The 288,358-nt window shown below is 39.7% G+C and overlaps 5 protein-coding genes and 1 pseudogene across 14 annotated transcripts; 2 read left to right on the top strand and 4 right to left on the bottom strand.

Moving 5' to 3' along the window:
- The first annotated feature begins 93 nt into the window (after positions 1-93).
- On the top strand, positions 94-1,382 carry LOC308642622 (lipoyl amidotransferase LIPT1, mitochondrial-like; annotated as a pseudogene). The gene is made up of 2 exons: positions 94-364; positions 537-1,382. The product of its transcript is annotated as a lipoyl amidotransferase LIPT1, mitochondrial-like (transcript).
- Positions 1,383-12,302: 10,920 nt separating this feature from the next.
- Positions 12,303-18,195, bottom strand: AQP3 (aquaporin 3 (Gill blood group)). Of its 2 annotated transcripts, XM_081281287.1 has the most exons (6): positions 18,035-18,195; positions 14,924-15,050; positions 14,457-14,594; positions 13,980-14,098; positions 13,435-13,652; positions 12,303-13,348 (listed from the first exon to the last, which is right to left on the bottom strand). In XM_081281287.1, exons 1-6 carry the CDS (start codon positions 18,140-18,142, stop codon positions 13,180-13,182), a joined length of 879 nt encoding a protein of 292 aa, XP_081137413.1. In that variant the 5' UTR covers positions 18,143-18,195; the 3' UTR covers positions 12,303-13,179. The 2 variants fall into 2 exon arrangements, with proteins under 2 accessions (XP_081137413.1, XP_081137414.1); XM_081281288.1 differs by lacking the exon at positions 13,435-13,652.
- Positions 18,196-28,854: 10,659 nt separating this feature from the next.
- NOL6 (nucleolar protein 6) lies at positions 28,855-44,838 on the bottom strand. Its single transcript, XM_081275691.1, has 26 exons — positions 44,675-44,838; positions 43,899-44,105; positions 43,700-43,816; positions 38,883-39,062; positions 38,387-38,555; positions 37,878-38,012; positions 37,630-37,793; positions 37,423-37,543; positions 37,149-37,207; positions 36,963-37,064; positions 36,712-36,827; positions 36,377-36,554; positions 36,100-36,222; positions 35,238-35,386; positions 35,017-35,092; positions 34,679-34,819; positions 34,422-34,539; positions 34,182-34,336; positions 33,850-34,013; positions 33,157-33,309; positions 32,675-32,772; positions 31,838-31,962; positions 31,630-31,719; positions 31,092-31,286; positions 30,877-30,978; positions 28,855-30,654 (listed from the first exon to the last, which is right to left on the bottom strand). The coding sequence occupies exons 1-26, from the start codon at positions 44,726-44,728 to the stop codon at positions 30,505-30,507; spliced, it is 3,441 nt and encodes a 1,146-aa protein (XP_081131817.1). The 5' UTR covers positions 44,729-44,838; the 3' UTR covers positions 28,855-30,504.
- A 7,698-nt stretch (positions 44,839-52,536) lies between these two features.
- On the top strand, positions 52,537-161,382 carry UBE2R2 (ubiquitin conjugating enzyme E2 R2). Of its 2 annotated transcripts, XM_081272353.1 has the most exons (5): positions 52,537-53,472; positions 128,725-128,811; positions 140,373-140,470; positions 154,800-154,934; positions 157,948-161,382. In XM_081272353.1, exons 1-5 carry the CDS (start codon positions 52,552-52,554, stop codon positions 158,165-158,167), a joined length of 1,461 nt encoding a protein of 486 aa, XP_081128479.1. In that variant the 5' UTR covers positions 52,537-52,551; the 3' UTR covers positions 158,168-161,382. The 2 variants fall into 2 exon arrangements, with proteins under 2 accessions (XP_081128479.1, XP_081128480.1); XM_081272354.1 differs by lacking the exon at positions 128,725-128,811.
- On the bottom strand, positions 90,195-90,764 carry LOC308642377 (ADP-ribosylation factor-like protein 5A). Its single transcript, XM_081281252.1, has one exon. It carries the CDS (start codon positions 90,758-90,760, stop codon positions 90,221-90,223), a length of 540 nt encoding a protein of 179 aa, XP_081137378.1. The 5' UTR covers positions 90,761-90,764; the 3' UTR covers positions 90,195-90,220.
- Positions 161,383-161,993: 611 nt separating the features above from the next.
- UBAP2 (ubiquitin associated protein 2) lies at positions 161,994-269,229 on the bottom strand. 7 transcript variants are annotated; one of them, XM_081272160.1, is made up of 29 exons: positions 269,123-269,229; positions 248,605-248,744; positions 244,606-244,642; positions 228,909-228,986; positions 224,856-224,966; positions 217,097-217,253; positions 214,783-214,860; positions 212,888-212,942; positions 210,167-210,270; positions 205,433-205,485; positions 200,279-200,346; positions 196,933-197,122; positions 192,856-193,069; positions 189,731-190,005; positions 188,728-188,897; positions 187,239-187,452; positions 176,774-176,813; positions 174,317-174,500; positions 173,323-173,392; positions 168,142-168,337; positions 167,094-167,257; positions 166,803-166,850; positions 164,519-164,597; positions 164,124-164,329; positions 163,718-163,817; positions 163,525-163,632; positions 163,323-163,387; positions 163,046-163,237; positions 161,994-162,987 (listed from the first exon to the last, which is right to left on the bottom strand). In XM_081272160.1, the coding sequence occupies exons 2-29, from the start codon at positions 248,682-248,684 to the stop codon at positions 162,832-162,834; spliced, it is 3,492 nt and encodes a 1,163-aa protein (XP_081128286.1). In that variant the 5' UTR covers positions 248,685-248,744; positions 269,123-269,229; the 3' UTR covers positions 161,994-162,831. The 7 variants fall into 7 exon arrangements, with proteins under 7 accessions (XP_081128286.1, XP_081128288.1, XP_081128289.1 ...); XM_081272162.1 differs by having other exon boundaries at positions 161,994-162,958; XM_081272163.1 differs by having other exon boundaries at positions 167,166-167,257.
- Positions 269,230-288,358: the final 19,129 nt, after the last annotated feature.

Here is a 288,358-nt window from a genome sequence, read left to right as displayed (position 1 = left end):
AACTTAAAACATGGCAGATGCTAGCTGTGTGCACAACCACAGAGAGCCAAAAAGAGGAGTAAAATGTACACACCACCATAATGAGATTCTAGCATGTTGATCCCATTTTCAGTGAAGAATTGTTTCCAGTTACTTTGTAACCACAAGGTCCCAGGCAGCTGGCTTTAAAAACACAACAGAAAGTGGGCTCATTTTACAGTCAATTTCCAATTATGTATATCAAAATTTGGCTGTTGAAGATTGGATCCACGACCATGCAAATCTAGAAGACAAGCCAATTCTTTTCTTCTGGAAGAGTTTTCCCTCTGTTGTAATTGGTAAGCATCAGAATCCTTGGCAAGAATGTAACCTAGGGGCTGGGGATGTGGCTCAAGCGGTAGCGCGCTCGCGTGGAATGCTTGCGGCCCGGGTTCCATCCTCAGCACCGCATACAAACAAAGATGTTGTGTCCGCCGAAAACTAAAAAATAAATATTAAAAAATTCTCTCTCTCTGTCTCTTTAAAAAAAAAAAAGAATGTAACCTAAATCTGATGAGGAAGAAGGTATAAAACTGGCCTGGAAAGGAAATGGAAGAGGAATAGTTTACTACCATATGGGTAATATCAATTTGATTTTCTTTACAACCAAAAACAAGTATTATAGAATGGAAAATCTGAAATTAGTTGTGAGATCACTGAATGCTGTTTAAGTCCAGCTGGATGTGCAGGCTACCAAAAGATTTGTCCTTTTACTTGGTGGACAATTTAAAATTCCAGGATCAAAGTTCGATCAAACTATGGCTTTTCACCATTACACCTTATTATGTAGTACTGATGGAATCTCTTTGTCTTCTTTACTAAAGAGCCCTTACCAAGGGATCAAGAACAATGACACTACTAGCATATCTTCTGTATTGAAAAATCTTTTGGTAAAAGATCCTGTTCTACCTGCAAAGTACTGATTAAAGCTATTGCTGCAGAGCATGCTATTTATCATCAGATTGATAATCATATTGACCTAATGAGTCCAACAGATGAAACACTGTTTCCTGGAATGAATAGCAAAGCCAAAGATTGACAAACCTGGGAGTGGATATATGGCAAAACACCAAAGTTTAGTATAAACACTACCTTTAATGTGTTATATAAACAATCACACTTGGAGATTGAAGTATTCATAGAAAGGAAGAAAGGAAGACTTGAAATCTGCAATGTTGAAGCAGCTGATCATTGGTTACCACTGGAAATATGTGTCAAATTAAATTCAATTTTATTGGCAGCATGTTTTGCCCAACTGAAACTACCATGCTAACAAATATATTACTTAGAATATGTCCAGAAGGCCTGGAACTACATAATAAAGGGAATATTCTCCATGAAAAAAAATTAAAGGTGTAATGTGATTCCAAATAACTTTCTTTATACTGACAGTTTTAATGAGAAAAATAAAACTTTTTTTTTTTTTTTGTAATAGGATTGAACCCAGGAGCATTTAACCACTGAGTCACATCCCCAACCCTTTTTTATTTTTTATTTTGAGTCTCACTAAGTTGCTTAGGGCCTCTAACTTTCAATCCTCCTGCCTCAGCCTAGAAAATAAAACTTTTAAATGCATAAAAATGTTCTAAAATAATTTATGGTGGCAGTTGCACCATTTGATAAAGTTATTAAAATCACTGAGTTGGGCTGGGGTTGTGGCTCAGTGGTAGAGTCCTCACCTAGCTTGCATGAGGTGAGGCACTGGGTTCAATCCTCAGCACCACATAAAAATAAAAAAGAATAAAGATATTGTGTCCATCTAAAACTAAAAAATAAATATTAAAAAAGTATGTAGTTTCATTAAAAAAATTTTTTTTTTTAAATCACCGAGTTACCCAGGTGTGGCAGTGCAAGCCTTTAATACAATCTACTCTGGAGGCCCAGGCAGGAGGATTGAAAGTTCCTCGGGCAATTTAGCAAGAACCTACCACAAAATGTAAAAACAATTTTTTGTATAATGAATCAAAATGCATTCTGCTGTCATGTATCAATAATTACAATAATTTTTAAAAAGTTTTTTTTTTTTAATTTTAAAGGGCTGGGATTGTGCTTTATAGAAGAACATTTGCCTAACATCCACAGGGCCTTGGGTTCAATCCCAATACTGCTAATAATAATAATAATAATAATAATAATAATAATAATAATATATGGAGTTTCATATTTGAAAAAAAAAGTGTTCATGGCTTGGGAGGCTGAGGCAGGAAGATGGCAATTTCAAAGCCGGCAAAAGCAAGGTGCTAAGCAACTCAGTAAGACCCTGTCTCTACATAAGATACAAAATAGGGCTGGGGATGTGGCTCAGTGGTGGAGCACCCCTGAGTTAAGTTCTCAGTACCCCTCTCCCCAAAAAAAGTGTTCAATAGTATCTGCTGAACTAATACACAAAGAAACCCAAGGCCTTTGGCAGAAAGGCCAGGAGGCACTATTTTACACAGGAGACCTTCCAAGGAGCCCTTCTCCAGATTTTCTATAGGTCTCCTTGATCCTGTATACTTCAAAGGAACCTACATCTTCTTTCTTGGTGAGAGCCCAAATCCCTGGGACAGCCCAGAATAGTCACTTTCTGTTCATTCCCAGGGACCCAGGCTTGGACTGACAATTGCCTTACCCAGTAGCTTTATGCAAGTCACCTGTATTTGAGACTCAGTTTCCTATTCTGTAGAATGGCAGGAAGGATGTGGAGTGGTGACTTCAGAAAGTTAGATAAGCTGACTCTCTGGTTGTCTAGGAATCTAAACTTCTGTGTTTAGAAAGACAGACAAATCTATCAGTTGGATATTGGGAGATTTTCATTTACTTATTTTTAGTTGTAGGTGGGCACAATACCTTTACTTTTTATTTATTTATTTATTTATTTATTTATTTATTTATTTATTTATTTATTTATTGTGTGTGTGTGTGTGTGTGTGTGTTGTTTTACTGAGAATCTAACCCAGTGCCTCACATGTGCCAAGCAAGTGCACTACCACTGGGCTACAGCCCCAGCCCAGATATTGGAAGATTCTGTTCGCTTAACTAGCACCTATTTGCTGACAGTTACTATGTGCCCTGCTCAGGCACTGGGACTCAGTCAGTCTTCAAATCCACTTCCTGACCCCTTGCTCTAAAACTCCGTGTTGTGACCTCAAAAGATTTCCCAATCCCACATTTGACCTGCGACTTGTTTTTAGTACCACAATCTCTCCCCTTCCCCTTGCCTCTACACTTACCCCTAAAACACTCCAATCTGTCAAACTCAGTGCTGAGATGTATGACTTCTGGCCCCCTGCAAATAGAAATGTAGGTAAGTATATATTGAAGTGTGAGTGCACTTGAGTGTGTGCACATGTTCTAATGCATACCCAATTATAAGAGTATGTGTGATTATAAGAATATGGAGTGTAGATGTGTAGCCTGTGAATGTGGAGATTCATGAATGTGCATGATTGTATCTAAGTGGTTTGAGCATCTGAGCATATGAATAACAGTTAATATCAGGGTCTGAGTGTACACATATGAATATAGATGAGTTAAGTGTGGGGTGAGTATGTGTTGGTGTAAAGGTGTTTGTGTGAACATGTACATACCCCCAGTCCTTCATCAGTCACAGCAGCCACACCCTCCTATGAATGCAAGTATATACATACCTCCAAGGACCGAAGGTAGTTCAAGTTGTAAATACTTAATCCAATAAAGGGATGACTTTGTCCCTAGGTCAGGAGTCACTTTCTCCTCCATCCCCCATACATGAAGCTGGGGATCCTCCAGCTGAAGATTACCTCTAGCCGGAAAGTGCTTCCTCAGGCTGGGGCCTACAGCCTACCTCCCCTTCATGCCAGCCACTTCCTCCCTTCTTCAGCCAGTTTCCAGCCCAGCCTTGGCAGTGACCTGAGCCGAGAAGGAAGGATGAGGGTGGTAGCAGACATTCCAGGTGCCTCCTCAGCTATGGGGTGGGGGGTGTCTCCATGGAGATGAGCAATGGACTGTATCCAGATGATTATCAGGGCTCCCAGAGTTCTCTCTCCCCTCCCCCAGCTAGACCTCCTTGGATCTGAGCACCACAGGGAAGCCTAGTGAGAGTCCACTGCCTTTCACATGGGCTTTCAATAAAGGTGAAGTGGATATAATCCCAGTGACTCAGGTGGCTGAGGCAGAAAGATCCCAAGCTCAAGGCCAGCCTGGGCAACTTTGTGAGACCCTGTTTCAAAAAATAAAAAGAACTGGACATATAGCTTAATGGTAAAGCACCTCCTAAATTCAATCCTCAGTACCAAAAAAAAAAAAAAAAAAGAAAAGAAAAGGTGGAGTGCTGGCTGGTGGTGTAGCTCAGAGGTAGGATACTTGCCCAACACTGCTAAAAAAGAAAAACAAGATGGAGGCTAGAGAGCAGTGGAGGGTAATTGAAACAGGACAGGGAGGTCAAATTAGTCCATTTTCAACCCACTCACAACCTCACAACCCCACCCCACTGTCGCATAAGACTCCCACATGAGTGCTCCCTAGGTTCCCAGTGCTTTGGCTGGGTGGAGGGACAGGAGACAGCCTAGACATTTTTTCTGATCTCCAAACTGTGTGGATGAGCCAGGTGAGGCGGCACATGCCTATAATCCCAGTAGCTCCAACAAATTCAATGCCAGCCTTAGGGGGCTGGGGTTGGGGCTTAGTAGTAGAGCACTTGCCTAGCATGTGTGAGGCACTGGGTACAATTTTCAGCACCACGTGTAAATAAATAAATAAATAAATATCCATCAACAACTAATTAAAATATACATTTTTTTTAAAAAGCCAGCCTTAGCAACTTAGTGAGGCCCTAAGCAATTTAGTGAGACCCTGTCTCAAAATAATAAAATAGAAAGGGCTGAGGTCTGGCTCAGAGGTAAAGTGCCCCTGGGTTCAATTCCTAGGACCAAAAAAACAAAAGAAAACAAAACCTATGTGAATGAGAACTGGAAAAAGTCTCCAGAGTCACAGTAATTGTCCTGATTTCTGCCTTTTTGGTTTTTTTTTTTTTTTCCTCTTCTTGTCAGTACTGTGTATTCAACCACTGAACTACATCCTTAGCATTTTTTATTTTGAGATAGGGTCTCACTAAACTGCCAACGCCTGCCTTGAAGTTGCAATCCTCCTGCCTCTGCCTCCCAAGTCACTGGGACTATAGGTGCATCTTGCCACACCTGGCTTCTGCCTTTTTTTTTTTTTTCACTAGAGATTGAATCCAGGGGCACTTAATTACTGAGCCACTACTGAGCCACATCTCCAGTCATTTTATTTTTTACTTTTGAGACAAGATCTTGCTAAGTTACTTAGGGCCTTTCTTAGTTACCAAGGCTGGCCTTGAACTTTTTATCCACTGCTTCAGTTTACTGAGCCTCTGGGATTACAGATATGCAATAGCACAACTAGCCTCTCAACCTCATTCTTGAGGAGCAAGCAGTATGACAGAGAAACCTTAGGAAGAACTTCCTGAGAGGAGACTATGAAATAAGAGTTTAAAATACAGATTAAGCTGGATGCAGTATCGCATGCTTGTAATCATAAATTTGAGGCTAGTCTAGGCTATTTAGTGAGACCCAGTCTCTAAATAAATAAATAAAAGCACAGTTCTCCTGTCTGACTGAGGGATCATCTGGCTTTCATGGGGTGTGGCTCAAGTGCAAGGTCCTGGGTTCAATGCCCAGATTGGGATTTTTGCTTTTGCCCTCAAACTTCCTAGAACTGACTCCCTCTCTAACCCTATTCATACTACCTCCAAACCCATGATTTATCACTCCCTACCCTCAACCCCCATCAGCTCCCCTGAGCCCCACAAGATGATGGGATACTCAGCTGTTCCTTTCTCAGCATTCTGAGCTTTCTGAAGGAGGCTCAGGGTGAGAAAGGGCCTCCAGCTTCCAACTTTCCACACCCCGGTCTTCCCAAAGAAAGCTGACCTCACTTACTTGGAGGAATTTAGGCTAGACTCCCAGGTGCCTTATGCCCCATGGAAGTTCCAAGCTCCTGGAGTGGAAGGAGTCGGCTTGGGGGTGTCAGATGTCCCCACCTCCAAGGCTGGCTGCAAGCTCTCCCTTCTTCACAGTACACAGGGAGTTTACAAGAAGGCATTGCCATCTTTGTCATCTTCACCTCTTCTTCTCTAGTACCTCCTCCTCCACCTGGCACTGTGCTGATACATGCTAATTCATTTAATCCTCACTTTATGCAATCGAATCAGGTAGGTACTATTTTACAGATGAAGAAACCAAAGACTGAGAGGTGAAGCCAAGGGTCCAGCAGAAACAGACTGCACCCTCAGATTGCCTCGCTGAGCACTAAGAATGTTGCTGAAAGCTCCGTCCTTGTCCCTGATGCCAATCCAATATCGAGGACACAGTTGAGAAAAAGGAAAAAGAAGGTTTATTGCTTTGCTGGCAAAGGAGAAACACAGGGGACTCCTTTCCCGAAAGCTGCAATTCTGCCTATTAGCAGGAACAGGGGGCTTTTAAAGAGGTGAGTCAAAGGCTACATTCCACGTGTGTTCTCTCTTGGAGTTGTAACTCACTTGTTAATCTGGGAGATAGTGATTTCTGAGATCCTCTAATACCATCCCCAAAGTCTGGATTACTTCATTCCTATGATGGGTGTGTACTCGGGGACAGATAACTCTGCCTAGGATGGGGAAGAAAGGTAATCCTCTTTCCCCTGAGATTAGGGAGAGGGAGAGATTAGGAAGGAGCAGGGAGAAAGGAAGAGAAAAAAACAAGTCTATTTTAAAAATAAGTGGAAGAGCAGCAAGGGTTATATTCAAAGCATAAAGTGGATCACTGTTACAAGAACAGGCAGCCATTGCCTTCTGGGATGTAGTAGAAGCTGGAGCTCTGGAAAAGGCATGAATACCAGACCTTTCTTTCCCCACCCTCCTGGCTCTCTGATTTTCTAGCTACTCAACAAATCCAGGTGGAAACTAGAGGCAAAAAAAAGCCCAGGTGAGGTGACCCATGGAGATGTGCTGGACAGAGTAGGGAAGAGACTGAATCTTGGCGAATGGAGACTCTCACCTGCCCCAGGCCTCATGGTTTGGACACCGGCATTCTGGATTCAGAGCCCTGTTCCCTGAGATGTCACCAAGTGCTGTGGGGTGGCAGTGATGAGGGTGAAAAGACTGGACTCTAGTCTGGGCTCTTCTGCATTGCACTGTTCTGTGACCCTTAGTGAGACCCTAGGCTTCAGTTTCTTCTTTACACACACAAAAAAGGAGGTGGTCCTTCTTGGCACCTGCCATACCAAGGTGCCCAGGTCACATAGCCTCTTTGCTCTTGCTGCCACCCCCTCTCTTACCTCAAATAAACACGTCACCAAAAGCCAAAGCCCCAGGCATGGAGACCCTCTCTCAATTCCTAAGAAGGCCATTCCCAGCTATTGGGCAGATATACCCACTCCTTTCTGCCCCTTAGGACTCAGGTATTCTATTGGCAAGTCCTTTCAGTCTCCCTAAGAGCTCTCTGTCTCTAAGTCTCCTTCCTTCACACTACCAGCATTCCCCAGGCCCTCATCTCAGGGGCCCCACCCCAGGGAGCACTGGTTCCTACCTCCCCGTGAGGAAGTGCAGGCTCTATTTAGGACAGTACCTCCATAGACCCAACCTTGGGGAATCTGAGCTGTCTATGGCCTCTGGGGTCTCTGTCCCTTTTCTCCCCTTCCCACCCCACCCAACTCTACCCCACCCATGTTTCTACAAGCCTAGGGGTGCCCCACCCAGATTTTCAGAAAAACAAAATCAAGGAGAAAGAGTTAGCAAGGAGAGAGTTCATTAACAGGAATTAAAGAGGATGAATGCCCTGGGGTAAGACGAGTGAGCGGGACTGGGCTGGCAGGAAAGTCAAAGGCTGATTGTATATCCTCTTCTGAGAAGTGTCTGTTCAGGTCCTTGGCCCATTTGTTGATTGGGTTATTTGTTATCGTATTGTCTAATTTTTTGAGTTCTTTGTATACTCTGGATATTAGGGCTCTATCTGAAGTGTGAGGAGTAAAAATTTGTTCCCAGGATGTAGGCTCCCTATTTACCTCTCTTATTGTTTCTCTTGCTGAGAAAAAACTTTTTAGTTTAAGTAAGTCCCATTTGTTTATTCTTGTATATAACTCTTGTGCTATGGGTGTCCTATTAAGGAATTTGGAGCCCGACCCCACAATATGTAGATCGGAGCCAACTTTTTCTTCTATCAGACGCAGAGTCTCTGATTTGATATCAAGCTCCTTGATCCATTTTGAATTAACTTTTGTGCATGGCGAGAGAAAGGGATTCAGTTTCATTTTGTTGCATATGGATTTCCAGTTTTCCCAGCACCATTTGTTGAAGATGCTATCCTTCCTCCATTGCATGCTTTTAGCCCCTTTATCAAATATAAGATAGTTGTAACTTTGTGGATTAGTCTCTGTGTCCTCTATTCTATACCATTGGTCCACCCGCCTGTTTTGGTACCAGTACCATGCTGTTTTTGTCACTATTGCTCTCTAGCAGTCAGAGAAATGCAAATCAAAACCACCCTAAGATACCATCTCACTCCAGTAAGATTGGCAGCCACTATGAAGTCAAACAACAACAAGTGCTGGTGAGGATGTGGAGAAAAGGGTACACTTGTACATTGCTGGTGGGACTGCAAATTGGTGCGGCCAATTTGGAAAGCAGTTTGGAGATTCCTGGGAAAGCTGGGAATGGAACCACCATTTGACCCTGCTATTGCCCTTCTCGGACTATTCCCTGAAGACCTTAAAAGTGCATGCTACAGGAATACTGCCACATCGATGTTCATAGCAGCACAATTCACAATAGCTAGACTGTGGAACCAACCCAGATGCCCTTCAATAGATGAATGGATAAAAAAATGTGGCATCTATACACAATGGAGTACTATGCAGCAATAAAAAACGACAAAATCATAGAATTTGCAGGGAAATGGATGGCACTAGAGCATATTATGCTTAGTGAAGCTAGCCAATCCCTAAAAAACAAATACCAAATGTCTTCTTTGATATAATGAGAGCAACTATGAACAGAGCAGGGAGGAAGAGTAGGAAGAAAAGATTAACATTAAACAGAGACATGAGATGGGAGGGAAAGGGAGAGAAAAGGGAAATTGCATGGAAATGAAGGGAGACCCTCATTGCTATACAAAATTACATATAAGAGGTTGTGAGGGGAATGGGAAAATAAACAAGGAGAGAAATGAATTACAGTAGATGGGGTAGAGAGAGAAGATGGGAGGGGAGGGGAGGGGGGATAGTAGGGGATAGGAAAGGTAGCAGAATACAACAATTACTAATAGGGCATTATGTAAAATTGTGGATGTGTAACCGACGTGATTCTGCAATCTGCATTTGGGGTAAAATTGGGGGTTCATAACCCACTTCAATCTAATGTATGAAATATGATATGTCAAGAGCTTTGTAATGTTGTGAACAACCAATAAAAAAAAATTATGGTTAAAAAAAAAAAAAGAAATGTGCACTGAGTACGCAGAGAGACGTACTCCAAGGTGCACAGGGTATTCACTTAGAGGTACACAGAGAGTCAGGCAGTGGCAGACAGAGCCAGAGACACTCAGCCAGAAGCTCAGACACGTGAGAATGTAACTCAACATATTGAAAATCAGGCCCACTCAGGATCACTGAGAAATGGACATTGCATATGTGCACAGGGACAATCACAGAGGCAGATGTGCAAGGAAAGACCAATCAAGCTCAAGTTTCAGGGAGGCTGATTTCAACTGGAGCAAGTCAGAACTTTAAGAAAGCTCAGATGCTTCCCAAGTGGACTGTGGAGAGAGCTTGGTGCAGAAAGGACAGTGATGGAGACTTTGGTGAGCCATGGGATGTGGCAATGCTTCCAAGGGGTAATTCTCTATGACTACCATAGAAAACGGATTACATTGAATGGAACTGATACATTACCACATTCCTGTAGGAGGTGATGTTTTCTTTCAAGAACTAACAGCCAGAACTGTCAAAGGAAGGAATCACTTGGAGGCCAGGTAGAGAAGCAGGGAGCTTTTCTCCTGTCCCTGGAGAGGTTACATGATAGTTGCATGGCTCCAGTCCCCACTCATTGCTCTTGATCCTGGCCAGGCTTTGCCCTTTCTCATGAGATCTGACCCTCCATTCAACACACCCTCTTGCCCTGTACACCCATGTGTGGCACCTCTAACATCCCTCCTCTTCTTCCCAAGAGCCTTCTAGAATTAAAGCAAAGCAAGGTATCACTCCACTCTTCCTCCCTCCCCTCTCTCAGGAAATTCAGAACTGTGGAAGGAATTTGAGGTGGAACAGGATGTTGAATTCAACGATCTTTAAAAAAACAGCCTTTAGCATCCCTCCTCTACACATTCCCCCACTTCTGCTTCCCCACCCCATCTCTGCTTCTGCAGGAAAAAGCCTGAGGTGACATTTTTGTGTATTTACCATCCATTGGTCACTGTGTTAAGTCCTTTTCATGAATTTTTGTTCATTACTTCCTCCTTGTTAACCCCCAAGTCACAGATAAGGAAACTGAGTTCCAGGGAAAAAATATGAGCACTCCCAGGTCACACAGCTACAGAGAGGCCAAACTGGGTCTGGAATCCAGGTTCAACTTCCCATTATCATGGCACCAGAAGGCCTCCCGCCAGACCGGTCAGGGTCAACAGCAGAATTTGAAATAAAGGGATGACAGATGACATGGGACACACAGGGGAAGAAAGCAGGGTGGGGGCACCAAAGGTGGGACTGGTGTGGCTGGAATGAAACTGGGCAACCACATTCCACTCCTAAGCTTTACCCTTTCTCCCCTCAGGGCCTAGGAAAGGGACACTCCCTCTGGCTCTGGTCCCTCCAACATTCCAGACACGCCTCTTGGGAGCTGGGGACAAGGAACAGTTAGAGACCAGAGGTGGAATTGCCTCCTCCCACCCCTACCTCCCAGTCAGAGTCCCGGCTGTATGACCCTGCATTTGCCATCCACTCCTCTCTGGGCCATGGTCTCCTCATCTGTGAAGAGTCAAGAAGCTTTAGCTGGCATAGCCTCTATTAAGAGCACAGTTCTGCCTGACCCAGGGATCCTTTGGCTTTCATGGGGTTAACTTTGCTGTTGATTTGGGGAGGGAAGCCTTCCCTTGTATTCATGGTGAAACTTAAGTAGGGCCCAATAAGGAAGGCGGAAATGAGAAGAGATTCCTGGGCACAGGTGTGCAAAGCCCCTTATGTCCCTGGGCAGTCAAGGTGCTGGCAGGCCTCGGTGTAACCCCAGCCTGACTGATCATAGAGGGGCTTCAGACCCTTCAAAAATGAAGTTTGGAGAGAATGGAACAGACATAGTCATGGTTTCTGGGCTTAGGCAAGTTATTGTAGAATTTGGTGGAAGAATAAGAAAGAGCTGGGGCATCTTACTTCTTGGAGGATTTTAATTAAAATAAGTCAGGAAGATTTTTTTCTTTTTAATTTTACATTTTTAAAAGTTTTTATTTGTTCTAATTAGTTATACATGACTGTAGACTGCATTTTGACACATCATATATAAATGGAGTATAACTTCTCATTTTTCTGGTTGTTCATGATGTAATCAGGAATATTTTAACCAACAAAGACAGGAGCTGGAACTTCAGAGGGAAGGCCCAAAGTAGGAAAACACAGAGTTGGTAAAGCAGTCTGGGATAGGGTGGATGGTGATGGGATGAATAGGGCCAGTGGCTACGTTCTGAAAACCCTGAATAAAGGGCTTTAAACTACCTCCAGATAGACAAGGAGAACCATGAAAAGAGTCCAGTTTCAGCAAAGGTTTCCAAAAGATCTCTGAGGGCATAGGCCTAGAGGCAGAGAGCCTGCTTAAGGGGGTCATAGCTGAGGTCTGGGTAGAAGTGAAAGAGCTTAAACAGTTACAGGTAGCAGAGGACAATACATATTCCCAGTCTATTGGTCTCATCCAACAATGGGGAACTCACTCCCTCAGTTCTTCCTTCGGGCAGCTCTGCCTGGGAGATGGTTCTTCCCTCCATGGGGCTCAGCCTGCCTTCCTATGATGATGTGTGGGTGCAGGGACTGAGTAGATGTCATTCACTATGCTGAATGTGCCATGAAGGATGGAAGCTGGGAAACTTGGCAAAGAGTCAGTCTGACCTCTCTTTGTGACTGACCCCTCTCCCCTTAGGCAGGACTAGAATATAACCCCTAGGGTACCCAGACCAGATTAGATACCCAGCTAGGCCCACTGGGAATTTGGGACCAGACATACCACTGGAAACTTCTTAAGCAGCCTCAGAAAAAACAGCAGAACAAAGCTATTTCCACAATTGGCAGTTTTAGACATACATTTTATTGTTGTTGTTGATTTTTTTTTATAAAAAGCAAAGGAGTCAAGTGAAGGATTAAAGGAGTGAAGACCCTTAAGTGGAGTCTCCCAACCTCTAGCCCTAAGACAGTAACATCTACTATATATATATATATATATATATTTAAAAAATACAACAAAAATAAAACATAAGCAAACATGAAACTTGTGACCTGGACGTCCCCTGCCATGCCTATGTTATGACAGAAACATGTTACACAGTTCCTACTCAGGGATACCAGAGATCCAGACCTGAGCAGTGGTCTCCACCTCCAAATCCCACCTCCCCCAAACCTAGAGAAGCCTCACTAAGAAAAAAGGGCAGATACACACACATACTCAGAAAACACACATTATGTGGATCCTCCTTCATGTGGAGCCCATGAAACATGCACACCCTGGCGTTGTCCTCACAGGTAGACACATCGCCTTCATTGTCTTCTCCCTTCCTCTTGGCTCCCAGCACCACTAGGATCCTTTTGGGAAAGTTTAGACAAGCTTGGTCCCTTGCCCTGAATATCTGGGAAATTGTGTATGCGCACACGCGCGCACGCGCGCGCGCGCGCACACACACACACACACACACACACACTGCTGCCCATTCTCTCCCTTTGGGAGACAAAAGAATGTACTGGCCCTTCACCCTGTCTCACCACAGCTTGAGGGTGGTGACCTAAGGTCCTATTGGCAGGGTCCAGTGAAAATCCTGGAGGGGGCTGTCCAGCAGGGTAGGGTTATCAGAGGTTCTTAGCCTGGGAAGGGAATCATGAGGGGGCTTCTAGGGAGTAACCCCTGCACAGTCAGTGGATGCTCAAGGGAAATGGCAGTGAGGGATGGCTGCTGCCCATTCAGACTTGCTCCTTGTGCTTCACATGGGCCAGCTTCACATTCTCCTGCTCGGTGGAAGGTGGAGGCTGCTCCAGATGGCAGCCAATCATGAGCTGGTATACGAAGACTCCTGCAATGGAGCCCAGGAGTGGAGAGACGATGGGCACCCACCACCAGTGCCGGCCAGTCCTGGGAGACAGATATACATAGTTAGGGTAGGTGGGGCAGGGCAGAGGAGAGGCAGCCTGGGGTAAGATGGTTAGGACTGTACTCACGTGAAGACTTCGGAGCCCCAGCCAGCAATGGCAGTGAAAAGGCGGGGGCCAAAGTCCCGAGCAGGGTTGACCGCATAGCCAGAGTTGAAGCCCATAGAGGTGCCAATGACCAGGACCACAAGGCCCACGGTGAAGGCCTCCAGGCCTCGGGGGACAGGGTTGTTGTAGGGGTCAACAATGGCCAGCACACACACGATGAGGGAGGCTGTGCCTATGAACTGGAGTGGGGAGAACAGGGTGAGGGGAAGCCCACTCCCATCCTCTGGTCCCTCCCCTCTGTCCTCCATGTTGCCTGGAGCTAGAATCCTTTCCCATCCCCTGACCTATAAAGTAGTGGTGCTGGTATATTTGTGAAGCTAAGAACTCACTGGGGAAGTTGCAAGCTGTAAAAGAAACTGCCACCATGTTCTGATGCAGGGTTCCCCACATATTGAGAAGCCCTGCTGTTGTTAGGGAGTTCTGACCCATAGCCAGCCCCTAAGCAAGAAGAGCCACTTTTCCCTCCTCCTTGTGTTCCCCTCACATGTCCCAAAGCTCATACATACCTGGTCAAAGAAGCCATTGACCATGTCCAAGTGTCCAGAAGGGTAGGTGGCAAAGATGCCAGCTGTGCCATTGGGGCCCGAGACTATAAGCTCATTGTTGGCGAAGCTCCAGATTGCATCTGGTGACAGATTAGACCCAGAGTGGGAGAGGGCAGAGGCCTGAGCATAGCCCCCCTCTCAGGACCAGCCCTCCCCTCTCTTCCAGGGGTCTTGGTTAAGCAGAATCACAGCTGTATCATTCTGGAGGCACAAGGGGTAGGGTGGGGTGGGGTGAGGCAAAGGGCCTGACACTCTGTTGTTGCCCAACTCGTTTCTTTCCCCTCGTGCCCCCTACCTTGGGGCCTGTGCATGAATGAGTGAGTCATGAGCCTGAGGCCTGGGCAGGCCCCAGCTGTCTGTCATTAAAAGGCCTGGTGCCAACAGGTCCTAAGTTGAGGGAGGATGGCAGTGGAAAAAGGCAGGGTGTGGAAAGCTTACCATAGTACAGCCCGAACACTATCCCAGCACCCAAGAAGGCTCCCAGCGTCTGAGCCAGGGTGTAGATGGGCAGCTTGATCCAGGGCTCACGCGCGAGGAAGCACATGGCAAAGGTCACAGCAGGATTCAGGTGGGCCCCTGAGCAGAGAGGAGACAGACCCTATTATTTACAGCCTGCCACAGTGGGGAGAACAGCCCCCCCCACACCACCACATATTCTTCCTCTCCGGCCCCTAGGAAAAGAGGCATAGAGAAGGGTTTCTTTATAGAATGGCCGTTGGACTATGTAACAGACTGGCTAGGATAATCTTGGTGAAAGTCAAAGGTTCTAAGTGTCAGTTTCTTCACCCTCCTCTCCTAAGAGCCCAGACAAAGCTGAGGCCACTGCTCTGGCCTGTCCTTGGAAACCTCCTCCTCAATGGGACACCTGGTGGGAACATGGACTGAGGGTGAGGTCAAAGCCTTACCAGAGACTTGTCCAGCGACGAGGATGCCCAAGGTGACAGCAAAGCCAAAGGCCAAGTTGATGGTGAGGAAACCACCATGGGTGCCCCGGCTGAGCACGACCTGGGCCACTGACCCACAGCCAAACATCTGTGTCAGGAAACAGAACAAGGCAGAAAGGGTGAGGCCCCTCTAAGGCCTAATAACACTCACTCCAAAGGAAAGGAGTGGCGCTAGCAACCTCCCCCTGCCACCACCAAGAGTACTGGAAGTCCCTCCTGGAATCCAACTCAAATCCCTTCCACTCCCTGAGAAAAAGAGGACCTACTCTCTCACCCCTCATGTTTCAGTTCTAATCTAACAGGACCCTCGGAAAGACCTAAAAGTAGGTCTATGTCTGGGTGCCCAGAAGATGGTTGAATCATATTCTTTGATTTTTTCTTGAGTCCTAACAGATGGTGGGTATAGGAGAACAGCTTTCACTGTAGCACAGCTTCTGCCCTAGCACTTCTGGCCTGGCCCAAGAAGTGACCCCTAGTTGCTCAGATTAGGGGAAGAGCTCAGGTGGTGACAGGGGGTACAAAGTGTATAGGAGGGGGCCAAAAGTGAGGTGGAATTCACTCTTCCTCAATCTAGGATGTCAGAACCCCTGGCCCTTGCCATGTTCCCCTTTTAGCACCCTCGCCTCCTTGACATGTCCCTGTCCCAGTATCCCAGGCATCTTGTCCCAGTGTCTTCTCTCTCCAGCTGTCCTGACCTCTCTGCCCTCAGGGATTCAGGTTTACCACTTATTTGGAGGTACTAAATGCAGGGATCTCAGTGGCTCCTTTCACTGAGACCCAGGACAGAGAAAGTAAGGAGATTAGTTCTAAATTTCTTCCAAGGATGGGGGGATCAAAGGAGAGCAAGGCTCCCAATATTCTGCAAGCACAGAATGTGCTATGTTTATTCTTCTTGTATAAATGCAAAAATACTTCTGCTCCAGTTGTAATGAGCTGTTGCCCTGATCCCCCAAAGATCTTTCAGCCCATCTGGGTCTCCTCTCTGACTAAAGCTGCTATGCTGACACAGCAGGCAATTTCTGGAACTGTGCTGAGGACCCAGTTCCTTCTAATGGGTCAGTGCCTATACACTGTGCTGTTAAGCATTTTGATTATCATCCCTCAGAAAGACCAAGAGATAGTGGGAAGTCAGCAGTGGTAATGCAGGGCAAAGGTGTGCAGGCAGGTGAGAGCAAAGATCAGAGATTATGAATGTATTGGGCAGGGGGGGGGCAGGCACGTGAGGGTCTGGGGCACTGTGCCCAGCTAGGCTCTGGCCTCAGTTCTTTCCTGCCTGAGGCCCAGACCTGGCTCCATCCCAAGAGGTCTTGGAGGGAAGATCTTTCAGAGCCAGTTCCACCACCTTGGGACTAATCTTCCTCTTCCTTCCCCACCTCCCTGCCCCCAAGTTCTTGGTAAGCACTCCCCCACCCCCACTGTACTAGGACCCTCCAAAAAAAGGGGCTTCCCTCACTTCAAAGACAACCCCAATTCTGTTATCACTAGCTCTAGGTCCCCAACGTACAGAGGTATAGGAGGCTCTCATCCACCTGCTGGGGGGGGTCCCCCAGTTCCAGCCCCTACTGTTATGGGCAGCGCTTGAGGTTCTGCTTTTCACTGACACCTGATGCCTCACATCTACCTGAGCCTGAAAGCTTTCTGCACAAACCTAACACCCTCCTTTTGTGGTCTGGGATAAGCCAAATGATCCTGGGGCTCAGCATGGGGAATGACTGCTACCTTGCAGGGGGGAGGGTTTTAACTGAGACTTGGGAAAGGATAAGGAGTTCCCTCTGTGAAAATGGAAACACACTCCCTTGTCCTGGCTGCTCCAAAACAGGTGGCTGGACTCATGAATCAGAAAGGGAGTGGGGGTTCCAAGGCAAGAGGGTGATAAATGCCTCCCACTACTCCCTTTTTGGCACAGGGAGTGAGAGAGTGGGGAAAACTTATAGCACTACTAGTCTTATGAAGCCAGATATAAGTCTAAGCCCTCCACTCCCCATGGAGCCTGCTCCACCACCATCACCACCACCACCATTTGGAGTAGGCTTCCCAGAGTCCTACTTGCTCCCAGCTAAGCTTCCTAGTCCCCAGGGAGCAGGCTAGTCTGCATTACCTAGGAGTGGGGTTAACCCCAGTAACCCACCCACTGCAATAGAGCAACAGAGCTCAGAAGAAAACAGGTGTGACCATGTGAGTGATTGAAAATCAGAAAGAAACTGGGACAGGAAATGAAAACCATAACTGTTACATCTGCCAGACCCAAGAAGTGCACAGAGAACCACCCAGGAAAAACCTGAGCGAAGCTGGTGTAACCGAGGAGTAACTGGGATTGAGGAGAACCCCAGACGGGGGAAGTACCTCCCTCAGAGATCCCATGGCAGGCATAATTCACAGGGCCAGCAATCTTCTGTACAGAGACTGACAGCTTCTGCCTAGGTGACTGATAGGATCTGGGAGTCACTTGGCAGGAAGGGAGAAACTTTTAGTAATCCCATGTCTTTTGCATGAGGGCCCAGCTTCCTTCCATAGCCTCCAACCAACAGGACCTTTCTTCCTACTTTGCTGTCTGCAGCTTATGTGGCCTGCGCCCTCTGCCCCCACCCCTTTGTAAACTGTCCTCACTTCACTGCAACTTTTGGACTTTCTGAGGCTTAATTATTCATTAGGGGCCAGACACAGGACCCAAATAATCTAATAGGGGTCCATTTGCCTCTATCTTCACTGCCTCACAGGGCTTGGACTCTGGGAACCAACCCAAGGAGACAGGAGAAGGAGTGGGAGGTCCCACTCTGTAAGGGTGAGTTTCCCCCCCCCCCCGCCGCCCCCAAGCCTGTGCTGGGTCACCACTGGAAGGGTAAAGAAGCAGAACTGTCACTGGGGAGTAACAGCTGTCATTCTGGCAAGAGGCAGAACTGTCAGAGCTGGGGTTACAATTGTGGGGAAGAGGGCTTTCCCTCGGGGTGAATCCTGGGGGTCAGAGCTGGAGAATGGCTCAGGGCTATCTTGAAACACAGCCCCTCTGGTGAACAGGGGATTGGGACACGCCAGGGCTGGAAGGAAAAGAGCTGCCTGGCTCTCTCCACTCACCACCAGGATTAGGGTCCCCAGGCACTCCGCCAGCGCCTGGCGAAGCAGCCGGTAGCGGATGTGAAGCATCTCCCCGCAGCGGGACACCAGCTCCTTCTGTCGACCCATGGCTGGGCAGGCGGCGGCGCTATCCTGCGGGCGGGCGGGCGGCGGGCGGCAGGCGAGCCAAGCACTTGGCCTGGAGCCCCTGGTGGCGCCCTTTATAAGGCACGCCGAAGACACGGCCACGCCCTCCCGGACCCCGCCCGCTGAGCCCCGCGCAGGGCGGAGTAGGCAGCCACCACCCACGGCCTAGCCTGGGGGTGAAGGTGGTTGAGGGACTTAGGGTGTGAGGAGATTTGAGGATGGGTTAGCACCCACCCTTAGGAGAGGGAGTGTCATAGGGACTGAGAGAAGAAAGACAGGGCTTCTAAGAATTAGCAGGCGTGGTCTAAGTGTGTGTGGAGGCAGCTTGCAGGACCACTGGGGCAGGGACAGAGAAGCTGCCAAAGAGACCTCCTGAACCCATGGGGTCTCATGATTAGCTGTGTAGACAACCCACTACTTGGGGTGACAGGACACGTGTTAGAGAGGAAAGGAACCAGCCCCAGCCCTACCTATGACTGGACCCAGGAGGTCCTCAGGTCCAGAGGGCTAGAGGGAAGAAGCTGTGGACCCCAATGAGAAAAGACCTTCTCACAGTCCAGACCCAGGTGGGGACACAGAACATATGTGCGGAGTTCCAGTCAGAGGTCACAGGACTTGTTGCATGTGTTGACCATCTGTGTCCACACTTACTGTGGGTCCTGTGTGCCAAATCATACTTGCTGGGCATTCCTGGTGGCTTGGTTGAACATGGCCTTGTGAACTGAACTTGTCACATGTGTACATGGGTTCACTATTCACATGATTCCAGAGGCTGAGGGGCAGTTGTCTGGACATGCCACACATACATCTTGCCAGCCAGGTGAGTTCTATTGTTTGTTTTTTGGGGGGGTGGGGGGAGGGCAGGGTACTTCGGATTGAACCCAGCAGGGCTTAACCACTGAGCCACATCCTCATCCCTTTTTTATATTTTATTTAGAGACAGGGTCTTGCTGAGTTGCTCAGGGCCTTGCTAAATTGCAGAAGCTGGCTTTGAACTCATGATCCTCCTGCCTCAGCCTCCTAAGCAGCTGGGATTACAGATGTGTACCACCATGATCAGCTCAGAATTTTACTGTTTTTAACCCTCTCCTCTCCCATTCTGGAGATCTACAGATCTCCCAACCAAGTCTATCACTTTAAAGAGACTGAAGGGCTGGTGATATAGCTCAGTTGGTAGAGTACTTGCCTAGCATGTGGAAGGCACTGGGTTTGATCCTTAGTATCACATACAAAAATAAGCAAATAAAATAAAAGCATGCTGTCTATCTACAACTGTGAAAAAAAATTTAAAAGAGATTGAGCTGGCCAAACTACGTATCAGCTCTATCTGAGGGGAGATCATGGGGAAATATTTGTGCCATATATATATATATATATATATATATATGGGGGTAGGTACTGGGGATTTTAACCCATGAATGCTTTACCACTGAGACATATCCCCAGTCCTTTTTTATTTTTTTGAGAGAGGGTCTCACTAAGTTGCTGAGGCTGGCCTTGAATTTATGATTCTCTGCCTCAGCCTCCTGAGTCCCTGGGATTACAGGCATATACCACCGCAACTGCTTTTTTTCTCTCTCTGCTTGAGACTGAATCCAGGGGCTTATACATTGTAAGCATGTGCTACCACTGTGCTACATCCCCAGCCCCTATGCTGCATTTAATAATCAGGAAATTGGCCTGAAGTTGTAGCTCAGTGATAGAGTGCTAGCCTAGCATGTGCAAGACCCAGGGTTGGATCCACAGTGCTGTAACAAAAAGAAGAGGAAGAGGAAGAGGAGGAGGAGCAGCAGCAACTGAGTTCTGACAGCCTGGGCCCGAAGCAGGACTCAGAGCAAATAACCTGCTCTCATCCATGAATCTTTGGCAGCATTGCCAGGGGAGACCAAAGAAACCACATTTTCCAGAGGGATTTAGTCCATAAGGGCCCTGGGATTTGTCCCTTGAGGAATAGCTATCAGGAGGAATGGCTGTCAAAAGTGAGGACTCCCAGAACCAGAGGCAGTTCATATCCAAAGAAGTGATGTTTAGAAAAATATGCACAGGGTTGCTGGGTGTGATGGTTCATGCCAGCAACTCAGGAGGCTGAGGCAAAAGGATCACAAGTTCAAAACCAGCCTGAGAAACTTAGGGAGACTCTGTCTCAAATAAAAATAAAAATATTGGGGTATAGCTCAGTGATAGAGCACCCCTGGGTTCTATTTCCAGTAAACACCCCCCTCAAAAAAAGAGCTGGGCACAGTGTGGCATGCTTGTAATCCCAGTGAGGAGGCTGAAGCAGGAGGATGGCAAGTTCAAGTCCAGCTCAGCAATTTAGCAAGGCCCTAAGCAACTTAGTGAGACTTTGTCTCAAAATTTAAAAAATGAAAAGGGCCAGATGCGGTGCACATTCCTGTAATTCCAGTAACTCCGGAGGCTGAGGCAAGAGGACCTCAGCAATTTAGGAAGACCTAAGCAATTTAGTAAAACCCTGTCTCAAATATTATATAAAAAGTGTTGGGGATGTGCTTCAATGTTTAAGTGCCCCTGGTTTCAAATTGTGGTACCAAAAAAATTTTTTTTAATAAAAATAAATAAAAAGGGTTGTGAATGTGGCTCAGTAGCTAAGTACACTGGGTTCAATTCCCAGTACCAAGAGAGAGAGAGAGAGACAAAGAAATACACAAGACCCTGAGCTCAGCTCACATGCTCATAGGATCGCATTTCACATATGGGAAGCTGGCTCACACATATACGGAACCCATATATGAGGCTTCTTACAGCCCTTGGCCCAGAGAGATGCACCCTCTGAAGATACTCCTCCCTAAGCTAGGAGGCCCCATGGTGAATCAGGGAGCCATCACTGAGTGCCTGCCCACTGGCCCTATTGCCAGCCTGTGACTCAAGATGGAACCATAGACTCCTGGTGCCAGAGCTCCGACCACAGGCTATGGGAGTGGGGGAAAACCTCTTTCTAGGCTACCCTCTCTGTTCCTCTCAGCCCCTCACTGCCTCAAGTGGGGCGGCAAGGGCAACACAGGGCAGAAATTCCTCAACACGGAAAGAAAGAAATGGGGAACCCAGTCCATAGCACCACACCCTGTCGCATTCTGGGCCTGCTGATAGCTAAATGTGGCCTGGAAAGCAGAGCAGGGGAAAAAAACAGGGACAGCTCTGCCACCAGCAGGCACACTCAAGGTCCCTGCATACACATGTGTTTGTGCTCAGCTCACATGGGTGGCATGAGGAGGGGATAGGTCTCCACACACAACTATGAATTTGTATTGTCTTGTTCACATTAAGCAGCATTTATTTACTGCAGTTCTGGAAATTGAACCCAAGAATGCTCTACCACTAAGCTACATCCCCAAAACTTTTTGTTTTTTTATTTTGAGACAGAGTTTCACTAAGTTTCCAAAGTGACCTAGAACTTGCTATTCTTTTCCCTCAGCTTCTGGACTTGCTGGGATTATAGACATGAGCCACCATGCCTGGCTATATCAAGCAATATTTATTTAAGTGTGTAAAACTACAAATACTAATATTTGTGTGAATGATGTCTGTGGCTGTCTGTAACCCTGGAGCTACAGTTGACCATAGGAGCATCTTTGTGACCCACCTCCAGTTGATGCAGCCCCATATCAAGGCACCTGGTTTGGCAAGTAAAGCAAGGGTTGGATCTCAGTACCCTAGATCCCCTTATCCCCTCAATTAGGGCCCAACATGTAGGACCATGATCCCATATACTCTAACCAACTCATTCATATACATAACTATGGTGTACACACATGTTTACACATGTATGTATGCCTATTAGAATGGTTAGGGTTGGAACTGAGAAGGTATGAATGGGTAGGTCTTCATGCTTCTTAAGATATATGAAAGGACACACTTTTTTTTTCTTTATCTCATCACAACATCATACATGTATTCTGTATAATGATGAGGGTCTCCTTCCATCTTCCGTGCAACTTCCCTTCTCCCTCTTTTTCCCTCCCATCTCTCTTCACTATTTAGTGGTAGTCTTCTTCTAATGCTCTTCCTCCCTATCCCATTTTGAGTCACCCCCCTTATATCAGAGAAGACATTCGGCATTTGTTTTTTAGGGATTGGCTAACTTCACTTAGCATAATCTGCTCTAATGCCATCCATTTCCCTGAAAATGCCATGATCTTGTTATTTTTTAGTGTTGAGTAATATTCCATTGTGTATAAATGCCACATTTTTTAATCCATTCATCTATTTTTTTTAATTAGGATTATTTTTTTTAAATATTTATTTTTTAGTTTTTGGTGGACACAACATCTTTGTTTGTATGTGGTGCTGAGGATCAAACCCAGGCCGCACGCATGCCAGGCAAGCGCGCTATCACTTGAGCCACATCTCCAGCCCATCCATTCATCTATTTAAGAGCATCTAGGCTGGTTCCACATTCTAGCTATTGTGAATTGTGCTGCTATAAACATTGATGTGGCTGTGTCCCTATAGTATGCTCTTTTTAGGTCTTTTGGGTATAGTCTGAGAAGGGGAATAGCTGGGTCAAATGGTGGTTCCATTCCCAGCTTTCCAAGGAATCTCCATACTGCTTTCCAAAAAAAGTGTGTCACATTAGATTGGATAGAGAGAAATGATGGGAGGGGAGGAGTAGGGGAGATAGGAAGGGCAGCAGAATAGAATAGACATTATGATTGCTGTCTGTATATAGGTGACTCAATGTATGTGATTCTGCAATCTGTACAATCAGAAAAATGAGAAATTATACCCCAATGATTCAAATGTATGAATTGCCAAGATCATTGTAATGTCATGTGTAGCTAATAAAAAAAGAGAGAGAGAGAGAGAGATGAAAGGACCTTGCCTGGAGGAGAAGAAGGCTGCCATGTTTTCCAAGGGCCTCTTATTCCTGTCATCCCTTCTTGGGTCACCTGGCATGGAGACAGGTTAGGGGATGCCTGTACAAAAGTGCCAGGCTGGCCTGAGTATGGAGCAGAAGTGTAGCTGCCTCACTATGCAATTCTGGGGGCATCATTTTAATTGTAGTGGGTGTGTAATGCCTTCTCTGAAGCAGAAGGAAGAATCCATAATGGCTTCACAGAGAAGAGGCAGCTTGGTGAGGAGGCCTCAACCCTCTGAGTCACACAGGTTACCTGGAACCCTTTAGGCTCCCTCTTGTGCTTTGAAGGAAGGTCAGGGCTGAGTACAGGCTGGGCGCCAGCCCCTCTGGAAACTCTGGGGAGGATGCTGATGAGGAGGTCCCACCTCCTCCTAGGGCATCTTGAGCAAGGTCTGTGTCTCACCTGGGCTGGAGGCTGAGCCAAGGAAGGGGCCTGGGCAGCATATCCTCCCGTGGGAGGCCATGACTCCTTTAAGGTCAGAGCTGGGGGAGTGGGTTCCCAGGCAAGGGAAGGGCTAAAGATGCAAGTCTCAGCCTGCTGGACCAGAGCGGCTGGGGCCCTTTAAGGGGTGGGGGTGACACACCCTTCATTTCCTGCCCCCCAAATTCTTTCTGCCTGAATGAAAACAGCCTGAACCAGCAAAGAAGACAGGGGCCTTGCTATCAGTGAGTCAGAGGTGTGGTGGAAATGATAGAAAGCAACTCATTCTGGAGTCGTCCCCCCCCCCCATGTCTCCCCTAACCCCCTTACCTCTTCTAGAGCATTAGTGGATGGGAGAAGGACAAGCAAAACAGATATACATTTTCAAGTGTAGAAAGCACTTCCTCCAACTTTGCAAAACAACCTCCAGAAGTAGGTGTGTTTTCCCCATTTCTCAGATGTACCCAGCTGAGGTTTGGAGAGAAGCCACCTGTTAAAGAGTATTGAGCTGAGATTCAAACCCTTTGGGGATGGGGAGATGGTGAAGAAGGCAGAAGTTAGGGGCCACAGGGGGAACAGTGAGTCAGGACTCAGAAACCTACTGAGCTCTTCCATGCTCTGCCCTTTCCAGAATGTGTCCCCACTCTTAGGTCACTGTCAGACACTATTATTATTACTGGTTTCAAGGGTCAGGGGCTGGCTCTGAACTAGAATGGGGAGTGAACAGCAGAGATGAATCACCCCATTATGAGTATCCCCAGACTTGGGGGTGGGCAGGCAGCTTCTCCTCCTGCATCAACCTAGTTACCCTAGTCTCCAGACAGGGGAGGTAGCCCAGAGCCCATGAAGGAGTGCCTTGGGCACCTCTGGATGGATCTTCAGTTGGACCTTAAGAAAATCTCCCTCTGGGTTCACTCCCTGGTGTCCCTGAGCTGCCCTCAGCAGTCTTTGATGGGTTAGGATAGTGGAGGGTCATAATAAGGCAGCAGAAGGATGGGACTGAGGTCCAGACACCTTGAGGAAGGGCCTAGAATTATAGAGATAATGCTGATAGGGCAGAGGCCTCTGAGGCTTGGCTTGGCCACCAAGCAGTCAGGTGACCCAGACTGCTCTCTTCCTGCACCCTTCAGAATTTGTTTCTTCATCAGTCATATGGAGGTTTCAGTTATAGGCACTCCCAGAGCCTCTGTAAGAATGCAATAAGATTGAGGATATTTCAGGCTTTGAACACTGTACCACAGAGTCAACATGCAAGAAAGGTTCATGTGAAAGTTCACTCTAGGGGCTGGGGATGTGGCTCAAGTGGTAGCGCGCTCGCCTAGCATGCGTGAGGCACTGGGTTCGAGTCTCAGCACCACATACAAATAAAATATTGTGTCCACCTAAAACTAAAAAATAAATATTTAAAAAAAAAAAAAAAGAAAGAAAGTTCACTCTAACCAGAGCTGCATTTCCTCCTGTGCATGCTTAACTAGGTGTATGCATGTGTGTATCCATGGGGGTCCATGTATGCATCTGTGTGCCCTTAGGGGTCTGTGTGTATACCCATGTGTGCCCCTGTCTGGGACTGGCTGTGGGTTTGGGTTCGTGTTTGTAAAGGCCAGAGATGGGATATGGGGATGTGTTGAGAGGTCTGGAAACCAACTGCCAAATATTTGGGTCATCCCCATGCCAGCCTCAGGGGGAGGGAGTTAGTGACATGTAATTGACATAGACCAGGCCATCAGTGAAAACAGGCCTAGGGTGTCTGGAGAGCTCTGGTTCACACCTCAGGGACCAGATCCCCGGAGTTCCTGCTTTCTGGTTTCCCAGCTCCCTCCTCGTGGGCAGGAATAGGTTACTTCAAAAGATGAGAGGTCAGGACCTGAGATCAAGGAGGAAAGGAGAGCTCACAGGCTTCCTGGGAGGCCCAAACGTTAGCTGTCCCTTATAGACAGAAAGGGAGCATGGAGCATCCTTTGAGCCAGGGCAGTCAGAGGGCTTCCTAGACAACATTTGGCTGGGCATTTTGTGGAGGTGAAAGACTGCTGGACCAGGCTCTAGCAGGGTGACTATCTGGGCACGAAGAGGGCAATAATAGAGAGGATAGGGAAGCCCAGGGCTCTCAGGAAGTTCTCACAGGTACTGCTGCAGCTGGAAGTGGGGATAGGGAAGCCAAAGAGGCAGAGCCTAACTACCTATACTTCAACTGCAGCATTTTAACCATTTTACATCAGGGTTCTGAATAAGATTACAATTGGCAATCTTTCCCCCACTAAAAAAAAAAAAAAGTGGCTAAGGGCAGCTCTGAAGTTTTTAAGCAGGGGAGTGACTTAGTCTCTATTTGCCATATGAAAAGTCTGGCTGCTGAGTGGAGGATGGGTTGGAGTGGGAGAGACAGCGGCCAGGAGCCTGGGAGGAAAAGAGGCCAGATGCAGGGCAATATCTGTAGGGAGGGAGAGAGGTGTGAATTTGTGATTTTGAAAGCAGGCAAGGAGGGCACATTGGCGAGAAACTGAAGAAGTGTATGGTGAGCAGAATTGTGTAGATAGGAACTAAACCTGATGCGGGGCCAGAAATTAACTGGATAATTGCCTTCTGAAGAGTCTGTGGTCTAAGGGCAGGAGGTGTGCAGTGGGGGAGAGGATCTGAATTGGGCATGCCGGAAAGGTGATTAGTATGTGTGAGCACCAGTACACTCTCTTCTCACTCCAGCCCAGTCTGACAGTTAATTATAGGGCAGCCACTAGCCAACTGCCCAAGGGAGAGGAGTCACAGGGGAACGATCCAGGGGAGGGGACAGGGTGCAGCAGGAGTCTGCAGTCAGGAATAACTTTTTGATGGTCTCTAGTTCTGGGAGTCAGTGGGAACTGGGCTTCAGGGAAATCCTATAAGTGGAGACATGGTGGGGCTATGTTGTGGGAAAAAGTTAGGGAAAGGCCAGGACGCTATCTGAACTGTTGGTGGACAAGTGGAACAGGGGCTAGATCAGTCAAAGCCCCAATCTTGGCCTCTTAAGTCTTTGGGAGACCCAAACCCTGTCCTGCAGGTTTCTAGTCTAGCAGAATAGCGGGGAGCTTGGGTCCTGCTTTTGAGGGGCTTCTAGCCAGGGAGTAGATTTCTAGTCTTGACCTTAGGTAGACCAAAGCACTCATTCTCCCACTGTCTTTCCCTAATCCTGACCCTGCTCTGATAGGTCTTTTTTGATAACAGCTGCAACTCAGACCCAACTCTTCCTCACCTCATCCTTAGGCCCACAAAGGCCAGGCTTAACAGCAGCTGCTACAGCCAGAACCCTATGATTCTCCGCAGCTCCCCATGCGTATTCCCTGTGTGACCCTGAACAAGATCCTACACTTCTGTAAGCCTCATATAAACCAGAAAAAAAAAATATAATCCCCACTCACATCTGAGAAGCTGAAGTGCCAGAGAAGGAAGTCTCCTTCTGGAATTGGTACACCCCTCTTTTTGGTTCCCCTTAGTTCTACAGGACATTCTCCTTTCCCTCCTTACTGTGGAATTAAACCCTGAGATTCTTTACCGCTGAGCTATATCCCTAACTCTTTTTATTTTTTTGAGACAGGATCTTATTAAATTGCTTATGTTGGCCTCAAACTTGCCATTCTCCTGCCTCAGCCTCCTGATTATAGGTATGCACCACCATACCTGTCCCATAAGGCAATCTGAGATAGGTCTTTCTCCCTCTCTGCTGCAGGGGTATGGGCAGGTTAGTCTATCCTGTGGAGGTTAGGAGTGACTCACATGCCTCAGGCAAACTCTCCCTTATCACTCACAGGGATTAATCTGTGACTCACAAAGCAAGTACCGGATGTTGGGGGGTGGCATGTATATCAAGGGGTGGCAGGTTAGCCCAAATCTGACTTAACAGGTCAGGGACTGAGTATAGCCTGTTGCATTGAATATAGCCTGTTGCATGGACCCATAGACTTTAGGGTCTTGCTCTTTTTCTTTCAAAGTAAGAATTGGGCAGAAGAAGAGTCTTCACTTAAAAGGATTCTGGTTTAGAGGTTGTCAATACCACAGTCAGATAGAAGGACTCTTTGAGGGTTCGCTAAACTGAACTAGAGAAGATTAGAAGATCAGTCAGAACTGGGGGAACTGGAACCCCAAAATGGGAAGATTTATTTTTAGCTATAGAAAGGAGACCAGGATTCCTACCTCCCATTTGAGAGGTTTTTCTTCTAACCTGCTATCCAAACATGGAGATTTTCTTTTTTTCAGCAAACCAGAGCTGAAGGCAAGAACCTACACACACTACTGTATGTGTGGCCATCCAGCACACACACAAGACAAATCATGCCACGTCAGAGACTCCCACCCCATCCACATCTACCTACAGAGTTCAGTGCAGGAGCCAGCAGAAGCAGGCACACTATCCTGTGCACACCTACACATAAATTTTCCTGACAGGCTTCTCTCTTTCCCTTTTCCTGAAGCTCCAGCTTCTGACCACCATTCCCAACCCTCCTGCATCCAATCCTTCAGCCAAAGCCAGAATACCTTCCTACTCTAGAGCCTCAGTAGACTGGGATCTGAATGGTCAGACATCAGACAAATTCATGAGACAGAAGTAAGGAGCCCAGCCTCCTCACCTACTTCCCTGACAAAGTCTGAGGAAAACAGGTTGGAGCTGCCACGTGAGGGGCTTAATGCCAAGCAGGAGCAGAGTGCAGGAAGGGATGGTTTCTGAGATTTCAGCCCTCTTCCCTTGCCACATGGGGCACTTGACAAAACCATTACAAGCCCATTCTATAGGTGGAGAGGCAGCCCAGCAAGAGTGACTTACTCAGGACCATATTATGAGGTAGCAAAAAACCCACAGCTCAGGGCTAGGATTGTGGCTCAGAGGTAGAGTGCTTGCCTAGCATGCGTGAGGCACTGGGTTCAAGCCTCAGCACCACATAAAAATAAAATAAAGGAATTGTGTTCACCTACAACTAAAAAAATAAATGTTAAAAAAAGAAAAAAAAAGCCTGTAGCTCAGACCCCTGATTGGTACCGGTGTCTGCACCTCTTAGAGCCAACTGCTCTAACTCTGCCTGGGGTGCAAATCCCCACCAGGATAATCTTGAGTTGGGTTTGTGAAAGGGTCTGTAGCTGCTCCAGGAATGAAATAGGATGGTTTGAAACAGACTAGCAATCATTGGCCCTCCCCAGAGCCTTATGGAGAAACTGAAGAAAAAGTCCAAGGAATCCCCAAGGTTAACAGACACCAAAGAAGAGCCAAGAGCAATTGTGGACCCTGAGCTGCAGGGATCTGTAAGGGATGGGGTCATTTCTTTTGCTTAAAAAAAACAAAAAAACATATAGCACATAGACAGATATAGCCAACCAATTTATTCCGTACCCCAGTTTCAACCTTGGGCTGAACTGTGTCTCATGACAGTGACAGGTCTATAAAGTCTTAACAGAGTTCTCTTGTGTGGGCTGGGGACAGCTCACGTGGTAGAGTGCTTGACTCACATGCCCAAGGCCCTGGGTTCAATCCCCACGGCAAAAAAAAAAAAAAAAAAAAAAAAAAAAAAGTCCTCTTGTAGCTTCTCATCATTTTAAGAACAGAGATTACAGGCCAGGCATCAAAGTCCTCCCATGACTGGCTCCGCCTTGGAGCTTGTTCCCTCATCTACTCAGAAGGGAAGGTTAACTGGTATTCCCATACATAAAATACAGAAACAACACCTAATTGTGCCCAACACTTATTAGACACTCAATAAACATAAACTTTTTATTTTCTTTCAGGCTGTTTCACCATCACTATCCCACCTGCTCTGGGAGAGTTCACAAATGATTTCTATATCCTTGTGGCCTCCATCTGCTTGGCTGGGTGCCCCTTCTGCATATATCTGTTTCCTAATTGAGCAAAGCCCTGTACTAAGTGCCATGAAGAAAACCAAATCTGTGTTCAAACATGTTCCCTGCTCTTTCGGAGTTTAGACACAGGAGATCAGGTTAAAACCATGTGAAAACAGAGACAAGCCAGGAAAATGGACAGAATTAAGCAATTTAATTTTAAATCAGAGATCAAGACAATAGAAGGGTTCACATTGCTGTGCGTGCCTGCCAAGTGAACTCAACTGGGAGTAACTGCTCTCATAATTCAGAAGGAGCACCTCAGGCTGGGGGCAAGGGCAGGGCTTAGGAGGGGCATTATTTGAGCTGAGTCTGGAAAAACAGCCAGGATTAGGGGAGACAGGAGCAGGGAGTGGCTGCCAGAAAGGAGGTGTGGACCAAAGTCAAAGAGGGGGCATACCCCTCCTGAGGTCCCAGGAGCTCTAGAACAGAACGTTGGTCTTGTTCATGACTGCAACTCCATTGCAAGGGCAGCCTGTGAGATGAATGGGCAGCAGCACAGAGCTGGTAGGACTTAATACCCTGAGAGGCCGGAGATTAGTACCCAGTGCTTTCTGTATCTCTCCTGGACTGGGACCACCAGTCCCCCCACTCCTTTATCCACCCAAACCCCTCCTGTCCTTTTCCACTGTCTCTACCCTGAGAAACAGCAGCACCAACACTGGAAGGTATTGTGCCCCTTCAATGCAGTCTATTCATACACTCACAATCCCCTTTCCATTGCCAGTGCTCGGGCTGTGACCTTCAGGAAGAGCCACACCTTCTCTTGGTTCCATCCAGGCCTGACACTATAGTGAAGGGCACACTGAGATCTGGGCACAAGTCCTGCCAGTGGGAAGGGGACAAACCCCAGGCACATATCCAAGTGCTCCAAATGCAAAATAAAGAACAAAATAAAATGAAAAGGTACAGGCCCATGGCTTCCAGGCAGATGGATCTCGTGGGTTCAGTTCCCTCTGAGCTGGCTCCTACTTCTCTTCTGAGAGTTCAGGTGGTCAGCACCAGAGGACTCCACAGGACCCCGAGGAAGGGAGCATCAGACAAAAAATTGGACAGGACTTTCTTTGGGGATGGTTCAGTATGTTCAGGCCAACAGACCTTCCATGGAGGGTCCACATGCAATGAGGGTGGCCATCTCATTGACATCTTGCTCCAGAGGTGCTGAGTCTGGATGTCCATCTCAGCCTGTTCCAGGGCTGATCACACAGTCCACCTCTCACTTCGGGCTTCTACAGCCTGCACCAGGCCTTCTCCCATCACAGCAAAGTCCTCAAGGATTGCTTCTATGTTGGGCAGCAGCACTAACTCTCCACTCTGAGATACAACCATGTGTCCCTTTGTGCTAGAAGCCTGAGGGAAATCAGAGAAGACATGTGGGTTGAGGCATCATAAGGCACACCCTAAGACACCAGGTTGGGGACAGAACAGGGGTGGTGGAGAAAATTACACGTCCACACACTCTGCACCTAACCCAGATCATTCATGGTGCAGATTACCCACAGATAAGCATGCCCACAGGGAACCACATGTACACAATCAGAAAGACACACATTCTGTCATTGGCCAGCATACCTTGAAGGGCTGGGGCTGGAAGCTGGTGGGCTTCCAGAGGACACCAATCACCTCTCCACCATGCTGGTCATAGAAGAAAAGGGCCAGATCCCCAAATGCCTCCTAGGGAGGGTCAGAACACAAATAAGATTACACATGGACACCCTAGAGCCTCCTCCATGGCCCTAGCTCTATCTGAAGTCCCCTCCTCAGGCCAGCTCCCCTTTAGGTTTTACCCTGAGCTGTGCAAGGTAGAGTTGAGGAGGATCATAGCCCAACACAGGCATCAGGGACGAGGGCCCTGGCTTATTGAGCAAACCACGGCAGAAGGAGGCAGCTGGAGAGTCCACAGCCTGGCGGTGCCGGGGAATATGGCGGGCATACAGGTGGATCAGCACATCATACATGTCCAAGGGTGGCCGGAACACGGTCTAAGGAGAGAACAGGTAGGAGTCAAAATAACCCCTTGAGTCACCCTTCCACATACCCACCCTGCTCCCCTCCTTCACCTGTGAATAACCATCTATCATGGGCCTTCAAGCCTACATGAAGGCAAGAACAGTAAGAACTACAGAAGGAAGCAGTTGATGCCAATTTGAGGCCATCAGGGGAGTAAAAGGTTTTATTCATGGTGGCTTCAATCCCATCTCAGAATTCAGTCTCACTAGACAATGGGACTGAGTTTGCTGTGTGGGGCCCCTTGAACTCTAGATTTCTAGGATTCAAGGACAGATCCCCCAGAGCCCCTGGAGTCATTGTCAGTCAGAGGCTTACCCTGATGTCCCCAGGGCCCCAAGGATCCATGAGCTGCTTCTCTAGGACAGGTAGGGCCTTGGCTGCTAGGATCACAAGCTGCTGAAGGATCTGGTGGGTAGAGAAACATCAGGCTAGAATTGACCATGTGTCTCTTCTAGCTCATGATGGGCCTGTTTTTTTCTTGGGGCAGAAAAAATCAAATTTGGGGTCAGGCATGGGGTTGAACCTGGGCTGAGGGTCCATCTTGTGTCCACACAGAGCTTTTACGGTCCTGGGGAGTAATAATGACCATGACAGGGAGTCGAATCCGAGCTGCCAAGAAGCTACTACGAATCTCCACCTGTTCCTCCACTAGAAAGAAAAGAGGGAAGGTCCTAGATCAGCTTTCCCCTGCCCAAAAGTCATATTTTGCTGCTCCGGGCCCTCCTTCTGTTTACCCAGCAGCTATTCATCAGGGATTTTCCTGTAACCTCCCTCAAGGGGCAAAGGTGAAGAAAGGGACACCGCATTTGCCTTAATTGTGTGGATGTTAATCTCATAGCCTCAACCCAGAGTCAGAATTTTCCACTGCCTAGCACCCCATGTCTGGTTTCTGGGCCTGCACAAGCTGAGGCCTGCCCCTGGCCCCCTCCCACCTTGTGCTCCCACACACCTGCAGAATTAGGAACTTGACACTCTGCTCTCTGCTGAGACCCAGAGCTCCTCAGTTTACAACTGGAAATCAGCTAAGAGGTGTGTGCATATAGTTGACGCCTCATTGCTCCCCACAGGATTTCTTAACTGTGTTCAGGTTCCTCCTTCTACGCTCCTCTAACTTCCACATTCCCCCAGGGAGCCTGCTCACCATCCCAGTCCAATCTGTCTTTGACCACCAACAGGCAAACTACCCTACAGTCAGAATTATCCTCCTGATAATTCCCCACCCAAAGACAAGCAGTCTTAGATATCTGGGCTGGAGAAGGCACACAGAAAACATAACAGACAGGGAAAACCCTTCCTGTACTACTCTGAAATCCCTAAAGCGTAGTTTTTCTAGTGTTCTGATACCTGTCTTACCACTTACCAGTAAGCTCATTGTTGAGATTGACAATGAGGGGGTTGTTCTTCCAATCGAAAGTTGATACCAGGGAAAGGAATCGAAGGAAGCCAACCTGTGGGGAGCTGAGTGGAGGGAGTAAGAATCTTACAAGGATATTCCCACAAGGATATCCCCAAAATCTAGAAAGCCCAGATCCCTAAGTATGGGTTGTGGGAGTGGAGTGTGGGCTGTCTTAGAACTTCCCCCATAACTTTTTTTTGGTGGGAGGGTGAGGGGGTACTGGGGATTGAACCACATCTCCAGCCCTTTTAACATTTTATTTAGAGTCAGCGTCTCACTAAGTTGCTGAGGCTGGCTTTGAACTCAGAATCCTCCTGCCTCAGCCGCCCAAACTGTTGGGATTACAGGTGTGTGTCACTCCCTCCCATGTGGACAGTGGGTACAGTGCAAAGGATAAAAACCAGACCTAAGGGGAACTTCCTGGCTAGGGAAATAGAAGAAATTACCTAGGAGGGGTGAAGGGCTCAGGGTGCAGGAAAAGGGCAGCAGCCACCAGATCCAGGCTCTCATCAGAGAACCCCTCACCTAGAAGCTGGGCTCGCACCCATCGCTTGGCCAGTCGAGCCACACCAGAGAAAGCTGGATGCTGCTGTTGGAGTCTGAGGAGAGGAGGAAAGTGGCAGTGAGACTCAGAAACTCAGGAACAGTGGCTCAGTCCTACTGCTACTAATTATTCAACCCTGTTGGCCTCAGTGCTAGAGGTGTCATACTGCAGCCTAGAATGGGAACTGTCCCTCCCACTCCCTCCTAAGAGCCCTCTTACTGGACATGGGCTCCACATATGCTGGGCAGGGTTTATCCAGCCATGGCAACAGAGATGCCCGTTCCCGGAGTTGCTCATAGAAGGAGCAAGCTGGTTGGACTGGGGTTGGTAGGAATACCTGTGCTAATGCATTACATGCATTATCTTATGTCTTCCTAACAAATGCCCTAAGGGATTGATCCTAGTGTTGTTCCCATTCTACAGATGGGAAAACTAAAAAGTCCAAAGGGACATGTAAGTTGCAGGGCCAGAATTCCAGGACTTATATCCCTAACTATTATACCATCTGGCTTCCCAGAGAGACAGACATACAAAGGAGCAGAATAAAAGCAGAAGGCGGCCTACAGATAAAAACAGTCTGCGCAGGTAGCCTTACCCATGCAGAGCACTCGTGAGCAGGGGCAAGTGCCTTGTGTCTCTCTCAAGACGGAGAGAGTCAGGTGTGTCCCTCAGTGAGATCATCCCCTGAGGGCTCTGCACCTCCTTCAGGATCTGAGGCTCCCGCTGATAGGCCACACGAATGCGGAACACAAACCCATCCTATTGGAAGAGGGAATAAGACAGGAAGTGAATGTAAGTCTGGGTCCTGGAGGTACTAATACCTACACCCTTGCTCGCCAGCCTGATGCCCCCAGGGTATATCATCTTTACACCCTGACATCCCTGGAGGCCTTGTCTTGGGAATTTCCTGCCCCACACCAGTCTGACCTTGAGGACATCAGTATGTGTGGCAGTGGCACGGCACAGCAGTCCATGCTGCTGCCTCAGCAGCTCTGCCAGGCGTAGCTGGAAGGCAGCTCGGACTCGTCGTATGGCCTCAGCTTCCTGTGGCCACTGACCACTGCCTTCCAGGTGACAAACCACTGAGGAAGAAAAGGAGTGACAGGTCTCATACTGCAGCCTAGAATGGGAACTGTCCTTCCCACTCCCTCTTAAGAGCCCTCTTACTGGATATGGGCTCCACATATGCTGGGCAGGGTTTATCCAGCCGCGGCAACAGAGATGCCCGTTCCCGGAGTTGCTCATAGAAGGAGCAAGCTGGTTGGACTGGGGTTGGTGGGAATACCTGTGGGAGAAGGGGAACTGAGGAAGGTGCCTGGGGTTGAGAAGGAATGTCCAGACAGGAGAAGGGAGGGATACTGGTAAACTAGAGAACAGGCCAGGGGAGTCATGCAGAAAGGGTTCCTTCCCCACTTGCAACTCACCTCTGTGTAGCACAGCACTGGATGAGCTCCCTGAACAGCAGACACAGTCAGTGGGAGACCTTCCAATCCCCACAGCATGCGGCTGAGGTCGTCGTAGCAACATATGGCCACTGCCAGGGCCTCCTCACCTGTGCTAGAGGTCTGAGGGGGAGAGGACAAACAGGAGACTAAACTCTGAAAACCCCATAAAGGATTTTGCCATGGCTCAGGCTGAAGCAGAGCTAGCGCCCCCCCTGCTGGACAACTCAGGAAGTGCATTCTTGCTGGGTTGTAAAGGGCTTTCTCCCAGTCTTGCCACATAGATCTACAATCACTAGTTTTGACCTCAAGGTCCTTACCTCTTTCAGGCCTTGGATCAGTGCATCCAGAAAGCCCCCCACATAGTGGACACAGTTATCTGGGATGTCAGCATGGCTGAAGAACAGATACAGACATAGTAAAGGAGTGAAGAGCCATGCTACCAGTAGGAGCCTAGGCTTCCCCCAAGAGCCTAGGCAAGATTCTCTTAAAAGCCTCTCTGACCATGACTGCCTTCTGGCATGCAGATGCTAATACTCACAGTGCCAAGAGGTGGGTGACCACTTTGTGGGGGATAAGGCGCTTCTGGCACAGAGAGGCTGCCTCCCAGACCACAGCTTCCCGAATGGTTCCATCCTGGAAACGCCGAAGCTCTGAACGGGACCCCCAGAACTGGCGGAATTCAACAGCCTGAGGAGAAGCAAGGGTTAGTGGTATCTCAGAAACCTCCCTGAGAGGGGCTGGGGTTGTAGCTCAGCAGTAGAATACTCGCCTTACAAGTGTGCGGCCCTAGGTTCGATTCTTGGCACCATGTAAAAATAAATAAATAAAAAGAGGGTATTGTGTCCAACTACTACAAAAAAAAAAAAAAAAAAAAAAAACCTCCCTGAGAAGTTAGCTGTGGTAGTACATGCCAGTAATTCCAGCTAGTTGGAAGACAGAGGCACAAGTTCAAGGCCAGCCTGGACAACTTAAAAACAAGCCTAGAGCGGTGGCACACACCTATAATCCTAGGCTTGGGAGGCTGAGAAGGAGAATCATGAGTTCTCACAATGGTGAGTCTAGGTGCTAAGCAACTCAGTAAGACCCTGTCTCTAAATAAAACACAAAATAGGGATGGGGATATAGCTCAGTGGTCAAGTGTCCTGGAGTTTAATCCCCGGTACCTAAATAAATAAATAAATAAATAAATAAATAAAAACCCCAAAAGGGCTAGGGAATGGCTCAGTGGTCGAATGTCTACATGAAGCCTTGGGTTAAAAGGAAAGCAAAGGAAGGAAGGAGAATAAGGAGGGAAAGAAGGAAAAGGAAGGAAAAAGGAACCAACCTCTAACAGGCCTCAGCCCTGGTGGCATGAGAGCAATCCACTCACTTCTTCCCACATATATGATGGGATTCCTCACCTCAGGCTGGTCAGCCTCTGGACCCAGCTCAAGGACAGTGGTCAGTCCCTCAGGCTGGAGGAGCAATCCCAGGGTCAGGGTCCCAGAGTCTTTGTGCTTTGGTGGATCTTGACTGATGTCCCACTGTAGGGTATAAAGAGGCTGATCTCAACCCAAGAACCCCCAGCCTGGACTAGAAAGGTCATGATAGAGGAATACCATGTCCTTTGTGTCTTTTAGGACCCTGGCTCCAGCCCCACTTAAGGCTCGCAAACTCCCCAACCTTATACCATCTCACCTCTGGGACTGGGGGCCGAGAGTGGGCCAGAAGTTGCAGCCGGGACCCCAGACCCTTCTCCAGGAGGGTAGTTAGTGGGCCCAAAGAAGCAGAGATATAATCACCACCATTGTCCTGCAGCTCAGGCCAGAGCTTCAGCTGGTGACATGCAGCCTGTAGGCGACTCAGTGGACGGAGACTGGAGGGCACAGAAGGACAAAAAGGGGGAATCAGGATCTACTGGCCCCTCATACCACCTCTTCCCTGGAAGATGTGAGCCACCTGCCTCAGGATCTTTGTCCAATCACTTCAGGAAGACAAGACCCACCAACATATCCTGTCACCCCTAAACTCACTGCAGGACATGGTCAAAAGCCCGGATCATGGGTTTAGGAGTCATCAAGAGCAGCTGGAATCCATCATCAGTTTTGCTGTCCAGCAATGCCATAGATAGCCGTGCCTCATGCTGTACCTGGAGCCACAAGGTAAGGAGATGTGCTTCACCTTACCTCTTTGGAGAGGACTTTCTGGGGTCCTGGTACTAACAGATGGGACAGAGTCTGAGCTGGGACATCTGGGGAATATAGTAGTGGGGGCCCATTAGTACCTGGTGGTAAGTGGAGGCAGTGACATCAGCACAGAGGTTGAGACGGCCTGAGGGGTCCAAGAAGACAACAGGAAAGGCCTGGTGGAAATCAGCTAAAGCCGGCTTAGGGAATAGAGAGAAGCCAAGTCAAGGGTTGGGTCTTACCTTCAGGCCTCCTGGAATAGATCTGGCCCTTCCCCAACTCACCAAAGAGGGATCTGAGCTGAGACATAAACTGATCCCACTGACTGTCAGATCTGTGGTGGCTGGAGTGACACAGAAAAAATGGATACATCAAAAGGTTCCCACCCTGGGGTCCCAGCCCTAATGACCCTCCCTCAGCCTAGGTAGCTACAACTGCATGCCTCCAATATTCAGTTTGCTCATCTATCTGATGGCAAGGAACCAAATCCCTAATGGAATGATAGGATTCCTGGGATGAAAGAAAACCTTGGTCTTTTCCAGGTTTTAGTTGCCTCACCCAGAAACTGCAAGACACTTCTCAGGACCTGGTAGCCGCTCATGGTGGTGTGGATCTTGCGTGTAGACACGAGGAAGGCAACCAACATGGAGATTAGGAATCCACTAAACCCACCTAGGCCCTGAAAGAGAGATAAAGAGAAAGGCCTGAGCTCAGAGCCAGCTCATTACAGAGCAAGAAGAGGAGGGTGGGTCACCTCCAACTTACCTTGTCCAGCTCCCTCTGCCTCAGCCAGACCTTCAGAAGTGCCACACCATCCTTCAGTCCTGGGGCAGAGCCGAGCACATTTGATAGCAGCTGCACATGGGACCCTAGAGCTGTATCCTGCAGAACCCATGTGTTGTAGTGGGGGGTAGGGGGGTCTGGTTTACCTGTGAGAAGAAAAGGCCATGAGAAGAAAAGTCTCCAACAGATCCCTTTCTTCCTGCACCACCTCAACCCCAGTGCCTGCTCACCATCCTCTGGAGGACTCTGCCCTCGGTACCAGGCAGAACGCACATTGTTCTTCGTTGGCAACAAGCGGCATGGGCGGAAGAAATCAGATGGAGGGCATGGATGCAAACGTACAGTGACCAAGCGCTCATCTTTCCCTTGGTGGAGACAGGGACTGTTAAGACCCTCCAGCTCTGGAACCAGGAGTCCCAGTACCTACCCTCTCAGAGTTGAAAGTCGTATACCTTCCCATTTTTTTTTTCCAATGGATCTTTTATTTACTTATATGTGGTACTGAGGATCGAACCCAGGACCTCACACATGCTAGGCAAGCCCTCTGCCACTGAGCCACAACCCAAGCCCAGGCTTTCCCAATTTGAGGTCCCTAATTCCCCACTCAACCTTGAGGCCCATGCCTCTCACCCTGGCCTTAAGGCTCCTATTCCTATTCCCCTAGTCCTGAGTACCCTGTGTCTTTCTCTTTAGATTTATCACCCTGTACTGTGTCCTTAGCCCAAGGTGTGCTTCCCACCATGTGGCCGCAGCAGCAGTGAGGGTTTCATGTGACAGCCATTGGTGTAGGAGAAACGAACGCTGCCAAAGAGTGGATCTCGGGCCAAGTGGTGAGCCAAGTGGGCCAGGTAAAGAGCACGCTTGCGGAAATAGCGCTGGTTCAACAGGTCTTTGTCCTGTAGGATTTCCTAGAGGGGCCAGGGAAGGAAAAAGAGAGCCAGGCAAATAAGCGCTTGGAGGCTAAGAGGAAACAGGTGAGAGTCCTGGGGCTTCTCTGTTGACAGTGGAGAGCTTGAGCCAGACTTGTAACACTATACCAATTTTCAGACAATGAAGACAAAGTTCCAAAGGCACATGGCCCAAAAGCCCATCTAGGTACCCTCAGGATGACTGCAGTGGCTTGCTCCTGATTTAGAATTTGGATTTCTAACCCCTGGACAGATGGAAAGAGAGGGACTTGGATTTTTAAGTGGTCAAGTAGTGGGCTTCTTTATTTCCTAAGCCCTGGACCTTACCCTGGGCATGGTCAGTGCCATATCCACAGTGATGTCTGGCCGAATGCAGGTGCCCAGAAGATAGCTGCCCACAACAGTGACCTGGGCTGGAGGAAGGAAGTGGAAAGAGCCCTTCACAGTATAGGGCACTTGGTGGAAGGGAACTCGAATTCCAGCAGGGAGCCATGCCTGGTCAGTGAGCTGTGGGTGCAAGAACAGTGACACATGGATTCTACTGCCTTCCTCACATGGCCTCTTGATGTTCACTAGACAAAACATGCCTTCCTCATGAAGGTAACTAACAGTTACTCAAGCCAAAACTACCTTGACTCATCTCTGTTAAGAAACTATACTTGGGGGTTGAGGTTGTGGCTCAGAGGTAGAGCACTTGCCTAGCATGCGTGAGGCACTGGGTTCGATCCTCAGCACCATATAATAATGAAATAAAGATATTGTGTCCACCTATAACTAAAAAATTTAAAATTTTAAAAATTTATTTATTTTTTTAGTTGTAGTTGGACATAACACCTTTATTTCACTTGTGGTGCTAAGGATTGAACCCAGGGTCTCACACGTGCGAGGCGAGCGCTCTCCCGCTGAGCCACAACCCCAGCCCCTAAATTTTTTTTTTTTTTTTAAGAGAGAGAGAGAGAGAGAGAATTTTTTAATATTTATTTTTTAGTTCTCGACGGACACAACATCTTTGTTTGTATGTGGTGCTGAGGATCGAACCCAAGGCCGCACGCATACCAGGCGAGCGCGCTACCGCTTGAGCCACATCTCCAGCCCCCTAAAAAAATTAAAAAAAAAATAAAGTATACTCATTTTCTTAGCCAGGTGGAGCGGCACATGCCTGTAATCCCAGTGACCCAGAATACTGAGACAGAAGGATTACACATTTAAGGCCAGCTTCAGTAATTCAATAAGGCCCTCAACAACTTAACTTTGTCTCAAAATAAAAAATAAAAAGGGCTGGGCATTGGCTGGGGTTGTGGCTCAGTAGTAGAGCACTTGCCTCGCATGCATGGAGTACTGGGTTCGATCCTCAGCACCACATAAATGAATAAAATAAAGGTATTGTGTCCATCTGTAACTAAAACTTAAAAGGCAACGGGGCTAGGTATGTGGTTCAGCACCCCTGGGTTCAATTCCAAGTACCAAAAGTAAATAAATAAATAGGGTTGAGGATATAGCTCAGTGGTAAAATACCCCTGAGCTAAATCTCCAGTAACAACAACAACAACAACAAAATACCTCATTTTCTTTACCACAATGGACTTAACTGCCAGAACACAGGTATCATAAAAACCACTGCTAAATCAAAGCCAAAATGGGAAAGGAAGGATTCAGGTATAGAACACTTGCCTATCATGGGCAAGGTCCTGGGTTCAGTTTCCAGCACCATAAAAATAAAAACAGAATAACAAAAACAAACAACCCCCTCCCCGCAATAGAAGACTCATATCAGTGATATTACCAAACACACAGATTTAGGTAAATCCTCCACTAACTGGCCATCTGATCTACAAATGTGGGAGAATCAACAAAAGGACTATCAAAAAACTTGAGAAAAAGGTTATGGAGTTGGAGAAGCCTCCTTCCAATAAACCTCCTTTCAAGTACACAGAGTCCATATCAGAAACATTATTACAGGGGCTGGGGATGTGGCTCAAGCGGTAGCGCGCTCGCCTGGCATGCGTGCGGCCCGGGTTCGATCCTCAGCACCACATACCAACAAAGATGTTGTGTCCGCCGAGAACTAAAAAATAAATATTAAAAATTCATTCTCTCTCTCTCTCTCTCTCCCCCTCCTCACTCTCTCTAAAAAAAAAAAAATTAAAAAATAAATATTAAAAATTCTCTCTCTCTCTCCTCTCTTACTCTCTCTTAAAAAAAAAAAAAAAAGAAACGTTATTACATTTACATCTCAGGCTGACTGTATTGTCCTGACTGCTGACATTGGCAAATCTGAAGATGGTATCTTCAAGAATGGGCAGACCCAAGAGCAAACTTCTGTCTTAAATACTGGCTGTGAAACAACTAATTTTTGGTGTTATCAAAATGGATTCCACCTCTTGGGTCCCCTTCTTCCTCTGGGAGAAGTCTTTTCTGCTGTCCTTTAATAAACTTCTAATTTCTACTCTGAAAAAAAAAAAAAAAATGGATTCCACTGAGCCACCAGATGGATCTAGATTGCTCCTACCAATTCATTCAACTGGTAAAATTTGAAGGGTATGGTGAAACAGACATATAATCCCAGCAATGTGGAGGCTGAGACAGGAGGATCCCAAGTTGGAGGTCAGACTGAGCATATCAAAAAATAAAAAGGTTGGTATGTATCTCACTGGTAGAACACCCCTGGTTTCAAACCTCAGTAGTATAAAATAAAAACAGCGAACAAACAAAAATAAAGCAGTGTACTATAAAACCCTCAAGAGAAGCCAGGTGCAGTGGCACACGCCTATAATCCCAACAGCATGGGAGGCTGAGGCAGGAGGATCCCAAGTTCAAAGCCAGCCTTTGCAAAAGTGAGGTGTTAAGTAACTCAGTGAGACCCTATCTCTAAATAAAATACAAAATAGGGCTGGGGATGTGGCTCAGTGGTTGAGTGCTGAGTTAAATCCCCAGTATCAACAAACAAACAAACAAACAAACAAACTCTCAGTAGAAAAGACATGGGGTTTCACTGTCACCCAGGATGGCCTGAACTCCTGGGCTCAAGTAATCCTCCTGCCACACTTCCAAATTAGGTGGAACTAGAAGGCACACACCTCCAAGCCTAGCTTTAACATTTTAGTTTTATAAATCATTACTTTTTTTTTTTCCAGTGCTCAAGATCCAACCTGGAGCCTAGTGAATGTGGAGAGCTTTCAACTACTGAGCTATATCCCCAACCACTAAATCAAAATGTAAATATACTTGTTTACACTATATATGTAAATATATATACTTATACATATTTTATATATACATATTTTTAATTTTTTTTTATTTTCATGTGGTTCTGAGGATCAAACCTAGGGCCTCACACGTGCTAGTCAAATGCTCTACCATTGAGCTACAAACCCAACCCCTCTATATGTTTTTTAATAAATAAGGTTTTGTTACTGGGGATTGAATCCAGGAACTTTACCATTGAACTACATCCCTAGTACTTTTTATTTTGAGACAGGGTCTTACTAAGTTGCCCAGGATGATCTTGAACTTGAGATCTTCCTGCCTTAGCTCTCAAGTTACTGGGATTACAGGGATGTGCCACTACACCTGACTCCTAAATCAATGTTTTATTTATTTATTCACTCATTCATTTTTAAAGTTTTTGATACTGAAGATTGAATCCAGGGACACTTTTATCACTAAGCTACATCCCCAGTCCCCTTTTTTTAAATTAATTTTTTTATTTTCAGACATGGGGTTCTTGCTAAATTGCTGAGGGTCTCACTAAGATGCTTAGTGAAAGAACTTGACCAAAAATCTGTTATAGAATTCTGAAAACCATTAAAATAGCTGGGGCTGAGGGTATAGCTTAGTGGTGCTGGAGTGCCACCAAAAACAAAATAAAACAAGAATAAAAAAACAACAATGAAACAAAGTTTAATGAGGGGGGGGAATTTATTTTATGATAAAAATGTATTCATCTATCTACTGTAGTTTGAGGTACCACATTTTTTCAGTGATCAACAGGTAACTAAGTAGTCCCCCTGATTTTACCTTTGTTCCCCTCCATTATACTTTCATCATAAGCCTGAATGAAAAAAAATTTTTTTTTGGTACTGAGGATTGAACCCAGAGTCACTTTACCACTGAGCCACATCTCAGTGAGCCTTTCTGTTTTTTATTTTGAGACAGGGTCTTGCTAAATTGCTTAGGGCTTTGCTAAGTTTCTGAGGCTGGCCTGGAACTCACAATCCTCAGTCTACTGAGTTGCTGGGATTACAGGCATGTGCCACCGTATCTGGCCTGAATGAATTTTTTTTTTTTTTTTTTTGGTACTGGGGATTAAACTCAGGGGTATGTAACCATTTAGCCACATCCCCAAGCATCTATTCCCTCTGTTTTTGAAACAGGGTCTCACTAAGTTGCCAAGGCTGGCCTCGAACTTGAGATCCTCCTGCCTCAGCCTCCTGAATCACTGGGATTACAGATGTATGCCACATGGCTGACCTGAATAAACTTTTTAAAATCGGGGCAGGGGGACACAAAACACTAGCAGTAGTTTCTCATTTCACCTAGAGCAATAGCCAAAGTGCTTATTTTAGTGCACAAGGCACTACATGATATTCAACCTTCTCCTATAACCTGCCTGAATTCATCTCCTCTATCTTTTATTCCAAAGAGCATAACAGCACACTCCTGCCTTTGTGTCTTGGTATTGTTTCTCCCTCTTGGATGCTTACTTTGTTAGATATCTATATGGCTAACTGAACTTCTTCAAATCTTTACATGTAGTCACTTCAGTATTGTTTACTCTGGCTACACTACTTAAAATTGCAAACCACTCCCATTCCCAATACTCCTAATCCCTTTACCTTGTCCTGGTTTTTCCTTTTTCCATAGTATTGACCATCTTCTAACACTGCCATGCAGTTTATTATCTATTATCCATAATCCCAACATCATACCATAGGCTATTTTGTTTATTGACATATCTAAGAATATCCAATACCCAATTAGTACCACACACCTCAATGCTTATTAAGTGATAATACACGAGTGACAACAATCCCAGCTGAACTTCCTTGCAGTGAGAAAGAACTCCCTAGCACTCCAACCTCTCAAGAGACATAGCAAGGCCCCTGAAGGCCTTGCTTCCCAGTTCGCCAGGCCATCTGCCTTACTTCTGACTCAGGGGTTGAAGGCACCCTCTTGATTCGATGGTTGACCTCCAGTAGGAAGGCATCAATCCGATCCTTCTTCTTTTCTGATAGCCTCACTTCCTTTAGTAGCTCCTCTACCTGTAAGGAGGGTGAGGAAAAGTCCAATGACCTCAGAGTCCTAAAAGAGCTCCTCTACCACAAGTCCCAACCACCTGAGTACCTGTAAACGAAGCAAGCTGGAGTGGAACAGGATCTCGGTCTCCCGAAGGCGATTTAGCTCCTCATTGGTAGGCTCCTTGTATAATTCTGCCTTGCTGAGCTTCACTGGTTGCAGAAGGTTCTCTGCTTGGGACTCAGTCACTCCACGCTTTCTTGAGGATGGCTTCTTCCCCTTCTTACCTGTGCCTTCAAAGGATGGTTCTATCACCTGTGGCCAGAGGCAGAAACCAACATAAGGTCACAGGTATCGAGCATCTGCTGGCTAAAGTGCCATAATATGCTGTGGGTAAAGGATTCACCTGCTTCATCCTTTCTTTGGATGTCAGACTCTGTTAAACTCACGATAACCACTACTTGGAGTAACACTATGTTCCCTAGACTGAAAATACCTTGCGTGTTCCCAGTCTATCTGACAGCACAAAAATGGAATTCTGCTTGGAGTTGGTAGAGTCACAAGTCCACTGGGGAGTGCCCTAAGCAATGCCTAAGCCCCTTTTTGGATACCATGAATCCCTGTTTCCTCTTCTGCTGCTACAGGCTTGAAAAGTCTAAAATGCCTTCTCCACTCCTGCTTTATCCAAATCCCGGCTTCACCTTCCCTAACAAAATCTCAGACTATTTTCAGTGCCCTAGGCTGAAAAAAATCATGGGAACAGGACTCCTCCAAAATGAGCTGCCCTCGTGTCTCCCACCAGCTAGCTGTCAGGCCACACTATCTCTGCTTCTGCAGCGAAGTGGAACCACATAGAGCCTTTTCCTTCAATTGGCTCAACCCACCTCGGGGCCCCCAGTTGCTCCGCGCAGCTGCTGTCCTGTAGGGGCTGGCCCCATCACTCTAGTCAAAATCGCTCTCGCTCACTTCGTTTTCAAGCCGCCTCTACACAGAAGAGCTTCCCACGTGGGCTAAAGGCCTAATTCCAGGGCTCAACTCCGGGGCAGCACTGTACCATAGGACTCCACCCACTCCAGTGCCATTGGATATTGCTTACGTATCGTTCACCATTGGTCAGTTATTTTCCAGGACCGCCCATAGCGGGAGGAGCCAAACAAGTTTCTCGGACTTACGACTTCTTTGCGACGCTAGACCGGAAGGTGCGAGTAGTTCGGCCGTCGCTTCCTTTTCCTCACTTCCTCTGCTTTGGGAGGAGCCGGAAGGGCGGAGCTCCTGTAAGGACTTCTGGTGGGGATGTTTGTTTACACTAGTGATTCCGCCCGTTTTCCTCAGCCGTCACATCTTGTTTATTAACAAGTCTTGTGTTTATTAATAAATCTTGTGTTTTTTTCCTCTTTTTCTCGGTACTGGAGCCTCATATAGGCTATGCGAGAGCTCTACCCTTGAGCTTCATTCCCAGCCCAAGTCCTGTCATTTCTTCCTCCAAAATATATTTTGAATTTGTTAATTTTTGACATTTCCTTGACTTTATTGTCAGGTGTCCTCTAAGTAACATCACTTTGTGCCTAGATTACTGTAATAATTTTTCTCTATCTTTTATTAAAAATTTAAAGCAAATGCTTCAAGAGTAATAATTCAAAAATAATGTAATGAATGCCCATCTAGACTCACTTATTATTTATATTTTACAAAATTAGTTCTTTCTTTATGTATTTACGTATTATTTTACCAAAAAAATGAAAATTAATTGTACGCAGCCGAGTGTGGTGGCTTGGGAGGCTGGGGTAGAAGGATCCCAAATTTGAGGCCAGCTTGGATAATTTAGCAAGGCCCTATCTTTTTTTTTTTTTTTTTTTAAGAGAGAGTGAGAGAGGAGAGAGAGAGAGAGAGAGAGGATTTTTTAATATTTATTTTTTAGTTCTCGGCGGACACAACATCTTTGTTGGTATGTGGTACTGAGGATCCAACCCGGGCTGCACGCATGCCAGGCAAGCCGCTACCGCTTGAGCCACATCCCCAGCCCGTGAGGCCCTATCTTAAAACAAAAAAGAGGGGCTGGGATATATCTCAGTAAAGTGCTTGCCTCGCATGCATAAGGCCCTAGTTCGATCCCTGAAAAAGGAACTGGCAACTTAGCTCAGAGGTAGAGCACCCCTGGGTTCAATCCTTGTGCAAAAAAGAAAGGTTTCCTAGGCAAGATAAGGATTGTGCTAAATCTTTTTTTTTAAGCAGGGAAGTGTACTGGGGATTGAATCCAGGGCGCTTAACCACTAAGCTACATCCCAGCTCTTTTTATTTTTTATTTTGAGATAAGTTCTTGGCAAAATTGCTTAGGGCCTTGCTGAGGCTGACCTCAAATTTGGGAGCCTCCTGAAATCTTGGAATTACAGGCATGCACCAACACACCTGGCACTTGAACCATGATTTAGTTTGAATTGACAAAGAGGAGGCAACACCACTGAGAAAAAAAGACTTGAGAACAAAACAAAGAGCTGTGAAATTTGTTGTGCTTTCCTTCACACCTAAAAATGGTGAAGCCCTGTAGTCAAGAATGATCAAAGCAGGGTGATGCCTGTAACCCCAGCTACTTGGGAGGCTGTGACAGGAGAATCACAGGTTCAAGTACAGCCTGGGCAACATTGGGAGACTCAAGATCCAGTCTCAGAAAAAAAAAGTCAAGATTTGACACCTGGGCTAGGGCTCTAGCTCAGTGGCAGAGCATTTGCCTAGCAGGTATGAGGCACTAGGTTCCATACTTAGCACCAAATTTAAAAATAAATAAAATAAAGGCATGCTGTCCATCTCCAAATAAATAAATAAATAAACAAACAAACGAACTGACACCTGGTCTCTGTGGTAGAGCATGTGCTTTGTATATGAGAGGTCCTGGATTCAATTTCCCAGCACCACAAAAAAATAAGTAATCGATAAGAAATGTCAAAGCCCTGTGCCTAGTGTCCATTATAGAGAGTTAAATAAGCCTAATAGCAAACCAGAAACCTGGGAGGATGTTCTCACTCTCCCATTTCACAAGTCAGTTCCCTTCATTCATTTAAATGTAACTTCACAAGTTTCTCCTGTCCCTGTCCTGCCCTCCATATAGAACTACATCCTGCCCCAGCATTTTGTTTTAGGCACCCTTTTAATCAGTTTGATTGGTACTCCCAAAACCTGTAACAATGTTATTTATCTACTAACTACTTGTTTTTGTCTGTTTCTGTCTTAGACACTAGAATGTAAGCTTCATGATGGCAGGGACCAATTATTTGTTTCATTCATTATTGTATCCCTGGCATTTAGCACAGGGCCTATCATGTGGGAAGCACTCAAAACATATTTGTCCAATGAAAGAAAGAATGAATAAATGGCTCTTTCTCAAGAGCACACCAGAGGCTAGGAGGAAGAAAACAATTGCATTATAGTGTGTGGGTGCTGTGACATGCACAGATTGCTGTGGGAACATTAGGAACATTACAACATGGTAATTAAGGGCAATCACATTGGAGTAGGTTGGTTGAGGTTAACTTCAAGTTCTGCTATTTACTCTCTGAGTGATCTTGAGTAATTCTTTTAACATCTTTTAAAATGTTTTTTTCTTTATTTAGGGAGTGGGGGTGGGGAATTAAACCCAGGGCCTTGCATATGTTAGGCAAGTGTTCCATTGTTAAGCTATACCCCAGCCCATATTTTCACCTCTTTAAGCCTTGCTTTATTCAGTAACATAGATATTCTACAAATAACCAGGTAATGGATTCTGCATGTAAAAATCCTGTCACATGGTAATGCTTAGAAAATGTTAGCTATTATTATTTTATTTTTTTTAATTTCTTTTTTTTTAAAGAGAAAGATTGACATTTATTTTTTAGTTTTCAAGGGACACAACATCTTTGTTTGTATGTGGTGCTGAGGATCGAACCCGGGCCGCACGCATGCCAGGCAACCGCGCTACCGCTTGAGCCACATCCCCAGCCCCAGCTATTATTATTAGAGGAATATTGTGGCTCCTAAAAGCAGTGTCTAAATCTTACATATATGTTAATATGTTGAATTTGAAAAATGTTGGCCTCTTAAAAAGAGTCATTCTTAAAAGTCAGAATTATCCTTCCTAACCCAAATGTATCTTCCTCCACCTTAACTTACCAAGATTTCCTATCCTTTGTGTGTGTGTGTGGGGGGAGGTGAACCCAAGGTCACTTGACCACTTGGCCACATCCCCAGCCATATTTTGTATTTTATTTAGAGACAGGGTCTCACTGAGTTACTTAGTGCCTCTCTGTTGCTGAGGCTGTCTTTGAACTCGCGATCCTCCTGCCTCAGCCTCCCCCAACAGCTGGGATTACAGTTGTGAGCCACTGTGCCTGGGTAAGATTTCCATATTTTTTCTTAATTTTTTTAATATTTATTTTTTTAGTTTTTCGGTGGACACAACATCTTTGTTTGTATGTGGTGCTGAGGATTGAACCCAGGCCGCTTGAGCCACATCCCCAGCCCCATATTTTTTCTCTTTGGAAAAAAGATAATGGATTAATTGCAAGTTCCCAGGTTTGCAAGTACTAAGTGATGCCTTAGTGACTGAGGGGAAGGACAGGTGCAGTGGTACACACCTATAATCCCAGCTACTCAATTCTAGCTACTCTGGAGGCTGAGACAGGAGAAATGAAAGCTAAAGGCAAACCTGGACTACTTAGCAAAATTCAAAATAAAACAGAAATAGAAAAAGGGCTCAGTGATAGGCACCCCTGGGTTCCATTCCCAGCATGGTGAGGATGGAAGGGTGGAAGGTTGGTATTTTGTTTTCTTTACCACAAGAGGGCACTAATCAATCAAGTAAATGTCAACCTATCATTAGAAAACAAAGAAAGCTCTAGGAAGTTATTTCTACTATTTTCCATTAAAAAAAAATGCTGTCCTAGCAGAATAAAATAGACATTATTATTGCTGTATGTACATACGTGACTTTATGACCAATGTGATTCTGCAACCTGTATACTCAGAAAAATGAGAAATTATACCCCAATTCAAATGTATGTCAAGATCATTGTACTGTCATGTGTAACTAATTAAAACAAATAAAAAATTTTAAAAAGAAAAAAATGCTGTCTTCTATATATCTAGATATATACCTATCTAGTAGTTCTGGAGACTGAACCCAAGGCCTTGCACATAGTAGGTAAACTGCTGTTCCATTGAGCTACTTCCAGCCCTATTCTTTGTTTAGACTATAGTGGCTTAGTACTAAAGATTGAACCTAGTGCCTCCTGCATGATAGGTATGCTGTATCACTAAGCCACAGCCCCGCTGCCCCCCCCACCCCAGGCAGGGTCTAACTAAATTGCCAAGGCTGGCCTCAAACTTGTGAGGAATCTCCCTGCCTCAGCTTCCCAAGTAGCTGGAGTTATAGCCATGAACCACCATGCCTGGAAAAAAATGTTTTGAGCACTTAGTATGTGGCAAACATTGGGGTAGGTGGTAAATGGTTATGAAATTTATAGTCCCGAATACCTACTGTGTGTCTGAGAGTGCCTGAGATTCTAGACTTGCGAGTGGAGTCCAACTTTTGTGTGTGTGTGTGTGTGTGTGTGTGTGTGTGATGATACTGATTGTCTTCCTGACCTTGGCCATGAGTCTGAGAACAATTACTTAGTGTCTACTTTGTGTCACACTGTGTGCTGGTTTCATGAGATACAAGGATGAATAAGACACAGTTGTTGGGCTGGGGATGTGGCTCAAGTGGTAGCACGCTCGCCTGGCATGCGTGCGGCCCGGGTTCGATCCTCAGCACCACATACAAACAAAGATGTTGTGTCCGCCGAGAACTAAAAAATAATAAATATTAAAAAAAATTCTCTATCTCTCTCTCTCCCTCCCTCCCTCCCTCCCTCCTCTCTCACTCTCTCTTTAAAAAAAAAATTTTTTTTAAAAAAAGACACAGTTGTAGCCTACCAATAGGTAATGTTTTACTTAAGCTAGTTTTGTAGAATTGCAGTTCCTCTGACTTGAGAATTGGGAAAGATTTGAGTACAAAACTCATTACCACACTAAGCTGCCAGCCTTCCAGCTTAGGATCATGTCCATAGTGGATACTTAGTATGAGTTTGTGAGTTGAACTCAGGGGACAGCTTCTGGTCTGGGTGGCAGATATATATTCAAGTGGGTTAGGTGAGAGAGCTATCATTGTATAGATCAGGGTGAGGCTATGATTTCATATAGGTGAAATGCTTTGAAGATGAACTTTCTGCCTATGTGTCTACTCACAACCTTGCTATTAAAGGTGTCAACACCATCTCCCACGTTTCCAGGTCAGCAATCTTCATGTCCCTAAATTGGTGGAGGACTGGAAGGCTGAATAAGGCATACATCATTATTTTGGGAGGAGGGTTGCATTGAATAGGAGGACACTTCTCCCTACTAGCTTCCAACTTAGGGCCTGACAGTTCTCTACACTGAGCCACATCTCCAGCCCAACACTTCCCTTCCTCTGACAAGAGCTCTAATTCTAGTGGAGTTTGGTCTCAAGACCTAGATGGTAGGTAAGGCTGGGGGTTAGAGAATGTTTAAAGTATGGAGACCTCATTCATTGAAAACAAACAAACCCAAGAAAGAAAGAAAGAAAAAGAAATAAAAGAGAAAGGCCCTTTATGATTTGTGCACACTGATTTTCTTTCAAAGAGTACAGTATAGAATGATGAAGAAGGATGAAGCTATACTTTACAATGAAGAAACCTGATATACTTACTACCTCAGCCAGGTGATCAAGGTCAACATCAACAGTGCTAAGTCATGTTGCTTTATCATGTCCTCGATATGGTATGATGAATATGGCATTTTTATCTCTATGATTTTTTCTCTTAAAACACATAACCCCAGTCTTATCACAAATCCCAGGTGAAGGACCACCTACAAAACATTTGAGGCCAGAGGTGGTGGTGCATGCCTATAATCCCAGCAATTTGGGAGGCTAGGTAGGAGGAACAAAGTTCAAACCCAGCAGCTTAGTGAGGTCCTGTTTCAAAATGAAAACAAAAAGTTCTGGGAATATAGCTCAATGGTAAAGTTTCCCTGGGTTCAATCCCCAGTACACTCCCTACTATAAACAAAATTGTTTTGACCAATATTTTTCAAAAGCATCAAGGCATCAAACACAAGAAAAGTCTAAGAAACTGTCACAGTCAAGAGGGAGTCTAAGGAAACATGAAAACTATAGTCTGGTAGCTTGGATGGAATTCTGGGACAGAAAAGGGACATTAGGCAAAAACTAAGGCAATATGAATAAAGCATGAACATTAATGATAATGTATAATACATTAATAATAATGTATCAATATTGGTGATAAATATACTACACTAATATGTTATTAGGGGAAACTGGGTGCCAGGTACATGAGAACCCTACTGTCTTCTCACTTTTTCTGTAAATTTAAAACTGTTGTAAATATAAAGTGTATTAAAAAAATGAAGAGTGGTATCCACAAAATAACTATACTGTTCTTTAAAGCTCCTAGTTATGGATCACTTGCCAGTCACCATGCTAAATGCCATACATAGATGATCTCATTTAATCATTACAATTGCTTGTGTTAGGTATAATTAATATAAGTGGTGGAACCAGGGTTGAAACCAAGATCTCTGTGATCTCAAAATTGAATGGAACTCTCAGTATGCTGGCTTTTCTGGGAAAGGGTTTACACAGTTACAACACATGCTTTTCTAAGAGAAATAAGTATTCTTTTTTAAAAATATATTTTTAGTTGTAGATGGACATAATACCTTTATTATTTTTATGTGGTGCTGAGGATCAAACCCAATACCTCACACAAACACTCCACCACTGAGCCACAATCCCAGTCCAAGAGAAAGAAGTATTCTAAATAATGGGGACTGAAGACTGTCTCCACATTTTATTTCAGTTATGATTATCTCAGAAGTTGGAGGTTGAACAATCAAGCTGAAAGAACTATGGGGATGGGTGTCAAAAGTCCAATCTCAGTAATTTTACAAACCCGGATAAGCAGAGCAGTTGTCCATCCCATAGCACATTGAGAAGGGCCAGGAAACCAGGTTTAGTTTAATTCTCTTTCCTCATAACTTCCTCTTTGTAGTTATTAAGGGAAGCAGGAACTGGCCTTCCTGCCTTTTCTCTTTTGAAAACATGCCCTCTCTAAGATGGGTGATTTGCCCAGTGGCACACAGGCCAGGAGGTTGGATCTGCGGGAGATTAAGTTGGGAGAGAAGTTGGGAAATAGATGGACATAATACCTTTATTTTATTTATTTTTATGTGGTGCTGAGGCTCGAACCCAGTGCCTCACACTTGCCAGGCAAGCACTCTTCCACTGAACCACAACCCCAACCTCAAGCTGGGAAATCTTGTTCCCATCGCTATGACCCATATTATCAGTCCTTCTTATTCAAGCACCTACTAAGTTCAGGGACTGCAGACTGGGTGTTGCGGGGGTGGGATGGGGTTGGGGGTGGTCTGTAGAGGACTAGAGCTCGTACTAGGACTAGTCCTAGGACTGCTGTTTGGAGGCCGGTGAATACACGTTGGGGGAAGTCACTGAGAGCTCTTGGACCTGAAAGTCCCTTCCGGGATACGCCTCTGGAACCGCGGCGCCAAGCCACAAAACCGACCCTTTGGGGCCAAGGCGATTCTCGACCGCCCGCCCTCAGGCTCCTACAGCCATTAGCCCTTTAAGGGCGGGGGACACGCGCCGGCGTCACAAAGCGCCGCCACCGCCACCGCCACCGCGCGGGCGGGAGAGATGGAAGCCGGGAACCGAGGGGAGGAGGGGAGGAGGACGAGGCAGGCAGGCAGGCGGGCGGGCGGGGGAGGGAGGGGCGCGCGCACGCGCGTCGGGCCGCCAGCCGCCGAGAGCCGCCCCCCTCCTGGCGCGCGCCCCTCCTCCCTCTCTCCCTCCCTCCTTCTCGGCTCCGTCGCTCCCGCGGCGAGAGGCGCTCTCGTTCTCCTCCTCCGCCCCTCCCCCCGCGCAGCCGCCGCCGCCGCTGCCGCGAGACCCCCGCGCGCCACGCTCCCCCTCCCCCTCCGGCCCGGCGCGCCCTTCGGCCCCGGCGGCCCCCGAGGCGAACGAGAGGGCGAGCGAGCGCGGCGCTCCCGGGCCGGCCCGGCCCCCTCCGCTCACCATCGCCGGCCCTTCGCCGCCTTCCTCGGCTTCCACCTCCTCTCCCCCCCCCCAAGTAGAGGCCCCCTCCGGGGGGGGGAGGCCCCGGACCGGGAGCGGATTCCCCCAACTCCTTCAACCCCTCCCCCACCCGGCCGGAGTGTGAGGAGAAGGGCCCGGCCCGGCCCGGCCCGCGACGCGTGTGAGGACACCGGGCCGGCCCACGGGCCGTCTGGGGCCTGGTCCGGCCCGCCGGGTGTGTTAAGACCGGGGCCCCGTGCGGCCCGGCCCGAGGGCGAGCGGAGGGGAGGGGCCTGGTCCGGCCCGGCCGGTGCGCGAGGACTGGGGCCCCGGCCCGGCACCGCCGCCGCCGCCGCCGCCGCCGCGATGGCCCAGCAGCAGATGACCAGCTCGCAGAAGGCCCTGATGCTCGAGCTGAAATCCCTACAGGAGGAACCGGTGGAGGGCTTCCGGATCACCCTGGTGGATGAGTCCGACCTCTACAACTGGGAGGTGGCCATCTTCGGACCCCCCAACACCCTCTACGAAGGCGGCTACTTCAAGGTACCCTCACCCCCTCCTGGACCCGGCTTTCCCCGCCGAGGCCTCGGTTCCTCCCCGCGTTGGGCAGTTTTCGGGGCGGAGAGTGTGAGCGCGGGTGAGTGGAGGGGGCTTCTCGCCTCGTAGCCCCCTCCCCCATCCGTGGAGGCAGGAAGGCCTTGCTCACCAAGTGCCTTTTCTTTGTCATGGGGCGGGGGCGGGAGGCCAGACTGCACCGGGAAATAGGAAAGTCTCTCCGGCTGGGGTAGTGGCTACAGGGGAAGGAGGGCTGTCTTTGTTTCCCCAGCTGAGGGTGTGTGGAAAGAGGTGGTCTTTCTTTTCTTGATCTCCCATTAGAGCTCTCCCTGCGCAGGCTGGAACTGCCCCAGAGGGCAGGGTGACCTGCACTTATTGGATTGGACTTTTCTTTTTTTGGGGGTGGGGGGTGGGGGGAGGGGAATTAGCCTGTCATTCCAGAGGCTGCCAGTGCCCTGACATTTTTAGGTTTCATTGGGCTTCTTGGATAGTGGTAGTTCCAACTTTGCATTCCAGTGTGCTGTAATAAAGGACCCTAGGGGTGGTTTAAAAAAGAGGTGCTTGCGTTGTCTTGCCATTATCCACTTGAAGGAACTTTAGCCTTCTTTCTGTCCTCATTCTCCATTTACCTCAGTCAGTGCTTCTTTAAAAACGCCCTTTGTCCTCACCCCGCCATCAAGTTTACTAGCATTTTTTTTCTTCATGTAGAAACACCCACAAAGGGTGGAACGTGTCTTGAGGGGAGATTGATAGTTTCCCACTTTAGGGAAACAAAATGAAAAGATTTTGCTCAGGTAGAACTCCAGCGAGTGGAGTCATTTCACAGATGAAAAGTATGGCAGGTGAGATGGTTTTCTCTGGGTGGGATGGCTCCTTAGAGACCATAGACATTGTTTCTATTGTTTCCTGTGATTTTAGAACAGTGCTTCCAAAATTATTCTGGAATCCAAAGTATTTTTCTAAAAACTCCAAGGTAGATGACTTGGAGGTAGTTTTTCTTTTGTTTTGGGTTTAGCATTTTTGCAGGGAGGAATCCCAAATTGAGGATTTGAATTTTTAAATTTTGGTGGCAAGACAGAGGAAATGAGTACTTAGGAATCCATTTTATTTTATTTTTTTATTTCCAAAATTAAGTGAAATAGGCCAGTGAGTCAGTTTTAGTTTGTTTTGAAGGGAGGGGTTATCTTGGCACAGGTTTTAAATGAGTATCTTAGTCATGTAGTTGTGATGTGTATTTTTAGGACTTAACCAATTACTTAACTCTTGTTTTCTACCCTTCTCTAAAGGTAGAAGCTTTAGTTTCAGGCTTTAAATTGGGTCAACTTTGTAGAAGACAGTATTGATATGGAACTGTTTAATAGTGACACCATAATACTAGGAACACCTAGTAAAAAACACATTTTTAGAATATTATGTAACAGTGATATTCCTACCGTTTGCTTCATTTTTTGTGAATATAAATTACACTTTATGTATGTGTGTATATTTGTCAACACATGCTATATTTTTCAGATGCAGGAATTTAAAATTGCTAAGTAAAGGTGCAAGTTATTAGTGGCAAATGGAAAAGGTATTGCATTGTTCATGTTGAAGTACACTCTACTTTTTTAAAAATATTTTTTAGTTGTTGATGGACATTTATTTTATTTATAAAATAAATTGAATTTATTTATTTATAAAATAAATTGAGAATTGAACCCAGTGCCTCACGCATGCTAGGCAAGCGCACTACCACTGAGCCCCAGCCCCATACACTCGACTTTTAAATATAAATTTTTATTTATAGATATTGGAAATATTTTTGCACAAAACGGAATTTTTTTTTTATAAAAGCATTTTTAGCAAAATATTATTTAACTTCAATGGATAAAGTTTAACTTTTAAAAAGTCTTTGGAATAACTGATGGTTAAGGCAAATGGGTACTAGTTAGAATAATCTTACTCCAATGCAATTTTGTTAAAAAAAAAAACTGTGAAAGAAAATAATGGGTTGCAAATTGTAGTGCGGTTAAACAAACCTCACAATTTGGGGCTGGGTTATAGCTCAGTTGGTAGAGTGCTTGCATTGCATGCACAAGGCGGCAGGTTCAATCCCCAGCACCACACACACACACACACAAAAAAAAAAACCACAATTTGGAATTGGTAGTATGCAAGGGTTCCTTGTAGCATATACACTGATTTAAAACAAAGGCTTTTTAATTTCAGTCCTGTTAAAAAGAATGGCTTGAGGGGCTGGGGATGTGGCTCAAGCAGTAGCACGATCGCCTGGCATGCGGTCCTGGTTCGATCCTCACCACCACATACAAACAAAGATGTTGTGTCCACTGAAAACTAAAAAATAAATATTAAAAAAAAAAAAAAAGAATGGCTTGAACTGGGGTTGTGGCTCAGTGGTAGAGCACTAACACTGGGTTCGATTCTCAGCACCACATAAAAATAAAGGTATTGTGTTCATCTACACCAAAAAAAAAAAAAGTTAAAAAAATGAATAGCTTATCTCCTATTTTGTTGTATGTGTTAGATTTATTAGCCTTTGAGAGTGTTTACCTTAAATTTGATTTTTGTTTTTGTTTTTGTACTGTGGATCTAAGTGCCTTGCCATTCTACTACCTCCAGCCCCTTTACCTTTAATTCTGAAGTGTAAAAAATGTGTGGAAATTTTTTTTTTTTTGAACCCAGGGGTGCTTAAGCCACTGAGCCACATCCCCAAGCCTTTTTAATTTATTTTTTATTTTGAATCAAGGTCTCACAAACTTGCTTAGGGCCTTGCTAAGTTTTTGAGGCTAGCTTTGAACTTGTCCTGCCTCAGCCTCCTGAGCCATTTAGATTATAAGCTTGTGCCACCTTGCCCCACTGAAAATTCTTGTTATTTGTGGTGCTGGGCAATGAACCCAGGTCAGGGTTTTGTGCATACTAGGCAAGTGCTGTTCTACTGAGCTACATCCCCAATCCTTTTACCTTTATTTATTTATTGTTTTAAATTTATTTTTTAGGTATAGATGGACATAACCCAATGCCTTTATTTTTTTATGTGGTGTTTAGGATGGAACCCAGGGCCCTGCCCGTGCTAGGAGAGTGCTCTACCGCTGAGCCACAATCCCAGCCCACTCTTTTACCTTTAATTTTAACTTGTAAAAAACGTATGAATATTTGAATATTTTAGTCTTGGTTTTTTTTTTTACGTTTATGTGGGCTCATTTTTTTTTTTTTTTAAAGAGAGAGTGAGAGAGGGGAGAGGGGGGGGGAGAATTTTTAATATTTATTTTTTAGTTCTCGGCGGACACAACATCTTTGTTGGTATGTGGTGCTGAGGATCGAACCCGGGCCGCACGCATGCCAGTTGAGCGCGCTACCACTTGAGCCACATCCCCAGCCCAATTTTAGTCTTGTTTGAAAATTTATTCACTAATGTTTTCTTCTATTTTGTCCTTTATTGTATTGCCTTTTATCTCATTCGTCCTTTGTTGGAAAAAAGGCAAATTTAAATTTATGGTCATTGTTTTTTATTCCACTGCTTTTGTCTTAAAACAAGGCTTTTAGTGTGTTCCACTACAGCTGCAGTTAAAAGTTGGCACAGAGCTTTTTGTACAACTCTTCTCCCTTATCAAATGTTGTTAATTTTTGAACATTTGGTATAATTTATTTTCAAGTTGAATTCTTTTTTCTGTTGGACATAATTGTTTGAATAACTGCCAATCATTCTTTAAAATTCTCATAGTATAACTTCTTTAACTTTTAGGTGTTAATAGATTTCTAACATCTTTTCACCATGCAGTGGTTGGCACCACAGGAACTGTGGTGGAGACTGTGAGACTTATACTGTTTCTTAGTAATTTTTTTTTTTTTTTTATTCATCCTTTTTTCACTTTTTTAGTACCTCTAAACTGATTCTTAGCTTTGGAGGCAATGAATGTATGATGGGAAAAGGTAGTTTCTTCTGTTTTGCATATCATAAAATCCTGCCCTCACCTTTTCTTGATGTTATTGAGGGAACATCTGAATTTCTTTGCTTCTTGGAATTTTTCCTCTATTAGTTGATGGTTTAGGACATAGAGAACACCCCTGAGCTCATTTTGATACTATGGAGCAAGCTGGAATTTTTATTATTTTACTGTTGATCAAGGCAGTAGTTTCTCTCCTTTAAAAGGAACTATCTTTTCAGATACCTTCTGATGATGATTACAATGAAGTGTGAATGATTTGGTATAGAACCTCCTTGGAATTCCTGCATTATTTATCTAAAAGCATGATAGTGTGAGATTATAGTAAAAAATGAGAGTGCCTTTCATCATATTCATGACATAGAAGTTTAGATAATAAAGAAAAACTTAAAATATCATAGGTAACTTCTGTAGATTTTATTCAGTAATCTGAGATAATGAAATAATAGATGCATTCCATTTTTAGAAAACCCCAACTGACAAAAAGTATTTGTTAAATACTTAAAATTTTCCCTAATAGGAGCACTTCCTTATCAGAATAACAAACTCTTCAATTCTGTACATGTGCGTGCACACACTCTTTTTTAAAATAAAGGAATATGCATATTCTCTAGGCTCCATTTGTTCTAGGATAAAATAATCTGTTTTCTGCCTCTCCTTTATCACCGGCCCCGGGCTCTTGAGCTGCTAGGATTACAGGCATGTGCCACCTCGCCCAGCAATAATAATTCTTAATTCTTGTGGTTTTTTTGAGGGGGTGTAGGGGGAATCTTATGTGTATGTGGTCCTGGGGATCGAACCTAGGGAGCTCATTGTACCCCTGAGCTATATTCCCAGCCCTTTTAAAGAATTTTTTTATACTGAGACAGGGTCTTGTTAAGTTGCCCAGGCCGACCTTGAACTTTATTAGTATTGGGAAACCCAGGGGTGCTTTACCCTTGAGCTGCGTTCCCAACCCTTTTTAATTATTTTTTATTTTGAGATGAGTTCTCTCTAACTTGCTTAGGGCCTGGTTAAGTTGCTGAGGTAGGGCTCAAAGTTGTCATCCATCTCCTGAGTTGCTGGGATTACAGGAGTGCACTACTGCACCCAGGCTGGCCTTGAACTTTTGAAACTTCTGCCTCAGCCTCCCAAGTAGCTGAGACTACAGACACCACAAAGTTCAAGCCCCACTCTTTTTTTGGTTTGTTTTTGGTACTGATGACTGAACCCAGAACCCAGGGATGCTTTACCACTGAGCTATGTCCCCAGCCCTTACATTTATTTTGAGACAGGGTATCACTAAATTGCTGAGGCTGGTTTTCAATTTGTGATCCTCCTGTCTCAGCCTCCTGAGTTGCTGGAATTACAAGTGCATGCCACCACACCTGACCCAATACTTAATTACTGTGTAATTCTTAAAATGTAGTTGCAACAATTCTTAAACTCTTTGCCATATGAATCCTTTTGAGAAACTGATAGGTTTTTATCCTCAGGAAAAAAAATGTACATGTAAGCCAATTTGTATAGATTTTGAGGCCATTAACTCATGGGTTAAAAATCCCTGATTTAGCCAGGCACAGTAATCCCAGCGGTTTGGGATGCTGAGACAGGAGAATCACAAGTTCAAAGCCAGCCTCAGCAACTTCGAAGTGCTAAGCAACTCAGTGAGACACTGTCTCTAAATAAAATACAGTATAGGGCTGGGGATGTGGCTCAGTGGTTGAGTATCCCTGAGTTCAGTCTCCGGTACCAAACAGAAAAAAGAATCCCTGATTTACCCTGGTGTGGTGGCACATCCCTAAAATCTCAACCTCTCAGGAGGTGAGGCAAGGGGTTAAAAGTTGGAGCCCAGCCTGGGACACTTAATGAGACCCCTGTCTTAAAAATAAAAGGGAAGATACGCAGCCCAGTGGCAAAGCCCTGGCAGGGTTCAATAACCAGTACTCCCCCTGCCCCCTGCAAAAAAAAAAAAAAAAAAAAAAAAGCCTATTTTAAGGGATTTGAATAGGCAATTTGAAAAACAGAATTGAACTTTTTTTGCGGGGGAGGATACTAGGGATTGAACCCAGAGGCACTTAATTTTTTTTTTTTTAAAGTAGAAATGGTATAGAGAACTGTTTTTTTTTTTTTTTTTTTTGGTGAGAGAGAGAGAGAGAGAGAATTTTTTAATATTTATTTTTTAGTTCTCGGTGGACACAACATCTTTGGTATGTGGTGCCGAGGATCGAACCCGGGCCACACGTATGCCAGGCGAGCGCACTACCGCTTGAGCCACATCCCCAGCCCCCACTTAATTTTTTTATTTATTTTTATGTGGTGCTAAGGATTGAACCCAGGGCCTGGAATGTGCTAGGCAAGCACGCTACTACTGAGCCACAATCCCAGCCTTTTTTTTTTTTACATTTTATTTAGACAGAGGATCTTGCTAAGTTGCTTAGAACCTTGCTAAATTGCTAAGGCTAGCTTTGAACTTGTGATCCTTCTGTCCCAGCCTCCCAAGTCCTGGGATTATAGGTGTGTACCACTGTGCCTGGAGGAATTGAACAGTTTAAAAATTATAACCTCCCTTCCCCCACATGAAGATTTTGTCAGTTAACTTTGAGCTTTGAAAATTTACCTTGAGTTTTAGCAACATTATAAATGGAAATAGCTTAAGTCCAAGGGTTTGACACTAAATGGCATTTAGTTTAGTTTAGTTTTTTGTTTTTTAAAATTTCAAAGCAAACATGACAGATTTTTTTTTCCTTTTCTCTGTGTGTGTATCTGTGTGTCTGTCCCTATGTGCATGTTTTGCTGGGGTTGAACTCAGGACCCTGTTCATCAAGGCAAGTGTGCTGCCACTGAGCTACAGTGTGTCTTAGAATCCATGAAATCTTTTTTTGAAATCACAAGTTGCCATCAGCCAATGATAGATAGGATTTAATTTTAAGAGAATCTTTCATTGAAATCTTTTTTTTTTAATACTAGAATCATTGTCTTAGATTTGATAAAAGGAGGATTAATTCTTCTTGGAATGAAGGATTTGAGTCCTAATTTATATATATGTATAAATATATATAAATTATATATATATATATAAATATGTATATATATATATATATATATATATATATATATAAATAAGTATGTGTGTGTGTGTGTGTGTGTGTGTGTGTGGTGTCTGTTTTGTTTTTTTGGTAGTGCTAGGGATTTAATGTAGGGCCTCCTGTATGCTAAGCACCCCCGTTGTTAAGCTAAACCCTGTCATCCTAATTAAACTTTAAAAAAAAAATATTGTTGTCAATGGACCTTTATTTTATTTATTTGTATGCGGGTGCTGAGAATCGAACCCAGTGCCTCACATATGCTAGGCAAGTGCAAATGCTCTACCACTGAGCTACAACCCCAGGCTTGGCCCCCCCAACCCCCAAACTTTTTTCACCATGTTGATTCTCCTTTCTTCAGAGATTTGTTTAGTAAATGGTGTTTATTGTCTACTCATCAAAGGCCAAGTAATGTAGGAAAAGGCACTTCCTTATAGGTACTGAGGGAAAATAGTAGATAGAACATTGATAACTTTAGAAGAGAAAGTAGTAGGATGTTGATAACCTTAGAGCTTTTATGAATGATTCTCATAAAAAAGTTTAAAAATTTTTTATTCTTTTTTTTTATTGTTTGTAATTGGACACAATACCTTTATTTTATTTATATATGGTGCTGAGGATCGAACCCAGGGACTTGTACATGCTAGGCAGGCGCTCTATGCTGAGCCACAACCCCAGCCCCTTTATTCTTTTTAGTTATGTTACATGACAGCAGCATGTATTTTGACATTATACATACATGGAGTATAACTTCCCATTCTTGTGGTTATACATGATGTGGCGTTATACCAGTTGTATGTTTGTATATGAACATAGGAAAAGTAATGTCCGATTCATTCTACTTTTCTTGTCTTTTCTTTTCTTGTCTCATCCCCTTTTCCCTTCATTCCCCTTTGTCTAATCCAAAATACTTCTACCCCCCACTCCCCATTGTGTGTTAGCACTAAGGCTTATCAAAATTTTTGTGTGAATTTTACTTATTTGAGATATTGAAGATTGAACCTGGGTACTCTATTACTGAGGTACATCTCCAGCCCTTTGTTATTTTGAGTCAGGGTCTCATTAAGTTGCCGAGGCTGGCCTTGACTTTATGATCCTCCTGCCTTAGCCTTCCAAGTACAGTTGATCACAGGTATTTGTGGGGGTTGAACCCAGGGGTACTCTACCTACTGTTGACCCTAGCTTTACTCCTCTCCCCTCTCCCAACTCTTTCCTGTTTGTAGTACTGGGAATTGAATTTAGAGCTTCATGCATAGTAGGCTAGTGCTGTACCACTGAGCACATTACCAACCCTTGAATTTAAAAATATAGAAATGTGAGGTATAAGTGTTACTGATGTAATTATAAATGTTTATGAAAAGCAAAGTTTTTAAAGCTTCAAGGCCAATTAGAGAATGATAATTAGGTTGATAAGTATTATCCATCATGATAAAATGTTCTGTTCCCTCTTGCTAATTTAGTGTTAGTGATTCTAATCTAAAGTTCCATAAGAACTTGTCTATGGGGGAGACAAGTGGAGAATAAAGGAGGTTCACAACTCCATTCACCTCTGCTAATCTAATTATGGGAAAATAACAGGAAGAGTACAAAATTCAGAGTTTTAGGACTATAGATCTCCATCCTCTGGGAGATTACATTTAAATGTTTTAATTCTTTTGTGTTCCTGAACTGCTTTTGAATTGTTACACATACAGCTATAAATGTCTGAGTAAGCTTGGAAAGGTGGTACATGCCTATAATCTGAGAGACTCAGAAGGCTGAGGCAGGAGGATTCCAAATTCAAGGCCAGCCTTAGCAACTTAAGCCTGTCTCAAAAATGTAAGAAAAAAGGATTGGCTTTATAGCTCAGTGGTGGAGTACCTCTGGTTTTAATCCCCAATACAGGGCTTGGCGGCGATGAGATTAAGCCTCTGTGTTCTGTCAACATAGAATTAAATTTCATCTTTATTCAGGGAGATGAGAAATTGTTATTTAAAGTTCATGCTAATATGCTTCTGAAGAGTAATTTTAGTTTGGATTGCAAGCATTTGATATTACTTAATAATCTTTCTATATGAGAATCGGGAAATTCACGTTAATAATGTATTTAAAATGTAAAGTAAGTAGTCCACTTTATTCATTTTATTTATTTTTGTGATGCTGGGGGTTGAACCCATGGGCAGTCTACCTACTGTTGACATCCCTAATCCTTTCTTTTTATTTTTTTATTTTGAGAAAAATATTGCTAAGTAGTAGAGACTAACCTTGAGTTTGTGATCCTCTTGCTTAACCTCCCGAATAACTGATCACAGGCAGGTACCACTGTGTCCAGAAGTAGTCTACTTTTAGCACATTTACATGATTTTTTTTTTTTTTTTTTTTTGGTACTGGGTATTGAATCCCAGGGGCACTCAACCCCTGAGCCACATCCCCAGTCCTTTTTGTATTTTATTTAGAGACAGGGTCTTGCTAAGTTGCTGAGGCTGACTTTGAACTTGGAATCCTCTTGTCTCAGCTTCCAAAGCCTCTGGGGTTATAGGTATGTACTACTGCACCCAGCACATGATTTTTTTTTTTTAAATTTTTATTTATTTATTTTTTTTAAAGAGAGAGTGAGAGAGGGGAGAGAGAGAGAGAGAATTTTTAATATTTATTTTTTTAGTTCTCGACGGACACAACATCTTTGTTGGTATGTGGTGCTGAGGATCGAACCCAGGCCGCACGCATGCCAGGCGAGCGCGCTACCGCTTGAGCCACATCCCCAGCCGGATTTTTTTTTTTTAATTAAGAAATATAAAAATGTTTGGGGCTGGGGTTTAGCTCAGTAGGAGGATACTTACCTAGCATACAAGAGTCTGGAGTTCAGTCCCCAGTAGTGACAAAAACAAAAAAACAACAAAAAAAGTTATTTCTTAGTTCAGGCTATTAAAATAAATTACTGTAGACTATATGGCTTATAAACAACAGAAATTTTATTTCTCAGAGTTCTGGAGGGTATAAGTTAGAAATCAAAGTTTAAAAATAAATATTTTTAAAAAAAGTATCTCTCTCTCTCTTAAAAAATACAAAAAAAAAAAAAAAAAAAGAAAGAAAAAAGAAATCAAAGTTTCACCATGGTCAGGTCCTGTTGAAAACCCTCTTCTGGTGTGCTGATAACTTCTCCTTGGGTCATCCTCCATATGGCAAAACAGAAGAGAGAGATTAGCTCTTTTCCTCTTTTGTGGGGGTTGGAGGCAGAGATGGTGGTGCTGGTGCTGGGTGTACTCAGAATGGGCTCTACCATTGAGCTACACCTGAGTCTTGGTTTTCTCTTATAAAGAAATCCTATCTGGCGATTTTACCATGATGACCTAATTACAAAGGCCTCACTTTCTACTATCATATGGGGTTAGTGCTTCAATATATAAATTATTAGAATGAACACTTAAAACGGTAAAATGTGGAATGCCGTTATCTGTTGCATATATATGCTATTAGTACAGTAGTGTAGGTATTATTGAATGCTTACTATGTGTTGTATACTTTACATAGAATATCTCGCGTAATCCTCCCATGAGATTATTACTGTTAATTGCATTTAGCATATAGAGAAGCCATGTCACACAGAGCTCATTTATTTTTTCCAGGGGTCTTCAGATAGAAAGTTGAAATATAAAGCTGTACTACCAGACTACTTAACTCTAAAGCCTGTGCCTTTTAACTGAGATCTTAGACCAGTTTGGAAGATACTTGAAGCTATGAAAGTGGAGGTTTTTGTTTTTTAGTAAAGTAGCAGTTTATATTTGAACAGGAAGCCAACCTTCCCAAAGAGAGGTCTTAAGAGGGTTGCTTGAAAATAGGGTTTTAAGAAAAATCAAAATCAAATTTAAGAGGTGATTTTTTGTTTTTTTTGTTTGTTTTCAGTCCTGGGGATTGAACCCAGGGATATTTAACCAGTGAGCCACATCCCCAGCCCTTTTAATTTTTATTTTTGAGTTAGAGTCTCATTAAGTTTCTTACTAAATTGCTGAGGCTGGCCTGGGACTTGTGATCCTGCTGCCTTTGTCTCCCAAGTCACTGGGATTACAGGTGTGTGTTACCAAGCCTGGTAGAACTTGATTCTTTTTTTTTTTTTTTTTTTTTTTAAGAGAGAGAAAGAGAATTTTAATATTTATTTTTTAGTTTTTGGTGGGCACAACATCTTTGTTTGTATGTGGTGCTGAGGATCGAACCGGGGCGGCACGCATGCCAGGCGAGTGCGCTACCGCTTGAGCCACATCCCTCGCCCAGAACTTGATTCTTATACTAGAAGCTTTTGCCTTACTTTTAGTGGAAGGTGGGAATGGTGCTAGTATTGAGAGATATAATCCCAAGAAGTTAGTTTGGGATTAGAAATGATGATAAAACACTTCTAAAATGACTGTGAGAACTTCATAGATGCAGTTAATTTTCTCAGTTCAAACTAGGTGTGATGGTGTGGACCTGTAATCCTAGCTACTGAGAAGGATCACAAATTCAAGGCCAGACTGGGCAACTTAGCAAGATCCTGTAAAATAAAAATGGCTGAAGTTGCAGCTCAGCGGTACAGCACTTGCCTAGCCTGTGCAACGTCCTGGGTTCAATCCACAGCCCTGCCAAAAAACCAAAAAAGTCAACACAGTATTGTATTTATGAATTAAAAATAATGCCTTATACTTTTCCAAGTATATTTAAACAGCATGGGGAAACATCTTTTTTGATTATTTTTATGGTTGAACCCATTAAAGGATACTTTTTACCTCTATTACAGCTGTCTCCATTCCTTGTGCTAGAAATCAAATCAGGCCCTTGTCCATGCCAGGCAAGCATGATCACTTAGCTATCCTCTCAGCCCCTATTATAGCATCTTTTTATTTTTAAAAAAAATTGTTCTTTTTAGATATACGTGACAGTAGAGTGCATTTTGACATATTATACATACATCGAGTATAATTTATTCTAGGATTCCATTCTTGTGGTTATACATGATGTGGAGTTTCACTGGTGGTGTATTCATATATGAACATAGGAAAGTTATATCTGATTCATTCTACTCTTTCCTGTTCCCATCCCCCTTCCCTTCTCCTCATTCCCCTTTGTCAAATTCACCAAACTTCTCTCTTTCTCTCTCTCTCTCTCTCTCTCTCTCTCTCTCTCTCTCTCTCTGTACTAGGGATTGAACTGAGGGGCACTCAACCACTGAGCCATATCCCCAGCCCTATTTTGTATTTTATTTAGAGACAGGGTCTCACTGAGTTGCTTAGCGCCTCACTATTTCTGAAGCTGGCTTTGAACTCGCAATCCTCCTGTCTCAGCCTCTCAAACCACTGGGATTGCAGGCATGCGCCACTCTGTACCTGGCTTAATTCACCAAACTACTAGTCTTCCTTCCCTTCCTTATTGTGTGTTAGCACCTGCATATCAGAACATTCTGCCTTTGTTTTTTTGGGATTGGCTTATTTCACTTAGCATGATAGTCTCTAGATCCACCCTTTACCAGCAAAAGTCATAAAGTCATTTTCTTTTTTATTTTTAGTTGTATTTTTTGGGTTGCTGAGGATCAAACTCAGTGCCTTACATGTGCTAGACAAGTGCTCTACCACTGAGCTACAACCCAGCCTTAAAGTCATTCTTTTTTTTTTTAATGTGGTGCTGAGGATCGGACCTAGTGCTTCATCTGTGCTAGGCAAGTGCATTACCATTGAGCCACAATCCCAGCCCAATGTCATCCTTTTTTATGGTTGAGTAATATTTCATCATGTGTATACATTATTATTTTATTTATCCATTCATCGGTTGAAGAGAACTTAGGTTGGTTCCATAGCTTAGCTATTGTGAATTGAGCTGTTGATGTGGCTGCATCACTTTAGTATGCTGATTTTAATACCTTTGGGTATATACCAAGGAGTGAGGTAACTGGTTCCATACCAAGTTTTCTGAGGAATCTTCATACTTCTTTCCAGAGTGATTGTACCAATTTTAGTCCCACCAGCAATATATGAGTGTATCACTTTCCCTACATCCTTGCCAACATTTATTATTTATTACTTGTATTCTTGATAATTGCCATTCTGGCTGGAGTGAGATGGAATCTCAGTGTAGTTTTTTTGGGGGTGGGCGGTAACTGGGGATTGAACTCAGGGACACTCAACCACTGAGCCACATCCCCAGCCCTGTTTGTATTTTATTTAGAGACAGTGTCTCACTTAGACCTTTGCTTTTTGCTGTGGCTGTCTTTGAACTTGTGATTCTCCTGCTTCCGCCTTCCAAGCCACTGGGATCAGTATAGTTTTAATTTGAATATCTCTAATTGCTGGAGTTGTTGAACATTTTTACATATATTTGTTGACCATTTATATTTCTTGCTCTGAAGTACCTGATCAGTTCCTTGGCCCATTTATTGATTGGATTACTTTTGGTGTTCTTTTTGTTTTTTGTTTTTTTGAGTTCTTTATATATCTTGGAGATTAATGATCTCTCTGAGGTGTAGTGGCAGTGATTTTTCTCCCATTCTGTAGGCTTTCTCTTTAGGTTCTTGATTGTTTCCTTTGCTGTGAAGAAGCGTTCTAGTTTTTTATACCATCCCATTTATTGAATCTTGAGTTTGCTTCTTGTGCTTTAGGAGTCTTATTGAGAATCAAACTCAGTGCCTCACACATGCTGGGCAAGTGCTCTACCACTGAGCTACAGTCCCAGCCCTCAGATTATTCACTTTTTTCACTAGAGATGAATCTTTTTTTTTTTTTTTGTGGTTGTTATTTTTTATTTGTTCTTTTTAGTTATACATGACAGTAGAGCATATTTTGACTTTGTATACATACATGGATTATAACTTCCTATTCTTGTGGTTGTACATGATATGGAGTTACACTGGTCATGTATTCATACATGAACTTAGGAAAGTTATGCCCGATTCATTCTACTGTCTTTTAGAGATGAATCTTAATAACCCTCAGATGACAAAGTGAAACAAAATTGATTCCACACCAAAAATATGGAGCTTTGCCATAATGACAGTAAGAGAAACATGTTTAGAAGGCAGTTCTCAAAACATGAATCCTGAGAAAAAATCTTGAATTATCTGGGGCAGTGGTGGTATAATACTGTTTTAGTAGGTATATGGTATAGCCATCCCTTCAAGTTATTTGCCTTGAAGAGGTCGATTCTTGTGAGTCCTGGTAATTTGGTTTAGAAATAGAAGCTTTCAGTATCCTTGTTGGTTTTTTCACTCGTGCTATTTTCCCACATTGTCTAAATAGGGGGAAAAATGAAATATATTTAATCAGGTGCTATCTGCTGATGAGAAAATTCAGTGCTGACGTTGATTAAAGCAAGTATAATAATTCTGCTACTATGATGTAGATACGATTTGCCTCTTTCCCCAGCTAATGCAGGAGTTTAATCCCCATAGTCATATGTTAATCATATTAAAAGTTGGAAACATAATTTCTGATGTTTAGAGGGGAAGTCTGGAAAGTGACTAGATTAGGTCATAAGGGTGGAGTCTGCATGATTGAATCCTGATGGCTTTACTAAGAAAAGGGGGGAGACAACTGGGATACAGTGATGCATATGCATTCCTGCCATGATGTGATGCAGCCAAGGGGAGCCCCCATGAACTCATTTAGCTCACACTTTTTAATTTTCATTCTTTTAAAAGTAACTCTGGGGCTGGGGCTGGGGCTGGGGCTCAGCAGTAGAGTGCTCGCCTAGCACTGTGTGAGGCCCTGGGTTCGATCCTCAGCACAACATAAAAGTAAATAAATAAGATAAAGGTATTGTGTCCAACTACAACTAAAAAATAAACATTTTTTTAAAAAAAGTAACTCAGGGCTGGGGATGTGGCTCAAGCGGTAGCGGCGCTCGCCTGGCATGCGTGCGGCCCGGGTTGGATCCTCAGCACCACATACCAACAAAGATGTTGTGTCCGCCAAATACAAAAAAATAAATATTAAAAAAAAAATTCATTCTCTCTCTCTCTCTCTCTCTCTCTCCTCTCTCCTCTCTCACTCTCTCTTTAAAAAAAAAAAAAAAGAGGGCTGGGGATGTGGCTCAAGCAGTAGCGCGCTCGCCTCGCATGCGTGCGGCCCGGGTTAGATCCTCAGCACCACATACCAACAAAGATGTTGTGTCCGCCGAGAACTAAAAAATAAATATTAAAAAAATTCTCTCTCTCACTCTCTCTCCTCTCTCACTCTCTCTTAAAAAAAAAAATTTTTTTTTTAAAAGTAACTCAGATATTTCATTATAATCAAAATCTGACTCATACATGTGCTCAGGGTTCCTATGCTGAGTTCTTTGGAAGTTTGTTAGTTGTGTTTAAACATTTGCTCAAAATAATACCGACAGGAAATTTGCTAGGTAATAACAGTTTCACTGAAAATATGGAAATTCTATAGAATTTAGATTTACTTTAGTAATCATGTGTTAAAATGTTTGTGGGGGTGTTAATGTTTCCTGAGTTCTGAATGGGTAAATCCCACCTTTCAATATAAACATTTCTAAAGTTGCTTTTTATTGGTAAACAATGGAGCAAACCATTTATTTATTTATTTATTTATTTTTAGTACCAGGGCTTGAACCCAGAGCACTTAAACACTGAGCCACATCACTAATCCTTTTTATTTTTTATTTGAGATATGGGGTCTTGCTAAATTGCTTAGGTTCCTTGCTAAATTCCTGAACTTTTGATCTTCCTGCCTTAGCATTCCAAGTTGCTGGGATTACTGTTATGCACTGCAGAGCCCAAGTTTAATTGTGCTTTTTTTGGGGGTTGGGGGCCATTACCTGGGATTGAACTCAGGGACACTCAATCACTGAGCCACATCTCCAGCCCTATTTTGTATTTTGTTTAGAGAGAGGATCTCACTGAGTTGCTTAGCACCTTACTTTTGCTGAGGCTGACTTTGAACTCATGATTCTCCTGCATCAGCCTCCTGAGCCGCTGGGATTACAGGCGTGCACCACCACGCCCGGATAGTTGTGCTTTTTGATAAGAAATTGTATTTTACTTGGGGTTTTTCTACCAATAGTATTTATCTAGTTGCCAGGGTGACTTAGATCTAATTTTATTTTGTTTTTTGCCCTACTTGGAGCTTGAACCCAAGGACCTCACACATGTTGGCTCTACCATTGAACTATATCTATACCCAGCTACTGATCTACTGATCTTAATGACTGAGGGTTTAACTAAAAATTAATTATGGTTAAAATCTTGGTTATATAGTTAATATAACAAATTAGTATCTTTCTGCAAATCTCCTCTATAATTAAACTTATTTAGGGGTGAAGGTTAAGAATTCTGCAGCAGTGATAATGGGGGACATTAGCAGAACCTGCCAGCATGTAGTCCCATGAAGATAAAGATCACTTAACCACATTTGAACAATCTAATGAACAAAACAAACCCAGTTCCATTTTAGCCTTTATTTACTTTTTAAAATACTTTTATTTTACTTATCTATTTTTTTAACCTTTGTTTTATTTATTTATTTTTACATGGTGCTAAGGACTAATCCAGGGTCTCACAGGAGCTAGGCGAGCACTCTACTGCTGAGCCACAACCCCAGCCCTGCTTATCTATTTTTATGTGGTGCTGAGGATCAAACCCAGGGCCTCGTACATGCTAGGCAAATGCTTTATTGCTGAGCCACAATCCCAGCCCCTAGCCTTTATTTTTTAAGGTATTGGAAGAAGTTAATTTTTTTTTTTTAAAAAAAAAAGCCTAGAAGTACATTTTGGAAGTGAATTTCTTAAAAAGTGGAGATTTTTTTTTTCTTCTTTTGGTACTGAAGACTGAATTCAGGAATGCTCTGCCATTGAACTACAGCCAGCTTTTTTTTTTTTTTTTTTTTTTTTTGTACAAGGGATTTAATCCAGGGACACTTTACCATTGAGTCACATCTCCAGCCCTTTTTTATATTTTATTTAGAGGCATTGTCTTGCTAAATTGCTTAGGGCAGTTTAGCCTCGATAAGTTGCTGAGGCATATCCAGCTGGTTTTTAAATTTTGAGACAGGGTCTCCCTGAGGTGTCCAGGCTGACCTTGAACTTGCTATCCTCCTGCCTCAGCTCCCTGAGTAGCTGGGATTATAGTCACATAACCTGGTCCAGCCCCACAGTTTTGTGATTGATTGATTGATTGATTGATGCTGTGTGGATGGAGCCCAGGGCTGTGCACATTCTGTCACTGAGAGCTACATCCCCTGCCCTAAAGTTGATTAGAATTTTAAAATAGTGGCCTGTTATGAATATTCTGATGGGATTGGGAGTGTGGCTTAGTGGTAGAGCACTTATCTAGCCAAATGAGGTCCTTAATTCTTTCCCCAGCACTGGGGGAAAAAGAAAAAAATTTGATGGCTCTTTTTTGGGGGATGGAGGCGCGGTGGTGGTGGTGGTGTGTACCTGGGATTGAACCCAAGGGCATTTAACCATTGAGCCACATCCCCAGCCCTTTTCATTTTTTATTTCAAGACAGTCTTGCTAAGTTGCTTAGAGCCTTGCTTAGTTACTGAGGCTGATCTTGAACCTGTGATCCTCCTGTTTCAGCTTCCTGAGTTGTTGGGATCACAAGCATGCACCAGCATACCCACCTTTAATGACTCTTTTTTTTCCTTATAACTTTATTTATTTATTCATTCATTCATTTTTGTGGTGCTGAGGATACCAAACGCAGTGCCTCACATAGCCAGGCATGTGCTCTACCACCAGGCCACAACCCCAGTCCTTTAATGACTCTTACTGTATTAAATGAATTATTATTTTATTATTATTATTATTTATTACATAGTGCTTGGAATCAAATCAAGGGCCTTGCTTATGCTAGGCAAGAGCTCTGCCACTGAGCCTCACTCTTAAGTATAAAAATACATTTTTATAGTTGAATTTATGCTTTTTTTTTTTAAAAAAAGTGGTGCTTCATTTATTTAAAAAGCAGGTAATTAATGACAAGATATTTCCATTTCATGTATAACTTGTTCCTACCTGTTATTGAAATTAGTATAGTAAGTAAGGTTTCTACAGCCTAACTGGCAAGATTTATGGACATCTGCCAGACAGGTCAACATGGACACTTCCACTGGGTTATATTTACAAATGTGGTCAAATTCTTTTTTTTTTTTTTTTTTTTTTTTGAATATTTATTTTTTAGTTGTAGTTGGATACAATATTTTTATGTGGTGTTGAGGATCAAACCCAGGGCCTTGCACGTGGTAGTCAAGCGCTCTACCACAGAGCCACAACTGTAGCCCAAAAGCAGTCAAATTCTTGCTAACTCTGTTGCCCTAGTTCATGCTATAAAGTTTAGTGCATAGTTCCATGAAACAAAAGCACAAGTGCAGACACATAGAGAGAAGCCATATGATTAAATACGTGGTTTGAGTAAAACTTGAACTCTGTGAATTATATGCTTTGGAACATAAATAAGACAAAAAATAAAAAGCTAAATGACTATCCCCCCTATCCCCCATGAAAAACAGGCCTTTTGTTTTTGGTGGTATTGGGGACTGAACTTGCTAGGAAATCACTGTACCACTGAGCTATATCCTCAACCCTTTCTTTTTTTCTTTCTTTCTTTAATTTTGAGACAGGGTCTAAGTTTCCCAGACTGGCCTCAAACTTGTGATTCTTCTGCTTCGGCTTCCCAGGTAGCTGGGATTTTAGGTGTGCATCTGGCTATCTCTTCTCTTTGCCATGGTTGCTAGAATGCTCAGTGCTAAATTTGAATTTATGCTGTGATAATACTCTGTATGCATGCATTTTCTCAAAGAATCTTGATATTTAGCCAATTTTTTTCTATTCATAGTATATATTAAGTCTCTTAGTTATGGAGAATAACTGCATATAGCACATTTCTCTTTATGTGTATACCTTGAACAAATTGACATTTTTTTTTTCTTACTTTCCTTTTTCCCCCCTTCTTTTTTCTTGTTTTGGTACTGAGGTTGAACCCAGAGGCACTTTACCAGCCATATCCCCAGTACTTTTAATTTAATTTTTAAAAAATATATTTTTTGTTTACTTTTATGTAGTGCTAAGGTTAAAACCCAGTGCCTCACATGTGCGAGGCAATTGCTCTGCCAGAGCCACAACCCCAGCACCTCCAGTCCCTTTTAAATTCTTTATTTTGAGATAAGGTCTTGCTAAGTTACTAAGACTGGTTGCAATCTTGCCTTAGCCTCTCAGTTGCTAGGATTACAGGTGTGTGTTGAATTTTTTTTTTCCCTTTACTTACTGGTTACCACTGGAGATTTAACCCAGGGTGCTTTATCACTGAGTTAAATCCCCAGCCTTTTTAATTTTTTATTTTAAGTTGTTGAGGCCCTCACTAAATTGCTGAGGCTGGCCTTGAACTTGGAATCCTCCTATCTCAGGCTAGGATTACAGGTATGTGCCACCATGCCTGACCAAAAAAAAAAAAAAAAAAAATTATATGGTGCTGAGAGCCAGGTATGATGGCGCAGGCCTGTAATCTCATCTATTCAGGAAACTGAGGCAGCGGGACTTACAAGTTGAAGGCCAGTTCAACAGCTGTCTCAAAAACAAACAAAAAATAGCTTAGTGGTAGAGTACCCCTGGTACTCAAAAAAATAGAAAATGATGCTGAGGATGGAACCCAGAACATAAGAGCCTGCTGAGCAAACACCATTCCCATTCCCAAATTAATTAATTCTTCACAAGGAGGTACTCCTTGCTGGAGGGAACTTATGTTTTTCTTTTACTGGGTATTGAACCCAGGGGTGCTCTAACTGAGCTACACCCCCAGTTCTTTTTTATTTTTATTTTTAGACAAGGTCTTGCTAAGTTGCCAGGGTTGGCCTCAGAGCCTCCTGTTGCTTGGATTATAGGTAAGAACTGCCACACCCAACTTGGAGAAACTTTTTAGGTAGGGTGAAATTCCTGTGATGTACAAATGATTACAAACATGCTCTCTTGTGGTTAGGTCATTTATTACTGTTCTAGCTACCATATATGTCCTGAAAATGTTTGTTAAGTCTACGTCTCTAATTAGATCTCTCTTGAGTTTTTGCCTGCTTGTTAGATATTTCCAGTACTATGTTGTATTGACACTAAAGACTTAAAATACAGATGAGGGGGCTGGGGTTGTGGCTCAGAGATAGAGCGCTCACCTAATCTGCGTGAGGCACTGGATATATTCGATCCTCAGCACCACATAGATATAAAAAATATTGTGTCCACTTATAACTAAAAAAATAAATATTTGAAAAAAAATGCAGATGGGACTTTACCTTTTTCCATAAGCCTTCTATTCTCACTGTCCTGGATATTGGACACTACCAGGCCATGTAAGCATTAGAAATTGGGAATCATTTCCTCTTTTCACACATCCAGTTATTTTTTAATACATTGAGACCCTCTGGTATTTAGCCCCCTCCTGTCATTGCTACTGCACCATATAAGTCCACACTCAGTTGTCACTCACTTGAATTGTAACAGTGGCCCCATAACTTTATCTTACGCCCTTCTAGCTGTGATGCCACCAAAGTAACGTTTCTGAAACCCTAGTCTGACGTATAACCCTGACCACATACACAAATGAAAAAAACCTATCAACTCATCATTTTCCACAGCATTAAATAAATAGAAATTTCTTTGTGTGATATACAAAGCACCCATGATCGTTTGTTTTTTGTTGTTGTTTGTTTGTTTTGTTTTTTTGGTGCTGGGGATTGACTCAGGCACTTAACCACTGATCCACATCCCCACCTCTTTTTTGGATTTTATAGAGACAGGGTTTCACTGACTTGCTTAGGGTCTTGCTAAGCTGCTAAGGCTGGCTTTGAACTTGCAATCTACCTGCCTCAGCTTTCTGAGCTGTTGGGATTACAAGTGTGCACCACTTCACCCCCAGTAATTAGGTTCTTGATTATTTTCCAACTTTATTTCCTATTTTTGTTCCATAGGAGGTCTCTGAAGGTACCATTGCCTAAGCTGTCCTCTGGAATGTTTTTTTGTCATGGGACTTTGCCTTTGCTCCCATTAGTGCAGTGAACTCCAGATATTAAGATCCAGTGCACTGTGAATGACCTCTTTAAATGTACTGGATTTCTCTTTACCAACTCCTTTTCCCTCTTAGATTGTTGTAAAGCAAACCCCAAACATATCCACAGCCCTCATCTCTAAATATTTCACTTCCTAAAATATAGGGATGCTCTTTGTGGGGGGGGGGGTAACCAGGGATTGAACCCAAGTGCTCTTAACCACTGAGCTACATTAAAAAAAAAAAAAAATATATATATATATATATATAATATATATATGAGACAGGGTCTCACTGAGTTGCTTAGGGCCTTGCTCACTTGCTGAGCCACTGGGATTACAGGCATGGGCCACTGACCCTGGCTCGGGACACTTTTTTTTTTTTTTAATCATATTTTTTTCACTTAAAAATAATAGTAATCCCTTTATATCATCTAATATCTGTGTACTCAGTGTTCAGATTTCCCTGATTTTTCTTGTAGTTTAAAAAATATTTTTTGGGCTGGGGATGTGGCTCAAGCGGTAGCGCGCTCGTCTGGCATGCGTGCGGCCCGGGTTCGATCCTCAGCACCACATACAAACAAAGATGTTGTGTCCGCCAAATACAAAAAAATAAATATTAAAAAAAAAATTCTCTCTCTCCCTCTCTCTCACTGTCTTTCACTCTCTCTTTAAAAAAAATATTTTTAAGTATATATATATATATATATATATATATATATTTTTTTTTTACTTACAGGTGGACACAATATCTTTATTTTATTTTTATGTGGTGCTGAGGATTGAACCCAGTGCCTCATGCATGCAAGGCAAGCACTCTTCCTCTGAGCCACAATCCCAGCCCCTCACAGTTTAAAATTTTTTTAAAAATATTTATTATTTTTAGTTTTCAGCGGACACAACATCTTTGTTGGTATGTGGTGCTGAGGATCGAACCTGGGCCGCACGCATGCCAGGCGAGCACGCTACCGCTTGAGCCACATCCCCAGCCCCAAGTTTAAAATTTTAAGACAGTCTGCAATTAAATTTGGTTGAAATGACTCTTAAGATGTAATCTAAAAATTTCCATTTTTTTTAAAGAGAGTGAGAGAAAATTTATAATATTTATTTTTTAGTTTTTCAGCAGACACAACATCTTTGTTTTTGTATGTGGTGCTGAGGATCGAACCCGGGCCGCATGCATGCCAGGCAAGCGTGCTACCGCTTGAGCCGCGTCCCCAGCCCCAAAATTTCCATGTTTTCTTTTGCCTTTTTTATTATCAACTTTACTGGTTATGATTCACATACCATTCAACTCACCAATTTAAATGTACAAACCAACAGTTTTTAGTATAGTCAAAGTTATACAACCATTACTATAATTAATTTTAAAAGCATTTTCATCACTCAGAAAGGATCCAAATATCCATTGATGGTTACTCCTAGTGTTATTTCTATGACTGTGTATTTGCCCATTTTGAACACTTCATATTATAGGATTTTTAAAAAAATATTTACTTTTTAGTTGTAGTTGGACACAATATCTTTATTTTATTTATTTATTTTTCATGTGGTCCAGAGGATCGAACCCAGGACCTTGCAAGTGCTAGGCAAGTGCTCTACTGCTGAGCCACAACACCAGCTCCTGTTTTTGTTTTTTTAAAAAAAAATATAGTCTTGCTGTGTTGCCCAGGATACTCTCAAACACTTGGGCTCAGTTGATCTTTCCTCTCCAAAATAACTGGGACTATAGTCATGCGCTACAATGTCCTGTTTGGGCATTTCATATAAATGGAAATCATACATTTTAGTTTTAGGTTTTCATGACTGGCCTTTTTCACTTAGCATGTTTTGGGAGAGGTTCATTCATGTTGTGGCATTATCAATACTTACTTCATTTTTATTGTTAGTGTAAAATTAAATATTTTATTTATCCGTTAGAAACTTGAGTGGTTTTCACTCTTTGGTTTTTATGAGTAATGTTGTTACCAGCATTCATGTGATAGTGGGGACATAAGTTTTTATTTCTCTTGGGTATTTACCCAAGAATATAATTGCTGGGTCATTTGATAATCTTAGCTTAACCATTTGAGGGATTGCCAGACTGTTCCATGGTAGCCATACATGTTATATTCTCATCATCAGTGATAAGCAATTACTCAAATACATGTACAAATTCCCAAATACATGTACACTTTTTTTTTTTTTTTTTTGGGTGATCCTGGTTATTGAACGCCTGGGCCCAGTCGGTCTCACTGGAAAAGCACTCTACACTGAGCTACATTCCTAGCCTCCCCCTACTTTTTTTTCTTTCTTTTTATTTAAAAAAAATTTTTTTGTTGTCTGCCTATGTTGCCCAGGCAACTTGAGATCCTCCTTCTGCAGCCTTCTGAGTAGCTGGGATTATAGGTATATGCCACAATACTTGGCTCATTGTTTTTAAAATTAATTATTGGCAGTTGAAAGTACTTAACTGCTGAACTGCTGCCTTCAGATTTAAGGAATTTACTATAGGACTGGATATAATGACATTTTATTACAAATTAATTTATTCAGCACTAATATAATGGGAAGTTATTATGCTTCTAAAACTGGAGGTTAGGAGATTTGTGATTAAGTGATTATGGGAAATTCTAATTTCTTTCTTTTTTTTTTAAATTTTTTACACCTTTATTTTATTTATTTATTTTTATGTGGTGCTGAGGATTGAACCCAGGGCCTTGCACATGCTAGGCGAGCGCTCTACCACTGAGCCACAACACTTCTCCAGAAATTCTAATTTCAAACTTAGCTGCCTTCTTTGTTTTGGTACCAAGGATTGAACCCAGGGGTGCTTAACCACTGAGTCACATTCCCAGCCCTTTTAAATTAAAAAAAAAAATTTTGGGGGGGGGGACACCAGGGATTGAACTCAGGGCACTTGAGCCACATCTCCATACCTATTTTGTATTTTCTTTAGAGAGAGAGTCTCACTGAGTTGCTTAGCCCCTCAGGGTAGCTGAGGCTGGCTTTGAACTCTTTTGATTTTCTTGCTTCAGCCTCCCGAGCCGTTGGGATTATAGGTGTGCACCACTGTACCCGGCCCAGCCCATTTAATATTGAGGGCCTTGTTCATGCTAGGCAAGTATTCTACCACTGAGCTCTATCCCTAGCGCTAGAGACAATATTTTAAATATATTTTCTTTTGAAAATGTATCATCCTCGCTAATTTATTTTTTTAATAGTATGTTCTTTTTAATTTTTTAAAAAATATTTCTTATTTGCTGATAGACCTCTATTTACTTATTTATATGTGGTGCTGAGAATCGAACCCAGTGCCTCACACATGCTAGGCAAGCACTGTACCATTGAGATATGACCCCATCCCACGATCTATTTTTTTTTAATGTTTTTTTAGTTGTAGATGGACACAATACCTTCATTTTATTTTTATGTGGTGCTGAGGATCCAACTCAGTGCCTCACATGTGCTAGGTAGCATTCTACAATTGAGCTATTAATAACCTCAGGCCCCTAACAATCTTTTTTTTTTTTTTTTCCCTTTGGTACCTGGCATTGAACTCCGGGGTATTCAACCACTGAGCCACATTTCCACCCTATTTTGTATTTTCTTTAGAGACGGTCTCACTGAGTTGCTTAGTGCTTACCGTTACTGAGGCTGGCTTTGAACTCGAGATTCTCCTGTCTCAGCCTCCTGAGCCACTGGGATTATAGGTGTGTATCACTGTGCCCAGCCTAAGAATCTATTTTTAAATTTAGCATTTAGGCATTGCCTGATGGTGCACACCTGTAATCCCAATGGCTCGGGAGGCTGAGGCAGGGGGATCATGAGTTGGAGATTTAGTGAGGCCCTAAGCAACTTAGCTGTCTCAAAACATAAAAATATCTGGGGATGTGGGTTTAATCCTTGGTATTCCCCCCCCCAAAAAAAAATCTCCAAGTTTTCTTTATTTAATTGCTTTCTTTTTGTTGGAGCTGAAGATTATTTTACTTTCTAAACAGTATATTGTTAGGCATTTATTTTTTCTTTTTGGTGCTGGGGTTTCAACTCCAGGACCTTGTATATGCTAAGCAAGTACTGTACTGCTGAGCAATATCTCTAATACTTGGACACCTTTTTTTTCCTTTTTGGGATGTGAATATGCTTGCTCATGCTGACCTCAAATTCCTGGAGTCAACAATCCTGTGGTCTCACCCTCCCAAATAGCTGGGATTTCAGGCATGTGCCATTGTTGTGTTTTTAAAACGCCTTTCAGTCTAATATCTAAGAATCACAACTAGTTTTTATTTTTTTGTATAGAGCTTATAGCTGAAAGAAATCTTAATGATCATGTAATTATACAAATAAGGACGTTAAGGGCTATATGGAGGAAAATAACTAGCTCAGAGTTACATGGGGAATTTATTTTAAAGCTAACAATACAACTCTGGTCTCTTTGAGCTCTATTTATTGAATCAGTGATGGTAATCACTAATAAATTATTTTGTACCCCCTTGGATTTGTTATTTTTTATTTATTTATTTTTTTAAATTTAGTTGTCAATGGACTTTTTAGTTTATTTAGTTTTTATGTGGTGCTGAGAATAGAACCCAGGGCCTCATACATGCTAGGCAAGTGCTCTATCACTGAGCCACAACGCCAGCCCCCCCTTGGACTTTTTAATTGTATAATTCTTTAAAAGCCAGGTGTATGGAGATATGATTTATTAATCGTATGTGTGTGTGCGTGCGCGCGCGTGTGTGTGTATGTGTGTGGGGGGGTACTAGGGATTGAACCCATGGCCTTGTGCATGTGAGGCAAGTACTCTACCAACTTAGTTATATCCCCAGCCCAAATTAATCTTTTTTATAGGTATATTTTGTGAATTTTGATGAATACACAGTCACATCTACTTTTTTTGTTTTCTTGGGACAGAGAGTATTTCCCAAGCTGGCCTTAAACTTGGGGTTCTCCTGTTTCAGCTTCCTGAATAACTAGGAGTATAGACTCAGTGGTGTCTGCATCTTCACAGGAAAAAGTGACATGATGTGGGAGGGCAGTTTTCATATCATACTTGTGTATGTGAGAACAAAGTGAAATTAATTTTTTCTCTTCCAAAGTATAGTGCGGAAAATAGCTAAGAAGATTATTATTTAAAAGTTATTCTGTAGTATAGTGAATGCTTATTAATTTGGATTCTAATAATTTGAAATTTGTAAGTTTTAAGTAAGGAGGATTATGGGGAGAGAGGTATTTTAACGTAACTGAACACTTTTTAAGTGGACTTGGTGACAGTAGCTTTTAAAATTGATTTTGGTAAAATATATTACATTACCTTTGTAACCATTTTTAAGGGTACGATTCATTGACATTAAGTGCATTCACAAAATTGTGTAATCAGCATTATTATCTGTTTCCTGAACATTTTTATTATTCCAAATTAAAACTCTGAACTCCTTAAAACAGCAATTCCCCATTTTCCCTGGTAACCTGTTGTTCTCCTTTGTGTCTTTATGAATTTGCCTATTTCCTGGTTATATAAGTGGAATTATACAATATTTGTCCTTTCTCATCTAACTTATTTCATCTAGTATAATCATTTCACGATTTAGCTGTGTTGTAGAATGTATCAGAATTTTATTTATTTGTTTATTTTTTTAAAGATAGAATCAACCTTAAGAGTGGTGGTTTAGAAGGGTGGAGGGAGCCTAGCGTTGTAAAGGTAGCCAGAATTCACTTTATTTATTTATTTATTTTGAGAGAGAGAGAGAGAGAGAGAGAGAAATTCAATATTTATTTTTCAGTTTTCGGTGGTTACAACATCTTTGTTTGTATGTGGTGCTGAGGATTGAACCCGGGCCGCACGCATGTCAGGCAAGCGTGCTACTGCTTGAGCCACATCCCCAGCCCAATATCAGAATTTTATTATTATTATTTAGCAGTATTGGGGATTGAGCCCAGGAATGTTCTACCTCTGCTCAACATCCCCAGCCTTTCTTTCTTTGTTTTTGGCATTGCTGGAGATTTAACCCAGGGCCTCAGGCATACTAGGAAAGCACTGTACCACTGAGCAACACCCCAAGCCCTTTAATTTTATTTGGATAGGGGTTTTGCTAAATTGCCGAGGCTGGTCTTGGATTTGGGATCCTCTTGCCTCAGTCTTCTGAGTAGCTGGCATTATGGGCATGCACTATTATACCTGGCAGGATTTCAGTACTTTTTATCACTGTATAAGATTTAATTGTGTAATCTATCGATGGCTGGATTATTTTTACTTTTTGAGTATTATGAGAAATACTTTCTCTCCTCATGTTCAGTTAAGACTCAAAAGTTCCATAATATTTGTTTCCAACAGTTCCCTTTGACTCATTAGTTGTTTAGGTGAAGGATTAAATTCCTGGATTTTTTTCTACTCCACCATCTTCCTTCCTTCCATCCTTTTCTTCTTCCCTTTCCTCCTTCTTCCCTTTCTTCTTTCCTTCCCTTCTCCTCCCTCCTCCCCTTCCTCCCTTCCCTTTCCCTTTCCTTCCCACTTCACCCCTTTCTTTCGGTGGGTTCTAGGGATTGAACCTGGAGGTACTTAACCACCGACATCCTCAGCTGGTTTTATTTATTTATTTTATTATTTTTTTTTTTTAGAGAGAGAGAGAGAGAGAGAGAGAGAATTTTTAATATTTATTTTTTAGTTCTCGGCGGACACAACATCTTTGTTGGTATGTGGTGCTGAGGATCGAACCCAGGCCGCACGCATGCCAGGCGAGCGCGCTACCGCTTGAGCCACATCCCCAGCCCCTCAGCTGGTTTTATATTTTATTTCTGGTCTCTCGAAGTTGCTGAAGCTGACTTTGAACTTGCGATCTTCCTGCTTCAGCCTTCTGAGCTGCTAGGATTGTAGGCATGTGCCACTGTGCCCACCTTACTTCATCATTTTCTATGACATAGTCACTACTAATTTTTAAATACCTGCTATTTAACCTTTTTTTTTTTTTGGAGTCAGGGTCTCTTCTGAGCCTGGACTGGACTTGAAGTGGTGATTCTCCTCCCTCAGCCTCCTGAGCAGCTGGCATAACAATGTGCACTACCATATATGGCTAGTTAACATTTAATTACACTTACACTTTTGGTCATATTAAAGTGAAAAAATATAAATAAGTAAATTGAAAAAATTACCTGTGATTTTATTTTCTCGAGTAATATTTCCTTCTGTGTGTGTGTCTATGTGTTTGTTTATTTTTGGTACCAGAGATTGGACCCAGAGATGCTTTACCACTGAGCTACATCCTCAGTCTTTTTAAATTTTGAGACAGGGTCTTGCTAAGTTGCTGAGGGTGTCACTGAATTGTTTAGGTTTGCCTGTCCTCCTGCCTCAGCCTCTTGAATTGCTAGAATTACAGGCATGCACCAACACACCTGTCTCTTTTAATGTTTTTTAAACTTAATATGTTGTAACTGCCTTTTCATGACAAAACATGCCTGAATACTGAAGAATGTGTAAGTGAGAAAGAGAGAGAGAGAGAGAGAGAGAGAACACCTGGGAATGAACCATTAAGCCTGGTTTTTAATTGCTTTGTAGTGTATGTACTGATTTATATTTGGAGACAAGATCTTATTATATTGCCCATATTGGAGACAAGATCTTGTTATATTGCTCATACTGTACTTGACAACTCAAGATTTTCCTGCCTAGCTTCCTGAGTGGCTGGGATTATAGGCAAACACCAATGCACCTGGTTGCTACATTTTTGTCACCTATTGTTGGGCATTTGTTTCAGCTTTTACTGTAAATATAAAGAAATGTTGCCATAAGTTTTACAACATAGGTCCTTAGAAATTGTTTGCTACAAGATGAAATATTTTAGGTTTAGAAATATAGTTGGAGGGCTGGGGATGTATCTCAGTTGTAGAGTGCTTGTTTATCCTGCACAATGCCCTGAATTCAGAACTGGGGTGGATAATGGTGGCACACACCTGTAGTCCCAGCTAGTTGGGTGGCTAAGACAGAGGTATCACACATTTGAGGTCAGCCTGAGGAATTTTATAGCAAGACCGTATCTCAAAATACATTTTTTTTTTTAAAGACTGGAGATTTAGCTCAGTGGTAGAGCACTTGTCTAGTGTGTGCAAGCCCTGGGTTTAATCCAAAGCACTACTAAAAAGAGAAAATATAGCCAACAGTGAGTTTTGCCTATAGGCAATGCTACTTGGGAGGCTGAAGGGGTAGGATCACTTGATCATAGAGTTCAAGGCCAATGTGGGCAACAGGTTCAAACCCCATCCCCCAAATAAGAAAAAGGTGGCTTGCTATGGTGGCACACACTATTGTCCCAGGTAGGATCCCCTGAGCCCAGGAGTTTGAGGCCAGTCAAAGCAACATAGTGAGATTCTCAAAAACAAAATATGGCCAGGAAAAAAAAAAAAAGATTAGTGTAATGAATATTCATATAACCACTTTTCAGCACTTGTACAAAATATTATGAATATAATTTGATTTTAGTATAAATTCATTGAAATAGGTTTGAATTTTATGGGTCAAATATGTTCACATTTAGGGATTTTTGTAATAAATCTAGTAATTTATATATATATATGTGAAATCATGTATGTTCTTGAAGGACATTTAGATCCCCGCCTCCCCAGTGATAGCCAATACATTTAGATCCCCGCCCCCCCCCAATAAAATAGATATTGAATTGAAGGACATTTGGATCCTTTTTTTCCCTGAGTGATAGCCAATACATGAGTAGAATAGGTATCGAATGCCACTATCTTTCAGTTTATTCTTCATTTATATAGAAATTAGAGGTAGGAGAAAAAGTATATGTCATTTTAGAAAGTAATAAGCGCTTATGAGGGGAAAAATGTATCAAAAGTAGAGTCTGAAGTTAAGAGGATAATAAAACAAATTTTGGTGTAGAATATTCTAGATGTTTGAGTAAGATCCCAAAGGAAGGGATGGAGCCAACCATCAATTTTTTTGGGGAAACTATATTATATGCTGGATAGCAAAATTATTGTTATACCCCATAGAGTGTCCAGTATAAGGCAGTGAGTAAAGTTGAATTATATTTTCTCATTGTAAATGCTTTTCTTTAGATTTATTTTTAAATGCTATTTATTTTTAAATGCTTTCTTTGGATTTTATGGGTTATGATTTTAGAGTCTACAAGCAACTTTAAGAGAGGGCTTAGCCTTGAGGCTGCCACTTAAAACTATTGATACTTATTTTGCAGTGGAATTAATATAAAATTGTATATTTTAGTGAACCTTTGAATTTTATTGTGCTAAATCCTCATTCTTCTTTAATGTTAATTAACATGGTGATGGGGGTTAACGCAGTAGTAGCCTTCAGGAAGCCCCACACAGCTTATCTAATTACATCAGTCAACCAATAAGGAATCTCCACATTTAATGGCTCGCTGGCGCCACCTCACAAACCACTCCCTCTGGCATTTTGCCAGGTGCCATCCTGACTTGTTTACAGACTCTAACAAGTAGTGTCCATTGCTTCTAGTTCCATTTACTTGGGAAGGTTAAGATGGGAGGATTCCTTGAGCTCATGAGTTTGAGACCAGCTTGGGCAATATAGCCATACTCCTGTAAACAAACAAAAACCCCAAAAGTCTGTGAAGTATAATATAATGGTTAAAAATGTGAGCTCTAGAGTCAACTAGATTCTCCTCAGACTCTTAAGCTATGATCCCCAGCAAATAATTTAACCCTGGTATGCTTCAGTTTCTTCTTTAAAATGGTGGTTTTGGGATGACATCTGTCTTGTTAGGATGCTTTGAGAATTAAATGTGTTAGTACACATAGAAGTACTTAGAAGAGGGCCTGCTATATAAAAAGCACACTTACTGTTAGTTGCTATTAGAGAATATACCTTTTCATTTTAAGTAGTACATAAGTTAAAAATAATATAGAACATGGGCCTGGGGTTGTGGCTCAGTGGTACAGCGCTCGCCTAGCATGCATGAGGCACTGGGTTTGATCCTCAGCACCATATAAAAGTAAAATAAAGATATTGTGTCCATCTAAAAGGAAAATAAATATTTGAAAAAATAATAATAATATTTAAAACATTAAATATAAAGTTTTATGTAACACTACCCTACCACCTCTCCCCAGTATCCCAGCCTTCACTTCTTTTTTTTTTTTTAAATTGGGGATTGAACCTAGGGGTGCTTAATTACCGAACCACATTTCCAGCCCTTTTTATTTTGAGACAACATAAAATTTGCTGAGGCTGGCTTTGAATCCTCCTGCTTCAGCCTTCCAAGTAGATGGGATCACGGGTATGTGTCACCATACCCAGCTAATTTTTTAAAAATATTTTCAGTTGTGGATGGATACAAGAACTTGATTGATTGATTGTGTGTTGCTGAGGATCTAACCCAAGGCCTCACAAGTGGTCTACCACTGAGCCACAATCCTAGTACCCCAGCTGAGTTTTTTTTGGGGGGGAGGCGGGGGAGGTTCTGGGGGTTGAACCTAGGAGTACTTAACCACTAAGCCACATCCCCAGCCCTTTTATTTTTTGATAGTGTCTTGCCAAGTTGCTTAGGGCCTCATTGATTTGCTGAAGCTTGTTTTGAACTCATAATCCTTCTGCCTTAGTCTCCTTAGCTGCTGGGATTACAGGTATGGGTCACTGTGCCTGGCTTTTAAATTAAATTAATTTAAAAAATATTTATTAAAATTGTGATAAAATATACACAACAAAATTTAACATTTTAACCATGTCACAATTACCACTTAGTGTCATTAGTACATTCTATTATTGTGTAGTTCCAGAGAGTTTTTACCCATTCTTGTCTTTATTTTTTCTGGTGGTTGCCATTGTAATTCTTTTTTGTTGTTGTTGTTTGTGAGTAGTCAGCCAACCCAGAGCTATCATAATTCTAAACAATGTATTTATTCATTTTTTATTTTTGTACTTTTTTTGGGGGGGTACCTGGGATTGAACAATGGGTACTTGACCACTGAGCCATATCTCCAGCCCTATTTTTGTATTCTGTTTAGACAGGGTCTCACTGAGTTGCTTAGCACCTTGCTTTTGCTGAGGCCTGCTTTGAACTCATAACCTTCTGCCTCAGCCTCCTGAGCTGAGTGTGCGCCACCGCACCTGGCTCAAATTTCTTTCTTCTCTTCTATTCCCGCCCCTCACACACTGGATGTCTCCCGTATACATGCATGTACAGTCCTCTGGTCTGCCAGTAAAAATATGTCATAATTATAGATATTCATTGCTAATAATATTAAAATGTAATAAAACAATTTTATTTCCCACATATTTTGTATTCTCTGCACTGTTTGTATGTGTGTGTGTGCCACTTTGTATGGTCCTGGTGATTGACCCTGGGCCTTGTGCATCCTTGCCAAGAGCTCTACCAGTGAGCTATACATCTAGCCCTATTTTCATTTTCTTTTTCTACTCATCTGTTAATAGATGCTTGGATTCTTCTGCTTTTTGTCTTACTGTGAATCATGTGTCTGTGAACATTCATGTATACTTTTAAAAGAAATATTATTTTTTGGTTGTAGTTAGACACAATACTTTTGTTTTATTTATTTTTATGTGGTGCTGAGGATTGAACCCAGGGCCTTGAACGTGCTAGGCTAGCACTCTATGCACTGAGCCACAACCCCAGCCCCTCATGTAATCTTTTTTTTATGTAAAATATACTATCATTTCTCTTAGTTATATATCAAGGACTAGAATTGCCAGGTCATATGGTAAGTATGTTTAACCTTTTGGGGAACTGCCAGATACATTTTTTTCCTGTGACTACATCATTTTACCTTCCCACCAAACCAATAGAATTCTGGAGTGAGTCTATTGTTGTTTTACAGGTGCTTTACCACAGAGCCACATCCCCAGCCCTTTTTGTATTTTTATTTTTGAGACAGGATCTTACTAAATTGCTTAGGGCCTTTCTAAGTTTCTGAGGCTGATCTCAAACTTTGGATCCTCCTGCCTCAGCCTCCTGAGTTGCTGGGATTACAGGGCATATGCTACCACACCCAGCGCTGCATTCTGCATGGTCATTGTTGTTAGTCTTATAATACTCCCTTTACCATCATACTGGGTGGGGATTTCTTTCTACTTTTGTAGGAGTATCTGTTTTCTGAATCTTGTATCTGCTTTGGTTCATTCTCTTGTTTGAATATATCAGTCCCCCCCCTTTTTTCTTTTAAGTTGTTGATGGTACTTTATTTTATTTATTTGTGGTGTTGAGAATCGAACCCAGTGTCTCATGCATGCCAGGCAAGCGCGATACTACTGAGCCTCAACCCCAGCCCCTTGTTGTTGTTTTTGTAGAAATAGGGGAATGAACCCAGGACCTCACATGTTAGGGAAGCATTCTACCACTGAGCTAGCTACATCTTTCACCCCAATTTTATTGATTTTTAATTTGAAACTGAAGTTTGCCTAGGCAAAACTGAAATTGCCTAGGCAGCCTCCTAAGTAGCTAGGGCCACCAAACCTGTTAACTTCAGAATTTTAAGGTTATTACTGTTATTGACTTAGTTCCAAAGCTATTGTTCAAAATCCTTTCTGTTTTGGTGAACTGTGTGTGTGTGTGTGTGTGTGTGTGTGTGTGTGTGTGTGTTTCTCCCCTCCTCCCCTTCTTATTCTGGAAGTTTTTCACACTTCAAAATTTTCTGACATTATTTCAATTGTATTTTTTTTCTGAACAGTTTTGCTGTTTTGTTTAGGGAGCACCCATTTTCTGGGTATTGGACTGCCTGAATTAATCCTGTAATTTGAAAAATATTTTTTTGCTAATTTCAATTTGTGTTTTTGTTCTTTTAAATAATTACTTCATTTTTATCTTCCATTTCTTCTGTGGAGTTTATAATTTTGGTTGTCTTATAAACTTATTATGGTGTAATTTATATGTAGTACTGATTGTAGAAAAGTAGTACCCCCTTGTGGTACTGGGGTTGCGCCCCAGGGCATACTAAGCAAGTACTCTACTACACTCCCAACTCTTATTAGTTGTACCAAATGTGTGTACACACATACACACACACACACACACACACACACACACACACACACAGCTTCTACTACCAATTATGGGCCATTTCTATCATCCCTGAAAGTTCCTTCCTCTTCTCCACATACTACCTAGTATCAGGTATTTTGTTAAAGCCACAGAATGTGAATTAATGTAAATGTTCATGTGATTTTATACCTCTCTTTTTTCTATATCCAAAATTCTGGTTCTTTTTTTTTTAATATTTATTTTTTAGTTTTCAGCTGACACAACATCTTTGTTTGTATGTGGTGCTGAGGGTGGAACCCGGGCCGCACACATACCAGGCGAGCGCGCTACTGCTTGGGCCCAAGCCCCAAAAGTTCTGGTTCTTATAGAATATAATAAATTAGAATATTCTCATTGTTAATTACTCATTTATTTCTCAAATATTAGGTAGTATCTCAGCATATCAATTCTAATGTTAGCATTACCAATATAACATTACCAATATAATAACTAGGGATAGTTGTATATATTGATTTTATTGTTTTAATCTCTGTTTATCTATTTATAGTACCAGGGATTAAACCCAGAGGCACTTAACTACTGAGCCACATTTCCAGCCTCCCTCCCCTTTTTTTTTTGAGACAGGGTCTTGCTAAATTGTGTAGGATCACACTAAGTTGTTGAGGCCAGCTTTGAAGTTGAGATCTTCCTGCCTCCACCTCCCAAGCCACTGAGATTATAAGTGTGTGATACGGTATCCAGCAACCTCCCATTATTTTAATCCTACAAGTAATCATATAGTTCAGTGATTTACACACTTCTTTTAAAAGGGGTAGGTAGGCAGATATTTTAGGATTTGTGGGCCAAGAGACAAAATCAAAGGTTTTTTTTTTAGCTATTTATATCATAAGAAAAAACAAATTTTCAGAAATCATCTTTGACAAAATATTGAGCTTTTTTTTTTGTAGTTCAGGTCTTTTGATGAGGATGATGGAATTCTGAGAGGATGCATAATGTTTCACTTAATAAAGCTACTGTTCATTTTTATTAAAATGGATTGCTAATGTTAATCTTTGAGATTTCCTCTCTGGAAATGTCTTTTCACACAGATTGGTATTGCCTAACACAGATATCAGATTTTAATTGCTTATTTATTGCTTGCAAGGCAATAAGTATCCCAATTCTATTAGATATTTCTCTCATTCACTCTCTCCTTTGGTACTAGAGATGGAATCCAGGGCTGACATTTTCAGCTCTTTCTATGTTTTCATTTTATTTTATTTAGAGACGGGGTTTCACTAACTTGCTGAGGCTAACCTTGAACTTTCAGTCCTCATGCCTTAGCCTTCTGGTGCTACTACACCCTGGGCTAGTCACTTGTCTTGAAATTTGCTTTTTGGCATGTGGTCATAGTACACATTAACCATATCCAATTGAAATTCCTCAGTTGCACAGTTAACTGGGTTTAAACTTCAGTAAATTTCCTTTGTACTTCTAAAGTTCTGAAGAACAATGCTAAAACTGCAGTTTGAACTCAGACCATATATCTGTAGCAAAACTGTGTTAACTTTAAAAAAAATTATTTTTTAGTTGTAGTTGGACACAATATCTTTTTTTTTAAATTGTTTAATAATATTTATAGAGGGCTGGGGATGTGGCTCAAGCGGTAGCGCGCTCGCCTGGCATGCGTGTGGCCCGGGTTCGATCCTCAGCACCACATACCAACAAAGATGTTGTGTCCGCCGATAACTAAAAAATAAAATATTAAAATTCTCTCTCTCTCTCTCTCTCTCGCTCTCTCGCTCTCTCGCTCTCTCTTTATTTAAAAAAAATAATATTTATAGAATGTTACCTCTTTGGGTAGACATATTTCACAATAGATTTTTAATAAGAAGAAATCACTTGATAGTTTTAATCGCAATTTATGATTGATTTATAAGTGGATTAATAATCTGTTCAATAATTTAGACCAATACAAGGATTAATCTGATCAATGCTCCACTGTGCAATTCTGTCAACTGGGTAAGCCAAAAATTTGACAGATATTTCACTTAGTTGGATTACACATTTCTATGTGTGTTACTGATCAACAAAAATGGATATACAATGTCAAGTTTTTTCCTGTATCTTTTTTTTTCTTAAGAGCAGCTCAATGATTGGGGGAGACGGGACGTTTGATTAGTACAATACAGAAAACATACAGGAAAAGTATAAAATGGCACTTAATACCAATGCCAGTACTTATCTCATTAGGGCAATAACTAAGGATATTACTAATTTTTGCGTTATTTGCTTTACTTTAGAACACAAATCAAAGCTATTAACTTGAACTTGAGGTATAAACATAATACATACACAACCTTAAGTAAAATACTTTTTTTTTTCATAACTAACATGACATTTAAAATATTGGAAACAGTATATGTGATGATTTGTATTTTGTCTTAGTGGAACAAAAAGAGAACAACATTCAGTTGGGGAGGGGTATACTGATAATAAAGCTCTTAAAGTTCAAAACATCTTCCTCTCCCTTTGTACTTACCACAGGCTATACATTGTCCTGAGAGGATTCATTGAGAAAAATGTCAATCACAGCTTTAATAAAGTACTTTGGAAGGAACTAATGAGAAAGCAAATTGGAAGATGAGACTTCATCTTGTTTTCAAATAAGTGGTCTTAATTTTTCTTCTTATAGAAAAAAATTGAAATCATGATTATGATTATCTAAACCATTAATTTTTTGCAACTTTCAGATAAAGTCCAGCACTTTGTTTATACAAAGTCTATGAGAAGAGGTCAGTAGAGATCATCTAATCTTAAATCGTGACATCATCCATTCAAGTCCTTGGCATAATCCCGCGCCAGTAAGAGCACAGCATGCCTGGATATGCCACTGATGATCTTTAATAGAAGTTAGCTTCAAAAACTGGGAGATTTCTGCTACACGCATGCATTCTTTAACGTCTTGTTTATTAGCAAAAATCAGTAATCCAGCTTTTCTTAGGTCCTCATGTGCTAACATTTTGTAGAGTTCTTCTCTAGTTACAGAAATCCTCTCTCTGTCTGTACTGTCCACAACTACTATTACAAACTCCGTGTTAGTATAATAAGTATTCCAGGAAGAACGAACAGACTCTTGGCCACCAATATCCCACATTAGGAAACATGTATTATTAATCACTATCTCTTCTACATTACTTCCTATTGTAGGGGATGTATGTACAACTTCATTCATAGAAAATTGGTAAAGGATGGTAGTTTTTCCTGCATTATCCAATCCAACAATGATAACTTTGTGCTCCTGGTGATTGAACAGTCTCCATATCCTGGTGAAGAGAATTCCCATTCTCGGGCAGCTGACCCCCTCCAGCCACCCGGGCTGCCTGGCCTCCCTTGGCTCAGGATAAAGGGTAGAGAGACGCACTGAAGCCTCCGCCTCTGCTGCTGCTGCCATTCCCACACTGGCCACCGGCCCGCTTCCAGGGAAGGGGGGGGGGACGGGAGGGGGGGGGACGGGACGGGGGGACCAGGCTGCCCTGCCATGCGCTAGGCCCCGCCGCTGCCGCCGCGACACTCGCCTGGCTCGCTGACATCGCCGCCGCGTTTTCTGCTATAAGCCTCGCTGGCCACCGTCCTACCCCAGCTCCTGGACACAATATTTTATTTTTATGTGGTACTGAGGATTGAACCCAGGGCCTCACACGTGTTAGGTGAGCCCTTTACTGTTGAGCCACAATTCCAGCCCCCTGTGTTAACTTTTGACAGCACAGAAAGTGTACATAGCATTTGACGTTTGTTAAAATGACATTGTTTTTGAAATCTTTTAGGCTTTACCCCACAGTATGTTTTGCACATGAGTATTATTTTTCTTATAATTTTAGTTTAAATTCATTGAGAAACATCAAGTTTTCAGCAAGACCTAATTTCTAATTTCCAAAGCTATAGCAGTGTTCTATAGCAGTGGTTGAGAGTAGTTCTTCTCCTTTAGAAAAACTTGTCTTGGCTTTGAGCTCAAAAAATAAAACATCACTTCCAAGCTATCAAACTGCTCTGTATAAGGGCATAATCAGGATATTCAACTTCTTTGCATATTGCTGATGGTTTAATACATGAAAGTGAATTAATTTCATCTTTTGGCACTATGGTCAGTTATGTATGATAGATTCAAATATTTTCTGCAAAGCTGGGCATGGCAGTGCACACGTATAATCCTAGCTCCTAAAGAGGCAAGAGGATGGTAAATTGGAGGCCAGCCTCAGTAATTAGAAAGATACTGTCTCAAAATAAAAAAAATAGGGCTGGGAATGTAGCTCGATGTTAGAGTGCCCCTGGGTTCAATCCCCATTACAACAATAACAACAAAACAAACATATTTTCTGCAGAGTACCTAACAATGTAAACAGCTCTAAGCTTAAACAATTTTCATAAATTTCTTATTTGTTTAAGATGCTCTGTTCCACACATATTTTTTACCACTACCAATTGTAATGTTTCTTAGTACAATCCTCTTAAGGTTGTAACAAAGTATTGTTTTCTCAAGTTTGAAAATGTTCTTACCTATAGTTCCAAAGGGACATGCATAGAGGCTAATTCATTAGTCATTTCAAACTCTGAATCGACTGCTCAAATAAACAGCAACTGAGCAGTATCAGTAACATATGCTGACTCATCTAGAGCCAAGGAAAACCTCTTTGAAATCATTTGCCTTGTTTTTTAATTTACTATTGCTGTTGCTCCCAATATTCTCAAGTTGCTGAACAAATATTATCACCACAAAGCTAACAATCTTGAACACGTTCATCATCTTTGACTGCTATAATCAAACACTATCTAATTAACCCACCATTAGTAAATGGCTCTCCTTGGTAGGCTAACAAATAAGCCACTCACTATAAGTTGGTTTTTTTACAGTTTCATTTTTAATTTCATGAAGAAATTTTGTTGTAATGAAGTATTCCACTTAAAATTTTCTTTTTTCTTTCTTTTTTTTTTTTTTTTTTTTTGTGATGCTGGGGAACGAACCCAGAGCCTTGTGCATTGCAAGGCAAGCGCTGTACCAACTGAGCTATATCCCTAGACCTTCCACTTAGTTTTCTTTTTTTTTTTTTTTTTTTAAGAGAGAGTGAGAGAGGAGAGAGAATTTTTAATATTTATTTTTTAGTTCTCGGCGGACACAACATCTTTGTTGGTATGTGGTGCTGAGGATCGAACCGGGCCGCACGCATACTAGGCGAGCGCGCTACCGCTTGAGCCACATCCCCAGCCCCCCACTTAGTTTTCTAATAAATATTGTTTCATTAGAAACAATGAGTTGGAGACAGCTGTAATGAGGTGACTGCAGTCTGATAATGGCTATGCATTCTTTTAGCATAGTGTCATTGCATAATAAAGACAATGCTTTGCCATCTAGGTTTGTGTTTTTTTTTTTTTTTTTGGTACTGAGGATTGAATTCCAGGGGCAGTGGACCACTGAGCCACATGTCCAGCCCTGTTTTGTATTTTATCTGGAGACTGGGTCTCGCCTTGCTTTTTGCTAAGGCTTGCTCTGAACTTGTGATCTTCTTTCCTCAGCGTCCTGAGCAGCTCCACTGCACCTGGTTTACCATCTAATTTGATGACAAAATAAAGCATTCCATTGTGCCTAAAAGTGTGACATAGGAAGTCCACTTTTTTCTTCCTTTGACATGGTGGGTTATGCAGTGATAATAAAACAAAAATGTCTTAGTACAACTGAGTGCAGTGGCACATGCCTGTAATCCCAGCATTTGAGAGGCTGAGGCAGGAGGATCATGAGTTCAAAGCCAGCCTCGGATATTTAGCAAGGTGCTAAGCAACTCAGTGAGACCCTGTTAAATAAAATACAAAATGGGGCTGGGCAGTGTGGTTCAGTGGTCAACTGCCCCTGAGTTCAATCCCTGGTACCAGGAAAAAAATATTTTTTGTAACTGGAGTCTGCTGAAAACCTGTTAGTTTTTGTTTCCCAGAACATATTTTTATTTTCTATTAGTTTTTTATTTATTTTTTTGGTAGTTGCAGATGGACAGAATGCCTTTATTTTATTTGTTTATTTTTATGTGATGCTAAGGATCGAACCCAGTGTCTCACACATGCTCAGCAAAGTGTTCTGTCACTGAACTACAGCCCCAGTCCTTTGTATTAGTTTTTGATTTGTTTTTTCCCCAAACAAAATTGGGGATTGGACCCGGAGTCTTGCACATGCTAGGCAAGTGTTCCATCTCTGAAATGTACCCTTGGTCCCACAATTATTAGTTTTTGAAGGATTAAATATATATATATATATATATGTGTGTGTGTGTATATGTGTATATATATATATATATATATATATATATAAAATTCTAGGCTGGCATCTCCCTTCTCCACATTTTCAGTCCTTCAGAGTTGTCATTCATTGTTTTCTTTCATAATTTCTTTTAGCAATGCTGTTATTGCTACATATGATTTTCTTTTTTTTTTTTTTTTTTTTTGGTACTGGTGATTGAACTCAGTGGCACTTAACTACTAAGCTGCATTCCAAGCCCCCCACCCCCCCGCCCCCGCGTTTTTTTTTTTAAAGTTATTAGTGGATCTTTTATTTATATATGGTGCTGAGAATTGAACGATCTTTTTTAAAGCTGAATTATATTTCACTGTGCATCATATCACTTTTTCTTTGTCCATTCATCTGTTGATGGACATTTAAACTGATTTCATATTTTGGCTATTATGAATAAAATGAACCTCCCCGAAATTGTAGATTGAACCAGGGAATTCTCTTGAGCTATGTCCCCTTTTTATTTTTTCTTTTGAGATAGGGTCTTCCTAAGCTTCCAAGGCTGGACTGGAACTTTGAACTCTTTTGCTTGAGTCTTTTTTTTTTTTTTTAAAGAGAGAGGAAGAGAGAGAGAGAGAGAGAGAGAGAGAGAGAATATTTTAATATTTATTTTTTAGTTTTCGGCGGACACAACATCTTTGTATGTGGTGCTGAGAATCGAACTCAGGCCGCATGCATGCCAGGCGAGCGTGCTACCTCTTGAGCCACATCCCAGCCCTTGAGTCTTGAGCTTCTGGGATTACAGGCGTGAGCCACTATTCTTGGCTACATATGTTTTTATACATGTGAATACCAGTTGTTTCAGCACCATTTTTTTAAGACTTTTTTTTTCTCCCTTTTAAACAAATGGGCATTCTTAATTTGCAGTATCTTTCTTTTTTCACCTAATAAATATGAATAAACTATAAAATTACTAATAGAAAGCAAAAGGGAAGGTTTCAGAATTTTGGTCTTGTTGGGTGACTTTTAAAATAAGATCCTAAAATCACAGGTAACATACAAAACTAGACAAATGGAATTGTATAAAACTAAAGAACTTAACGGACGAAACAGTTGCATTAATGACGCTATCCATAGAATGGGAGAATATATTTGCAAACCGTACATCTGATATGGGTTAATATCCTAAATATTTAAGGAATTCAAACAACTCAACAGTATGAAAAATAACCACAGTTTTGGAAATGGGCCAATGACCTGTATATGTATTTCTCAAGACATATAATTGGCCAAGAAGCACATGGGAAGGTGCTCAGCATCATTAGTCATTAGGGAAATGCAAATTAAATCCACGATAAGATATTTCCTCATACCTGTTAAAATAGCTTTTATCAAAAAAAGTTGAAAGGTAACAAATTGTGGAGACAATGGAGAGAAAAGGACACTATTGTACATTGTTGGTGGAAATATAAGTTAATATGGAAAACTCAAAACTAAAAAATGAACTACCAGGAAAGTGGGTGTTATTGCTCAGTGTTATGCTTTTCTCATATATCCAAAGCCATGTGTTCAATCCCCAGCACCTTGAAAAAATAAAAATAGAGCTGTTGTATGACCAGCAACTGCATTTCTGGTACATATCCAAAAGAACTGAAGCCAGTCTTTTGAAGGGATATCTGCTTGTCCATGAACATTGCAGTGTTATTCATAATAGCCAAGATATAGAATCGGCCTAAATTGTCTGTCAGCAGGTGAATGGATAAAGAATGTTTTATGATATATGATGCACAGTGGAATACTGTTTAGCCTGAAGAAAAGAAAATCCTGTCATTTTTGACAAGGTGGATGAATCTTGTCAAGGAGGATATTATGCCAATTGAAATAAGCCAAGCACAGAAAGTTATGATCCATTTATATGTAGAATATGAAAAAAATTTGAACCCATAGAAATAAGAAAGCAGAATGATGGTTTCCAGAGACCAGGGAAAGGGAGGGAAGAAGGGAATTGGGACTTGTTGGTCAAAAGTTATAAATTTTAAGATGGAAGGAACAAGGTAATTTTTGTCATTTTTGTATTGGAGATTGCACCCAAGGAGGAATTAGTTTGAGATGATTTGCACAGCAAAATGGCTATAATTCATCATAATATGTATTTCAAAATAAGTAATAATAATTTTAAATGTCTTACCACAAAAATAAGTGAGGTAATGAATAAGTTAATGAGCTTGACTTAATCATTCTACATTGTATGCATATATTAAAACATTCCATTATAATTTATAAATGTGTACAATTACAATTTGTAAGTTAAAGCTATTTATAAAAATATATACACCTATGACCTTACCATATCATTAAAGTATCTTCCTCAGTTTTCTTCGGTTACATTTTAAAATTATTTTGCATATTTATGTTGATTGCTAATTTAACTTCATTGGTGCTATTTTTAAATAAAATATCTTCTGACATTTTTTCTGATAGATCATTGGTATATCAGCATACTATTCATTTTATTGTGGTAATGTGTGCCACCATTCTTACTGCATTATCTTACTAGGATTTTCAGTTGATTTCTTTAAAAAAAAATTTTTTTTTTTTTTAGTTACACATGGACACAATATCTTTGTGTATTTATTTTTATGTGGTGCTGAGGATCAAACCCAGTGGCCTCATACATGCCAGGCAAGCGCTATGCCACTGTGCCACACCTAGCCCTGATTCTTTTTAGGTTTCCAAGTAAAGCATATAATTGGAAAATCAGGATAGTTTTAGATTTTCCTAAATTTTACACTTTTCTTTCTGTTATCTGATTCCATTGGCTGTACATGAAGAATAATGTCAAATAACTTAAGGTGAAGGGTATCTTTTTATTGACTTTACCTGTGATAGTTAACATTATGTTGGGTTTTGGGTTAGACATGCTTTACAATGTTGACGAAGTATCTAACCTTTAATAAAAATCAAGAATAGATATTGAGTTCTTTTGAATGCCGTTTCTGCATCTGTGGAGATGATAATATGATTTTTTTAACCTCTGATTCTATTAATCGTTAAATCACTTGCTAAAGATTGTGACCTAATAGTGTATGGGTATTATTTAGAATCAGTTAAGTAAGGTGGAGGTCTGGGCCTGGCATCAGATTTGTCCTCATGGTTGAAATAAGACTGCTTGGACTGAGCCAGCCTCACATGTACAAAAACAGTCCAATTTAATTTACAGTCAAGCAATTTTTTTATTTTCAGTTCAGATACTTTTTATTTTTTGAGGAGTCTAATCTTTGTCTTTTAGTAGATGAGGTCTCACTGTATTGCCTAAGGCTGTCATTGAATTCCTGGGCTCAAGGGATCCTCCTGCCTCAGCTTCCTTGGTAGATGGGACTATAGGCACATGCTGCAGTGCCTCCCTGAGTCTAATGTTAGGATGAGAAAATTGTTTATAGCAACAGAGAACTACAAAATTAATCATCACTACTGTTATTGAGTTATTAACATGTACAATTCCCGTGCTAAGGGGACAGTGTCTACATCTGTTTGTGCACACATTTATATATTACAGCTAGAGAGAGAGAAATACCCACTTTACACAAATATCAAGATTCCATTATTAACTGTGTGACCTGCTGCAAGTTTCTAAAACTTTGAATTAATTTTCCTCATTTATAATATTGGTTTGATACTAAATTCCCTCATAGTGTTATTTTAGAAATTATTTACATTTAGAGGATTTAGAAGAGAGCATGGCACAAAATAATCACAATAAGTGTGAGTTGTTACTGCTGTCTTATATTTCTGACAGCATCCTGATGAGATCTCACCAACCTAGTCCTGTGGATGTGGGGAAGTTAAGGCACACAAGGAGTTTAAGAAACTTGTCCAAGGTTACACAGATTAGTTTGCATCATTGGTTCTGCATCTTATTGTTAAGTTTGTCTGCCTAAACTATATTTTGCTCTGCCTCCCAAAGCAGGTATTATTTGAATGTTCCCACAGGTAAAAACCAGACAGTTGTTTGGTAAAAGGATCCGTTAAGACTCTTATTAGGGTTTAGAGTTTGGGTGCTGGGGATGTGGCTCAAGCGGTAGCATGCTCGCCTGGCATGCTTGCGGCCCGGGTTTGATCCTCAGCACCACATACCAACAAAGATGTTGTGTCCGCCGAAAACTGAAAAATAAATATTAAAGAATTCTCATTCATTCTCTCTCTCTCTCTCTCTCCCTCCCTCCCTCCCTCTCTCTCCCTCCCTCCCTCTCCCTCCCTCCCTCTTAAAAAAAAAAAAAAAGAGTTGTGGATGTAGCTCACCAGTAAAGTACCCCAGTGGTAAAGTACCCCAGCGGGTTCAATACCCAATACCAAAAAAAAAAAAGGGGGGGGTTTAGAGTTTGGGAAAAAGTACAGCCTTCAGGAAGAGATACTGACCATGACAAACAGAAACTAAGTAGTCTCCTTTTTTATATGTATATAATTTAAAAAGTTATAAATGTATTTGGGGCTAGAGATTGAATCCAGAGCCTCCCCCATGCTAGGCAAGCCCTCTACCACTGAGTAGTACCACCAGCCTGATATACTTTTTTTTTTTTTTTTTTAAGAGAGAGCGATAGAGGGAGAGAGAGAGAGAGAGAGAGAATTTTTTAATATTTATTTTTTTTTTAGTTATCGGGGGACACAACATGGTTGTTTGTATGTGGTGCTGAGGATCGAACCCGGGCCGCACGCATGCCAGGCGAGCGCGCTACCGCTTGAGCCACATCCCCAGCCCCAGCCTGATATACTTTTAGAAGAAAATTAGAGTTGGGGCACACACAGGAATTCATGCTCCAAGAAAGAGGTTGGAGTCAGTAATTAGACCATTTAGAATTGGAATTAGGTTGAGGATCTAGGCTATAAAAATAAAGGTATAATTGCTCCTGGGAGTCAAGGGTGCAGTGATTCTGTGGGTATGTTTAAAAAGTGGCAATAGCTGAAAGAATTGCTACAAACACTGGGAACAATGCTGTCATTAGTTAGTTTATTTCTCAATCACCTGTAACCACTCTTCTTCCCATGATAACCAGCTCTGAGGTTAGAGTCAGCTGAATTGATGAGCTACCGAACTTACTGTTTAGATGTCCTTTACAATACCAAGTTTCATGTATGTCCTCATGCTAGTGACCTAATTGACCTGCCTGTTTGGATTTCTGACTTCTAGTTTCATCTTAACCTCTTATAATTTGCCTGCCCTTCCAGATGCTGCTAATTGAGGTTCTTTACTGCCTTCATATTACTGATTTAACATTTGCGTCTTTCCTTTAATTTTTATTTATGAAAGTATTTCATATGTATAGTTTTAAAAGTCATATTTACTGTGTGACTTAAAATAAGGAGGGACTGGGGTTGTGTGTGGCTCAGTGGTAGAGTGCTTGCCTTCCACATGTGACGCACTGGGTTCGATCCTCAGCACCACATGAAAAATAAATAAACCAAATAAAGGTATTTAAAAAAATAAATAAAATAAGGAACATTTGTCCCCTACCATTCCTCACTCCCAGTAGCAACCTTTTCCAGTTTTTTAAAGAAATGGATAGAATGTCTTTGGTTACCTCCAGCAAAATAACCACACCTGAAGTGAGTCCTACCCCTAGATCTAGTCACATGTGCTAACATTTACTTATAACATTTTATTATTGTTTCTAGGATTGAGTTAATAATCATATACTTTTCAGTTCATGATTCTTTTTTCTTTTTCCTCTCCCTCTTGGGCTGGATGTCAAACCAAGAGCCTTGAACATGTTTAGAAAGCCTCAAACACTGAGCCGTGCCACCTGCCCCAATTTATGATTCTTTTTTATTATTTTGGCCATGCTGTGCGATTTCTTGTGTGTGGTTGGTATGTATGTACGTATTGAATTCTTTCTCTTTACTCCTTTTTTTTAAATTTTTTAATATTTATTTTTCAGTTTTTCGGCAGACACAACATGGTTGTTTGTATGTGGTGCTGAGGATCGAACCCGGGCCGCACGCATGCCAGGCGAGCGCGCTACCGCTTGAGCCACATCCCCAGCCCCATACTCCTACTTTAAAAAAAAAAAACAAAACTTTTTTTGTAGTTGTAGATGGACAGCATGCCTTCATTTTTGTTTATTTTTTATGCGGTGCTAAGGATTGAACTCAGTGCCTCACACGTGCTAGGCAAGCCCTCTGCCACTGAGCAGTACCACCAGCCTGATATACTTTTAGAACAAAGTTAGAGTTGGGGCTAATGCCTCTCCCCCCACACACACACCTTCTTAGGTACCCATTTCTAATATGTTTATATCATTTTTTTTCTGAATCATTTGAGGGTAAATTGCCAACCTCTGATTTTCTCACTATTCCTCTGAATATTTTACAGTGTATATCCTACACCAAGAGTGTTCTGCACAATCATAGTTATTATCAGTAATCAGAAAATTAGTCTTAAGATTCTATTCAATTTTGCTAATTATCGTAATATTCAGAGTCAGCTATTGCTTTTAGTTTTCTTGTGTCTATAATTTAGCCTTACTGAATGCCCTTTGACTTAGGTTTCAAAAATTTCCTCATGTTCTTTATATTATATTCAGGTGGCACATAATTTTGACTTGTCTCATTATCAGTAATGTTCACTTTGGTCACTTTAGAAGATGTCTGACAGGTTTCTTCACTGTAAAGTTATTCATCCCCTATGCAATTAAAAGTCTTGTGGTGAATCTGGACCTGCTGGCATACCCCTATAATCCCAGCGATTTACGAGGCTGAGGCAGGAGGATCTCAGGTTCATGGCCAGCCTAGGCAACTTGGTGAAGCCCTAAGTAACTTGTTGATGACCTGATGACCTTTATAAAACATAAAATAAAGTAATTTTCTCCAAATAAAACATAAAAAGAGGCTGAGGATGTAGCTTCAGAGGCAAAGTGCCCCCAGGTTCAATCCCCAGTCTCCCTTCTCCCCCCACAATTTTTTTTTTGTGGGGGACAATACTTTGAGACTGTATAAAGATTCTATTTCTACTTATTTGTTTATTTATATCCTTATGGACTCACTTTTTGCTTTATTAAATGGGTTATTATTATGCATTTGGATAAAATACATTTTTAATGACATAAATGGCATTATTGACAAATGATATTTAATTTTAATATGTAACTGTAAAAATATTAAAATATGATCTAAATCCAGAAGATCATATTCTAGAATGTTTAGGATGATTATTTGGTGATAAGTAAACTTCACCATAATAGGATAAATGGGGTCAAAAAATTTCGCCGCCGGCACTGGGGTTGTGGCTCACTGGTAGAGTGCTTTCCTAGCATGTGTGAGGCACTGGGTTCTATTCTCAGCACCACACATAAATAAATAAAATAAAGGTTCTTCAATAACTTAAAAATATATATACATATGAAATTTAATCACACAAAAGATGAGGTAATGTTATTTCTCTCTGTCCTACAATTAGAGAACTCTAGCTTCTTGCTCCAACTCTGACCTGGTCCAGCCTACTGTTTGCTGCCACCTGGAGGTAGTTGTCCATATTACTACAAATATAAACGGGGACAAATTTGTCTTGCTAATATTTCCAGGGATTGGCAGTAGTTTCAGGAGAGGTTAGTTGATGCCTGGTTCTTTGGCACAATCTTGGGAGTTTGGGCCAGGAAAATACTGGGTACAAAAAAGGACTTTTCTACCTTCTTGCTTTCTAAGATATGGCGGCCTGCTTTTCACTTCCAGATCTTGCCTCTGTGAGAATAAGAGTGAAAGGTGGTGGATGTGTTAACTATTTTCTACTGATAATTATTATTTTCTCTCTTTAAAAACTTGTACTTTATATTTTTCTATAAATTAACATGTATGAATTAAGAATAAGATTAATTTTTAGCAAGGGGAAAATGAGTTAAGATGGAAGGACCAATTGTCTCAAATAAGGGAAATAATATTAAGTGGGTAGTTCATGTTGGAGACATTTTCTAGCACTTAATTTTTTTTTTTTTTTTAAGAATTAGGTAAAATGGGGCTGGGATTGTGGCTCAGCGTTAGAGTGCTTGCTTAGCATATGCGAGGCCCTGGGTTCGATCCTCAGCACCACATAAAAATAAATAAATTAAAATAAAGATAGGGCTGGGGATGTGGCTCAAGCGGTAACGCGCTCGCGTGCCATGCGTGCGGCCCGGGTTCGATCCTCAGCACCACATACCAATAAAGATGTTGTGTCTGCCGAAAACTAAAAAATATTAAAAAAAAATTAAAATAAAGATATTGTGTCCAAGTACAACTAAAAATATAAATAAATTAGAAAAAGAATTAGGTAAGGCCTACTATCAGTACTTGCTCTGAGGAAAAGAGCCTCTCTTCCAAAGTAAGATCTACTGGCTTTCCCTTTCCTTTTTAAATTCTGTGATGTATTCCATTATTTTCAAATTCCTGTTAATTCATTTACCCACCCACAAACATTTTAATTATTTCTGTATCTCGGGTATGGAGTTAAGGTAATCACAATCCTCTGTTTATGGCCCATGTTTTTACTGATCACGGTAAGCCCCCTCTCTTGGGCTACTTACTTCTTTTTGTCACCATAACCTATTTTTCATTTCTCTCCTGCCATAAGCAACCATTCTGATACGTAAGTTTTGACTGTTCCTTCTTCCTGTAAAGTACAATATGTTAGTATGTGTTTATGTAGTTTAGGTATTTTTTTTTAAATACTGTATTTTTTTTTTTTAGCCACTAAGCAGTATTATTTTAAAGATCCACTATATACTATTTTATCTAATCTGTCACTTATGACTAATTTCATAATACATGAAATTATAATTTCATTACAGTTTACCTATTTTGGGGGGATAACCACCAGGTTATCATTTTATAACAATCAGTGCCACAGTGAACTTCCATCTTGGCTCCTGTTATGTACTTTCATGAAAATTTCTTTATAAAATATAGATTCAGGAGAATTGTTGTATTGTACATGATGTATACTTAATGACTTAAACAGTAGGATTGCTTTTTAAAATAGATTTGTGAACCTTTACTCTCAAAAAGACATGCTATTTCCTTATCTCTTGCATTATTCCAACACCTGACAATATAGCTGTCTCATTTTTTCCAACTAAATAAACATAAACTATCTCATTTAAAAAAATGTTGTCTTTGTATAAAAATAACTGTTTTGAGCACATTTTCACATTGTTGTTATTGGGTTTCCTCTTCATTTAAGTTCCTATTTAAATTTTTTTGTACTTTATTTTCAAATGCACTTAGTATTTCCTTGTTAATTTATAGGATTTTTTGAGAGAGAGAGAATTTTTTTTTAATATTTATTTTTCAGTTATCGGCGGACACAACATCTTTGTTTGTATGTGGTGCTGAGGATCGAACCCGGGCCGCATGCATGCCAGCGCGCTACCGTTTGAGCCACATCCCCAGCCCCTTATAGGATTTTTTGTATATGAAATACAGCTATTTAAAAAGAATCTCAAAACTGAATTAATTTTTTGCATAAGTTTTTCTGCTCTTTTCATTGAAGTTGAGCTTTTAGCTTTTATTTATATATATATATACACACACACACACCTTTATTTTTTGTTATGTGGTGCTGAAGATTCAACCCAGTGCCTCACACATGCTAGGCAAGCACACTCTACCACTGAGTTAAAACCCCAGCCCAAGATTTTAACTTTATTGTTTTACTTTTCACAGAAGTCTTTCATCCTTCTTCCTCTTTTGTTATTGGTGATTTAACCCAGAAGTGCTTTTACCACTAAGCTACATTCCCAGCCCTTTTTGTTGTTTTGAGACAGAAGAGACTACAAAAACCATGGTGGGGGTCCTGTGTATGGCTACCACCACACCTAGCCCCAGCTTTTTTATTTTGAGACAGGGAGTTATTAATTGCCCAGACAAACTTACAGTCTTTCTGCCCCTTCCTCCTGAGTAGCTGGGATTATAGGTGTATGCCACCATACCAGGATTATTGCTTTAATTCCCAGCAACTTAGGAGGGTAGGACCACACAAGTTCAAGGTCAGTCTTAGCAACTTAGCTGAGGGTATAGCTTAGTGATAAAGCTCTTCTAGGTTCAATCTCCAGCACCAGTAAATAAATAAGTAAATAGATAAAATAACACAAAACATAACACAGCATGTGTTGGTGCATGTCTGAATCCAGGTTATTTGGGAGGCTGAAGCAGGAAGATCACAGCCTGAGCAACTTATTTGAGAACCTATCTCAAAATAATCAATAAAAAGGTCTGGGGGCTAATTTGCTATTAATTCTATATATAAATAGATTATCTCTCTCTAATCTATATCTGTATCTCTCTCTCTCTCTCTCTCTCTCTCTCTCTCTGTGTGTGTGTGTGTGTATAATTTTTTTTGATACTGGGGATTGAGCTCAGGGGCACTTAACCACTGAGCCACACACCCAGCCATTTTTATTTTTTGTCACAGGGTCTCGTTGCTAAGTTGCTGAGGCTGGCTTTGAACTTGTGCTCCTTCTGTCTTAGCCTTCTTGAGTTGCTGGGATTACAGGCATGTGCCACCATGGCTGGTTAGTTTCTATAATTATTTTTGCTGTTGATATCTAATTTCATTGCATTGTGATCTGATAGGAAGCAAGGATTATATCCCTTTTTTGGTTTATTTCTAAGACTCACATTGTGACCTAGTATATGGTCTGTTTTGGAAAACATTCCATGAGCTGCTGAGAAGAAAATGAATTCAGCTATTTTGGGGTGAAATATTCTGTAGATGTCTTTTAGGTCCATTTGTTTTATGTTGTTATTTAGGTCAGAAATATCTGTATATTGATTTTGCCTTGTCTGTTCAGTGGTAGGGGTGTATTGAGATTGTATTGAAATGAATTGTATTGGAGAGGATCTGGGATTTAACGTCGAACCTTTTTTTTTTTAATGTAATTAGGTACGATGACATTTAGGCATACATATTTACTATCATATCTTCGTGTTGGATTGTTCCATGTACCAGTATGTAGTGTCTTTTGTCTCTTTTGGTTAATTCTTGCTTGAAATCTGCCTTTTCAGATAGGATAATAGCTACTCCCCCTTGTTTTTAGATTCCATTTGCATGGAATATTCCCTCTCCCCCCCATTCTTTTATTTTCAACTTGTGTCTTTGCCTATGAGATGTATCTCTTGGAAATAACGTATAGTTGGATCAGGTTTAGTAATCCATTCTGCCAATCTGTCTTCTAACTAGGGGAGTTGAGGCCATTTCCATCCAGTGTTATTGAGGTTCTCTTTGTTATTTCTGCTATTTTGGTTTGTTTATTATATTTGACTTGGTCTTGTTTCAAATTAATTAGTTGTTTTTCCGGTGATCTTTGTATTTTTTAGGAGCTTGAATTTTGTTTTGAGTTCTTACATGTGCAGCATATCTATAAGTATTCATGATAGTGCTGACTTTAATGGTCATGAATTCATTTTAGTTTATACATACATCATTTTAATAATCTTTTTTTAATACTCTTTCTCTGAAGTTTTGTCCACTTTCATATTTGTGGGTTCTTTTGTTTGTGAGAGTCTGAATTTTTGGAGGAGATTTGTTTGCCTGTTACTTCATGTTTTCAGAGGTCTTGAACTTGTACTCAGTTGACATGGATTCCTCTTCCTCTTTTATACACGTGTTCTTTGGTGTGTAGTTGTAATTTTTGTTCTAGGGACATTCTGTTTCGGCTGTATGAGTAGATGTCCAGGAGTGGAACCTGAGGTTCCCCTCTTGTCCTGTTTCTGGGCTAGCTGTTGGCTTGGGGTTTTTGTCTCCCCTATTTATTTGTTGAAGTATTGTTGAGGTTCAAGTGGAGCTAGTTCATGTATTAAGTGAGGTTTGCTGTTACTTGGCTGAGTTGTGCATGTTATTCAGTAGAATGAACTCTATTCTGTGAACTTGAAGTGTCCCAATCACTTTCAAGCCCCACTTAGAGAAAGATGGAGCAAGGAATAACAATGATGTTCAAACCAATGAACAGCCTTAATATCAATGTGTCTAACATCTGTAACATTAATTACCACCTGTAGGGGAATGGTGTATTAGCATTTAACATCAGCACCAAAAATAAATAACCTCTATAAACCAGATCAGACATAAACAGCAAGTGTCTGTTATCTCATCCACTGTATTTATAATCACAACAACATGAATGGGATAAGAATTACATATATTGTGAAAGTCTGTCAGATAGTTGACTTACTCTTCTTTAAATGAAGAGAAAATAGGGTAGGAAGATAAGAGAAATATTTAAAAAGTGGACAGAGGAGAAGCAGGAGATAGCAGACGATGACTATAAATATGGAGGAGTAAAATGTAAGGGGTTATAAGAGAAACAAAGATTAAGACACAAACCAAGAAACAAATATAAGATCAAAACAAACCAAACTCAGGTAAAATTTACCCCACCAAAATCAAACCAAGGCTAAATAATAAATGGGTGAATAAGAGAGCAATTAAAATGAAAGAAAAATTATGTGAATATATGTATGTTTTCATGCCTATCTCCACAGTGAGAATGCACACCATCACACAGAATGGAAAAAAGTAAAATAACTAAATAAATGAATGAAAATAAATTAAAAGTAAATAAAATGTAAATTTAAAAGAGGAAAGGGTGGATAGAAAAAATAATCTTAATAAATAATAAAGAGCTTGTTTCCACTGAGGTGGTTAGAATTGCTTATGCTGTTGTGTCATTCATTGTATTCATTTGGGGAGCTTTCTAATCCTTGGATCAAGTGCTGGGGGTTAAGTTCTCCCATCTTTGTGTTTTTCACTGAGCTGCCAGCCATTATTGTAACGTGCCATAGGTGATTTTAGTAGCTCTCAGCTTCAAGTATAGAGTGGGATAATGGGGCATTCTGACAACTGCTGTACTCTCTTAGCAGGGCTGGTACAGAGTTCCAAATAGGAATATCTAGTAGTTGGGGTTTGGTCTTGGTTAACCTTTGGTACTTTGCTGGTGCTTATCAGAGATTTGACCCATATCTTCTGTTGCTGGGGAGATGTCAATCTCTGCTGCATGTCTGGGTTTCAGGGACCTCGTGAAAATTCCCCCTTTGGGGAAGCAGTTTAAACCTCAACATTCTTCACATATTTTACTTCCATGGATGTGAATTACCCAGGATCAGACCTGGAGTGCAGACACACTCATTTGACCAGTTACTGGTGTCTTCCCAGATTCTTGTATGGGGTACCAGGGCCAAAGGGGGTTCTTTCTCCTCTGTATCCCCAACCTGTATTGACCCAAGCACAGTACTTTCTGTGCCTGTTTTAATCATGAGTGTCCAGATGGACTCTGGATCCCAGACAGATTCTGGATTAGATTGGCATCTTCCTTTATGAATTCCCAGTGTCCAACCTTTGCTTGCTGTTAGTGGCCACTCAAAAACTGTTTCCACCACGGTGACACTGATTTTTGCGCAATTTTCTTTCCCCACTATTTCTCAGTCAGTTTAAATCAACTGCCCTTTCTATTTCACAAATTCCCCCAAGCCAATTTTATTTGCCACACTTTCCTCTCTCTCTGCCTATGCTCCCTCTTACCTCAGCAGTGGGCAGGCAGTGCTGCTGCTGCTGTTGCCACTGGCTGAGTTTCAAACACATTCCTTATATTATGTTAAAAGTTTCTGACTGTGTGTGTCTAATTATTTTGCTATCCAATGTTGAATTTCATTTAAGTTTCTTAGACATCAACCTTGCTGAGGAGCAGTCTTCCTGCTTTTTAAATCTTCATTTGAAGAACTGGTGGGGAGTGCACCCTATATCTAAGCTGCCATCTTCCAGTTCTTTTATTCTTATTTTTAAAACTTGCTTTGTTGGTGGGAGCAACCCCCCCCTTTCTTTCTTTGAGGTCTGCCTGTTTGGTTTATTTTCAAATGAGCCCCCCCTTTTTTCGGGGGTGGGGGTGGGGCAGGGATTGAACCCAGGGGGCACTCAACCACTGAGTCACATCCCTAGTTCTATTTTGCATTTTATTTAGAGACAGGGTCTCACTGAGTTGCTTAGTTCCTGGCTGTTGCTGAGGCTGGATTTGAATTCATGATCCTCCTCTTGTTTCAGTCTCCGGAGCTGCTAGAGACCTTTTGTTTTTGTTGCTGTTTTTTATATTTTTTTGGCCTGTGCTTGACTTCTCCCCTTTATTGTTTTCCTTTTGAGGGATGGAACTTAGGACCTGGTGCATGCTAGGGTTTTCTCTGCTACTGAGCTATACCTTAGTTCCCTATTTTCTTCTCTTTTGAATCTTTCAGTTTGGTATGTTCATTGTTAGGCCTCTTGAATTTAACACTGTTTTTCGATTTTGTGTGTGTGTGTGTGTGTGTGTGTGTGTGTGTTACTGGAGATCCAACCTAAAGCTTCATACATGCTAGGCAAACACTCTACCACTTAGTCATCACTTATTTTAATATCCTATTTTATTTTTATTTATTTATTTAGTATCAAGGATTGAACCCAGGGGAGCTTTATCACTGAGCCACATCCCCAGACCTTTTTTAATATTTTATTTAGAGGTAGGGTCTCTCTGAGTTGCTCAGGGCCTCACTAAATTGCTGAGGCTGGCTTAGAACTTGGGATCCTTCTGCCTCAGCCTCAGGGATATGCACCCAGCCCATTTTATTTTTTAGAGACAGATTCTCATTAAATTCCCCAGGCTGGACTTGTGATCTTCCTCCTTCAGCCTCCTGGGTAGCTTGGATTACACCATCATGCCTGGCTGTTGAGGCTTTTTTTATGGCTGCAAACATACATGCTTGAAAATATTTTTTTTTTCTATAGAGTTCTATAGGATATGCATTAGTTGTTTACACTTAATTTTATTGTTTAGATATTAATTATTTATACTATTTTTGTCTATGTGATCTATTAGTTTCTTAGAAGGGGAAGTTAAAATCTCCCAATGGAATTGTTAGTTTATATAGTTCTCTCTGTACCTTCTACATGTTTGTGACATAATATCCTTCTTTTAATTTTATCTTAATCCAGTTTTTTTGTGGCTCTGTCAAAATATTGGTGACTGGGTAATTTCTTAAGAACAGAGATTTATTCCTTATAATTTTGGATGCTGAGATGTCCAAGGTTGAGGACCTGCATCTAGTAAAGGCCTTGTTGCTGAGTTGTACTGGTGTGGAAGACAGAAAGACAAGCGAGCGTCTTTTGTGTGTGGGTGCAAGTAAGAGGGGCAGTGAATCATCTTTTTGTCTGGAATTTACTCCCATGGTAATGGCATTAATCTATGAGGACAGAGATCTCATGACCTAAGCACCTCACAAAGAATCCACTTCGTAGGAATGGGGGCATGTTCCTGTCATTCCAGCTATTCTGGAAGTTGAAGCAGGAGGATTGCAGGTTTGAGACCAGGATGGTCAATTTAGCTAGATTCTGCCTCAAAATTAAAAAAGTTGGGTAGGGAGGCTGGATATAGTGATAAAGAGCCTCTGGATTCAATCCCTAATACTGTAACCCCCCCATCCCCACCCCATAAAAGAATTGTTGCATTGGGGATTGAATTTCCAAAAATGAACTTTGGGGGACATACTCATATCTTATGGCATTTCTGGTCTTGAATTCCATTTATCCGGTTGCTTTTCCAGCATTCTTTTAGTTTATTTTTTTCCAATTATATTTTTCTGTCTTTTAATTTTTTTTGGTCTATTTTACATCTTGTAGATAACATCTAGTTGGATTTGGGAACAGATGGACCAGGAATTTAAAATAAGCATTATATATATTTAAGGACATAGAGGATTCGGAATGGTATATGTTGTCTGGCTTTTGATTGTCTCATTATTATTGTATGTATTCTTTAGATAATTATTTTGACACGAGTTTCTTTTTCTTGAGGTGTGTTTTTGTTTTTTGTTTGTTTGTTTGTAGTACTGGGGGTCAAACCCAAGGCCTTATGCATATTGGACACACACACTGTCACTATGCTACCCCCCAACCCTAGCCTTTTGCTGATTTTTTTAGCTACTGTCCTAGCCTTTTGCTGATTTTTTAGCTACTGTGGTTGTTAATGTGATTGGGAAAATAATTGAAAGCCAGGTTGAAGACTTTGTGTATTTCTTGGGAGGGATGGTTCCCAGATGCCACAGATGTGTGATCATTTTCTTTTTTTTTTTTTTTTTTAAAGAGAGAGTGAGAGAGAGGAGAGAGAGAGAGAGAGTTTTTAATATTTATTTTTTAGTTCTCGGCGGACACAACATCTTTGTTGGTATGTGGTGCTGAGGATCGAACCCGGGCCGCACGCATGCCAGGCGAGCGCGCTACCGCTTGAGCCACATCCCCAGCCCGTGTGATCATTTTCGTTTGCTGCTATTTCACCATGCAACAACACTAGATAAGGTGTTTTTTTTTTTTTTTTTTTGGTGGTGGTGGTGGTGGAATGGGGTGGGTAATGGGGATTGAATTTAGGGACACTCGACCACTGAGCCACATCACCAGCCCTATTTTGTATTTTATTTAGAGATAGGGTCTCACGGAGTTGCTTAGCGCCTCTCTGAGGCTGGCTTTGAACTCGGGATCCTCCTGCCTCAGCCTCCCAAGCCGATGGGATTACATGCATGTGCCACTGCTCCCAGCTAGACAAGGTGTTACTTTGAAACTTTCAGACAGTGATGGAAGAAGACTTTTTTTTTTTTTTTAAGGTTATATAGTCTACCAGCCTTTGAAAGGGGAAGAGCTTTAAGAATAAATGCTGAGGGTGGTTTATCAGCCTGTATCTGTTTTCATCTATGCCTTACAGTAGCAGAGCTGTTAACACTGTCCTGATTTTACCCTGTATACTGCTGCAAACTGATATGACTTCTGTTTGGGAATATCTTTGCCTATTCCTTTCTCCAAAGTTCCAGTTGGGAAGAAAGAACCAAGGACAGGATGCAGAAACTTTTATTCACTTGTTCATTTAACTCTCCCAGACAGCTTTCCTGTTCCTCAGGAAAGCATCATTTTCCAAAGGTTTTTGGGGTTTTTTTTTTTTGTTGTTTGTTTGTTTTAAGTTTTGTCAAAGTAATATATGTATATAGAAGTTTCTGTACTCCTACTGAGGGTTGAACCCAGGGCTACTTTGCCAATGAGCTGTATCCCCAACCCTTTTCAGTTTTTTTAAATTATGGAGACAAGGTCTTTCTAAGTTGTTGAGGCTAGCCTCAGACTTGGGATCCTCCTGCCTCATCCTCCTGACCACTGGGTTTATAGGCATTAGCCACTATGCTCAGATTTATGATTTAAAAATTTTTTAAAAATATACTTCTAGGCTTATAATTATACATAGTAGCTCCCTGCTTTACCTATTCCCTCCACATTTCCTCTTTCCGGTCTTGTTTGTAACAGTATTTGCTTTCAGATTTCTAAATAATATGCGTATACTGGTATTTAATGATTTTTTAATTTTTAACATTTTCTTTTGACTTACTACTATGGAACCTGAGTTTAACCCTCTTATATCACTATCCCTGACTATAGTCTCCCTTTTATTTTTTTCCAATATAGTTGTGATAGTAATATCTACTGTCTATTTTGAAGATATATATGTAAGTATTGTGTTGACTCTCTTCCTAGTTATTTTCTGTTTACATTTCTGTTCTTAGAAATCTTTTTCCTAGAGTTAATATTTGTCTTATTTTTCCATTTTAGCTGTTTTCCTTTGTTACTCTCATTCATGATTCTAAATTCTCTAACAAAACTGTAAGACATATTCACTACTGTTTTTCATATGGTCAAATAGATAAGGTATTCTCAGTTTCAAACTATTTCAGGTTTTTAATTACTTGGAGGCTTCTTTTAGCTTGAAAACTCCAGTCTTTCAATTCTGGAAAACTTTATTAAATTATTTCTTTAATTCTCTTTCTTCTGTTTTCTTTTTTCTCTTTTTATGGAACTCATTAGTAAAAAATGGTTATTGATTATTTAATTTTGACAAATCTGATTATTTAATTTTCTTTTTTTTTTTTTTAAAGAGAGAGTGAGAGGGAGAGAGGAGAGAGAGAGAATTTTAATATTTATTTTTCAGTTATGGGCGGACACAACATCTTTGTTGGTATGTGGTGCTGAGGATCGAACCCGGGCCGCACGCACGCCAGGCGAGCACGCTACCGCTTGAGCCACATCCCCAGCCCTGATTATTTAATTTTCATATTTGTTTTCTTATATTTTCTGTATCTTTGTCTTTTCCTTGTACTCACTAATTGTTTCAACTTTAATTTTCTCGATCTTTTAATTTATAGTTGTCCCTTGATATGGGGAGTGGTTGTTCCAGGACATTTGCTGTCCCCACCTAATACCAAGATCTGTAGATATTCAGGTCCTTTATATAAAATGGTATAGAATTTGCATATGTTCTACTGTAATCTCCATTTTATTTATTTACTTACTAGGGATTGAACCCAGAGATGCTTTGCTACTGAGCTATATATCCCCAGCTCTTTTTATTTTTATTTTGAGACAGGATCTCACTGAGTTGCTGAAGTTGATCTTGACCTTGTGATCCTCCTGAATCTCAGCCACTTCAGTCTCTAGAATTATAAATATGCACTACCATGCCCAGTTCCATTTACTTGAAATCATCTCTAGATTACTGGTAAAACCTAATACAATATAAATGTAAGGTAAATAGTGTTATACTCCTGGGAGTGGTGGCACATACCCTTGATCCCAGCTACTCTGAAAGCTAAGGAAGAGAATCCCAAATTCAAGGCCAGCCTAAGAAGTTTAGCAATACCTTGTCTCAAAAATGAAATTTAAGAATAGGTCTGGGGCTGGGCACAGCAGCACATGCCTGTAATCCCAGCTACTTGGAAGGCTGGGGCAGAAGGATTTAAAGTTCAAGGCCAACCTCAGCAATTCAGTGAGACCCTGTTTCAAAATAACACCATGACCCCTGCCACCCCCGAAAGGGGGGAAAGAAAAAAGGTCGGAGATGTAGACATGGTAGAGTGGTTTATTCTTCAGTAATGCCAAACAAGACAACAAAGCTGTCCCCCCCACAAAAAAAAAGGGGCAAAATCCTGGTTTACCTATTACCAAACTTACTGATACACATTGTTTTAAAAATATATATATATGTATTTTTAGTTGTAGATGGACACAATATCTTCATTTCTATTTGTTTTTATTTTTATGTGGTGCTGGGGATTGAACCCAAGGTCTCACGCATTCAAGGCAAGCGCTTTACCACTGAGCCACAAACCCAACCCCTGATACACATATTGTTTTTTTGTGTTTTCTTAGTTTCTTGAGGCAGATTTAGGCATTATGCCTCATGCCATTTACCCATAAGTAATCTAACATGCATCTCTACTGTGATTTTTAAAATTCTTTTCTAAGAAGGCAGTTTTTTTCTTTCATAATTTACTGTTCTGGTTTTATGAAGTAAAAACTGAAGGCTGGGGGTGGATCTCAATGGTAAAGCGCTTACCTATTATGTGCAATGCCCTGGATTAAATTCCTGGCACTGCAAAAACAAAACAACCCTCCTCCAGTGTATTAATTATAGTGTTTTCTAATATTTGTGTGTGTGTTGGTTTTCTTTAGGATGCTTTTTAAGTTTTTTTTTTTTTTCTTTTCTAACTTTGTCCTTTATTTTGGAGATTCTTCTCATTTTTGGTGGTGTTTCATATTGAAGTCTGTCACTAAGCCAGGCATGGTGGCACACTCCTATAATTCCCAGGATTCCATAGGCAGAGACAGTTCCAGGCTGTTTAGCCTCAGCAATTTAGCAAGGCCCTAAGCAACTCAGTGAGACACTGTCTCAAAATATATTAAAAAATAAAAGGTTTGGAGATGTAGCTTAGTGGTAAAGTGCCCTTGCATTCAGTCTTCATTATAAAAGAAAGGAAGTAAGGTAGGTAGGTCAATCTCTAAAAAGTAGCAAGTGGGACGCCGAATGCAGTTGGCTTATTAGTGGGCCTCAGCAAACTGAGGTTGGGTTTTTTTTTTTATCTGCATTTCTTTATTTTTTTGAGAGAGAGAGAGGAGAGAGAGAGAGAGAGAGAGAGAGAGAGAGAGAGAGAGAGAGAATTTTTTTTTAATATTTATTTTTTAGTTCTCGGTGGACACAACATCTTTGTTGGTATGTGGTGCTGAGGATCGAACCCGGGCTGCACGCATGCTAGGCGAGCGCGCTACCGCTTGAGCCACATCCCCAGCCCTTGAGGTTGGGTTTTTAATGGGATGCTCCTAAACAGCATTATCCAAAGATCCTTTCTCATGAAATAACAGTGTGTCTGGAAGAGAATTCTGTAAATTTTCACTTGGGGATAGAGGGGTGGCAGGTGAGTGAGACAAGCAAGTAGTTTTTTAAAAAAATATTTATTTATTTTTATTTATGTATCTTTAGTTTTAGGTGAACACATTAGTTTGTTTTTATGTAGTGCCGAGGATCGAACCCAGTGCCTCATGCATGCTAGGCGAGCACTCTACCATTGAGCCACCACCCCAGCCCCCAAGACAAGCATGTAGTTTTGTCATTCATTCCCTTTGCTTTCAGTAAACCTCATTTTTATACTTTGTTAGAGATTCTGTTTAACCTTTCCAGAATATAAATCTTTAGTCTTCTACAATGTGGGAGCAATCACCTGATTAAAGGACTGAAAGAAGAGATCTGGGTGTTTAAAGTTTTTAACTTTATTTATATATCCTTCCATCCTTTTATTTTCAGCCCCACCTCCCACCTTGACTTTCAGAAGTACTAACTGTTCTCTTCCTAAGCCTTTCCAGTTTTCTCTTACACATGAACTTGTTTCAACCCTTCTTCCGCCATCTCCCACACACTTAGATTTCAACCTTCTGAGGTCTGCTAAATTCCCTTAAAAAAAAAATATTGCACAATTCTTTTTATTTCATTTATTGTCGTCTCCCCTTCTCTTTCTTTCCTCTCCTTTTCTTTCTTTCTTTTCTTTTCTTTTTTGTACCAGGGATTGAATTCAGGGATGCTTAACACTAAACTACATCCTCAGCCATTTTTATTTATTTCGAGACAGGGTCTCAGTTGGCTTTGAACTTGGATCCTTCTCAGCCTCCTGAGTTGCTGGGATTACAGGCATGTACCATCAGACCAGGCCATTCTCTTTATCCTTAATGAGTTTATATGTTGTTGTTTTAAATACTCTCACTTTAATACTAAAAAGTTCTTTTGTCTGTATTTAAATTGAAGTTAGTGTTGACTTAATTTTATATTAGGAAGTGTTGCTTATTTCAATAAGCTATAAATAAAAGTCATATTTTGCCAAGGTAATAATATTTAGCTTTGTGTGCATATGTGTGAAACAACAAAGCTGATTACACTGGCAAAATTGTTACCCTTTTATGCTTTAACTGTATAAAAAATAACATTTTTGAATGGGACATGAACTTTTTTTTGCCTATATATAGGCTACAGAGAATTTGTTGAGAATTTGTTGTTTAGTTTTTCTTTAAGAATAGCTAAATCTGGGCTGTGGTTGTAGCTCAATTGGCACAGTATTTGCTTAGCATATGTAAGGCCCTGGCTTCAATCCTCAGTACCACATAAAAATAAATAGATAAAATAAAGTTATATTTTTTTTCTTTAATCTCTGGTTAGAACATGAAGGTAAAACATCTTCCAGGAGAGTAAAAAGCACTATCTTGTAATAATGGCAAGCCAACCTTTGAATATTACATATTAGACATATATGTACAGGGGTTTGGGGTGCGGGATGAGGAGGGAACTCAGTGGCACTAAATCACTGAGCCACATGACTGGCTCTTTTTAATTTTTTAAATTTTGAAATAGGGTCTCACTAAGATGCTGAAACTGCCTTTGAACATGAGATCCTCCTGCCTCAGTCTCCTAAGCCACTGGGATTTATAGGTGTGTGCCATGGCACCCAGCTCAGATAATTTACACTGGGAGAATTATTGTGTGGCTGGCAGGGAACTGTGGCTTGCTGCTATTATCCAACATCCTGAGAGAGTATGGTACCATATATTGCTGACTCAGAAAAGATCAAAATTTGAAATAAGGTTTCCACTGAATGGGTATTAATCGCCTCCCCTGACCTTTTCTTTCTTTCTTTCTTTCTTTTTTTTTTTTTTTTTATTTCCTACTGGAGATAGAATCCACAGGCACTTTGCCATTGGACATCCCAGCCTTTTTAATTTTTTGAGACAGGGTTTTGCTAAGTTGCCAAGACTGGCTTCAAAAGTGCAATCTTCCTCCCTCAATCTCCCAAATTACTGGGATTATAGGCCACCTATGCTCAGTAGTATTTGCTTTTATACCATTTGAAAGTAGAAAATTTTTAAGGTGTAGTAAGTTAGGAGACCATCTATATGTTGTGAGTTATGGTTCATAGTATAATGAAGATGTTTGAAAACTGTTAAACCTTTGTAAGTTTTTAGTTTCAAAATTATTTTCCAAATTTGTATTGTTACTGTAGTATCTTTTCATGTAATGTGTCTTCGGCAGATTAAGAATGCTCTGATTGCCCCAAACTGACATGCTTGCGTATTTATGAAAACTATGCCGAACTATGAAGGATGGTTTACATTTAAATTTGTTTAGGTTCATTGCTCCCAAATTTATTTTACAATCTCTGTCCTACCTCATAGTTTTAGACCCCTGAGAATATCCTAGTTTAACATTGTAGATCATATATTCAAAGTGAGCACAGGAATGATTTATGATTTTAATGGATTTATAAATTCCTGTGACTTCCTTGATATGATTTTTCTTCCTTCCATCATTATTTTAGAAACATTATTAGCACTAGAATTGTTTTTTCCCCTTGAATAGCTAAAGGTAAAAGTTACATATGTATTTGTGTGGTGTTAGGAGCCTTTAGACTGTGTCTTTGTCTTTGACTTTTTTTCCAGAATGCTTTTGGATTCAATAAACTATATTTTCGTTACTTAAATATATTTTTTATATATATAACTGCATTTTTAGGAAGACACATTTACCATCATTCTGTTAAAAGAAATTTTTGGCTTGAAAAGAAAAGTTTCGTGCTAACCCAAATATAATGAGCTTATTTTCCTTTTGACATCTTAGCCTTTGGTATAAGTCTGTATTGTATCATTCTGTCCTTTCCTCTAATTCCTAGTGGCTTTCCTCTCATATTTTCTATTGATGATTAGGCTACATATGGCAGATAGCTTTTTTGGGGGGAAGATACCAGGGATTGAACTCAAGGGCACTCGACCACTGAGCCACACCTCCAGCCCTATTTTGTATTTTATTTAGAGACAGTCTCACTGAGTTGCTTAGGGCCTCGCTTTTTGATGAGGCTGGCTTTGAACTCTTGATCCTCCTGTCTCAGCCTCCAAAACTACTGGGATTACAGGCGTATGCCACCACCCCTGGCAGCAGATAACTTTTTAGAAGAGTGATAATCCCATATCTTGAGAGAATAGCAAAGCATGTATTTCATACCACTGTACCTCTTTGGCTTGGTAAAAACATTACCGTCAATAACTTTTCATTTGTTCAAACCTTGAATTAGTGTGTATTTAAAATCAGAATTGAGATCTGTGGTTGTATAACATCAAATTTCTATTTTTTGCCTGTTTGGCACGTCTGACACATGTATTTCTTCTTTCCTCGGGGTGGTTTGGTAAAAAAGAACATGAGTTAGCTCAGTCTTAACAAGTTATTTTTCAGTAATTAGTAATGTGATACATCAAGATCTAACAGGCACTCTTCAATTTTGGGTACTGGGTGGGTACTGGGGATTGAACCCAGGGGCAGTTTACCTCTGGGCTGCATCCCCAGCCCTTTTATTTTTATTATTTTGAGACAGTTTCACTAAGTTGTTTAGAACTTCGTTACATTGCTGAGGCTGGCCTGGAATTTGCAGTTCTCTCAGCCTCAGCCTACAGGTTTAGAGGCCTGCACCACTCTGCTCGCAGCCCTCTGCAGTTTTGTTTTGTTTTGTTTTCCAGAGCTGAGAACCAAACTCAGGGCCTTGTGTGTGCTAGGCAAAAGCTCTGCCAATGAGTTAAATCCCTAACCCCTCTCAGCAGTTGTTTTTTTTTTTTTTTTTTTTTTTTGTGTGGGTGGTGTATAAAGATTGAACTCAGGGGAACTCAACCAGTGAGCCACACCCCCAGCCCTATTTTGTATTTTTTTTTAAGGATCTATTTTCTACACCTCAGAAATTGATTTAAAAAAAAAAGATATTTAAGTTACGCTTTGTTACTATTTGACAGTGAACTATGGACTAATGACCACATGTGGTAGCTACTCAGGAGGCTAATGAAGACTGCAGGTACATAACCAGCCTGGGCAAATTAGCAATAGCCTGTCTCAAAGTAAAATAAAATAAAAAGTTTGGGTATATAGCTCAATGGTAGAGTGCTTACCTAACACACACGTAGACCTGAGTTTAATCATCAGTGCCACAAAAAGCAAAAATGAAAAAAAAAATTGATTCATGAAGTAAGGGGTTTAAAATTTTTTCAGTTTATTGTTCTCTAAAGGACTGTCACCAGAGGTATCTGCTTTGGTAATAAAACTTTATTGCTTGTCATTTGGTATGATAAAGTCAAAGAGTTAGAGATTTCTTCCTTTTTTGTTATTACTATAATCTAGAGCTTCCTTTCCTCCCCCCTCCCTCCCTCCCTCCCTTCCTCCCTTCCTTCCTTTTTTTGGTGGGGGATGGTACCAGGGATTGAATTCAGGGGCACTTAACCACTGAGCCACATCCTAGCCCTGTATTTTATTTAGAGGCAGGGTCTCACTGAGTTGCTTAGCTGAAAAGGCTGGTAAGTACCATATTTTTCCTTTTTGGCTTGTTCATATCCTTTGCCTGCTTACTATATACATAGGTTAGTTTTTTTTTAATATGTATATATTTTGAGTTGTAGATGAACACAATACCTTTATTTTATTTATTTATTTTTATATGGTGCTGGGTATTGAACCTAGTGCCTCACACATGCTAGGCAAGCGTTGTACCACTGAGCCACAACCCAGCCCTGATGGGTAGGTTTTTATGCTTTGATTTAGTGTGCATCTTATGTAATTCTTTGTGAGGAGCTTTAAAAATTTACCCCAGTTTGGGTTTGCCTTTAGCCATATTTATGGTATTATTTTATTACACAGAATTGTTCAGTTTCAGTGTTATAAAATTAATTATTTCCTTTAGAGTTTTTAAGCTTTTTGTGTCATTCCTATCAAAAGTACCTAGTAGAAGTGAAGCGTGGTATTCCTGTAAACCCATCTACTCAGTAATTTCAGCTATTTGGGAAGCCAGGCAGGAGGATCACAAATTCAAGACTAACCTCAGCAATTTAGCAAGATCCTGTCTTGAAATAAAATAGAAAGGGCAGGGGATGTAGTTCAGTGGCAGAGCACCTCTTGGTTTTTTTGTTTGTTTGTTTTGTACCAGGAATTGAACCCAGAGGTACTTAACCACTGAGTCACATCCCCAGACTTTTTAAATATTTTATTTAGAAACAGTGTTACGCTGATTTCCTTAGGTCCTCACTAAATTGCTGGAACTGGCTTTGAACTAGTCTCCTGAGCTGCTGGGATTACAGGTGTACTGGGATTACAGGCTACCCTCTGGGTTTAATCTCCAGTACCACCCCTACAAAAAAAGTTCTTACATGAAAAATTTAGAAACAATATACTTATTTATTTTTCTTAATATATTACTTTTTAGACTTGATACATTATCATTTTAAATTTTAGAATTGACATTCTTCTAGCATAGGGACAAACTTGATTAGTAAATTACTATATGGTTTATAAGATTTCAAACGAAAATCAGTGGATCACTGTATTAACCCTTTCCTGCCCTTAACATCTCTCCCCAATTACTTTGAATCATTTCTGTCTTGTATTGTTCCCATATTTCCAAATATCTTTAGGACTGTTTCTCTTTTTTTGTTGTTGTTATTTTGCCTTTTTAGTTTGCTATTAACTATTCAATTTGTACTATGAAAGATGAGAATTTCCCTCATAACACCCCATCCTATAAATACATTAATTAACCCCATATACCATTTTACATTTTCATTTACATGTAGTATTTCATTTCTGCTAGAGTTGATTAACCTTTCCACCTCACATTATTTAGTTTTCTAATGTGCTTATCAGTAATTTATATCTGAATTGTCAGAAATATAAATCTCATCTCAAAATGTTGAAAAACACAAGGTTATTGTACTTTTTAAATTTTTTTGTGGTGCTGGGTATTGAACCCAGGCCCTTGTGCATGTGAGCCAAGCACTCTACCAACTGAGCTGTATCCCCAGCCCCAACACAAGGTTATTATTAATATATATTTTTGGGGGGGTGGAGGGAAAGGGGTTACCAGGGATTGAACTCAGGGGAGCATAACCACTGGGCTACATCCCCAGCCCCTTTTATTTTTTATTCGAGATAGGATCTCTCCAAGTTGCTTAGGGCCTCACTGATTGCTAAAGCTGGCCTCAAGCTTTTGATATTCCTGACTCAGCCTCCTGAGTCACTGGGATTACAGGTGTACACCAATATGCCCAGGAATTTTAAGTCTTTTATTACAATGATAAATTTTGATCTCATCAAAACATGAATACAGTAAGGCACATAAAAGTATATAGATGGGTGAATTTTCACAAATTTTTTGGGGCATGTATTTATGTAGTACCAAGATCATGAAAAAAAGAACATTACTAGCAATATAGAACACTTTCTTGTGCTTCTTTCCGTAACTGTTCTCCCATCCACTGAAATAATCACCATCCTGATTTCTAACAGCATAGATTAGTTTTGCCTTTTTTTGAATTTCATACTGGATTTGTACAATGTGAGTATTTTGTGTCTGGCTTATTTCTCTCAAAGTTGCAATGTGTTTTATTTGTAGTTGTGTAATTGAGGATCACTTATTCTCATTGCTGTTATAGTAATCTATTAAGTAACTAGTTTATTTTATCCATTCTTTTTCAGCTATCCATTTGGGTAGCTTCAAATTTGTCCTTTTGTAACCATAGTAACATAATATCAAGTTTCATCATCTTGTAGCATGTGTCAGAATTTCTGTTTTACAAAATAATATTCTATTCTATGTATACCACATTTTCTTTTTTGGGTTTTTTGTTTTTTTTGTTTTTTTTTTTTTAGAATTTTAATATTTACTTTTAGTTTTTCGGCAGACAAACATCTTTGTTTGTATGTGGTGCTGAGGATCGAACCCGGGCCGCATGCAAGCCAGGCGAGCACGCTACCGCTTGAGCCACATCCCCAGCCCTATACCACATTTTCTTTATGCACTTATCCGTCAATGGACATTCCAGTTGCTTTACCTTTTGGTTGTTGTAGATAAGCTGCCATCAACATGAATGGGAAAATCTCTCTTTGAGGCAAGTGCTCTACTACTGAGCTACACTTTGGCCCCATCATACTCTCTCTCTCTCTTTTTTTTTTTTTTTCATAAGCACATGCAACATATTACATTGCCACCAAGAGTGCACAAGGTTTCCAATTTCTCCATATCCTCTACAATGTTATTTTCTAGTTTTTGTTTTGTTTGTTTAGTGGTTCTGGGGATTGAGCACAGGGCCTTCTGCCTGGTAAATACATACTCTACCACTGAGCTACATCACAGTCCCTGTTTGTTATGAGTGATAGTAGCCATCATAATTGTGAAATATATCTCATTTCCCTAATGATTAGTGATGGTAAGAATCTTCATGTGGGGGCTGGGGATGTGGCTCAAGTGGTAGCGCGCTCGCCTGGCATGCGTGCGGCCCGGGTTCGATCCTCAGCACCACATACAAACAAAGATGTTGTGCCCGCCGAAAAATAAAAAATAAAGATTAAAAAAAATCCTCTCTCTCTCTCTCTCTCTCTCTCTCTCTCTCTGTGTCTCTCACTCTCTCTTTAAAAAAAAAAAAAAAAAAAAAAAAAAAAAAAAAGAATCTTCATGTGCTTATTGACCATTTGTGTATTTTCTTTAAACATCTACTTATGTCCTTTTTCCATTTTGATTTTTTTTAAATCATATTTGCTACTATTTTAATTTTTATGTGTTCTTGTTATTAACCTCTTATTGGGTAGATGACTCACAGGTTGCCTTTTCACTGTTTATAGTTCTTTGCGCCAAAGTTTTAAATTTTTATGAACTTCAGATTTTCTTTAATCAGTTTGGTTTTGGAATTTGTTTCCAAGAAGTCATTGCTGAACTCAGTGTCATGAAGCTCTTCCTTGTTTTTTTCTAAGAAGTTTATAATTTTAGACCTTATATGTAGGTCTTTGAAGTAATTTTTTTTTTGAGAGAGAGAGAGAGAGAATTTTAATATTTATTTTTTAGTTATCGGCGGACACAACATCTTTCTTTGTTTGTATGTGGTGCTGAGGATCGAACCCGGGCTGCACGCATGCCAGGCGAGCGTGCTACCACTTGAGCCACATCCCCAGCCCTGAAGTAATTTTTGTATATGGTCTAAGATAAGGGTCCATATTCAACCTTTTGCAGGTATCACTTATTGAAAATATCGGGTTTTTTCCCCCTATTAAATGGTCTTGGCATTCTTCTTGAAAAATCATTGGACCATATATATGAGGGTTTTTTCCTTGGAATTCTTTTCTATTTCTAAGATGATCCTTATGTCTGTCACTATGCTAGCTCACAGTGTTTTGATTATTGTCGCATTTCTTTTTCTTTTTCTTTTTCTTTTTTTTTTTTTTGAGAGAGAAAATTTTTTTTTTTTAAGAGAGAGTGATAGAGGGAGAGAGTAAGAGAGAATTTTTAATATTTATTTTTTAGTTATCGGCGGACACAACATCGTTTTTTGTATGTGGTGCTGAGGATCGAACCCGGGCCGCACGCATGCCAGAGGAGCGCGCTACCGCTTGAGCCACATCCCCAGCCCGAGAGAGAAAATTTTAATATTTATATTTTAGTTTTCGGCGGACACAACATTTTTGTTTGTATGTGGTGCTGAGGATCGAACCCAGGCCGCACGCATGCCAGGCAAGCGCGCTACTGCTTGAGCCACATCCCCAACCCCAAATTGTCGCATTTCTATAAGTTTTAAAATCAGTATGAGACCTTCAATTTTGTTCTTTTCAAGATTGTTTAGCTACTTAAGTTCCCTGAAGATTCCATTTTTAGGAATTTTAGGATGGATTTTTCTATTTCTGTACAGATCTTGGCATTTTGATAAAGATTGCATTGAATCTATAGATCACTTCAGATACTACTAACATTTAATAATAATGAATTCCAACCCATGAGCTTGAGGATGTCTTAATTTTTATTTCACTTCGGGTAGTTAGCAATAACGAATTTTAACATTAATGAATTCCATCTGGGGATGGTGGTGTTCACCTGTAATCCCAGTGGTTTGGGAGGCTGAAACAAGAGGATCACAAGTTCAAGGCCAGTCTCAGCAATTTAGTGTGGTCCTAAGCAACTTAGTGAGATCCTGTCTCAAAAAATAAAAAGGGCTGAAGGTGTCACTCAGTGGTAAAATGCCTCTGGGTTATATCACCACAAAACAAAACAAAACAAAACAAAACAAAAAAAACAACAGCCTATGAACTTGTCTTCATTTGTGTCTTTTCAAAAAATTTTCAGTATTTCATAGTTTTTAGTGTACAAATCTTTGGTTTCCTTGGTTAAGTTTATTTCTAAATACTTTATCCTTTCTGATGTTATAAATATAATTGTCATATATGTCCGGGCCCCGGCCCCTGCCAGTATTGGGGATTGAACCCAGGGCCTTAAGCATGCTAGGCAAGCACTTTATTTACCACTGAGCTACATCTCCAGCCCTGGGATTGTTTTCTTAAGTTTCTTTTCAGATTCTTGATTAGTGTATAGAAATACGGTCAATATTTATTCATTTATTTATTTTTATATGTATACATACAACATACATACTGGGGGTTGAACCCAGGGGCACTTTACTGCTGAGCTATATCCATATTCCCAGTTCTTTTTACTTTTTATTTTGCTACAGGATTTCACTAAATTGTAGGCTGGCCTTGAACTGGAATTGTTTTGGCTATTGTTTTCTGTGTATGTGTGTGATGTTCTTTACCAGGCTATACTGAGTAATAGAGAAAATAAATCCAAGGAGTCACACTACTGTTAACATGAGTAATTTAGACCCTGAGACACAGTTCAGATTCTTTTTCAAGTAACACCTTAAGTCTTTCACTAATCTGCAAACTTGAAAGTGCTAGTAACACCAAAATAATATCTGTACCATTACTACTATCTGTGTCCTCCCTACAATGTTCAGATCACTTCTAGAATGAGGTTAAAAAAAAAAAAAATCACCAAAGACTCCAGATACCTATTACAAATTTTAAGGCATTTAATTTGTATCTACTAGGTGCCAAGAGATCATTGTGAAAGAAATGCCTATTGCTGGCTGAGATGTTCAGGGAAGGTTTACAATGAAGGATGATGCTTTAGTTAAACTGAGAAGGTAGAAAGACACCATACAAAGGGAAAGGAATGTATAAATAAAAACACACACACATGTAAGCAAAGACAGGAAAAGTAGTAACAAACGCAAGATGTATTTTGAGGCATGTAGGAAGTATTATCAATGAGACTTAGGAAATATAATCAAGGACAAATTGGGATGTGCTGCAGTCTGGCTGGGCACAAATAACCGAGCTGCTTTGGTGATGCACACCTATAATTCCAGCTACTCTAGAGGCTGAGGCAGGAGGATAGCAATTTGAGGTTAGTCTTGGCAACCTAGTGCGAGAGCCTGTCTCAAAATAAAAAAGAAAGGGCCTGGGAACATAGCTCAGTGGTAGAGTATCCCTGGGTATATCCTCAGTATGGAGAGATTATGAGAAGCCAAGTCCACGTCACTTTTGGACAAAATCTTGATGACCTCTGATGTGCAATATTAAAGTAATTTTATCATCCCATTAACTATTCTGATATGAGGTTTGAACAGTAACAAAAATACCTGTATGAATAATGAAATTTATCCCAATTAAAACATACTTTAAATAGCCCTTTTATATACTTTTATTTGAACTTTATAGTCACTTTGCTGAGTTCCATCATATTTATTTACTTGGATAGTAGAGGTACTTAGTGCATAAATATGATTTTGGTAATGGAAAGCATCCTAATACATTTTTTTTTTTTTAAGTAATTGTGCAGGGGCTGGGGTTATGGCTCAGTGGTAGAACTCTAACCTTTCACATGCAAAGCCCTGGGTTCAGTCCTCAGCACCACATAAAAATAAATAAATAAAATAAAATTATAAAAAAAAATTGCAATTGTGTATCCGTCAACTTTTTTTTAATATTTATTTTTTAGTTTTCGGTGGACACAACATCTTTATTTTTATTTTTATGTGGTGCTGAGGATCGAACCCAGCGCCCTGCGCATGCCAGGCGAGCGTACTACCGCTTGAGCCACATCCTCAGCCTGAATTCAGCTTTTTCTCTTTCTTCTGTCCTTCCGTCCTCCCTCCCTCCCTCCCTCCCTCCCTTTTTTGCTCTTTCTACAACGTTTAAAAATTTCCATAACCAGGGGGATGGTGACACTCAGCCCTATTTTATATTTTATTTAAAGACAGGGTCTCACTGAGTTGCTTAGTGGTTTGCTTTTATTGAGGATGGCTTTGAACTCATGATCAGCCTACAGGGCCGCTGGGATTACAGGGGAGTGTCACCATCCCCCTGGTTATGGAAATTTTTAAACGTAGAAAGCAAACCACTAAACAACTCAGTGAGACCCCATCTTTAAATAAAATATAAAATAGGGCTGGGGATGTGGCTCAGTGGTTGAGTGTCCCTGAGTTCCAATCCCGGTACAAACACCCCCACCTCACCCTCCAAAAAATAATAATTCCAATATGAAAGTAGAGGGCTGGAGTTGTGCTTGGTGGCCTAGCATGTGTGAGACACTGGATTTGATTTTCAACACTGCAAATAAATAAATAAAATAAAGGTCTGTTGACAACTTTTAAAAAATAAAAAAAGAAAAAGTAGAAATTGGAGTATATTAAACTATTATGTACCTGTCACAGTTTCCATAACAAACTCCTTGCAAATCTTGTTTTTATCCATACCCTGTACACCCAAAGCCTCACATTATTTCAGATATCCTGTAATTTCATTTATGAATATTTTAGAATGCTTATTTATTTATTTATTTGTTTGTTTATTGCTGGGGATTGAACCCAGGGGCACTTAATCACTGAGGCACATCTCCAGCCCTTTTTGTATTTTATTTAGAGACAGAGCCTATCTAAGTTGCTTAGGGCCTTGCTAAATTGCCAAAGCTCTTCTCCAACTTGTGATCCCCCTGGCTAGTTTTTGAAAACTAACTGTAATACAATTAGCTAAAAAAAATTTAATTTTCCTTAGTCGCCAGTCAGTGCTTTAATTTCTTTTGCTCTCATTAAATTTGTAATCTATTCAAGTCATTTTGATTATTATTAGGATTGGGAATGAATGAGGACAAGTGTTCTGATTAAGCTTGAAGATTTTCTCCTTTTACTTTTGGAAAATATTTTAGTAAACTGTCTTTTAAAATTTGTATCCTTATGATAACGTTCCTTGTTTGTTGTTGTTTCTCTGGTATTGAGGATTGAACCCATGGGCACCTAAGGCACTTAACCATTGAGCCACATTCCTAGTCTTTTTACGTTTTATTGTGAGACAGGTCTTTTTAAGTTACTTAGGATCTCACTAAGTTGCTGAGGCTGACCTGGAACTTGCAATCCTCCTGCCTCAACCTCCCAAATAGTTGCGATTGTAGCTTGTGCCATCTTGCCCCTTATGATAACTTTCTAGTCATTGTTTTTTCACTATTTCATACAAAAAGGAAATTGAGGTCTAGAGATTTAAGTGATTTGCCAAAGGTAGAGGACTGGAAAAGAATACCAGGGCCAGAACTCAGGGGTACAGAATCCAGTGTCATCATTTTTCTTCTTGCTTCTCTTCCCCCTTCCTCCATTGAAATGTTATAAGACACTTAATGCTTTCCTTCAATACTTTGAAATGTTCAAAATAGTCTTTCAAAGTCTTTGTTAGTAAATTCAGCATTGGGACCTTTGCTTTATACTGATTGTTTTTTCTTGTTTATGAACTACGTTTTGTTTCTTTTTTTATGACTTGTAATACTTTAAAAAATGTTTTTTTCAGTTTTTGATAGACCTTTATTTTATTTACTTGTATGCGGTGCTGAGATTGAACCTAGTGCCTCAAACATGCCAGGCAAGTGCACTAGTGCTGAGCCCCAGCCTCAACCTGTAATACTCTTTTATTGGATATTTAAATAATATAATTTGACAGTTGTAGATATTAGAGTGTTCCCTTCCTCAAGTTTGTTTTTTGTTACTGTTGAAATTGCTTGTTTAGTGACTTTATTTTAGACTAATTTTATAATACCTCTATTTTTTCTTATAGCCAGTGAATTCTTTATTCTGTCAGCTAGTGATTATACAGATTTCCTTAATTTGCTGGAATCAGTGGATTACCTGGGCTTTGTGAAGAGGCTGTCTGTGTTGTGTGTTGGAGCATGCCTTTTAACATACAGCCAAACTATTGCAGACTCTACCTTAGCTTTCACTTCCTATTTGCGCATAAGTCATAGATGTGAGCTTGAGACCTTCCCAAGTTGTTCCTGAGCATATGTAGAGCCTTAAGAATGTACCTATAAACATTGGCATGGTCTTCTAGATCTGTAGAAACTTGTCAGAGCTTTACAAATGATATGTACTCCAATTTTTTTCTTTCTTTCTTTTTCTTTTAAGATACCTTTCTTTTTTTAATATTTATTTTTTAGTTGTAGTTGGGCACAATATCTTTATTTATTTTTATGTGGTACTGAGGATCGAACCCAGGACCTCACCTGTGCTAGGGGAGCACTCAGCCACAACCCCAGCCCCCAATTATTTCTTTTTCCTCAGTGTGTTTTATTGTCCTCCCACGCCCAACTCAGGTAGCTTTGAAGTTAAACAATCATGTGCCTCCAGGGAAAATGTTTTCTTATTGTTCAAGTTCCAATCTAGATTATCTAGTTCCATCTAGATTATCAGTAGCTGTGTCTAATAATAACAGTTCCCTGGGGATAGTAAAGTTTAAGGAACTTCCAGGTCATAGTGTTTTCTTCTATGCCTGTTAGGTTTGAATATGAGTTTTTTTTTTGGGGGGGGGGGCGGGGGGTACTCAGGGATTGAACTCAGGGGCACTTGACCACTGAGCCACAGTCCTAGTGCTATTTTGTAGTTTCTTTAGAGAAACTAAAGTTGCTTAGCACCTTGCCATTGCTGAGGCTGGCTTTGAACTCAAAATCCTCCTGTCTCAGCCTCTTGAGCCACTGGGAGGTATTTGGTTTAAGGCTACTGCAGAGCTATAGTATTGAACTAGGCAGAATTAAACTTAGAAAGCTTGTTGTTCTTATTGTGCCTTAGACATTTTCATTGAATATATACTCTCTGAATTGCTACAAGCTTTTGGTTGTCTTCTAGAATTCTGAAAACATTGATTCTTACAATTTTGGGCAATTTTCTCATTTCTTCTGTACAAGAGAGAATTTTCAAGGGTCATTTTTCAGAATTCCCTGCTATTTTAAATGAGAATCTTTCCACGGACATTTGCTCTGATAGTATTTATGATAGCCAAAGAGTAAGAAAACAGTCTAATGCCCCCAAATCAGAAAATATTTTTTAAAAATGATTCATCTAGATGAAATAATATGTTAATACTAACAACTTATGACATGAAAGGATACTTAGATATAGGTAATAAAAAGCAGAGTACAAAATAGGGTATGTTCAAATATTTAAAGATGAATTTTATAAGGAAAGGAACTACATCAAGATGTTCCATTTATTTTTATCACCCTATGAATTAAGAATTATAATAGCTGTAAATGGCTATGAACTTTGATTTAACATAGTCATTTATAAATATTTGAAGGCATGCTTTGAGAACATGCTCGTAACCCTATGGCACTGGGGGATAATATAGTATAAATGAGTTGTTTTATTCTTAGGTTTGTATTCTATAGAAAGAAGCTTTGATTCTGTGTGGTGTAATTGGGTAAATTATTAGGCAGATGAATAACTTGTCTCATTTATTAGCATTTATTTTTTTTTTCCTTTACAGGCACATATTAAATTTCCTATTGACTACCCATATTCACCACCTACCTTCAGATTCTTGACCAAAATGTGGCACCCCAACATTTATGAGGTAAGAGATGTTCATCATGTATTTCTCTGCATATTTATTTCCCATATTAATACTTTTAAAAATAGCCTGTTGGGCTGGGGTTGTAGCTTAGTGGTAGAGCATGTACTTAGCATGCTTGAGGCCCTTGGTTCAATCCTCAGCAACACATGCGCGCGCGCGCGCACACACACACACACACACACTGTATATCTCTGTATGTCGTGATGGTAGTGCTGTAGCTACAGAGAAGTGTTCATGATTTTTCACTTTTATTTAGGAGTCTCTGATTTAATTATTTTAAAATTGAGGGTAGTTTTATAATAGCCCGTGTATATTCAAGTTAAGATTGAGGCTTGAAATCTTCCCAGCTGGTTGCTAAAGATTATTATGCACATGTGTTAACATTTGCATTTTTTAAATTTAATAGATAAAGTAATACAAATTTATTTGTGTACTTATCCTCTAACTTTACAGCAAGGGTCACCTGTTGCTATGTCAGAGATTCAGCTTTTTGGGGGGATTTATCCTACTACATTTGGACTGGTCTCCTTTCAGGAGTTGCTGCTGAGCATTTGAGAGCCTCTTTTGGAATAAATCCAAGGTGAGGTTATTCTGTTGGACAAGTCAACATGCCTGAAGGAAGTATTTCTAGTTTTGTTGATTGAAACATACCTAGCTTTGGGCTAATTCATGAGGATGTTAGAATAATGCATTAGCACTTTTGAGCAGAATTATTATTTTCTACAGTCTGCTTTTTTGTAAGATATCTTCAGTTTTCTTTGCTTTTTCACACAGGACAAACTAGTGCTGAAAGGTAATGTAGTTTTCTTGCCAGAAATTAGCTCCCATAATATTGTTTCTTCTTTTTTAGTACTTAGCATAATCATAATTCAGTGATTCTACTGTCCTGTGTATCAAAGTTATTCTGTTGTAGGGAAGGGTCTGTAGAAATAACTCATTGTTTCATGAATTTAAATTGAATTCAATATTCACAGAAGTATTTTGGTATTTATCTTAGTCTATCTGGGCTGCTACAACAAAGTATCTTAGACTGAGGAATTTATAACCAACAGAAATTTATTGTTCACAGTGCTTGAAACCTAGGAAGTCCAAGATAAGCCATCAACAGATTTGGTGTCTTGTGAAGCTCTTGCAACTATAGTAACAATAACAAAAGCTACACAGTATAGATAGGCTTAAGGTAGCAAGGGAAAAGTGAGGACCAGCCTTTTGTCTTGCTATCAAGAACAAAACCTTAAAGTCATATACTAATTTATTCCTATCACAGTTATCTGAGACCTCTCTTAAAAAAGACATAAAACCAGAAAAAGGACTCAAAGCTCTAAAGAAGGTGTAGTTGTTAATTAAATTCCTTTTAGTCTTTCACAACTTAAGCTATTGACTTCTCTCAAGAGTTAGCATTAGATGGTGATATTTAAAAATACCTTTTGCCTGGCACAGTAGCGTATGCCTGTAATCTCAGTGACTCAGGAGCCTGAGGCAGGAAGATTGAAAGTTTGAAGCCAGCCTCAGCACCTTAGCCAAGACCCTATTTCAAAATAAAAAATAAAAAGCTAGGGATGTAACTCAGTGGTAAAGCAGCCATGAGTTCAATTCCCAGTACCAAATTTTAAAAATATGTATGTATAGAATATAATATTCATAATAATTTTTTTCTCCAATAAAGTACATGCATTTCCATACCTTTTTTTTTTTTTTTTTTTAAATAATGGGGATTTAATTCCTGGGCACCTTATCACTGAGCTGTATCCCAGCCCTTTTGATTTTTTTAAATTTGGAGACAGTCCTGCTAAATTGCCTAGAGCCTCACTAAATTGTTGAGGCTGGCCTTGAACTGCGATCCTCGATCCTCTATCTCAGCCTTCTGAGGGCTTGGGATTATAGGTATGCACCATCATGCTTGGCCATTTTTTTTTTTTTTAAGAGAATGAGAGAGAGAATTTTTTTAATATTTATTTTTTAATTTTCTGCGGACACAACATCTTTGTATGTGGTGCTGAGGATCGAACCTGGGCCGCATGCATGCCAGGCGTGCGCGCTACCACTTGAGCCACATCCCCAGCCCCTAATTTTTTGTTTTTAATGAAGCAATAGATCATAATTAGAAATAAAATTTGAAGCTGGATATAGTGGCACACGCCTATAATCCCAGCTATTTGGGAGGCTGAGGCAGAAGGATTCAAGGCCAGCCTCAGTAATTTAAGAGAGACTTTGTCTCTTAAATTTCAAAAGGGCTGGTGTAGGTACTAAGTGGTAGAGCCCCTTGGGTTCAATCCTTTACCAAAGAAAAATTTTATATATAGTCAAAAGCATCATAAGTGACTGTAATCACATGATTGGCTGTACTCTGGGAAATGATATTAGAATGATATTTTTTGAGCCAGTGTCAATATTCTACAAATCTGGGATTAATGGTTCTTGGCCAAAGGTATGCTCTTGAGTTGCTTTCTTCTTACCCATGATATAAACAATGGACCTTGATATCAAATTGCTAGTCACTAAATTACATACTGCAAGGATATTTGTATCTGAGGAGGGAGTGTGAAACAATTGTCAACAACAAAACAAATACAAAAGCACAATCCAATTTAAATTCTAAAATATATGAATTGATGAATTAGTTTTTGGCAAGTTAACAAACATTTAAAAATGAATATTATAAAGATTGTTATCAATAGAAAATAGATCAATTGTTACATTAAGTTTTTTGGGGGGTGTGGGTATGTGTGATGGTGGGGATTGAACTCACAGCTTTTGTGTATGTGAGGCAAGCACTCTGAGAACTGACCTATATCCCCAGCCCTACATCTAGTTTTAAAAATCAGGAACTTTGGTTATAATTTGTTAAACACTTCAGTTCAAAAAATTGTAAATACTACTCTTTGAATGAATTTAATTATTTAAAAATTTCCCGTATCATTACTGTGTCTTTGAAATTTATGATTAATCAAGGGAAAAAAAGAAAGGAAGGAATTTAATATGAATTTTCTATATGACTATATTGCACAATCCATTCTCTGCTTTGCAGTATATTAAGTGAGTTTTTAAAAGTAATAGTTTGCTGTTACATATTATTGTGAGTTCAAAAGTGGATGATCAGTGGGTCTCATTTGCTTCACAAACCGTATTAAAATCACATATTCACATACATTTCACTGAAAACCTCACAGATAAGGGAACTCAAAGTCTCACTGCTCATTGTATTAAAAAAAAAATTTTAATAGTGGACTTTATTTTTCAGAGCAGTTTTTGGTTCAGTGCAAAACAGTGAAAGTATACAAAAGTATTTAATATTTAATGATCCTTTTAGTACTAGGGTGTATAAAACAGTATAGAGCTTTCCTTCAAAAATATAAAGATCTACATATTTTTGAAGTACTGTACAAATCATTTCTCCTGTATAATGCTTATAAATAAATGTCACTTACATAGTCACAAAATAAAGCTTATAATGTAATAAGATATTGTACCTCAGACTACCTGGTAATCCATATGAAAATATTTTGCTATTTTACATTAGCCTTTAATTCTGGAGAATGACTCTTGATTCTTTACCCAGTTGACTCTATACTAATCTCTATAGCCCCCCACAGTGTAAGGGTATTCTAATTTGACTATTCCAGTAGCATCCAGCCAGTTTGTGTGTGTGCGTGTGTGTGTCTGTGTCTTTTAATGTATTTTATATTTATATACACACACATATATACTTTTTAGTTGTAAATGGACACAATACTTTTATTGTATTTATTTATTTGGTGCTAAGGATTGAACCAAATCAATCCTCACATGGGCTAGACAAGCACTCTACCACTGAGCTACAACCCTAGCCCAGGGCATTTTGTTCTTATTTATTTATGTATATATGTGCTAGAGTTTGAACTCAGAGCTTTGTGCATCTTAAGCAGCATCTGTTACTGAGCTATACCATACCCTGACTGTGGACATGGATTTTTAAGTATTAATTGATTTAATAATAGTTTAAAAATAGACCTTATTATTTTAATATGCTTTTTCTAAAGTGTTGTCCTTTTTTTTTTTTTTGGTACTGGGGATTGAAGTCACAGGCACTTGACCACTGAACCGTATCCCCAGCCCTATTTTGCATTTTATTTAGAGACAAGGTCTCACTGAGTTGCTTAGTGCCTCACTTTTGCTCAGGCTGGCTTTGAACTCACGATCCTCCTGGCTCAGCCTCTAGAGCCACTGAGATTATAGGCTTATGACACTGCACCTGGCCTAAAACATGTTCTTTTAGTCACTTGTGGCTAAAAATATAGATGGGTGGCCTAGATGCTACTAATTCATTTACTCAGTCTTTGTGCCCTCATTGTGATATGGAGAGTGAGAGCTAGTTCTCTATTGTCTCTTATTCTAAGGGCACTAATCTCATTAGACCAGGGCTTTACTTTTATGTTCTCATCTAACCCCAAATAAATTTTGAATTCAAAAATCACATAGGGGGCAAGAACCTAACATATGAATTTGTGGGGAGTATACAAATACTCATTTCATAACGTCAGATAAACTGTATGACACCTAAATTTCCTAAGAATTTGCAGTGTTAAAGATTTTTGCAAATTCTGTAGAACCATTGCTTTTGAAATAAAATTTAGGCCAAAAATATCTGTTTATTTATTTATTTATTGTGGTGCTGAGGATCAAACATGCTAGGCAAGCACTCTGCCACTGAGCCACAACCCCAGCCCCAGTATAGTTTTTTTGACAATATTAATTCTGCCTATCCAAGAACATGGGAGATCTTTACATCTTCTAAGGTCTTCTTTAATTTCTTTCTTTAGTGTTCTGTAATTTTCATTGTAGAGGTCTTTTCACCTCTTTCGTTGATTCCCAAGTATATTATTTTATTTTTTTGAGGCTGTTGTAAATGGGGTGGTTTTCCTAGTTTCTCTTTCAGGAGATTTGTCATTGATGTTCAGAAATGCCTTATTTTTTATGTGTGTTGATTTTATATCCTTCATGTTTTTATGTGTATATAAATAAATGAACTGGGACGGAAAGGAAGAAAGTATATAAGTATATGGGAGGGCTGGGTTCTCTGACATATGCCTCTAAGTCCCACTGATTGGGAGCCTGAGGTAGGAAAATCACTTGAACTCTGGGCTTCAAGGCCAGCCTGGACACCATTGGGAGCCCTACTTCATTCATAAATAAATATATATATAATACATAAATGGTATATGGAAAGATATATATAGGTTTTACATAAGGGACTTGAGCATCCTCAGATTTTATTATTCTTAGTGGGTCCTAGAAGAAGCAATCTAGGATAATGAGGACAACTAATTTTTACACACACACACACACACACATATATATTTTACACACACACACACACACACACACACACATTTTTACCAGGAACTGAATCCAGGGGCACTTAACCAATGAGCCATATCCCTAGTTCATGCATATTACTATTATCTATATATCTATCTATCTATCTTTGAGGCAGGGTCTTCTTAATTTACTTCAGGCCTCACTGAGTTGCTAAAGCTGGCTTTTTGGGATCCTCCTGCCTCAGCTTCCTGAACTCCTGATAAATTATATTATTAAACTATCCAGAAAAGGCCATTTTTTAACATCCATTTCTTTAAAAAACCAAACCAGATAAAAATAGTACCCACCCATGTTTTTCTGCCATTTCTTACTTGCACATTATGGTATTTCTACACCCTTTGTGAACATCATTATATTGTTAGGGTTTATAATTTGGTAGGAAGTTCTATTAGAATGTTTTTATAAATAAGAGCTTAGTGTATCTTGTGTGATAATAATAAAATTATGTGTATATAATAAATGGCAATATTTTTAGAATAAAACAAATGGAAGCACATTCTGCTCCATTTGATCATTTGCATGATTGAGTCTGTATGATTAAGTATTGAGTTATTCTTTTCCTGGTGGAATTAACTTGTAGAGGTCTTACGATGATTTCTCTGAGAGTTAACTTTAATGTTTATACCAAGTAGAAATTAATAACAAACCAAAGGAATCACATTAGGATCGATTACATAGAAAATTGTAATATTGCATTGCCTTATGATTTTTCAAACTAGGAAATAATTGCCTAAGTTCATTATATTAAATTTACTTCATGTAAGTTTAAAATAAATTTTTAAAATTCATTCTTTTGGGGCTGGAGATGTGGCTCAAGCTGTAGCACGCTCACCTGGCATGCGTGTGGCCCAGGTTCAATCCTCAGCACCACATACAAAAACAAAGATATTGTGTCCGCCTAAAACTAAAAAGTAAATTTCTCTCTCTCTCTCTCACAAAAAAAATAAATAAATAAAAAATTTTAAAAAATCATTCTTGTTTTTGTAGTACTGAGGGTGAAACCCAGAACCTCACATATATGTTGGGCAAGAGTTTGGTTACTGAGCTCCATTCTCAGCCCTTAACATAAACTTAAAAAATTTTCATTCAGTATGGTAATGATTAAAATGCTGCAGTATTTCAGTGTCTATGTATTTTTTACATCCATTTCTTTAAAAAAACATGTTTTAAAGGCTCTACTTGGTGGTAGCTCCCTTGCCTAGTATGTGTGAGGTCCCGAGTTCCATCTCCACTGCTGCAGCAACAACAAGAAAGTTTTGAGATCATTTTAAAGTTACAAAAATAGTACAGACAGTTCCCATGTATTCTTTATTCAGCCTTCTCAGTGATAAATCTTTATACAACCATTTTAAATTTATCAAAACTAATAAATTTCATTTAGTATTATCAACTAACCAACAACCTTTGGACTAAAGTACAGAATGGGAAACTTACAAACACATATTAATTGCCATATCTACTTTATTTCTCTGGGTATTCCAAACCATACTTTCATTTTGTATTATTATTAAATAGTCAGAAATGAGGTTGAACTGTGACTTTTTTTTAAACTCTGTGATTTACTCACATAAAAGTGCTAAGTGTTAAGATTTTGTTATGTTGGGCTGATGTTGTGGCTCAGTAGTAAAGCACTTGCTTAGCATGTGTGGGGCACTGCGTTTGATTCTCAGCACCACATTAAAAAAATAAATAAAGGTATTGTGTCCATCTACACCTTAAAAAAGGAAAAAAAACACAAACTTTTTTTTTTTAAACAAAGACAGTGTTTGGGGGGAAAAATAAGATTTTGTTACGTTGTCAGTAATAATGTCCAGAAGCAGTGGTATGCACCAGCAATTGGTAGACTGAAGTGGGAGAATCACATGCATCCAGGAGTTAAAGACAAGACCCTGTCTCCCACCCTCCCCCCCCCCCCAAGAAAAATAAAACAAAAATTAGTATTAATGATGTTCATTTTATGTATATTTGTGTTGTCAATTATAGATTTCAGTTTTACATGATTTTACTCAGTTGTTTTTAAGAAGGGACCCTAACACATGAACATGAATATTTTATTATTTAATCAGAAATGTGTAAGCCAAGTAGTATCTCATTTTGGTTTTGATTTGCATTTCTCCAATGACTAATGATGTTGAACATCCTTTCATTCTCGTATTGGCTAGTTGTGTATTTTCTTTGGAGAAATGTCTGTTGTTTGCTCCCTACTTCCCTTCCCCTCCCTCTTCCCCTTTTCTCCCCTTTGCCCCTCTCTGCTACTCTTCCCTTACTTTCCTTTCCTTTCTGACAGTCTAGATTTTGAAATCATATATATGATTTGCAGATGTTTTCTCCCATCCAATAGATTGCCTACTCACTTTATTGTTAAAAGTCCTTTTTTGTTGCTTATGATTTTTTTGTCATCTGAAAATCTACCAAGTCTGAGGTCATGAAAATTTATCCCTATGTTTTCTTTTAAGAATTTATGATTGTAGCATTTAGATCTTTGATCCATTGTTGATTTATTTTTGTATATGATTTCAGGTAACAGTTCAATTTTATTCTTTTGTTTAAGGAAATCCATTTATTATTTGTTGAGAGACCAGGGACCATTCTTGTCCCATTGAATAGTCTTGGTTTCTTCATCCAAGATCTGTTGACAAGCCACGAGTGGTAGAGCTCACCTGCAATCCTAGCAATTTGGGAAGCTGAGGCAGGAGGATCACAAGGTTGAGATCAGCCTCAGCCACTTGGCCAAATCTTGTCTCAAAATAAAAATCAAAAAGGGTTGGGTGACTGGTGTTTTGGCTCAGTGGTAGAGCACTAGCCTAGCATGTGTGAAATACTAGGTTCAATTCTCAGCACCACATATAAATAAAATAAAAATAAAGAGTCTGTTAACTTAACTAAAAAAAAAATTAAAAAGTGGGGGTTTGGGGATGTGGATCAGTGGTTAATCACTCTTGGCACCCCCCACCCCACCCAAATGTCTATTGACATAGACATGGGATTATTTCTGGACTCTTAAATTCTTTTTAGTTGATCTATATGTCTGTCATTATAGTAGTATTAAACTGTCTGGTGACTGTAAACTTTGTAGTACATTCTGAAACAAGGAAGTATGAGTCTTAAAATTTTGTTCTTTTTCAAAACTATTTTGACTTTGGTTCACTTAAATTTCTCTCTAAATTTTAGGATGAGCTTGTCAGTGTTTGCAAAAATGGAAGGTAGTATTTTGATAGGGTTTGTGTTGAATTTGTAGTTTAAATTGTGAAATATTACCATTTTAACAGTGAGTGTCTTTACATTTTTTTGGGTCTTTTCAAGTTTCTTTGAGCATTGTTTTATTTTTTTCAATGTACAGGTTTTTCATGACCTCAATTAGATTTATTCCTTTAAATGCCTATAATGAATGTATTTTAAAAAATTTTTTAGTTGTAGATGGACATAACTTTAATTATTTATTCATTTTTATGTGATGCTGAGGATCGAACCCATTGCCTTACATGTGCTAGGCAAGTGCTCTACCCCTGAGCCACAACCCTAGCCTTTATGAATGGATTTTTAAGAAACTGTTCTTTTTAAGGGTTATTTGCTGATATATGGTAATAACACTGATTTGAAGACTAGGCACATGGTATGCACCTATAATCGCATGTACTCATGAGGCTAAGGTAAGAGGGCTCAAACTTACGGAGACCCTGTCTCAAAAATGAAAGATTAAAAGGATTGTGGATGTAGCCTCGGGTTCAATCCCCAGTACTGTTAGAAAAGAGAAGAAAAGAAAAGAAAAAGCTGAGGATTTACTGTGTGTCTTAAAACTTCCTAAATTTCTTATCTCTAGTAGCTTTCTTATTGATTCTTTGGAATTTTCCATGTGTAGGATCATGTCATCTATGAATACAAATGATTTTAATTCTTCATTTCAATTCATATTTCTTTTATTATTTATTGTCTAATTGTACTGAGTAGAAACAATAGTAGGCTGGGCCTGGTGGCATGTACCTGTAATCCCAGTGACTTCAGAGGCTGAGGCAGGATCACAATTTGAAGTCACCCTTCGCAACTTAGTGAGATATTGTCATAAAATAAAAGAGGGCCTGGTGGTAGAATACCCTCTTGGTTAAATCCCCTGTACCATGAATGAATGAAAGAAAAAGTAAAAACTGTTAGATAGCAGTAGTTCAAGTGAGTGTCCTTTTCTTGTTCTGCTCTTAAGAAGAAAACTTTTATTGTTTACATTTAGATAGGAATGTAGCTCTGGGTTTTTTTTTTTTTTTTACTTTTTAATTTTTACAAATGCCCCTTTTCATGTTATGATAGTTTCTTTCTGTTCATCGTTGAAATTTGTCAAATGCATTGTTTGTATTAATTAAAACACTCCCCTGTTTTGGGAAAGGATATTGGAGAACAAACTCAGGGTGACTTTCTTGCATGCTAGGCAAGTGCTGTACTACTGAACTATATCCCTATCACTTTTTATTTTCTTTTGAGACAGGGTCTCTGTAAGTTGCCTTAAACTTTCTATGCCTCGTCCTCTCTGGCAGCTGGGATTACAGGCATGTGCCAACCCCTGGCTAAGATGCCCATTTTAAAATATGCAGATCTGTTTATGTTATTCCATTACCCAGAATTTTTAGTTACATACATTTAAAATTCCAAGCAGTATATTATTCTGACTTGATTTTTTTGTGCTGGTTTTACTGCTTTGTTCTGTTTTTGACTTCTGTACTCTTTTCTTCGACAAAACTAGAATGTTCACTGTTAAAGTAGGTAAAATAATGATTCTCCCCAAATGCTGACATCTGAATCCTTCGAATCTGTAAATATATTACATGTTAAGGGGTAATTAATATAGATAACCAGCTGACTTTAGGAAAATTATTTGGGATTATCTGGGATGTCTGATGTAATCAGAAGAGTCCTTAGTAGAAGGAAGAGACAGAAAATGAGTTAGAGGAAATGTGATTCTGGAAGAAAGGCCAAGAAAAATAAAACAATGCTTTGAAGATAAAGGATGCTAAGGCAAAAAGGTAGTTTCTCTCTTTTTTAAAAATGGTATTTTTTGCTTTATAAATTGGCCTGTCAATGTAAGAATATGAATTTGTTGTTGTCAATGTAAGATAATGAATTTATTGCAATAAAAAACAAATACAAGTACCAAAGCATTATTTTACCATTTATTGTGTTGGCTTATTTCTCCAAACTTATGTCTAAATTTCCCTTAAGTTGTTAAAGTTGTATTTGTTATTACAGACCCATCCCAAATCCCCACAACTACAAGTCCTTCTACTTTACCTTCCTTTTTTCATCTGCCCATATTTAGTTTTTCCTTTGGGATCTACATGTAATACAAAGTTTTAGAATATAGGTATTTTTTTTTTTAAAGAGAGAGTGATAGAGGGAGAGAGAGAGAGATAATTTTTTTAATATTTATTTTTTAGTTATCGGCAGACACAACATCTTTGTTTGTATGTGGTGCTGAGGATCGAACCCGGGCCGCACGCATGCCAGGCGAGCGCGCTACCTCTTGAGCCACATCCCCAGCCCAGAATATAGTTATTTAAATTTCATTTTATTAAAAATATTTCATCTTTTAAAAATGATACATTTATATAAATGTGTTTTGTATATCTGTCTTATCTATTGAATTAATATTCTGCATTGCCCTTTTTATGCCATCCTTATGTGTTTGAAATAATCTTAATGTAATTCTGGATTAGGTCTTTAAGTCCTATAATTTACATTTGTGACACTAAATAAAATAACCATAGTGGTGAGTTCTTGTAACTGTATATTTAGGAAGTATCATGTTTATCTTTTTTTTAATACTTTTTAAAAAATCTTTACTTTTTAGTTAGACACAATACCTTTATTTTATTTATTTATCTTTATGTGGTGCTGAGAATCAAACCCAGGGCCTCGTACATGATAGGCGAGTGCTCTACCACTGAGCCACAACTCTAGCCCCTCATATTTGTCTTTTTCTTTTTTTACTTAATAGTTTATTTTATGGCACTATAGGTGTTTCTTTTTTTAGCTAAGAAATATGTTTTAGAGATGGTTCAAATGAATCTTTATTATGCTAGAAAAAGAATTGTTTTCTCCCTTAATTAATAGCATGCACGTTTTTAGGAACAAAGGAAACTTAAATAGAACTGATATGTACCTTTTTGTATGGTATGGCACTGTGGGATATTTACTAAATATGATATTGTGTTTTGTAGAATGGAGATGTATGCATTTCGATACTTCATCCTCCTGTAGATGACCCACAGAGTGGAGAACTGCCCTCTGAAAGGTGGAATCCTACTCAGAATGTGAGGTAAGGTGTTAAATTAAGAAAAATTATTTTTTAGTTTTTGTTTTTGCTCAGGCTGACCTTGAACTGTACTTAAGCAATCTTACCTCAGCATCCCAAGAAGTTACTAGGATTACAGTTACATAGTTACACACTACCTTAATAATGGTCTTTTTTGTGTGTGAAATTCTCATTTTTCCTTTTTCTGCCTCTAGTCAAATAAGATTATGTACTGTTTTTTTAAGCTATGCAAAAAAAATCCTTCCTGTTTGGAGTTGTTTATCTTCATTTAGAACTTTATGTATGCTTCTTTCAAAATGTTTTTATTTACTGAGGAATAATGCATGTGATTTTTATTTCCCTGTGTTCACTGTGGAAGGAATTTTATAAACATGGATTCTTCCTCGTACATTGTCATAAGTTCTACCTTGCTTCTTTGGACCCCATGACTTTTGTTGTTTCTTTAATATTCTTATTACTTTTTGCAGACAGATCTTAAGACTTTACAGACTCAAAACTGAGTTTATTTATCTGATGCCTTTTATTTAGTTAGTTAGTTTTGTGTGTGTTTCTTTTGATGTTTGGAAGACATATTTCATGTGATTTCTCCTTTGACTACTCATCTCTTGATTATTTATCTAGATTGATATTTCATCATCTTTCGTTTTTATATATAGGGGATGGTCATACTGCTTAAGACATTTTAAAACCAGTTACACTGTTGATCCTATTAAATATATTTAAGAAATCACTTATACAATTAAAAACTAATTTTGTGCTGGTGTAGTATATATGAGGTCCTAGGTTCACACCCCAGCACACCCCCTAATTCTATATTGAGTTATTGCCATTATCATTAATGTACTGTTGATTAAAAACACTGTAATTTGATGATACTTTTTCTTTCTTTCTTTCTTTTGGGTAGGGTAGCAGGGATTGAACTCAGGGGCACTTGACCACTGAGCCACATTCCCACCCTTATTTTGTATTTTATTTAGAGACAGGGTCTCACTGAGTTACTTTGAGCCTCACTTTTGCTGAGGCCTGCTTTGAACTTGCATTCCTCCTGCCTCAGCCTCCTGAGCCACTGGGATTACAGGCGTGTGCCACTGCGCCCAGCTGATATTTTTATTTTTTAATAAATGTTGAAAATTCTTTTTCTCTCTCTCTTTTATTTCTTTATTTATTTGTTTATTTGTTTGTTTGTTTGTTTGTTTATTTATTTAGGTGTGCTAGAGACCAAACTCAAGGCCTTAGGCTTGCTAGGCAAGCACTCTATCAGTGATGTATACCTTTAGCCTCAGGAAATATATTAATCAGATAAACATTTGTTCTATATTAGTTCATAGATCCATGTATAATTTATATGGTTCTAGAATGTGGCAAAGAATGGCTTCAATTTTATTTACATATACATGCATACATATTCAAATGTAACAAAGACTAGTATTACTGTATATTAGAAGAGAAGGACTAAGAATTCACAGTGGAGTAATGTTTTAAAATAAAATTTTTAGGACATAAACTAAATATTTCTATTCTGAGTTTTTTGGCAAAAAAGAATTTATAGTGTTCTAGTCTTTTTTAATAAAAAAACTTTATTGAAGTATAATTCACATACCATACAAGTCACCCATTTAAAATCTGCAATTTAAAAGTTTTTTAGTATACTCACAAGTTTGTGCTGTTAATACGATCAACATTAGAATGTTTTCATTACCCTTAAAGGAAACCCATACACTAACAATTTCTGTTCATTACTCCCCAAATCTCCCAGCCCTAGGAAACCACCAGTTGACTTTCTGTGTCTGTGGATTTGCCTATTCTAGACCTTTCATAAGGATGCAAACATAATATGTATTATTTTGTGACTGACTTCTTTCATTTAGCATAAACTTTTCAAGATTCATTCATGCTGTGGTATGTATCAATACTTCAACTCCTTTTTTTTTATAATTTTTTTTTAGCTGTAGGTTGACACAATACCTGTATTTTATTTATTTATATGTGGTGCTGAGGATCGAACCCAGGGCCTCACACATGCCAGGCATGTGCATACCAATGCCCAGCACTGTATAAAAATAATTCTTTCTTTAGGGCAGAGGTGCAATTTAGTGAGATCCACAACAACTTAATTAAACCCTGTCTAAAAATAAAAAATAAAAAGGACTAGGGATGTATCTCCATGGTGAAGTGCCCTTAGGTTCAATCCCTAGCACAAAATAAACAAATAAACGAATAAAAATAAACAAGAACTTAATGAGAAAGCACAGTAAGAAACCATTTTGTACCCAGCTAGGACAGGTGAAATAGAAAACAAAGTGTTAAAGGAGATGGGAAAACTGAGCTACATGTCGAACCTGTTTTGCCATTATACTTTTTTTTTTTTTGGTACACACACCTACTCGAAGAATGTAAAACTACTGTAGTCACTTTGGAAAACAGTCCGGAAGTTCCTCAAAACTTTCAACAGAGGGCAGGGGATGTGGCTCAGCATGTGTACTGCCCTGGATTCAACCCCCAGCAGAACACACATTAAACAGTTACCAATTGACCCAGCAGTTCCACTCCTAGGTAAATATCCAAGGAAATGAAAATAGATAACCACTCAAAAATGTGTACATACTTTTCATAGTACATCATTCATAATAATCCAAAAGTGGAAACAACCCAAATGTCCCTCAACTGGAGGCATAAAATGTAGTATAACCATACCACATATATGAATACGTGTGATTTAATCATTACAGTGTGATTTAATCATACAAAGGGATAAATGCCATAAAAAGAAATGAAACAGGCTAAGGATGTAGTTCAATGGTTGAATACCTGTATGCAGGAGGTCCTGAGTTCAATCCTTAGTATAATTTAAAAGGGGGGGGGGAGCGCCACTGGGACTGTTTTGAGACAGGGTCTTGCTAAGTTGCTTAGGGCCTCGATGAGTTGCTGAGACTAGCTTTGGGTTTGTGATTCTCCTGCTTCACTTCCAGAGTTGCTGGGATTATAAGTGTATGCCATGGAGCCAGTGCCATTATTCTTTAAATGGCATTTGGTATAAGATTTCAGAATCAAAACGTCTTTCTTCAATAATATTATAGGCATTAATCTGTGTTGATTATTGATGTAAAAAAGCTTGGCTACCCTGTTTGCCCTCCTTTCTACCCCACATAGGTGACCCATATTTGTGGAATCAGTTTTTCTCTAGGTCTTTTCTGCCATCTGCCACTGTTACGGGCTGAATTGTTTTCCCCAAAAAAGATTCATTGAAGTCCTTAGCTCTTACAGCATGACCTTATTTAGAAATAAGTCAATTGCAGATGTAATTAAAGTTAATTAAAATGAGGCTGCGGTATAGAAAGGTGGGTCCTTTTTTGAGGAGGGGTTCACTGAGGATTGAAACCTTTACCAGTGAGCTGTGTTCTCAATAACCACCCTGACACACACACACACACACACACACACACCCTCCCTCCCTACCTACCTACCTTTTTTTCCTTATTTTGAGACGGGGTGTGGCTAAATTGCTTAGTGCCTTGCTAAATTGCTAAGGTTAGTCTTGAACTTGCCATCCCCCTGCCTCAGCCTTCTGAGTCTCTGGGTTTACAGGCACATACCAGCCTGCCTAGTAATGATGGGTCTTTAATACAGTATGATTTGTGTTCATTAAGAAGAGAACAAGGGGGCAGGGGTTGTGGTTCAGTGGTAGAGCAGTTTCCTAGCATGTGCAAGGCATTGGGTTTGATTCTCAGCACCACATATAAGTAAATGAATAAAATAAAAAAAGATCTATCAACATCTAAAACATACATTTAAAAAAAGAAGAGGACAAGGGCTGGATTATGAGTTCAAATCCAGCCTCAGTAAAAGTGAGGCGCTAAGAAACTCAGTGAGACCCTATCTCTAAATAAAATACAAAATAGGGCTGGGGATGTAACTCAGTGGTTGAGTGCCCCAGAGTTGGAGCATTAGTACCAAAAAAAAAAAAAAAAAAGAAGAGGAGGAGGAGGAAGAGGAAGAAGACAAGTAGGTACAAAAGGGGGAGGGAAAGGTTTTATGGTAGTAAAGGCTTAGAGGCAGAGCTTGGAGCGATGCATCTAGAAGCTAGGAAATGGTCCTCAGAGAGAGAAGGCAATGGTAGCCTTGGAGATAGGCCACTTCCTTATTGGTTTCAGAGAGCTGATAAACTACTCAAGTCCAAAAGGGTGGGGTTGTACTTAGAGCCCAGAGGACAGAGTGTGCAGTCCAGGGGATTTTCTCAGGCCTTGAAAGGTAATAGAATTTACCATGCTAGGTTTGGATTTGTTTGTGACCTACAATTCCTTTTTTCTGATTTTTCCCTTTTATAAGAGAAAAATCTGTCATATACCTGTTCTAATGTTGTATTTTTGAAGCAGATAATTTATTGTTTTATCTCACAGGGTTACTGATGGAGAGGAATTTTGCCTTAGGTTGAATCATACCCTAGTTCTTACCCATAAATTATTTCAGATGATAAAATTTGGGACATTGCATTTATGGTATTTAGATGGAAACTTGGGGTTTAAATTTAATGCCAAAAGTGTTAAGAATTTTGAGAGTGTTTGTACCAGGAAAAGTATTTTGCATGTAGAAAGGACGTGATTTTTGGACAGCCAGCAAGGTGGACTACTATGGGGTTGAATTGTGTCCCCAGAAAGATGATTATGTTGAAGTCCTAACTGCTAGTACCTCAGAATTTGATTTTATTTGGAAATAATCTAATTTTATATGTAATTCCTTGAAGTGCATACTAGAGTAGAATAGGTCCATAATCCAATACTATAGATGACCTTTTAAAGAAGAGAAGACAGAGCTTCAAAAGAAGAGCCCTAAAAAGAAAGAAGACACACACAAAGACAAACCTGACCATGTGACAATGGAGGCATCACAGTCATTTCTGCCCCCCCCCAATACTTTTGTTTTATTTATTTATTTTTTTTTAAATTTTTTCTTTATTGATTATTTAAAGCATTACATAGCTCATGATATATCATCTTTCATTTATTTGTTTTTAATGTGGTGCTGATGATTGAACCCAGTGCCTCACACATGCTAGGCAAGTGCTCTACCATTGAATTACAACTCCAACTCCTCTGTTTTGATTGTTGCCTTTGAAAGTTTGGTTACTGTTTGCCATCCTTTTCTACCCAGCATAGATGACTTGATTTTCTTTTTGTTTCATTTTGTGAGAGCTTTTCTGAACGGTATTTTTTAAAACATATTTATTTAGTTGTAGGTGAACACACAGTATTGTTATTTATTTTTATGTGGTGTTGAGGATCAAACCCAGTGCTTCACACATGTGAGGCAAGTGCTTTACTACTGGGCTACAGCCCCAGCCCTCTGAACTGTATTTGTGGATTCAGTTTTTCATTGGCTCCTTTCTGCTCTCTGCTACTGATGATGTATCCACACAAAAGATATGTTGGAGTACAGAGATTGGAGGGAATGGATTTATAAGCCGGGGAATGTTGATTATTGATTGCAAACACCAGAAGCTAGAAGGAAAAAAGAAACAGTTGTTCCCTACATATTTCATGGAGCACATGGCCTGGCCACACCAACACTTAGATTTTGAACCTATTCTTCAGAGTTGAGACAATAAGTCACTGTTGTTTTAAGCCACCCACTTTGTGGTCCTTTGTTATGGCAGCTTTAGGAAAGTAATATAGCTGTCCAAAGCAGGGGTTTACTTTTCAGCGTAACTCAAATTCATATTTTCTAACTCCTTGTGGACCTAACAATTAGGGCCTATCTCCAAAGCTTAATAAATCCTTGATGTGCCAGAGTATCAGTGGGAACATACTTTTCTGGTGTCGAGTCATCTCCCATTTTTTTTAAAATTTATTTTTCAGTTTTCGGTGGACACAACATCTTTATTTTTTTATTTTTATACGATGCTGAGGATTGAACCCAGGGCTCCGCGTATGCCAGGCGAGTGCGCTACTTCTTGAGCCACATCCCCAGCCCTCGAGTCATCTCTTAATTTCTGGCACCCTATCTTTCTAGTTTTGTTGTGTTAAATACATACAGTTAGCCCTCTATATCTGTGGATTCAAACAACTGTGGATCAGAAATATTTTGGGGAAAAAAAGAACTCATCTGTATTGAATAGACATGGACTTTTTTCTTTTTATTATTTCTAAACCATACAGTAAAGCTAACATTTACATTATATTAAGTATTATAAAAATCTAGAGATGGTTTAAAGTATATGAAAGAATGTACACAGGTTATATGTAAATACTATGCCATTTTATGTAAGGGATTTAAACATCCATAGATTTTGGTATCTTGGGTGCTATCCTGTGCTTTTAGTAATATTATTTCCCCAACTTTGGTTCATTTAACGTAATAGTACTTTGTTTTCTACAGTTTGGATTTAGGTATTTTTCAGTGTTTTGCTTATTTATGGACTGACTAATAAAATTGTAAACTTCATTTTCTTTACCATTCTCTGAATCTTGAATTGATCTCTTCAGATATCAGTAGTACCATGTGTGAAGCTAGAATAAACATAAGTGATTAAGCTTTTTTGCACTATTTTTCATTATTTATCTGATGACATGAAAGAAGTGTGAGGTATATACCTTTTTGAAATTGCTTCTCTAATATGAGCTGAATCTGTTTAAAATAATGTACATTTTAACCACATTATATTCATGCTAATGTTTGTTTGCTTGTTTTGAGACAGGGTCTTGTGTGATCCCTACACTGATCTGAAACTCTTGGGCTCCAATAGCCCTTCCAATCTTAGTCTCTGAAATGCCAGGAATAAGGATGTTCTCCACTGTACTGGGCACTTATATTAAGAGATTTTTTCATGAAACAGGAAAACTCTTTTTAAACTATAAATTAATGAAATGTCAGTTTTAGATGATTTTTTAGAGATTTCAGCTTCATATTTGTCTTATTATTTGTGTTCCAGTAAATAATAATTATGTGTCTCTTGTCTAAATATTGTCTTAACATTTCTTCTACATTTTATACTTTTTCTGACAGATTCTTTTCTGATTTTATCCTAAGTGAATAATTAGGAATAGTTTTTAATTGTAAGAGATGGACTTGTAAAACACTAGGTTTTATTAGTAATCTATTTCTAATGATTTAACATTTTTGATTCTGTTATCTGAAAGCCAAGAATAATATCTACCTCAGTTGACTGATGAAAAAATTAAATGAATAATCCATGTAAAGCCATTAGAATGGTGCCTATTATCTAGCTGAGTGGGGTCATTGCTATTTTTTTTTAATGTTGTAGATGAACACATAGTATCTTTATTTATTTTTATGTGGTGCAGAGGATCCAACCCAGTGCCTCACTTGCGAGGCAAGTGCTTGACCACTGAGCTACAGCCCCAGCCCCTCATTGGTATTTTTCTATGGAGTTTTTTGTTGTACAGATATGAAGTAATCATTTTCTATATGTTAGCAAAATTCATTTCTTAATTCCTCAAATAAATTTATTTTGGCTGTTGGGAGACAGTTGTTAGATGCCTATATCACAAACAGTTCACTTTATGTAGTACAGAATTTAACTAAGTTGCTAAATACATGAAAATAACTAAGGTAATTTTTTCAGAATTTTATTTTAGATATTTTGTAATATAAAATGTACTTTAAAAAGTACCATCTAGCAAATGATGCATATGTGAGCACATCTTAAGTCTTTAATCATTGGATTTAAGTAAATATTGAAAATTCTGAGCACTGTATGGTATGATCCCAGGTACTTGGGAGGATCACAAGTTAGAGGCTAGCCTGAGTAACTTAGTGAGACCCTGTCTCAAAATTTAAAAATAAAATAAAATGAAAAGGGGTGAAGCTCTAATGTAAAGTGTCCCTATGTTCAATCCTTAGTACTGTAAAAAAATTAAAGTTCTGAGTTTTATTTATTCCACTTTAAGTTCATTCAGGAACATGCTTATGAGAGAGCACTATGCCTTCAGAAGTAATTTTTTGCAGTACTGGTGATTGAACCCAGAGGCATTCTGCCAAGGACCTGCATCCCCAGCCCTTTTAATTTTTTTTATTTTGAGACAGAGTCTTGGTAAATTGCCAAGGCTGGCCTGAAACTTCAGATTTTTCTGCCTCAGCATCCCACATCACTGAAATTACATGTGCGCAACACCACATGTGACAGCCAATATATTTTGACAGTATAATTTAACAGGGAGGTAGTCCAGAGTAGTCTCCCACTATTTCCTCACGTCTCTGGTTATACTTTTTACAGTTTCAATCACTCATAGTCGACCACAGTCTGAAAATATATTAAATGGAAAATTCCAGAAATAAACAATTCCTAAGTTTTAAACTGTATCCCATTCTGAGTAATATCCTCCTCTTCTTGCCTGGGATGTGAATCAGCCTTTGTTAAGTATATCCAGGCTGTGTGTGCTACTTACCTGTTAGTCACTTAGTAATACTTGTAGTATTAGTTGTCATGTTGTGGATTTGCACTGCTTGTGTTCAAATTAACTTTTAGTTTACTTGAACCCAAAACACAAGAGCAGTGATTTGGGGAAGGGGGAGGTATGCCCAAGAGAAAAAACTATAAAGTGCTTCTTTAAAGGGAAAAGGTGAAAATATAGTGAGATGTTTTGAGACAGACCACATTATTATTGTATATGTTATAATTGTTCCATTTTATTATCAGCTATTGTTAATCTCTTACTCTACCTAATTTGTGAATTAAATTTTATCACAGATATATATATATATGAAAACTAGTATATATCTAGGGTTTGGTACTGTCTGCAGTTTCAAGATACACTGTAGTGGGTGGGGGGTGCTCTTGGAACATCACTCCTCTATTAGTCAGCTTTTTCATTGCTGTGACCAAAAGAACCAACCCAAACAATTTTAGAGGAGGAAAAGTTTATTTGGGTCTCATGATTTAAAAGGTCTCAGTCCATAGATCTGTGTCTAAGGTGTGGCAAAACATCATGGTAGGAAGAGTGTGGTGGAGTAAAGTAACTCAGGACATGACCACCAAGAAACACACAGAGAGACTTCTAATCATGAAATCCAAAATATATACATACCCAAAGGCTCACTCTGGGTGACATCTTCTTCCGGCCACACCCTACCTGCCCAATTGATCCCTGTAAGGGATCAAATGCTCTGATTAGGTTAAGACTCTCATAACTCAATCATTCCACTGTGAACTTTGTTTCATTGTACCACACATCAGCTTTTGGAGGGACACCTCATATATAAACCATAAACACCCCCAAGGATAAGGGGAGATTGTATGAAAGGTTTATAGAAAAATTTTGTTGAAAACAAGATTTGTTGAAAATTTGGACCAAAAATAAGGGCAGGTTTATCTAAGATACTAGTGATTCTAATTTTTGTTTTGTTTTGCAGTACTGGGGACTGAAGCTAATGATACTTCACAACTAAGCTACTTCCCAGCCCCTTGTATTTTTGAGTTTGAGATGAGGTTCAGTTGTCCAGTCTGGCCTCTAATTTGTGGTAATCCCTCTTCAGCAGTTGCTGGGATTACAGACATGCATCACCATGCCCAGCTTGAGTGTTTTTTGGAGGTTGAATGTTGAATGAAATACTTAAACATCTCCCCTAGAAAACAAACCTCTCCTTTTTTCACATACAAAGCCCTAAACAAGGATTTTCTCATTGCTTTCATCCCTAGAAAATGTATTGCTGCTGCCCACAGGAATTCTTTTTTTCTCCTTGATTAAAATATATAGACTCTTGTCATTTGCATTGTCTGATCTTAATATTTGTAAGCTAAGCCAAATTAACCTAGTTCTTTGACAGAGGATACTTTTCATAGTAATCTGCCCCTCTGAAATTGTCCTTTGCATTTTGGTACCAGCATAGTTTTTTCTCCCTGGGCCCACAGGCTCCTTGAGCCCGGATTTAGGGACATTCTTCCAAAACACCACAGGAACTACTTTCTCTGCCTTTATGTCTTTTTTGTTTAGAGGCTATCTTGGAATCACCCCTAAGGTCTTTTTCTTTTCTTTCTTTCCTTTATTGTGTGTGTGTGTGTGTGTGTGTGTGTGTGTTGGGGGGGGCGGGGGGGATACTGGTGCTTGGACCCATGGGAGCCAGTGAGCTACTTTGTCAGCAACTTTTTAAAATTTTGAGACACTTTCTCACTAAGTTGCTTAGGACCTGCTAAGTTGCTGAAGCTAGCCTTGAACTTGTGATACTTCTGCAGGGTGTCACTCATAGTAAGCAAGTGCTCTATCACGGGGCCACACCTCAGCCCCAAGGTGGTCTTAAGACAGTAAATTATCTTTTTTTTTTTTTTTTTTTTTTTGCAGGTCATTTATGGCACTGAAATGTTAAGAGGCAGGATTTACAATGTAGACAGGCAGCTTTTTCTTCTTTAGTTTGTATGAATAAAGGTTATAGACTCCATTATCCAATTTTTGGGTAGCTGTATAGCAAGATAGCAAAGGAGTTAGCATGGCATTCAGTTGGATCTCTCTTTATTTATTTATTTATTTTGAGAAAGAGAATTTTTTAATATTTATTTTTTAGTTTTCGGTGGACACAACATCTTTATTTTTATGTGGTGCTGAGGATCGAACCCAGCACCCCTTGCATGCCAAGCGAGCGGGCTACCGCTTAAGCCATATCCCCAGCCCTCAGTTGATCTCTTTGAAGTCTTGGCCTCAGCATGGCACTGGTATCTGAAAGTGGTTTCATATTCTCAAGTGTTTGTACTTCTCCCTGACCACTTTTACTCAAGTCTGTCATTCAGCACCTAAGTGGACATATTTGTAAAATAAAGGAACACTCTGAGGGCTTTTGTAGCCTAAAGAAATACAATCTGTATCAGAAGACCTTGTGAGTAATAACAGTTGTTGACCACAGAAAAAAAGATGTTAGAATAGTAAGGATTCAAAAATTCATCTAGCTACTCATTTGTTTGCTACCTTCCAGGTGAAGCCTGGATCCAGACATCTTGTGGGAAGGGAGGTGGTGCTGATCTGTCCTTATGGAATTGGAAAGTTTTAATAGTAGGCATTAGTCAGCGGAAGATTGGGGTTGTGGGCAATATGGGTCCCTGATGCTGACCCATGTCTGATTAGAAGTATACAGCACCACATACCTTTTGCCACTGAGCTACAGCCCGAGCTGTGGAAACAATACACACCTTAATCTGTGATCTGTCTATAAGTAAGTGGGAGAATTTGGGGGTAGGGGTGGACCTTGCCGTTAGAGTTCACAAATGCTTTGTCTGAGGTACCATCTCTGGAAGTATTTGTCTTAATGTTGGCTCTAGGATTGGAAAGTGGTCTTGGCAGGATTAGATTGATAAATCCAGTCCAGCAGCTACTGTTTCATACAGAAGGGTCTCTTTCAGGAGTAGGGTAGGAAATTTTCTTCTTGGGTCTTTTCTATAACTCATTGAAATGGCAGAGCACCAGGAATGCCCCAAGCATTGGGTGATAGAGTAGGTAAAGCCAGGAAACAGCTGTAGTAGCCCTCGGGCTCTTTTAAGCCTGGCTCTGGACCAGGGTTATTTTATTTGCTTACTTCCTTAATTTTTCCACATTATATGCCACTGACATCAACGTGCCAGTTTCTTTCTTTGCATACATATTTTGTGTATTTAAAATTTTTATTTTTTAAGCTAAAATACTCCATTTTAAAATTTTTATGCTTTTAAATTTGAGATTCTGATTCGTTCTTTGTATTCTCAGGAATACATCAATCAGCAGTAGTTACAACATTGCACAGCAGTTAAATTTCTTAGTTGCTTTAGAAGCATTAAGAAATGTTGTTTCTAGTAACTATACCAGTTAAACCTACTGTATTTTACGAGTAGCTGCCACATTTTCCTAGTTACAACTGGCTTCTTTGTCATCATGTCCTCTTTAAATCCCTCTTCCACGTAGAAATGTGAATGAGTTTTAACTGGGTCATCTTCTATTATTACTGGTCTTTCCTTTAAAAGAGCAGGAATGAGATATTAAAAGGACCCCGGATAAATTAGAAAGGTCAGAGTAGAATTCAAAGTCAGTATAAGTGGAAGCAACAGTATGTAGTGTTCCCTTTTGTTGCCAGAGAATTGGGCCTCACTTCTCTACAAGTCAACCAGAAATTATGGTAGGTCAATAAAAGTGAAAAGTGTGGGGCTGGGGCTGTAGCTCAGTGGCAAAGTGCTTGCCTAGCGTACATGAGGCACTGGGTTCAATCCTCAGCACCACATAAAACTAAAAAATAAAATAAAGGCATTCTGAGCATCCATAACTACAAAAAAATTTTTTTTTTTTAAAGAAACTAAGGGGGGGGGAGACGGACAGACAGAGACACACAGACACAGAAAATAATATAATCTTAGGTTTTTAAGAATGACTTTTGCAGGGTGCTGTGGCACATTCTGGTAATCTCAGCAGTTCTGGAGTTGACAGCCAGGAGAAAAACAAGTTCAAGACTAGCTTCAGCAATGTGTTGAGACAATGTCTAAAAACAAACTAAAAAGAGCCTGAGGGTGTAGTTTAGTGGTAAAATGCCCTTGAATTCAATTCCCAGTACCCCCACCCGCCAAAAAAAGTCCTCCTCTCCTCACATGCTGCCTTGGAAGGGTATATGTGTACACTGAGGAGAAACAGCAGTCTTCAATCCTGCAAAAAATTGAACTTTCCTGACTTAAGATGGTAAGACAAGTAAAATTTCTATCCCATCACAAACCCTTCCCAACCACTCACAGAATGGATCACATGCTCCTTTATATTGGGACCACCACTTAAACAACACTTAATAGTTCTCCTGCCTTGCCTCCTTTGAAGAAAGAAAATTGTTGTTTTCCCATTGATTTAGCTTTATGAGATTCATCTCATCACCATTCTATGGATTTAAAGCTGTTCTTGGTAAAAGTGCCATCTCATTTTTCTCTTTATTAGTCAGCGCTGGCGAAATTATGATTGGCTTATGTGTAAAGCTTTAAATACTGTTTTATTTTGAAACTTGTCTCCTTTGGTGTTAGGATGTCCTGGCCATCCCTTCTAGCTAAGATAGTTCTCAGCAGGAAATACACTGGCAGTGTGCTGATGTTGCAGTTTCTTTCTATATCCAGTCCCCTCTTTTTGGTGAGATTTCTGTGGGATCTATTTAGGTGTACATCCTGCAGTTTATTGGCTTAAAAATATACTCTTCTTTGATGTCATCTCTTTGAGACCAGTTGGAAAAATGAGAAATCGATAGTGCAACTCTTATGAATTGAATATTGACAGGTATCTTTGAAATAAAGAAACAATCTCTCAGCCAGGTGTATCCCTATAATCCCAGCTACTCAGGAGCCTGAGTCAGGAGGATCACAAGTTTAAGGCCATGCTTGACAACTTACACCCTGTCTTGAAATAAAAAAGAGGTGGGGATGTAGCTCAGTTTACCTAGCATGCGGGAGGCTCTGATTTCAATCCCTGGCTCCAACAAAGAAAAAAGGAAGGGAGGAAGGGGAAGGAAAGGAAGGGAAAGGAAGGGAAGGGAAAGGAAAGGAAAGGAAAGGAAGGGGAAGGGGAAGGGAAGGAAAGGAAAGGAAAGACCCCTACACTACTATTTTTTTTTAGATATTTTTTATTTGTAGTTGGACGCAGTACCTTTATTTATTTGTTTTTATGTAGGGGGGTGGGCTGGGTTGTGGCTCAGTGGTGAGCGCTCGCCTAGCATGTGCGAGGTGAGTGCTCTACCACTGAGCCACAACCCAGCCCACCCCCCTACACTACTATTTTTTTTTAGATATTTTTTATTTGTAGTTGGACGCAGTACCTTTATTTATTTGTTTTTATGTAGGGGGGTGGGCTGGGTTGTGGCTCAGTGGTGAGCGCTCGCCTAGCATGTGCGAGGTGAGCGCTCTACCACTGAGCCACAACCCAGCCCACCCCCCTACACTACTATTTTGAAATTTTAATTTCACAACATTGTCTCACTGAGTTGGCCAGGCTGACCTCAAACTTACAAGCCTCCTGCCTCAGCTTCCTGAGTAGTTGGTTTTACAGGTATGTGCTACCACACCTGGCTATGATTTTTTAAACACGATATTTGAAAGCTGTTTTTGCAAACTAGAACATGCAAATTGTGCATTCCACAAAGTTCCGTTTATACCTCACAGCATGGCTATTATGCTAGAAACATATTTCCTGTTCCTTTCCCTCCAGATAGTAGCCATACAGTTGAGTACTGGAAACAAAATTTTATGATCATCTCCTAAAGGCCTCAAATATTATAGTATCAAATAAATTGTGTCTGAAAAATTTTAAGGGAAGGAAAACTTAAGATCGGATTGTACTTTCCAAAAAAGCAGAATACGGAGTATGTATATTCATGGTTGACCCTTTTCCCTTGTTTTCAGGACTATTCTGTTAAGTGTAATCTCACTGCTTAATGAGCCCAACACCTTCTCCCCAGCCAATGTGGATGCTTCGGTTATGTTCAGGAAATGGAGAGACAGTAAAGGAAAAGACAAAGAATATGCTGAAATCATTAGGTAAGGTACATTGTTCTGCCTTCTGTTTGATTAGTTCAAGCCTTCATACAAACCAAAGTGTATGCTGGAACCAAGGATTAAATAAAATTTAAATATCCTGTCCTATTCCAGAATAATTTCTCACAATTAGATTTGTAGTGTGGGAAGGGACGATTACTTCCTGAACTTAATAGCTTGGCAATTGAGGGAGCATCCAATAAAAAAAAAATAGTGCAGCAGATTCAATTTTCTAGGAACTAGTGCTTCCAGGTTCTTGACTAATTGTTTGTAAACTCTCCTTCCTGGCCATTTTAGGTAATTACCCAAGGTATTCCAGACATTCCAGGCATATGAAAGATTTTCTTTTCAATTTTCTAATTAATGAAGTACTATAACTTATTGGTATTTTTGGCCCTAGTAGCAAGTACATATTCTGGATATCCGCTTTATTAGCAACACTAATGTATGGCATGACCAGGACCTAGATAAAAACCAGAAGACTTGGAATCTATTGTGGCTCTGCTACTTGTCCTGTGACCATTTATCAATTAACTTTTTGGTTTAGTTTTCTTCATCTATATAAAAAATAGAAGGTGTCAGCCTGAACCTTTTATTTCCTAATAACAACCCTAAGGGAGACATAAGATTTTCATAATAGGGATGGGGATATAGCTCAGTTGGTACAGTGATTGCCTCAGACACACAAGTCCCTGAGTTCAGTCAATAGCTAAATAAATATAATAATAGCACATAAGAATTGTGCAAAATACTCAACCCTCCCTTAATAATATTATATTTTTATACTTTCAAATAGGGTCCTTCTCTATAGGAGAATGTTAGGAATTTGGTTATTACTAGAATTTATACAAATGGAATCCCTCTCTATGAATCTATTTGGCATGATACCATGTAATAGACCCCCCCCCCAAAAAAAAAAAAACACCAAGAAATCATGTGTGAGTATAGATCTGTTTTCTGCTCTTTGGAATCACTTTTAGACCCTCCCTCAACCACAGCTGTGAGATTTCAAGGATAGAGTTTGGGTTTCCATAGTTCACCCAAGTGACTGTTGCATACCAAAAGTTTAAGATAATTGGTATAAATAACAAGGACCTATAGAAATTTAGAGGAGCAGGAATGAAGCCCATTGTTCCAGTAAGTGAACAAATGAATATTCCCAAGATGCTTCTGGTCTTTGTATAATGTTGATAAATGTTAATAAATGATATTTTTCCCCCAGCATTTATTATCTAACAGCTTAGAGTACTCTGCTAGATGGGTTATGACAGGCTTTTCTCCTGAGGGGGAACTCATACTTGGCATTTGCAAACAAATGAAGTAATAAGTGCAATTATAGAAGCCCAAACAAGATACACTGGAAGGAATATATAAGGCAATAGAGTTCCTAGGAACGATAATGCTTTATAACCAGAAATTTTTCATGCTTAAAAAAAGGGGGGGGTAAGGAAAAATCTTTTAAGAGATACAGAAACATGTTTAACTAAGACACAGGCGCATAACAGTATGGTATGTCAAGGACATTATAAGTAGTTTTACAATGCTTGAATGTAAATTTTGATTTGTAGTAGTAGGAAATTAAGCAGGATCGACACTACATTTTAAGGGACATTGAAGTCATGATAAGAAAAAATAGTTCTTAATTTCAGAAGAGATAGGGTGTCACTTCATGATTTTTAGGGAGGTAGGTAAGAGATGATTCTATTTGAGATTGACCAGAAAACCTTGGACTAAACTGCGAAAATTAGGCTTCAAAGCTTCAAAGGAGAAGGATTTATGATTTAGAAACCAATGCTTTTCATGAAAAATGGAAAAACAACTGGCTGTGCAAACAGAAAATGAAAAATGCACTCTTGCTGAGTGTGTATAGCACTGAAAAAAATGTAAGCTGGAACTATCAGTATAAAGGGGACCGTCGGTTAAAACCTTGGGAACTGGTAAGATGTCGTAGGGCTAAAGAGCGCAGAGATTGAAGCCTAGAAGCCTCAGGAATATCAGTATGTAAGGGATGACAACATAACTAAAATTCAAAGAGAAACTTAAAGAGGTCTTGATTGGGGATTACTCGAACCCCACCCCCACCCCTCCGTCTTGATGACTCAAGTTTTTATATTTGTTTGGTAGATAGAGACTATTCTTCATTCAATCAAAATATTTATTGCATACCTGTTGTATGCTAGCCTGTTGTTATAGGCACTGGGAAAGTAGAAGTAACTAAGAAAGGTATGACATCTGCTCTGATGAAGCTTATATTCTGATAGGGAGATACAGAAGAATGAACAAAAAAATCATGAAAAGAAAAAAATACTAAAATAGTGATCAGTAGACTATAACAAGAAGCTGTGAGAGAGTGATGCCTAATTTAAATGGTTGTCTCTGGGGTTGGGTTTGTAGCTCAGTGATAGAGCACTTGTGTAGGATGTGTGTGGCCCTGCATTCAATCCCCAGAATGTGGGGCTGGGAGTTAGCGGGTACTCTGAATGCAATTTAAGTCAAGATATGACAAAAAAGAAACACATAGACAGAAAGTCAACTAAATGTGTTCAAGGCACAAAAAATGGACCAGGGTCATCTGAATGTTAGAATTGGAGAAAGCAATGTGACCGTGAGAACCAAGACTGGGTCATAATAAGACTTTGGAATGTAAGCATAAGATTACATTTTTACTCTGAATATAGATTAGGATGATTATTGAGCTACATTAGGTCAGGTTGGTGATGATAAAAATATATTTATTTTAGTTGATATCTCATTAATACTTGAGAATGACTGTGTTTAAGCTTCCTTCTTGTCAATATTTATCCCCCCCCACACAAAAAAGGTCATTATTAAAAGTTTCCTTCAAAATGATAACGAGTGGGTTGAGACTGTTTAATATAGTGTAATACGTAATATCAGATGCTTTCAGGTAGGAACTTGAGTTTGAGAAGCAGTGTGATAAGGAATCTTGACTGGGGCCAATTATAAATCTATTTTCAAAACAGAGACAATAAACTACTTGTCATTCACTCTTCAGGAAACAGGTTTCAGCCACTAAAGCCGAAGCAGAAAAGGACGGAGTGAAGGTCCCCACAACCCTGGCGGAATACTGCATCAAAACTAAAGTGCCTTCCAATGACAACAGCTCAGATTTGCTTTATGACGACTTGTATGATGACGACATTGATGATGAAGATGAGGAGGAGGAAGATGCCGACTGTTATGATGATGATGATTCTGGGAACGAGGAGTCGTGACGTGCTCCTTTGATGCCCCTGTACTGCCCTGCCGTCTCAGGCCAAAGGGAGGGGAGCAAGTGGGGACCTAGCAGCAGCCCCTCAACAAAAACCTATTCACCGGGGGTGGGGAAAAAAAAACACAGCTCCTGCTGACTCCCCTTATGGATCTCAGTTTGCTCCTTTTTATGGACCTTTCATGGAGAGAAAGTAACCCTCCACAGAATGTCTGAATTCTTGCATTCTTTACCCTTCCATCACTGTATTGATTCTTTTTTTAAAAAAAAAACAAAAACAAAAAACAAACAAAAAACAAAAACCAACAACCCAAACTCCCGCCTCACTTCGTCTCTGCAGAATGTTCACAGCAAAACACGTTTGCTCTGTTTTTAGATTCCTGAAGAATTAGTCTTTTCAAGACATTAATGTGTTTAAAGCTGGAAACCGTTGGGAGTTCACAAGTGCTGCATATACTGGGTAGCAAAAGAAAATGGAAAAAAAAAAAAAAACCCACAAAACAAACTTTAAAAAAAAGCAAATTTGCCAAGGTTTAGCTGCTCATTTACATTAGTGTGTACGCATTCATTCAAGTCCCATGGTGGTGAATTTTCTTTTGTTTCCCTTCCTAACCAGGATACAGTGGGCATCAGGGACTTACTTCATGCTAAGCCTGATGAAATGTGCTCCTTAAGCCTTCATGAAATCATCCTAACACGGAGGCCTCAGCTATTCTTGAGGAGAGAAATCAGATTTTGTTTTTTGAAATCGATTGGGAATCTAAAGCCTGAAATAAATATTCATACTTTACATAGAACTAAGCACTTGGTTGCTATTTATTCTTTAAAGGCAGGGTTATTTTTCCCCTCCACTAGGGAATGGGGTGTGTGGGGAAAAAGTGGAAATTAGTGTGTGTGGATTCTTAGTGTTAAGAACAAAGTTAAAAATCACGCCAATTTTGGTTGATGCTGCTGAGGGAAACTCAAAACTACTGGTGGCCACTGGGAGAGGAGACACCTGTTTGTACTTAACATGGCCTTCCCCTCAAAGCTATTCTCTCACTGTGGGGTGGGGTTTTTTTTTTTTTTTTTTAAGTAGCCACTTTTAATTACTCAGTATTAATCCTAGATGCATGTGTTAAGATTTTGGTTTTCATTGAGCTGCTTATACTGATAGTGATAAATGTGGATGTGTATGAGACATGAGTGACCAGTTCTGACTTTTTTCTCCTTTCAATATACTTTTTGGCTTTGGAGTGCAGCAGAAATTGTGCATGGAGCTTCCCATGGGTTTTTGTCTCTTCTGGCAGGACCAAGGGAGTTGACTGCAGGCAGTTTCCAGCCACGCGAGGCTAGATCTTCTAGCCATGCAGTTGCTGCAGGTTTGATTCCCAGGTCTCTATCATGTATTGCTTCAATTAAGATTGAGATCCAGCAACCTTCATCATCCAAGTAGGTGATTTTTGTCATTGAGGTATGTGAGTTCATGGTGTTCTGAGTGGGGAAGCCGGCTATAAAGTCAGATTTCAGAAGGAAAGTAACCGCAAGGTGACAGAAGTCCTACTTAAGATCCCTGTGCACCAGTGTCATCTCCTTCTTTATATCACACTCAGAATGAACCAAAGGGCAGATTAGGGACAATGATAGGACAGATCCTAGGGTGGTCAGAGTAGGTGATTGATGCTTATTTCCATAGCTCCTCCTTCCTTTCTGATCTCAGGGTTTTCATTGCTCTTCAAACTTTCGCTCAAACATGCGCTATTTCTCAGCAGTCCTCTCTGGCCTCTAAAGTTTGGTCTGTTATTAAATGAGAATGTCTAACACATTGAGGTTGTTATGGGATATTGTTGAGTCTGATCCCAGAATCTTTGTGTAATCTCCACAGGGCCCGGGCTGCTAATTGCACCCTTAAATCTAGTGATTCCACAGATTCAGGGAACAGAGCAGCTCTATAGGACAGTGTTGTGATTTTGTCCAAGTAAAAACTCTAAAGGATGTTGGAACTAGCCTTTTTGGTCCCCACACTTCTTAAGTAATGCTTCCAGATACCCTGCAAACCTTCTGGAGCCAAAGCCTCTCAATATTCTCTTTGATTTACCGCCCTGCCCCCTGCTTTTATCCCCCTTCCATCCCCATACCTGTCCTATACTATACAAGTTTACAGCCAGTAGCTCGGTCTGACTCTCTTAGAGCCCTAAAATAAAGCCTTTCATTCCCCTTACTGCTAAAGCATCTCACTCCCAGGGTAGGCCAGGCATCTTGGCATTATGGGAGGTGCTGTGCTATTCAGCTTTGTCCCATTAGGCCCTGTTGGCCTCTTGCATGTTGACTCAGGGAGCCAGAGCGCCAAGTGGAGGTCATACCTCTCAGCCCTTCAGGGCAATATTATTGTAAGTTGGGTTTGCCTCTGATGAGAGTACAATCAGTTCCAGAAGCCAGGGGTATGTCGATTTATTGGCAGGTAGATATTCTGATAGTTTAGACTGACTTATAAAACCCAGATGCTGGTTCCAGACTTCTGTCCCTGAGAACATATCCTGTGGAAAAAAATACTTGAGTATCTAAGTGTTGTTTCTTTTTTCTTTTGGGAGTGGATGGAGGTCTCTGGCTTATGCCAAAACCTCATGAGTACAGTTGTGCTAATTATTTGGTGTGAAGTAAACTCAAAATCCTGCGTATTTAGATTTCTTTTGGTTCTAATTGAGGCCTCACTAGAATACTCTTTTGAGGCTGAGTGGAGATATAATATCATGATTCCATTGTTGGCTTCTCTCACAGTACCCCCCTTCCTTTCTTATCATTCCAGAGTTCTTTTCTACTAGCCGAACTTTTGTAGTTCCTTCTTTCCAAAACCTTCCTTGGCAATTATTTGCTTCTTTACCTTTGCTGGTTTCCTTGTTTGAGGCAATGGAGTAAGAGATTGGAAGGGAAAATGTATAGTGCTCTGCTGAAAATTAACTTTCCACCCCTCTCATCCTGATAAACAAGGTTTACATTTACAACTAAACAAATTCAGATGCAATTTTCAACTATTCTGAAACCAGCAGGACACACCTGACTTTAATAGTTTTCTTAGCTGAAATTGTAGATGTTTTTCTTCAGTTTAACTTATGAGAAAAGATTATCTTGATGCATTTTTGTGTTGACTTCCCCTTTAGTGGTTTATTTTGTCTTTTTCTGCCCATCTGTCTACTAATAAAATGTGAAATAAAATATACCTGTATTGCTACTTCCCCATGGGATGATCCTCTTTTTTTTTTCCTTGTGTTAAAACTAAATGGTGGTCTGAACATTTTCATTATTTCTTTGAAAATTATGCCCAGAACTCAGCTGAAAAAACAGGACCACCACCAAAACTGGCTGACCTGTCTGTCGTCATACATCCTGTCCAAATCCTTTCCTAGAGAATTATCCCAATCCACACAAGATTTCAAGGAAAGTTTGTAAGGGAATAGCCATTTGTTAAGTTTGACTCAATTTGATTCCAAAACAGAACAGAGTCTTTGGAAGGATTGGACAGATACCGGGCTGCCTTCCTTGGGTAAACATTTTATTTTCATTGTTATTTGTGATCCCAACTTCCTGCTGCTAATAAATAACAGGAAATCAAGTAAAAGATAACACGGTTTGATAGAAGTCCCCATTTAGTTTTAGTTGTGAATTCTAGCAGGACCCCTAGCTATAAAATAGCCATATGATTAGGTAAAACACTGCTCTCAACTACAGAGCCCCAACGAAGAAAAGGTAAAAACTCACCTTAGTCGGCTGGTTCTTCTGCCACACTAAGTGCACAGAAGTTTCTGCTTTATGAAGCCCAAGATGTTTCTCCCAGGGCCATCCCTCAGCCACACCACACAGAGACCGTGCATGCTCTCATAACTTTATTAGGTGGAGATTGGGCAAGAGAAAACCCCTGACACCGTTGCCCACCTGTTTTAGGACAACTGGAATGGAGGAGTCTTTGCTTGGAGACGGGCTTTCACTGAAGTGGAAGCAGATCTTTGATTTTTAAAGGGGAGCTGATGGGCTGAACATCTGAGACCAGATTTTTTTTTTTTTTAAGTGGTCAGCCAGAAGGCAGCAAGTTTCTAGGGACTGGACCAGACCAGAAGAAACCCCTGCTCTATGTGAAGACAGGGCCCAGGTTTACGTTGGGCAGTAGATGATGATCTCTGCTATTCTCAGATCAAGATACCCTGGAATGGGAGCATGACAAATGACAAAAGGACCAATCTCTCAAAAACAGGTATAAAGTAATTGGAAGCTGAAGAAAACTCAAATAATGGTTACAAGGGACTGAAGTAAGTCGTGATTCTTCGTTGGTATCTGACCATTGCACAATGCGCCTCGAACCAGCCCTTCCAGTGGCAGCCCTTAGCAGCCCATGGAGTAGGGCACCCGTGGAAGGCCTGAAGGCATCAGAGGTGCAGGGGCCTTACATGGCTATAGTGAAAAGGGGTCCGGATGGGGAGAGCAGAATTGGCTGCCATCTGCAGCTATACCCCCACTCCCCTGGGGCTTCTCATACATTTACAAATACATACATAAATACACTACATACAATATAGTGAGTCTGGGAGCTCCCCACTGAGAGGCTCGGCTAACAGTTACATGTCTCAGAAATTCTAGGGAAGGGTACCGGGCTCCCAGAAACGTGCTCCAAGTGTTCTCTCCTGTCCAGGGTAAGCCCTACCCCAAAGCCCACCCCTCTCTTAGAGGTCTAGTTTGTCCAGTATGGAGAGTTGCCATAGGTGGGTTTGGAGGCTTGAGACTTGGGCTGCAGGGAGCTGGGCTGGCTGCGTTGACCTGAACCACTCTGAGAAGAATGAGAAGGAAGAGAAAAGGCTGTTAGGGCTGGGGTAGAATCCCCTACCCAGGAAGCCACCTCCATTACTGCACTCACCTGAGTGTCCTGGGGAAGGTGAGGGTGCAGCAGCTGCGAGTGTGGCTGCTGGTGGGCTGGCAGGATGTGCAAGAATGGTGGCGGAGCATAGCCAGGGGCTGCTCCAGGGGCCAGGGGTCCAGTTGAACCCAAGGCCGAGGGCAGGCTGAAAGGTGGAGGGGTCCCTGCATGAAATCCCTGCTTGTCAAAAGTCTGCAAGGCAATGAAGACAATGCTGAGGGTGAGATTGGACTCTTAACTCTCACAAACCTACCTGGCCATCTTTGTCCTTCCTCACCTGTGTTTTGTAGACAGAACCAGTCATATCAGGCAGGCCAGTGGTACTTGAAGATACTGATACTCCTAGGAGGAAAATCAGGTAGTAGTTCCCATAGACATTTGATCCCAGCTAGGGATACTCTGAGGGAGCTCTGCCTGAGAGGACAGACAGAAGATAACTATTCCAAGCTTTAGCCCTAGAAAGGAGGGGCAAACATTACCTTTCCCAGGCCCAGAACCTGTAGACTTGTTTGGTGCCTGTGATGATCCACCATAGCCACCCTTGGTGTAGTCTCCTGCTGCTGTTCCCTGGGTCAGGTCATCATAACCTAACATGGCAGAGAACAAGAGGCATGTGTGAGCTAAGCAAGCCTGTGCTACACCCTGTGTCTCTGTGCTGGAAGCACCTCTCACCTGTGCTGTAGCTGTGCTGGCCATAACCACTGGCCTGTTGGAAAGGGGTGGTGGGGGTGCTGAGGTTCACACCATGTTGCTTGGCTGATGCTGGAGAGACCTGGTGGGCACAGGTGGGGCAACAGTGTAAGAACACAGGCAAGATGGAGCAGGTCATACATCCTCTGCATAAGGTAGCAGATTACATACCCACAACCAGAGGGGATTCCTTTTCATTAGTGCAGCACATGAGTAATATAACCTCACCTGAGGCTCAACAGTTACTGAGGGTCACATGAGACACTCTGAGTAGTATCATGATCTGCCCCCTCCCTGCTGCTCCAAGGAGCTGGATTACAGGTCCAAAGTTTCAACCTTCCAGGGGTATAAGGCCTAGGGAGAAATAACACCACCCACAAATACTCACGAACATGGTGGGCCCATATTGGAAGGCACTGGGCACGCCTGTGTAGTAGGGGAGGCCAGTGTAGCTGTAGCCAGGTGGAAGAGCGGGATTCAAAAAGGGCTGCTGGGCTGTGTGGTGGGTCTGGGATTGGCTCTGCTGTGGCTGAGCTAGCGTGGTGGGGGGTGCAGGGGATGCAGAGTCACCTCGGCCAAACTTTGTGACATCACCTAGGATAAGAGGAATACTGACATTTGTAAATGAGGGGAAAAGCCAGACTGGCTCCTGCAAACAGGAACAGGTCTGGCTACCAGTCAAGTACGGATAGTGAAAAGGCCTCTCACCTCTTCAACACCTGCCTTTCAATCTCCTACAGCCTTGTCCACACCCTCCCACTCTCAACCACTGAGCCAACTAACCTGAATATGGATTATTAGTTAGGCTCCCATCTCGGCTGGCAAGGGCTGTGGGTGCAGCAAAGGGAATTCCATAGTAATCCTAGGAAAGACCAGGGGGGCTTATTCAGGAAAAGGTCTCACCCCACTCCCAGGAGAGCACAGCCGGAAGGGAACAGGCAGATGGCACTCTGAGTGACTCCATACTCCTGAACACAGGCTGCATAACTTAAAGGTAGCACTCACAGACAGCTGCAGTTATAGGTTGCCCTTGTGTGTAAGCAGCTTGGTAGCCCTGTGTAACTGACTAGCATGCAGACAGACTGACCAACTGGGCAGCATTCACCAGGCAGAGATGTTGGAGATCCAGTCTCTCAGCCATACCACAAATGGGTACCTGACCAATGTCACAAGCTGAACTAACTTTAGAGACTCCAATATATGAAAAGCCAATAAAGACCAGTTAGGAAAATTGATGAAATGGAGGAAATTGGAAAAAGGAGTCAGTAGGAAAGGAAAAGCTTACAAAGTTTAAAGAGGGACAGAGTGCAGGTAGGCGCATAGCACTTCAGGTCTAGGACCCCAACTAGCCTCTCCCTACTCTGCCTTAGCAACACTGACACTGCAGAGGACCTAGGACTAAGAATAGTGGATATAATATTGTATGGAGACAAAGAGCAGTGGAACTGTGTGCAAAGGAGGCCTGTCTGGCATTTACTTGCCATCTAGGGCTTTGGCTATCCTGGACACACTGAGTAAAGGACCTTGGGCTGCCCTAGAGCTATGGTCACAGCCAAACAAAAGCCATCCTGGCTGGAAATGTCACTAATACCCTTCTTTGGACACATCTCCAGGTAACCTCAAGGAAACCCACAGTATCCTCAGCCTAGAACCCCAGGAGGCAGCAAGACTGGGTAAACTGCATGGACCTATAAGGAGCACAACTGGGAACAGGTATAAAAAGCCCAGAAGGGGGAGTTCATTCACAGACATGGAAATCTAAAGGCAGGCATTAGGCACAAAAGAAACAAAGGCAAAAACATAATTAAGGGAAAAGTAAATGAAAGGTACATGAAATTTGGGCTCAGAGGGGATTTCTTCTAAGGCACAGAGAAAGGAAAGGAATCATCTGAATAAGGGAGGAGAACCAAGGAGAGTCCCTGAGACAGAATGAATTTCTGCTGGCATTTCATGAAGGGAATACTGGGAGCAGAAACATCTCTTTTGCTCCAGGGACTCCCAGGAGACCTCTAGCAGAAGACCAAGCTGTCCTTCAGTCATTCTCTGCCTCTCTAAATAACTTCCACTGGTGGAAAAGTGCTTCCCTTCAGACACAGGAGTCTGGTGACTTGGCACAAGAAGTACGTATCCCACAGGTACATTAAAGAAGGAAAGGTAACACCTCATTGAGGATAAAGCCCCTTCCTCTGGGAACAGGAAAGACCACATCCAGTGGTCTGACAGTCTCTTCCAGGAAATGTCAGGCCAAAAAGAGTGGCTAAATAGGAGATTCTGTCGGCTGGCAGAGGAAGACGTGGGCCTTCTCCAACCACCTGCTTCTGTGTTATCCCAGAGATGGCCCAGTGCTTCATCCTTATTCAGAAGGAAGAGGCAACTGTGCTCTGAGAGCCAGGCGACAACCACTAGGGAAATCCCAGAGTGAGCATTATTGCACATAAAGATGCGAGACCAGATCCAGAAGACACCTTAAGGATGGTCAGTTCCAGCTATTCATTCATCAGAGGCAGAAGACTAACACTTCTATCCCAACGTACCCACCAGCCACCACGGTCCAGAGAACCAAATGGTGCTTCAAGCAAAAAAATATAAAACTCCAGGGCCTACCAAATAACCGGTATATCTTGGGTCACATGATTTTTTTTCCCTGCTTTTTTTCTTTTTGGTACTGAAGATTTACCCAGAGGTGCACTGAGCTACATCTCCAGCTCTTTAGCCTGTCTCAAAATAAAAAAGAACTGGGGATATAGATACTGGATTCAATCCCTAGTACCGCACACACATGCACATGCAAGGATACAGGGGAAGATAAAGACCCACATTTAGTAGGGAAGGCATGGTTTACTGGGGCTCTTGGTAACGAAGGCCCTTAAGTTTCCCAGGGATGATCATAGATCATTCATCTGCCAAAGCTATTACCACACCAGGCACAATCACCAAATGGAAACCAGCTTTCTCAGCAGTAATGTTGAGGCAATTCCATAAGCCAAGGATCCTAAGGGCCAAGCAGTATGGCAGTCACGGGAGGAATGAGAACTGCCATTGCCTTTGCCTCACTACTCCCACTTACCATAGGCAGCCGTGACTGAAGCATCTGGAGCTCATCATACCCGTAGATCTGCAGAAGAACCAGAAAGGAGCAGGCCCATTAGTGGCCTAAACAAGATTGGGAGAATAAGATACCCACAAATAGGACCTAGCTCAGTTGCTATGGAACAGATCCCTCCCAGATGGAATCTACTGCCCAGATGGAGTCTAGATTTGAAGGAACATCATGAATCGGAGAAGCAAAGACAGAGGGCTCAGGGAAGAAGAGCAGCCCAAGGTGGGCAGCTCTGACCTAACCCAAGGTTCCCCTCACCAGGTCCTGCCAGGTGCCAGCCCCTGAGGCCAGGGGAGCTGGGGCTGGCCAGGAGTTCCACCATGCGCTCACCGGGTAGGCAGGAAGCAGTCCTCCAGGGCCCATGAGGTACTGGTTGTGCAGCAATGGAGGCACCCCCTGAGGGAGGTTTGGGGGTGCTTTTCCTGCACAGAGAAAAATCAAATGGAATGGAAATCTACCATAGAGAAGTTCTTCAGCTGTTGGAGAAGAGATCCAGGTCTCATGAGCTCACTGTCGGTCGCAGTGCTAACCCTGATGGGTCCACGACAAAAGAACATGGCAATGGCTGTCAGATACAGAAGGTCATGCCAGAAAGGGGCTTGAGTGAAGACAGAAAGCAAACACCACCAGATTCAGGGTGTTTCAACATCAGAGGGTTGTTTCAGAGAGAAATACCTCTTAATTCCTCAGTCACAAAGGTCAAAATATCAAATGAACATAAAAAACAATCAGCCTCCTCAAAACAGAAGGAAGCTACACAGTGTCTTAAGAGGGCAGGCTGTGTTAAAAGTGGGTTTGGACCATTTCCACAGGCAGTCATATAACTTGGGCAAGAGATACCCATCTAAATTAGGCCTGACCCCTCTCCCTCAGTCATCTTTTGATCTCAGCTCTGGGTATGAATGAAGACAGAACAATTGGGGATCTAGAAACACAAAAGTTGTTGGGAATCCTGCCCCAGGGAAGGCTACCCAAAAACTCCAACTGCAAGCAATCCCCAGAGGCCAGAGTGAGCACATTATCTTCTTTTTTTTTTTTTTTTTAATTTTAATATTTATTTTTTTTTTAGTTATTGGTGGACACAACATCTTTGTTTGTATATGGTGCTGAGGATCGAACCCGGGCTTCACGCATGCCAGGCGAGCGCGCTACCGCTTGAGCCACATCCCCAGCCCCATCATTATCTTCTAATGTTTGTGGCCATCCGCTGAGCCCTGGCAGCCACCACTAGACACAGTTCCTGGGAAGCCAGCTGTGCACGCTGAAAGTGGCATGGGTGAGCAGGAAAGGTCCCTGGAACACATACCTGAGGTCACCAACGGTGCAGCCCTCGTATTGCTGCTGACTGTGTTCACAGTGGTCCCTCCCAGGCAGAGGCTGCTTGCTGTGCTTATGCTGCCAGGCAGGCTGACACCTGAGGGTGGGGTGCTTGAGGTGGAGGTCGCTGCTGTGGAGAAAGCAGCTGAGGACTGCAGGGATGGGGCACTCTCCATGCTGTTGTGCTGTCAAAACAAAAGTCCAGACACATGGATCTGGAGGCACAGAGGGAGAGGCTGGCCTGGACTTTGAGCCCACAATCTCATGGCTGAACAGGTAGACAGATGACAATACTAATATCCAGGAACTCTAAGGAAAAGGGCTCTGTGTTCAGTGATCACTGTTGTTTCTTAACACTACATGAAGATTCAGCCACCAGGACTCATAAACTGAATATCAATAACACTGAAATTGAGCTCTATGACAAAAACCCTCTTAAAACGCCTTCAAATTGATCAAGCTTTGTATTTGAAACAAGGTACAGAAGCAACAAACTGCTGATCACAAAAGCAGAGACTCAGAAGAACTAACCTCAGGGCCACAGGCAGCCCAGCCAAGTCAGAGTCTTTGAGGTATTTCTGTCTATTAAGCACTTTAACTATTCTGGTCCATGCCACAGGAGGCCACCAAAGTCCTTTAATCCAAAACCTCACAGTGTAACAATGCCTCATCAGGGACTACTCCATAAAGACCTGCTCTTATTCATATTCAACAAGGTCCACCCAGAAAGGAAGGGCAATAAACAACAGAAAATTCTGTGAGACCCTAAGTTCCAGAAATCCAGCCAAGCACCTTGAGTCTAATAACAAGGTATCACGAAAAATTTCAAGCACTAAGGAGGTAGAAGAAGAGATCTACTGAATTGGACAAAGCAAGCCCCAAATAGGTAAGAAAAAGTTCTCTAAGACTGACTTAAGGGGATTGAGGTGGTGGCTCAGTGGTAGAGTGCTTGCCTAGCATGTGTGAGGCACTGGGTTTGTTTCTCAGCACCATGTATAAATAAATTAATAAATAAAATAAAGGTCCATCAACAATTATAAAATATTAAAAAAAAAGACTGACCTAAGTCTTTTTTTTTTTAATATTTTATTTTTTAGTTATCGGCGGACACAACATCTTTGTTTGTATGTGGTGCTGATGATCGAACCCGGGCCGCACACATGCCAGGCGAGCGCGCTATCGCTGAGCCACATCTCCAGCCCCTGACCTAAGTCTTCAAATCAAAAGTTGTAAAGAATATAGTACAGAAACTCCTAGAGGAAAAGCAGAAGGTGGCATCAGGATCAAGGGGTCCAACATGCAAAGTTTCTGTGGACATCTCATCCCCAAAGCCTTCCATATCAATCTGAAGAACATACAGAAATGATTCACCAAGGGCCGGGACTGTAGCTCAGTGGTAAAGTGCTTACCTCGGGTGTGTGGGGCACTGGGTTCGATCCTCAGCACCACGTTAAAAATAAAGATACTGTGTGTTTATCTACAACTAAATATATATTTTTTTAAAAAAATGATTCACCAAGATTAGGACAGTTGAGGGGCTGGGATTGTGGCTCAGTGATAGAGCACTTGCCTAGCATGTGTGAGGCACTGGGTTTATTCTGAGCACTACATATAAATAAATAAAATAAAGGTCCATCAACAACTAATAAAAATATTAAGACAAAAAAAATTAAGACACTTGAAAACAGTTTCTCTGAGGCTACCAGGAACTGTTGCTTTTTGAGCATGGAACCAAGATAAAGGGTGTGCTGCCTGCCCAGAACAGACGGACTTCCACTTGAGACCACCCACCAATCCCTGCAACGGCTCTCACCAAGGCTCCAAGCGTTGTTGGCCATCTAGCCTTTCATAGGAGACAAAAATGAACCTTCCTCATCCACAAGTGTCCGCTAGAGAATAGTTCCTGATATATTGAAAGGAACTCAATTCCTCCAGAAAGCCTCTCCTCCCTTCTGCTGCCCCCCACTCTGTCCCTCACCTCCAAGTAATGAGAAAATGCCCAAGTGTGGACCTAACTGACCCACACACCATTTAAAGGGTCTCATTAGTCCATCCAACCAGTCTACAGTTAATCCAAAACCTGGTGCCATCTCACAGTCTACCAAGGGTGGGACCAGAGAAGCCAGGGAAGGAGAAAACAATGAGAGTCCTTCATTCTTTTATGAGGAAGAATTATGAAAGAGAAGAAATACATCTACTTTATTTCTTAAAAAGCCACACTATTTGTAAAATGAAAAATATAAGCCTGTAATTCCAGTGACTCAGGAAAATGGGGTAGGAGGATTGTAAGATCAAGGCCAGCCTCACCAACTTAGTGAGACCTTGTCTTAAAATAAAAAATAGAAAGGGCAGCTGGGGATACAAATTAGTGATGGAGGACTCTAGGGTTGAAAACAAAAAATCTGTACCTCCCATCACAAATGTCTATTGGTCTCCCTAATACACAGAATACTTAAAAAGATATGAAGGACTCAACACAAGGAACCAAGAATATAAACAGTTTACAGGAAGAAATTCAATGTCTTTCAAATATATAAAAAAGATATTCAACTCCAATTAAAAAATACACTGAGGCTAATTTTCCTAATACACTGCAAAGTACAAATATAAGACAATGCCATGCTGGGGAGGCCTGGAGAGATGAGGCGTGTCATTCACTGCCCACGGAGGGGAACAGGTTGACATCACAGTGCAGGGCAGTGTGTATGGAACGACAAATGCACCAGGCACGGTGAGACGTGCATGTAACCCTGTGATTCAGAAGATGGAAGCAGGAGGATTGCAAGATTGAAGCTAGCCTCAGCAACTTAGTGAGCAAAATAAAAAGTAAGAAGGGCTGGGAATGTAAGCTCAGTAGTTAAGAATTCCTGAGTTCAATACCCAGTATCAAAAAAAGTAAAATTTAAAGTGACAAATGCCTAATAGTTCCACAATTAAACCAGATGTAGAAGGTCATCCACTCAACACTAGTAGCAAGACTAAAACAGTCCTGAATGGAGGACACAGTCCCTACAGTATAACTGGGAAGAAAGAATAAACAGCCTGTCAACATAAAACTAGCAAAAAGGTATTCCATTAGGGGCAAGGACCACTATGTACACAATATTCTCATTTATGTCACAGGACAAAAGGGAGGATAATTGTTGCTTTTTCTGGGCCTGGGGCTGGGCTCAGCAATAGCACACTTGCCTGGCATATGTGAGGTACTGGGTTTGATTCTTAGCACTGCATATAAATAAATAAAATAAAGGTCTATCAACAACTTAAAAATTTTTTAAATGTTGCTTTTTCCTTTTATATGTTTTATTATTTTTGTAAAGCTAATAAGGATGGAGAAAATAGGCAATCCAGGGCTAGAACTAAGAAAGTTAGAGACCAGAAGGCCTTTATAGTACATAGCTTTTTATAACTATCAATAACAATTATTTTGAATGTTTAACAATGTGACCATTCTGACACACAGAGTGTGGAACTCCCTGCATGGGCAGTTCTGGCATCTAGATTACATGACTTGGGAGTTTTCAGCTGGGAACCAGAGCATGCAGCTCCCAATCTGGTTCTCAGCAAGAAAGCTATGGGCACAGAGGTGCTCCTCATCCTCATGGTGAGGTTAGCTCATTGTTTCCACAACAAGAAAGACAGAGACAGGTGGGCAGCTAAGAGCCTACAATACTCTACCTAGAAGATGGTGGACTCTGAGTTCTTTTGTTATCTTTCATTTTGCTGGGGAAGCGATACTAGGGTTTAAACCCACAGGGGCTTTACTACTGAGCTACATAACTAACCCTTTTTACTTTTTCAGATAAGGTCTCAGTAAGTTGCTGAGACTGGCATGAACTTGCCATACTCTTGCCTTAGCCTCCCAAGTCACAGTGATGATAGGTGTGTGCCACCATGCCCAAAGCTATGGGTTGCATAACAAAGGAGTTTATGTAAGATTTCACATGGAAAACTGTAGTTTGAAAGTCACAGTGTTTGATACCAATACAAGACAGGACTGCCACTTTCCAATCCTTCATTCATCAGGGCAAGCCCTGATTCCTTCCTCGGAGGAAACAAATTTCACCAATTTCCTGCCTCTCATTCATTTTCATCCAAAATCCTCCCTGCTTGTAGATCACCCCCTACTCCAACCTTCCCTGAAGCTCCCATCACCTAGAAGCATGGACATTCTGCTGTCTCGGCGTCTTTCAACTTACCCAACTCTCAGCTACTCAGCTTTTATTTAAACACCTCCAATAACATCCCCTCTCCTTTCCCTACTACTCATTTCTTAACCCACCACCATCTGGCCAGACCATTTCTATACCACTTGAAACTACACTCCCAACTTCACAACTGATCAAGTCAGAATTCAGAACCATAATCTAGTGTTATTCTTAGCATACAAAAACACTTCCTAGCCAGTACTTCCTTTTTCGATCTCTTCCGGCCTGGCTTCCTTGACAACATAATTCTGCTTCCATTTTTGCCCTTCCACCCTTCAGACTTCCTTCTTCAAAGTGTGCACCTCTGAAACAGGGAAGATTGCACAGGCACAAATCAATAGGACACCAATGGCTACCACTAGGAATGTCCATGACTACCAAAAGAATGGAACATAGTTACATTGACTGGGCCAATAGCTAGGAATGTCAGTCTCAGAGAAAAATGTGCAGGTGTTTGCAGCGCAGGATAGGAAATCCTTGCCTAAGCTAAGCACTCCCTTTTCCTTTTAAGTATTTGCTCTACACCAAGTAGTAGAGGGTTCAAGGAACATCGATCTTGATTAAAAATGGTTTTTAGAGGAGTACAAAGGTCAAGTTAACAATGAACCTATTTTTCTCAAAAAGCTACAAATGCCTCAACATAACAAGTGCCAGAAAACAAAACCTCCTCTGTTGGGTAGAAACATCTCATATATCGAATGGGAAACTCAGGAAGTTCTTGGGGAGCTCACCACCTGACATCCCTAGTGATATCATGTGTGGTCTGAGGCAATTCATGCAAAGAGCCACATATCAGAAAACATGTCCTCTTATCAAACCCAGAAAACCTATGGTTGAACCACGTAACTACTCAAGACACTTCATGCAAACAAATCCATATTATCTCAGATTTGAAAATTAATAAACTAAAGCTCCAGGTATGCTAAGGAGGGGTGTTGGGGAGGGAGCCTGTGGACACTTACTGTGTGTGGTGTGCTCGAGGACAGTGCTGCCTGCGCAGAGGAGAGGCTGCTCTGGTGACTGGAGAGTGAACTAGAAGACAAAACAGAGCACCCTGTGTCCATCCAAACAGGTACCCAAACAGGTTATTCCAAAAGAACGAAGCACACTGGGCTCCCAAGGTTATATTCCTGCTTGACCCTATCCCTGGGGAAGCCTCCACATCAGACCTCATGCCCTTGGAACCAAGTGACAGGATCCTGGTTGTGAGAAATGATCTAAAGTCTCACTCACAACAAGATCTGATATCTCCTGGCCTAGGAAATCTGTAGAGGAAAATTCAGTAAACTATAACTCTTTCCTCTTCAAGCAATAGAAAAAGTGAAAACAGGACTGCTCTATGAACACTGTCCTGCGCTGAGAGCTCATAAAATCTTTGAATGAGTGAAGAAAGGTCTGTGTTCAACCACATATGCCAGAGTCAGAGGCTGAATTTCAATCAGATCCAGAGTTCAAATAAAAAGCTTTTGCTCCCAAGGGAAAGGGTCAAGATGGAGCACTACACAAAAGATATAGGTAATAAACAACCCCATTTTCCTACACCTATTCAAATAACTTCCTCTCTGGAGTCATGACAAGTATTAAGTCAGACACCTGCTCAGAAATCCAACATCATTCACATTATATATCAGTGATATGGGTCCAGAGCTGGGGACAGGCTATACTCAAGGTGTCTGTCTGATGTCCAAGATGAGTCACAGGGAACCAAAGGCCCATTCGATTCCAGGAGAACCAGTGCTCTGTGCCAGCAGAAGCATTATAAGACAGCAAGATTTTTCTATCTGGTGGTATTTGACTTGATCTGGGCAAAACCTAAGCTGGAGTATTAATTCAAAAGCCCAAGATGTCATGTCAGAAGCAACAAGTGTGTTTTTTGTTCAGGGAAACAACCTTCTACAGCGGCTCTAGGACTTTGCCCAATGTACTTCTCACTCTGGGCCCACCTTTCCCCCATACCTGCTAAGCTGAGAGAGGGGGCTGCTGGACAGGTCACCAGGCTGGGACAAGGAGGGCAAAGTGGCAGTGTGCTGGGATGCGGAGGGCAGAAGCGCAGTGCAGGAGGTGGTGCTGGGCAGGGAGCTCACAGATGGGAGGGCAGAAGGAGGGTCTGTTGTCTTTGGAGCTGGAACGGATGAAGTAGCTGTAAGAAACAGATCTGTTTAGCTCCAGAACCAACCCTGAGTATCAGAAATCTGTGCAGTATCTTGTGACATGTCACACTCAGTGAAGTATATACGTTAACATTTCCTAGGACAATGCCCAAGCATGAGGCCAGATGGTTCCATCTCTGTATAATAAGACTACCAAAAGGACAGGTGATGGTCAGACATAGAAGATTGAAAGAGAAAGCAGTGACACTTTTATAATCGTAAACTGTCCTATAGAAACCTGACCCTTGGCAGCAAACAGGAAGGAAGAGATGTTGAGATTGGCAGATATATAGAGTGAAGCAAATTTTCCTCCAAAGGACAGTGAAGGAAATTAAAAAATTGACTGGCAAGACACCAAGAGTACATATCATATACCCATTCAGGCTGACATTATCAAAAGCTCAGAGCCAGTTCAGGGCAGAGGGAAAAAGGCCTGAGTGTAGACACTGTGAAGAGATCTATGTGCCTAAAATCGACAAGAAGAATACGTGCCTGCAGTCCAACACATACTTTTCAAATGCTTAGTGAGAATTTCCTTGGTACATGCATCAACAGATTAATCTCAGAGCACATAAGCAAGCTTATCAATTACTAGGCTTCAGAAAGCATGTGGATACAATCAACCCCACCAGTGGAAAAGACTCAGTTTTTGTGCTATCCACACATACAACTCAGATATGTGCTTGGAAATACATCACCGTCTTTTCCAGTTAGGAAGGAAAACACAGCTTTACCTTCCAGCATGACTCCTGTGAACCCACAGGGAATTCCGTACTCAATAGTCTAACTGGAAGGGGAAGTTCAAAACAAAACAAAGGCAGGTAGGCACACAGCCAGGTCAACTCTTTCCAGGATCTTCCCCACTGATAGTCTATTCCAAAGATGAAACCAGATGCAGATACCACTAATGTACCTCCCCGACAACTAAGACCCCAAAAGGTACTTCCCAGGGCAGTGGATGACATTGCTAACAGACTCACAGTGAGCCATTCTCTCAAAGAACAAGAAATAGGGCCACAAGAGGAAACAAAGAACAAATTATGTAAAATAAAGACAGCTGGGCCCAGTGATACATGCCTATAATCCCAGCAGCTCAGGAGGCTGAGGCAGGGGGATCACAAGTTCAAAGCCAGTCTCAGAAACTTACTGAAGCCCTGTCTCAAAATAAAGATAAAAAACGCTGAGGAGGTAGCTCAATGGCAAAGTACCCCTGAGGTTCAATCCCTAGCACCCTAAAAAGAAACACATACCTTAAATGCATACTATGTTTTGCAGATACTTCATATCTCATGATCTCATTTTAAAATATCTCCAAACCACTTAGAACCCCTATATGACTTCATGAACCTCCAACAGGACAAAAGAAATTTGCTACTTCTGCTGCTAGAATGAAGTCATCCAACAAGCTCAGAGCTGCCAACATTTCTCTGAATAGCCCTGGCAATCCAACTTTACCACTAATACTAAAAACAAACCCTGGTGCATCAATTCCATTATTTCAATTTCAACTGTGTCTGCTAGAGTTCCATATTAATGCTCCCCAAAATCCTAATTTAAAAAAGTCATTCTGGCTTCCAGACTCAAGAGTGGATAGCCATCGTCTCACTGAAAGATCAAACAGAAACAATATAAATAATCACAGATGAGTGAGCCAGGCACCAAGGAATGAAAAAAACATCAGGGATTCACCCACACCACCTCCAGTGATCATTGAGCTATTGTGAGGATAGGCTACCCCTCATCTTTCTCCAGAGCATCACCAGCGTACACTTTCGATCTCTTCCTAAGCAGCAGTCCTTCAGGTTCCAATAGCAACGAAACACAAATAGCAATTTTTTGCTTTAAAAGTCCATCACAATCCCCATTTACCAACCTGTCTCTAAGCAAAGCCCCTTTTAAATGAACATAATACACTGAACTTGGGAAGAGTCCAATCAGGACAGAATAATACCAGATTATCACCATCTTGCTGTAGCTACAAGATTTCTAATAATACCCTCAACCATCATCTTGGAAGTGGGAACTAGCTAACCTTTGTTAGCTCTGCCACAGAAATAAGACTAGATTTCACTTAACCAATGAATATGGCTTTACTCTGTTCCAGTGATGAATCAGAACAGCAGTTTCCAGAAAAAAATACAACTGGTCTGTTTTTAGAGAAGTACCCGTTGCCCAACTGTTATTTTCCCCATGACATCCACCATACTTTCCTCTAATTTTCACCAGCCATGGACAAGAGTAGATAGTTGGTTGATATACTTACTGTCTGCTGTCTGCTGATTTCGACCACCGCCATGCCCATTCTACAAGGAACAGAAGAGAAAGTAAGTCAACCCACACATCTACTCAAATGATTATCTATTTGACATTCTACTGAGACTCAGAGACAACCATATGAAGTATAGGTTAATGGAGGAGTAAACTGTCTATTTTATTCTGGTTTGTATGTTTGTTTGTTTTTAATAAAAGAAAAAATAATCCAACAAACAAATGAGTCCCAAGGAACCAATATTTTTGAAACTAGATTGAGTATTTGTGGAAGTAAAAAGGATAGAGGAAGCAATTAATCAGTCCTAAAACAATTATTAAAATATCCAACTGAGACAGGTGTGATAGCACACACTGGTAATAGTAGCAACTCAGGAAGCTCCAACAGGAGGATCACAAGTTCAAGGTCAGTCTCAGCAAATTAGCAAAGCCCCATCTCAAAACAAAAAATAAAAGGATTGGGGATGCAGCTCAGTGGTTAAGCACCCCTGGGTTCAACCTCCAGTACATTCCCCCATTCTCCCAACACACAAACTACACCATTTCAATATATACATTGAAATCTTCAGGCACTTTCCTATCTAGGGCAAGTTTTATCTCCTGGATGTCATGTGTGCAAAAAAGAAAACATGTGCAAAATAGAACAAAAGAAAACTTTATATCACTTTAAAAAAATGGGCCTCAGAGAAAAAGACATGAGACCTTAAAATAGATTTTCTGAAGGAGGAAGTACAAAGTGAGGATGATGTGAACCCTTAATCAAAATTCAAAACCTGAAAACAACTGGTATGAGGAAATTGCGAACATTTCAATGGAACTAAGGTGCAAATAAATGCATTTTTTAAAAATATTTTTAGTTGTAGATGAACAAAACCTTAATTATATTTATTTTTATGTGGTGCCAAGGATCGAACCCAGTGCTTCACATATGCTAGGAAAGGACTCTACCATTGAGCCTCAACTGAAGCCCTGAAAAAGGCATTCTTAGAAATGATGCCTGCCTCTACAGAGCAAGCCAGGGAACCATGGCATGGCACAATCAATAGCAGATACCACAAGGCTTAGCCATTGTCCCCAGATAAGGGGAGGAACTTGAAAAAAGCTACAAGGCACATTCCTTTTTGCAAATTTCAAAACTACTAAAGAAAAAGATTTTATGACTGTGGCCTATGTATTAACCCAAATCTAATACAAATCATGACTACTATACTTATTAACAATATTCTCTATTATCCAAATAACCTGTAATTATTAAAAGAAATGCAGACAGTAGGGGGAAAGAGGGGAGAGAAAGGTATATAGTAATAACAGAATGACTAGGGGGAAAAAGAAACCTCATAGTCAAATAAAAGTTTATAGTTAGGGAAAAGGTAACACAACATACCGCATCAAATATAGAAACTGTGTGGAGACTAATGAAAAGTCTAGTGTCCATCCTCGAAACTAGGGTTTACTCACCACTAAATATATTTGTATGATTTTCTAACAGGTGAATCCTAAACAGTACAAATCATAAGATTTAAAGAAGTCGTTCCAAGTCAGGTGGGATGGTGAACACCTATTGTCCCAGTGACTCAGGAGGCTGAGGCAGGAGGATGGAAACTTTGAGGAAAAGGCTGGGGTTGTAGCTCAGTTTGTAGAGCACTTGCCTTGCACATGTGAGGCACTGGGTTTGATCCTCCGCACCACATAAAAACAATATAAAGATATTGTGTCTATCCACCATAAAAAAATAATAAAAAGAAAAAAAGTTTGATGAGAGTCTCAGCAACTTAGTGAGGCCCTAAGTAATTTGGCAAGACTCTGTCTCAAAATAAAAAATAAAAAGGACTGGAAGTGAAGTTTAGTGGAAGAGCACTTGCCTTGAATTTGAGTGGCCCTGGATTTAATACCCAGTATTCAAACTAAATGAATGCAATAAAATGCAAACAATCGACAAATTGATAAAGGTGGATTTTATGCAGAAGAACGGCAGAAGCAAAAGCAAAGAAGTATCAAAGGGGAAAAAATCCATAGAAGAGGGCCGGGGTTGTGGCTCAGTAGTAGAGCATTTTTAGCACGCGTAAGGCACTGGATATATGTTCCCTGGCACCACATAAAAATGAAAACAAATAAAATAAACGTATTGTGTCCATCTACAACTAAAAAAAAATATATTTTTAAAAGTTTCTTAAAAGTCTGTAGAAGAGCTAAGCACTATGAAACAGGAACTCAGGAGGCTGAGGGAGGAGGATTGCAAATTGGATACCAGCCTCAGCTGGGACCCTCTCTACAAAATGAAAAATAAAAAGGGCTGGGAATATAGCTCAGTGGTAGAGTGCCCTGGTTTCAAGTTGAAGTCCTAGTACCACACATACACAAAAAAATCTACATGAGAGATCAGAAATCAAGTAGCTAACCTAGACACAGTGGCAAGTCTCTATAATTCCAGCAGCTCAGGAAGCTGAGACAGGAGGAATGCAAGTTGGTGAGGCATTAAGAAACTCAGTGAAACCCTGAAAATAGGGCTAGGAATGTGGCTTAGTGGTCAAGTGCCCCTGACTTCAATCCCCAGTACCCAAAAAAATAAACAACAACAAAAACCCTCACATTCAAACCTGACAGGCATAGAAGAAAACAGTATGGCCTGGAAGTTCCTTAACCTCTACTATGCCCAGGGAACTGTCATCATTAGACACAGCTACTGATAATCTAGATCTGACTTGAAACTTGGCCAATAAAGAAACATTTTCCCTGGAGGCACGTGATTGTTTAACTTTAAAGCTGCCTAACTTGGGAGTGGGGGGACAATAAAACACACTAAGCAAAAAGAAAAGGAAAAAGAAACAATTGGGGGCTGGGGTTGTAGCTCAGCAGTAGAATGCTCCCCTAGCACAGGCGAGGTCCTGGGTTCGATCCTCAGCACCACATAAAAATAAATAAAGACACTGTGTCCAATTACAACTAAAAAATAAATATTAAAAAAAAGGTATCTTAAAAGAAAAAAAGAAAGAAAAAATTGGAGCATATATCATTTGTAAAGCTCTGACAAGTTTCTACAGATCTAGAAGACCATGCCAATGTTTATAGGTACATTCCTAGGGCTCTATATATGCTCAGGAACAACTTGGGAAGGCCCCAAGCTCACATCTATGACTTATGCGCAAGTAGGAAGTGAAAGCTAAGGTAGAGTCTGCAATAGTTTGGCTGTATGTTAAAAGGCATGCTCCAACACACAGACAGCCTCTTCACAAAGCCCAGGTAATCCACTGATTCCAGCAAATTAAGGAAATCTCTGTATAATCACTAGCTGACAGAATAAAGAATTCACTGGCTATAAGAAAAAATAGAGGTATTATAAAATTAGTCTAAAATAAAGTCACTAAACAAGCAATTTCAACAGTAACAAAAACAAACCTGAGGAAGGGAACACTCTAATATCTACAACTGTCAAATTATATTATTTAAATATCCAATAAAAGAGTATTACAGGTTGAGGCTGGGGCTCAGCACTATTGCACTTGCCTGGCATGTTTGAGGCACTAGGTTCAATCTCAGCACCACATACAAGTAAATAAAATAAAGGTCTATCAACAACTGAAAAAAACCATGTTTTTTAAAGTATTACAAGTCATAAAAAAAGAAACAAAACGTAGTTCATAAACAAGAAAAAACAATCAGTATAAAGCAAAGGTCCCAATGCTGAATTTACTAACAAAGACTTTGAAAGACTATTTTGAACATTTCAAAGTATTGAAGGAAAGCATTAAGTGTCTATAACATTTCAATAGAGGGAGTGGGAAGAGAAGCAAGAAGAAGAAAAATGATGACACTGGATTCTGTAGCACTGATTTTCTTTTCTAGTCCTCTACCTTTGGCAAATCACTTAAATCTCTAGACTTCAATTTCCTTTTTGTATGAAATAGTGAAAAAACAATGACTAGAAAGTTATAAGGGGCAAGATGGCACATGCTACAATCGCAACTATTTGGGAGGTTAAGGCAGGAGGATTGCAAGTTCCAGGTCAGCCTCAGCAACTTAGTGAGATCCTAAGTAACTTAAAAAGACCTGTCTCACAATAAAACGTAAAAAGACTGGGAATGTGGCTCAATGGTTAAGTGCCAATGGGTTCAATCCCCAATACCAGAGAAACAACAACAAACAAGGAAAGTTATAAGAATAACAATTTTAAAAGACTGTTTAAAAAAAATTGATTAAAATTGTCAACTCAATGTTTAAATTATTTTCATTGTATTAAATTACTAAAATATTTTCCAAAGGTAAAAGGAGAAAATCTTCAAGCTTAATCAGAACACTTGTTCTCATTCATTCCCAATCCTAGTAATAATTAAAATATGACTTGAATAGATTACAAATTTAATGAGAGCAAAAGAAATTAAAGCACTGACTGGTGACTAAGGGATTAATTTTTTTAGCTAATTGTATTACAGTTACTTTTCAAGAACTTTATAGTTTAGAAATACATTCTAGCCAGGGGGATCACGAGTTGGAGAAGAGCTTTGGCAACTTAGCAAGGCCCTAAGCAACTTAGATGACCATGTCTGTAAATAAAATACAAAATATGGCTGGGGATATGCTTCAGTGGTCAAGTGCCCCTGAGTTCAATCCAAGGTACTCAAAAAACAAAAAGAAAAAAAACCAAATAGCTTAGCAAGGAACTCAGTGAGCAGTGACATGGACAATGAATAAGGTGTAAAGTTAGAGCTAGAACTGAAATGGTGTTCGAGATGACAGGATATTTGCACAGACAGCATATGGTCTGATTCTGATTTACGTGTCAGAAACAGAATACATGAGCAATGTGAAAGTGAACTTTCTGCAAAGTTGTAAATACTTTATATCTTGGTGGTCCCATGTTGAATTCCACTAACTATATCTGGCTAATAAGCATTTAAAATGTTGCTATTTTTAAGGTACTGATACTTTAATTGTTTAATTGTTACATAGCCACATTAGGCCAGTAGTTGTCATATTGGAAAAGTACAGGAATAAATTTTATGTTAAAGATGACAGATCAAGGGGCTGGGGTTGTGGCTCAGTGGTAGAGTGCTTGCCTAGCATGTGTGAGGTACTGGGTTCAATTCTCAGCACCACATATAAACAAATAAATGAATAAAGGTCCATCAATAATAAAAGTTTTAGAAATAAAGATGACAGATTAAAAAAATACATGACATTTTGAAAAAAAAAAAAAAGATAAACTCAAAAGTAAAAACCATTGGGAAGAAAATGATAGTAACATCGGAGTTGGGGATGTGGCTCAAGTGGTTTGCGTGCCCACCTAGCATGCGTGAAGCACTGGGTTATGTCCACCTAAAACTAAAAATTAAATATTAAAAAAGAAAGAAAGAAAATGATAGTAACGTCAGGCATGATGGTGCATGCCTATAATCCCAGCAGTTTAGGAGGCCGAGGCAGGAGCATAAGTGCAAAGCCAGCCTCAGCAATGTCGAGGTGCTAAGCACCTCAGGGAGACCCTGTCTCTAAATAAAATAGAGAATAGGGCTGGGGATGTGGCTCAGTGGTAGAGTGCCACTGAGTTCAATCCCTGTATCCTCCCTCCCCCCAGCCAAAAATGAAAGTAACAAAATACTGTATACCAGAAAGCATATTAAGGATGGTATCAGACTCAGCTAAACTGGAAAAGCCAAATCATAATGCCAGTAGTATGTAATCCAAAGGACAACACACCCCATATCAAAGAGCCACTCCAAGCACCTAATATTGGTTTGTATGAGTAGAAGAGGGAGCAGGAGTAAGGGGAAGGCAAATAGAGAACTTACTTAAAACCTGTAGAGTTAAACCCGCTCTTTCTCTGGCACCCTCACTCCCCACTGCTTTCACCAGGGGCTCTACACATCACAAGGATCAAGAAAATGGAGACAAAATCTTGAGACACCAAGTTAACCCAGCACTTCTCCATACTAATGGATGACATTATCTGATTTTTTTTTAATTTCAAGAAAAAGGAAAGCTAGAAGAAAGGTTTTGAAGTTTTTTATCACAAAGAAATGATGAATGTTTGCAGAGATACATGTGTTGATTAAAATATTATACAAATAAATATTTATACAATGTATACATGTATTGCAAAAAGGAATAAAAGAGGTAGGACAACATTGTTATAGTCCCTACAGATGTTAAAAGGACAGTAAGAAAAAACAAAGATTTTATAGCAGCAAATTAACAAATTAGAAAACACAAATGCCTTGACACAAATTTAAAAAAATAGAAAGCTTAATATCACTTTACCAATTAAAGAAACTGAAATTACAAGCTTTCGTACAAAGAAAACATTCTGGCCCTACGGTTTTACTTGTGAGTGATACCAAATATTTCAGGCAGGAAAACGGACAATATTCAACACACTTGTAGAAAATAAAGATATGAAGTGAGGTTAGTGGTAATAAAAGAGAGTTAAAATTATATTGTACAGTGTCAAGTCAACAATGACCTGCCAATCAGGTCAAAGAATCAAGGAATAAGAATGATATTAAGAGGGATGAGGCTGTGGCTCAGTGACAGAGCGCTTGCCTAGCATACGTGAGGCACTGGGTTCTATCCTTAGCACTGCATAAAAATAAAAACAAGATAAAGGAATTCTGTCCATCTATACATACAAAAAAAATTTTTTTAAAAGAATGATATGAAGAGGAGAAAAGCTAAAGGAAGTTTCAATTTAACTGGTCTAAGGTACATCTAACTAGAATCATCTAGTAAGTAGTTGAGAATATAAAGTAGAAAGCTCAAGATTAAAAAATAACTTTCATGGTTACAGGAAATTTTATCAGTTAGGGCTAAATAGCAAAGATAAAGAGTTATACCATAATAATTTGCAGAACAACCTCCATATCAGACAAGTAATTTGATAACAAACCTGCCAGCTGCTTCTTGTCAATGACATACTCCCCAAAACCAGGCTATCTGCTATGAGGAAAAAAAATGTTGTGGGAACCAGAATAAGGCCAAAGGCAAAGAAAGCAGTATATTTAAGGGGCCACAACTGCACTACAACAGCTACATGGAATCCAGAAGCTTAACTTATTTGAATCTAAGTATTACAAGGATGCAGCCTATATTATGATTGGAAACACTAACATGTCAATCAAATGGTTCCTGGGAAGACAATCTGTGGATATTCCAGATGTGTCTGAGTACGTGCACGTATGTGTGTGTGTGTGTGTGTGGATAGACACCTGTACATGCACACTCCAGAAACAAAAAGATGGTGAGACAGATTAATCTAAGGTGGCCAGAAGACACAGGTGTTTTTTCTGAATGTTCAAGTAAAGGGAATGGTGGAAAGGACAAAATGAGAAAAGCTCCATCTAACTCCACTAACATGTTGCAAGATTCTGTTCTAGCCTGTGATTTTGTTCATTTTGTTTTTTCCTTTGGATATTGGGGTTTGAACCCAGAAGTGCTTTACCACTGAACCCTTTATATTTATCCCAGGCCTTTTTAATTTTTATTTTAAAGTAGGAGCTTGCTAAATTGATCAGGCTGGCCTCAAACTTGTGATCTTCCTGCCTATCTCCTGAGTAGCTTGGATTATAATTATAGGCAGGCACTACTGCACTAGTGATTCTGTTCTAGCCTATGATTTTGTTATCACTAGAGAAATAATAACATAACCTCAGAAAAAATATCTTAACATTACCATTGGGTACTCTACATCTTATTAATGGTCTCAGCCATTTGAGTATTTTATTAAGACAAGATTTCTTAACTCAAACACAGTTAAGATTTCAACCGGACGCAGTGGTGCATTCCCCAGCAGCTCGGGAAGCTGAGGCCCTAAGCAACTCAGTGAGACCCTATCTCTAAATAAAATATAAAAAGGGCTAAGGATGTGGCTCAGTGCTTAAATGGCCCTACATTCAATTCCTAGTTACCCACCCCTCAAAAGAAGGAAAAAAAAAAAGATTTCAGATGCATGCCATCTGACATAATAAAGAACCACCAGGGATTGGGATGTGGCAGAGCGTCTGCCTACCACGTGTAAGGCACTAGGTTCTATCCTTAGCACCACATAACAAATAAAAGTATTCTGTCCATCTATAACTACCCAAAAAAAAAAAAAAAAAAAAAGAAGACCCACCATATTATGATTGTCTTCTTAGTGCTATGAAAGCTTTTTCCTAAACTGGACATTTATTTTTCAGGGCATAATCTACACAACGTAAAATGTGCAAGCATGTTGTATGAGTGTGCATGAAGATGGTAGGAGGGGCTCCTCTGAGACAAAGGTTTAGATTTTACTAACAAGATTAGTCACTACCAGCACTATTAATAAAAAATGTTAGCTTTTTTAATTCACTTAGCACCAGGTGAAATGGTGACATCTATAATCACAGCAACTCAGGAGGCTGAACAGGAGGATTCAAAGTTCAAAGACAATTTCAGCAACTTTGTGAGCTCTGTCTCAAAAAAATAAAAAGTGCTGGGGATATAGCTCAGTGATAGAAGACCTCTGGGTTCAAACCCAGTATCAAAGGGTGAAAAACAAAAATTTTTTTTTTCTCATTTAAACTTGGTGGTACACTCCTGTAATACTGACAACTTGAGAGGCTAAAGCAGGAAGATCCCAAGTCTGAGGCCAGTCTGAGCAACTTAGCAAGACCCCGTGTCAAAATAGAAAAATAAATTAGATGGACTGTGGATGTAGTTCAGTGGTAGAGCACCCCTGAGTTTAATCGCCATTACACCCAAATAAATGAATATAAAATAAATAAATACAGGCATAAATAAATTCATTTAGAAACCTTGGACATAGAGTTATAGATGTGAAATTCTAAGATGCTATGTCATATTTACAAAATGATGTCAAGTGATAAAAGGAAAACAGAATTGAGTGTGTAGTGATTTTTCTCCAAATATTTAACAAAAAAACTTCAAAAAGTAAAAAATTATAAATACCCATATCTTATAACTTCCATTGAATAATTAACATTTTGTTACATTTTCTTGCCACTATCTTATCTCCTCATTGTCTTTTTTAAATATATACATATATTCTTAGTTGTTGATGGATCTTTATTTTATTTATTTATATGATGCTGAGAATCAAACCCAACCCAGCCTCCTAATTGCTTTTGCTGCATTTCAAATTAAATTTGTATACACTAGTACTTTTCAGCATGCAAATCGCTAACTAGAGCTCCAATAAGTTTACCATATTTATTAAGAGGATCATTTGGTGAGTTTCAAGAAACACATACACAGATGAGCCAAATTCCTTATCAAGATATAGAATATTGCCGTCACATTGAAAAATTCATTTATGTACACAGTGATTTTAATCTCACAAGAAATGCAGACAGAAGAAATGAGATTATAGAATATATATTTAGATTATAGAATATATACATGAGATTATAGAATTACATTTATTTCCTGCAAGGCAGATGTTACAAGTATGAGCTACTTTAAATTGTTAATGGGATACATGAATAAAAACAGTTGAATTGGCCTAGTATGTTTCTGTTTCTTTTACTTTTTAAGTTTTCTTCTAAGATTCTCGGGACATATTTGTACAATTCAACTTAAAAGAAAACCTCTCTTGGGGCTGGGGATGTGGCTCAAGTGGTAGCGCGCTCGCCTGTCATGCGTGCCGCCCGGGTTTGATCCTCAGCACATACAAACAAAGATGTTGTGTCCACCGAGAACTAAAAAAAATAAATAAATATTAAAAATTCTCTCTCTCTCTTAAAAAAAAAAGAATGTGTATTAAAAAAAAAAAGAAAACCTCTCACTGGCAATAATAATCAGATATGCACAAAGCAATCCTCTGCAGAGGAAGACTTTGAAATATGATAGATATTTCACTTTTAAAAAAACATTTATTTCTTTAGTTTTAGGTGGACACAGTATCTTTATTTCACATTTAAGTGGTGCTGAGAATCGATCCCAGTGCATCACGCATGCTAGGTGAGCTTGCTACCACTTGAGCCACATCCCCAGCCCTAACTTTTTTGTTTTGTGGTGCTGAGGATTAAACCCAGTGCCTTGTGCATGTGAAACAAGCACTCTACCAACTGAGCTATATACCCAGCCCTTTCACTTCTTTATCTATATTCCAGTATCATTAACAAAAGCTGAGTAGATAATATATAATTACAAAATAATAAATATAGCTATGGTAATGTGGAATAATATCCAGTCAATGAAAAATTATCAATAACACAAAGATGAGTACAAGAATCATTTAGAATGCACACATATCAAACCATATAGGTGCATCCAGTACCAAAGCCAAAATGCTTGTACTACTTAATAGTCTTGGTTTTCTCCACTGTGTAGTTACATGCATGAGCTCTAGAGATGCCTGCTACAACCAAACTCAACTATAAAGATTCTCCTCAAAAGGTTGGTGGATTTCAAGACAAAATCTTATCCTCAAAGCATAATTTATCATACACTAGTACTGCCAAGGAGAAGAAACCAGAAGAACCACTTACTGTATCCGTTCCTGGTGCTGACTCTGATGGACTCACAGAGCTTTGATACACAATCCTATTGTGCACAGAACTCTGGTCATAGGAGGAAGATGTTGTTACTGGACTAGTGGAGCTGAGGGAAGAGCTGGTCAGACTGGAGGAGGTAATGACTGAAGTTGTGTACGTGGAGTTCTGTACAGCACTGGTCATAGGTAAAGAGGTATTCAAAGGATCACTAGAAAGAATAAAAATATCAGACATAGATTGATGTTGCTTGACATAGGTTTCATTAAACAGAACCATATTATCAATTTACTGTTATATTCTATATTTTATTTATTTTTATGTGGTGCTGAGGATGGAACCCAGGGCGTCGTACATGCTAGGCGAGTCTTCTACCGCTGAGCCACAACCCCAGCCACTTTTATATTCTAAATTAAACATGCAACTAAAAATTTACACTACTACCTTCTATTAAAGTTCAACAATTCCTCTCCCCACCCCCAAACAAGACTAACAGGTGAGGGGATATCTTTAGGAATCCTTAAGATATTTTAATGAATCAGTTATCTAGAACCATGTAACTCAAGGTAACTCAAAACAACCAATTTTGTGCCTTTGAACATGGAAAACTGACAAAATCTCAAATCTGGGATTTCCTTTTGTTTTTTAAAGTTATAGTCAGACACAATATCTTTATTTTATTTATTTACTTTTATGTAGTGCTGAGGATTTAACCCAGCACCTCGCACGTGCTAGGCGAGTGCTTACTGCTGAGCCACAACCCCAGCTCTCTAGGACTTTCTATTATAAAATATTCCACTGGAAGAAAATTAGTATTGTAAAGATGTAGAGGAATTGGATCCTTCCTAGATTACTGGAAGAAATGTTAAGGTGATGCAGTTAAGACATCCATCCCCCCCAAAAATATGCACTTACTTTGGAAGAAGTCTGAATATAGCAGTTAGCATATAACCCAAAAACCTCTACCCCTAGTTATATATCCAAAAAAAAAATGAAAGTACCCAAAACTTGTAATGAATTTCCAGAGCAACATGAGTCACTATTACCAAAAAGAAGAAAGAAACCAAATGTCCCCCAAATAATGAATTGATAAACAAAATATGGCATATATTTTGTTCCATGAAATGTTTGGCCAGAAAAAGCATACATACAACTTATGTTAAGTTAAAGAAGACAGACACAAAAGGTCACATCTTACATGACTTTAGATGTATAAAATGTCCCAAGTTAGGCAAATCCTGCACAGATTAATGGTTGTCAAGGGGTAGCAGAGAGAAGAGAATCTGGGAGTGGCTGCCACAGGTATGAAGTTTCTCTTGGGGGGTAAAGGAAGAAAAGCTCTGGAATTAAACATTATTGATGACTGTATAAACTTATTACCATGGATATATTATTACCTCTATGACAGGATTTCTTAGGCTCTTTTTTATTTTGCGCAGAAAAAAAATAAATTTGGTCAAATCCAGAGAAGTGGAAAGTTTTATACCTTAAAGACTTGGAATACAAGCTGATGGGAATCTGATTACTATTTTCACTGCTTGGAGCTGATCCAAATTCACAGAGAGAAGGTTCTGATCCAAATTCCAGGGCTCCGAACTGAACATTTAGTCCTGTAACATCTGCTGAACCAGGCATCTCCACTGCAGTAGCTGGATTCTGAAAAGGCAAAGCTAAGCTATCATGACAGGGACTCCAAGTCTGAAAGGCTTATAACACGGCCAAGCAAATAACAAGGTTCCCTGGCTATAAAGGCAGAAACAAGGAGTAAGAGACAGAAAAAAGGAAAAAGGATATGATCCTTTAAAAAGAGAGTGAAGGGCCAGGCATGGTAGCACACACCTGTAATCCCAGCAGCTCGGGAGGCCGAGGCAGGAGGATCACTAGTTCAAAGCCAGCCTCTTGGTGAGGCACTAAGCAACTCAGTGAGACCCTCTCTCTAAATAAAATATAAAAAGGGCTGGGGATGTGGCTGGGGATTTGGTTAAGTGCCCCTGAGTTCAAGCCCCAGTACCAGAGAGAGAGACAGCAACAGACACACACATACTCTGAAGGGAAAAGAGCAACAAAAAATTAAAGGTCATATGGGAATGGTCAGTATGAATGGCACCCATTGCTTTTTAAAGCAGTTGGAATAGAGTTGAGGCAGTGGCTGAGTGTACACTGAGCAACGTATTTTCAGGAACATACAAATTACAAAATTATTAACTGGTCATAGATCCACACAGCCTCCAACTATGGCACATAGCAGAATACATAAGAAAAAGAGTGCTTTTAGCCAATTCTCAAGTCTGTGTTTGAATTTTTGACTCTGGTTCTCAGTACAAAGCTATTCCCTCTAAATTAACCCAGTCACTCAGTAATGACCAAATCCTCAGCAAGCAGTGTTTGAAAACACTGCATTACAGTTTCTAAGCCTAGTACCCCACTATATGAGCTAGATTATCATCCACCAAATCCTTGGGACAAAGACTTCATGATGGAATACCCACCTTAGAAGCTGGAGGCATCCGTCGCTTAGGGAGTTTAATGTGTTTGGGCTGTGGTTGGTGGGCAGATACAGCAATATTTTCAACAGCCATGTTAGGGAGCTGCAAAAGTTTGTTCATAGCAGAGATACTGTCCCCAGGTGCTGATTCTCGCTGTTTTGACTGGGAAGAAAAGGACTCCAAACCAGGAGTAGAAATGCTAACTGCCTGGGTCTGGTGCTGCTGTCGCTGGTTCATCTGACTAAGAACTGGGGATGGCTCAGGCTGAGATTTGAAATCTATGAAATACGTAAAGGAGAAAAAAAAGAAGAAGAAGAAGCAACAATTATTTTGCAACAAGAATTTCAAAATCCCTCTTGTAACCTCAGTGATTATGAAGAGGTCAATCACCACCAGTTTCTATGGTCATCTTCTAGTTGAATCTCTTGAGACAGACAGACAGAAACACACACTGAAGGCATGGGGAGAAAGAGAAAATAATTAAAATGTATAATATGGTAACTAGAAAAGAATGCCAAAGTAGGTTTATACCTTATTTCTTATGCAGAGAGGACATATATTTTATGTTAGAGTACATGCACAGCAGGGATGTTTACAAACACTATTAAAGTGCTACATGTGTGTGTGCATTAGCTAACAGATAACTATGTTTTTATTGTTTATGGCTTTGTTGTTGTGTGTTTGGGGGCAGGAGGTTAGAGACAGTTTTTGCATGTTGCCCAGGTTGGCCTTGCACTCACAATCCTCCCATCTTAGCTATCTGAATATTCAGACCAATAGACACACGTCCCAGGCACCTGGTTGTGTTTTATGGGTTGCATACATAACTTCTGTGTGTGTTCCTTAGTATTGAACCCAGGTGATCTATCCCTTTTTATTTTTTGAGACAGGGTCTTGCAAAGTTGTCAAGGCTAAACTGAAACCATCCTCCTATCTTACCTTCCCAAGCAACTAGAATTACAGGCATGTACCACCCCAGCCACTTGTAAAAAAAAAAAATTTTTTTGGTAGATGAACACAATATGTTTATTTTATTTATTTATTTGAATCCAATGACTCATGTGATAGGCAAGCACTTTTACTTTGAAAAATAAATGTGATGTTACAAAATTTAAATAGGAATGAATATGATGAATACAAATCTTCCTTCCATTGCTGCTTTCATACTTAGTCTAGAGGCAAGCACTGTAACCATTTCATGGTATCTTCAGAGACAGTGCATCAAAATACACAGATATACTATACACCTTAATTTTTGTGTGTTCATGTGGATTTTTCTGAAATGCCACCTCTGTCATATGGGAGAGACATGGGGAATATTTTTTTTTTGTAAAGGAACAGATAATATAAATTTTAACTGTTGAAAGTTATCTGTCAGAAACTACTCAACGCTGAATTTGTGGGAAACAGCCAGACTTCAGCTACACTGGCCGAGTTCCAACAAAATATAATTTATAAAAACTAAACAGCAGATCCAGTTTAGGTGAATCCATTTCTGAACCTGGGATTAGAAGCATGTATGGAAAATACAAACTTCATAAAGAACATGGGAATAACATGCTTACACTCTAAATATTTCTATCACTTCTATTTTTTGGAGGGAGTGGGAGCTGGGTACCAAGGATTGAACTCAGGGGTACTTGACCACTAAGCCACATCCACAGCCCTATTTCATATTTTTATATAGAGACAGGGTCTCACTGAGTTGCTTAACGCCTCGCTTTTGCTGAGGCTGGCTTTGAACTCGCAATCCTCTTGCCTCCTGAGCTGCTGGAATTACAGGCCTGCACCACTACAGCTGGCTCTATCACTTCTTAAAAAGTATGCAGCAAAACCAGAACAGATGAGGCTACAACTGCTATAATAAATGTCTGCCTGAAGATGACCCTTGGCTGGCATCTGGAACCTGGAACGTTGGGGTGTGCTAAACAACAGGTACCAACACATCAACCAAAATGAGTGGCTCATTGTGCCTAAAATGTCTATATAAAGAACATAGTTTATGCCCAACACCTGTTTTCCTTTAGGGAATCCCTAATTTTCTTATGCATTAGACAGAAGGTAACTATGTATCCAGCCTCAATAGAACCTCCCAAGGAGATTCCTTAGATTTCCTAGAAGTCATCTCAAGTACTTAGACATAGTAAGCCATTTCATCTACCATAGAAATGGGCTTCCAGGTCTCTCATTAGTACTTAATAAAAAGAAGCCCACACGGGCTGGGAATGTGGCTCAAGCGGTAGCGCGCTCGCCTGGCATGCGTGCGGCCCGGGTTCGATTCTCAGCACCACATACAAACAAAGATGTTGTTCCCGCCGATAACTAAAAAATAAATATTAAAAAATTCTCTCTCCCTCTCCCTCCCTCCCTCCCTCCCTCCCTCTCTCTCTCTCTCTCTCACACTCTCTCTTTAAAAAAAAAAAAAAAAAAAGAAGCCCACACAACCAACTATTATCATTAAAATATCCCCCACTGTTCCTTAAAACACTGGCAGGCAAGTTTAAGTAGGGAATGGTAGTTTAATATCACAGTATCTGTGAGAGTTCTGTTTAGAAAACATTCAACTTACACATGCAATACACACACAAATGGGAGAGAGCAAAGTTTGACCAAATGAGGTGGACATGTGCAAAATGTCAGAATAAGAAAACATTTCAGAGGGTACAGATTCCCCCCACCCCACCCAGAGCTGGGGATTAAACTCAGGGCTTCACACACACTAGGCAAGTGCTTTGTATGTCCAAACCCATAAAAGGTGTGATTAAAAATGTTGTCCAAGTTCCATCTTCTGTCACCACCGTGTTTCTACTAAGCTCAGAAAATTCTAGATATGCATTTACTCAAAGTGTTGTACACTCATATTTTCATGATACCTTGCTCTTATACATCTCTTCCAAGTATGAATGACTATTACTACTACTACTACTACCAACAATAAATAAATGCAAGTATTTTATAATACAAAAAAAAAAAAAGACTTGATTTAATTAAAAAACCATAAGAATTCTTCTTAGAAGAAACACCTCTGGACAAGATCCACTTTACAGAGTTCACAAGTCAACACACTTTGCTAATGAGTTAGCATGTCTGCAGTAAAAGGCAAACCAGCACAGAAAATACATACTTACCAAAATGACTGAGAACAGAGGCCTGGGATGCCGAGGGCTTGAGGTCCCATGAAGTAGTAGTTTTGGGGGGACTCATATTATTCTGCTGTGAATTCAGAGTGGTGGCAAATTGTCCCAAACTTGGAGCTTTTAAATGGTCCAAAATCTGGGAATTTGTGATATTTGCCATTTTTGACGGAGCAAGCTCTCCAAATCCTGAGCCAAGGACAGATGACTTTAAAGGGAAAAAAACAAATTCTTAGCAATATAGAATTCCTACCCAAGGCTTTAAAAACACAACAAGAATTTTCAGAAGTATTTTAAAAACTTTAACCTAGAAAATTGGAACTGGTAAGCCTCACTTTAGAAAAATACTATATGAAAAAAAATGATGAAGATGTAGTAACTTACTAAGTAAATCCAACAAACATTCCTTCCTGATTCTGACATGAAGTTAAAAGGAACAGAACTATTTGCCATAGATTTGAAGAATACTCTCATCCCCCAGCACTGATGATTGAACCAGAGGTGCTCTACCACTAAGATATATCCCCAGGGCTGGGGATGTGGCTCAAGCAGTATCGCGCTCGCCTGGCATGCGTGCGGCCCGGGTTCGATCCTCAGCACCACATACAAACAAAGATGTTGTGTCCGGGAAAAAAAAAAAACTAAAATAAATAAATAAATATTAAATTCATTCTCTCTCTCTCTCTCTCTTAAAAAATAAAAAATAATAATTAAAAAAAAGATATATCCCCAACCCTTTTTTATTTTGAGATAGGATCTAAAACCTGGGATTACAGGTGTGTACCACCACAACCAAAACAATTTTTTTAAGTGATGCCTCAAATATACCATTAAACATCACTTCTTTAAACTGAAAAGAAAAAGTAAATGATACACATGCTTGACAAACAAAACACAATACTTTCTTAATCTATGAACTACTGAATTCCTTTTTTTTTTTTTTCCCTTGGTCCTGGGGATTGAACCTAGAGCTTTGTGCATGTAAGGCAAGCCCTCTACCAAGGAGCTATGCCCTCAGCCCTTGAATTCTTTTTTGATTAGAATAGGTTTAGTCACAAAAGACATAATCCCTGAGGTCACCCTTCAAGGTCAAATAAGGGTTTTAGAAGAGAACTTAAAATGTTAATATTCAAAGATTAGACAAGGAAAGACATGAGTATTTCAGTGTGAGCAAATACCTTGTTTCCTGGAGGTTCATTTCAAGATTGGTTGTGGTTTTTATACCAAGGATTAAACTCAGGGCCACTCAACCACTGAGCCACATCCCCAGCCCTAGTTTGTATTTCATTTAGACACAGCATCTCCCTGAGTTGCTTAGTGCCTCACTTTTGCTGAGGCTGGCTTTGAACTTTCAATCCTCCTACCTCAGCCTCCCGAGCAGCTGGGATTACAGGAATGTGCCACGGCACCCAACCATTTCAAATTTTTTTAGAAGACCAGAAACAACAAAGCTTCTTCATAAGTAAATTCACACACAAAAAAAAAATAATGTTTTTCCTTCTCCATCTGTCCTGTCAAGTCAGATGTCAAGATCCAAAAAGAACAAAAGCCAATGACTGAAAAATACAGGGGAAAAGCAATTGCCTTTTTCATTTTTAAGTCATCCTGATATGTTCTCTGACAAAATTACATGTCAAAACCATCCACGGTCAGTCAGGTTGGGGCTGTAGCTCAGTGGGAGAGCGCTTGCCTAGCATGCATGAGGCACTGGGTTCATCTTCAGCACCTCATAAAAATAAACAAATAAAATAAAGGCATTCTGTCCATTTACAACTACAAAAAAAAATTTTTTTAAATCCATGGTCAAAAATAAATACTTCATATTCCCACAAAGTTACTGCAAGAAAACTGATGTGATTATTTTTCATTAATATTCAATGGCAGGGAATATTCCAGTTATAAGGAAATCTAAAATTCTCAAATGTGAGCAAAATGCTACGTTGTGGGTTACTGTAACATATCAATCACAGAATCTGATTCCATGACTCATAATATAGAACAAAACACAGAACACAGAAGCAGTTGTATAAATATTACTGTCATTGGGTCAGATTTGCTGTCCATGTCACCACCAAACCCACAAAACCCAGTTCAAGCAAACCTGTTCAAGGAAGTCTACCTAAATGTTGTTCTCTTCTTCCTCATTTCTTATATAACCTCAATCATACATCAGCTAGCTTTACTGATGTACTTTCTGTGCACTTTACAACACAAAGAACTCAGTCAATCAACTGCTGCCTGCCCTAGGTAACACTTAGTACAGGACCTCCAATTGCCACCTAACCATTGAACCAATTTAAAAAGCTTTAAAAATATGTGTATTAATAATATGCACGTATTTATAATGCACATATAAACACATAGTACCCAAGTCCCAATCCCACAGATTGCAACTTATTTTGTCCTGTGTAATTTCCCCGATAATTATAAACTGTAATAGCTTTGAGAATCACTGCTCTAGTGTACTACTACTCAATTATTACTTCAGTCCTCAAGTTGTTGGTCATTACACAACCTACAGAATGGTTACTCTAAAAACTGAAGTTTTACTTATAAACTCATGACCACTTTGAGATCAGAAAATCACCAAGAACAGCATTATAACAGAGGCAAATAGCAAGAGACAGAAGAAAGGAGAGTTGTTGGTTCAATCAAAACTCAGGAAGTTTATTAGGCCTATCTCATAAAAGACAAAATACCATGTTCACTTCAAATCACTGACCCCACTCATATCAATGACACTACAAATTCAGGTACCCTGTCCAGAGTGAAGTGTGACTGCAAATAAGAGAGTGCAACGACATACCTGCATATTCAACTCTCAATTTTATCAGGGTACAGTGAACTACTTAATTCATGGAAGTGAAAATTCAGTTTCTTGACAATTGATCAAGTAAAACACGACACAGAAAGACCAAAATAATTACCAGTAATGAAAGTTGTAAGTCTATGTTCATATCTTTTCCACCTCCCATCTGGCAGCTCTGAACATTCTACAGTTGGACTTCATTTCACCTTACTGCAACTACATCCTTTCCCAAGCTATGCTGGATCTAAGTTAAGCTTTACTCCAATCAGCCTATCTTCATATTCGTCACTAACAGGTCCAGAGTTCTTTCTGATGGGAGCCTAGCTCTCATCAAAAGTCACACAGGGACTGGGGTTGCGGCTCAGTGGTAGATCACTTGCCTAGCTGTGTGAGGCACTTAATTAGATCCCTAGCACTACATAAAAATAAACAAATAAAGGCATTCAAAAAAAAAAAAAAAAAGCTATACAGAGAGCACTGGATGACATTGCTTCAATGAAAACACATCCAAATAAGAGCCTTAAACTCTGACATTTTTTAAAAAAGCAGCCTTATTTTATGAAAAAAAGAAAATTGTAAAAACTATGAGCACCCTGGCAGACGTTAAAAGAATTGTTTTTACAGGATTTTATAAGCAAGTTAATACTTACAAACTTTGCATTTTTTTTGCGGGGGAGGGGGGGTGTTATGGGACTTAACCCAAGGGGGCTTTACCACTAAACTATATCCCCAGCCCTTTTTATTTTGAGACAGGATCACACTAAACTTCTCAAGACCTCACTAAATTGCTGAGAATGGCTTCAAACCTGCAATCCTCCCACCTCAACCTCCCAAGTCACTGGGATTACAGGCAAGTGCCGCTATGCCCGGTAAAACTTTGATTTAAGTAAACTTAAAACCAAATTAAAATTTTAACACATTGAGTATAGGCAGACTATGAAACAATATCCAAAAAAAGAAACCAAAAAATCATTAATAAGAATGCTTGCAATCAAAGTGATTGTTAGTTGAAAACTTATCATTAAGGAAAAAAAAAATTTTATCTTTGTCCAGGAAACTCAGTAATTAAATTCCACATGGAAACATCAGATATGTGCTTGGAAATTATCACATCATTGTTTTCTGGACCAAGATCTAATGTAGAAATATTATATTTTATACTAATTATGAGAACATAATTATAAGGTATGTGTCATACTCTACAATACAGATGTTAATGGGTATATTCCTTAAAATCCCATACTGAAATAAAAGTAAATTACCAGACTCTGAGGAGAATAGGAATTGGCAGCAGTGGAGCTACCAGTTCCTGGTGCCATCTGATTGTTGTGTTGAGAATTTGTGAAGACAAGAGCTTGGCCAAAGCCCTGCTGTTGGGAGGTTTCAAAGGAGTTGACATCTGAGGCTTGACTGGGAGGGACAGGCTTCTGGAGCAAGGATACTAGATCAATGCTAAGCAGACAAAAAGCAAATCAGGAAACCAATCATAAGCAAATCTTACCAACTAATGAATCTGAGAAGTGAATCAATATAAAATTTAAGCTAGTAATTATCTAAGTGAACAGAATCTTTGTAAAATGAAATTGAAGACTGAAGATGGTGAAAAGGAAGACACCGGTGTAATCACTAAAAACAGATTACAATGCCAGAGAGACTAAGGCATGACTTTGAAGAAAACATTAATGAAAAACTACTTGTAAATATTCACAGAAATGACACATTGTTGAATGATATGAAAACCTGAAGCAATTATGAAAACTTTAATAATTTTCTAAGTTTGACTCATTTTGTTTAGAATATTTTATCTTACTTATTATTTGGAACCAGAGTTTTTAAATTTTTCATATAGCAGAGTTTATCAACATTTTTAGAGAATGAGAACTTAAACGTGGTGGAAGATCTTGAATTCTCATGTTTACAATTAAATATCTATAAGAGTTTTACATTCTATCCTATAACCATATGTAATTTTCTCTCTGATAAATTTTCAGGTATAAAGGCACAACAAATTAACAAATACTTGATCCACTAGAACTCCTACAATGCCCCCAGAATGACAGATATTCAAATTTGAGAAACATGGCCTAAAACCTGAAAGCATCAAGAAGTAAAATTCAGATCATATTATGCATGAATGAGTAATCTTCTATAATAGCTTCTCCAAACTTACCTACAAGGTAAGGTGAATCTTGTAGTACCTGTAAAAATGCACCAGATTACCTAAAATGGTGCTCTAATAATCCCTTCAAAGAACTGTTTCCATCAATATTCTAAACTGAAATTCTCAGCATGCCTGTTTTTGCTAGAGAACAAGTGTTTCCATTTTGGTGTCTATTTTTTTCCTCCTTTTAAGACTAATGTTTAATTAAAATAATTCAGTACTTAATACTCATACACAGCAAATTTCTCAGCCCGAATTTCCATTCCTTATACATTGTCATTCCCTTACCCATAGCCAAGTTGAATTTCTAGACAAATATATTGGACTCCAAAATAATGTTCTCATTTATGGTAACCTAATACCTGGGAAACAAACCAAGGATAGTTTAAGACCTATAACCCATCATAAATGTTGCTTGCATTACTATCAAAACCCAGAGAAAGTTGTATTCCAAAAAAGTTGTTAAGACATACATGTAGAAAAGAGCATATTATGCTTCTGAAAAATAAACAAACCACTAAAAAATTGTCAATTATTTTTTTTTTCCAAAAATGAAAATGGACAGGCATGGTGGTACACATTAATAATCCAAGCTACTCAAAAGGCTGAGGCAGAAGGATCACAAGTTCAAGGACAGTCTCAACAGCTTTGTGAGAACTGAAAAAATAAACAAAAGTTGGGTGGGAGTGCGGAGGATACTGTGGTTGCAGGTCAGTAGTGGAATACCCCTGAGTTCAATCCCTGGTACCATCGGAAAGGAAAGGAAAGGAAAGGAAAGGAAAGGAAAGGAAAGGAAAGGAAAGGAAAGGAAAGGAAAGGAAAGGGGAGGGGAGGGGAGGGGAGGGGAGGGTGAAAGGGGTGAAAGGGGTGAAAGGGGTGAAAGGGGTGAAAGGGGTGAAAGGGGTGAAAGGGGTGAAAGGGGTGAAAGGGGTGAAAGGGGTGAAAGGGGTGAAAGGGGGGAGAAGGGGGAGAAGGGGGAGAAGGGGGAGAAGGGGGAGAAGGGGGAGAAGGGGGAAAGAAAAGGAAAAGGAAAAGGAAAAGGAAAGGAAAGGAAAGGAAAAGGGAAAGGGAAAAGAAAAGAAAAAAAGAAAAGAGGGAAGGGAAGGGAGGGGAGGGGAGGGGAGGGGAGGGGGAACGAACATGACTCTAGTAAATTTATTGAGTCACAAATACACTGAAGTTAAGTGCGTTTAACAAGAAATTCTGAGCAATTCATACAATGGTGTATTATAAGATGTAACTTCCACTATTTTTATTTCCCTATAATAAGGTCTTACAGGGGCTAGGGATGTGGCTCAAGTGGTAGCGCGCTCGCCTGGCATGCGTGCGGCCCGAGTTCGATCCTCAGCACCACATACAAACAAAGATGTTGTGTCCGCTGAAAACTAAAAAATAAATATTAAAAAATTCTCTCTCTCTCTCTCTCTTTAAAAAAAAATAATAATAAGGTCTTACAAATTATCTCATTTAGCATGAGACTGGGCATGTTAGGTTCAAAATTGCCTTCTTTTCTAAGATGTCACATACACCCAGGTTTTCATCATTCCAGGTCATTGCATTTTAAACTATTCTCATAGGTCTTTTATCATGAAAATTATGAGGAAATAATAATTTCCATTATCATGAAAAAAAAATCAGAAATCTAGTTCAATACACATTCTAAGAATGTTGTTGTTGTCCCCAAAGTCCCTTCCTTTTCTCTGGTCTAGTAGATTAAATACTAGAACAACCCATATGAAATGAGAAGTTTGTATTAGGTTGGAAGAATATAAATAAATATGATTACATGAAGAGAAAAAGGAAGGCTGCGGTTGTGGCTCAGAGGTGGAGCACTCGCCTAGCATGCATGAGGCAGGGGGGTTGGATCCTCAGCACCACATGAAAATAAAATAAAGGTACTGTGTCCACCTACAACTAAAAATTAAATGTTTTTTAAAAAAAAAGAAATGAAAGGATGGAATGTATTTATTCTGTCAAAAAAAATTTTTTAAGTGAAACAGCCATTAAGTAGGTTTAACAATCTACCACAACTGCTACCAAATCACGAAAATTATCACTAATTTTTAATCCATCAGTGAATACAACCCATTAGGAAATAATCAAAGATGTTAGGACACCAGGTAGAGGTAATAAAAGTTTAGTCTTAGATGAAAAAAGAAAATCAAAAAGAGACCCCAGGGCTGGGGATGTGGCTCAAGCGGTAGCGCGCTCGCCTGGCATGCGTGCAGCCCGGGTTCGATCCTCAGCACCACATACCAACAAAGATGTTGTGTCCGCCGAGAACTAAAAAATAAATATTAAAAATTCTCTCTCTCTCTCTCACTCTCTCTCCTCTCTCACTCTCTCTTTAAAAAAAAAAAAAGAGACCCCAAAAAGAAAACTCTTGTCCTACAGCAAAATAAAATAAAAATTGCTTTTAATAATAAAACATGGGCAAAAGTGCTTACCTTTGTGTAGGTGTGACATGATTCTCTGCTGGAACAGATGAGGCAGTGAAAACCTTTGTTTCAGAAAGCTGTATGGAAAGTTTGAAAAAAAAATTTTTAATCTTATCCTATATAAAATATTTACAAAATCCCTAACAATTTTTAGTCATCAGTACTCTCGTATAGTTCAACTAAAGGATATTCTAAAAGGAATAAACTATAGGAGGGACCATGACAAGTAATTTTGTTCAGGTGATGGTACTCTTAGATCAGTCTACAAGAATAATTTCACATAAGGGAAAGGGAGAGAATAATGGAAAACAATACACTGAAAATCAACACATCTCACTACTCTATTTGTTATTATATAAAGTGGAAAGACCAAAAATTATCCCCAATGTTACTTAAAAAGATGGGAAAAAAGTAGAGAAGTAGGATATAACTCAGTGGTTGGTTAGCACGCATGCATGAGGACCTGGGTTTGATCCCCAGCACCACAAAGAAAAAAGGAGAAAAGGTGAAATAGCTGACATTTTCTTGCCCTAAGTAAAGATGTCTTTTATATTGCATTGATTAGTTATTTATATTTCCTTTTTAAAAATCACAGGTTTCTTATCTTGAAAAATAATTTTCTTGAATTACATAATACATACAAATAAACCACAAATATTCAAACTGAATAATTGAGTTTTGGCATATGTATACTCTCATGAAATCATCGCCAAAAATAAGACAATAAACACATATTTTTTTACTCCCCAAGTTTTCTCCTATCCCTGTATACCTCACTTCTACATATACTTGCATCCCCAGGAAAACAGTGTGATGTATTCTGGCACTATAGATTAGGATGCATTTTCTAGTAAATGGAAAAAAATTAAAATATGCATTCTTTTCCGTGGCTTCGTTCACTCATCATATTTTGAGATTTGTGCATATTGTTTTAATTCACTTTTGGGGCACTCAGGATACATTTTTCAATTGACATTAATGAAAGATATGTGTTCTTTTTAGAATGGGTTGAAAAATGTTCTAATGAGATAAATTGGAAAAAACTAATAAAAATGTGATTCTTTTTTCACAATACATATATATTTTTAGTTGTAGTTGGACACAATACCTTTATTTACTTATTTATTCATTTATTTACTTATTTGTTTGTTTATGTGGTGCTGAGGATCGAACCCAGCGCCTCAAACGTGCTAGGCAAGTACTCTAATGATGAGCAACAACCCCAGCCCGAGTTCCTATAATTCTTATCAGCCCTATAGGTCTCAGAATTCTGAAACACTATAAGATCAGATTTCCCAAGACAGTAATATGCAAAAGTAGAGCCAGAGCAGACACCAAAAGGTGCTCAACTGACACTGATTCAACAAGGAATTGTGCTGCACCCTATTTTGAAGTAGTATTTTAAGGCCCTCCTATGAATCTATTTTTGCCTTAAGGAAACTTACAAATTTAAGTTCCTAAGTTCAAGGACAGCATCAGCAAATTAGCAAGGCCTTAAGTGTCATATTGAGTCCCTGTCTCAAAATAAAAAATAAAAAGGGCTGGGATATGGCTCAGTAGTTAAATGCCCCAGGTTTAATTCCCAGTACAAAAAACAAAAACACCAAACACCTAAAAAAAAAAAATTAATAAATGGACAAATGCATTATACAGACATGTCTCAAAAGAAGAAATACAAATATCGCCAGGTGCCACGGAGCACACTTGTAAGCCCAGCAACTCAGGAGGCTGACGCAGGAAGATCAGAGAGTTTAAAGACAGACTCAACAACTTAACAAGGCTCTAAGCAACTCAGCGAGACCCTGTCTCTAATAAAATATAAAAGAAGGGCTAGGGATGTGGCTCAGTGGTTAAGTGCCCCTGGGTTCAATCCCTGGTACAAAAAAAAAAAGTCCATCAAAAATATAAAAAGATGTTCAACATTATTAACATATCAGGAAATGAAAATCAATACTATACTGAGATTTCATCTTCCCCCAGTCAGAATGGCCATCATTAGGAATACAACATTAACTGCTGGAGAGGATGTGGAGAAAAAGGACTAACTAAACTTTTTACATTGTTGGTGGGATTGTAAATTAGTACAACCACTATAGAAATCAGTGTGGAGGTTCCTCAGAAAATCAGGTATGGAACCACCACATGACTCAGATTCTACTTCTCGGTATTTATCCTAAAGAATGAAAGTCATACTAAACCAATACATGCATACCCATGTTTACAGCAGCACAATTCACAATAGTCAAACAATGGAACCAGCCTAGGTATCACCAACAGATGAATAGATAAAGAAACCATGGTGTTTATGCACAGTAGAGCTGTATTCAGACATAAAGAAAAATTAAATTAGGGCTGGGGATGTGGCTCAAGAGGTAGCGCGCTCGCCTGGCATGCGTGCGGCCCGGGTTCGATCCTTAGCACCACATAACAAAGATGTTGTGTCCGCCGAAAACTAAAAAATTAATATTAAAAAAAAAAATTCTCTCTCTCTCAAAAAATAAATAAATAAATAAATAAATAATGTCATTTGCAGGAAAATGGATGGAACTTGAGAGTATTATGTTAAACAAAAAAAGCCAAACTCAGAAGGTCAAGGGTCATATGTTCTCATATGTGGAAGTCAGAAAAAAGGAAAAGGAAAGGTGTGGGGGTGGAGAGCTCATGAAAATCAAAGGGAGATCAATAGTGGGGGTGGTGCAAGAGGAAGAAGGGAAAAAGTGTTGGGAAGTCATAATGGTCAAATTGTTTTGTTATAGTGTGTGAATATACAAATATACAACAACAAATCCCATCATTATGTACAACTATAATGCCCCAATAAAATAAAATAAAATAGGAAAAAAAAAAAAAAAGAATTCTATCTTAAGCCAGGTGTGGTGACACAAACCTGGAATCCCAACTACTTGGGAAGCTGAGCAGGATTCCTAGATCAATGTCAGCCTCACCAATTTAGCCAGACACTCAGCAACTTTGTCTCTGTCTCAAAAAAGAAAAACGACCAGGGACATAGCACAGTGGTAAAGTTACCTTGAGTTCAATCCCCATCCCAAAAAACAAACAAAACAAAACAAACAAAAAACACAGTAAAATAGATCTTTTTAAAATAAGGCAAGATACCATAGACTACTCACTTTAACATCCCTTTGCCACTAGTGCCCACTCCTCCACTAATTCAAATTATCATGTATCTAGTCTGGCCCCTCACTATTACAGATATTTTATATCTGTATGATCCAAAATCTAGGACAGCCAGGAGTAGATAACATCATACCACAAGGAAGTATGGTTCGTATATAGAAGAATAAACATATACCCTAAATTTCCTAAATTTCCAATCAAATGAGCATACCTACTCTCTCACTCTTACAGCACCTCCCCTATAAGCCAGATTTAGTAGTAATTTTAAAAACATAATAAGTGCTAAGTTTTGTAGAAACACCTGTAATTGAATTCACTAAAAGTAACATTTCTGGGCTGGAGGTATATAGCTCAGTAGTAGAGTGCTTACCTAGCATGCTCTAGGCCCTGGGTTTGATCACCAGTGCCATACGGGGAAGGGGAATGCTTTGTTATTATTTAACAGTGTGAAGTGGCATGCCCAATAGTCAGTCTCAACTACTTGGGAAGAAGAGGCAGAGGATCCTTTGAGCCTAGGCATTTACGGACAGCATAGGCAACATAGCCAGAATTCGTTTATTTAAAAAAAAAAAAAAAAAAGTCCTTTATGTTTTTATTTTTTAAGGTTTTTTTTTTTAGCTTTTATTTTATTTTTATGTGGTGCTGAGGATCAAACCCAGTGCTTCACACATGCCACTACTTGAGCCATATCCCCAGCCCCATATACTTTTATTTTTGATGATGCTGGTGATTGAACCCAGATCCTCACACAGGATACTCTACCACTGATCAATATGTCCATCCCCTCCAAAAGTCCTTAATTTTTGCAAGGTAAACATGAATCTATATTACAATGTTTCATCTATTTTTAAAGGCTTTTTTTTTTTTTTTTGGCAGTACTGGGGATGAAAGCCAGTACCTTGTGTGAACAAGGCAAACGTTCTACCACTGAGCCACATCTCAGCCCACTAGAGTGTTTATTTTGGTCTCCCCATTACCACCACCACTAGTACTAAACATTAAACTCAGGGACACTTTACTTCTATATTCCTAGACTTCTTTAGTTTGCATTTTGAGACTAGGGCTCACTAAGTTGCTAAAGCTGGCTTTGAACTTGTGATCTTCCTGCCTCAGTCTCCCAAATAGCTAGGGTGGGCACTATGGAGTTTCTAAAACAGTGCCTGGAAGCCAAATGATGCTGTATGTAAAGGAATGCTCATTCCTCTCTTCACAAATAAAAAAATTTAAAAAACCAAGAATCTGGAAAAATTGCCCTGCCTAATGTCATTAAACAACTCAGGTAAATCCAGACATGGTGGCACAAACCTATAATCCTAGTGACTGGTGAGGCTGAGGAGGATCAAAAATTTTCAAAGCCAGCCTCAACAACTTAGTGAGGCCCTAAGCAACTTGGCAAAACAATGTCTCAAAATAAAAAACAGAAATATAAAAAGGGCTGGGAATGTGCTCAGTGGTAAAGTGCCCTGGGCTCAAACCTTGGTACCAACAACAACAACAAAAAAAGTCAGGTAGAAATGATGCTGCTTCTTTCCCAAGTACTCCTAGCATGGATGAGGCCTTGAGTTCCATTTCCAGTTCTGGGGGTGGCGTGGGGGTTTATGTATCCAAAAAATGGGGGTTAAGCAGGGAATCAGAACAACTTACACAGGTTAGTTTAAACCATGAGCCAAAACATAAGACTCTCTCCTTTCATAAAAACACTTTAAAGAATAAGGATTACTCCACAAATTTAGGCTACAGTCAGTTGGCTATCAATATAAATAAAACAGAAAACACTTTAAAAATGATTTCATTTCTATTTAACATATGTCACTTTTTAGCAGACATATGATAAAACCACATGATCCTTGCAAACCTGATCCAACCAACTGCCTTCTAAGAATCATATGCTTAAAAAGACAGGTAGCTCTAAGAATACAGCTAGTAAAAGAAGCCGAGATGAAATAAAGGATCCAGTTTTCCCCCAAGCACAGGTGCCCACACCAAACACCAAAAGATGGGTCTGATCTGACACCAAACACTTACATCTTCATTCCAGTCCTCTGTTGGCCACTCCTCCACAGAATTCTTCCAGGCATCTGTTGGAAATGAAAACCAAAGAATACAGCTCAAAGTCAAATATCATCCTTAATCCTACTGATTCTTTTTCGTGTACCATGCAAGAAAAAAAAAATCATATACCCCTTTTAGCAATCAGTTTATAACTCAAGAAATATGACATTCTTAATCTATTCTCAATAAAATCAGGAATGTTTCCAAATGCAACTTAGCATTACATACATAAAATTAAATATATGTCTCAAATTGATTCCACATCAATTAAGTAATACCCAAGCAATCCTACCATGATTAAGGAAATACAAGCTGGAAACTATCAAAAAAATATATATATATATAAACACAGCATTTTAAAAAAATGCATTTAACATTTAACTAATTTCTTATAAAATGCCTTAAAGTAGAAACAATATTCGTTTTTAAGGCAGATTTGCCCAAGACCCTAATTCACATGAATTACAGAATTACCGAATCTAGAGATGCGACCCTTTAATAAAAAATAGTAGATCCAATGCATGGTTTCCTCACAGATCCCCCCCAAAATTAACAATTCTGCTGCTCTGATCAGGTATGCTACCATAATAAGTCCAGAGGAGCTGGAACAGGTAGAAAGTATGTGTTCAAACAGTTCTCACAGAATATTATACATACAACATTTATAAGTGCTTTGAAGAAAAATGTTGCTATACAAAAATGCTAACTTATGTATGTACAACATTTATTCCCCTACATTTTAAAGTATGCATGTAAACACATTAACTATAGAAATTACTTTTAAATAGTAAGGAATCAAAGCATTAACCATAACCACTTCTAGAAAAAGGGACTGTGGATGTTTTCAGTTCCTTCATGGGAAGAAAGGGATTAAGCATCTGACATGCAAAATCCCATTTTGCTTCTAGTTTGTGTGTAAAAAAAAAAAAAAAGGTAGGGAAACACTTCTGCTTAAAAAAAAAAAAAAAGGAACAGAGGTAACCAAATCTAACTCCCTTGACATCATGTTAATAATCTAACATCCAACTTCTTTGTGTTTCTGAGGAAGAATCCTTATTGATGGAACATTTTTAATAGAATATCCTAAACTTAGGATCAGTTATGGCAAACAGTCACAAAATACATGGATTCAAATAGCACAGGTTCCTCTAAATTGTCATAAATACTATGCTACTCTATGGATAAAAAAATGTAGATAATTCAAAATTGAAAATATTTCTGGTTGTGTAGAAACCTATATATGTTGCTTACAAACCTCAGCTATTACTCTGAACCACAGGGACATGTCTGCCCAGAATGAAAACCATGGATCCCAAATACCTCCTGCCTACTTCTTCAGTATCTCTTGACAGCTGTGTCTGTGAATTGTTAATAAAATTCAATTCAAGGGGCTGGGGTGGTGGCTCAGTAGAGTGCTCGCCTAGCATGCATGAGGCACTGGGTTCGATCCTCGGCACCACATAAAAACAAACTAATGTATCCACCTAAAACTAAAGATACATAAATAAATAAATATTTTTTAAAAATTCAATTCAATAATTGAATTAATTAATTAATTAATTAATCTGATCCTTTGTGTTGTCTCATCATGATTTCTCCAGAAGTGACATAAGTAAAATATGAATGTCTCTGAATAAAGGTATTTTCTTAAAGGTAGAAAGAAGATGGATATTAAATAAAAAACTATTAGCAACTGCTCCTAATAGGAATCAGTACAGCTGGCCAGCATTCTGTAGCACCTTGAATTCCAATCTATAAGTTTTTCAAAATCTTGTCAAATGGATATGAAAATATAAAAAAATAATAATTTTTTTAGCTATCATTTATAAAAACAGAAAATATTATAATCATTTTATAAATGACCTTGTATATACATACCAACCACTGAGCTACATCTCCCAGCCATATAACATATCTAACACTGTTTAAAATTTTTTTTTTTTTTTTTTTTTTTGTACTGGGGACTAAGACCAGAGGGCTTTACAACTGAGCTACATTCCAGTTCTATTTTTTATTTTAAGACAGGGACTTGCCAGGCACAGTGGTGCCTGCTTGTAATCCCAGGAACTCAGGAAGCTGAGGCAGGAGAATCACAAGTTCAAGATGCTAGCCTCATCAATTTAGTAAGGCCCTAAAGCAATTTAGCAACACCCTATGTTAAAATTTTAAAAAATAGATAAAAAGAGCTAGAAATGTGGGGCAGTGGTTAAGTGTCCTTGGGTTCTAACCCTACTACCGGGAAAAAAAAAAAAAAAAGAAAGAAAGGGTCTCACTAAATTGCTTAGGGTAAGGCTGACCTTCAATCTTCAATCTTCCTGTCTCAGCCTCTTGAACCTCTGGGAATAACATGTGCACTTCGGCATGTGGCCCTAACGGCAAACTTTTTAAATAAAACATTCATATATTTAAGTAAAAAAAACACTCCCCCCCCCAAAGGTATTTTTTATACTTTTTTTTTCAATTTTAAGTTGCTGATGGACTTTTGTTTTATTCATTTATTTATATGTGGTGCTGAGATTCAAATCCAGTGCCTCACACATGCAAGGCAAGTGCTCTACTACTAAGCCACAACCCCAACCCCCAAAGGTATTTTTATTATATCAGTGTAAACCCACATACACCTTCATACAATAATGTTTTTACAAGTTACAGTTTAGAAAGAAAAAAGAAGACAAAATGTTTTAGTTAGTTTTTGCATCACTGTTACCAAATCAAAATAACTTTTTTTGGTAAATCCTAAGCTGTGTTATGAGTGAGCATTTGAAGCCAGGTTGTTAGATGAATATAATATTAAAATTTTTAAATATCAAGACAATGTAAGTACCCTTGAAAGAAAATGGTCAGCGTTTGAAACACAGAGTCAAAGCTAAGTACAGGTAGTCCTGCTTCATCTGTGTTTTCTTTTTTTTTAAATATTTATTTTTTAATTATATGCGGCCACAATGTCTTTATTTTATATTTATGTGGTGCTGAGGATCGAACCCAGTGCCTCACGCATGCTAGGCGAGCACTCTACCTCTGAGCCACAATCCCACCCCTTCATCTGTGTTTTCAATTTCTATAGCCATACAAAGTCCACAAATATTAAATGGTAAGTTCCAGAAAGACCAACTATATTCTCATAACTTTTAAAAAAAAAATCCTGTAATTTTTTTAAGTTGTAGATGGACACAATATGCTTGTTTGTTTAATTATTTATTTATTTATTTGCTTTTATGTGGTGCTGAGGATTGAACTCAGTACCTCACACATGCAAGGCAGGCACCACTGAGTTACAGCCCCAGCCCCAGCCCCCAGTATAGTTTTAATTGTTCTACTATGAGGCTATTATTATAAACCTCTTAACAGTGGATCAGTATATGTGTATATGTGTATAGGAAAAAAATACATAGTATGTGTGCATATTCACACACAAAAGGATACTATCTGCAGTTTTAGGTACCTTGAAACATACCCACCCAATAAGGTGGGGGGCACCTATATGTAAACGTTGCATTAACTGTCCAAGGAGAAGTAAACTTACTACAATCCATACTGTGAAAAGATACTGTGACTCAAGCAATGAAGCTTAAGACTGATGACTCCTGAACATTCAATTTCATAACCTTTCATTGTTTTCATTCTCCATGTTAACCAAGCTCCCTTCCCACTTGAACTTTCCATTCTGTTTGGCAGATACTATTTTTTAAACCAAATTTATAAATTAGCATTCTGACCATACCCAGTCTTACTGGAGATTAAAGTCAGGGACACTTTAACATTGAGCTACATCCCCAGCCCTTTATTTTTAATTTTAAAATAGTGTCTCACTAAGCTTCCCAGGCTGACCAAAAATTTGCCTCAGCCTTCCAAGTTGAATGGAATTAAAGGTACGAGCCATTTTTTACACAGGGTTCATGTTATGGATGTTTTGTCTTTTGATAACTTCCTATGTTTGGGGTCATATTTCATTCAGTTAATATTTATTTATGTTTTTATTAATATAATCTCAGTTGTGTATATTATTACCAATAAATCTTCTGAAGAGCTCTATGTAAACATTTGCCCATAAATTTCAGAAATAATCTGCTAACAGCAAAGATATAGAAAAACCTTCAAAAAGAATATTGCCCTAAACCCATCTATGATCTATCTCTCTTTATCTGGCCAATTTAAAAAAAAAATTCTTTTTGTCTACAGTAATAGGGATCAAATGTAGTAGTGGTTTTACCACTAATCTACATCTCTAGCCTTTTTATTTTTATTTTCCATTTTCAGACAGAGTCTCACTACATTGCTTAGTTCTGGCCTCAAACTTGCGATCCTCCTACCTCAAACGCCAAATAGTTAGATGACAAGCATGTAGAAGTGTGCCCAACTATCTCACCAAATTTTACTATACACCATTAACAATGTTTAAATATTTCCATTCCAGTAAAAAGTCTTTGGCAATGAAACTGTATATGTATGCTACACATTCTGAAATTAAGTATGGCTTGATATTGATTTATACAGATTTCCTTATACGGCCTCTTTCTCAGAGTTCAGAAAGGGGGGGGGAAATCAAACTTATCAAGGAGATTTATAAGTGAGAGACTCTGGAGGTAAGAACCAACTAAGATCATTCTCAGTTTAGTCTCCATTAGCACACGTGGGCTTTACCTTTGTAGGACAATATAAAACTCCCAAACATTTAAAACCCATCTCTAACAAAAACAGAACACTTACCAGGTCCCTCTTCTGCACCATTCTGAGTAGCTTCCCAAACTACTAGTTTTGTCCCACACCCATCTGTAGATGTAGAATCTGAATAGTCTGCAGGATTAAATGTCCTGGAGTTTAAAATAAGAAAAAATAAAGGCAAATGAAGCAAGCACCAAAACCACAAAATTAACTGTACACAATCTTCTCATAAAATAAGCCCAGTTCCTCCTTGCAGCCATTGTAAAATCTTCTCCCTCCTTCCACTATTTAATTGCAGTGAATTCATCTAGCCTCCAGGATGCAGAGCTTCTAAAAAGGTAGAGATCTTCCATATACCCTTGCAACATGGCCCTATTTTTCTACAACATGGTCTCTGCATCTTAAAGTAGCCATAGAGACTGGAAACATGTCTACGGTCATACCACCCTGAACATGCCCAATCTCCTGTGATCTTGGAAGCCAAACAGAATCGGTTAATAGTCAAACAAGAGACCTAGGAATGTTTAAAGTCAAAATAAAGGAATTAATAGGAAGTCCCACAGAAAACTAATACATAACAAGTCTTTTCTTCTTTTTTTTTTTAATACTTCTATTTTATTCACATTTTTTTAATGTGGTTCTGTGGATAGAACCTATTGCCTACACATGCTAGGCAAATGCTCTGCCACTGAGCTACAGCCCCAGGCCCAGTTATGAATCTTTATTTTTTTGGAGGGGGGAGTAATTTTTTTTCTTTTTATGGTATATTTATTTTTTACTTTTTAGTGCACGACAGTTATACATGATAATGGGATTCCTTTAAACATATTCAGAAATGCATAAAAAAGATTTCTCCATTTCAATCCCCAGTACTATTCCCTTCCCTCCCTTCCTCCATTCCCCTCAATTATGAATCTTTTACAAAAAAATTATGTCCTCTTTTATAGCACCAATGCATATAGACAAGAAAAGGTTTTGTTCAACATCTCTGATACATTCATTAAAATTCTACTGAACAACCCCATAAGGTAAGCAAAGGTCAAAATAAAAACTAATTTAAAATTTTCACAAAACAAGTAAACAGAAAAATCCACAAAATAGTTTAAAGGTAATGGGATATACTTGGATATTTTAACATTCTTGCCAGTTTTTTTGTTTGTTTGTTTGTTTTTAATATTTTTTTTGTTTTCGGCGGACATAACATCTTTATTTGTATGTGGTGCTGAGGATCAAACCCGGGCTGCACGCATGCCAGGCGAGCGCGCTACCGCTTGAGCCACGTCCCCATCCCCTCTTGCCAGTTTTAAACATGTATTTTCATCCCTCCTCTTTTTCCTTAATTTGCTCAGGCAGAAAACAGGATGACAGGAGGTACCAACAACTTGAGAAGGAATCGACCAAGAGTACCACCTGAAAGCCATGGAGAGACACAGGGCTTTTCCTGGAACTACTCCCTTCCTTCCTTAGTTTCACCATAAGGCTACCCTAAAATTTTGTTTTGTTTTTGTTTTTTTCTTGCAGTACTGGAGATTGAAACCAGGGGTACTTTATCACTGAGCTACATTCCCAGTGCTCTTTATTTTTTTTTTATTTGGAGAGAGGGTCTTATTAATTTGCCCTGACTAATTTGCTATATCCTTGCCTGCTCAGCTTCCAAAATCACTGGGATTACAGTGTACCACAGTACCCGGCTTAACCTAAGTTTTTGTTTTATTTTATTTGGCAGTGCTGAGGATCAAACCCAGCACATGCTAGACAAGTGTTCGACCACTGAGCTGCACCATCAGCCCACCCTAAGATTTTTTAGTACAATTTTAAAAAAAATATCCAGCGGGGACTGAAGTTGTGACTCAGAGGTAGAATGCTTGTCTGCCATGTGTGAGGCACTGGGTTCAATCCTCAGCACCACGTAAAAATAAATAAAGGTCTGTGTCCATCTTCAATTTTTAAAAAATATTTTAAAAATCCAGTGTAAACTAAGGTTTTTAAGGCCAAATGATGAAAAAGAAAACCCAAACACTGTTGGACACAATGGCCCACACCTGTAATCCCAGTGACTCAGGAGGCTGAAACAGGAGTTCCAGGCCAGCCTCAACAACTTAGGGATGCCCTAAGCAGCTTAGTGAAACCCTTGCTCAAAAAAGGAAAATAAAAACGGCTGGAGATGTAACTTAGTGGTAAAAGTCACCCCCAGTACTAAAAAAAGAAAGAAAACCCAAACACAATGACACAATCATAAACTACTAATTATAGCACCTATTTAGTACATTTTTCTTTACTATCATAATTTAGGACAAAAATACCACTTGGTTATGAGTAATCATTACATGTACTTATCAATGAAGGAGAAGTGTTCGATTTACCAACTCCTATGCAGTGGTTCCAAACCAAGGCAGATTATGTACATGCACAGACGCACATGCCAGGAACATCTAGCAATGTGTACATTCTGAGTATCACACTTCAGAAGGCATGCTACTGACATCAAATAAGGAGAAGAAGAATGTGAGACATCCTGCAATTTTCAGAACACCCCACTACCTCAATAAATTATTTTTAAATTGAAAATGTCAATGGTGTCAAGGCTAGATACCCTGCTCTAATGCCCATTGAAACATTAATTTCCTTTTTGTTCCCTTGAAACATCAATTTCATTTGAACTATTTTACTTGTTATATAAAACTCTGGGGACAACAAACAGGAAGGGAAACTACTGTAACAGCAAAGGAAGAAAATAATTACAAAAATAGGTTGAAGGTGACTTACCCCATGCTTTGGGCTGAGAATCTTCCTATTCCTCTCCCTCTGCCACGTCCAAATCCTTTCAATCAAACAAAAATATGCTTTACTAATTATGTCTTCATCAACTTCATCCTATATTCACCACATACACAGTATCATTGTTGTTTCTACTAGCCCTAACATTCCCACCCATGACATTAATGTGCTGGTTCCTTGTTGAAACAATTACCCACCCAAGTTAGGAAGTTCAAAGGTAAGAGAAAATTTAGTTATGAATATGTAATATCTGTAAAACGTGACTGCTGAACATAGGTTATATTATAAAATGGTTTGCATTTTATTTATTTATTTATTTATTTATTTATTTTAGTTATCGGCAGACACAACATCTTTATTTGTATGTGGTGCTGAGGATCGAACCCGGGCCGCACGCATGCCAGGCGAGTGCACTACCGCTTGAGCCACATCCCCAGCCCTGGTTTGCATTTTTTTAAAGCTATGGAGTGAACCAGGCATGATGGCGCACACTTGTAATCCAAGTGACTCAGGAGGCTGAGGCAGGGTGGGGGATCATAAGCTTGAGGCCACCCTCAGCAATTTAGCTAGGCAAAACCCCTAGAAACACACAAACCCAAAAACTAGCACAATACAATATGACATCATGAACCACTACTAAATTTCACTAAAAAATGAAATGAAAACCAGAAAAAGGAACCTAAGTAATTTCACAGTGTTACTAAACATTGTTTCTAGTAATAGGACAATGATTAATGAGAACAATGGCAGCACACAAGACAGGAGGAAAGACCCATAATTAAAAGCTAAAACTACAAAACTCCTGTTGGAAAACAGATCAAACACACCATAATATTGAATTTAGCAATAATTTCTTGGATATGACACCAAACACATAGCCAACAATAACAACAAAAAACATCTGGGACTTTATGGATGTTATTTATACATATATGGACACCTAAAACTCAAAAACAAAAAAATTCAAAACCAATGACAGGTGCCAGGCAAGGTGGTGCCTATATTCCTAGCTATGAGGGAGGTTGAGGCAGGATGACTGCAAGTTCAAAGTCACTCTGGGAAACTTGGCAAAACCCTATCTCAAAATAAAAATTAGAAGGGCCTGGGAATGTGGCTGACTATTTAGCACTCCTGGGTTCAATCCCCATATCAAAAAATTAGAAGGCCTCAGGTGTACCTCAGTGGTAGAGTGCTTACATAGCATGCCTTAAGCCCTGGGTTCAATCCGCAAATCCAAAAATATAAATAAATAAATAGATAGATAATGTTGAATTAATAGAAATAGAGAGTAAAATGATGTTTACTGAAGGTTGGGGTAGAAGGAGTTCGTACTCAAAGTATCAGCTACACAGGAAGAATAAGTTTGAAGATGAACTGAACCAATAGTGTGGCTTTAATCAATAATAATGTATTATATATACCAAAATAATTAAGAGTATGTTTCAAATGCATCACAACAAAAAAAAAAATTATGTGCCATCATGAAATGTTAATTAGCTTGATTAAATCATCAAATAGTGAACAGACATCAAAAATTTTAAAAAAAATTTTACACAGTATCACCTAGGTAAGACACATGTATTAATATCTAACATGACTTTAAAAAAAAAAATAATAATCCAAATAATAATCCAAATGACTTGTCAGAATTTCTAGTTTTAAATTATTCATAAGTTTTTGAGTTCATTTGAAAGTAATCAATAAGTTTTCCCAAAACTACATAAGCCAAGCAATTCATTCACAGGCATCAGATAAATGCATCTTAATATTTTCGAAGACCAAACATTCTTTCAGAGTACACAGTCATCCCTACTCAGAGCCAAATGAAGATTACCTTCTTCCTCCCATCGCTAACCATTTCCTTAACACTCATTCAGACTTACCTTTATTATGGGCTCTTTTGCCACGGTCTGAAGGTTTGTCCCCTTGATTAGAATCAATCCCATTCTCTTCACCTCTAACTGAGAAAAAAAAAAAAAAAACAGAAAAATCTATGTTTTGTTTCAAACCTTTTGTATATAACCTTACTAAGACACCTATTAAAGCAAGGACTAAATGAAAAAAAGTCTAAATTAAGTTTGCTTCAATTAGCCACTTTCATTATACAACTATGTAATATAACAAAAAATTTGCTCATTAGTTAAGCTCAATGTCTGGAAAGGCACAAAACAACAAAATAGCAATACTAGAGAAACACTGTGTCCTTGGGAAACGTGAAATATCCAGATTGTGTCAACATATAGTCTCCCTTTTTCCTCATCTATATTGTCATTAAAAATTATGTATAGGGGCTGGGGATGTGGCTCAAGCGGTAGCGCGCTCGCCTGGCATGCATGCGGCCCGGGTTCGATCCTCAGCACCACATACCAACAAAGATGTTGTGTCCGCCAAAAACCAAAATAAATAAATAAATATTTAAAAAATAGATATTTAAAAAAAATGATGTATAATACAGAAATTTTGATAAGAGATACTAGCATCCCCTGTTCCCCTCACTTCTATTCAGGGCATAACTCACATAAGGTCTCAGTGAGGCCTTCCTTTCAATACATTTACATTTGCCATAAACTTCCCCATAATCTTCACCTCTCTTTCTGCCGTTGTTTTTTCCCACAGAATAGTTGCTACATAACACTACTAAAATACTGTATAAGACCTGGGGATGTACCTCAGTGGTAGACTGCAAGGTTGCATGCACAAGGCCCTAGATTCAATCTTAGTATCTGCCAAAATATTATATAAAATATTTTATTTATAATTGCTACATGTCACACTACTTTCATTAACATTTTTTTAAATATTGTTTAGTTATCAACGTTTATTTTATTTATTTATATGTGGTGCTAAGAATTGAATCCAGTGCCTCACACATGATAGGCAAGCACTCTGCAACTGAGTGATATCCCCAGCTCTATTAAAGTATAAATATTAGGGGACTGGGGATGTGGCTCAAGCGGTAGCGCGCTCGCCTGGCATGCGTGCGACCCGAGTTCGATCCTCAGCACCACATACAAACAAAGATGTTGTGTCCGCCGAAAACTAAAAAATAAATAATAAAAAAATAAATAAAAATAATTTTTAAAAAAGTATAAATATTAGGAATGCAAACTTTTTAAATGTTTTACGCATTGGTATATGGCTATAAGATTATCTATTACTGGGCTGGGGATGTGGCTCAAGCGGTAGCGCGCTTGCCTGGCATGCGTGCGGCCCGGGTTCGATCCTCAGCACGACATACCAACAAAGATGTTGTGTCCGCCGAGAACTAAAATAAATAAATAAATTCTCTCTCTCTCTCTCCCCCTTTCCTCTCTCTTTAAAAAAAAGAAAAAAAGGGGCTGGGGATGTGGCTCAAGCGGTAGCGCGCTAGCCTGGCATGCGTGCGGCCCGGGTTCGATCCTCAGCACCACGTACAAACAAAGATGTTGTGTCCGCCGAGAACTAAAAAATAAATATTAAAAAAAAAATTCTCTCTCTCTCTCTCTCCTCTCTCCTCTCTCACTCTCTCTTTAAAAAAAAAAAGAAAAAAAAAGATTATCTATTACTTAGTAATTATAAGTGGAATAAATGAGCAAGCAAAATCTCAAGGGCTGTTTAGGATAACTGATGCCAAAATCTGGGTCTAATGGAAAGTATTAAGAAAATCTTTAATTATATCATAGTAAGAATAATGTGTACCACTGAATACATAGTAAAGCCTCAAAAAAAAAAAAAAAAAAAAAAAAAAAAGAAAGAAAGAAAGAAAATTCTACCTATTCAACTTACCTCCTGATCTAACCCTTGCCTATCTGTAAATGGGAAGAAAAAACAGCTTCATATATCAGTGAATCAACACCTCCAACTTTTTTTTTTTTTTTTTGTAGTTGTAGATGGACAGCATGTCTTTATTTTATTTGCTTATTTTTTTGTATGTGGTCCTAAGGATTGAACCCAGAGCTTCATAAATACCAGGCAAATCCTCTGCCACTGAGCCACAACCCCAGTACAATTAACTACCTACAGCCCACATTAGTGCTGACAGGAAACTGCTTCACAGGTTCTAGAACTACTCTGATGCAGCTCATTACTAATATTAATTACTAGATGAAATTTTGCATTGAGAAAGTAGATTTATGAGCATTCTTTGGACTATTGTTTCAGCTTTTCAGAATATATGAAAATTCTGAAAAAGGAGGAGAGAAAAGATTCAGTACTTACAGTACTCTCTGCCACGACTGCCACCTCTTCCTTTTCGTATGTTGTTTACCCGTCCACGACTTGCATCTCTTTCAATTTTCTTCTCTCTGTTCTCTTTGTTTTCTGAAATTTCCTTACCAAAATTCTTTTTCTTACCCCCTACAGTCTCCCATGAAGTCTATCAAAAAGAAGAGTTCTTATTAAAAGTTGTCATTAAAAGTGTGAACAATTATGCAGGGTGTATGGATGAATCTTTTAAACCTAACTATCCACAACTTCCAGTCATCTGCATATCATTTCATTATTTTCCATATGGTTCTACTTTCCTAATAAGACAATAAACGTCTTGCTAAACTCTGTTGCTACACAGTGAACAAATATTTATAGGTATTTTTTTTTTTGAGAGAGAGAGAGAGAGAGAGAATTTTTTAATATTTATTTTTTAGTTTTCGGCGGACACAACATCTTTGTTTGTATGTGGTGCTGAGGATCGAACCCGGGCCGCACGCATGCCAGGCGAGTGCGCTACCGCTTGAGCCACATCCCCAGCCCCTATAGATATTAACTGATATGACAACATACTATGTTTTCCGACCTCAGAGTCCTTTCCTCAGCTAGCATAGAAATACAGTAAATGTTATTTCCCCAAGTTCTTACTTACCAGAGGAGTATGCCTTAGCCATACTAATACATAGATTAATTCAAAGACTAAAAAGTTACTTAGAAATTCCAAGAATAAATCATTGCAATTATCCAAAGAAATCATCTAAAAAATTAATACTACATTAAAATTTGGGTTGGTTTTGGTGTGGGTTTTTTTTTTTTTTTTACATAGCATCCAAAATTCAACCTCAAGGAATTGTTCTAATGAGGAATCAAACAACTTATATAACCACCTCTTTCAATACATTTACACTCCCCTAATGATAATACACACACACATACATAAAGAAATTGCTAAGAGGGGCTGGGGATGTGGCTCAAGCGGTAGCAAGCTCGCCTGGCATGCGTGCGGCCCGGGTTCAATCCTCAGCACCACATACAAACAAAGATGTTGTGTCCGCCGAGAACTAAAAAAAAATAAATATTAAAAATTCTCTCTCTCTCTCTCTCTAAAAAAAAAAAAAAGAAAGAAAGAAAGAAAGAAATCGCTAAGAATGAGATGACATTCATGAACAAAAGAGTATCAAGCAGTGTTGAAAGAAAAATCCCAAAGTTGGCCCGTTAGTTTCTACTTGCGTTTTCATAACCTTACTTTATTTCACAAAGAATTTGAAGTAATTCAAACCCCAAATAAGAGTAATAATTATTTCAATCTTTTAAAAATCTTAAGAGAGCTGGGGTTGTGGCTCATCGGTAGAGCCTCACCCAGCATGTGCAAGGTGCTGGGTTCATTCTTCAACACCACATAAAAATAAATAAATAAAATAAAGGTATTGTGTCCAACTACAGCTAAAAAAAATTTTTTTTAAATCTTAAGGGGGGAAACAACTTACTAATATTGTATTAGAACTAGAAAACAAAAAGTCATCTGATAGGCCGAGTTATTTCCAAAATACTAAAAGCCGACTTCAAAATACTTTTTTTTTAAATAAAAATTTGTCTTTTACATACTTCTACCTGTTTATATTTAATCACTGGTTTTAATATATCATTTAATATTATGAAATATAATAGGATGTAAAAATAAACAAACAATTTAAACAAGTAATTTTCTACCTCTAAGCTTTAATAAAGGTTAAAGGTACAGGCATTTAAGCTAGGCATAGTAGCACATGCCTGTAAAATACTAGGGGTTTGGGAGGTTGAGGCATGAGGATTCCAAGTTCAAAGCCAGCCTCAACAACTTAGCAAGGCCATAAGCAACTTAGTGGGACCATTTCTCACAATTAAAAATAAAAAGGGGCTGGGTGTGCAGCCAGTGATTAAGCATACCTGGTCCAATCCCCCATACAAAAAAAAAAAAAAAAAAAAAAAAAAGATGGTGGCACCTTAAAAGCAAAGGTGGAACAATCATATACTCTTTTTTCTTTTTTTGGTACTAGAGATTGAACTCAGGGGTACTTGACCACTGAGCCACATCCCCAGCCCTATTTTGTATTTTATTTAGAGACAGAATCTCACTGAATTGCTTAGTACCTTGCTTTTGCTGAGGTTGGCTTTGAAGTTGTGATTGTCCTGTCTCAGCCTCCTGAGCTGCTTGGATTATAGGTGTGTGCCACCATGCCCAGCAACAAGCATCTATTCTTGTACAGTTCTAGCAAGCATGCCACTATTTTAGCATTCCTAATGCTACCTGGCAATGATGTCCAAATTTTAACTTGTATAGTTTTTAAATCAGTAATTCTACTTCTAGGTCTTTATTCAAAAGAAAATAAACTGATAATTATACATATGTTCATCTATAGATGATGGTCAATAGAATGCGGGTAGAAGGGGGGATTGTTCCAGAACATCTAATTTAGGAGACTATCCAGTATATCCATATAGGGAACAGTATGTAGTTATACAGATACACACAGTTAAAGGTCCATGATGTAAGTAAAGCAAGCTATTGGGGCTGGGTTGTGGCTCAGTGGTAGAGTGCTCGCTTAGCAAGCGTGAGGCACTGGATTCAATCCTCAGCACCACATCAAATTGAAATAAAGATATGTGTGTGCACCTAAAACTAAAAAATAAATATTAAAAAAAAGCAAGCTATCAGCAAACAGCACATGAAACAGAATTACATTTTTAGTTCAAAAAGAATCCTGTGCATATTTGTGTATGTATATGTTTTATTTGACTTAATCTTTTCATCTTTCTACACTGCTTTTCCAACTAGTGGAAATAATAAAGCTATTTATTATAAGGAAAAAAATTCAATAGTATATAAATGTAAAATTTTTAAAAAGTATTTTTAGTTGTAGATGGACACAATATATTCTTTTAATTTATTTATTTAAATATGGTGCTGAGGATCAAACCCAGTGCCTCACAGGTGCTAGACAAGCACTCTACCACAACCCTAGCCCACAAAAGCAGTTTACTATTTTTACTATGTTTACAATGTTTGCTAATATAACTGAACTAAACAACTGTACAAGGAAAAAAGTCTGTTCTCATAGGTTAGCAAGACAAAAAGTAAACTTTCGAGATTCTGGAAAAAATATACACAGAGTTAGCATAATGTGTATGTGTGGTGCACGTTTTTACAAAGCCAGACCAAAGGGTAGTCCATCATTACAAAGGGTCCAGCTTTATAGCTTTCATTTGAGAAAGAGGAAAACATCTTACTCCATTTTATTTAGCAAAGGAGATACCTACCTCAAGTAAGTCTTGACTCATGAACTCTACACAAACAAAATCCCCTTTGGTGGGGGGAATTAGAGATAGAACCTTAAAGGAGGCATTTTGACTAATACCACTGTAAATGCTAAAGAAATTATCACATTTTCCACATCTGTCTTCCAAAGCATGCACACAGCTAAAAACATTGGCATATGCCTATAATCCAAAAGACTTGTGAGGGTGAAGCAGATTATAAATTCAAGGCGAGCCTCGGCAACTTAGGGAGACTCTCAGCAACTTAACATGACTGTGCCTCAATATAAAAATTAAAAAAAATAAGGGCTGGAGTCGTAGCTCAGTGGCATAGTGCTTGCCTAGCGTGTGTGAGGCACTGGGTTCAATCCTTAGCACCATTAAAAATAAAACAAATAAAATAAAGGCATTCTCTCTATCTACAACTACAAAAATGTTAAAATAAGAAGAAGAAGAAGAAGAAGAAGAAGAAGAAGAAGCAGCAGCAGCCGCCACCGCCACCGCCGCCACCGCCACCGCCGCCGCCTAGCATGGTGGTGGCACACCTGTAATCCCAGTAAATGAAGAGGCTGAGGCTGGAGAAGCACCAGTTCTAGGACAGCCTCAGTACCTTATCAAGTCTCTGAACAACTTATCAAGGAAAAAGAAAAACAGAAAAAAAAAAGTTTACAGGCTTTCACTATAAACCAGATTATTTTATAAAAGACTTCCACAAGAACTTCTGCCATCTGTATTTTTCTACTTACAGAATGTGTCTGAAGAACTAATAAGAGAATGAAATGTCCTCCTGGATACATTTTACTAATTACAAGATTTCAAGATCAGATTGTTCAAAATTATTTTCCAATCCCTTAAGCTTTGCCAACAGCTATCGGCACATCTTACTAGAAACAGTCAAGAACATTAATTCAGGGCTGGGGATGTGGCTCAAGCAGTAGCACGCTCGCCTGGTGTGCGTGCAGCCCGGGTTCGATCCTCAGCACCACATACCAACAAAGATGTTGTGTCCGCCGAGAACTAAAAAATAAATATTAAAAATTCTCTCTCTCTCTCTCCTCTCTCACTCTCTTTAAAAAAAAAAAAAACAAAGAACATTAATTCAAGGGACTGATAGTTTACTACTTGTGATCATATTTAATATTTGCCTTTGAGAAAAATTATCTTTCAAAATATCATGGTCATTTTACTTAACACATTTTCAAAGTAAAAATTTTGTTTTGGAAAAGGTTAACCAATAAAACAAGATTTGTTTGCTTTCATGGCTTATGAAACACTCTTAGTCCTAGCAACCCTACAGTGTTTACATCACTGTCCCCTCCAATTAGCTGCACCACACTCAAGGGAAAATAGTCATTACAGCTGGATAGCTGTGGCAGCTGCAGACAGCAACCAGGTGAGAAACAAGGCAAGGAGGAAGAATGAAAACATGCCGTACAGACTGTCCTAAGCAAATCAGGATTTTGAAAGGGCTTTCCTCACAGCCCAGTCAACTCCAAACAAGAATACTCTTTTCTGACTATGTCCAGGCCCTAATTTGCTATTTTCTGATCTTTAAAGAAAACATGTCTATGTTCAAGAGTGCTGAAGAAAGTTTTGTTTGGGGGAGAATCACATGTCAGTACTACTTTCTGATACACAGCCAAGAACTATCTCATACATAGCTGAGAACCACATCCTTTGGGTTCAATCCCAAATAAGAAGGGGAAGTTAAAACTCAATTCAACAGGGATGGGGACTTGGCTCAATGGCAAAGCATTTGCCTAGCACCAACAAGGCCCCGAATCTGATCTAGAACCATGCATGTGCACACATACTACACATAAAACCTTTGTACAAGACAGAACTAGACATTTAAAAATTTTAATGTCAGGCTAGGGATGTTAACTCTGTGGTAAATCACTTGCCTAGCAAGTGTGAGGCTTGTATTCAATCTTTAATATCAATATTGACAAAAAAATAAAAACTAAAAATTCACCTGACACAGAAATGGAATGAAATCTACAGGAGCTAATAAAGTAAAAGAAAGAAACAGTATCTGGGCATTACCTCTCTACTACAAAAGGAAAAAAACCCCTGCAGTTATTAATGATTTGGAAGTGTTTGTTTATTCGCAGTGTTTCCTTTTTTTTTTTTATTATTTTAATATAAGGAGAGTAGTGCTCTTCAGTGCATTTTGAAAATAACTAAGTCACTATGTAGCTTCCATTATCAATAAAGTAAACAATAGTCCCCATATTTCACAAAACCTAGAAAATACATTCTCCTACAGGTCAGTGAACAAAAACTATTCAAAATTTGAATTTATTATTTAAAACATGATGTTTTCCCAACAAATTCATGTATTTAGTGGTTATTATTTTTTTTTTAATATTTTTATTTTTAGTTCTCGGCGGACACAACATCTTTGTTGGTATGTGGTGCTGAGGATCAAACCCAGGCCGCACGCATGCGAGGCGAGCGCGCTACTGCTTGAGCCACATCCCCAGCCCTTTAGTGGTTATTATGTAAACAGTACTCTCCTGCCTGGAATTTTCTCCCCTGATGCTGCTACACTCAAATTGTGTATCCCAAATTAGCTAATTTTTATACTAAAAAAAATCCCATTCTGCTTGTTACACATCAACTAAAAACCATCATTTCTGTTTTCAGTTTCTCATAGTAGTTCATTTTTATGCAACCTCCCAATTAGGGCCTGTCCTAAAAAAAAGAACATGATTAAACCTGAACACTGACAAGAATGGTATTTTTTTCTGTGCTAGGGATCAAACTTAGGACATCACACATGCTCGACAAGCACTCTGCCATGGGGCAACATCCCCAGCCTCAAAAAAGGTACTTTTTTACACAATCATCTTTATATCCTCATTTAGGCTTTTAGGTAAAACATTATTTGTTTTAATCTGCTCTTAAACAGTTTGCTCAATTTAAAAATACAAATCAGATACTATGCAATTTACATGCAGAAATCAAGAGATCAGGGCTAACAACAGCTGGGTGTGGCTTAACTTGCATCCTTCCTAAAACCAAAGAGATGAGTACTATTATGTCTACACATTTGCCAAACTTTTAGTTTTTCTTTTGTTTTGTTTTTTATTTTACTGGGCACAATGGTGCATGCATATAATGCCAGCAACTCAGGAGGCTCAGGCAGGAAGCTGAGATAGAATCATAAGTCTGAGAAGATGGGAGGGGAGGGGAGGGGGGATAGTAGGGGATAGGAAAGGTAGCAGAATACAACAATTACTAATAGGGCATTATATAAAATTGCGGATGTGTAACCGACATGATTCTGCAATCTGCATTTGGGGTAAAATTGGGGGTTCATAACCCACTTCAATCTAATATATGAAATATGATATGTCAAGAGCTTTGTAATGTTGTGAACAACCAATAAAAAAAAAAAAAAAAAGAATCATAAGTCTGAGGCCAGGCTGGGCAACTTAGGTTGGAGGTATGGCTTAGTAATAGAGCACCCTTGGGTTCATCATCACAAAGGTTTTTTTTTTTTTGGGGGGGGGGGATTGAATTCAGGGACACTCAACCACTAACCCACATCCCCAGCCCTATTTTGTATTTTATTTAAAAATAGGGTACCACTAAGTTGCTTTGCACCTCGACATTGCCGAAGCTGACTTTGAACTCCTGATCCTCCTGTCTCAGCCTCCCAAAAGGTTGGGATTATAGGTGTGTACCACCATAACCGGCACACCACAAAGGTTTTTTGGTTTTTTTCCTTACTGTCCACCTGTGTGTGATAAAAACTATTGTCAGTATGTCCACCTAACACTCCCACATAAGCAAAGAGATATATGAACAAATTCTGATTTTCTGTGAAACTAGAGATACAAGTAATAGAGGTGAAATTGGAGATGAAATATGAACACTGGGGAATCAGGAGAAGTTTTTTTAGGTGGTGAAAACGTCCACAACCCAAACAATTTTGGAAGCTGTGTACAGCTGGAGTAGATCAATAATTTCTGTTTTACATCTTCGCATTCTAGAACTTCATTGAAGACACCACATATGGCTAGGACCAGCAAGCGCATCCCAGCAGCTCGGGAGGCTAAGGTAGGAGAATCTCAAGTTCAAAGCAGCCTCAGCAACTTAGCAAGGGCCTAAGCAACTTAGTAAGATCTTCTCTCAAAATAAAAAAATAATAATAATAAAGGCTAGGGTTATGGCTGAGTGGTACAGCAATTGCCTCGCACGCGTGAGACACCAAGTTTAATCCTCAGCACCACAGAAAAATAAATAAATAAAAATAAAGATATTGTGTCCATCTGCAGCTAAAATTTTTTTTTAATTTTAAAAATTAAAAAAAGTAAAAAAGGGTGAGATTTGACTCAGTGGTTGAGTACCCAAATACAGCATGGCATTCATAATCTCCCTCACCTCCTACCCCATCCAAGATGAGATGAAGATACAATACGAAACTAAATACAAATCTCGGCATTACAAATCAATCAATAATACTTACCGTATCTGAATTACCTTCCAGCAATATATTAATAGCCTTGTTCACGTCTCCATTACAATCATGTAGGGCCACTATGCATTCATCCGGATTTTTCCCAGTCACTTCCATAAGCTATTCAAAGTATCAGAAAATGGTTAGGGGAGCAAAAAAAAAGGGGGGGGGGCGGGGAGGCTTGATGTTTCTACTACAAATATAGAAATTATGCAATCCATTCATATAAGATGGACTCTTGCAGCCTATGAGTTTACAATCAGAAAACAGGTTTACTAGTTTTTTTGTGGCTATCCCATATCCTTTCACTAATACTAACAGAATCATAGTACAAATCAACCCTCCTACAAACTGATGAAGTAGGATTCTTAATTAGCCCCACAAAAATGTATATCATCTATCTACTCAAACTTAGTTTCAGAATAACTGGATTCCCCAAAATCTGAACTACTAAAACACTGAGAGAGGGACTGGGGATGTGGCTCAAGCGGTAGCGCGCTCGCCTGGCATGCATGCGGCCCAGGTTCGATCCTCAGCACCACATACCAACAAAGATGTTGTGTCCGCCGAGAACTAAAAAATAAATATTAAAAATTCTCTCTCTCTCTCTCTCTCTCTCTCTCTCTCTCTCTCTCTCTCTCTCTCTCCCCCCCCACTCTCTCACTCTCTCTTTAAAAAAAAAAAAAAAAAAAAAGAAACACTGAGAGAGTCAGGAGCAGTGGCTGTAACCCCAGTGGTTCAGGAGGCTGAGGAGAGAGGATCATGAGATCAAAGCCAATCTCAGCAAAAGCGATGCACTAAGCAATTTAGCGGGACCCTGTCTCTAAATAAAATACAAAATAGGGTTGGGAATATGGCTCAGTGGCTGAGTACCCCTGATTTCAATCCCCAGTACAAAATATAAAAAAAAATAAAAGGTTGTATGTAAGTACATAACCAACATTCATAGATAAGCCAGTCCAAACATTCTGCACAAGTACATTTCATACACTGGCTCTCAATGCTTGAATTAAAACACAATAAATATAAACTAAGTTTTAACAACCTGAAATCTTACAAGTAGAGTTCTATTACTATCACAAACTACACTCCTTAGCAAATTATTTCTCAAGTAATTTCAACAGTGTACTTATATCCTAAGAAATATCAACTAACGAATTAGCATTTTTTTTAACTGGAAAAAAAATCATAGACTAAGCACAAGTTTTTCAAGTTTCTGTAAACAAAGCTGAGATTTAATTATCTATTATGTTTTAATTACCTTTAATTATTTTAATATAGACTAGCTAAAGTTCATAAAGCTTGACCCTACCAATTCCAGAGATTTGTCTATGGTCATAAAGCTAATTAATAGCAAAGCTTCTATAGAACACACATCTCCTGATCTCAGAATCACAGCTCTTTGAAATATACCCCTGGGCCTATACCCCTGGGCCTACACATTTCTCTTATTTTACCTATTAGTCAAGTTCTACATGCTCTATAGCTTCTCCATGTTTGAATACTTACAACTAATTTCATGTTTATCAATCACAAATTGTCTATCACATGTTATTGTTTGTTACCACATATATTGTATTTATTCTTTTGAGATATACATGATAGTATATTTTGACATATTTGTACGTCTTATTCTAATTATAATCACAGTCCTGTGATTGTACATGATGTGGAGATTTATTATGGTGTATTCTTACATTTTTACAGGAAAATTGTGTCAGAGTCATTGCCATATGCAATTGTTAAAATGCAGAGTAAGCATTAAAATTTCTCCAATGATTAGATGAGCAATACATAGAACTGAAGCTAGAATTTCACTCTGTGAACTCATGGACCAATGTTCTGTTTTGTTTATCTGTTATACTATTCAGATAAAAGGCAATATAACATGTAGAAGTACATATCAAGTACTCCCATACTAGATCTCATTCCAGAGAATGAGTTCTATCATTGGCGGATGGAGGAGTTTGGAGACAGAGAGGATGGTTTGATGTTGCCCTAAGCTCAAGAGATTCTCCAGTCTCAGCATTTTGAGGTAGTGAGACTACAAAGGAATGTACCACAACAACCAATTGACTACCATGATTTTTAATAAGTTGTTTCTGTGGCCTTAAAAAAAAATATTACTAGCTTATTGTCAACAATTACAAGTAAAAACAAAGAATCCACATTGTAAAGTAGTACACTATGGGACAGGAGGTCCAAAGAACAATGATCAGAATACAACTACTAAGGACTGGAGAATACCTGACACTGAGATGGGAGGTACAGCTTGGTTTCAAGAATCTTGAAGGGTAAGAAAATAAACAAAAGAGGGCTTGAGATTAAGATTAATTTATTTTTATTTTTATTTATTTTTTTTAAAGAGAGGGGAGAGGGAGAGAGAGAGAGAGAGAGAGAGAGAGAGAGAGAGAGAGAGAGAGAGAGAGAGAGAGAATTTTTAATATTTATTTTTAGTTCTCGGCAGACACAACATCTTTATTGGTATGTGGTGCTGAGGATCGAACCCGGGCCGCACGCATGCCAGGCGAGCGCGCTACCGCTTGAGCCACATCCCCAGCCCCAAGATTAATTTATTTTTAAAAATCTCCCACAGTTGGGTGCAGTGGTGCACACCTGTAATCCAAGTAGCTAGGGAGGCTGAGGCAGGTGGATCAAGAGTTCAGCAAAAGCGAGGCACTTAGCAACTCAGTGAGACCCTGTCTCTAAATAAAATACAAAATAGGGCTAGGGATGTGGCTCAGTAGTCAAGTGTCCCTGAGTTTAATCCCCAGTACACCCCAACCGACCACCCCCCCCAAAAAAGACCTCCCACTGAAGTTCAAAATAAAGATATTGGGGCTGGGGATGTGGCTTAAGCAAGCGTGCGGCCCGGGTTCGATCCTCAGCACCACATACAAAGATGTTATGTCTACCGAAAACTGAAAAATAAATATTAAAAATTCTCTCTTTGAAAAAAAAAATTTAAAAAAAAAAAGAAATAAAGACATTGCCCTACACTTTTTTTTTTTTTTTTTTTTGCTACCAGGCATTGAACCCAGGAGTGCTTTAGCACTGAGTCACATCACATCCCAGGCCTTTTTTTTTTTTTAATAATTTTTTAGTTGTCAATAGACATTTATTTATTTATTTATTTATTTATTTATTTATTTATTTATTTATTTATTTATTTATGTGTGGTGCTAAGGATCGAACCCAGGGCCTTACACATGCCAGACAAGTGCTCTACCACTGAGCCACAATCCCAGCCCTTTTTATGTTTCTATTTTGAGACAGGTTCTCATTAAGTTGCTTAGAGCCTCACTAAGTTGCTGAGGCTGGCTTTGAACTTGTGATCCTCCTGCCTCAGAGTCCCAAATCTTTGGGATTACCAGTGTGCACCACTCACACCTGGCTAACTTATATTTTTCCAACTAAAGTTTGAAATCACATCCATATTTTAAAATGCAATTCAACTCTTCCATAGTATTAAACAAGATTTCCTGAGAACATACCAAATGTTAAATATACTTTCTCTACACAGTTATGTAAATGTCTAGCCCAAATGTTTACATGTAAACATACTTTATTAACTCAAAAAGATTCTATTGTTAAGAAAATTAATACATTCCTTTCCAAGGCTGCCAATAAAATTATTGAATCACAAGTGCAAAATCCAGTACACAGGGGCTGGGGTTGTGGGTCATTGGTAGAGCCCTAGGTTTGATCCTCAGCACCACATAAAAATAAATAAATAAAACAAAGATGTAAAAAGAAAAAAATCCAATTACACAGATATGGTCTACTTAAGCTAGACACAGTGGCACATGCCTATAATCGCAGCTACTTGGGAAGCTAAAGCAGAAGGATCATAAATTCCAGGTCAGCCTTGGCAACTTAGTGAGACCTTTATCTCAAAATGAAAAACAAAAACAGGTAGGAGATGTAGCTCAGTAGTGGTGAAGTACCCCTGGTTCCCCTGTGCCTAGGAAAAAAAAAACTAAAACCTCTAGTGAAATTATCTTTTTAAGTACAATTAAAAACAGATTACAAAAATCAGCATATCCTCTGCCGGAAACATACCTGTTTAACTTTAGCTTCAAAATCTGAATCATTCTTATCAAAGATCACTTGAGCGAGACGCATTTGTTCAGCTGTCGCCTGGAAAGCACATACAACTGGTAAAGATTTGAGCAACAAAAATGTAAGTTAAATGCTAAATTTGGGTCAAAAGATAAAGCTCTCAAGCACTAACCACTAGTAATAGAAATATAAACACAATAAAATTCTGAATTTTAGATCTCTCAACTATATACAACCCAATCCCATAAGATAAAAACCATCAAACTAAATAGTGAAAAGGACACATTCAGGGCTGGGGATGTGGCTCAAGCGGTAGCACGCTCGCCTGGCATGCGTGCTGCCCGGGTTCGATCCTCAGCACCACATACCAACAAAGATGTTGTGTCCGCCGAGTACTAAAAAATAAATATTAAAAATTCTCTCTCTCTCCCCTCTCTCTCACTCTCTCTTTAAAAAAAAAAAAAAAGAAAGAAAGAAAAGGACACATTCATCTGGAAAGGACTTAAAGCTCTTGTTCATCTTTATTGGTCATGCAACTTATTTGGGTTTTCTTTCACTTGAGGAGGTGGGGGAACCAAGAGAAAAGAAGAACAAAAAACAATGGAAACAAACTGCTAGACAGAGGCTTGGAACCATTCTGGGGTCAAAAAAGCAAAGAAATCTCTGCTGTCAACTCTAAAAAGATACCTTTATCAGTTCTGAAGACAAAAGGTTGTATTTTTTAGCTGAACAGAAAATATTTTTAAAGTTATCCCTTTTTTAAAATCATAATTTTAGAAGTTTTTAATTAAAAGCTAAAATATTAAAATTAGTTGCCTCTGCAGAAAATGTTCTTCCAGTTACTTTATTCATTCAAAATCTTTTTGTTTTCATAAACCAAATTACTAAATTTTAAGATTTCCCCTTGTGATCTTTCTGACAACAGAACACGGATGACTCAACAGTAATAATGTACCCATCTGGTATCTTAGTTTTGATAAAGGTATCATTATTATTACAAGAGCAAAATTATTAAGAGTATACAGAAATTCTTCATTCTATCTCAGTACAACTTTCTAGTAAATCTAAAATGCTTTCAAAGTTGTTTGCTTTTTAAATTACCTTTCTTTCTTTTCCCCAGTATGGGGGGGGGGGAGGAGATTAAACCCGGGGCTGCTCTACATCCCAAGCTCTTTTTTTATTTTTTACCCTGGAACAGGGTCTCACTAAGTTGCCGAGGCTGCCCTACAACTTGCAGTCCTCTTGCTCCAGCCTGAGTAGCTGGGATAACAAGAACCCATCACCAAGCCTGGCTCCTTAAGTAGTCCTTCCTAACTAAAGTTCGCATTAATTCCTAACACAATATTTTAAAAGCTAAACAGTTTAGTAAATGATTTTAGAGGGAAAAGACCACAAGGAACTAATGAACAGCTTTTCAAATTAGGTTTCAATATATACTGCATTAAAATCAAGTAATCTATACTAAAGTGAGGGAAGGTTGATGGCATTTTTTCGCCATAGAACACTTTTCTCTCTAGACCTGTTCAGTCTATGTGGGTGTATAATTATACAAACTCTAGGAGCTGTGGTCATCTCGGGTCAATGCAATGGTCAATTCTGTCATGCTAATCTATGCCTGCTATGACCTCAGTTTAATTGCTACAATGCTGCAACATTATACCCAGAAAGATATTCATACAGAAACTCAGTGTCACATTTACTAACAATTTTACCTCAATCCTTCCCAGTATATGTAAGGGCCTTAAATATACTCCCATTATACCTACTGCACATCAGATAAGAATTCCCCTGACCCATAACTGAGAAGTTTTAGCCCTACAGCCAAAAAACCAACCGCACGATAGATAAATGGATGAGGTAAGAGGAAAAACCAAAAGTGAAGATAAACTCTGGAAAGACAGCATGTTCACGTTATAATTTGAATTTGTGTAATGGCAAACTTCTTTGAATGAAAACAGATCATCAGTGACCCTGGTCTGGTGCTAAATGCATACTTGAAGAGGTTGCTCATAATGCCAGTACCAATCAATACTCTCCACTGTCTGACTCTTCAATCTAAAAAATATGTACGTTACTCTAACTTAAAAATGCTCTACACAAAGTACACAAAGATGTATAAACAACCAACAGTAAAAAAAAGTCTACTTTTTTAATACAGTTCCCAAAATTAGTTGAGTCAACTAAAAAAAAAAAAGTCACTTTAATTAACAAAAATGTTGTATAGGGGCTGGGGCGTAGCTCACTGATAAAGAGTATTGAATATATGCTGCATTTACAAGTTCAATACCCAGCACACACAGTTGAACCCCCCCAATTTGGCTTAAAATTTTTTTTGTTACTGTGTGTGCATTGAACCCATGGATACTTCGCCACTGAGCTACATTCCCAGTTCTTTTTATTTTTTATTTTAACAAGTTATCACTAAGTTGCTTACAGCCACACTAAGTTTCTGAGACCAGCCTTCAGCTTGAAATCCTCCTGCCTCAGCCTCGAAAGTCACTGGAGTTACAGATGTGCACTACTGTGCCTGGCTATTAAATTAAATTTCATTTTTTTCTTTTTATAGTACTCAGGATTGAACCCAAGGGAGCTTTACCACTGAAATACATTCCCAGTCCAGCCTCATATTTGCAATCCTCCTGCCTCAGCCTTCTGAGTCACTTGGATTACAGGCATGCACCACTGCATCCATTTAATTTTTATTTCTTATTTGACTAGCAAGGACAAAAATTCAAATATATATTGATTGCAGGCTGGAGGTGTAGCTAAATAGTATAACACCTACCCATTATTCAAGAGGATGTGAGTTTAATCCCCAACACTGCAAAACAATAAATAAAAAGAAAATTATATCCATTAATATGGAACATGATTTAAAAAGACAAATAAGCAGAAAGATAATAGAGTTTAAACATCACCAATACAGTATATATGCTGATTCAGATAAGAATTGTTAACAGACGTTAATTTTAAAAGGGAATGTTTGATAAAGAATAGAGTATTTGCACATGGTCTTCAGGTATCTCCCCAAATACTGGTATATTCTAGAAGAAACATAATAGAGACAGTGGACAAAACCCAGACTAAGTGATGAAAATCAACATCCTCAATGAGCAACACACAAACATCATGTGACTCTAGGTATGATATTCTAAAAGAAATACACTAAACATTGTGGCATGAGTATAATGGGGGGCTGGGGATGTGGCTCAAGAGGTAGAGCGCTCGCCTGGCATGCGTGCGGCCCGGGTTCGATCCTCAGCACCACATACAAACAAAGATGTTGTGTCTGCCAAAAACTAAAAAATATTTATTTTTTAAAAAAAATGATAGTGTAATGGTACACACCTTTAATCCCACATAACAGAAAGTTCAGGTAGGAGGATTATAACTTCAAAGTCAGTCTGGATAACTTAGCAAGACCCTATCTGTACAACATTTTTAAAAAGAATGTGAATGGGACTGAGGTTGTAGTTCAGTGATAAAGCACTTGTCTAACAGATGTGAGGCACCATGTTCGATTCTCAGCAGCACATATAAATAAATAAAATAAAGGTCCATGGACAACTAAATATATACATATTTTTTAAAAAGAATGGGAATGTAGCTCAATGGCAGACTGCTTGCCTACATGTGCAAAGTCCTGGGTTCAAACCCCAGTACTGCAAAATAGAAAAAAATACAAACAACAAAAAAAAAAATCAAAACTTCACATCAGTTACATATTATTCCCATCAGACACTTACAGCCTGAATCCAATTGTCAAGACTGAAGAATATTTTATACAATAACTGATCTACATTTATTTGAAATTGCCAATATTAAAGAAGACTAAGAAACTGTAGAATATTACAGGAATCTAAAGAAATGCCAACTAGCTGGATGCAATGGTGCACGCCTGTAATCCCAGTGACTCAGGAGGCTGAGGTAGGACCATCACAAGTTTGAGGCCAGCATCAGCAACTTAGCAAGACCCATAGCAACTTAGGAAAACCTTGTCTCAAAAACAAAGCGGGGGGGGGGGGGGGGGGGGCGGCTGGGATTGTGGCTCAGCAGAGTTCTCGCCTAGCGTGGGCAGGACCTGGGTTCGATCCTCAGCACCACATAAAAACAAAGGGCATTGTGTTGTGTCCATCCACACCTAAAAAAAATAAAAATTTAAAAATAAAAAAACAGGACTAAGGATATAGCTCCGTTGATAGAGTAAACACCTAGCACATGAGGCCCCAAATTAGATCACCAGAACCACAATTTAAATCAAGTCGTTTTTTTTTTTTAAGTTATAGATAGACACAATATCTTTATTTTACTTTATTTTTTATGTGGCGCTGAGGATCGAACCCAGGGCCTCGCACATGCTAGGCAAGCAATCTACCACTGAGCCACAACCCAGCCCCAGTACCACAATTTATAAAGAGAGGGAGAGAAAGAGAACAAGATTTAAGACATGTAAAGAAAATACAAGCCCAGAATTTAGAGCCAACAAAACTTACTTTATACTCAAATATAAAGGGCATAAGTTATACCCATGAGCCTTTCCTAACAGAATGACTTGACATAACTAAAATGACGAGACATTGATATTTAGTGCTAATGGTAAATACCAAATGAATACTTATTGTGAAACTAAAACTAGCTGACCATAATATAAATCCCTGGATTAGACAAAGGGAAACAAAGGGAAGGGAGGAGGAAGAGAAATAGAAAAGACAGTAGGATTAATCAAGCATAACTTTCCTAGTCTTATATTTGTATACATGACCAGGGTAACTCTACATCATGTACAACCACAAGAGCGGGAACCTAAATAGAATAAATTATACTCTATGTATAATCTGCCAAAATACATTCTACTGTTATGTAAAACTAAAAAGAATTAAAAATATTAAAATTACCAATAGCTTTGGAGGCTAAGACAGGAGGATCATGAGTTCAAAGCCAGCCTAAGCAACTTAGCGAGGCACTAAGCAACTCAGTGAGACTGTCTCTAAATAAAATACAAAATAGGGCTGGAGGTGTGGCTCAGTGGTCGAGTGCCCTTGAGTTCAATCCCTGGTATCTTCCCCCCAAAAAAGCTATCTGCCATATGTAGCCTAATCATCAATAGAAAATATGAGAGGAAAGCCACTAGGAATTAGAGGAAAGGACAGAATGATACAATACAGACTTATACCAAAGGCTAAGATGTCAAAAGGAAAATAAGCTCATTATATTTGGGTTAGCACGAAACTTTTCTTTTCAAAATATACATTAAATATATTAAATATAAATATAAATATAAATTTTAAAAAACTATGATAAAATTAAGACAGTATTATAATACACAATGGGTACAAAAACAATGTAGATATGATACAATTATTTTTTTTTTAAAGAGAGAATGAGAGAGAGAGATTTTTTAATATTTATTTTTTAGTTCTCGGCGGACACAACATCTTTGTTGGTATGTGGTGCTGAGGATCGAACCCGGGCCGCACGCATGCCAGGCGAGCGCGCTACCGCTTGAGCCACATCCCCAGCCCCGATACAATTATTTAAAAAGGAAAAAGGGAGAGAAACTGCGCAACTTCCAGATGCACGAGTCTCACAGGCTTTACCTGAAAGAGTAGATGTACCAGCCTGTCGTTCAGGCTGACTTGGACTTCCACATTATTACTTTTTAAATTGAAGGCCACCGTTTTCAAGCAAAATACACTTTTTAAGGTCACTAATAGAGGTGGTCTTGTAACAAGGCTATGAAAGGGAGAAGATCACGTAGTAACTGTCACATAGAAGAAAGCATATACAGACAGGGGCTGAGATGGATGTAGCTCAATGGTACAGAATGTACCTAGTGTTCCAATCCCAAGCACCAAAACAAGAAGCAGAAACCATACACAAATTGTTGAACCTTAGCAAAGTGACTAATTTATTCAAGAAAATAATTGGTTGTGTGATGCTGGTAATAATAGCTGCAAATGGTTCCAGATACTAAGAAACATCATGAGGCAGCAAACTACAAAAGTATGGCTATGAGTTCCTTATTATATAAAAGGATAGCAGACAATTCTCAGGTTCATATAGAGTGTGCCTCTTGACTATGGAATAATTTTTATTACTAATGAAAAAAAAAAAAGTGCCACCAGTTATGGGGGCATATGCCTGTAATCCAAGAGACTCAGGAGGTTGAGGCACAAGGATTGCAAATTTCAGGCCAGCCTCACAACTTATCAAGGCCCCTATTATCAAATTAAAAAATAAAAAGGGCTGGGGACGCGGCTCAGTGGCTAAGTTCCCCTGGGTTCAATTCTGGGTACAAAAAAAAAAAAAAAAAAAAAAAATCTCAAATCAAAGGAACCCAGCAATAACCAAAACAATAACCAAAGCAATTTCCTTGAAAATGTATATAGAAAATATTTGACTAGACATTTGTTCTATCAATTAACCCATCTAAAACAGGTGGAATAGGGCTGGGCTATAGCTCAATGGCAGAGCACTTGCCTAGCATGTGTGAGGCATGGGTTCAATCCCTAGCACCACATAAAAATAAACAAAATAAAGACATTCTGTCCATCTACAACTACCAAAAAAAATTATAAATAAATAAATAAAAATAGGTGGAATAAAGTTAAAATTTTTAAACTCAAAAAAAAATCTTAAAAGGAATAGATTGATGCACACCTTTTTACTCTGCAGAGTAAACATTTATATTTAGTGTGTTAAATACTGACACATTGACCATCATTTATAAAAACAAGCTAACATTGATATAGGATTCTGGGATGTAAAAGGAGCCAATTCCATTCCTGTGTAATTCAGATCAGTACTAGGTCAAAGAGAGATTGGAATAAGAGTAGAAAATACAGAGGTAGTATTAGCATTATTAGATGTTACATAAAGTGGGACAAAGCAAGTTAGTAATTTAGGGACATTCTAATTATACCACTCCTAGTTCTGAGGGAACCAGGATTATCAGTGTGGAAAATGATTAAGATGCAATACAAAAAAAATCAAAACCTATGAGCCCTGGGTTGGGGATGTGCCAATAGTGGTAGAGTGCTTGCCTAGCATGAGCAAGTCCTTTGGTTCCATCCCCACCACTGCCAAAACAAACAAAACTATCAAACAAAATCATCATTAACTCTTGAGGCATTTTACCTGAAAAATTTTTCATAGCCCTGTCCACTGAGAAGCCCTGAAAACAATAACCAAACCAGTAACAATAAACATCTTGAGCTGGGGTTATAGTTCAGCAGTAGAATATTTGCCTAGCATGTGTGAGGCACTGGGTTCAATACTCAGCACCACATATAAATAAATAAAAATAAAGGTCTAGGGGCTGGGGACATAGCTCAGTTGGTAGAGTGCTTGCCTCACATGCACAAGGCCCTGGGTTCAATTCCCAAAACCACCAAAAAAAATAAAATAAAATAAAGGTACATAACAACTAAAAAAAAATCTAAAAACAACAACAAACATCTTCTGTTACCAAATTAAAGCTGCCAAATACCATTTCCAACTAAATTAACCAGGGTCTTTACAGCAATGGATGATTCAAGTTACAAAGCAAAAAATACACAATATAAGTCTGGAATATTTTATCATAGCAGTTTATGAAGATACGATCAATGATTAGTATGACCACTTTCAAACTACTTGAAGAACCTTGCACCAACCAAAAATGGGTTAATCTGAACTTCAAAAGGCTAACTGACCCTAGGCATTGTGATGTATGCCTGTAATCCTAGTGGCTGAGGAGTCTGAGGTAGGAGGATCTCAGGTTTGAGGCCAACCTCAGCAACTTAGTTAGGCCCTAAGCAACTTAGTGAGACCCCATTTTAAAGAAAAAAAAGTAACTGAAGCCTACCAAATTTTAAATTTGTGTACCACCAGAGAATTGAAATATTGTGCTCTTTTTGTATACAAGGAATTGAAATGCATTCTGCTGTCATCTATAACTAAGTAGAATAAAAAATAAAAATATGAATTATTTTAGCTGAGGATATAGCTCAGTGTAGAGTACTTGCCTTCATAGCATGGAAGATGCCCTGGGTTTCATTGCCAACATCAACACACAAAAATAGTAATTATTCACCTTTGAAAGATTTATAAATGGGACTAGGGTTGCGGCTCAGTGGTACAGCGCCTACCTAGTGCATTTGAGGTGCTGGGTTCAACCCTCAGCACCACATATAAATAAATTAAAAATAAAGATATTGTGTCTACCAACAACTAAAAAAATATTTCTAAAAAGACTCTTAAATACTCTTTGAAAGTATAATTATCATGAAACTCCATGAAAAAACAGTCACAGACCAAAGAACCAAAAAAGAAATTACCACTATTTGGATTTGATTCTAGAACAGAAAAAAGGCACTGATGGAAAAACAACCAAATCCAATTAAAGTCTATTTGGATTTGTTTCTAAAACAGAAAAAAGGCACTGATGGAAAAACAACCAAATCCAATTAAAGTCTAAATTTAGTTGACGTTGTACCAATGTTATCATCTTAGACTCGACAAGTAACTGACACTAAATCTAATCAAACAAAAAGGATTTTTTGTTTGATTAGATTTATAGACATTAAATTTAAAACCCTATACTAACACTTCAAAACGGTGACACTGATATTTAAAACCAAAACTTGCAAAGTTAAGGAAGTAAAAGCATTGGGAATGGGAGGAATCAGCCAATATTTCAGACTTTGCCCTCTAAAGTCATCCAGAACTCAGAGAAAGATAGGACTCCTTTACAGGGTCCTGCAGCTCCACGAGTCACCTGACTTCCTAATTAGAAGGATTCTGAGAACCCTAGAGAACAGAAATAAAATCAGTGCATAATCTGCAAAGAGAAGGGTCATTGGAAAGGGAAGTGTCCCTGATGGGAAGCCACATATAGTCAGCAAGACATGGACCAATCCTGGCAGATATCACAACTGGTACAGGAAAGCTAAAAGAGCCCAGAGGCTTCTCCCAAGTTCCCAAGGGTCATCTCTGACAAATCTCAGCTGACTCATAATTGTAGATAAGAAAAAAGTCAATTTTGACCAACTTAGTCTTTTATTTTTTTGGTACCAGGGATTGAACTATTGAACTCAAGAGTGCTTAACCACTGAACCACATCTCCACCCTTTTTTTACGTTTTCAGATAAGAAACTTAGTAAGACCCTATCACAAAACATTAAAAAAAAAAAATTAGTGAAGACGGAACTTAGAGACCCTAGCTACTAAGTTGCTGAGGCTTTGAACTTAGGATCCTCCTGCCTCAGTCTCCCAAATTGCTGAGATTACAGGCATGCACTACCATGCCTGGCTTAATCAACTTAGTCTTAAACACCTGGCAGGAGAGTAACTAAAACAGAGTCACAGAGTTGTTGTTTTTCTTTTTTTCTACTGGGGATTGAACCCAGGGTACTTTATCACTGAGCTATACCCTTACACCCCCCCTTTTTTTTTTTTGTAGTCAGTATCTCGCTAAATTGCTGAGTCTGGTCTCAAACTTGTGATCCTCCTGCCTCAGCCTCCCTGGTCACTGGATTACAGGCAAGGACCATCATGCACAGCCATACATAGACATTTAAAAGAAAAAAAGACAATGGCTCTTTTTAAAATTTTTTTTCTTTTTAGTTGTAGTTGAACACAATACCTTTATTTTATTTATTTACTTTTATGTGGTGCTGAGGCTTGAACTCAATGCCTCGCATGTGCTTGGCGAGCGCTCTACCGCTGGGCCACAACCCCTGCCCAACAATGGCTCTTTTAATGTAACTTGAAATGTACACTTATATCAGTTCTCCCACAAGTAAGTCAAACTGGGAGGTTACAAAGAAAGTGTTACAAGACACTACCAGAGTCACAAATTTGTTCCAAATAAATTTGAGACCTACAAATTTTCCTAATCTCCTACATAAGTAAACCTAATTTCTTTTTCATTGGTATGATTATTCCTAATATTTATCCCTCAGTTGATCTAAAAGATATAACATGGTACCAAAAAATCCTTACTGACTTTACCAAGAGAGTCTTAAATAACACAACTAAAGGGATCCTTCTGCTAACACAAAAATAATGACAATAAAAAGGCATTTTATATAAATCTGATGACATTCCTACAGCTCAAGGGAAACCTGTGGCATTATAAAAACTAAGTGTCCTGTATGTTTTTAACAACTCTACTGAGGTTTCTAAAGCCTCAAATGGTCTCCACTCACAAATAAATGACATATGAGACCACACGTTAAAGGTCTAGTAAGTTACTACCTTTGTGGTCTTTAGAGACTGGCTCTTAACACTCATTATTTAAAAAATAATTATTTTAAAAAATTTAAATAATTTAAAACAATATTACTTTGCTGTATTGTTTGTTGTTGTCCTAGCATGATTCAAGCCCCATAAAATACCTTTTTCCAGTCATCTGTCAACCACTATCATATACCTCTGGACTGCTCTGATGGGCAACACATCCACAGAACCATTAAGCTCCAGATGGTCATGGAAATACCACCCTCCATGAAAGCTCTCCTAACTTCTATGAAAGCCCTTTAGATAGAGTACCTCCCTCAGAGGTCCTGGCTGGCGCAGCCAACCCCCTTATCATGAAGCAGCCTGAGTGGTCATCATCCATTTTCCCCTAATGGCAGTTAGAGGTACTTCATTCACGGGGGTAATATGAGACAGAAAGATAAACCACTCACAGGCAGCCAGGAAAAGGATCTTAGAAGAAAAGGAGGAAGAGAGAATTGGGAAATCAAAATGTCTGATCCCATCTATTCCTAACCACAAGCACAGTTCCTTAAAAACCCCTAGACAAGACAAACCCCAAGAGGTACTTCCCCTTGTGCCAACAAGGGGTTTCAAAATCACTTTTCTCTAGATTTTAAGTTGATTGGCCACTTTTCTAAATTCTATATCCCACCAATTATCTAGAGACAGATAAAGCCCTAAAACCCCGAGACAACAAAAACCATTGCATCCCTCTCTTGGGACCCCCTCCCTCTTCAGGAGCTCTGCTTTCTTTCTAGTACTCCAATAAATCCTATTATTTGCTTTCAAATAAATACATAAAAGAATTTTAGGGCTGGGGATGTGGCTCAAGCGGTAGCGCGCTTGCCTGGCATGTGTGCAGCCCGGGTTCGATCCTCAGCACCACATACCAACAAAAGATGTTGTGTCTGCCGAGAACTAAAAAAAATAAATATTAAAAATTCTTTCTCTCTCTCTCTCTCTCTCTCTCTCTCTCTCCTCTCTCTTAAAAAAAAAAAAAAAAAAGAATTTTAATAAGTGATTGTTAGACACAAGTTAGCAAACCATGGTCCTGGGTTGGTTTTTGGGGTTTTCTTTGTTTTGTTTCGTTTGCATTGCAGGTCAATTAGAAAAGGTTTTAATACTTTCAACTGGTTAATTAAGGGGAGGGGGAATATACAACACATACTGTATGAGGGCTGCAGAGCAAAAAAATACTATCTGATCCCTCAAAAAAGTTTTGCCATCTCTTCATGTAAAATGTTAAAAAAGTAGGTAGGTGACTATATCAAGATCTCTGTACTTTTCTTTGTAACTTTTTGGTCTACTCCTTTTTATGTTATTTCTGAGATAAATTAATAGAAACAGAAAAGATTTGTAGAAGCCTTGATTTACACCTGGTCAGTAAGAAGCACAGCTGCAACAATCAGGGGCTTGCAACTCATATCTAAATGTAGAGTAAGGAAAGTAGTCTTGGGGCCTCAGTCCTCACCTTATGGGATCTGACAATATGTCCCAAGAGACAGTGTTAGAACTGAATTGGGTTAGAGAAAACCCAGCTTGCTGACTGGTGGGGAGAAATCCCACACCTTTTTTTTTTAATTTTTTTTTTAACATTTATTTTCTAGTTTTCGGAGGACAACATTTTTGTTTGTATGTGGTGCTGAGGACCGAACCCGGGCCGCACGCGTGCCAAGCTAGCACGCTACCACTTGAGCCACATCCCCAGCCCCAAATCCCACACCTTTTGAGGTCACAGTAATCTTCAGTGTTGATTGTTATAGTGTAATAACAATGGGAAAATGGGAAGTTAATTTTTATGACAAACATTATGAATTTCTCCAAGAATACAAAATGAATAACAGCCAGATTATTGAACTCTAGCTTATATGTTCCAGGTTCTTTAACAGAAAAACTTTATAGAAAAGAAAGGATGAAACAGAAGGGAGGACCAACAGATTACAGCAATTGTGATTATTTTTATTTTCTTTTAATAAGCAAAGACTAAATAGCAGCATCTAGAGATACAATGAATGATAAAAATCTAAGAACTTGTAAAGTCAAAATGGGAGCTAAGGGTAGCTCAGTGATAGAGCTCTAGACTACTATGTGAAAGGCCTTGGGAACAACATATAACACTACAAAAAAAGAAAATTATAGTAGTTACTTTGGGGAGGAAAGAAGGGATTATAATTGAGAAAGAAAGCTAGGTGTGGTGGCATACACCTATAATCTGAGATACTCTCGAGGCTCAGACAGGAGGATTGCAAGTTCAAGGCCAGCCCCAGCAACACAGAAAGACTGTTGTCTCAAAATAAATTAAAAAAACAACAAAAAAAAAGTTTTTATAAAAGGCTGGAAATGTAGCTCAGTGGTAAAGTATCCCTTTACCAATGAATCAGGATCATTCACTCCCAACTGGTGCATTCTGTTAAAAATTTGTGAAGTAGATTCTTAAGTTGAATGGAAGTCACAGAAAAGGGGGGAAAGAAAATTTCTTTAAAATCCTAGAAGGAGTAAGTTGTGGGGGCACATATCTGTAATCCCAGTAACTGGCATGCCTGAGGCAGGAAGCACAAATCCATGGCCAGCCTCAGCAACTTAGTGAGACCCCTGTCTCAAATTTTTTTTTAGTTGTAGTTGGACACAATACCTTTATTTAATTTATTTATTTTTTATGTGGTGCTGAGGATTGAACCCAGGGTCCCTGTACATGATAGGAAAGCGCTCCACTGCTGAGCCACAACACCAGCCCCCTGTCTCAATTTTTTAAACTGGCAGGACGGGATTTATAGCTCAGAGGTAGAGCACTTGCCTAGCACTGGGCTCAATCTTCAGCAAATAAAAATAAATAAATAGATGTATTGTGTCCATCTCAACTTAAAAACTTAATGAAAAAAAGAACTGGGGGTTTCCCTCAGTGGCAAAACACCTCAGGGTTCAATTCCCAGGATCCCCCAAAAAAGTAGCTAGGCATCGTGGCACACTCCTATAATCCCAGCTACTTAAAAGGCTGGGGCAAGAGGATCACATATTGCAGGCCATCCCCTAACAATTTGGCAAGACCTCTTTCAAAATAAAAAATAATTTAAAGGGGTGGCAATGTGGCTCAGTGCTAGAGCACTCTGGGTTCAACTGCTAGTATTGCAAGAACTAAAAACGAAAAAGTATCGGAAGATCCTACTTGAAGATGTAAGCATTGGTAAACTCTGACAGCAATTTGTGGTAATTTTTATGTCTTTCTTTTCTTTCCAAGTTTCTAATTTAAACACATTTATTTTATTTTTTTATTTTTAATATTTATTTTTTAGTTTTTCGGTGGACACAACATCTTTGTTTGTATGTGGTGCTGAGGATCGAACCCGGGCCGCACGCATGCCAGGTGAGCGCGCTACTGCTTGAGCCACATCCTCAGCCCCACATTTATTTTATAATTAGGGGGAAAAGCTATTTTAAATAAGTAAACATCCTGGGCATATGGCATACACCTGTAATCCCTTCAACTCAGGAGAATCACAAGTTCAAAGCCAGCCTTAGCAACTTAGGGAGAGCCTGTCTCAAAACAAAACAGGCTCAAAATGAGGCTCAATGGTTAAGTGACACTGGGTTCAACTCCTGTTACAAAAAAAAAAAAAATCAAGAGTTAGGGCAAGAGATTGACAAGGTGAAAATGATCAGTAGTATACAAAGAAAATCAGCAGAATTCTACAGTTGCTCATGCAAAGAAAACAGAGACTTAGATGATTTATGGAATAGTACACTGCTTGCCTAGCACGGGCAAACGCCTGGTTTCAATCCCCACCACCAGAAATTCAAAATAAAATAAAATTGTAAACAAATATTACACTCTAGTCAATGATACACACGCTAAAATGTTTAGAAAAAAAATTACCTTGAAGTCTTACTTTGAAATGCATCAAAATCCAAGAAAAAAAATAATAAAGACAATGACAGCTAAGCAAAGCAAATATAGAAGAAAGGCAATTTGATGTATATGAATCCTTACAGCATAACTTAACTTTTCCTTAGGTTTAATCATTTACATAATAAAATGCTGAAGGTGGTGTCAACTTCCACAGATGGGAAAAGCAGCCCTAAAGGAACCCAAAAACAGGGGGAAAGGGGGTGGACAAGAGTTAAATAGGAGCTAAAATAAAGAGATAAAAGCAAAAAATCCTAGGGGCTGGGGTTGTGGCTCAGTGGCAGAGTGCTTGCCTCACACATGTGAGGCACTGGGTTCAATTATCAGCACCACATGAACAATAAATAAATAAATAAAGATATTGTGTCCATGTTTAACTAAAAAATTTTGAAAAAAATCCTAAGAAAATGAAATCATGTATCAGTTGTGGACAATCAGTCATTCACTGCATGGTGAGTTCATTACAAGAATGTGTCTGATTTGATCAAGATGTTTCAGACAGAAGATACCTCATATAAACATATCAGAGTATAATACCAAGCTCAGAAAACCTGGATGAAATCTTTCTGAAAACGGGTGTGAAAACAGGCAAGAACAGAAACAAATGATGGCTTTATAAATGATAATATATCATTTGTTTTGCAATGCTATGATAACCTGGGGACTTATACATGCCAGACAAGGACTCTATCATGAAATTATACCCCCAACCCAAGGCAGCAGTATTTAAACTTAATTGTCCATATTTTTGTAAATATACACAATTTATAAAAACAAATCTTCCCTGATTCTGTTAAGATATCTATAAAATATTAAGAAAAAAGAACATGAATTTATAGAACCTGGCACAGGTTTTAAGCAGAACAGTTACTAATGGCCTCATGCATGCTAAACATGAGCTCTACATCTGAGCTACACCCTAAACCACTACATGTTTTCATTTTGATACTGTATCACCCACAAATTGTTTTACAGGAGTAATACTGGGGATGGAACCCAGGTGTGCACAGCCACTAAGCTATATCCTCACCCCTTTTTATTTTTCCTTTTGAGACACAGTTTTGCTAATTTGCCAAGGCTGGCCTCAAACTTTTGATCTTCCTTCCTCAGACTCCCAAGTAGCTGGGATTATAAGCAAGTGCCATCATGCCCAGCTACCTAAACATGTCTAACTCTAAAGTCATTACTCATCGCCATATGTAAATACCAATCCAAGACTTAGCTTTTTCAGCTTAAGTAAATTATGATTCAGATATTTTTTGTATTTTTCTTCAGTGATATCATCTGTTTTATTCCTTACAGGGTACAGACTAGACAACTTCTGAAAGCACAGCTGATATACTTAACAGCTGTTAACAAGCACAGTACTGCAACATTAGCACTAACATATTAATAAAATATAAAATTTTAATCAGAATATTAAATTTGTCTTCCTTTATAAAATACTCTACAAGCCTTAGTCAAGAAGAAAATTACTTTATTCAATAAATACTTCAATAAATATTTGATAAATAAACCACCAAACATAAATTAAGAGTATAATAGGGAAGTTACCAGGCTGAGCTCTAGAAGTGTCAAGAGGTCTGTACAGCTTGGGGAAAAAAGAGGAAAAAGCAGGGTCAACTGGTAATTCTATTTTAAACAGAATAGTGCACCCTCCCCATTAGTGACATCCAACAAGACAATTTTCAAATTAAAAGAAAATATGGCTAAGAAAAGCATCATCACTGTCTTCCTCAGGATCTTTTACCCATGCATATGACCTATAAAGAGCTAAGCTGCTTTCACAGTAAAAAAAAATGTGCTGATAGCTTTTCTAATGAGCCAAGTGTTTTTCTTTTTTTTTTTTTTAAATATTTATTTTTTAGTTTTCTGCGGACACAACATCTTTGTTTGTATGTGGTGCTGAGGATCGAACCTGGGCCGCACGCATGCCAGGCGAGCGCGCTACCACTTGAGCCACATCCCCAGCCCGAGCCAAGTGTTTTTCATAGAATCTGTCACCCAGAAAATTTGGAAACATAATGAAGTAAGGTTATTTTTTAAATCATCCTTGTACCTACCAAAAATAAATGTTATTAACATAGTCTAATAGCCTTTTTTCATTAATACATTTTACATCTTTTCTCAGATAAACAGAAACTATTCATTTTCCATGACATTTTATAACATAATCTTTAAGTATTATTATAATTACTTCATAATTTATGTGGTATATACAATAAACACAGGTTATTAATTATCATCCACAACCTTCCACGACTTTCAATTCCTTTCAATCATCCTGAAAAGTAAATATCATATGCCATTTTATATTTTAAAAAACTAGTTTGCATCTCCAAGATAATAGAAAAACACCACTTTTAAACAAGCGATAAAAATAATCACTAGAATGAGACAAACATATTCTATTACATCATTATTAGATGAATTAAGATCCTATCACTTGGACTGGGGCTGTAGCTCAGTGGCAGAGGGCTTGCCTAGCATATCAAGAGGTCTGTGAGGCATTGGGTTCAATCCTTAGCACCACATAAAAATAAACAAATAAAATAAAGGCATTCTGACCATGTACAATTAGAAAAAATTTTTAAAAAAGAAAGGTCAGGTCACTTATACATTATTCATACCAAAAATGTATAACCCAATTCTAATCATGAGTAAATAATAGACAAATCCAAGCTGGAAAACACAGTATGAAGAAACTGGCTTATTTTCTTCAAACATGTCAATGTCACGAAACTAAGGAACAGTTCCACAGGAAGTGTCTGGTGATGTAACTCAGTGGCATATGCTTAGCATGCATGAGGTCCTGGGTTCAATTCCCAGGGCCAAGAGAAAGAGTGACAGAAACAGAGAGATTAAAGAGAACAGACACCTAAATACAATAAATGATCAAGGACTTAACTAAAAAACCTTACTGGGACAATTTAGGACAAATATAAATAAAATGGATGCCAAATTAATAATGACTTAATTTTCTTCTTTTTGGATAATTTTACTGTTTTATGCAAAAGAAGTCACTTTTTACAAAAACATATTAATGTATTTAGGAGTAAAGAAGTATCTTATCTCTACTCTCAAAAAGTTCAGCTGTACTAAGGGTATAGCTCAGTAGAAGAGAGCTTGCCTGGCACGCTCCAGCACCTGAGTTAAACTCCAGCACCACACACACACACACACAAAAAAAATAGGGCTGTAGAAATGATGAATAAAGGCACAAACTAAATGTGGTAGAATATAAAGGGCTGGGAATATAGTTCAGTTATAAAGCGGCCTTGGATTCAATACCCAGCAAAAAAAAAAAAAAAAAAAAAAAAAAAAGACTTAAGAAACTTATCTAATTAGTAACATAGGTAGACCAAGATCCAAACTCAGATTTATATGGAATCAAAAGAGCTCTTCTTTTAGCATGCAACTTGGATAGATCATCTCAGAACACCCCTACCTCTAGACATTTGGGAATATAAGGGCTGAGGATGTAACTCAGTAGTTGAGAGCTTGCCTAGCATGCACGAAGACCTGGGTTCAATCCTCAGGAACACACACACACAAAGTGGGTAACTAACTAACACCTGATAGAAAAAAGTCAGGAGGATCGAAGCCAGCCTCAGCAACTTAGCGAGGCCCTTATAAGTAATTTAAACAAAGCCTGTCTCAAAATAAAAAAAAAAGGGGGCTGGGGATGTAGTTCAGTGGTAAAGTGCCCCTAGTTTCAATCCCTGGTACCACAACAACAACTACAAAAGGCACTTTGTTTCCAATTTAAAGTTACTTCCTCCGGGCTGGGGATGTTGCTCAAGCGGTAGCGCGCTCACCTGTCATGCGTGCGGCCCGGGTTCGATCCTCAGTACCACATACAAACAAAGATGTTGTGTACGCCAAAAACTGAAAAATAAATATTGAAATTCTCTCTCCCTCTCTCTCTTAAAAAAAAAAAATTAAAAAAAAGGTTACTTCCTTAGAAAATATTTTCCACTGCATAAGAAAAGATGAACAATTTTTCATTCTTTCCTTTGTGTGTGTGTGTCTGTGTGTGTAAGAGAGACAGAAACTGTGTGTGTGTCTAAGAGAGAGAGAATGTGTGTGTGTGTGTGTGTGTGTGTGTGTGTGTGTTTGAGTGTGGTGCTAGGGACTGAACCCAGGGTTTCCTGCATTCCAGAACATATCAATCAATTAATGGCCAGGGATGGTGGAAAAATGCTTGCATAATTACCAACATGGGGGGGGGTGTCTGTGTGTGTAAATAAATAACAAATAGAAAATCCTTTGTGAGGAAAGGAATATTCCCCCCTCCTCCAATTTGGAGACTAATTCTTTGTAAATCAGCCCAAAGACTTTGCTTGGGAGGAAAGAAAGGGTATACAGTTTACAATCCCTACATTACACATACATTACAACGGGCTCTCCTTCAAAATCTTACTTTTCATTTTTAATGATTTGCTAAGTACAAATTTTTTTCAAAGGGCTGGGGATGTGGCTCAAGCGGTAGCGCGCTCGCCTCGCATGCGTGCGGCCCGGGTTCGATCCTCAGCACCCCATACCAACAAAGATGTTGTGTCCGCCGAGAACTAAAAAATAAATATTAAAAAAAAAATTCTCTCTCTCTCTCCTCTCTCACTCTCTCTTAAAAAAAATTTTTTTTCAAATAAAAACAATCATTTTATTTATTAGCAGAGTTACACCCATGATTACTATTAACTTCTATTTCTTCTTTGATAAGAGACCATTCATGAAACAAATTTTTCTTAAGAACTATAAAAAGAGGATCTAGCTCTCAAAGTTTTCCAACAATGGAGAGTCTTTCTTGATCAGTTTGTGAATAAACATCAGAGCTATGTGTGATGGTAAAAAGGCCTATAATCCCAGCAACTTGAGAGGCTAAAGCAGCAAATTTAAGGCTTGGAAATTCAGCGAGACCCTGTCTCAAAATAAAGAGCCAGGCAAGTAGCACAATGGTAGAACACCTCTGAGTTCCACCTGTAATACCACAAAAGAAAAACAAATACAAAAAAAAAAAAAAACTTATAAGTAACTATCAAGGTACAGTCAAATCATCAATCTGAAGTTATAATGGACTAGATTAGGTTTATTTACCCACTTACATAATGCCTCTGAAAAGAGGCTTGCCAATCTAGTCAATAAAGTATACAATGTTAACTGTACCAAGTACTATGCTTTCACTTTACTTGAATTATCTCACTTCATTTAAAATTAATGTAGTTCAGCGTGGGAGCACTTGCCTAGCATAGAAAAGACCTTGAGTTTCATCCCGAGCATCATCATCAAAAAAAAAAAAAAAAAAAAAAAAAGGAATGAAGAAAAAGAAAGCCAAGAAACTGACTCGTAACTGGTAGCTGGAATACAGGATTAATTAGTTCTAATGGAACAGTATCTAACTGTACATGAATCAACAATATTACTTTTTCCTATTATTTACTATCTGCTTTTTAAACACAAGGTTCAAAATGGTGAGATTTCCTACAAAGGAAAACATTAAATCATGTGTTTTCCCTTAATTCTAAAAGAAACAAAAGTTCCACAAACACTTACCTGTACCACTTGTTTCTGTGGTTGTGTCGCCTGTGTTGTTGAAATCTGTGTTTTTTCCCGAGCACCTCGGCAGCGGTCATTGCTCACTGAAGTCATCATGTACAGTATATACAAAATAGCGTATGTACAAAATAGAAAATCTGCAACAAAGTAGGAAATCATGCAAATCATGGTAAATGGCAAACATAAGTCAGAGGAAAAGAAGATACATAAAATAAAAGTTCTCTGGAATACAAATTTTCAAGAAACAGCACTTTTTAAAAATATTTACTTTTTAGTTGTAATTGGACACAATATCTTTATTTTATGTATTTATTTTTATGTGGTACTGAGGATGGAACCCAGGGCCTAACACATGCTAGGTGAGGGCTCTACCGCTGAGCCACAACCCCAGCCCCAAGAAACAGCACTTTGATATCAAAGATTTTGCTTGTAGCACTTTGGAGGACATTGTGACAAGAACTGTTCAAGAATCTTAGCAATGCTAAATAAAAATCTCAAGGACAACTAATTTTAACCAGCAACCATTTTACCAGTATATATAGCTACTACTACTTGTAGTAACTACTAGACTTTACTCAGCAAAAAACAAAATTCAAAACGTGATCTCAAGAAACAAGACAAGAGTAGGGATATCAGTGACAGTTGCTTGCCTAACATGGGTGAGATACAGGTTATGAACCATGACATTCCAATTGTTTGCTTATAGGTTCCAAACAATCGTGTTCATTGAAATGATTACTTTCCCCACTCACACTTTGTACTATTTATTCATCAGTGTTCCATTTATGAAAATAACCTAAGTACACTAAATATAACAAAATGTGAATTTCTCCTTACAGGAGTGCCATCTGCTGATAAAAATCTGCATGTACAAAAGAAATATACTTACACTAAAATGAATTTTGATTTACAAAAAATATTTCTATTACATTCAAACATAATATTGGTGCAATACACCTTTTTTTTTGGGGGGGGGGGTAACCAGGGGTTGAACTCAGGGGCACTCAGACACTGAGCCACATCCCCAGCTGTATTTTATATTTTATTTAGAGACAGGGTCTCACCGAGTTGTTTAGTGCCTCACTTTTGCTGAGTAAGACTGGCTTTGAACTCCTATTTTTTCTCCTTCAGTCTCGTGAGGAGCTGGGATAATAGGCATATACCACCAAGGCCGGCAAGGTAATTCACCTTAATATTCACTTGTCAGGAAGGAAAACCATAAACTTCAATACATTTTAAAATATTAAAACTTTACTAATTTACTGAGGACATTAAAACTATCTCTATTCCAAATATCAATTTAGTGTAAAATGTTTCATAATTAATATAATTAGGTTACGAATAACAACCAAATTCCATGTGAAATATAAGTACGTTGCCCATTTTATGTTTAAGTATTATTTAGAAACTACAGTTTTTCCTTTATTAATTACTAGTCTACATTACATATTCATAAATAATTTCAATGAAAAACCTTCAACTTAAAAAAGGCAGATACATCTCTTGGAAAACAATAGAATTAATGGCCTTAGACCTAGCTTTCAAGGATACTCAAATCAACAAATTCAGACTAACTTGTTTTCTGACAATCATGGATCTACATACTAAGGATGAAATGTCAGTCTTAGCCTGGCGTAGCAGCACACACCTGTAATTCCAGCAACCAGGAAGTCTGAGGCAGGAGGATCACAATTTTGAGGCTAAACTCAACAGTTTAGCAAGACCTTTAGTGAGACCCTATCTCAAAAACAAAACAAGAGCTGGGGATGTAGCTCAGTTATAAAGTACGCCTGGGTTCAATACCTAGTACCACAAGAAAGAAAGAAAAAAAAAAGTCTTAATGCAAAAAATATCCAACAAAACAATTTCCAGGGCTGGGGATACAACTCAATATCAGAGCACTTACTTAACATGCATGAAGGGGCTGAGAATATAGCTCAGTTGGTAGAGTGCTTTCTTTATATGCACAAGGCCCTGGGTTCGATCCCCAGCACTTAAAAAAAAAAAAAAAAATGAAGCCCTTGGTTCTAATCCAGTACCCACCCCCCCAAAAAAAAAAAAAATTTTTTTTTTTAAATAATCTTTCAGACACAAGAAGTTTTGTCCCACTTACTTAAGAGGCTAGGACAGGAGGATCACTTCAGGACAGGAGTCCCTGAACAGCCTGGGCAACAGTGATATAGTGACACCCCATCTCAAAAAAAAAAAAAAAAAAAAAATACTTCCTGATATAGAATTGAGATTTTGCAGAACATGGAGGTGGGTGGGGGTGGAATATGACTAAAATCCTCTGGAAAAACAGACTTCAAAAGATACATAAAGTTGGCCAGGGGCCAGAGTTATAGCTCAGTTGTAGAGTGCTTGCCTAGCACATGTGAGGAACTGGGTTCAATCCTCAGGACCACATTGAAAATAAAGAAAGAAAGGTATTGTGTCCATCTACAACTAAAAATATATTAAAAAATAATAATAAAGATGGCCAGGCATGGGGTGGCCAGGTTCAAGGCCAGCCTCAGCAACTTCAGTGAGACTGTGACTCAAAATAAAAAAAAGAGCTGGAAAGCTGAGCATGGTGGCACATGCCTTTAATCCCAATAACTTGAAAGACTGTGACAAAATTGGGAAGACTGTCCCAAAATTTTAAAATGGGTGGTGGTATGGCTGGGATGTAGCTCAGGGTTAAATTGTCCCTAGGTTCAATACCTGCTTCCAAAAACAAACAAAAATAAATAAATAAAAATAAAGCACCTTCAACTAATATACTATACTGTCTATGGGAAAAACATGTTATATCTACTGGAAACTGAATTATGTATAGTAAACATAATTGCTTCTTGGACTGGGGATATAGTTTAGTGATAGAATGCTTACCTATTATGAGTGAGGCATATCCAACTTCAGAATCACCAAAAAAGAAAAACAATTGTTTCTGCGCAGGACCCAGTTGCCAGAACTTACTAATTCAGTTTACACTTGTGTTCCATCCCTTGTATCATTTCCCACCCTGAAGAGCTCTACTACTCTGGAACAGGTTCCAAGAGAATTCTTAGAATAGAAACAGACAAGAGCAAGAGATTCTAAAAATAATCCAGCAAAAATTCAAACAAGCATATCTCAGGTTCTTGCACTGCAGGAAGCACCAGTTTACTCAAATATATTCAGTCAAATTTTAAAACTGGTATTGACCTCCCGTCATCCAAATTAAAGATGTGATACATTTTAACACAGATAAGAACTACTGGGGGGCTGGGGATGTGGCTCAAGCGGCAGCGCGCTCGCCTGGCATGCGTGCGGCCCGGGTCCGATCCTCAGCACCACATACCAACAAAGATGTTGTGTCCGCCGAGAACTAGAAAATAAATATTAAAAAAAAAAAACTCTCTCTCTCTCTCTCTCTCTCTCTCTCTCTCTCTCTCTCTCTCTCTCTCTCTCTCTCTCTCCCTCTCACTCTCTTTAAAAAAAAATGAAGTAAAGATATTGTGTTCACCTACAACTAAAAAAATAAAATAAATATTAAAAAAAAAAAAAAACTACTGGGCTGGGTGTGAGGCCCTGGGTTCCATCCTCAGCACTTTAAAACAAGTAAATAAAATAACGGCATTGTGTCCAACTACACCTAAATATTAAAAAAAAAGAACTGCTGATACATTTTTAGCTTCTTCAGGTGTTTGTGTATTCTTTGCCAATGTTGGAGACTGTATATATATCCAGGAGTGATCTACCACTGAGTTACTTAAACTCTTTCTTTTTTATTTTTTCCCTTCTTTCTTTTTTGTACCAGGGATTGAACCCAGGTCCCTTAAACATTGAGTCACACCCCCAGTCCTTATTTTTTTTTTTTAATGCTTTATTTTGAAACAAGGTCTCCTTAATTGAGACCTCATTAAATTGCTGAAGTTGGTCTTGAACTTGCAATCCTCATGCCTCAGCCTCAGGAGCAACTGAAATCATAGGTGTGCACTGCATTTAACTTTCAAGGATTCTTTTGAAGATTCAATAACACTGTGTTTTCCAAAGGTTTCAGTGTAGAATGAACACTGGTTAACTGCCACCTGACTTTCTATAAAAGCTTATATAAACAAATAATGAGGACACTTTAAGGCATGCAAAAAACACAATTGGGAGCCAGGTGTGATGGCTCATGCCTGTAATCCTAGCTACTCAGGAGACTGAGGAGGATTGCAACTTCAAGTTCAGCCTGGGCAACTTAGTGAGACCCTGTTTCAAAATAAAATTTACAAGACTGGAGGTGTAACTCAATGGTAGAGCACTTTCCTAGCATGCATAAGGCTCTAGGTTCAATCCCTAGTACAGAAGACACTGGTGTCCATGTGGTGTGGACCAAGCATATAAACCCAGCAAGTCAGAGGGCTGAGGCAGGATTCCAAGTTCAAGGCCAATCTAAGCAACTACTTAGTAAGACCCTGTCTCAAAATTAAAAACAACAATACCAAAAAAGAGCCAGTATTCTACAGTGGTAGAATACATGCATCAGAACCTAGGTTCAATCCCTAGTGCCACAAAAAAAGAAAGAAGAAAAAAGGGATCAGGATATAGCAGCTCAGTAGCAGAGCACTTGCATAGCATGAGGGAGGACCTGGGCTCAATTTAACCCCTGGTTCCACAAAAAACAGAAGGCCCACAAAGCCAGGCACAGTGGCACACACCTATAGTCCCAGCTACTCAGGAAATTGACCTGCGAAGATTGTTTAAGCCCAGGAGTTCAAAGTTACCCAGGGCAACATAATAAGACACCATACCAAAAGAACAAAACAAAAAAGGAAAGCCAGGCCAGGTGTGGTGGCACATGCATGTAATTCCTGGTATTCAAGGAAGATGAGGATCACAAGTTCAAGGCTAACTCTGGGGATTTAACAATATCTTCTCTCAAAATAAAATAAAAAGGTCTGGGATGTAGCAGAGTACTTGTCTACCATGTGGGAGTCTCTGCACTGAACCCCAGTACCATTTAAAATTAAAAAAAAAAAAAAAAAAAAAAACTGGGGCTAGGGTTGTAGCTCAGTGGTAGAGCACTTGCCTAGCATGTTTGAGGCATTGTGTCCACCCACAAATAAAAAAAATATATAAAAAAAAATAACGTCAGAGATGCTATTTACTCAATCACAAAGCCAATATTACAGGGACTACCACTTAGACTGACAAGGATAAACACAGGTCCTCTGTATATAAACTCATTTCAAAATGTCTAAAACCAATAAGCAATGGTAAATTAATAGCAGCAAAGAAATGGTGTTTACTATGTACCAGATACTATTTTAAGGGCTTTATAAGCACAGTATTAAGTCATTAACCTTTCCAACAACACTCTGAGGAACATTAACATTACTATTTCCATTTTACCAAAAAAAAAAAAAAAAAAAAAAACTAAGACATAAAGAGTCACAGATAGTGAAGTGATAAAAACTAAAAATTCAAACCCCAGTCATCTGGCTCCATGGTCTTTTAACGATTATGCAATATTGTAGTCCCCAACTTGGTTTCCTCTTCTTCAAGGCAGCAGAACCGCATAAGATGCATAGCTCTCATCCGATGAGAAAAATCTGTTATGCATCATAATCTAAGTTCCCCAGCCTCCCAGATACCACAGGTACTCTATACTATTATGCTTTGACTAGTTCTGCTTTATTATGTTTAATTTCCAACCTCTGTCCTTGCTTTTTCTATTTTTTTTTAATTTCTGTATTTCTTTTATTAATATTTATTTTTTAGTTTTAGGTGGACTCAATATCTTTATTTTTATGTGGTGCTGAAGATCGAACCCAGTGCCTCACAGGTACTAGGGTTCTAGTACTAGGCAAGCACTCTACCACTTGAGCCACAGCCCCATCCCTGCTTTTCTATATAGAAAGAACCATTACTCTCAACCATTTTCTGCATCATTAAGTGAATTTTAATAGATTAAGAATCTTTCTGGGGGCTGGAGCTGTAGATTAGTGGTAGAGCTCTTGCCTAGCATGAGAACTAGGTTTGATCCTCAGCACAACATAAAAATAAATAAGTAAGTAAATAAGGTATTGTGTCCATCTACAACTAAAAAAAGAAAAGCAATGATACAATTAAAAAAAAAAAAAATCTTGCTGGGTACAGTGGTGCACACCTATAGTCCCAACAACTTGGAAGGCTGAGGTAGAAGGATCATAAATTCATGACCAGCCTCAGCCACTTAGTGTGAGACCATATTTCAAAATAAAAAAATAAAGTGCCTCTGGGCTCAATCCCCAAAACCACAAAAATCAATTCAGGAGGTCTAGAAAAGCCAGCAAGAGAAAGTCAATAAGACAACTAGGTTTCCAAAGTACTCAACTAGGAGACCTAATTCCATGGAGCTCAACTGCTACTGCCCTGCATGCCAGAAGCTGACCAAGCTGATACTTTTATTCTTCACAGCTGCAGAGGGCAGGGTCAGACCTCTAGCAGCTGGTGGACAAGGCTGAACTCCCCTACACCCACACTTGGCAGACAGAAACCACAGTGTTATCAGCTGTCCCATGCACTAACCTGCCCACAGAAAAAATGAGTGCTGAACTCGGACATTACAGAACACCACATTTTATTTTGTACAGTCACACTTCAGGTTACCTAAGGTTAGGGATGGAAAAGTATTTGATTGCCTATGGCTGCTTCAATACACGTATCCCATTTCAATTCTCTTTTCACAAGGTTTTATTTTTGTTATTGTTTTTTCCAGTACTGTGTTTGAACTCAGGTGTTCACACATGGGTAAAGTAGGCACTCTACCACTGAGCTATATCCTCAGCCCTTAAGCCCTGTCTTTAACCCAGTAGCTACCTAGTATTATCTCCAATTCCTTGAAAAGTCCATAATTATCATAATCAGTCATCATCCCTACTTCTAAAAGACCTCTCAAAAAAAAAAAAAAACAACCTATACTATGTATCTTTGCACAAACCCTATCAAATTATAAACAGACTACTTCAGATTATATTCAACAATGCCTCTCAAATACCAATCGGATATCTTCATTAAAGAATTACTACTCAGGGGCTGAGGCTGTGGCTCAGTGGCAGAGCGCTTGCCTAGCATGTGTGAGGCCCCGGGTTCAATCCCAGCACCACAAAAAACAAACAAAAAAAAAGAATTATTACAACAGAGAAGGACTAGTAAACAGTCTACTTAAAAAAAAAAAAAGGACTATAATCAGATCAAAAGATTTTCTACAGATTATCCACTTACATGAGTATATTTAGAAACATCCTTATGAATTTAGTATTTATGATTTTTGTTAAACATAAACTCTGTTGTTTTTCTTTATTCCCTGTACCATTTACATTAGATTATATTCACCTTCATATGTATCACCATCTGGACTTGCTTCCCCAGAATTTGCAACCATCCATATTCACAACAGTATATCTCCATTCTGCTTTTTGCTTTCAATGTTCATTTCTGATACCTACTAGGTTTCTCAGCAACTCCAGCAATAAGGAATGAGTGTATATTTATGCTATTACCTCCTGCCACATTCTGATCCTATGGTTTCTCAGTGGACCTAAGAAACTAATAAAATGTTAAAAAATTAGCAGAAGCCCAGGAAAACATCTACTCCATGAAACACTAGCATCAGGAATTTGTCATTATCAAATGAATCTTAAAACTCTAGAAGGGCTTTTAATCCCAGTTTCATGGGAGGATGTGACAGGAAGACCAAATGTTTAAGGCCAAGCCGAGTATGGTGGCACACACCTGAAATCCCAGTGACTCGGGAGGCTGAGGCAGGAGGATCACAAGTTCAAAGCCAGTCTCAGCAACTTAACAAGGCCCTAAGCAATTTAGCAAGACTCTTCTGTCTCTAAATAAAACATAAAAAGGGCTGGGAATATGGTTCAGTGGTTAAGTGCCCCTGGGTTCAATCCCCAGTACCAAAAGAGAAAAAAAGTTTGAGGCCAGCTGTTTCACCTCAAAGTTAAAAAAAAAAAAAGAGCTGCTGTTGTAGCTCAGTGGTAGAGTGCTTGCCTAGCATCCATGAGGCCCTTGGTTCAATACCTAATATTGGGGGGAAAAAAGACTAAAAGCTACATACAGTGGCATATGGCTATCATCTCAGCTCCTTGGGAGGCTCAAGAAGGATTGGGAGTTCAAGGCCAGCCTGGGCAACGTAGCAAGACCCCAATTCAAAAGATAAAAATAAAAACTCTTGAAGAATGGATCACTATCCATCAGCATCTCTGGTTGCACAGTAATCATTTAGAGAATTTCTAAAAAAAGATGACTCCCAGGTTCTATTAAAATCAGAGCTGGGCGCAATGGCACATGCCTATAATCCTAGAGGCTCAAGAGGCTGAGGTAGAAGGATCACAAGTTCAAAGCCAGCTTCGGCAATTTAGTGAGGCCCTACGCAACTTAATGAGACCCTGTCTCAAAAAATAAAAAGGGTTGGTGCTGGGGCTGTAGCTCAGTGGCAGAGCACTTGCCTAGCATGTGTAAGGCACTGGGTTCAATCATAGCACCACATAAACAAAATACAAGCATTCTACAAAAAAAAATTTAATTAAAAATTTTTTTAAAATAAAAAGGGCTAGGGATGTGGTTCAGTGGTTAAGAACCTCTGGGTTCAACCCCTGGTATCAAAAAACTGAAGGGCTTGGGATGCACTTCAGTGGCAATTTACCAAATTTGACCATTGGTCAAATTTCCAATACCTGAAAAAAAATTCAGAGTTGCTCAAAACAGAACAGATATTAATATTGTTTTTAAGTTTGCCAAGCACTTCCCCAAAATAACCAAGCAATTCTACTCTATGAATTCAAAAGAATTGAAAACAAGATGCTCAACAAGAAATATGTACATGAATGAATCATAATACCCAAAAAGTAGAAACAAACCAAATGTCTATCAACTGATGAATAAATGAAACATAGTATAAATTCATAATAGATTTTTTTATACTACCTTTATTGTTTATTTTTATGTAATGCTGAGAATCAAACCCAGTGCCTCACATGTGCTAAGTAGACCTACCACTGAACTATAACCCCAGCCCCACAATAGAATAATATTAGAATAATATTAAAGTAGTAAAATAAAGTTCTGTTATGTACTAACACATGGGTAAATCTTTAAAATATCATGCTAAGTAAAATAAAGTCACAAAATAACATTTACAGATATTGTATAATTCCATATATATTCAATGTTCAGAATGAACAAATCCATAGAAACAGAAAGTATATTGGTGGTTGGCAAGAACTGGGTGTGGGGATTGAACTCAGGGGAACCTCAACCACAGAGCCACATCCCCAGCAACTTTTTTTTATTTTTTAGTTGTAGTTGGACACAATACCTTTATTTTATTTATTTTTATGTGGTGCTGAGGATCCAACCCAGGGCTTTGCAAGTGCTAGGCGTGCTAGGTGAATGCTCTACCGCAGAGCTACAACCCCAGCCCACTTCCCAGACCTTCTTATATTTTATTTTGAGACAGGGATCTTGCTAAGTTCCTGAAGCTGGCTTTGAACCTGCAATCCTCCTGCTTTAGCCTCCCCAACCACTGGCATTACAGGCATGCACCACCATGCCTGACCTCTTAATTATAAACTGATGCCGGGTGTACTGATTGATCTTCTAGTATACTGCTAAAACCTGGCAACACAATAAAATACAAATTCTTTGTTGCTTTCCATTCCTTTGGTCAAATTGGCGTTGCCATTCTTCCAAATATTACCTACTTTTTTGCCTTCGCCTTTCTCAGACATGTTTTTTTTTTTTAGAATTTTTAATATTTATTTTTTAGTTCTACGGCGGACACAACATCTTTGTTGGTATGTGGTGCTGAGGATCGAACCCGGGCCGCACGCATGCCAGGCGAGCGCGCTACCGCTTGAGCCACATCCCCAGCCCCTCTCAGACATGTTTTCTAAAATGTATTGAGCATACCCTTCATTTTCTCATTTTTGGTTCCTCAACATGAACACCAATTACTTTCTATATAATGTCAACTACAAATGGGGCGTTTTAGGGTCACATAACCATATACTAAACAGCAACTGAGAGTTTTTTGTTTCTGTGGATGATTAAGCCCAGGACTTCATACATACCAAAGCCAGCACTCTGCAAGTACAATCTCCAGAGACTGAGTTCTATGAAGGTCTGTAATCCAGATATTCAGGAGGCTGAAGCAGAAGAATGCCAAATTTGAGGCCAGTCGGGGAAGTTTAGCAAGACCTTGCCTCAAAATAAAAAGTGTTGGTATAATTAAATGATGGAGTACTTCCACAGCATGTATGAGGCCCTAGGTTCAATTCCCTGTACCATTTAAGGAAAAAAAAAAAAAAAACTTGAAGCTTGGCTCTTTCTTTCGTTTTGTTTTGCTTGTTTTGTTTTGTTTTGGGTACTGGGAATTTAACCCAGGGGTACTTTACCACTGAGCTACATCCCCAGCCCTTTTTATTACTCGCTAAACTATTGAGGCTGGACTAGAACTTGCCATCCTCCTGCCTCAACCTCCCCAGTTACTGGGATTATAGGCGCATGCCACTGCACCTGGCCAGAATTTTAATTGTTGTTTATATATGTATATATATATTTTTTAAGATATATAGACCTTTATTGTATTCATTTAATTATATGTGGTGCTGAAAATCGAACCCAGTGCCTCACACATGCTAAGCGCTCTACCACTGAGCCACAGCCTCAGCCCCCAGAGTCCTAAGAGTAATTTTACAGCTTTCTCTCTTTCTCACTAATCTATCAATTGTCACTTCTCAGTGTTGTGTGCCTAATGTCCTCATAGGATGCATCTAAACTGGCAGAGGGCTTAGATATCAATTCATCATGCTGATTGGAACAGAAAGTAAAATCAGAATAAAAAACAAAGGAAAAGGAGTGTTTTTTCTTTTCTTCAAAGCATAGAATTTCAACTCAATCGAAAGTCTTGACTAAACTCCAACACACAAAATAGATAAAAGTGAAAAAAAAATCTAAACAGTAGAGCTGTTGCCTAGCATGTGTGAGGTTTTGGGTTTAATCTCTACTACCACCCAAAAAAAAGAAGAAAAGTGAAGCCAGTCTAGTGAAATCTGGCATAGGAGTTCAAGGACCCCGCCTGTGTATCCCATCCCTCCTTCCTCACACATTACAAAATCCCAGTCTTTTGCACTACAAAGGTGTTAATGTTCCTTTCTATCTATTGCTTACACTGTTTCATTTATCAGCTTGCACCTAGCTGTATTCCCAGATAGTAATATTTCACATAGGCAAAAGAGTACAGTAGTATGATTAAGAGCATAGGTTTAGAAGTCAGATCTGGAGTCCACTAATTTTAAGATTAGGTAACAAAGGACAAGTATCTCAAGGTTTCCCAAGTCTGTAAGCAGCGGCAAACAAGATAATGTACTTCAAATGCTTAGTTAACATAAATGGTAGCAATTACAGGACTAATGAATATGGGCCACTTTTTTCCTGTTCAATCTCTTCATTCCACAATATTAAATTCACTTATTCAAAAAGATATTAATAATTTTACTGCAGAATGGCTTAAATACCATAAAATACATCCTTACATATACAATTAAAGATTTTTTAGTATATATTTACCAAACTGTGCTACTGTCTAGCTATCACCCAAATAAAATCCTCTTTCCTTTCTCTGATAGTTGGACAAACTATCAGAGTATCTAAGTTTGCTTTGCTACATCCAGCTGTGCAAGCTCCATCCCATTACAACAAAGCCTTTTAGTAAAATTTTAAAACGCTCTTCTGTTGTAATAAAATAGTAAATGGCCCATTCTAACAAGGATTTTTTCCTTTCACACCTGGATTGCACTGTACTACACAGAAATAATTTTCTACCATTACCATAACATTTCCAACTATAATGAATTTAGAAGGCATTAAACAAGCTGACGTACCGAAGCTAAGAAATGTTAAAGAGATCATCTGGTCTCCAGCAATTTGAAGGAAACTGTTCCTTCAAATTGATGTTATAGCAGGAAATTTCTAATCAAAATAAAACAAGATCTTGGGCTGGGATTGTGGCTCAGTGGTAGAGCACTTGCCTAGCATGTGTGAGGCACTGGTTCAATACTCAGCACCACATACAAATAAATAAATAAAATTAAAAATTTCATCAACAACTAATAAAAATTTAAAAATAATAAAATAAAAACAAGATCTTGATGGGAGTGATTAATTAAAGCATTAAACTTACTATATAAAATTGACCCAGCCAGGCATGGTGGTTCATACCTGTAATCCCAGCCACTTGGGAAGCTGAGACAGAAGGATTACAAGTTTAAGACCAGCCTTGGCAACTTGGTGACCCCATCCCAAAATAAAAACATACTGGGGATGTAGCTCAGAGAGGTAGAATGATCCTGGGTTCAATCCCCAGTACTGGAAAATAAAATAATTTAAAAAGGCTGAGGATGTAGATAAGTGACAGAATACCCCAAGGACGCAATCCCTACCACTGCAAAAAGAATAATGACAATATAAAAAAGAATTGAAGCCAGGAGCAGTGGCACTTGCCTATAATCCCAATGACTCAGAAGGCCAATATAGGAGGATTACAAGTTCTAGGCCAGCCTCAGCAACTTAGCAAGACCCTATCTTAAAAAAATAAAAAGTGGGCTGGGGTTGTGGCTCAATGGTGGAGTGCTTGCCTGGCACCTGTGTAGCGGAGGGTTCAATTCTCAGCACCACATAAAAATAAATAAATAAAATAAAGGTATTGTGTCCATCTACAACATATATATATATATATATATATATATATATATATATATATATATATAAAACATATGTATAAATATATGTGTACATATATGTTGTATATTTTGTGTATGCTTTTAAACACACACATAATAAAATAAAAAATGCTTGGAATGTAGCTCAGTTGTAGAACACTCCTGGGTTTAATCCCCAGTATCAAAAGAATTTAAGTACACAAATTTTAAAAAGAACGAAAATGTTTACTGTGACTGATGTGACTAACTTTGTCTCTCATTTGTGAGCTGCTACAAATAAATTACTAGTCAAGGCTAAAAACAGATACAATTATGATATGGTAATAAAAGTAACAACATGGACTGGGGATATAGCTCAGTTGGTAGAGTGCTTGCCTCCCGTGGACAAAGTCCTGGATTCAATCTCTAGCACCACAAAAAAGAAAGTAACAACAAGGATACAGCCCAATTCACAGGTAGAATCTATCCTCCCAATGATGAGTTCCTGGCTTCATCCCAAGCAGAAAATAATAGTGTTTTGTTTATTTGTTTTGGTACTGTGGATTGAACCCAGAGCCTGACACATTAGGCAAGTGCTCTACCACTGTTACACACCCAGCTCTTATACTTTCTACAATGACCTTGCTATATTTTTCAAAAAAAAATTTGTAAATATGCAAAGTATGATCACAGGTTTTTGGAGTGGGGGACGGAACGGGGACTACAACTAGGGATTATATGGTTATACCTGAGTAGTAGAGTGCTTGCTTACCATACATGAGGCTCTGGGTTTGATCTCCAGAACAATGGGGGGTGGTGGTGTATACATACATACACATACACATACACATATACACACACACACACACACACACTTTATGTAAAGAAAAAAGGGGCCAAGCATGGTGGCATACACCTGTAATCCCAGCAGCTCAGGAGGCTGAGACAGGAGGATCACAAGTTCAAAGCCAGTCTCAGCAAAAGAAGGGGCTAAGCAAGTCAGTGAGACCCTATCACTAAATAAAGATATGAAATAGAGGTGGGGATATGGCTCAGGTCGAGTGTCCCCAAGTTCAATTCCAAGACTGCCCCCCCTGTCCCTGCCCCCCCAAAAAAAAGAAAAGAAAAAAGGGTAAGGAGCTGTGCATACCTATGATACCAGCTACTTGGAGGCTGAGACTGGAGAACTGCAACTTTGAGGACAACTGGGCAAGACTTAAAAAATCTGAAAAAGGGGCTGGGGATATAGCTCAATTGGTAGAGTGCTTGCCTTGCATGTACTAGGTTCAATCCCTAGCACAACAACAACAATAACAACAAATCTAAAAAGGTCTGGAGATATAGCTCAGTGACAGAGTGTTTGCCTAGCATGCAAAGCTCTGGGTTCAATCCCCAGTACCACAAAAACAAAAAAGAAAAATGGTTGTTTCTAACAATATCTTAAATCACTAGTTTTTATCTTATTTATTTTTTCAAATTTTTGAAAATTGCTTTTATAGGTAACATAGTTCCAACCAGCCTGACCCAAAAACATACTCAAAAATGGAAATTTATTAATTTGTGAAAGGGATCAGGCAAGCTCAGTCTAGAAGGCTGTGCTGGAAATCAAACCCTAGGGCCTCTCAAATGCTAGGTAAGCACTCTATCTACCCCTGAGTATACCCTGGAAAACAATTAAAAGTTTGGCTTGTCAATCAGTCCTAAATCAAAACATTTTCTTCTAAATCCTTTTTCAAGTAAACTTATGGTTTAGGGAGTTTTGTTGTTGCTGTTTTTTTGTTATTGTTGTTTTGGTGCTGGGAATGAACCCAGTACATCATGTATGCTAAGCACATACTCTACCACTGAACTATGCCTCCAGCCCCTGAACTTGAACTTTTAATTAAGTACTCACTTATAGTTGCACACCTGTAAACCTGAAGACTCAGGAGGATCAAAAATTTGAGGCCAGCTTAAGAAAATCAGTTAGACTTTGTCTCTCAAAAAGATATTTAAGGGCTGGGGATGTGGCTCAAGCGGTAGCACGCTCGCCTGGCATGCGTGCGACCCGGGTTCAATCCTCAGCACCACATATCAACAAAGATGTTGTGTCCGCCGAGAACTAAAAAATAAATATTAAAAAATTCTCTCTCTCTCTCTCTCTCTCTCTCTCCTCTCTCCTCTCTCACTCTCTCTTAAAAAAAAAAAAAAAAAAAAAAGAGTGTGAGGATTAAAAAAAAAAAAAAAAGATATTTAAAAGGGCTCAGTGGTAGAGCATCCTGGGTTCAATCCCCAGTGCCACAAAATAAATGAATGAATAAATAACCACTTATTTTCTTGTTTAATGATTTGTCAATGCCAAATCTTACCAAATCCAGCCTTCAAAGAACACACAGTCCAACCAGGTAGTCACATATAATACAAGCATCACTGAACACCTTGCTCAAGTCTATGAGGTTGCAAAGATTGTAAGTTATAACATGCTGGGAAGCGGCATGTTGTAGTGTTAAATACAGTCCAAAGACCCATCTCTAAAGAAACTGGGCCCATGATCTCCTCAACTGAGGCTCAGTGAGTATTCAGAAAATTTTTGTATAGAAGCTGAAGAGAAGAGACAAAAAGAGAAAGACAAGAATAAAGGAAAGAGCTGGGAGTAGTGGTACACATTTGTAATCCAGTGGCTCAGGTAGCTAAGGCAGGAGGATCACAAGTTCAAAGTCAGCCTTAGCAAATTTAGCAAGGCCATAACCAACTTATCATCCTACCTCAAAATAAAAAATGAGAACATGAGGGGCCGGGTTTGTGGCTCAGTGGTAGAGAGCTTGCCTAGCATATGTGAGGCACTGGGTTCGATCCCCAGCACCATATAAAAACAAATAGAGCCAGGGCTGTGGCTCAGTAGTACAACACTTGCCTAACATGTGTGAGGCACTGGGTTCGATCCCCAGAACCATGTAAAAATAAAAAAATAAAGGTATTAAGTCCATCTACAACTAAAAAATAAAAAAATTAAAATTAAAAAAATAAATAAAATAGAGGTATTATATCCATCTACCTATAACAGCTACAACTGATTTGATGAGACGGAGACATGTTAAAAAAAAAAAAAATGTAGGGCTGGGATTGCGGCTTAGAGGCAGAGCACTCGCCTAGCATGCATGAAGCACTGGGTTTGATCCTCAGCACCACATAAAAATATTGTGTCTACCTGTAACAAAAAATAAATTTTAGGGGCTGGGGATGTGGCTCAAGCGGTAGCGCGCTCGCCTCGCATGCGTGCGGCCCGGGTTCGATCCTCAGCACCACATACCAACAAAGATGTTGTGTTCGCCGAGAACTAAAAAATAAATATTAAAATTTCTCTCTCTCTCTCTCTCTCTCTCTCTCCTCTCTCACTCTCTTTAAAAAAAAAATAAAATAAATAAATAAATAAATAAATAAATAAATTTTAAAAAATTGTAAAAGTACTAGGTATTATTAGATTGTATACACACAATATAACTAAATGAGAAGGTCCTTATGTGACATTTTACTTAGGGACAAATTAATAACTCTAGCAAGAAACAAAAGTTACAGCAAGCTGGAGGCACAATGGCAGACATCTGTAATCACAACTATTTGGGAGGCTGGGGCAAAAGGATCACAAGTAGGAAATCAGCCTCTGCAAGACCATCTCTAAACAAGTAAAGGACTTCGGATGTACCTCTGTGATTAAGCACCCTCGGTTCAAACCCCAGTATCAACAAGGAAAAAAGGGGCTGGGGGTGTGGCTCAAGCGGTAGCACACTCGCCTGGCATGCGTGCGGCCCGGGTTCAATCCTCAGCACCACATACAAACAAAGATGTTGTGTCCGCTGAGAACTAAAAAATAAATATTAAAAAAAACAAGGTAAAAAATATACATCAAAATGTCTAAATCCAAATGATTCCCTTCTCCACAAATAATCTTTAAAAGCTTCTCACTGAGGGCTGGGGTTGTGGCTCACAGGTAGAGTGCTCACCTAGCATGCACAGGTGAGGCACTGGGTTCGATCCTCAGCACCACATAAAATATTAATATTGTGTCCACCTGTAATTAAAAATATTAAAAAAAAAAAAAAGACTTCTCATTAAGACAGGCATGGTGCATGCCTATAATCTCAGAGGCTCCAGAGGCTGAAGCAGGATGACTGCAAACTCAAAGGCAGCCTCAGCAACTTGGCAAAGCCCTAATCAATTTAGCAAGACCCTGACCCAAAATAAAAAATAAAAAGGTCTGGAAGGGCTGGGACTATAACTCAGTTGGTAGAGTGCTTGCCTCACATGCACAAGGCCCTGGGTTCAATCCCCAGCACCCCAAGGGTGGGGGGGTAGTATGGGGATGTGTTTTTAGTGGTTAAGCGCCCCTAGATTCAATCCCTGGTACTAAAAAAAGTTTCTCATTGAGCTGGGCATGGTGGCACACACCTAAACAGTAGGTTGAGGCAGGATGATCACAAGTTGCAGGCCAGCCTCAGCAACTTAGTGGGACTTTCAGCAACCTATGGAGAACACCCTGTCTCAAAATAAAAATAAAAGGGCTAGGGATGTAGCTCAGTGGTAGAGCACCCCTGGATTCAATCCCTAGTACTTCACAATCTCATATGCAAACACACACACAGAAAACATGATTCTCACTGAAATTTTTCTAAGTTTTAGACCCAGGTGGTGATGGCAATCCCAGCAACTCAGGAGGGTGAGACAAGAGGATCACAAGTTCAAGGCCAGCCTCAGCAATTTAGCAAGGCCCTAAGCAACTTAGTGAGATCTCATCTCAAAATGAGGGGAAAAAAAAAAAAGGAGGGCAGGGGGAGTAAGGACCCATTTCAGTGGAAAAGCACCACTGGTTCAATACCCATATCAAAAAGAGAAAAAAGTAGACACTTAAATTGTGTTAAAATTATTTCAAAATCTACCACATGCTTATATGGTGATACTCCCTACAGATCCTTTCTCTCTTTGCCTTCCTTTAGGTTCATCTCCACTGAGTTTTACAAACACCAACAAAAACAGCTGCTAAGATGTATTAGGGATTACTACCTCACCATCAACACCTTGGGTACCATAACACTTAGCTTTTAAGGACATTCCATTTACTCAAATTAACAACTAAGAGTAAACTGATATTTGCTGACATATGGGTTACCTTGCAAGAAGAAAAAAACAAAATAACATCAATTTGTTAAAGTATAGAGGAAATTCTCTATTTGTGAATTCACGAAGACTCCTACTTTGGAACAGGGATTATCCCTTTATAATACATTCCCCATCCCGTGGAAAAACTGTCTTAGAATAAAGGAAATCTTAACTCATCATTTTAAAAAGGATTTCAATATTTAAAGGATAACATGCTTAAAAGTAAAGTCAAGGGCTAAGATTGTGGCTCAGCGGTAGAGCCCTTGTCTAGCATGTGCAAAGCCCTGGGTTCAACCCTCTGGACCACATAAAAATAAATAAGTAAAGGTATTGTGGGGCTGGGGTTGTGGCTCAGTGGCAGAGCACTTGCCTGCACATGTGAGGTACTGGGTTCCATCCTCGGCACCAAATAAAAATAAACAAAATAAAGATATTGTGTCCATATATAACTATAACTATAACTATAACTATATATATATATATATATATATATATATATATATATATAGGCATTGTGTCCAACTAAAACTAAAAAGTAAATATTAAAAAAAAAAAGGTAAAGTCACTTCATACAGTTTAGCCCTTCAATATAGGATTATACTACCTACATGTATGTCATACTTTAGGGGGTAGAGATAATGCCCAGTTTCTATTTAAAAAAAAAAAAAAGCATATTGAAATAAATCCATTCTGGTTCATGTTCTCCTACCATTTATTCCTGAATTACTAAAAAGTCACTCTGATTTATAACAAGACACTCCTGGTGAGCAATGCACAAGCTTCACCATTTCCCAGGAAGGGGAAGTAGAGGTGTTATTGCTCTAGTTCTAAAGGAAGCTACATGTGACTACTGCTAGTCCAGCCCACACTTAAGCCAGAGGAAACAAGAGTGGCAGGAAACAGGCAGAAGAAGCAATTACAATACTTTCTCATGGCCTCATTTTCTCCCATGCCACCACCTCCAGCCATAGTTAAGTCACAAAGAAAATCTGTCCGAAAATATTCCTTAATTATTGAGAGTCAGAGCAGCAAGGAAGCAACTGGAAGAAATCAAAAGTATGGGAAACAAGTAGGACAGAGATCAGGAGAAAATCTCTCGCCATACATGTGAACTAGCCATAAGTAAAGAAATCAGGCAGAGCACACTGCTAGCAGGCAGAAAAGTGGTATAGGAAGCTAATCACCATTGCCTAGGGTAAGAGAAGGCTTCACAGCACAGGAAGAATAGTCTTAGCAAACTGGGGTCCTACGGGCAGGTAAAAGATGATCAATCATCTCTAGAGAGTGGAATCTATTCCTGAGATAATGGGGGCCATACCAATGTACCCACCTGATGTCTGAGCTAGAGAAGAGCTTAGATATGAATGGCATTTACTTTCCTTCCACCTTTATTTGTGGAATCAAAGTAAAAAGCATGTACAATTAACAGAAAAAATAAATACAATAACTAGCTGGGCACAGTGACTCACGCCTGTAATACCAGTGGTACCAGAGGCTGAGGCAAGAGGACCACAAGTTCAAAACCAGCCTCAGCAACTCAACCAGACTTTGTCTCAAAATTAAAAAAAAAAAAAGAGAGAGAGAGAGAGAGAGAGAGAGAGAGAGAGAGAGAGAGAGAGAGAAAGAAAAGAAATACACTAACTAGTGGCATACCTCTTGGTGAAAAAAAGTCTTACCATGGTGAAAGAGAAAATAAAAGAACTGAATTCCACTAAAAATGTTAATCATATGCCCTTCAAATAAAAGATGATCTTTGGATGCCTTACTGAAGAGCTTAAAAAGCTCTCAATTGTTAGACTACACAGGTGCTGGAAAAAGACTGCCTCAATACTGGCAGACTACGATTGGTTTTAAGAGGTGGTAGCAAACTAAAGGATTATGTCAAACAGGAAATAATAGGAACGATGATAGGATATACCCCTAAAGAAAACAAGGCCAGAGTAGTGACAGTGGAGATGTCTGGGCAACTAATTAGATTGAAAACTCAAGTGAAATGGTGGGAAAGTGATTCACCGGTAAAGAAAACTTAGTCGTTAACGCACCAATGAAAGCATTTTGAATATATAACAGCACTTCACAAATTTAAGAATCGCTCTAAACCTACATTAAAGAAAGAACTGTGACACAACCAAACTACACGAACCAGGAACGAGAAGGGAAACTCGGTCCCATCTGAGAAAGGAGCCTTCCAGAAGAAAAAGTATTAGAATAACTACGCCAAAGAAAGGTAGAGAGTGCTGAAGTTGGGCTTGAAGAAGGCCAGTCCCAGGACAAACTCCGGGCGTGAAAACGGAAAGTTGGTCAGGATGCGGGGCGACAGCGTGGCGGGAGAGCTGCAGCCCACAGGAGCCCAAGGTGGGAGAAAAAAACCACACCCTCCAGGACGGAGATCCACGGGGGAAGGGTAAGCGCCCCTTGGAGCTAGGTGGGGCCGGGCCAAATAGAATTAGGGAAGACTGAAGAGAGAATCGGGTTACCCGGGAGCGAGAGTTAGAAAGGTGCCCGGGCCTGGACATACTAAGGAAGCGTGAAGCCAGCGAAAGAAACTCGGCCCGGTCCTCACAGACCGGCGTTAGGGCAGCCCAAAGATGGTTGGGTGCTCAGAAGACCTAACCCCAAGTCCAGAAAGCACGCACGGGAGCACGCAGGGACCAGGGAGGGGAGAGGGTGGCAATTACCGCTGCTGCTCTCGCTGGACTGAGAACCCGTCGCCGCCGCCGCCGCCGCTCGTTACCTGCCAATGTGCCTCTTACAAAGCGGCGGCGGCGGCAGGGGCGGCCCTGCCCGTCACGTGGCCTTTACGTCACGGGCCAGGGCGGAGCAAGGACACGTCGCTCGCGCGCGGCTTCCCAGCCCGCCCCGACAGCAAACGGCCTCCTCTAACTACCAATCTTGCCCTGACAGGGCAAAGCTAATATCTCAGAGCGGGTGATGACTAGAATGAGGAGCAATTAAAGGGGACTGTATGGAATTTCTCGTAATTGGAGTTCTCAGGGTAGTACTGCCCACTGCCATGCAGGTTGCCCACAACTGCAGCTCGTTGTCGCGCTGTGATGACCTCATGAGGCACCATGTGTTGCACCCCTGCTGCGGGCTTCCTCTAATCATGTGATGTGGTCCAACCATTCAAGGCAAGCTTGGCCTCCAGATGTCGCAGAAATCGACTACTAACTCCAGCGTGCCGCACAGTAAAGGCACCCACTGCAGCAGCATTTCCCGTGCGTGCTCACAGATGCACGGCCACTGAGTCTAGCACAGAGGGAAGGCCGAGACCGAAAGCGCACAGGGCTGACTTCCGAAACAAATACCACTGCGTGCCACCTTCCAAGTGACCCAGCGTGGTCCCTTCTGGGAGGAATAGTTCTGCCCCGGGAAGAAGGGGGCGGGTTCTGCTACCAAGTTGCGGGTCTCGCGCCCCGCCCTGCTCTCTGCGCGGGAAAACACCAACGGCTGGCTGCGAAACCCGAGACCCAAAAAGTCTACAAGTTAGAAGGGGCTCGTGACTTCAATCTAACTAAATGTGGGGCAGGTTCTGCATTCCCAAATCCCGACTGCATGAAAAGACTAACATTTATTGAACTCCTGCTCCACATCATCCCTGTATACAGTCATATTGTATCATGTTATATCATGTAATCAACCCCTCGAGGCTAGAATCGTTCTCATTTTGAGGACATGGAAAGAGGTGTACAGAGTTACTTCCTGGCATGAAATAGCCAAATCAGTTTTCTGATGCGCAAAGTGGAATGAGCCACATCTCAGTTATACTGTACCTGTTGTTAACTCCAGGAACTAAGATGAAATGAGATAATGGTCTGTAATTATAGCACAGAGTTAGAGTTTATTTTATCATTTACTGGCCTATTTGATCCTCAAAGATACTATCCAGGGACTGAGGGTGTAGCTCAGCCATAGAACGTGTGTACTTAGTGTGGCCAGGCCCAGGGTTCAATCCTGAGCAAAAACAAAAGTGTGTATATTATCCTAGGCTAGTTTACAAGGACTTGGAATTCCAGGAGGCCTATCTCAGAGTTTTCTACCCTGGTAAAATCACTGAGTTGTGAAATTCAGATTATGTAAAGTACCTGAGTACCACATAGGAAACCCTCAACAATTGAATTATTTTCACACAGTTTATGCCCAATAGGTGTTTGCTTGTTTCCTTTTTGTACTGGGGATCAAACCCAAGGACACTTTACCATTGAGCTACATCCCCAGAACTTTTATTTATTAGTTTTTTTTTGTTTGTTTGTTTTGTTTTGTTTTGTTTGAGACAATGTTACCCAAATTACTTAGGGTCCTACTAAATTGCTGAGCCTAGCCTTGAACTTGATGATCCTACTACATGGATCTACAGAGGCAGTGGGATTACAGTCCTGCATGCAGCATCACAGCTGGCTTCAACAGATTTAAGAAAGAAAGGATTTAAACTGAGTTTTGTTCAGGGCACTATGCTAATTTCTACCTGGCTAGTAATTAATAGACTAGTTCTGTGTTAAATTATTTGATGAAAACAATAGAAACCTTAAACAGTCCCACCCAGTGTCATAATGGGCAAAAGGTGCAATTTATGCTGTTGACGGGGAGAAATAAAAAATGTCCACACGCTTCAATGCTTTATTGCACTGCAATAGATTTAATCAATTCACAGCAAAACAATTCTAGATTAATTCTAAGCACTGCAGACACACTTAATCATGACAGGCTCATGACAGACATTCCCTCTGCATGCTAGGCTCAAGTGTCAGCTCATAAATCTCAAGACTTAGGCTCTAAGTCCAGCAGATGCACACTCACTCAGACCATGGTGATCAGATCAGGAACCAAGGCAGGCTTCTCCTGGGGTGAAGCTGACGGCTGGCTGAGGAGGGTTATAGGGAGAAGTCCTTTTCTCACCAAAATCAAGAGGCTGCTGTGAGTTCGAAAGCAGTGAGAACAACACAGAGGATCAGATGAGAAGAGTTGCGATATCAGTCCAGGACCTCATCAGACTCTCAGGCTCATGTGCATCAGTGTTGGCTGGCTGAATGTCTGTTCAATTGCCCCATCATTATAATAAATTTTGAGGCTTCTGACCACCCTTTCAATCTCTATTAGCTACTACTCAATTTCTCAGTGACATCATTCGTCCTCAGGTTAAAGCATCTGGTCTGATGGTCCCACCCTCATTTTCTTGCCTTTTCCCCTTATTGGGGTGAGGACAACAAGCCTGAGACTTCATTCTCAGATTAGGGAGAAGTGACTTGTTTGTACCTGAGGGCTATACTAGAGGACTCTGTAGGCATGCCTTGGTGAGACTGCAGGTTTCAAACTGGAGTTTAAAATGGAGTTGTTTAGGCTAAGGCCTAAGGCCATCCTTACACCCAGTTCAAGGGAAGCCTTTGTTATTAATCTAAATTGATCAAAGGCTATGCCTTTGGTTGGGTTTGTTATTGTTGTTGTTGTAAGTTTTTTAGTGCTGGGAATTGAACTTAACAGCACCCTCCACTGAGCCACAGCCCCAACCCCTTTTGTGTTTACTTTGAAACAGGTAAACTGCTAAATTGCTTGAGGGGCACAGTGATGCAAGCCTGAAATCCTAGTGATCTGCAAGGCTGAGTCTGAAAGATAGCAAATTCGAAATCAGCCTCAGCAATTTAGTGAAGATTTAAACAATTTAGCAAGATCCTGTCTCTAAATAAAAGACAAAATGGGGGGGGGGGATGCAAGCCTGTAGTCTCAGCAGCTGGGGGCAGGGTTGAGGGGTGGGGAGCTGAGACTGGAAGATCTCAAGTTCAAAGCCAGCCTCAGCAAAAGCAAGGTGCTAAGCAACTCAGTGAGATCCTATCTCTAATAAAACACAAAAATAGGCTGGGTATATGGCTCAGAGGTTGAGCGTCCCTGAGTTCAATCCCTGGTACAAAAAAGAAAAGGGAAGGGAAGGGGAGGGGAGGGGAGTGGAGAAGAAAAGAGTTTAAATAAAATGAAAAAGGCTAGGTATGTGGCTCAGTGGTTAAGCAACCTGTGTTCAATTCCCAGCAACCCCCTCAAAAAAAATTGCTGAAAGAATTTATATAAATTTGATTTAAATGGCTATCTGAGTACTGAGAAAGAGGTTTCTGATTGAGGGTGCTAATCAAAAAGGATTATTGCCTACTGTTTTAGTTTTTTGTTTCTTTGTTTACATGGAGTGGGTACTTTGTGGGCCGGGTTTGTGGCTCAGTTTTGGAGCGCTTGCCTAGCACATGTGAGGCCCTGGGTTTGATCCTCAGCACCACATATAAATAATAAAATAAAGGTATTGTGTCAACTACAACTAAAAAATATTTATATATTAAAAAAAGATCAACTTTGTTTTTTGGATATCAGAGATTGAACTCAAGGTCACTCAACCACTGAGCCACATCTCCAGTCCTATTTTGTATTTTATTTAGTCTCCTGACTCAGACTCCCAAGCTGCTGGGATTGCGAGTATGTGCCGCAAAGCCCTGCTAAATACAAATTTAAGTTTTGTTTCCTACAGAAACTCTGAAGGATGTATTACCATTATCTTCATCACCAATTAAAGTGAGGTAATTCAAAATCATACAGCTACCAATTGACAGTGGCAGTGTAACAGAATTCCCTTGATGCTTTCACTATATTCCTTTGGCTTTGAAACTTACATTTTTTTTTTTCTTGTTTCCAACCTTCTCCTTCCTGATCTTCTCTGCTCTGATCTTCTTTTCCCTAACCTTCTCCTCCTTGATCTTCTCCTTTCTGATCTCTCCTCCCTAATCTCATTTTCTCTGAATCACCTCTTTTAAAACCCCCTGTTCCATGAGGTGGCAGAATCACAACCTTTGAGACCGGAATCCCTTGTGTTACTCCTTTGCTAACAAAGGACTAAACCCTTTTCCTTTTTCTCAAAACTGTGTCCTTGTTATTGGATTGGCATCAAGGACAAGGACCAAGCTTTCAGCAACAGCAGAATTCAAACACAAGTCTGCTCAACTCCGGATACATAGTGATTTATTTTCCTCTAATACCTAGTATAATTTTGCCTGTCTCTCCCCACTGGACTTTAAGCTTTTGGTTTGTTTTGTTTTGTAGTGGGTATTTAATCCAGGGGTACTTTACCACCAAATTATATCCCCAGCCTTTTTTATTTCTTATTTTGAAACAGAGTCTCACTAAATTGCTAAGGGCCTTGCTAAATTGCTGAGACTGGCCTCGAACTTGCAACCCTCCTGTCCCAGCCTTCCAAATTGCTGGGATGATAGGTGTGGGCCACCATGCCTATACACCACCTTTAAGCTTCTTTTCATGTTTGTATTTCAGGATCTAGCTTAAAGTAAGTATAATCAATAAATATTTAAAAATGGACAATGAGTGCTTATAATGTAGTTCAGTGGTAGAGCACTTGCCTTATTTGTGGAAGGCCCTGGATTTAATCTTCAGCCCTACAAAATAGAAGTGATGTCCTCTGAGAGTTACTTCAAAAATGTCTGTTTCACAATTCTACATATTTCTTACAAGTAAGATGTGAAAATCAATTCATGCCTACCTGCATAACCAATTTAAAAATTCTAGAGGGGGGTGGGGGTTGTGGCTCAGTGGTAGAGCGCTCGCCTGGCTCGTGCAAGCCCCTGGGTTCGATCCTCAATACCACATAAAAATAAATAAAGTTATTAGGAAAAAAAAATTCTAGAGGTGGAAGGAATCTGAAGCAAATTTGACCTCACTTTTTTTTGTTTGTTTTTATGTACTAGGGATTGAACCCAAGGTGTTTTACCACCAAGATACATCCCAGCCTTTTTATTTTTTTGAGACAGGGTATCCCTAGACCTCAGATTTATTGTATGACCACTACTTTTTCAGCTATGTTTTCCATGTTGTGAACAACTAAACCGGTGGGGGATGGGGGAGGGGAGGTGGAGCTGGAGGTATAGGTCAGTGGTAGAGTGCTTGCCTAGCATGCCTGAAGCCCTAGAATCAATTCTCAGTGTAAGATATGGAAAATGACAAACCTCAAAATAGTGTGGCTTGGGAAGAGAGAGTGAAAAAGAAGGCAACACATTGATAACATTGTCCTTTTCCTATACATTCTTTCCCAGTGACAAGTTAATCCCTAGAAAGGAGACAAACATCATCCAGTGGCTGGACAAACCTTGGGGAGGAGATATCCAGCAAGCCTAGAATGACAGTCTCTGAAAAAAAGCCAAAGCATTGATCCTTCCCAAAATAAGTCTTTTCCCAGTGATAGTGCAATGGGACCCAGGAGGAAAAGAGATACATACTGAATGCTGACCCCAGACCCTCCATTCTTCTCCAAGTCAAAATATTGCCCAGTAAAAACAAATCTTAAATTCTCACAACTCTTTCCTGGGTGCCCAAACTGACACACTGTGTCAATAATTAAGTCACCTTTCTGTATAACCTATATAAGCACAAACTCCCCCTTTGGCCAGTGGCTCATTTCCCACCAGGAAAGTGGGTCCATAGATATGTGATTTTATTCCTGAAAAAAGGGCGTGCTGATCATGAAGTTGCATCTGGCTCTGTCATTTTGTGCTAACAGCACTTTTTTTTTTTTATGGGAGAATTAACTCAAAGGGGCTTAACCATTGAACCATATCCCCAGCACTTCTTAAAAACATTTATTCAGGGGCTGGGGATGTGGCTCAAGTGGTAGCGCGCTCGCCTGGCATGCGTGCAGCCCGGGTTCGATCCTCAGCACCACATACCAAGAAAGATGTTGTGTCCGCCGAGAACTAAAAAATAAATATTAAAAATTCTCTCTCTCTCTCTCCCTCCCTCCCTCCCCTCTCTCACTCTCGCTAAAAAAAAAAAAAATTTATTCATTCATTCTTTTACATATTTATTTATTTTTAGGCAGGGTCTCACTAAGTTGCTTAAGGCCTTGTTAAATTGCTGAAGCTGGCCTTGAATTTACAATCCTCCTGCCTCTGAAGTCACTGGATTATAGGCATGCACCATCAAATCCAGCTAGCACCTTGTAGTATTTACTAAATAAATGTCTACTGTGAAATGAAGAGAAACAAACTAAGAGAAAGTAGGTTGGCAGATATTCCAGGCAGAACAGAATTTTAGGCAGGGGCAATGGTATAAACTGCAGGCAGAGTAGAAGTAAATCAAGTTTGACTGATGGAAGGATTCTTTGGAAGTCAATGTCAAAGATAAACGTATAAAAATCAATAGTATCTAATCATACAGGCTAAGGAATTTATTTCCTCCTGTTTCTAATCCCTGCTAAAATGCTTCTCCCATAAGATTTTAAATACCAATAGGGGTCTCTAAAAGCAGAAAAGCCTTCTTAGAGATACTGGGGAATTAATGGTGGAATGACAGGTGGTGGGATTGATATTTTGGATAAGGAAGCCACCCCCTCAGATCCTCTGATGCTGATATGGCGCCAGTTCTGCCACTTGAGTATGGGCCAGCTGTAGTCACTAAAGAAAGTATCTTCCTTGAGCACTCACTTGCATATCAACTTTAAATTAAATTAAGCAAAAGTTTCCTGTTGAATTTCCAAGTATATACACATGGCACTTGCCAAGAGAAATCTGAGTATAATTTTCAGTTCAACTGCAGAAAAAAAATACACCTCTCACAGTGCACTAGGGAGGTCAGGAGTGGGCTTGACAATTTGTTCATTCTGGGCCTTCCTAGACATTCCCCTAGCCAAATGCTAATCTCCCAGTAGTTCAGGCCCTCTTCAGGGCCAAAGATAGTTCAGTTTGGCCTTTTGCAGAAACAGAATTGCTACACCTGTTGTCTTTGTAAAGCAAGGCCAAATGTCTTTTTGTTGAAAGATAAACCATAATGCTCCTAACTTTTCTGGCACTGGACTCTGCTCTAGGGAAAAATTGTAAAGCAGGTCATAGGTCTTGGAAATGATTCCTGAGCTCTTTTCTTTCAGTTTCCTGGCAGGCAAGGAAATTTCATCTTTATTTAATGTGCTGGGGCTATGAACCTAGGGCCTCATTCATGCTAGGTATCACTATACCAATGAGCTATATCCCTAGCCTTATCATTCTTATTTCGAAGAGGAGGTTCTGAGGTCCAGAGAGATTAACTGTTATTCTTTCCTTTCCTCAGTCTGTCCCTTTGTTATGTAATTATTGTTGTCCACTAAATAAATGCCTGAGACAATGAATCAGATTCTGTCTTAAAGGTGTTCATAATCTAGCACAGGGGCTGGGGATGTGGCTCAAGCGGTATCGCGCTCGCCTGGCATGCGTGTGGCCCGGGTTCGATCCTCAGCACCACATACAAAGATGTTGTATCCACAGAAAACTAAAAAATAAATATTAATAATAATAATAATAATAATAATAATAATAATCATCATCATCTAGCAGAGAAACATATTCATTTTTTGTTTCTTTTTATAGTATTGGAGATAGAACTCAGGGCCTCACAAATACTGAACAAGCCCTTTAACACCCCCAACCCTGAAATTATTTAAGTTTCCAGAAATTGAGGATTAATTGCGCCAGAATGAGTAGGGCACTAGCTAAGGCTGAGAGAGGAGAAACTATATGTGTGACATAAAAAGATTGAAATTTCTCTAGACTAGGAAGGAAAAGATGGAAATTTCTTTTAAGTCAGGTTGCATCATTTTTGTGGGTGGGGAGGGTACCAGAGATTGAATTTAGGGGCACTCAACTCTGAACCACATCCCCAGCCCTATTTGTATTTTCTTTTTTTTTTTTTTTTTTAAAGAGAGAGTGAGAGAGAGAGAGTGAGAGAGAATTTTTAATATTTATTTATTTTTTTTTAGTTCTCGGCAGACACAACATCTTTGTTGGTATGTGGTGCTGAGGATCGAACCCAGGCCGCACGCATGCGAGGCGAGCGCGCTACCACTTGAGCCACATCCCCAGCCCTATTTGTATTTTCTTTAGAGGCAGGGTCTCAATGTGTTGCTTAGCGCCTTGTCATTGCTGAGGCCGCCTTTGAACACAAGATCCTTCTGCCTCAGCTTCCAGAGCCACTGGGATTACAAGTGTGCACCACTGCGCCCAGCTGGTTTGCATCTTTTAAAAAAAAAAAAATTTGTAGATGGATACAATACCTTTATTTTATTTATTTATTTCATGGTGTGAGTATCAAACCCAGTAGCCTCACATGTGCCAGGCAAACACTCTACCACTGAGCCACAACCCCAGCCCCAGGTTGCCTCTTATCAAGCACAAATTCCTAAAGAGATTTTCAAAAGCCCAGATGAATTTTTTGTTTTTGTTTTTGTTTTTGGTACTGGGTTTTGAGTCCAAGGGTGCTTTACCACTGCAGCTACATCCTTGACCCTATTTATTTTATTTTATTTTTTTAATTTTGAGACAGGATCTTGCTAAATTGCTTAGGACTTTGCCATCTAAGTATTTAACTTGTCATCATACTACCTCAGCCTCTGAGTCACAGGGATTATAGGCATGTGGCACCATGCCTGAAATCCTAACTCAATATTTGCTGGCTCAGATTCCCCCTGGCCCCCGGGGCTTGGTACCGGCCCTGGTTTCTTGTGTGCACGCCAAAGAGGCCAGCTCCCAAGGCCTTGAAAGATTTGTGGTTTCTGTTTTCATATTCAGCCTATAACAGTCATGTGGGAACGTCCTGACCTGCTTGGGTCTGATAAGGTTCCTGGTTGAAGGCTTAGTATGAGTCGACAAGAACCACTTGTCCCCCTCCGTCCTTGCTCTCGCCTACCAGTAACTTTCCATTCTATCTGCAAGAAATATATAAGGATGAGCTGAGATAATAAAGTCAGTCTCCCCCTGGATGAAGAACCTTGGTGTCCTGTGAACTCTTTTAATCCCGATGTCTCCCGCCGGACTCGGTCCATTTTGCCGGACGCGGCAAGTGGAGGTCCCACCGAGATCGGAAAGCGGAGGTAAGCGGACGGGACTCACCTTCCATAAGAGAAGGGGGAGAATTGGAGACCTTCCATAAGAGAAGGGGAAAAGAGACCTTCCATAAGAGAAGGGGAAAAGGGGTGCGCACCATGGGTAACTCAGCAGCTAAAGTTCGTCTGGCCAACGAACTCAGAGAGCTGTTGAACACACAAGGAACAGGAATAAAAACAAAAACTGCAACAGAATTCGTTGAAGTTATTGCCCAGGCATGTCCTTGGTTTCTGACAGGGGGATTTCTTAATAACAATGATTGGGATCAGGTCAGATGTGATTTACAAAGATTGTTGAGGGATCAAGGTCCGGAAAGTATCCCAATCGCCACTTTCTCTTTATGGAGACTGGTTAAAGATGCTTTGTTAATAGATAAAATAAAGATTAAGGAACAGCTTGCAGAATGTGAACAAGTCCTTAATCAAGTTCAGGAAGAGCAAATGGCAGAGTCCTTACCCCTTTCCCATTATTCTTTCACATCTCCTTCTTCATCCTTAGATCCACCCTAGCTGCTCTCAACCCTGCCTTCTCATCTTCCCCCTCCCTAATAGGCCCACAGAAAAGTCTTAACTGACCTTCTCCAAAATATTCACCATGGCTTATTTTAGGATTTTCAGCAAAAGAATCTCTACAAAAAGGTTCAATGTAGATAAATTTCCTATTTTCATGTTACCCTGTTTTATTTGGCTACTGTCTGAAAAGATCAGCACTCCAGGCGCTAGACACTCCCTTACTAGTTTTTCACAAAAATATGTAAACAAGGCCTCTGGCCTTGAGCTGGGCTTCACAGTGCTAAGTACATTTCTAAGATAAGGGAGTTACTAACTGGGCTCCATGGTAACAGCTGGCAGGAGGAGGAACTGGAGGGTCGAATGAAGAAGTCAAGATTTAAAGCACCTACGGCCCCGATCGCTGTTGTGCTCCCTCCTTATAACCCCGATTGGGACGAGGACAACCCCAGAAGGCAGGGGCGGGGGTGTTCAGTGGCAGCCTAAGACGGCCCACACTTTTCCAGTAATTGAAAACCTGGATGCCTATGGACAGCCGGCCAGAGTGTATGTTTCTTTAGCCTTTAAAGATATTAAACAACTAAAGGAGGCAGTTACTAATTACAGACTCCATGCCCCCTTTACATTGACTCTCCTCGAGTCTTTCTCTGACAATCAGCTGACACCTAGTGACTGGCAACAGCTTTGTAGGGCTGTGTTGTCCGGAGGGGATTTTTTGTTGTGGAAAAGTGAAAATCAAGAGAGGTGTCGCGAGCTAGCCCGAGTCAATCAGGACGCCGGCTTCCCACGGCGTAACCTTGAAATGTTAACAGGCTCAGGACAATATGCTATCATAAATCAACAAATTGATTATGACCCTGGGGTCTATGCTCAGATAGCTGCAGCAGCCGTTCAGGCTTGGAAGGCTCTACCTATTTCAAATTCTGAAACAAAAATTTCAAAAATTGCTCAACGACCCTCTGAGCCTTATTCTGACTTCATAGCCCGATTGATGCAGATAGCAGGAAAAATATTCCCTAACTTGGAACAAGCCATGCCGGTCATTAAACAATTGGCTCTTGAAAACGCAAATTCCTATTGCCAAAGTGCCATTAAATCTACCAGAGCAAAGAGTGTTGATGACATGATTCGAGCTTGTAAGGATATTAATGGAGCTCATATTACCGGACAGGTTTTAACTGCTGCCCTCAAAACGGGATTGTCAGGGTTTAATGGTAAAGGGGCCCAACCCAAAAGCTGCTCCCGATGTGGGAAAGAGGGACATATTAAATGAAATTGTCCCGAGGGGGATAGACGGGGTCGGGAAGGCACGCCTGGCCCCTGTCCCCGATGTGGCAAGGGGAATCATTGGAGCAGCGAGTGTAGTTCCAAGTTTGATGCTCAGGGACGCCCACTGCAGCCGGGAAACGGGGAACAAAGGACCGCCCTGGGCCCCGGAAGCCAGAGTGTACGGGGCGGTACAGAGACAGAACAAGCTGCTACCGCAGTAAGATCTTGGCCAGGCGGGGAAAAATGCAGACAAAATCAAACAAAATACAATCGGCTAGGAAAACTTAGGGAACTTTTGCCCCGAAAATGGACCTCGGACTCCTGTGTCTTTTTTAATCCTGACGTCTCCCGCCGGACTCGGTCCATTTTGCCGGACGCGGCAAATATTTTAAGCCAGTTAATGTTATATGTCACTGGTCACTATAGGACATGGAGATGTCCATCCCTGATCCAGTCAACTGAGATTGGGGTTGGTAGTAGGTCATGTGACATGCCTAGGGTTGCCACTTCTATAGGGACCATCCATGGCCATAACAAGTATTGGGGGAAGCTTTTCTCCATTTTCGAAGAATAACTATGAAAGTACCAGGAGTGAGTAGCTAAATAGTTTATAGACATTCAACTAAGTCACCAGGCTTTAATGGAATGCACTTGTAGCATGTGTTAGGGCCTTAAAAAGACAGGTTGAAGGACCTGGTATGATTCTATTCATAACATAACATCATTACTGAACATTTTTAGGATTGTCGAGCCTTCAGACTCCATACAGGAGGTCAGTTAATTCTTTTTTTTTTTTTTTTGGGTGCTGGGGATTGAACCCAAGGCCTTCTGCATTCAAGGCAAGCACTTTACCAATTGAGCCATATCCCCAGCCCTATGAGGTCAGGTAATTCTATAACTATCCCCATTTCTCTAAGGATCATTTTTGAGAGGTGAGACCTAGAGTAAGGAGTAAGGGATTGGACCAGGTGTCATGGTGCATGCTTGTAATCCTAGCATTTCAAGAGACTGTAGCAGAAGGATCACAAGTTCAAGGCCAGCCTCAGCAACTCAGTAAGACCCTGTCTCAAAGTAAAAAATAATAATAAAAAAACTGAGGATATAGCTCAGTAGTAGAGCATTCCTGAGTTTAATCTCAAGAATCAAAACAAACAAACAAAACAGAAGTAGTAGTTGGCATAGGGAAGCTTGACATGGTGGCGCATGCCTAAATCCCAGAAACTGGGGAGGCTAAGGCAGGAGGATCATGAATTCAAAGACCAGCTTCAGCAACTTAAGGAGGCCCTAGGCAACTTAATGAAAAAAGAAAAAGGGCTGGAGATGTAGCTCAGTGGTAAAGCACCCCTGCATTCAAACCCAGTACCAAAAGAAGAGGAAGAGGAAGGGGAAGACGAAGAGGAAGAAGAAGAGGAGGAGGAGGAGGGGGATGAAGAAGAGGAAGAAGAAGGAGAAGAAGAAGAGAGGGCTAGGAGGATTCCGGATAGGGATCCCCCTTTTGGTTTTCTTAGTTCCTTGTTCTGCCCCCAAGATTTCTACTTCCATCTCCTATCACCACTACACCACATCTTCATCCTCCTTCATCTTCATCCTCCTTTCTTACATTCATTACAAGTTAGCATTTTATAACACTTCTAGAAGGGCTAGGGATGTGGCTCAAGTTCTGGCGTGCTCGCCTAGCATGCGTGAGGCCCTGGGTTCGATTCTCAACACCACATAAAAATAAAATAAAAGATAGAGTCCACCTAAAAAAAATAAAAAATAAATATAAAAAATAAAACATTTCTGGAAAGGATAAGTAACAGTCATCCTTGGATGGAACAAAGCCTGTGTGTCCCTATACCTAGTGCACCCCTGCCACTGTTGCCACCATGATTGAGATAAAAGGTCAAAAGGATGCTACAGCACAGAAAGCCAAGGTGAAGGATAAACCACAGAGAAGAGCATCTATGTTCCCTTGCTAAACATGCTTCTCCAAAGTCAGAGCTCAAGCTTAAAAAAAAAACACTGCAAAGAAAGGAGAAAAGGTACCCAAAGGGGAAAAAAAAAAACCCAGACCAGGAACAGAAAGCTGAAGGTACTGAAGGTGCCAAGTGAAGTGTGTGCTGTGTGTCACCCCCCCACCACCTGTTTATTTATTTATTTTTTGCAATACTACGAATTGAACCCAGGTCCTTGCACATGCTAGGCAAGCACTCTGCCTCTGAGCCACACCCCTAGCCCAAGTGTGTACACTTTTTTTTTTAGAGAGAGTGAGAGAGGAGAGAGAGAGAGAGAGAGAGAGAGAGAGAGAGAGAATTTTTTAATATTTATTTTTTAGTTCTCGGCAGACACAACATCTTTGTTGGTATATGGTGCTGAGGATCGAACCTGGGCCACACGCATGCCAGGCGAGCGCGCTACCGCTTGAGCCACATCCCCAGCCCGTGTGTACACTTTTAATAACTCTGTATTTCCAATAACTGTAGAGTCCAAAATACTATATATTTTTAAATGAGTCTCTTTGTGTTGCCCAGGCTGATCTCAAACTTCAGTTCTCCTGCCTTAATCCTGCAAGTAGCTGAATCTGTGCCCAGCTTTGACATACTATGTTTTTGATCAAGTTTTGTAAACATGTAGAACTTTTTTTAAACTATGTTATTAGTACACAGAACATTCCATTGTTGTTTTGGGGGAAAGAGGTATATGTCACTGATAGGATGTCTCTTCAACTGTATCAATGAAGCAAATTAGCAACACCCTCTCACTCCAAGTTTATATTTTTGGTGCTGGGGATTGAATGCAATGTCTTCTGCACACACACTCTACCCCTGAGTCCCTCCTTTCTAGTTTTGAGAGACATCCACTTGACTCCCAAGAAGAGAGAGTCCCTGATAGTCACTTTAGCACAAACATGTTGTGCTGTGAAAAAAACTCAAATTCATTTTATGTCTTACTCTCCCTCTCCACCTTTAATCCCAGGAACCTATTGGGACTTAATCTCCCCAAAATTGTTACCAGTATGTCAGGCAAACTGGACTTTCCAGTAACACCATTGACATGGCATCCCCCAAAAGATCTGTGGTTCCTTTTTTGAATTGTGGATCTTCAGAGTTTTAATTCTGCCATTTTAACTTCATTTCCTGAAATTCAGGATCAAATCATGAAAACATGCCAAAAGTGAAAAGTCAGCCTTCACTCTAAATTTCCCCTATTCAGAACATCAAATGAAGACTTCATTGGAGCTTTCAGCATTAGCTCCATCTTTTTATAAACCTCTGCAGTGGCTGGGTATTGGGGCACACACCTGTAATCCCAGCAATTGTGGAGACTGAGGCAGGAAGATTGAAAGTTCAAGGCCAGTCTTGGCAATTTAGCAAGATTTTGTCTCAAAATAAAACAATTTTAAAAGGGCTGGAGATGTAGCTTAGTGGTAGAATGCCCCGGGGCTCAATCCCCAGTTCTGATAAGGAAAGGAAAGGAAAGGAAAGAAACCTCTGCACCATGAAAGTCAAGTTGAGGAAGAAGCAAACAGGCAGACCGAAATGCTAAAGAGTAGAGATGAGCCTAGTGAAGTGGGTGGCAAACGCCTGAAATTCTAGTGGCTCCGGAAACTAAAACAGGAGAATCCCAAGTTCAAAGTTAGCCTTAGCAAATTAACAAATCCCTCAGCAACTTAGGGAGATACTATTCAAAATAAAGAAAAAGGGCTTGGGATGTAGCTCAGTGGTAAAGCACCCCTGATTCAGTCCCCAGTACCAAAATAAATAAATAAATAAAGATGAGGCAGAAGTGCAAGTAAACTAACTTGTTCACTCATGTTGGTCAAAGGAGCAGAAATAAGCAATGTTGGAGTCCAGGGACACTGGTACAAATGCATGCTACCATCTAGAATTTGTTTCCTCAATGGATCTAGAACTTCCATCACCATCTGATTGCCAAGACTCCCTCTGAGAGACCCACCTTGTGCATAACCCAAGCAGTCTATGGAAGCTGAGAATGTAGCTCAAGGTAGAGCACTTGCATGAGGCCCCAGGTTCAATCCCCAGCACTGCAAAAAAAATTTTTAATTAAAAAATATAAAAAGAAAGGAAAAGAAAAAAATTTAAAAACCCAACACAGAACAGTCCCTTTTTATCCTTTTGTCCTGGACCTGTGGCATTCTGGGTTAGTTCTGTTCTCAGTTGTGTCCCAATGTAACACATGTACAATATATACAATAAATAATCTCTCCTGTTGTGCTAGCTGACAGATCAAAATGACAACAGCAGCAATAGACCTCATTGGATTTTTGGTTGATAGTGGTTTTGTTGTTGTTGTTTTTTGTTGTGTGTGTGTGTGTGTGTGTGTGTGTGTGATACAAGGATTGAACCCAGGATCTATAGCATGCTAGAGATGGCAGGTGCTCTGTCACTGAGCTGTATCCTTTTTTATTTTTTATTTTGTGAGCTAGCAGGGGAGCACAGCTACTTTACCAAAGAATGGTCCTCTATTGGGGAAGGTTGTCTTCTTCCATGTAGTGTCCCAACTTCTGGAATAATATACATGAAGTGGTGAGGGAGGAAGGGGACACCTGCCTAGCCACCAGATCAGCCAAATCAACCCTGATAATCAATGGGGTGACAGATGTTGCAGCCAGATTGCCCTTACATCTGCTTATCTTTTATTTTGAGACAGGGTCTTGCTAAATTACCCTAACTGGCCTTGAATTTGTGCTTCTCCTGATTCAACTGCCGGAGTAGCTGAGATTACAGATGTAAACAACCACACCTGGCACTGTTTTTGTTTTGTGGTGGTAGGGATCAAACCAGGTCTCACACCTGCTAGGCAAGTGCTCTATCTATCACTAAGCTTCAACCATACCCCCATACTGGCTTTCGGATTTTGGTAGTCTATTGAAGAAAGGAGTTTGAAAGTTGGTGTGTTTGGTGTGTACTGTTATCAATTGTGCAATCACGACCTGTCTGAAATACCAAAATTGTTTGTGAAAAGTACCTTTAGTGAAAAACTGGAAGGGCAAGTATAACTCAGTGGTACAGCCATCGAGCACTTGCCTAGCATGTGCAAAGACATAGCACCTCAAAAAATAAATAAATAAAAAACACTTATTGCAGAGGCAGCATTATATACCTTTTATTTTTGGTAGTGGGAATTGAACCCAGGCACACTTTACAAGTGAGCTACACCACCCCCCCCTTTTTTTTTTTTGTGGTGCCAGGGATTGAACCCAAGGCCTTGTTCATGTAAGGCAAGCACTCTACCAACTGAGCTACATCCCCAGTCCCCCTTTTTGTTTTTTATTTTGAGACAGGGCCTCATTAAGTTGCTGAAGCTGGCCTTAAACTTGCTATCCTCCTGTCTCAGCCTCCAGAGTCACTGGGATTAAAGGCGAGTACCACCATACGTGGCCATTATGTACCTTTTAGCTATTATTGGCTCTGCTATTAATTTACTGTGTCACTATTGGTCAGACCCTTCCCTCACTAAATATATATCATTTTGTAAAACACAGTGGTTTTATTTAAAAAAATTAGGGGATAGTGTTTACTGAGGATTGAACCACTGAACTACATCTCCAGCTTTCTTTTTTCTTCCTTTCTTTTTTTTTTAAATATTTTACTTTTTAGCTGTAGTTGGACACAATATTTTTATTTTTATGTAGTGCTGAGGATCGAACCCAGGGCCTTGCACATGCTAGGTGAGCACTCTACCACTGAGCCATAACCCCAGCCCTTTTTCTTCTTTTTTGACACATGGCCTCACTAAGTTAGTGAGGCTGGCTTCAAACTTGTGATCCTCCTCCTGCATCAGCCTCCCAAGTGGTTAGGATTACAGGCATGCACAAACCTCCCCAATTTATAATGAAATCCTTCCAGCTGTAAAAAATCTTAGGGCCAGCTGGGCGCAGTGGTGCATGCCTGTAATCCCAGCAGCTCAGGAGGCAGGGGGATTGCAAGTTCAAAGCCAGCCTCAGCAATGGTGAGGCGCTAAGCAACTCAGTGAGATGCTCTCTCTAAATAAAATACAAAAATAGGGCTGGGGATGTGTATTTTATTTAGAGACAGGGCCTCACTGAGTTGTTTAGCACCTCACTTTTGCTGAGGCTGGCTTTGAACTCGCGATCCTCCTGTATCAGCTTCCTGAGCAGCTGGGATTACTGGTGTGCATTACTGTGCCCGGTTTGGGATTCTTTTTTTTTTTTTTTTTTAAATATTTACCTTTACTTTGTTTATTTTTATGTGGTGCCGTGGATTGAACCCAGAGCCTCAGGCATGCTAGGCCAGTGATCTACCCTGAGCACAACCCTAGCCCATGGCTTATGATTTTTTTATTTAGTCATTTTTGTTTTTTTCTTTTTTAAAATTTGAGACAGGGTCTTGCTGAGTTCTGAGGCTGGCTTTGAACTTGTCATCTTCCTGCCTCTGCCTGCTGAGTCACTGGGATTACAGGCACATGCCACCATGCCATGCTAACTCTGGGATGTTTTAAATATGCATCCTTCACACAAATCCAAATACCCAACGGTTTAATCTTACATATTTTTCTATTAGGCTTATTCATATTCTCCTGGTTAAAAAAGAATTTTTTTTCCTATGTCAGAAATCAAACCCAGGGCCTTAACTATGCTAGGGAAGCACTTTATCACTAGGCTATATACCAGTCCCTCTCCTGATTATATTCTATAAAAGTTTGCATTATAATCTTTTTTTTTTTTTTTTTTTTGGTACTAGGGATTGAACTCAGGGGCACTCAACCACTGAGCCATATCCTCAGCCCTATTTTGTATTTTATTTAGACACAGGGTCTCACTGAGTTGCTTAGTGCCTCAAGGTTGCTGAGGCTGGCTTTGAACACTCCATCCTCCTGCCTCAGCCTCCTGAGCTGCTGGGATTACAGGCATGAACCACAGCACCTGGCTGTAGCATTATCATCTTATTATTGCTTTACAACCAAAGATGCTAAAAGTGATCTTAGAGCCTCCCTCCTTTTCCTACAATATTTTATGTATAAGGAAACCAATGCTCAGAGAAGTTGGGTATCTTGCAAAAAGGTCCACAAACAAGTAACAAAGCTAGGTTAGGTGGAGATCTGTAGATCTTGGTGATATAGTATGTGTCTATCTATCAGGTCCAGTAAGAAACTTATGGATAATTGATGTGAGTTTAATAAAGGAATGGCAGCAAGATATGGTGCAGTGACAATGAAGAGGAGTGCTGAGGATGAGAGGACAAGAGAGAGCAGAGAGCAAATGGAAAGGGTCACTTGACAGGATCCTCCATAGATCCTGCTTTTAGGAAAGAAGGGTGCATAAAGTAGAATAATTGATCTAGTTTTAGTCAACTTTTTCATTATGATAACCAAAAAGATTTGACAAAAACAATATAGAGAAGAAGTTTATTTGGGGTTCATGGTTTCAGAGAACTCAGTTCATACATGGCCAACTCCATTGCTCTGGGCACAAGATGAGATACAACATAATGGTGGAAGTGCGTGGAGGAGAAAAGCAGCTTAGGCCTCACTAAATTGTCGATAAAATGCTCCTGTGTCAGCATCCAGATGTGGGAATCAGGAAGCAGAGAGAGAGAGAGCTCTACTTACCATAGACAAAATATAAACCCCAAAGCCATGCCCCATGACTTATCTCCTCCAGCCACAGCCTACCTGCCTACAGTTACCCTGCAGTTAGTCCATATTAGTGGATTAATGAACTGATTAGGTTAAGGCTCTCATAACCCAGTCATTTTACCTCTGAAAATTCTTACATTGTCTAACACATGAGCTTTGGGGGGACACCCTATATCTAAACCATAATAATCCTGATGTCTCTCTCCTCATGTCTTCTGGTCTCCATTGGATTAACTTACAGAAGGCAAGAGATAAGAAAGCCTATTGAAAGAACAAATAGGTACTGAACAGGGCAAAGAGTAGACCTGGAGGGGTAGAAGGATGTACACCTACTATCACTTTATTTTAATATAAATTATAATATAATGAATATAATTTTGTTTTGTTTTTGAGCTACTGGGGATTTAACCCAGGGATATTGTGCCACTGAGCCATATCTCAAGCCCTTTTTATTTTTTATTTTGAGACAGGGTCTTACTAAATTGCTCACACTTGCCTGGAACTTGTGATTCTCTTGCTTCAGCCTCCTCAGTTGCTCGGATTACAAGGGTGTGTCACCATAACCTGCTGACTATTGCTGAATTTCAAACAATACTGTTTATGTACGATAATTTGGCCTTGAAGTATGCAGCACAGCAAGGGGAGA

Source organism: Spermophilus citellus (assembly GCF_964194105.1).
Source record: "Spermophilus citellus genome assembly, chromosome: 2".
Taxonomy (NCBI): Eukaryota; Metazoa; Chordata; class Mammalia; order Rodentia; family Sciuridae; genus Spermophilus; species Spermophilus citellus.
This window is presented reverse-complemented; position numbering and strand designations above follow the sequence as displayed.

Coding starts and splice junctions, on each gene's coding strand:
- AQP3 (XM_081281287.1), bottom strand. CDS start 18,142: ATGGGTCGACAGAAGGAGCTGGTGTCCCGCTGCGGGGAGATGCTTCAC. Junction 14,099..14,456: donor AGTGTTCGGGCTGTACTATG/GTAAGCTTTCCA, acceptor ATCTGTCACCAG/ATGCAATCTGGAGCTTCGCC. Junction 13,653..13,979: donor TCAATGGCTTCTTTGACCAG/GTATGTATGAGC, acceptor TCCCCACTCCAG/TTCATAGGCACAGCCTCCCT.
- NOL6 (XM_081275691.1), bottom strand. CDS start 44,728: ATGGGGCCAGCCCCTACAGGACAGCAGCTGCGCGGAGCAACTGGGGGC. Junction 36,828..36,962: donor CTGCCTCCACTTACCACCAG/GTACTAATGGGC, acceptor TTGTGGCTCCAG/GTACAGCATGAGGCACGGCT. Junction 34,014..34,181: donor CACATACTGATGTCCTCAAG/GTCAGACTGGTG, acceptor CTCTTCCAATAG/GATGGGTTTGTGTTCCGCAT.
- UBE2R2 (XM_081272353.1), top strand. CDS start 52,552: ATGGAAGCCGGGAACCGAGGGGAGGAGGGGAGGAGGACGAGGCAGGCA. Junction 128,812..140,372: donor GGCACCCCAACATTTATGAG/GTAAGAGATGTT, acceptor TGTGTTTTGTAG/AATGGAGATGTATGCATTTC. Junction 154,935..157,947: donor GAATATGCTGAAATCATTAG/GTAAGGTACATT, acceptor TTCACTCTTCAG/GAAACAGGTTTCAGCCACTA.
- LOC308642377 (XM_081281252.1), bottom strand. CDS start 90,760: ATGGGAATTCTCTTCACCAGGATATGGAGACTGTTCAATCACCAGGAG.
- UBAP2 (XM_081272160.1), bottom strand. CDS start 248,684: ATGACCGCTGCCGAGGTGCTCGGGAAAAAACACAGATTTCAACAACAC. Junction 214,861..217,096: donor CAGTCGTGGCAGAGAGTACT/GTAAGTACTGAA, acceptor TTTTTTTCTCAG/TTAGAGGTGAAGAGAATGGG. Junction 163,388..163,524: donor AGGTTCTGGGCCTGGGAAAG/GTAATGTTTGCC, acceptor TTTTCCTCCTAG/GAGTATCAGTATCTTCAAGT.